The sequence below is a fragment of the Bufo bufo genome, chromosome 7 (assembly GCF_905171765.1).
Source record: "Bufo bufo chromosome 7, aBufBuf1.1, whole genome shotgun sequence".
In the NCBI taxonomy this organism is placed as follows: Eukaryota; Metazoa; Chordata; class Amphibia; order Anura; family Bufonidae; genus Bufo; species Bufo bufo.
In genome coordinates, this window is record NC_053395.1 from 5,796,711 (window position 1) to 6,076,305 (window position 279,595).

General features: G+C 45.4%; 5 protein-coding genes across 5 annotated transcripts; 4 read left to right on the plus strand and 1 right to left on the minus strand.

Moving 5' to 3' along the window:
* Positions 1-5,730: 5,730 nt before the first annotated feature.
* On the minus strand, positions 5,731-117,871 carry LOC121008435 (RING finger protein 112-like). Its single transcript, XM_040440981.1, has 16 exons — positions 117,837-117,871; positions 97,719-97,783; positions 95,363-95,634; positions 88,527-88,724; positions 88,278-88,424; positions 81,207-81,311; positions 76,212-76,262; positions 73,867-73,962; positions 60,749-60,835; positions 56,582-56,705; positions 56,316-56,446; positions 55,117-55,170; positions 50,806-50,880; positions 47,118-47,324; positions 35,666-35,710; positions 5,731-7,087 (listed from the first exon to the last, which is right to left on the minus strand). Exons 3-16 carry the CDS (start codon positions 95,621-95,623, stop codon positions 6,596-6,598), a joined length of 2,073 nt encoding a protein of 690 aa, XP_040296915.1. The 5' UTR covers positions 95,624-95,634; positions 97,719-97,783; positions 117,837-117,871; the 3' UTR covers positions 5,731-6,595.
* A 10,241-nt stretch (positions 117,872-128,112) lies between these two features.
* Positions 128,113-128,925, plus strand: LOC121007912 (taste receptor type 2 member 119-like). Its single transcript, XM_040440181.1, has one exon. The coding sequence runs from the start codon at positions 128,113-128,115 to the stop codon at positions 128,923-128,925; it is 813 nt and encodes a 270-aa protein (XP_040296115.1).
* Positions 128,926-139,971: 11,046 nt separating this feature from the next.
* On the plus strand, positions 139,972-140,784 carry LOC121007913 (taste receptor type 2 member 119-like). The gene has a single exon (XM_040440182.1). The coding sequence runs from the start codon at positions 139,972-139,974 to the stop codon at positions 140,782-140,784; it is 813 nt and encodes a 270-aa protein (XP_040296116.1).
* A 10,768-nt stretch (positions 140,785-151,552) lies between these two features.
* Positions 151,553-152,365, plus strand: LOC121007915 (taste receptor type 2 member 119-like). Its single transcript, XM_040440184.1, has one exon. The coding sequence runs from the start codon at positions 151,553-151,555 to the stop codon at positions 152,363-152,365; it is 813 nt and encodes a 270-aa protein (XP_040296118.1).
* Positions 152,366-163,184: 10,819 nt separating this feature from the next.
* Positions 163,185-163,997, plus strand: LOC121007916 (taste receptor type 2 member 119-like). Its single transcript, XM_040440185.1, has one exon. It carries the CDS (start codon positions 163,185-163,187, stop codon positions 163,995-163,997), a length of 813 nt encoding a protein of 270 aa, XP_040296119.1.
* Positions 163,998-279,595: the final 115,598 nt, after the last annotated feature.

Consider the following 279,595-nt stretch of genomic DNA (forward strand, 5'->3'; position numbering starts at 1 on the left):
GGTTGCCTCTCTGAGACCCATAGCATCACTGGTGGATAGTCACTTGTATGCAAGAAGGACCAGTTGGATTACCTCACAGTCCCTGGGCCTCCTAACAGGAATGTTCTGAATTATTTGGGGAAAGTTTGTTCTGCAACCATTAAGTGCTGTGCCTCCAAGTGCGTCCTGTAACCACCAGGCATAGAGCGGCACTGGAAATGAAAGTCATTTGCTACTCCACAAAAATCTGCATCTTTCCACCGAGGGGACTAGACCTCATTCTATTCTTTATTATATTATTGTAAACCTCTACAGAATATCTAGACTGCAGATAACTAAAACCCAACCGCTTAACATGTCTTCCCCGCCTAAACCAAATAACGACAGAGGCACATGTTTTGTGAAGTGAGGATCGGTCACAGCTTTATTTATCTTTTTTAACCATTTTCTTCACCAAAAACACCAAACTCTTATCACCAGAAACCACTTCCAGGAGTATGAGAAGCGATATGCCCCACGAAAACCACAGTGGGCAAGTCCGCCTTCTCCTCCGGTCTTAGTAATTTATTTCCACCGACCTCCAGCTGTGACAACTGTAACAGAAAGAAATGTAAGAAAAACCATCATAGAGAAAACAATAAAAGGGGCGGAGGGTGGGAAAATTCCTGTGGAAGGTGCCGGTGAAAAGAGACAGAGATGTGATAAGCCCTCCTATTTATTAACTCTAGGGGGAGGGACAGGAGAGACCATCTGATCTGAAACTGAGAAAAAGTAGGGGGGAATAAGGGAGTGAACCAAATACTCAAACAGGCAGACACACTGCTAAAGGAACCCCCCTCCCCTCTTCAGGAGAAACCACAATGCCGGAAGAAGACATGAGAGATTTAACACATGAGCTGCCAACAGTATCTGCAGTCAAAAACGCCCTCGCTATATGCTGTGGCGTTAACTAAAAGAGGTGACATAAAGTAGAGAAAATGCAATGTGTCTTAAGAAGCTCGAACTCTTTTGAACAACATGTGCGCGGTGATAGATTTGGCGCCTCTTCCACCCGTCTCCTGTTGGTTTGTGCTGTAATTTTAGACATTACTAATGTCTGCCCCATAATCTTCCATCGCCACCATCATCTCCTTATGAATTCTGTCATGGAACTCTTTGGGCAGATATGTGTCCCCAAGAACTCTGGGGTGCTCGGAGGAGGCTGGTGCTGAAGACTGAAAGCCCTCACAGATGAGCGGCATCAATCTCAGCACCGCTGCTCAGCACTAATCCTTGGTCTCCAGTCACACAGACCTTTCCCAGAGTGATGACCGGTACAGCTGTGGACACTGTCTGCCCGATATCAGCTGGAAATAGCCATTATTTTATCAATCCAGTTACATCTTAAAACTCTGGTTAGAAGACGTCATCCGTCCCCACTGGATAGAAGAGACGTATTCCAGATGAATAAATCAGCCGTGGTCAGCTCCTGTAGCTTCAAGCAGGTCTATGTTCTCCAGTTATGATTTCTACCTATATGGCAGGATATTTCTTTTATATGTTATCCGCTATTCTGAATCCATCATCAGCCGTAGTTTCATCTGGAACGAGAGCCATTACTTCTCATTTGCTGTTTGGTTGAATCTTAATATTTCATCTTAGGGTGCAGGATCTCACGTGCGCTCAGTATGTCAGCCACCGGAAATAATCGCAGTCCGCAGCCCATTCTTCTGTATTTCGGCATCATTAGACTGCCTGGTCTAAGTCTAAGAAATAGGATCACTATACTGATCCTGACTCTGCAGCTGCACCCCCCTCCTCCCTCTCCTCTATTCACTATACTGATCCTGACTCTGCAGCTGCACCCCCTCCTCCCTCTATTCACTATACTGATCCTGACTCTGCAGCTGCACCCCCTCCTCCCTCTCTTCTATTCACTATACTGATCCAGACACTGCAGCTGCACCCCCTCCTCCCTCTCCTCTATTCACTATACTGATCCTGACTCTGCTGCTGTACCCCCTCCTCCCTCTATTCACTATACTGATCCTGACTCTGCAGCTGCACCCCCCTCCTCCCTCTCCTCTATTCACTATACTGATCCTGACACTGCAGCTGCACACCCTTCCTCCCTCTCCTCTATTCACTATACTGATCCTGACTCTGCAGCTGCACCCCCTCCTCCCTCTCTTCTATTCACTATACTGATCCAGACACTGCAGCTGCACACCCTTTCTCCCTCTCCTCTATTAACTTTACTGATCCTGACTCTGCAGCTGCACCCCCTCCTCCCTCTCTTCTATTCACTATACTGATCCTGACACTGCAGCTGCACCCTCTCCTCCCTCTCCTCTATTCACTATACTGATCCTGACACTGCAGCTGCACGCCCCTCCTCGCTCTCCTCTATTCACTATACTGATCCTGACTCTGCTGCTGCACCCCCCTCCTTCCTCTCTTCTATTCACTATACTGATCCTGACTCTGCAGCTGCACCCCACTCCTCCCTCTCCTCTATTCACTGTACTGATCCTGACACTGCAGCTGCACCCCCCTCCTCCCTCTCCTCTATTCACTATACTGATCCTGACACTGCAGCTGCACCCCCCTTCTCCCTCTGCTCTATTCACTATACTGATCCTGACACTGCAGCTGCACACCCTTCCTCCCTCTCCTCTATTCACTATACTGATCCTGACTCTGCAGCTGCACCCCCTCCTCCCTCTCTTCTATTCACTATACTGATCCAGACACTGCAGCTGCACACCCTTTCTCCCTCTCCTCTATTAACTTTACTGATCCTGACTCTGCAGCTGCACCCCCTCCTCCCTCTCTTCTATTCACTATACTGATCCTGACACTGCAGCTGCACCCTCTCCTCCCTCTCCTCTATTCACTATACTGATCCTGACACTGCAGCTGCACGCCCCTCCTCGCTCTCCTCTATTCACTATACTGATCCTGACTCTGCTGCTGCACCCCCCTCCTCCCTCTCTTCTATTCACTATACTGATCCTGACTCGGCAGCTGCACCCCACTCCTCCCTCTCCTCTATTCACTGTACTGATCCTGACACTGCAGCTCCTCCCTCTCCTTCCTCTCCTCTATTCACTATACTGATCCTGACTCTGCAGCTGCACCCCACTCCTCCCTCTCCTCTATTCACTATACTGATCCTGACTGCAGCTGCACCCCCTTCTCCCTCTCCTCTATTCACTATACTGATCCTGACTCTGCTGCTGCACCCCCTCCTTCCTCTCCTCTATTCACTATACTGATCCTGACTCTGCAGCTCCTCTCCCTCCTCCCTCTCCTCTATTCACTATACTGATCCTGACTCTGCTGCTGCACGCCCCTTCTCCCTCTCCTCTATTCACTATACTGATCCTGACTCTGCAGCTCCTCCCCTCCTCCCTCTTCTCTATTCACTATACTGATCCTGACACTGCAGTTGCACCCCCCTCCTCCCTCTCCTCTATTCACTATACTAATCCAGACTCTGCAGCTGTACGCCCCTCCCCCCTCTACTCTATTCACTATACTGATCCTAACTCTGCAGCTCCTCCCCCTCCTCCCTCTCCTCTATTCACTATACTGATCCTGACTTTGCAGCTCCTCCCCCCCTCCCTCTCCTCTATTCACTATAGAGAACCAGACACTTCAGCTGCACCCCACTCCTCCCTCTCCTCTATTCACTATACTGATCCTGACTCTGCAGCTGCACCCTCTCCTCCCTCTCCTCTATTCACTATACTGATCCTGACACTGCAGCTGCAACCCCCTCCTCCCCCTCCTCCATTCACTAAACTGATCCTGACTCTTCTGCTGCACCCTCTTTTCCCTCTCCTCTATTCACTATACTGATCCTGACACTGCAGCTGCACGCTCTCCTCCCTTTCCTCTATTCACTATACTGATCCCGACACTGCAGCTTCTCCCCTCCTCCCTCTCCTCTATTCACTATACTGATCCTGACACTGCAGCTCCTCCCCCTCCTCCCTCTCCTCTATTCACTATACTGATCCTGACACTGCAGCTGCACCCCTTCCTCCCTCTCCTATATTCATTATACTGATTCTGACAATGAGGCTGCACACCCCTCCTCCCTCTCCTCTATTCACTATAGAGATCCAGACACTGCAGATGCACCCCCCTCCTCCCTCTCCTCTATGTATTATAGATATCCAGACACTGGAGCTGCACCCCCCTCCTCCCTCTCCTCTGTTCACTATACTGATCCAAGCACTACATCTGCATTCCCCTCCTCCCTCTGCCCTGTTCGCTATACTGATCCAGACACTCCAGCTGCATCCCCCTCCTCCCTCTTCTCTGTTTGCTATGCTGATCCTGACACTGCAGCTGCACACCCCTCCTCCCCCTCCTCCCTCTTCTCTGTTCACTATACTGATCCTGACACTGCAGCTGTCCCCCCCTCTTCCCTCTTCTCTATTCACTATACTGATCCTGACACTGCAGCTGCACCCCCCTCATCCCTCTCCTCTATTCACTCTATTCACTATACTGATCCTGACTCTGCAGCTCCTCCCCCTCCTCCCTCTTCTCTATTCACTATACTGATCCTGACACTGCAGCTGCACCCCCCTCATCCCTCTCCTCTATTCACTCTATTCACTATACTGATCCTGACTCTGCAGCTCCTCCCCCTCCTCCCTCTTCTCTATTCACTATACTGATCCTGACACTGCAGCAGTCCCCCCCTCCTCCCTCTTCTCTATTCACTATACTGATCCTGACACTGCAGCTGTCCCCCCCTCTTCCCTCTTCTCTATTCACTATACTGATCCTGACACTGCAGCTGCACCCCCCTCATCCCTCTCCTCTATTCACTATACTGATCCTGACACTGCAGCTGCACACCCCTCCTCCCCCTCCTCCCTCTTCTCTATTCACTATACTGATCCTGACACTGCAGCGGTCCCCCCCTCCTCCCTCTTCTCTATTCACTATACTGATCCTGACACTGCAGCTGCACCCCCCTCCTCCCTCTTCTCTATTCACTATACTGATCCAGACACTCCAGCTGCATCCCCCTTCTCCCTCTTCTCTGTTCACTATACCGATTCATCTTTTTCAATCTTGCAGGCAGAGAATTACCTGCACAACTATGTACACCATTCACCGATAACAATGCTAGGCAAATGTATATAAAAAAAAGAACAAAAAAAACACACACACATCATGGAATGTGGTACTGTTATTGTGGCTTCCCATAGAATCAGTTGAATGAATATTTGCTAAAACTGTACCTTTAAAAATGCACAATCTCTAGAAAATGGTTTTATTAAATTGTTAGAAGGAATTAGCAGAAAAGCCCAAAGTTTTTCATGCAGGGTGATAACAGGGAAAATGTAAGCGTTTTTACAAATTCTGAGAATAAAAAGTCCATCAGGCACCGACTGCACGTCACAAATATTAAAAAAGAGTCGAACAAGTGGGAGCAAAGATCATTATGAGCAACTGGAAGACATAACCTGGGTGTCCATAATTCTACCCAAGGTTCATTTCATCAATAAAGAGAAGATTTGAGCCCCGTGAGATATCATCTATATCTCTCCTCGATGTTCATCAGGAGGTGGTTCAGTTGATTTGGGATTTGGCCACGTGACGTATTTAGATGTCCTGCAGCTTGTGAGTTATTGAGCCACCATATAAAAGGAGCAGGAATGTGGCCGGGAGTGAAGTTGTAGTTATAAGAGTAGACATTGAGAGGAGAGATCTGGACTGCAGGCTGAATAGGAATCAGAAATGTGTGTGATGGGTAGGGGGTGGAGACCATATCTGTGAGGACCACGCGCTTCTGTTTACTGTACGTCCCCATAGGGATGCCTGGGTTCCAGCCTGAGTGCTGACTACTTGAGCAATCGCTGGGTGATAATACTTTAGAATATCAGGAACCAACATCTACATGTAGACATCCGAAGAATCATCTACTGGGAGGAGCAGCGATGTCCATGCTCCATATCTTTCTGATACAGGACAGTTCGAGCTTCACAGTCTACAGTTTGCTCAGATGAACTGAAAGTGACTCTCCTAGAGGTGATATATTACAGAGTGGGGGCAGGGATAGGAGGGGCGTGAAATATAACTAATCTTCTAGGGAGCATGACCATCTTCATTGATTTAATCCCCAATCAGTCGGACCCAAGAGAGGTCCCATCTGATTGAGAGGTAATGAGTGATGGAGTCTATAGGAGGAGTAATGTAAACCTCAAGATATGGAATCTAAACCTAAACCTAATGTTAACCCCTTAACGACCAGGCCTGCTTGAGTTTTAACTGCCAAGCTTTATTTCAATTTTTTTCATTGTCACATTTCAAGAACCATAGCTTTTTTATCTTTTCGTTGATTTTCTCATGGATAAGCTGTGTTTAATTCTCACTGGCACCAGTTTGCTGCAGACATTGATGTACTGGGTGTCATTTTGCAGTCAGGGCTCAGGATGTATTCGATCGACCATATGTCCGGGGTAATGACAGAAATGTGTATCTGATCCTGAGAGGTTATTAGCGAGGGTCTTGCTTTGTGTGGCGGGGTGCGGCGTCTCGGTGCATACACGTGTGAATATACCCCATCTGAACCCTAATTGGAAGAAAGAACTGGTTGTAAAATGTTGTGTTAGCCATCCATGGACTCCTCCTTCAGCAGGGGATCGGTGTCATCAGTAGGACCTTCGCTGGTGTCTTCTGTAGAATTTTGACCTCCATTTGACTTCTTTCCAAAGAAACGTTTAAAAAAAGCTCCTGCTCCTCCTCCTATTGCCCCAGAACCAATGGCTCCACCAAGAGCAGATGCCACTATAACACCTACCTCTGCAGTGAGCGCCACTCCAGCTATGACACCTCCTGCTGCCCCTCCAGCCAAACCCAGCACAACTAAACCCACTGTAGCTCCCACCATCACATTACGCTTTTTAGAGTATTCAGAGTAAAATGTTTCTTCTTCTTCTTTTAATTCAGTTTGTAAATCATCCACGAGAAGGTTCTTCTGTTCCTCAGATTCAGTCTCCAGACAAGTTTCATACTCATCCAGGAGGGAGGTGACCGCAGACTCCACTTTTGACTTTACTTCAGATGGTTTAGTCATCAAGACCTTATAAAATGGTGGATTCTGTGAGGTAGGAAGACAAAGAAAAGATTCCAGAGTAACAATAAATAGGAATAGAAAGCCAAAATGTGATTCTTGCAAATAAACCTTTAAATATTAAATTCTCCAAAAAATCCTTTTCCAGAGATTCTTTAAAAAAAATACAGACTCCAGATCAGACCTCGGACCCTTACATAGAGGCTCACCCTCTCCTTTTCTGGGATTTGTGGCTCCATTCTTTGGCTTGAGGACCTGCACAGATCTGGTTGTGTGACCTTATCTGCGGGTCCTTCCACATTAAAGACTCACTGACATTGCACAACATTTGATTGGTGGGTGCAGAGTACTGAGACCCCCACCAATTCCTAGAACAAGGAGGGAGAAGCACTTGTATAGCATGATCTCTGTCCTCACTGCAGGAGACGGCTCAATAGAAAATCCATGGACCTGTAGTAATTCTGTCTTCTGTAGTGAGGAGAGATGGAGGAGGAACATTGCCGGCCACTCAGCCTCTCCGTCTTCAGTCTCTATTGTGCCCCCTTTACATTTTTATGAGTAAGTCCAATGAGAGGCAGGGAGGGCATTGCTGGGGCAGCTATATCTAGGTCCACAGGATGTAAACACTGCAAGGTCAAACTTTTAGGTCTTTTTATTTCCGAATGAAGGGCAAGTAATTAGCATAATTTCCCCATGAAGCATAGTCTTCAAGACTGCCTACCCCTATTGTTAGTCTCCACAAGGAGAACCCCCCCCAAGAACTAAAAACACCAGACAAAATTACAAGATTGGCATCTCAGACACCTTGTCTACTGTCTTAGCCACGTCCATAATATTAATAATGACTAGAGTTGAGCGAACCCGAACTTTATTGGCGCTTATTGAAAGGCTGCACAGCAGACAATCAACAAGCGTCATACTACTTGCCCCAAAAGGCCATCACAGCCTTGCCTACTATTGGCATGGCTGTGATTGGCCAGTGCAGCATGTGACCCAGCCTCTATATAAGCTGGAGTCACGTAGCGCCGCCCGTCACTCTGCTCGGATTAGTGTAGGGAGAGGCTGCAGCTGCTGTGAGGGAGAGATCAGGGAGAAATCTTATCAAGAACTGCTTTTTTTACTCAGCGATCTACAGAAAAAGTGTTTTGTGGGTGCAGTGCACAATTGTTTTAAGCCTGCCCTGAGCCAACTACTGCTGAAAATGAACTTTTTTTCCTTCAGTTAGTCAATATCAATACATAATCGGCAGCCATTTTATGCAACGATAGTGCACCAGCACAGGATATCTGCATGTCTTCAAGTCCAGAAATACATTTCTTTGCTTACTGGGGTTAAAAAAAAACTTTTTTCATATAATGCAAATCTAGGATTAGAAGTGCATAAGTAACTGTCACATTTAGGCCAGAAATACGGCTTTTTGGTTACTGGGGTGAAAAAACCCTCTAATATACTGCACATCTGGGATTAGACGTGCATAGGTGACTGTCACATTTGGGCCAGAAATACGACTTTTTGGTTACTGGGGTGAAAAAACCCTCTGATATACTGCACATCTAGGATTAGCCATGCATAAGTGAGTGTCACATTTAGGCCAGAAATACGGCTTTTTTGTTACTGGGGTTAAAAAACCCTGATATACTGCACATCTGGGATAAGACATGCATAAGTGACTGTCACATTTAGGCCAGAAATACGGCTTTTTGGTTACTGGGGTGAAAAAACCATCTGATATACTGCACATCTGGGATTAGACATGCATAAGTGAGTGTCACATTTAGGCCAGAAATACCGATTTTTTGTTATTGGGGTTAAAAAACCCTCTGATATACTGCACATATGTGATTACACATGCATAAGTGACTGTCACATTTAGGCCAGAAATACGGCTTTTTGGTTACTGGGGTTATAAAAACCCTCTGATATACTGCACATCTGGGATAAGACGTGCTGTAACAGTCCTGTACTGAGGCTCACCTGAGTCAGAGGACCGCTGGCTGGAGGTAGGAGTGGAGCCCAGTGGCAAGGACCGCAGGCAGGTAGTAGGTGCAGGAAGTCTGGCAGAGGCGTAGTCGGTAGGCAGGCAGTGGGTCAGGGCAGGCGGCAGTAAGCGTAGTCAGACAATCCGGATGGCAACGGTGGTAGCAGTTCAGTAGGTAGGGTCAAGCAGAAGAGTAGTCGGTAGGCAGGCGGTGGGTCAGGGCAGACGGCAGTAAGCGTAGTCAGACAATCCGGATGGCAACGGTGGTAGCAGTTCAGTAGGTAGGGTCAAGCAGAAGAGTAGTCGGTAGGCAATTCCTGGTCAGCAGTGGACTTCCAGTTGTAGCAGGAGCAGCGGATGAGGAGAAGCTTGATCAAGGCTCAGGAGCTCAATAATCAGCAAACTGGAGTGCAAGGGGCTGGACTTAAATAGGGAAGTACCAGGTGTGGGGAATCAAGGGTAATGAGCAAGGCTTGGCAAGACTGAGGTTAACTAATAGGCTTCAGGGAGGAATGTCCAGAGAGGACGGTAGCCTAGTAAGCAGGGCTACCGCCTGGGATGTGGCTGGTCACGGGTTCGAATCCCGACAGTACTCCCCCCCTTCCAAGGTGACCTCCGGGCACCGCAGGGGCAGGCTTACCGGGGTGCCGTTGGTGGAACTCTTTTACCAGTCTGGGGGCGTGGACATTTTCTTCTCGCTCCCAGGAGTTATCCTCAGGAGGGTAACCCTTCCACCCAATTAGGTATTGTAGTCTTCCCCGGTGGATCCTGGAGTCGAGAATCTTTGCGACAACATATTCTTCTTCACCCTGTACCCTCACGGGTGGTGGAGGGGGAGAGTGGCGGCCTGTGAAGGTGTTCTCCACGTATGGCTTGAGGAGAGAGCAATGGAAGACAGGGTGCACCCTAATGGAGTCCGGAAGGTCGAGACGGAAAGTGACCTCGTTGATTTGTGCAGTGATCCGGAACGGACCCATGTATCTTTGGGCAAATTTTTTGGAGGGGACCTTCAATCTGAGGTTCCTGGTGGACAGCCACACCTTGTCTCCCACATGGAAGCCCGGGGTGGGTTTGCGACGTCTGTCTGCTCCCTGTTTAAAGCGCCTCTGGGCAAGCTGGAGGTTGTCAATAATGTTCTTTTGTGCCTCCTGTAGGGTTGTTAGGCGTTCGGCCACAGCTGGGAGGGTGGAGGCGACGGGTAGGTGGGGAATGAACACCGGGTGCGAGCCTGTGTTAGCAAAGAAGGGGCTGTGCTTGGTTGAGCTGTGCTCAGCATTGTTGTAGGCGAACTCGGCCGTGGGGAGATGATCCAGCCAGTCATCCTGCAGGTGGGAGCTGAAACAGCGTAGGTATTGCTCTAGGGTCTGATTAGTTCTCTCCGTCTGCCCGTTTGACTGAGGGTGGAAAGCAGAGGACAGGTTCACTTTAACCCCGAGCGCCAGGCAGAAGTTCTTCCAGAACTTTGAGGCAAATTGTACGCCTCGGTCGGAGACCACGTCGTCCGGGATCCCATGCAGCCTGAAGATCTCTCTGAGAATAAGATCGGCCATCTGTTTGGCTGTGGGTAGGCCTTTGTAGGGGATGAAATGGGCCATCTTGGTGAGACGGTCGACCACGACCAGGATAGTGTTCATCCCTTTTGAAGGAGGAAGGTCTACCACAAAGTCCATGGAGATCGAGCCCCAGGGGCGGGAGGGAATAGGGAGGGGTTGTAACAGACCCACAGGGGAGGAACGAAGAGTCTTATTGCGGGCACAGACCGCGCACGAGGAGATGTACCTCTTGATGTCCTCCTTGTATGTTGGCCACCAGAAGGAGCGGGAGAGAAGCTCCTGGGTCTTTTTTATGCCAAAATGGCCGGCCAGCTTGGAGTCATGGTTGAATTTGAGCACTTCGAGCCGTGCGATTTCTGGTACATATAGTTGTAGGTCCTGATGAAACCAATGACCGTTCTTAAACGTAAGGCTGATATTCCTTGTGGGGTGGGCGAGGAAGGGGTCATTTTCGTATCCTTCTTTGATTGTGCCCAGGAGTTCTTTAGAGTAGGTGGCCCCTACGACCCTTCTCTCGGGTAAGATGTTATTTTGGCCCTTGTTACTCTGTGAGGGCTCGGAAAACATTCTGGAGAGGGCGTCAGCCTTGCCGTTTTTTGATCCAGGGCGATAGGTGATGAGATAGTTGAAGCGGGAAAAGAATAGGCTCCATCTGGCCTGTCTGGCTGAGAGTCTCTTAGCGCTGCGGATGAACTCGAGGTTCTTGTGGTCAGTTAGTACAATTATGGGGTTGGTGGCTCCCTCCAGCAGGTGTCTCCACTCGGAGAAGGCATCCTTGATCGCCAGCAGTTCTTTGTTCCCGATGTCATAGTTCTTCTCGGAGGGGGACATCTGGCGGGAGAAATATGCGCACGGGTGTAATAGCATCCTCTCCCCTGTCCGTTGTGACAAAACTGCCCCCACCGCAGAGTCTGATGCATCCACTTCAACTGTAAATGGGAGCTCGGGGTTCGGGTGGATTAGGATTGGGGCAGAAGTGAAGAGGAGTTTCAACTTGGTGAAGGCCTCCTGGGCCTCGGGTGTCCAGGAGAAGGGGACTGCCTTCTTGGTGAGTTGGGTGATTGGTGATATGACCTTGGAGAAGTTCCGGATAAACTTCCGATAGAAGTTGGCGAAGCCAATGAATCTTTGTATCTCCTTCTCGTTTTTCGGAATGGGCCAGTTCATCACAGCTTGGACCTTCCCCGGGTCCATACTTAGGCCCTCTGGGGAGATGATGTATCCGAGGAACTGAGTGGTGGTTCGCTCAAACTCGCATTTCTCTAGCTTGATATAGAGAGAGTTCTGTCTGAGTCTCTGCAGTACCCTGCGGACGTGTTCGCGGTGCTGCTCGAGGTCTTCAGAGAAGATCAAGATGTCGTCCAGGTAAACGACTACAAACAGATCCAGCATGTCCCTGAGGACGTCGTTAATGAAGTGCTGGAAGGTGGCGGGAGCATTGCAGAGTCCGAAAGGCATGACCAGGTACTCGAAATGACCATAACGTGTCCGGAAGGCGGTCTTCCATTCGTCCCCAGGGCGGATTCGGACGAGGTTGTAGGCCCCTCGAAGGTCGAGTTTGGTGAAGATCTTCGCTTCCCGGAGTCCCTCAAGGAGTTCGGAAATCAGTGGGAGTGGGTACCGTTTTTTTACGGTTATGTCATTAAGCTTTCTGTAGTCTATGCAGGGACGCAGGGAGGAGTCTTTTTTCTCTACGAAGAAAAAGGGGGCTCCCGCGGGGGAGGTGGAGGGCCGGATGAACCCCTTCCTCAGGTCCTCGTCCAGGTACTCTTTCAGGGCCTTGAGTTCAGGCTCTGAGAGGGAGTAGATACTGCCAAAGGGTATTTCGGCCCCGGGCAACAGTTCTATAGGGCAGTCATAGGGTCGGTGTGGTGGCAGCTTGTCTGCGTTTTTCTTGTCGCAGACATCCTGGAACTCACGGTATTGAGGGGGGTAGCAGATCCTTGACGGATAGTTTTGAGATGGTGGTGTCTTCGGGTGGAAGGACGGGTTTGTGGGAGCAATTTAGCGTGCAGAACTCGGATGGGAATCGTATGCAGCGGGTTTCCCAGTCCACCGAGGGGTTGTGGGTGGTCAACCATGGGATGCCCAAGATCACTGGGAACTTCGGGGAGGCGATCAGAGAGAAGTGGATCTTTTCACGGTGATCAGGTTCAATAAGGAGTTGTAGTTCGGTGGTCTCGTGAGTGGCCGGCCCCGAGGAGAGTGGGGATCCGTCGACGGTTTCCAGGTCAACGGGGGCTGCCTTGATTGTCAGTGGAATGTTCTTTTCGCGGGCGAAGGTTAGGTCCATGAAGTTGCCTCCCGCCCCGGAGTCTAACATCGCTGAACAGGGGAGTTGTCGCCCCTCAATGTCGATGAGGATGGGGACGATGAAGTGGGATCCATGAGCCGCCGTGTTGTTATTTTCCGGGGCTGCTGGCGGGGTTGGAGTCTGTGGTTGCTCCTTTAGCTCCGTGACGGCAATAGTCTTTCGGATCTTATGAGGACATTTGATGGCAAAATGACCCGGCTCCCCACAGTAGAGGCAGAGGTTTTCGGCCAGCCTTCTCTCCTTCTCAGCTGTGGATAGAGACCTACGTAGAGCGTCAACCTGCATAGGTTCAGTTACTGACTGGGGGTCGCGCTGGGCGGTGGAAGAGAAGGAGTAAGTGGGTCTGTGGTCCGAGGACCAGAGTCTTTCTTTCTTCCTCTCGGAGAGTCTTTGATCTATCCGGATGCATAACTGAATGAAGTCATCCAGATCGTCCGGGGCCTCTACTCTGGCGAGTTCGTCCTTTATTAATTCTGACAGGCCTCGCCGGAATTGGCTTCTCTGTGCCGCTGGGTTCCAGGTGGTGTCCGTGACCCAACGGCGAAACTCGGCGGTGTATTCGGCGACGGAGCGTCTCCCTTGCCGCAGACCATGTAGTCGCGCCTCGGCTGTCGCACAGCGGTTGGGGTCATCGAAGACTTGGCTCATGGCGGTGATAAAGTTGTTTAGGTTGTCCAGGAGCTGACTGTTAGTCTCCACGTATGGTGATGCCCATGCTAATGCTTCATCCGTCAGGAGATTGACCACGAATAGCACCTTCTTTTTCTCAGTGGTGAAGGGGGCCGGGTACATCTGAAAATAGATGCGGCATTGGTTTAGAAACCCCCGATACTGGCGTCTGTCGCCGCTGAATCTTGATGGGAGTGGCATGCGGGTGTCTGCGGGCGCGCCGCGAACGTCCAGGAGTTGCCTCTGTAGTTCAATAATCTCCCTCTGTTGGCTTTGGACTACGCCTTGGAGCTGGGCAAATTTCTCCTGAAATGTAGTACCAAAATCTTGAAGTTCGGAGACCTGCTTACGCAGAGTGGCCATTGCGGACTCCATAGTGTGGCTGATTATTCTGTAACAGTCCTGTACTGAGGCTCACCTGAGTCAGAGGACCGCTGGCTGGAGGTAAGAGTGGAGCCCAGTGGCAAGGACCGCAGGCAGGTAGTAGGTGCAGGAAGTCTGGCAGAGGCGTAGTCGGTAGGCAGGCAGTGGGTCAGGGCAGGCGGCAGTAAGCGTAGTCAGACAATCCGGATGGCAACGGTGGTAGCAGTTCAGTAGGTAGGGTCAAGCAGAAGAGTAGTCGGTAGGCAGGCGGTGGGTCAGGGCAGGCGGCAGTAAGCGTAGTCAGACAATCCGGATGGCAACGGTGGTAGCAGTTCAGTAGGTAGGGTCAAGCAGAAGAGTAGTCGGTAGGCAATTCCTGGTCAGCAGTGGACTTCCAGTTGTAGCAGGAGCAGCGGATGAGGAGAAGCTTGATCAAGGCTCAGGAGCTCAATAATCAGCAAACTGGAGTGCAAGGGGCTGGACTTAAATAGGGAAGTACCAGGTGTGGGGAATCAAGGGTAATGAGCAAGGCTTGGCAAGACTGAGGTTAACTAATAGGCTTCAGGGAGGAATGTCCAGAGAGGACGGTAGCCTAGTAAGCAGGGCTACCGCCTGGGATGTGGCTGGTCACGGGTTCGAATCCCGACACGTGCATAAGTGACTGTCACATTTAGGCCAGAAATACGGCTTTTTGGTTACTGGGGTGAAAAAATCATCTGATATACTGCACATCTGGGATTAGACGTGCATAAGTGAGTGTCACATTTAGGCCAGAAATACGGCTTTTTGGTTACTGGGGTGAAAAAACCCTCTGATATACTGCACATCTGGGATTAGACATGCATAAGTGAGTGTCACATTTAGGCCAGAAATACAGATTTTTTGTTATTGGGGTTAAAAAACCCTCTGATATACTGCACATATGTGATTACACATGCATAAGTGACTGTCACATTTAGGCCAGAAATACGGCTTTTTGGTTACTGGGGTTATAAAAACCCTCTGATATACTGCACATCTGGGATAAGACGTGCATAAGTGACTGTCACATTTAGGCCAGAAATACGGCTTTTTGGTTACTGGATTGAAAAAACCCTCTGATATACTGCACATCTGGGTTTAGACGTGCATAAGTGACTGTCACATTTAGGCCAGAAATATGGCTTTTTGGTTACAGGGGTGAAAAAAGCGTCTAATATACTGCACATCTAAGATGAGACGTGCATAAGTGAGTGTCACATTTAGGCCAGAAATACGGCTTTTTGGTTACTGGGGGTATAAAAACCCTCTGATATACTGCACATCTGGGATTACACGTGCATAAGTGACTGTCACATTTAGGCCAGAAATACGGCTTTGGCATACTGGGGTGACAAAACCCTCTAATATACTGCACATCTGGGATTACACGTGCATAAGTAACTGTCACATTTAGGCCAGAAATACGGCTTTTTGGTTACTGGGGTGAAAAAACGCTCTAATATACTGCACATCTGGGATTAGACGTGCATAAGTTAGTGTCACATTTATGCTAGAAATACGGCTTTTTGGTCACTGGGGTGAAAAAACCCTCTGTTATACTGCACATCTGGGATTAGACAAGCATAAGTGAGTGTCATATTTAGGCCAGAAATACGGCTTTTTGGTTACTGGGGTGAAAAAACCCTCTGATATACTGCACATCTGGGATTAGACGTGCATAAGTTAGTGTCACATTTATGCTAGAAATACGGCTTTTTGGTCACTGGGGTGAAAAAACCCTCTGTTATACTGCACATCTGGGATTAGACAAGCATAAGTGAGTGTCATATTTAGGCCAGAAATACGGCTTTTTGGTTACTGGGGTCAAAAAACCCTCTGATATACTGCACATCTGGGATTAGACGTGCATAAGTGACTGTCACATTTTGGCCAGAAATACGGCTTTTTGGTTACTGGGGTGAAAAAACCCTCTAATATACTGCACATCTGGGATTAGACGTGCATAAGTTAGTGTCACATTTAGGCTAGAAATACGGCTTTTTGGTCACTGGGGTGAAAAAACCCTCTGTTATACTGCACATCTGGGATTAGACAAGCATAAGTGAGTGTCATATTTAGGCCAGAAATATGGCTTTTTGGTTACTGGGGTGAAAAAACCCTCTGATATACTGCACATCTGGGATAAGACGTGCATTAGTGACTGTCACATTTAGGCCAGAAATACGGCTTTTTGGTTACTGGGGTGAAAAAAACCTCTGATATACTGTACATCTGGGATTAGACGTGCATAAGTGACTGTCACATTTAGGCCACAAATACCGCAGTCATATAGAGTTAAATAATTTTTTGAGTGCAATACCCTACATCAGGGTTTTTATTGGCGGTTAATTATTTTTAACAGACTTAATAACTTTTTACTTTGCTTGGTGAACGCTATCTATGAGGCAAACATCTAATAAGGGACGAGGTCATGGTCATGGTGGTGGTGTTGGTGGAGCCTCTGGTGCAGGGAGAGGACGTGGCCGTTCTGCCACAGCTACACGTCCTACTGAACCTACTACCTCAGGTCCCAGTAGCCGCCAGAATCTACAGCGATATTTGGTCGGGCCAAATGCCGTTCTAAGGATGGTAAGTTCTGAGCAAGTAAAGGCGCTAGTCAATTGGGTGTCCGACAGTGGATCCAGCACATTCACATTATCTCCCACCCAGTCTTCTGCAGAAAGCGCACAGGTGGCGCCTGAAACCCATGCCCATCAGTCTGTCACATCACCCCCCGTGGAACCTGTCTGAGCCTCAAGTCATGCAGCAGTCTCTTATGCTGTTTGAAGACTCTGCTGGCAGGGTTTCCCAATGGCATCCACCTAGCCCTTCCTCAGGGGTGGAAGACATAGAATGCACTGACGCACAACCACTTATGTTTCCTGATGAGGAAATGGGAATACCACCTCAGCACGTCTCTGATGATGACGAAACACAGGTGCCAACTGCTGCGTCTTTCTGCAGTGTGCAGACCGAAAAAGAGGTCAGGGAGGAAGACTGGGTGGAAGACGATGCAGGGGACGATGAGGTCCTAGACCCCACATGGAATGAAGGTCGTGCCACTGACTTTCAGAGTTCGGAGGAAGAGGCAGTGGTGAGACCGAGCCAACAGCGTAGCAAAAGAAGGAGCAGGGTGCAAAAGCAGAGCAGCCGTCGCCAAAACAGTTCGCCTGCTACGCCACCGTCACCAGGGACCGAGCACCCGAATGGCAGCTTCAATGAGTTCCCTGGCGTGGCAGTTCTTCAAACATTGTGCTGACGACAAGACCCGAGTGGTTTGCACGCAGTGCCATCAGAGCCTGAAGCGAGGCATTAACGTTCTGAACCTTAGCACAACCTGCATGACCAGGCATCTACATGCGAGACACGGGCTGCAGTGGAGTAAGCACCTTCAAAACCAAGAAAGGGCTCAGGCCCCTCCTGCTCCCTCTTCTGCTGCCGCCTTGGCCTCTTCCTCCGCCTCTGGAGGAACGTTGGCACCTGCCGCCCAGCAAACAGAGGATGTGCCACCAACAACACCACCTCCATCACCAAGCATCTCCACCATGTCACACGGAAGCGTTCAGCTCTCCATCGCACAAACCTTGGAGAGAAAGCGTAAATTCCCTCCTAGCCACCCTCGATCCCTGGCCCTGAATGCCAGCATTTCTAAACTACTGGCGTTTGAAATGCTGTCATTCAGGCTGGTGGAGACGGACAGCTTCAAACAGCTCATGTCGCTTGCTGTCCCACAGTATGTTGTTCCCAGCCGCCACTACTTCTCCAGGAGAGCCGTGCCTTCCCTGCACAACCAAGTATCCGATAAAATCAAGTGTGCACTGCGCAACGCCATCTGTGGCAAGGTCCACCTAACCACAGATACGTGGACCAGTAAGCACGGCCAGGGACGCTATATCTCCCTAACTGCACACTGGGTAAATGTAGTGGCGGCTGGGCCCCAGGCGGAGAGCTGTTTGGTGCACGTCCTTCCGCCGCCAAGGATCGCAGGGCATCATTCTTTGCCTCCTGTTACCTCCTCTTCCTACTCGGCTTCCTCCTCCTCTTCTACCACCTCCTCCACGGTCAACGACAGACCTTCACCACCAACTTCAGCACAGCCAGGGGTAAACGTCAGCAGGCCGTTCTGAAACTGATGTGTTTGGGGGACAGGCCCCACATCGCGCAGGAGTTGTGACTGGGTATAGAACAACAGACCGACGAGTGGCTGCTGCCAGTGAGCCTCAAGCCCGGCTTGGTGGTGTGCGATAATGGGCGAAATCTCGTTGCAGCTCTGGGACAAGCCGGTTTGCCGCATATCCCTTGCCTGGTGCATGTGCTGAATTTGGTGGTGCAGAAATTCATTCACAACTACCCCGACATGTCAGAGCTGCTGCGTAAAATGCGGGCCGTCTGTGCGCGCCTACGGCGTTCTCTTCCTGCCGCCGCTCGGCTGTCTGTTCTACAGCGTAACTTCGGCCTTCCCGCTCACCGCCTCATATGCGACGTGCCCACCAGGTGGAACTCCACGTTGCACATGCTGGACAGACTGTGCGAGCAGCAGCAGGCCATAGTGGAATTTCAGCTGCAGCACGCACGGGTCAGTCGCACTGCGGAACAGCACCACTTCATCACTAATGACTGGGCCTCCATGCGAGACCTGTGTGCCCTGTTGCGCTGTTTCAAGTACTCCACCAACATGGCCAGTGGCGATGACGCCGTTATCAGCGTTACAATACCACTTCTATGTCTCCTTGAGAAAACACTTAGGGCGATGGTGGAAGAGGATGTGGCCCAGGACGAGGAGGAGGAAGAGGGGTCATCTCTAACACTTTCAGGCCAGTCTTTTAGAAGTGGCACAGAAAGAGGATTTTTGCAACAGCAGAGGCCAGGTAAAATTTGGCCAGCCAGGTCCCACTACTGGAGGACGAGGAGGAGGAGGATGAGGAGGAGGAGGATGGGGATGAAGCATGTTCACAGCGAGGTGGCATCCAACGCAGCTTGGGCCCATCACTGGTGCGTGGCTGGGGGGATACGGAGGACGCAGACGATACGCCTCCCACAGAGGACAGCTTGTCCTTACCTCTGGGCAGCCTGGCACACATGAGCGACTACATGCTGCAGTGTCTCTGCAACGACAGACGAGTTGCCCACATTTTAACGTGTGCTGACTACTGGGTGGCCACCCTGCTGGATCCCCGTTACAAAGACAATGTGCCGTCCTTAATTCCCTCACTGGAGCGTGATCGGACGATGCGCGACTACAGGCGCACGCTGGTAGACGCGCTCCTGAGAGCATTCCCGACTGACGCCGGGGGACAAGTGGAAGCACAAGGCGAAGGCAGGGGAGGAGGAAGAGGTCGCCAACACAGCTGTGTCAGCGCCAGCACCTCAGAAGGCAGGGTTAGCATGGCCGACATGTGGAAAAGCTTTGTCACCTCGCTGCAACAACCGGCCCCAACTGCTGATATGGAGCGTGTTAGCAGGAGGCAGCATTTGAACAACATGGTGGAACAGTACCTGTGCACACGACTACACGTACTGAATGACGGGTCTGCCCCATTCAACTTCTGGGTTTCCAAATTGTCCACATGGCCAGAGCTTGCCCTGTACGCCTTGGAGGTGCTGGCCTGCCCTGCAGCCGGTGTACTCTCTGAACGTGTGTTTAGCACGGCAGGAGGCGTCATTACAGACAGACGCAGCCGCCTGTCCACAGCCAACGTGGACAAGCTCACGTCCATTAAAATGAACCAGGCATGGATCCCACAGGACTTGTCTGTACCTTGTGCAGAATAGACAGTTCTAACAGCCTCAACCATCCATCCTTGTACTCCAGTGCACTTATTCCTTTTTTTTATATGTCCCAATATTTTGGGGGATGCTCCTATGTAAAAATGCTAAATAACACACATCTGTGTTGGCTACCTATTCCTCCTTCGCCGCCGCTTACACCTAGACCGCCACGTGAGCCTACACGGCCACATCCACCCATTCACCGCCTCCTCAACCTCTTCCTCCTACATTATTCCTAATTTTTATTTTTTTAAGGTCTTTTATGTTTTTTTTTATTCATTTCCCTATCCACATTTGTTTGCAGAGCACTTGCCATGCTCGTAAGCACATGTTGCTGCCTTTTGCAGCCCTCTAGCTCTTTCCATGACATTTTTACAGCCATTTTAGTGCTCAAAAGTTCGGGTCCCCATTGACTTCAATGGGGTTCAGGGTCAAGTTCGAGTCCCGAATACGATTTTTTTTTTCAAGTTCTGCCGAACCTGCCGAACCCGAACATCCAGGTGTCGCTCAACTCTAATAATGATGTAACCGTCAGTAAGCTGACATGTGCAGCTTGTATGGTATCTGCAATTCCACACAGATTGATAGGACCTTGTACAAGGCATCTCTATGCAAATCAGTCCCAGCAGCCATACACTTCAATCTGGTGCACTACTCCCCGCCCCTGCGGAACCCACCTCCTGTAGTAACACAGCGTCACATGGAGTGGAGCAGCCTCTCTAATGTCACTCCCTCACATTCTGTCATCACAGTCTACTCCTACCATGGAGGTCCATGATGAGAAGTTAGAAAGGTCCTGTACCCTTCTAGCAGAACCACCTATGGGTGCAGGGCATCTGTCAGCAGGTTTGTCCCTATGACACTGGCCAGGGCCGTAGCTAAAACTGACTGGGCCCCACAGCAAAAAATAATTCATATGTAAGAGTGGGGTCACATCACCTTTTTACCATCTGTTTGACATATACGTTGGAAAAAAAGGATACAAAAACGCAGCACACCGCGCTTTTGTATCCTGCAGAGTCCGGCAAAAAATGTGGACTTTCTTTTACAATGGAATCCTATATATGCCGCTGTATGACATCAATCTGAGTCATCTGGTAAGGTATACGTTTTTGTATATGTTGAACACATGGCAAAAAGGTTATGCGAACCCAGCTTAAGTGTGCCAAAATAAGCATGGCAGAGAAGGGAGGCTGCCATGGACTGTAGGCTATATTACAGATGGCTGGTCCTGGTGGTCAGTGGTGTGGACTGTGTTCTACAAGGCTCATTTACTCTACTGGGATATACAGGCCACACTACCGCATAATATACTAGAGTCTACAGTATACACTGTAAATATATTAGTCCTCCAACCAAATAATAACACCGCCATGCACTGGATAACACTGCCATACAGTGACTGGATAACACCGCCATACACTGGCTAACACTGCCATACAGTGACTGGATAAAACTGCCATACAGTGACTGGATAAAACTGCCATACAGTAACTGGATAACACTGCCAAACAGTGACTTGATAATGCTGCAATACACTGGATAACACCTCCATACAGTGACTGGATAACACTGCCATACAGTGACTGGATAACACCTCCATCCAGTGACTGGATAACACCGCCATAAACTGGATAACACCTCCATACAGTGACTAGGTAACACTGCCATACAGTGACTGGATAATACTGCCATACAGTGACTGGCTAACACTGCCATACAGTGACTGGATAACACTGCCATACAGTGACTGGATAACACTGCCAAACAGTGACTTGATAATTCCGCCATAAACTGGATAACACCTCCATACAGTGACTGGATAACACTGCCATACAGTGACTAGATAACACTGCCATACAGTGACTGGATAACACCGCCATACACTGGATAACACCTCCAAACAGTGACTGGATAACACAGCCATACACTGGATAACACTTCCATGCAGTGACTGGATAACACTGCCATACAGTTACTGGATAGCACTGCCATACAGTGACTGGATAACACCTCCATACAATGACTGGATAACACCGCCATACAGTGACTGGATAACACTGCAATACACTGGATAACAAATCCATACAGTGACTGGAAAACACTGCCATAGAGTGACTGGATAACACCTCCATACAGTGACTGGATAACACTGCCATACAGTGACTGGATAACACTGCCATACAGTGACTGGATAACACCACCATACACTGGATAACACTGCCATCCAGTGACTGGATAACACCTCCATCCAGTGACTGGATAACACTGCCATACAGTGACTGGATAACACCTCCATACAGTGACTGGATAACACTGCCATACAGTGACTGGATAACACTGCCATACAGTGACTGGATAACACTGCCATACAGTGACTGGATATCACTGCCATACAGTGACTGGATAACAACACCATACACTAGATAACACTGCCATACAGTGACTGGATTACGCCTCCATCCAGTGACTGGATAACACTGCCATACAGTGACTGGATAACACTGCCATACAGTGACTGGATAACACCGCCATACAGTGACTGGATAGCACTGCCATACAGTGACTGGATAACACCGCCATACACTGGATAACACCGCCATACATTGAATGGCTAACACTGCCATACAGTGACTGGATAACACTGCCAAACAGTGACTGGCTAACACTGCCATACAGTGACTGGATAACACTGCCATACAGTGACTGGATAACACTGCCAAACAGTGACTTGATAATTCCGCCATAAACTGGATAACACCTCCATACAGTGACTGGATAACACTGCCATACAGTGACTAGATAACACTGCCATACAGTGACTGGATAACACCGCCATACACTGGATAACACCTCCAAACAGTGACTGGATAACACAGCCATACACTGGATAACACTTCCATGCAGTGACTGGATAACACTGCCATACAGTTACTGGATAGCACTGCCATACAGTGACTGGATAACACCTCCATACAATGACTGGATAACACCGCCATACAGTGACTGGATAACACTGCAATACACTGGATAACAAATCCATACAGTGACTGGAAAACACTGCCATAGAGTGACTGGATAACACCTCCATACAGTGACTGGATAACACTGCCATACAGTGACTGGATAACACTGCCATACAGTGACTGGATAACACCACCATACACTGGATAACACTGCCATCCAGTGACTGGATAACACCTCCATCCAGTGACTGGATAACACTGCCATACAGTGACTGGATAACACCTCCATACAGTGACTGGATAACACTGCCATACAGTGACTGGATAACACTGCCATACAGTGACTGGATATCACTGCCATACAGTGACTGGATAACAACACCATACACTAGATAACACTGCCATACAGTGACTGGATTACGCCTCCATCCAGTGACTGGATAACACTGCCATACAGTGACTGGATAACACTGCCATACAGTGACTGGATAACACCGCCATACAGTGACTGGATAACACTGCCATACAGTGACTGGATAACACCGCCATACACTGGATAACACCGCCATACATTGAATGGCTAACACTGCCATACAGTGACTGGATAACACTGCCAAACAGTGACTTGATAATACCGCCATACACTGGATAACACCTCCATACAGTGACTGGATAACACTGCCATACAGTGACTGGATAACACTGCCATACAGTGACTGGATAACACTGCCATACAGTGACTGGATATCACTGCCATACAGTGACTGGATAACAACACCATACACTAGATAACACTGCCATACAGTGACTGGATTACGCCTCCATCCAGTGACTGGATAACACTGCCATACAGTGACTGGATAACACTGCCATACAGTGACTGGATAACACTGCCATACAGTTACTGGATAGCACTGCCATACAGTGACTGGATAACACCTCCATACAATGACTGGATAACACCGCCATACAGTGACTGGATAACACTGCAATACACTGGATAACAAATCCATACAGTGACTGGAAAACACTGCCATAGAGTGACTGGATAACACCTCCATACAGTGACTGGATAACACTGCCATACAGTGACTGGATAACACTGCCATACAGTGACTGGATAACACCACCATACACTGGATAACACTGCCATCCAGTGACTGGATAACACCTCCATCCAGTGACTGGATAACACTGCCATACAGTGACTGGATAACACCTCCATACAGTGACTGGATAACACTGCCATACAGTGACTGGATAACACTGCCATACAGTGACTGGATAACACTGCCATACAGTGACTGGATATCACTGCCATACAGTGACTGGATAACAACACCATACACTAGATAACACTGCCATACAGTGACTGGATTACGCCTCCATCCAGTGACTGGATAACACTGCCATACAGTGACTGGATAACACTGCCATACAGTGACTGGATAACACCGCCATACAGTGACTGGATAGCACTGCCATACAGTGACTGGATAACACCGCCATACACTGGATAACACCGCCATACATTGAATGGCTAACACTGCCATACAGTGACTGGATAACACTGCCAAACAGTGACTGGCTAACACTGCCATACAGTGACTGGATAACACTGCCATACAGTGACTGGATAACACTGCCAAACAGTGACTTGATAATTCCGCCATAAACTGGATAACACCTCCATACAGTGACTGGATAACACTGCCATACAGTGACTAGATAACACTGCCATACAGTGACTGGATAACACCGCCATACACTGGATAACACCTCCAAACAGTGACTGGATAACACAGCCATACACTGGATAACACTTCCATGCAGTGACTGGATAACACTGCCATACAGTTACTGGATAGCACTGCCATACAGTGACTGGATAACACCTCCATACAATGACTGGATAACACCGCCATACAGTGACTGGATAACACTGCAATACACTGGATAACAAATCCATACAGTGACTGGAAAACACTGCCATAGAGTGACTGGATAACACCTCCATACAGTGACTGGATAACACTGCCATACAGTGACTGGATAACACTGCCATACAGTGACTGGATAACACCACCATACACTGGATAACACTGCCATCCAGTGACTGGATAACACCTCCATCCAGTGACTGGATAACACTGCCATACAGTGACTGGATAACACCTCCATACAGTGACTGGATAACACTGCCATACAGTGACTGGATAACACTGCCATACAGTGACTGGATATCACTGCCATACAGTGACTGGATAACAACACCATACACTAGATAACACTGCCATACAGTGACTGGATTACGCCTCCATCCAGTGACTGGATAACACTGCCATACAGTGACTGGATAACACTGCCATACAGTGACTGGATAACACCGCCATACAGTGACTGGATAGCACTGCCATACAGTGACTGGATAACACCGCCATACACTGGATAACACCGCCATACATTGAATGGCTAACACTGCCATACAGTGACTGGATAACACTGCCAAACAGTGACTTGATAATACCGCCATACACTGGATAACACCTCCATACAGTGACTGGATAACACTGCCATACAGTGACTAGATAACACCGCCATACACTGGATAACACCTCCATACAGTGATTAGGTAACACTGCCATACAGTGACTGGATAATACTGCCATACAGTGACTGGATAACACCGCCATACACTGGTTAACACCTTAATACAGTGACTGGATAACACAGCCATACAATGGATAACACCTCCATACAATGACTGGATAACACCTCCATACAATGACTGGATAACAGAAAAAAAAACAAAAAAACAAAAACAAATGGTGGCTCTCTCACTGTACCACTTCTGGATTGGTGCACAACCCCTCAGCACTCCCAATTGCTGATACATAGGAATTGAAAAAAACTTGGGTAGGGGGTCACTCAAAATATCAGGCAAACACTTGGTGATATGTATCCACACTCACTTTATAGTACATAAATACACAGTAACAAATGCAATTTAAAACATGTCATAAAAAATACAATATAAAACATAAACCACTAGGTCCCAAATGTCTGTTGAAGTTATAACCGCAATTGGGGGGTAAATGTTCCAAACTGACTCAAGCTGACCGCTGGGTCCCAAGTGTCTGTTAATATTATAACCGCAAATGGGGGATAAATGTTCCAAACTAACTCAAGCTGCCGTTTGAAATAGATAAAAAGTCACTCTTCCATTTGTATAACTAAAAGGCAGTGTTATTTAGTTATCGGTCAATTGTACGTTACCACGTCTTTATCCGATGATCGTCGGTATGGTATTCGTGACGGACCTTCGGTGAGATCTCCCGCTTCCAAGTATAAGGCTGTATAGAGCTCAGCAAACTGGTGCAGCACTATGGTAGAAGCTTTCTGCTGTGACCTTCCAGGACCTACGTGGCGTCCCACGTGATTCACTGTTTGGTCATGTGCTGATGACGTCTTCTGCGCGGGGATTCAAATCACCTGTGTCCGATTAGTTGGTATATTCGTATATGTTCAAAGTTTATGAAAATACGAAATACGGCTGCTGCTTAGATAATCCCTCACTGTTTCCCAAACTCGTTTCGGGGATGAGCCCCTTCTTCAGTGGTTTAAACAGTGGAGATGAAATGTCCTCTTTATATAGTGTCCATGCTTAAGACATGTGGGTTGGGACATTGGATTAGCCAGGTGAGGGATATCTCAAAAAGCAGGAGAGACCTAGTCTTAAAGGATCGGAGCTTGTCATTTGATATTATATACTTCAGTATCAAAATACACTTCATATTTCATAGCGATCTAAGAAAACCGGTCTGAACTAGTATATAAATAATATACAGGCCCTAAAATTGATAAAATGGTAAAAAACGCATCTGCGGTTTTCATGCGTTATCAATGCGTTTTTTCCGAAAATGTTAAAAATGGATCAAATCAATAAAACAGGAACAAAAACCTTATGCACACAAAAAACAGGAACAATATGTATATATTTTAATTCTATCTTCAATCCGTTCAAAAAGCTTGTATACTAGTGGAAGTACAGATGTAATAGGGACGCTGAGCTGGCGGGAGAGAGAGATCTGGGTGCTGAAAAACAGCCTGACACAGATGTCCCTGTCCCACCAGGCCAACGCCCCAACTTATAGGAAGCCAAATAATTCCATATCGGCATTTAAGCCTCTTGGCAATAGCGTGTCAGATTCAAATATTCTTTTAGATTCCATTCTGGACATCTGTAGGATGTGATTACCTCCTCTCCATGCATATCTCACTTTTTCTAGCGCCATATATTTAAGGCTTGATGGGTCACTATCATGATAATCTTTATAGTGTTTGGATAGTGTGTGTAATTCATATCCTTTCTTTATGTTTGAAATGTGTTCCGACACTCTTTTCCTTAAGGTTCGCTTTGTTCTGCCGATATATTGTTTATGACATGGGCATTCAATTAAATATATGACATTAGCAGAGTCACATGTCATACCCTACCTTATGTCCATTGAGAAGGAGTTTTGAGTTGATTGTGCCTTTAAAGTTTTTTTGGGGAATTTGGTGATTTTACAGTTAGAGCATCGTTCACATCTGTGAAAACCACTGAAGGATAACCAATTTTGTTTTCCCTGTGTGGTATATTCCTTCTTTTTCACTGAGGGGGTAACTTTAAGATCCAAATTGGGGACCCTAGTATATGTAATTTGAGGTGTAGTAGTTAGTAGTGGTCCCACTATTTTGTCACCAAGCAGATGATGCCAGTACTTTTTGATTATTCTTTCCATGTCTTTGTATTGGGCATGGAATGGTTGGATCATCCTCAAATTATCCTCCATTGTCTCTCTCTGCTTGTGGACAAAAAAGTCCTCTCTTCTCATCGTTCTAACTTCCTCTAATGAACCTTCCAAGAGATGGATAGGATATTGTTTCTCCAAAAATTGCTGTTTTAATGTTTCTGCCTCCGTCTCAAATTGTAATTCCTGAGTGCAGTTACGCTTTAGTCTCCTAAATTGACTTTTTGGCACATTAGTCAACCATCTAGGCAAGTGGCAGCTCATGTATAGTATATAACTATTTTTGCTTACAGACTTCTGGTATGTACTGCACACGAGTTTGTTACCTTCCACTGCAATATTTAGATCCAAAAACTGTATATTCATATCACTAATGGTGGAGGTAAATTTAAGAGTCCAATCATTTCTATTTATTTCTTCCAAGAACAATGAGAGGGCTGTCATTGTATCCTGCCATTCAAATATCACATCATCTATGTACCTCCTCCATAGTACCAGACCCGCCCCCAGTACTGGTTTAATGGTAGTGGATTCCCATTGGGCCATAAATAAATTAGCATAACTAGGGGCGAATCTGGTACCCATGGCAGTTCCTTTACATTGCACATAGAGCTCGTCATTGAATGAGAAGTAATTATGTTTCAATATATAATCGACCCCCTCTATTATATACAGGATCTGTTCTTCTTTCATAGTACCATGTGTGGTAAGTTGCTGACGCAAAGACTTCAAACCTAATGCATGGTCAATTATAGTGTAGAGAGAATTTACATCTAAAGTGCCCAAGATCCATCCCTTCTTAAACTCCATCTCCTCCAATACTTTGATGATATCTGTCATATCCTTTATATACGAAGGTACAGTCTTTACAACAGGCTGCAATAGTCTGTCTATATACCCTGATAAATTGGAGGAGATGGAGTTTATCCCTGATATTATGGGTCTCCCCGGGGGTTTTTGTGGATCTTTATGGATCTTGGGAATACAATACAGCACAGGTAATCTTTTTTCTGTATTTGTAATGTATTTGCCCTCTTGTTCTAGCAAAACACCAGAATCAGTGCCTTTTTTACAATATTGCACCAACAATTTAAAATACTCCTCCATGGGGTCTTGTTTAAGTTTCGTATATGTGGTTTTATCATGCAACTGTCTTAAACATTCATGATTATAATCTGTCGTATTTAAAACCACTATTGCGCCCCCCTTATCCGCTGGCCTGATAGTTATATCATTGATAGATTGTAACTGTTTGATTGCCTCAATCTCCTTCTTAGTGAGGTTATTCTTTATATTATAACCCTTCAATTTTCTCAGGTCGTTCTCCACACATTTTTTAAAAGTTGCCATTTGGTGACTAATCTCTTGTTTGGGATAGTGTTTTGAACTTGTTTTCAGCCCTGTGTGTACATAGTTGGTATTAATAAAATCCGCATTTGTTTGTTTTATCACTGGATTCTTGATGAAATATTTTTTCAAGCAGAGTTTCCTGATAAATTTCTCCACCCCTATGTAGGTGGAGAATTTATCTAACTTAGTGGTGGGGGCATATTTTAAACCTTTATTCAACAGAGTCATCTGAACATCCGTAAGTTCGGTATTGCTCAGATTCACTATACTCGATACGGCTTCTGTTTTTCGTATCTGTTTCGTCTTTGTATGTCTTCCTCTTCTAATCTTCCTTCCCCCTGTATGGTTGTGTCTTTCTGTATGTCTTCGATTCGTAGTCCTGTGTCGGATAGTGCATCACAGATGCACTATCCGACACAGGACTACGAATCGAGGACATACAGAAAGACACAACCATACAGGGGGAAGGAAGATTAGAAGAGGAAGACATACAAAGACGAAACAGATACGAAAAACAGAAGCCGTATCGAGTATAGTGAATCTGAGCAATACCGAACTTACGGATGTTCAGATGACTCTGTTGAATAAAGGTTTAAAATATGCCCCCACCACTAAGTTAGATAAATTCTCCACCTACATAGGGGTGGAGAAATTTATCAGGAAACTTTGCTTGAAAAAATATTTCATCAAGAATCCAGTGATAAAACAAACAAATGCGGATTTTATTAATACCAACTATGTACACACAGGGCTGAAAACAAGTTCAAAACACTATCCCAAACAAGAGATTAGTCACCAAATGGCAACTTTTAAAAAATGTGTGGAGAACGACCTGAGAAAATTGAAGGGTTATAATATAAAGAATAACCTCACTAAGAAGGAGATTGAGGCAATCAAACAGTTACAATCTATCAATGATATAACTATCAGGCCAGCGGATAAGGGGGGCGCAATAGTGGTTTTAAATACGACAGATTATAATCATGAATGTTTAAGACAGTTGCATGATGAAACCACATATACGAAACTTAAACAAGACCCCACGGAGGAGTATTTTAAATTGTTGGTGCAATATTGTAAAAAAGGCACTGATTCTGGTGTTTTGCTAGAACAAGAGGGCAAATACATTACAAATACAGAAAAAAGATTACCTGTGCTGTATTGTATTCCCAAGATCCATAAAGATCCACAAAAACCCCCGGGGAGACCCATAATATCAGGGATAAACTCCATCTCCTCCAATTTATCAGGGTATATAGACAGACTATTGCAGCCTGTTGTAAAGACTGTACCTTCGTATATAAAGGATACGACAGATATCATCAAAGTATTGGAGGAGATAGAGTTTAAGAAGGGATGGATCTTGGGCACTTTAGATGTAAATTCTCTCTACACTATAATTGATCATGCATTAGGTTTGAAGTCTTTGCGTCAGCAACTTACCACACATGGTACTATGAAAGAAGAACAGATCCTGTATATAATAGAGGGGGTCGATTATATATTGAAACATAATTACTTCTCATTCAATGACGAGTTCTATGTGCAATGTAAAGGAACTGCCATGGGTACCAGATTCGCCCCTAGTTATGCTAATTTATTTATGGCCCAATGGGAATCCACTACCATTAAACCAGTACTGGGGGCGGGTCTGGTACTATGGAGGAGGTACATAGATGATGTGATATTTGAATGGCAGGATACAATGACAGCCCTCTCATTGTTCTTGGAAGAAATAAATAGAAATGATTGGACTCTTAAATTTACCTCCACCATTAGTGATATGAATATACAGTTTTTGGATCTAAATATTGCAGTGGAAGGTAACAAACTCGTGTGCAGTACATACCAGAAGTCTGTAAGCAAAAATAGTTATATACTATACATGAGCTGCCACTTGCCTAGATGGTTGACTAATGTGCCAAAAAGTCAATTTAGGAGACTAAAGCGTAACTGCACTCAGGAATTACAATTTGAGACGGAGGCAGAAACATTAAAACAGCAATTTTTGGAGAAACAATATCCTATCCATCTCTTGGAAGGTTCATTAGAGGAAGTTAGAACGATGAGAAGAGAGGACTTTTTTGTCCACAAGCAGAGAGAGACAATGGAGGATAATTTGAGGATGATCCAACCATTCCATGCCCAATACAAAGACATGGAAAGAATAATCAAAAAGTACTGGCATCATCTGCTTGGTGACAAAATAGTGGGACCACTACTAACTACTACACCTCAAATTACATATACTAGGGTCCCCAATTTGGATCTTAAAGTTGCCCCCTCAGTGAAAAAGAAGGAATATACCACACAGGGAAAACAAAATTAGTTATCCTTCAGTGGTTTTCACAGATGTGAACGATGCTCTAACTGTAAAATCACCAAATTCCCCAAAAAAACTTTAAAGGCACAATCAACTCAAAACTCCTTCTCAATGGACATAAGGGAGGGTATGACATGTGACTCTGCTAATGTCATATATTTAATTGAATGCCCATGTCATAAACAATATATCGGCAGAACAAAGCGAACCTTAAGGAAAAGAGTGTCGGAACACATTTCAAACATAAAGAAAGGATATGAATTACACACACTATCCAAACACTATAAAGATTATCATGATAGTGACCCATCAAGCCTTAAATATATGGCGCTAGAAAAAGTGAGATATGCATGGAGAGGAGGTAATCACATCCTACAGATGTCCAGAATGGAATCGAAAAGAATATTTGAATCTGACACGCTATTGCCAAGAGGCTTAAATGCCGATATGGAATTATTTGGCTTCCTATAAGTTGGGGCGTTGGCCTGGTGGGACAGGGACATCTGTGTCAGGCTGTTTTTCAGCACCCAGATCTCTCTCTCCCGCCAGCTCAGCGTCCCTATTACATCTGTACTTCCACTAGTATACAAGCTTTTTGAACGGATTGAAGATAGAATTAAAATATATACATATTGTTCCTGTTTTTTGTGTGCATAAGGTTTTTGTTCCTGTTTTATTGATTTGATCCATTTTTAACATTTTCGGAAAAAACGCATTGATAACGCATGAAAACCGCAGATGCGTTTTTTACCATTTTATCAATTTTAGGGCCTGTATATTATTTATATACTAGTTCAGACCGGTTTTCTTAGATCGCTATGAAATATGAAGTGTATTTTGATACTGAAGTATATAATATCAAATGACAAGCTCCGATCCTTTAAGACTAGGTCTCTCCTGCTTTTTGAGATATCCCTCACCTGGCTAATCCAATGTCCCAACCCACATTTCTTAAGCATGGACACTATATAAAGAGGACATTTCATCTCCACTGTTTAAACCACTGAAGAAGGGGCTCATCCCCGAAACGAGTTTGGGAAACAGTGAGGGATTATCTAAGCAGCAGCCGTATTTCGTATTTTCATAAACTTTGAACATATACGAATATACCAACTAATCGGACACAGGTGATTTGAATCCCCGCGCAGAAGACGTCATCAGCACATGACCAAACAGTGAACCACGTGGGACGCCACGTAGGTCCTGGAAGGTCACAGCAGAAAGCTTCTACCATAGTGCTGCACCAGTTTGCTGAGCTCTATACAGCCTTATACTTGGAAGCGGGAGATCTCACCGAAGGTCCGTCACGAATACCATACCGACGATCATCGGATAAAGACGTGGTAACGTACAATTGACCGATAACTAAATAACACTGCCTTTTAGTTATACAAATGGAAGAGTGACTTTTTATCTATTTCAAACGGCAGCTTGAGTTAGTTTGGAACATTTATCCCCCATTTGCGGTTATAATATTAACAGACACTTGGGACCCAGCGGTCAGCTTGAGTCAGTTTGGAACATTTACCCCCCAATTGCGGTTATAACTTCAACAGACATTTGGGACCTAGTGGTTTATGTTTTATATTGTATTTTTTATGACATGTTTTAAATTGCATTTGTTACTGTGTATTTATGTACTATAAAGTGAGTGTGGATACATATCACCAAGTGTTTGCCTGATATTTTGAGTGACCCCCTACCCAAGTTTTTTTCAGTGACTGGATAACACTGTCATACAGTGACTGGATAACACTGCCAGACAGTGACTGGATAACACTGCCAGACAGTGACTGGATAACACCTCCATACACTGGATAACACCTCCATACAGTGACTGGATAACACTGCCATACAGTGACTGGATAACACTGCCATACAGTGACTGGATAACACCTCCATACACTGGATAACACCTCCATACAGTGACTGGATAACACTGCCATACAGTGACTGGATAACACTGCCATACAGTGACTGGATAACACTGCCATACCGTGACTGGATAACACCGCCACACACTGGATAACACTGCCATACAGTGACTGGATAACACTGCCAGACAGTGACTGGATAACACTGCCAGACAGTGACTGGATAACACCTCCATACACTGGATAACACCTCCATACAGTGACTGGATAACACTGCCATACAGTGACTGGATAACACTGCCATACAGTGACTGGATAACACCTCCATACACTGGATAACACCTCCATACAGTGACTGGATAACACTGCCATACAGTGACTGGATAACACTGCCATACAGTGACTGGATAACACTGCCATACCGTGACTGGATAACACCGCCACACACTGGATAACACTGCCATACAGTGACTGGATAACGCTTCCATACAGTGACTGCATAACACTGACATTCAGTGACTGGATAACACCGCCATACACTGGATAACGCTTCCATGCAGTGACTGGCTAATACTGCCATACAGTGACTGGATAACACCGCCATACAGTGACTGGATAACACTGCCATACAGTGACTGCATAACACCCCCATACAGTGACTGGATAACACCCCCATACAGTGACTGGATAACACTGCCAGACAGTGACTGGATAACGCTGCCATTCAGTGACTGGATAACACTGCCAAACAGTGACTGGATAACACCGCCACACACTGGATAACACTGCCATACAGTGACTGGATAACACTGCCATACAGTGACTGGATAACACGGCCAAACACTGGATAACACTGCCATACAGTGACTGGATAACACTGCCATACAGTGACTGGATAACACAGCCAAACACTGGATAACACTGCCATACAGTTACTGGATAACACTGCCATACAGTGACTGGATAACACGGCCAAACACTGGATAACACTGCCATACAGTGACTGGATAACACTGCCATACAGTGACTGGATAACACCGCCAAACACTGGATAACACTGCCATACAGTTACTGCATAACACCCCCATACAGTGACTGGATAACACTGCCAGACAGTGACTGGATAACACTGCCATACAGTGACTGGATAACACCGCCACACACTGGATAACACTGCCATACAGTGACTGGATAACACTGCCATACAGTGACTGGATAACACCGCTAAACACTGGATAACACTGCCATACAGTGACTGGATAACACTGCCATACACTGGATAACACCTTCATACAGTTACTGGATAATGCCTCTATACAGTGACTGGATGACACTGTATATTGATTGGATATTGGGTATAAGGGGGCACAGTATAGAGTATTAGAGGGCGCAGTACAGGGTCTGGTAAGGGGGCACAATGGAGGGTATAAGAGGGCATAGTAGAGGTTAGGAGGCACAGTACAGGTGTATCCCCTTATACCCTTGTACTGTGCCACCAACAGTGTATGTTTAGGGTGCACAGTCCAGTGCAGGGTGGGGATCAGTCCAGGGTAGGGGGCACAGTCCAGGGTATCATACTCACCAAAGCTGGCAGGGAGTCGGATGCAGGAGGGTCCTGACTCCTGGCTCTGGCTTGCAGGCAGCAGCGGTTCTCAGAGATGAATGGTGGGCGGCAATTCAAAGCTGCAGCTTGGCGGCCATACAATATTGCTGGATGGAAGGGCGGGCAGCCATTCAACCGTGCAGGGTGGCTGAGCAAGAAGGCAGGCAGCCATACAAACATGCCTCAGCAGTAGGAACCCCCCCACCACCATTAGTGAAAGAGTGGAATAGCACCAGGGCCGTCTTTAATATTTATTGGATCTCCCCATAGCCCTTGAACTTCTTCCGCTGATCCACTCTGTACTTGTGGGCTGCGCGGGCATGAGTTCGGTCACTTCGGTACGCAATCCCATCCTGCGGCGCGTGATCCCGCGAGTCCCGTGATTGTGCAGTGAAGTGACTGAACTCATGCCCGCGCAGCTCGTAAGTACAGAGTGGATCAGCGGAAGAAGTACAAGGGGAGATGATCTGTGGGGTTGCCCAGGGTCCAATCAATGTTAAAGACGGCCCTGGAATAGCCAAATAAAAAAAAATAATATTAAAAAATTTAATAGGGCCCTGATACCCCCCCCCCGATGCTGCTCCCGGGCCCCTCCTCAGCTCGGGCCCCTCCTCAGCCGCTTCCCTTGCTTCCCCGATAGCTACGCCACTGGCTGACCTGTTGCATGTGCTCTTGGCAGCTAAAGGCATACAGTATGTACATACAGTATGTGCCGGCATTGCTGAGAAAAATTAGGTTTTAATATATGCAAATGAACCTGTAGGAGCAACAGGGGTGTTGCCATTGCACCTAGAGGCTCTCCTCTCTCTGTAACTGCTGTGACCTCTGCACTTTTATTGACAGGCCAACCAGTGAAAACATCATCACACCTGGACCTGTCAATCATCCCCTGGACGACCCCTTGAACCTTTCATTATTTGCCTCTATCCGTCCGGCTCTAGATTTGTGGGGTGGATCGCCCCCATTCAATATTATCCAAAGCAAATGAAGAAGCGATACAGACGTCATGTGATTCCATATTTCTGGTACCTCTTTTTTCAAGACGCTCCTCAGCCGTGTCATGATGTTACGTTTCTGCAGGGACACAAGTGTGATATAACGTCAGATAGTAGAGGAGGGTCCGACAGGCAGGAGATCGTCAGCGCCACATTTATAACTAGCCGCTTATTACTGTCAAAAATGGCGTAAACATTTACTGGAAATGCAGTAAATTTAGAATCTGGTTTGTGAGAGTTTTGAGGCACAGTCGTATGACGGCAGTGTAATGAATGAAACCTCGTCGCTCCAATGTTACACTGCTGGAGGAAATGTGAAACAGAGAAAATCAAGCCGCATCTCTTAATAATGTATAATTTATTTAATACAGACAGACCGCTATTGTCCTGATGAAGGGGGCCGTTCGCCCCTGAAACGCGTAGACCAAACTAGTAATAAAGATCCTTTTTATCTATCAACCGAGTCCTGACTTCTTCTGCAGTAGCGCCGTCTCCAAAAAGGTCCATCTCTTCTCTTCATCCATTATAATTTATTTAAGACACACAAAGTCACAGACGTTTAAAATTTATTGTATACAATTACAAACCCATGTGTGGACTACAAATCTGTCCAACACACTAACCTACTGACACCATATGTAATCCAGACATGATTGCTGCACCAAAATGACAACATAGCATGAATAAGGCAACAAAAAAATATATAATCCAATACTCCTCTGATGTAAAAGCAGGTGGGCATGATGTGTCGGTAAGGAAGTATCCCCACAAGTATCGCCAGTCAAAGCTGGCTTCCTCAGGGGTCCATACTCCAAGACCTATGTGTCCCCTGAGGAAGCCAGCTTTGACTGGCGATACGCATGGGGATACTTCTGCGACTTTGTGTGTCTTAAATAAATTTTACATTTTTAAGAGGTGAGGCATTGATATGCGGCGTTTCTTGCTTTTCTTTCATATTTGTTCTATATTAATACCGCGGCCTGCACTCTTTTCTAATAGATTAGGTGTGCCCCCATTGTTGGAGGAAATGTCACCATACAAGCCCCAAAATGGGCAAATAATGGGTAAGAACATATAAGATTCTAACCGGGGACATGTCCAGATATTAACCCTGCAGATGGACATTACAACAGTCACATCACGGATAGAGACATAGACATAGAAACATAGAATGTGTCGGCAGATAAGAACCATTTGGCCCATCCAGTCTGCCCAATATACTGAGTACTATGGATAGCCCCCGGCCCTATCTTATATGAAGGATGGCCTTATGCCTATCCCATGCATGCTTAAAGGGAACCTGTCACCTCTTCTATGCTACCCCTCACTGAGCGTTTCTAAATGTTCATTGTGTTACCCTAAACATATACATGACACTTTTAATTTCATTTGCAGACAAATTCAATAAGTATTATGCATTTTTGTACTTCCTGCCTTTTTTGCAAATTAAGATAAAAGAGTCATATCTTACTTGTGTGACCAGAGAAGAGTCATATTTTCAAGCTCTGACTCATCTGAGGTTAATTTGCATATGTATCCAATCCGGTTTTTTACACGATAAAAGCACACAGAGCTATGGGGACTGGGTATTGCGGATGTGCTAGCGGCCATCTAGCAGCCCATGTCCTCAGCTCTATACCCAAAATCCAGGTGACAGGTTCCCTTTAAACTCCTTCACTGTGTTTGCAGCTACCACTTCTGCAGGAAGGCTATTCCATGCATCCACTGCTCTCTCTCTAGATAGATAATAGATAGATAGATAGATAGATAGATAGATAGATAGATAGATAGATAATAGATAGATAGATAGATAGATAGATAGGAGATAGATAGATAGATAGATAGATAATAGATAGATAGATAGATAGATAGATAGATAGATAGATAGATAGATAGATAGATAGATAGATAGATAGATAGAAAGAGTGAGACAGTGACAGGTAGAGTGATTGATGGCAGGTATTTTTCCCCTTAGAATCCTGTTATATGCAGCTTAAGCTCCAGGGAATGCCCAGTATGTAGTGAAAAGCACGAGCCAAGGGCCTGGAGTTTTGGACTGGGGAAGAGTTGGGCGGGTTCCCCAATCGGCAGACCACTTCTGGTAAGAGTTCTAGCCCGCTGTCTCTGATTAGCTGCACCTGCAGTACTTTCATAAAAGAGAGCTGGGACGGATATGCTGCGGCTTGTGAGTAACTTGCGGTGAGAGGTACTTCAGGGCGGACTGTACCGTGTATAGGATAGTTAGTGTGACACTCTTTAGGTAGTGCTCAGACAAGCAGGATTTGTTTTTGCTGTTGAAACCACAATAAAGTGGAACTTTGTTTGGACTTCACGCTGTGTGTCACTGTCCGCAAGCCGGTCAATCCTGCCTCTACCAGAGCTAATTCCCACAATAGATAGATAGATGTAGAGAGATATATAGAAATAGATAGATAAATGTTTTTTTTTTTTTTTATGTTATGCTAGCCATTATCATGTTATGTATTATACAGGGAGTGCAGAATTATTAGGCAAATGAGTATTTTGACCACATCATCCTCTTTATGCATGTTGTCTTACTCCAAGCTGTATAGGCTCGAAAGCCTACTACCAATTAAGCATATTAGGTAATGTGCATCTCTGTAATGAGAAGGGGTGTGGTCTAATGACATCAACACCCTATATTAGGTGTGCATAATTATTAGGCAACTTCCTTTCCTTTGGCAAAATGGGTCAAAAGAAGGACTTGACAGGCTCAGAAAAGTCAAAAATAGTGAGATATCTTGCAGAGGGATGCAGCACTCTTAAAATTGCAAAGCTTCTGAAGCGTGATCATCGAACAATCAAGCGTTTCATTCAAAATAGTCAACAGGGTCGCAAGAAGCGTGTGGAAAAACCAAGGCGCAAAATAACTGCCCATGAACTGAGAAAAGTCAAGCGTGCAGCTGCCAAGATGCCACTTGCCACCAGTTTGGCCATATTTCAGAGCTGCAACATCACTGGAGTGCCCAAAAGCACAAGGTGTGCAATACTCAGAGACATGGCCAAGGTAAGAATGGCTGAAAGACGACCACCACTGAACAAGACACACAAGCTGAAACGTCAAGACTGGGCCAAGAAATATCTCAAGACTGATTTTTCTAAGGTTTTATGGACTGATGAAATGAGAGTGAGTCTTGATGGGCCAGATGGATGGGCCCGTGGCTGGATTGGTAAAGGGCAGAGAGCTCCAGTCCGACTCAGACGCCAGCAAGGTGGAGGTGGAGTACTGGTTTGGGCTGGTATCATCAAAGATGAGCTTGTGGGGCCTTTTCGGGTTGAGGATGAAGTCAAGCTCAACTCCCAGTCCTACTGCCAGTTTCTGGAAGACACCTTCTTCAAGCAGTGGTACAGGAAGAAGTCTGTATCCTTCAAGAAAAACATGATTTTCATGCAGGACAATGCTCCATCACACGCGTCCAAGTACTCCACAGCGTGGCTGGCAAGAAAGGGTATAAAAGAAGAAAATCTAATGACATGGCCTCCTTGTTCACCTGATCTGAACCCCATTGAGAACCTGTGGTCCATCATCAAATGTGAGATTTACAAGGAGGGAAAACAGTACACCTCTCTGAACAGTGTCTGGGAGGCTGTGGTTGCTGCTGCACGCAATGTTGATGGTGAACATGGATGGCAGGCTTTTGAGTGGCCTTGCAAAGAAAGGTGGCTATATTGGTCACTGATTTGTTTTTGTTTTGTTTTTGAATGTCAGAAATGTATATTTGTGAATGTTGAGATGTTATATTGGTTTCACTGGTAAAAATAAATAATTGAAATGGGTATATATTTGTTTTTTGATAAGTTGCCTAAAAATTGTGCAGAGTTATAGTCACCTGCACACACAGATATCCCCCTAAAATAGCTAAAACTAAAAACAAACTAAAAACTACTTCCAAAAATATTCAGCTTTGATATTAATGAGTTTTTTGGGTTCATTGAGAACATGGTTGTTGTTCAATAATAAAATGAATCCTCAAAAATACAACTTGCCTAATAATTCTGCACTCCCTGTATTCAGCACAGCTGTGTATGGATGGCACATCCAGGGTTAATGCTCCTGCTTAATCCCCTTTTGGGAGCTTGGAAGGATCCAAGATCCGCCCCTAGCTCAGATAAAGGTGAACATACAATCTGCAATGCCAAGCAAAGGAGTCAGAAAGGTAACCTGCTACTAAAGCTAAACAGACTTTGCTGCTGTGCAGGACGTGGTAAAGACATCTTAACCCCTTCAGGACACGGCCATATTTCAACTTAAGGACCAGGCCATTTTTTTGCAAATCTGACCAGTGACACTTTATGTGTGAATAACTTTAAAATGCTTTTACTTATCCAGGCCATTCTGAGATTGTTTTTTAGTTACATATTGTACTTCATAATACTGGTAAAATGGAGTAAAAAAATTAGCAAATTTCCAAGTTTCAATTTCTCTACTTCTATAATACATAGTAATACCTCCAAAAATAGTTATTACTTTACATTCCCCATATGTCTACTTCATGTTTGGATCATTTTGGGAATGATATTTTATTTTTTGGGGACGTTAGAAGGCATAGAAATTTAGAAGCAAATCTTGAAATTTTTCAGAAAATTTCTAAAACCCACTATTTCAGGACCAGTTCAGGTCTGAAGTCAGTTTGCGAGGCATACATAATAGAAACCACCCCATTTTACAAACTACTCCCCTCAAGGTATTCAAAACTGCTTTTACAAACTTTGTTAACCCTTTAGGTGTTCCACAAGAATTAATGGAAAATAGAGATAACATTTCAAAATTTTACTTTTTTGGGCAGATTTTCCATTTGAATCCATTTTTTCCAGTTACAAAGCAAGGGTTAACAGACAAACAAAACTCAATATTTATGGCCCTGATTCTGTAGTTTACAGAAACACCCCATATATGGTCGTAAACTGCTGTACGGGCACACGGCAGGGCGCAGAAGGAAAGGAATGTCATACAGTTTTTGGAAGGCAGATTTTGCTGGACTGGTTTTTTGACACCATGTCCCATTTGAAGCCCCTTTGATGCACCCCTAGAGTAGAAACTCCAAAAAAGTGACCCCATTTAGGAAACTACGGGATAGGGTGGCAGTTTTGTTGGTACTATTTTAGGGTACATATGATTTTTAATTGATCTATATTTAACTTTTTGTGAGGCAAGGTAACAATAAATAGCTGTTTTGGCACCGTTTTTATATTTTATTTCCAACATTCATCTGACAGGTTAGATCATGTATTAAAAATCACAGCAGATGATCTTCAATTGGAATGCTTTTATTTGCTGAGTACATTAGGTAGACATTTGGCAGTTTGTGTTAACGTTTTTGGTGCGTAGGCCTTCGTCAGACACTATGCCGCAGTCGGTAGCCAGCATAGAGAGGGTGTTCATACCTAGGTGTGAACACCCTCTCTATCCTGGCTACCGACTGCGGCATAGTGTCTGACGAAGACCTACGCACCAAAAACGTTAACACGAATGAATTGCCACATGTCTACCTAATGTACTCAGCAAATAAAAGCATTCCAATTGAAGATCATCTGCTGTGATTTTTTATATATTGTAAACTGGGGTGGGAACCCTTTGCACAGCAATACCTGCACAAAGTGCGACAAAGATCTTATAATCAGGTTAGATCATGTGGTATTTTTATAGAACAGGTTGTCACGGACGCGAAAATACCAAATATGACAACTTTTTGGGGTTATTTGTTTCAGTTTTAGGCTACTTTCACACTTGCGTTCGGGGTTCCGCTTGTGAGTTCCGTTTGAAGGCTCTCACAAGTGGCCCCGAACGGATCCGTCCAGCCCCAATGCATTCTGAGTGGATGCGGATCCGCTCAGAATGCATCAGTCTGGCTCCGCTTGGCCTCCGTTCCGCTCAGCAGGCGGACATCCGAACGCAGCTTGCAGCATTCGGGAGTCCGCCTGGCCGTGCGGAGACAAACGGATCCGTCCAGACTTACAATGTAAGTCAATGGGGACGGATCCGTTTGACATTGACACAATATGGTGCAATTTCAAACGGATCAGTCCCCCATTGACTTTCAATGTAAAGTCTGGATGGAACCGTCTGAATAACTTTCACACTTAGAATTTTTTCTGAACTATATTGCAGACGGATCCGTTCTGAACAGATCCCATCGTCTGCATTATAGGAGTGGATCCGTCTGTGCAGACACCAGACGGACCCGCTCTGAACGCAAGTGTGAAAGTAGCCTTACATGAAAAAGCATTAAAAAAAAAATAATGATTCTCCATATTCTGAAAGTCATAGTTTTATTTATTTTTTGGGTGACTGTCTTGTGTAGGGGCTAATTTTTTTTGGGATGAGATTGATTGGCACTATTTTGAAAAATCATGTTTTAGTGTTTCCATAGTCTGAGGGCCATAGTTTTTACAGTTTTTGGGCGATTATCTTGGGTAGGGTATGATTTTTTTACGGTGTTCACCTGAGGGGTTAGGTCATCTGATATTTTTATAGAGCAGGTTATTACGGACGCGGCTATACCTAATATGTATACATTTTTTACATTTACTTAAGTTTTACACAATACCAGCATTTTTTAAACAAAAAAATGATGTTTTAGTGTTTCCATATTCTGAGCCATATTATTTTTTTTTTTGGGCAATTAGCTTAGGTAGGGGCTCATTTTTTGCAGGATGAGGTGACGGTTAAATTAGTACTATTTTGGGGGGCATACACCTTTTTGATCACTTGGTGTTGCACTTTTTGTGATGTAAGGTGACAAAAATGGCTTTTTTTTACACCGTTTTTTTAAAAATGGTATTTATCGGACAGGGTGGATCATGTGATATATTTATAGAGCCGGTCATTACGGACGCGGCGATACCTAATATGTGTGGGGGTTTTTTGTGCCCTCCTACCACTGCATAGCCCTAGGAACAATGGTGTGAGGAGAGTCCCTGTGATTGACTGAAATATCCACAGAGATACTATCTCATCCTCCACTCCGGCTCCTCGTGCACTCATTGCACTGCCACCACCATGCTTCAGAGAAGAGAATCTTCTTTCTCACAGTCTGAGGTCCATTAGATGCTTTTTTTTTTTTTTTACAAAATCCAGGCGGCTTTCATGGGTCTTTTACAAAGGAGAGGTTTCTTTCTACCCACTCTGCCATAAATCCCAGATTGGTGGAGGTAGCAGCGATGGCTGAGCTTCTGGAAGTTTCTCCCATCTGCACACAGTATGTTTGGAGCTCAGCCAGAGCAACTATTGGGTTCTTAGTCACCTCTCTACCCCAATTACTTAGATTGGTGGGGCGGCCACTATAGCTCCAGGATAGGTCCTGTTGCTCTTCTTCCATATAAGAATTATGGAGGCCACTTTGCTCTTGGGAACTTTAAATGCAGAAGGAATGTTTTTGTCGCCTTCACCAGATCTGTGTCTCTACACAATCCTGTACAAACTGAAAAGAATGGCGTGGTATTAAACAAGCAGGAAGTGCTCAAACCCACATGCAGTTGTGCATATAAACAGGGGAGCAGATCCTGCACTTGTGGCCCGTTGCTAATGACGATCCCCAGCAAAAATGCATACAGTGGAGGATGCCCGCAGCAAACCACAAGTACCACAATAGACATCCTACACAAGATAGCAATTATGTGGATGTGATAATCAATATAGCAATATAACAAAATAATAGCAAAGACAGGTGCACTCTGCGGTCTTACTTAACCCTCAAACTGAAAAGAATGGCGTGGTATTAGCAGGAAGTGCTCAAACCTACATGCAGTTGTGCATAAATATACAGGGGAGCAAATCCTGCACTTGTGGCCCGTTGCTAATGACGATCCCCAACAAAAATGCATACGGTGGAGGATGCCCGCGGCGAACCACAAGTACCACAACGTAGGACAGGCCAGATACAAGCAGGGGTCCCGGGTTTCAGACCCCCACCGATCAGAAACTGATCACCTATCCTGAGGATAGCTCATCAGTTATAAAATCTTGGAAAAGCTTTTTAATAATTGAGTGCAGAATGATGGAGAGAAAGTTGATTTTTTTTATATTAGAACAAGCAGCCACATAATAAAATGTGAAAAAGATGAAAGAGTCTGAAGACTTTCCAAATACATGATAGATGGATAGATAGCTGCATGAGGGACATGTCCCTTTTCGGTGCAGCTGCAGCTTTAAGCTGCCCTCCACGATCCTTATTGTTGCCTTCTATTGGGATGTGTGCGAGGCAGAAAGGACAAGCTGCCAGCGGGTTTCCGTTCCAAAATTTCAATGTAAAATCTGTTTTGTGAATGGTCTCTTAAAGGGGTGTTCCCATCTTGGACACTGGGGGCATATCACTAGGATATGCCCCAATGTCTGATAGGGACCCGCACCTATACTTACAAGAAATCCCACAAAGTGCCAGAGGGTGCACTGCGCTGGCTCGGCTATTTCTGTGAGCCCCATAGAAGTGAATAGAGCAGTGGCTGCTCTTGCAGAATGGAGAAGTGAATGATGAAGTGGGACCTGCACCTACAGTATCAGATATTGGGGTCATATATTAGTGATATGCCCCAATGTACAAGATGGGAATACCGTACTTCTTTAAGTTGTGAGCCCTTGTTCATCACCATCCAGTCTCAACTCCTCCGCAGAGGACAACCGGCTACATTCTCCTCTGATGACCTGAGGACTAAGTATGGTTCAGGCCTCTAATAAAGTACAACAGCATGGAGAAGTGAATTCACAGGGACAGGGAGAGACAGGACAACCTCTCCAGGATGAGACCTCACAGGAGGCGATGAATCAATAGTGTTGAGCGCGAATATTCGAATATCAAATTTTTTTAGCGAATATCGGCACTTCGCTAATTCGCGAATGTTTCGAATATATATTTTTTTAAACATGATTTGCTACATTCTGTGTAGTTTGCTTCTTGTGGTGCATGTGGACCGCGTCGACATCCTCCATTGTATGCATATTTTACTGGGGTTAGTCGCTTATTGCGGTCCACATGCGGTCGGGCTGCTCCTCCAATAAAAAGACACGCCACAGTGTCAGGGGCTGAGCAGCTCCTCCAGAATTGCCACTTCATCTCTGTGTTTCTGTCTTGTTAGATTTGAGTGTGTTCAAACACTCTGTTGCACCTGGTAACCTCCATCACATGGTCTGATATAGGTGTGGCTCACAGTTTGGCCTCATTCACATTGTACTACCACAGTATTCATGCTGGGCTTTTGTGTGGAAGCTTGGCTGTGAGCTGAATTATATCACCCCCAGACCGTGTTCACACCATAGTTAGAGTAGTGGCTAGGACCCTCTGCCATGCTGAGTGACCGTGACGTGGTGCATGATGGGCTCCGATATCTTCCTGACTGGAACATATTGGCGAAAGTCTCAGCTTTTAATACCTGCATTTATGACTTCCCAGTATAGTCAGTAGCATTTTTGGTTGGTGCATTTCCTCTCTGTGTTTAATATGGAATATAGCAGTGCTAAGTTGAAATCAGAATTCGATTATTATAACTTGAATTAATCGCATTGCTATTTCAACTTGGACCTGGTTTACTATGGTTGGCTTGGTAGAATTAGCGAATATGACGAATGTATTCTTCATATTCCTCAAAACGAAGATAACGAAGTATTCTGCATCTTTGTTTTAGCTCCATATTCGTCAACTTCGCTAATTCTAGCAATTAAATAGGAAGGTTGACTATAGAGACAGCTGTGTTTAATTCCCTATGCGATTATATTACTTAGCTTTTTTTTTTATGTAATAGTTAAATACTTGATTATTATAATGATTCTATTTATAAAAAAAAAAAAAGCAAAGTAATATAATCGCATAGCGAATTAAACACAGCTGTCTCTATAGTCAACCTTCCTATTTGATTGCTAGAATTAGCGAAGTTGACGAATATGGAGCTAAAACGAAGATGGAGAATACTTCGTTATCTTCGTTTTGAGGAATATGAAGAATATATTCATCATATTCGCTAATTCTACCAAGCCAACCATAGTAAACCAGGTCCAAGTTGAAATCGCAATGCGATTAATTCAAGTTATAATAATCGAATTTCGTTTTTAACTTAGCACTGCTATATTCCATATTAGGCTAGAATTAAATATAGCAGTGCTAAGTTAAAATCGAAATTTGATTATTATAACTTGAATTAATCGAATTGCGATTTCAACTTGGACCTGGTTTACTATGGTTGGCTTGGTAGAATTAGCGAATATGACGAATATATTCTTCATATTCCTCAAAACGAAGATAACGAAGTATTCTCCATCGTCGTTTTAGCTCCATATTCGTCAACTTCGCTAATTCTAGCAATCAAATAGGAAAGTTGACTATAGAGACAGCTGTGTTTAATTCGCTATGCGATTATATTACTTTGCTTTTTTTTTTTATAAATAGAATCATTATAATAATCAAATATTTAACTATTCAATAAAAAATAAAAAATAAAGCAAAGTAATATAATCGCATAGCGAATTAAACACAGCTGTCTCTATAGTCAACCTTCCTATTTGATTGCTAGAATTAGCGAAGTTGACGAATAGGCAGCTAAAACGAAGATGGAGAATACTTCGTTATCTTCGTTTTGAGCAATATGACGAATACATTCGTCATATTCATCATCTTCGCTAATTCTAGATATCAAACCAATAGGAAAGTTACCTTAAGTTAAAATCGCAATACACGATTATTTAAATCGCATAATAATCGCGATAACTAGAATAATGACGAATATTCGATTTCGACGAATATGAAACGAATATTCTATCGAATATTCGTGAATTTCGTTGAAATCGAATATGGCACCTGCCGCTCATCACTATTAATCAACCTCCCCGAGATGAGACTCCTGGTAGAAGCAGGCAAATTGTCTTTGGGATCTGTCTTCCTCCTGTTTCTCCAGCTGTGATGTCTACCAGTCTCGCTATGGGCAGTCATCTCTCCCAGTTACCAGCTATGATGTCTACCAGTCTCACTATGGACTATCGTCTCTCCCAGTTAGCAGGTGTAATGTCTACCAGTATCCTTGTGGATAATGGTCTCTTCCAGTTACCAGGTTTGAAGTCTACAAGTCTGGTTCTGGATCGTCTTCTCTTTCAGTTATGAAGTGTGATGTCTACCAGTCTTCCTGTGGACAGTTATTTCTCCAGGTAGATGATAAATTGTGATTTAATGTGCAGTTATTCAGTTTCAGATCATTGCCCCAAGAAGAGCTGGGAAATGTAGTCCTGCTGCCTTCCCCAATAGCTGCACTCGCTCTCCTCAATGATAGTATGTAGATCACAGAAACATGCAGGAGGACTTTCTGCTCTTCATAGATCTTTTCTAAGGGTTAGATATAGATATATGATAAATGGGAGACAGAGATAGACAGATAGACAGACAGACAGACAGATAGATAGATAGATAGATAGATAGATAGATAGATAGATATGCTGTCCCTCCAGCTTAGTCTATGGCAGGTAATACACGAAGACCCCTCATTACCTGCTGCAGTTTGGAGTATGTGGAGAGGAATCTTTCTGTTCTCTCTTGTAGTTCAGTCTGTAAATCCTCCAGGAGACGCGTCTTCTCCTCCTCAGAGTCGGTCAGCAGGTTGTCTCCATACTCAGACAGGAGATCGGAAATCTCAGCCTCAGCTGTTGACCTCATTTCTGATGTTGTCATCTTCAGGTTCTTATATAATGATGGATCCTGGGAGGTAGGAAAGAGAATGATGCAGAAGAGGACATCACAGGACTAACAGATTAATATCCATATCCCTCTCATGAGACCAGTATCCTTCCACCAGGACCATCAATGGTGCAGGTCTCCTGGTTCTTTAGAAAGTCTAGCTTTCCCAGTTAGGGCAATTTGTGGTCCCCAATGCATGGGCACCATCTGTGTGGTTTCCGCAGACGGATTCAGACCCATTCAACTTGAATGGGTCTGTGATCCGTCCGCCCCCCTACCCCCACAAAAAAATAGAACAAGTTCTATCTTTTTGCGGTACAGATGTAACACCTCAGAGTGTTGTTACCATTCCTACACCCTGCTACTGTCTCTAATGGGCTAACATAAATGTCATCTTTGTATTTCTTTCCAGGTCCTCTACATTGTGGAATGCTATGATTTCTATAATAAGTCTGGTTCACCAGCAGGTGGCAGTGTAAATGACAGAGCTATACTCACCATTCGATTCTCCCCCCTTTGGGCAGAAGTGGACCAGTCCTGTTTCCTCCCAGAAGGGAGGAATCAGGTGGCAGTTCTAGTTTATTTTTCCAGTTTAGACTGCGTATTGGAGCTGAGAAGACCAGGAAGAAGTAGCAGCGAGGGGAAAGTTCCACCAGTTGCTGCAGGAGTTTCTCCAAAGGGGGGGAGAATGGAATGGTGAGTTCCATTCTCTCTAAGTATCTATCTGCCAAATACGTTGCCACCTGCTGGCAAACCAGGCACAGTACATGAGCATAACAGTTACATAGCAAGATTATAAATGCACCATGTGAAGGACCTGGAAATAAATCCAAAGATGACATTAATGTTAACCATAAGAGACAGTAGCGGAGTGCAGAAATGGTAATACCACTCCGGGGTATTACAAGTAGGCATGGAGAGAAACTCCACAGAAGCACTCCATAGTGGGGTTCCGGGCCTCCGTTCTGCACCGAACCTTCCGTATTGCGGACGCATTCAAGTGAATAAGTCTGCATCCGTGATACAGTGCATAAACTGCCGGGGCCCGTATATTGTCCGTGCGCATGAGCCCTTACTCGTATAATGTGAAAGTAATTATCTTACACTGGAGAGGACAGGGCAATACGGCCAAACACCATCAGAAAATGTCACCATGGTGGTTGGATCCCAAGTAGTCACAGCAGTTCTGTCGCTAAAAATTTTACAGCCCAAAAAGTTTTGTGCATAAACAGTCAGACACAAGCAATTCTCTGTCACATTCGAAGTTCATGGAGGTCTATGTTGAAAAGTATAAATATCGCTGGTTCCTCCACCGCCCTGAACATTGTAGGCTTAGTTCAGGCCCAGGAGAGGCAGTTCAGTTAGTGTTAGGGACCCATCTGCAGAAGTCACCTTGACGTTGGTAGATGTGCTTCCATGTATAGTAGGTGGAGTTCCACTTTAATCCAGAATAATCCCTAATCCTTAGTTCTATTGTTTCAATGTGTAATAGTGTGCTGCTGCCATACGTTTTTTGTTTGCTGTCTGCATGTTAGCTCTATGGAGGTGCACATGTGACTTTGGAAGTGCTAGTCTACATTTTCTTGCAGTATGTCTGGAGGGTAGCCCCCTCCTTTAGATTGAGCACTCCCCGCCCATCACCCAGTGATTACGCGTCAGGTAAATGCCACCTATGTTTAATCTTTTGGCACCAAAGTCCGGTATATAATGATGCAATGTCAGTGCATGTTTGACCTCCTGATGAAGCTACAAGAGCGGAACGCGCGTCGAGACATTTCTGTCTATACTACAGCTCTCTTCCCCCGATCATGTCTACAGGTGAGCCCAGTGGGGGCTAATATTTGGATTTATCTGATGATTCCGACCGCTATTCATTATGGGACGTCCTTTTCTTTTATATGATTATTCTTATTGAATTCAGGCTCAATTGTATTACACTTGTACAAACGGAAAATGCAAATGTGATCGCACACTACATCCAGCACTCTGCCCTCCATGCTGGATGAGACATTGGTTTATATTTTGGCCAAAGCATAGTAAGCCACTCACCGCGTCAAGGTCGTCTCAATTGAGTGGTCCCTAACTCTTGCTCCTACCTGTTCATGGGCCATGACAGCCACATTTGGCTCCAGGAGAAGTATATAGTGGGTTCAGCATGCATGTTGGTACTTGCATCTCTGGATCCGATGAAAGCTGTAATGGCACCGGACAGGGTTACAAGCAAAGTGTACTTGGCTTGCATGCTGACCTGCATTCCCTGGATTTTATGTGGCTGTCATGGCCCATAAACAGGTAGGAACAAGAGTTAGGGACCACTCAATTGAGACGACCTTGACGCGGTGAGTGGCTTACTATGCTTTGGCCAAAATATAAACCAATGTCTCATCCAGCATGGAGGGCAGAGTGCTGGATGTAGTGTGCGATCACATTTGCATTTTCCGTTTGTATATGTATTTCGCCATAGTGATCTGCACCTACAGGCAGGTTGTGCTGACTCAACCCCCCACTTTTTTTTTTCTTTGTATTACACTTGTATTTGATATCTGGTCTCATCTGTTATCCCCTTTCTTTTTCGGGGCATGTATTGCACTCTTTTCGGGGGAAGTAGGGCTGTACACCTGTGTTTCCATACAGCATTTAAGGTCACTGCTATCTATTTTTGACATTGTTACCCCTGAGCTATATGTTTTATATATTTTTTCTTCTTGATTTTGTGCAAAAAAAATAATATATTTTTTGATATTCTTTGATGGGTATGTTTTTTTGTTCCTCTCTGGGGAAAAAATTTGTGGGCCACAGAATATAAATATAGCTGTTCCTCCACCACTCTGAACATTTTAGGCTTAGGTTAGGCCCAGGAGAGGCAGTTCTGTTTGTGTTAGGTACCTGTCTGCAGAAGTCACCTTGATGCTGGTAGATGGGCCCGACACACGTTTGATCAAAAAGTGCTCAAAGAGCTTCCATTTTTCATGTATAGTAGGTATAGTACCACTGTAATCCAGAATTATCCCAAATCCCTGTTTTATTGTCTGCATGTATAACAGTGTGCTGCCAGATTTTGTTTGCTGTTTGTATGTTTAAAAATTGACCACAACTTGTGACCTGCATAAAAAAATTGCAGCACGTTTGGCTTTTTTTAGGATTGTCGCATAGTTTTGTGTTATGTCACATGTTACATACAAATGGTTACATTCACTGTCACCAGTTTCAATGTAACAAAGTCCTAGACTTACTGTGAAACATGTCCACCTATGTCCACAGGAGCATGTTGGAGGTGCTGGTGGTCATACGTGGCTCTGCAGGGTGAGGATGTGATGGGAACATTGCAGACATTTAACTTTCATTATTTGTCTCATATTTCTCTCTCTCGCTCTCTCTGACTGGCTCAACAGATAGAAGAGAAGATTGTGGAACAATCTGATGTTCTTCTCCAATGTCATCACTTTTCTGGGACAGTAACAAACTAATAGAATTGCTGAACCCTCCTCTTTATTTCCCGTACCTCTTTTTCAAAGAACTTGTCCAGTTTCCTGATGATGAGATTCCTGTTTCTGAAGTTTTCCATAGAGTAATACATCTGTAGGATACAAGTACAATATAAGCTGGAGGAGGTGGAGACTGAAGAACTGAGGAGTATGGTCAGAAAAGAGACAGAAACCAGGACATGTGCTCCACTCCTCATAGAAGGAGGCGTTTAGAGATTTGCTGTTCCTCTCCCTGATTTCATACATATCCTACTGAAAATACATGGGGGCTTCATACATCTTCATTTACTACTGTCTAGTCATCGCTTATGTCATCCTCAACAGTCTCATGGCCACGTCCCTGACCGCTCACAACATGTGCTCCCACCCGACTGTCATCATCACTAGTTGCATGCCTATATGGTGGAGACATGAGACCGGCCGAGCTCACAGGTGTATGGTGGAGACATGAGACAGGCCGAGCTCACAGGTGTATGGTGGAGACATGAGACAGGACGAGCTCACAGGTGTATGGTGGAGACATGAGACCGGCCGAGCTCACAGGGGTATGGTGGATATATGAGACAGGCCGAGCTCACAGGTGTATGGTGGAGACATGATACAGGCCGAGCTCACAGGTGTATGGTGGATATATGAGACAGGCCGAGCACACAGGTGTATGGTGGAGACATGAGACAGGACGAGCTCACAGGTGTATGGTGGAGACATGAGACCGGCCGAGCTCACAGGTGTATGGTGGAGACATGAGACAGGACGAGCTCACAGGTGTATGGTGGAGACATGAGACTGGCCGAGCTCACAGGTGTATGGTGGAGACATGAGACAGGCCTAGCTCACAGGTGTATGGTGGAGACATGAGACAGGACGAGCTCACAGGTGTATGGTGGAGACATGAGACCGGCCGAGCTCACAGGTGTATGGTGGAGACATGAGACAGGCCGAGCTCACAGGTGTATGGTGGAGACATGAGACAGGCCTAGCTCACAGGTGTATGGTGGAGACATGAGACAGGACGAGCTCACAGGTGTATGGTGGAGACATGAGACCGGCCGAGCTCACAGGGGTATGGTGGAGACATGAGACAGGCCGAGCTCACAGGTGTATGGTGGAGACATGAGACAGGCCTAGCTCACAGGGGTATGGTGGAGACATGAGACAGGCCGAGCTCACAGGTGTATGGTGGAGACATGAGACCGGCCGAGCTCACAGGGGTATGGTGGAGACATGAGACAGGCCGAGCTCACAGGTGTATGGTGGAGACATGAGACAGGCTGAGCGTACAGGTGTATGGTGGACACATGAGACAGGCTGAGCGCACAGGTATATGGTGGTGACATGAGACAGGACGAGCTCACAGGTGTATGGTGGAGACATGAGACCGGCCGAGCTCACAGGTGTATGGTGGAGACATGAGACCGGCCGAGCTCACAGGGGTATGGTGGAGACATGAGACAGGCCGAGCTCACAGGTGTATGGTGGAGACATGAGACAGGCTGAGCGTACAGGTGTATGGTGGAGACATGAGACAGGCCGAGCTCACAGGTGTATGGTGGATATATGAGACAGGCCGAGCGCACAGGTGTATGGTGGATATATGAGACAGGCCGAGCACACAGGTGTATGGTGGAGACATGAGACAGGACGAGCTCACAGGTGTATGGTGGAGACATGAGACCGGCCGAGCTCACAGGGGTATGGTGGAGACATGAGACAGGCCGAGCTCACAGGTGTATGGTGGAGACATGAGACCGGCCGAGCTCACAGGGGTATGGTGGAGACATGAGACAGGCCGAGCTCACAGGTGTATGGTGGAGACATGAGACAGGCTGAGCGTACAGGTGTATGGTGGAGACATGAGACAGGCCGAGCACACATGTGTATGGTGGAGACACGAGACAGGCTGAGCGTACAGGTGTATGGTGGACACATGAGACAGGCCGAGCACATAGGTGTATGGTGGACACATGAGACAGGCTGAGCGCACAGGTATATGGTGGTGACATGAGACAGGCTGAGCGCACAGTTGTATGGTGGAGACATGAGACAGGACGAGCGCACAGGTGTATGGTGGAGACATGAGACCGGCCGAGCTCACAGGTGTATGGTGGAGACATGAGACAGGCCGAGCTCACAGGTGTATGGTGGAGACATGAGACAGGCCGAGCGCACAGGTGTATGGTGGAGACATGAGACAGGCTGAGCGCACAGGTGTATGGTGGAGACATGAAACAGGCAGAGTGCACAGGTGTATGGTGGAGACATGAAACAGGCCGAGCGCACAGGTGTATGGTGGAGACATGAGACAGGCCGAGCGCACAGGTGTATGGTGGAGACATGAGACAGGCTGAGCGCACAGGTGTATGGTGGAGACATAAAACAGGCTGAGCGCACAGGTGTATGGTGGAGACATGAAACAGGCTTAGCGCACAGGTGTATGGTGGAGACATGAGACAGGCCGAGCGCACAGGTGTATGGTGGAGACATGATACAGGCCGAGCGCACAGGTGTATGGTGGAGACATGAGACAGGCTTAGCGCACAGGTGTATGGTGGAGACATGAAACAGGCCGAGTGCACAGGTGTATGGTGGAGACATGAGACAGGCTGAGCGCACAGGTATATGGTGGAGACATGAAACAGGCCGAGCGCACAGGTGTATGGTGGAGACATGAGACAGGCTGAGCGCACAGGTGTATGGTGGAGACATGAAACAGGCCGAGCTCATTTCTTTGTAAGTAATGGGCGCAATGACAGGGAACAGCGAATGCGACACTCACCATCATTGTACCCATCAGATGCTGTGTTCATCGCTGATCGTGGCCTCTGAGAATAATAGTGAGGGCTCTCAGGGGTTAATAATACTCACCTCATCCATTTAAGCTTGAAGAGGTCACCACAGCCATATTGATTTAAGATCCTGCACTAAATATTGCGCATGCGTGAAATTTTGTGCGGGATCTTCAATCAAGATGGCCACGGCGGCTTCTTCACGCTGAAATGGATGAGGTGAGTATGTTTTTTTTTACCGCCATTTCAGGGAAAATTTATCCGTTACCACAAAGCATGAGGAAATTCGGCTTAGCGGCAAATCAAATTTTTCCTGAAGTTCAGATCGAAGTCCACTTCAGATGCTTCAATTTGCTCAACCCTACTTGCGGACAATTGCCTTGTCTCACACTTTATCAATGTTCTGTTTGAGGTTTGCCCTATGAACAGGATAACCAGACTGGAATGAGAATAGCGGCATACGTAGTAAGCAGTGCTGTCCTTAATTCCATTGCATCTGCTTCCACACTCCTGCCTTACACCCTGCCAAAAACACTCAGCACTAAGGGCATCCCAACTACTACCGGGCACCAGGGTGTGCCCCGAGGGGAGAAGGGGCATGCCCTCCTGTCACTGCCCTGCCCTAGGAACCAGCAGTGCGAAGATTGCCACTGTGATCTATGCGTTCAGTTATCAACGCCAGAGATACTACCACTCCCATCTTCTGCTCGCTCCTTCTAGGCCTACTGCAGGAGTACAGAAAAGACAAGATGGAGACAGAATAACCTATAGGGTATTTAGCCATCCACGGTATCAGCATCATGAAGTTCAGACATGAGGTGCAGAGATAGAGTAGGTCAATTAGAATTGGAGATATCACCAAGAGTCTGAGGAGATGAGGTCTTCATAAAGTCTAATGAGTGGACTGACATCAGGGCAAAAGTTCTGGTATTTTGGGTCCAGGATAAAAAGTATCATGGGTTCTGGAAGGTTTCCCTTTATTGAGTTTCCTCTCTTCGTGGTAACATACCGTATGTCCTCTAGACTGGAGATCTGAGACTGAAGGCTCTGCAGCATTACACCAATATAAGGGAATTAACTGCTTGACCAACTGCAGCTATAAAGGGCAACTGGAGGGGGATGGGCTTTGTGTATCCAGAAAGAGTAAAGCAGGGGCTAGGCGACAGATTGATGTAATATTTTGTCTCAGAAGGGTTTTACTCATTCACAGTCTCATCATCTGTGACTATAGAAGCTCATCTCCAGCAGGTTTGTGGCAAAGAAGTAAGGATTTCTTCAGGAGCACTGGAGCTTTCTACCATTGACCTGGCAGTTTGGTTGCAAACCTGTCTAGATACAGTAAAGCCCCTCGATAAGGCCACCCAACTATGACATGTCCTTATAACATCTGGTGACAACCTCTTGTACCAAATCCCAAATACTGTCATGGTGTCTCCTGAGATACAAATATAATATGAGTAACTGGACAGAGGAGATGTCACAGACCATCTCAGCAGATGGAGTCCTATGTTATGTACACTATTATACATCATGTTGTCTTACCTGTGTTGGAGAACTAAACTTAAAGTGCCTCATCTGCAGGAACTCCACAAATGTCTGCAGAACAGAGAAATTACAAGGATTAATAGTGTGAATGCTCCCATGAAGAGTCCGGTTATGAGTCAATGAAGAGTCAGAATAGGACCAAGAGCTACAGCATTAACACACCTCACACAATGAAGATTTAGATTCTGGACTAGAGCACGAGACGGTAAAAAATAGACATGGGACCTAGAACCTGCATTTAGGACGGTGACCTCCTTTATTTGCAGCATGTGGGACTGCTGATGTCCCTGTATGGACTGACTAGTTACCGGAGAGAATAGGAGGAGAATGTGTACGGTCATTGTGTGATGCCCAGTATGGGCAGTGTGACGATCGTGCCTGTGGCCTATTCCACAGGTTAGTGATGTGATGCACTAGAGCCTATAGAGGTCTGCAGGTGGATTAAGGTGGGTAGACTGATATTCAGAATGAGGGCTAGGTAGAAAGCTATGGACGAGGGAGGTTTGCAGGATGCTATGAAAACAGGGTGTAGGCTGAGAACATCACTGGCCTGGATGAGGTTACCTCTAGTGAATTCATCTGTGACCATAGTGGTAGTGTCAGCCTGAAGGAAATCAGAACGAGGTGACTGTGGTGCTGAGCTCAATCTGCAGGAGACTATTAGTGGGACCAGTTGGGACATGGGAAGGAGTTGAGAACATGACTGGTTGCCTTGGGATTGACCAGTCTGATTCATTTGTGTGGAGAATCCCAACTGGTTTCTAGAGGGAGCTCTTTAGGGCCATGGTGTAGTTTTGAGGGTGGATAATGGCAATAAATAGTGGAAGCTGAGGAGAAGTTGGGCCTGTGTGAAGTAACACGGTCATTTGGACTGACCTGTAGAATATATTGTTCTGTTAAATAAAAATACCCTATTATGGGTATTGATCAGGAGCTCTGAGTCTTCACAAAGTCATAGCCACCATCACACCGACAAGCTGAATAACTTGCACTTAACTAGTCTACAAAAGGAAACCAACCACTCTGGTAACATCATCACCCCACTGTAATCACATCTGCCCCTCTAATGTGTGCTGTCCATGGACCTGCACTTCTTCCCAGGAACAAGCTACCCCCCTCCCCACCCACCAAAAAAATAAAAACACACAACTGTTCATACAGATCTACATTAATTTTTCTCGCATTTAAATACAAACCTCCAGTTGTTGCCTCAAATTGCCACATTTTATGATATTCCCCCCAGAATCAATTTTCGGATAGTTCCAAATTGTGTTCATCAGGTCACAGATGTACGTAGTAAAGTGGCGACGGAAACACGCATCTGCAGCTATAAAACAAGACAGTTCACACATGAATGTTCTCTAGAAAGATACAATTTCCAGGTGGCAAAATGAAGCAATGAACATGGATGCTGCAGGTTACATTCATGTCCGGATTAACAGACTACACAAATTGTAGTCACCTGGGAGATCTCCCTCTGCCAATCTCAGGAACTCATTTCCAGGATGCGGTAAGAGGAAGGCACTGACCGATTGACTGTTAAGTATCTGGACCACACTGTTACAATGTCTACTGTTCTCCAATTTCTGGAAAAATCATTAAAACAGATCCATCAAAAATTCTAAATCAAACTCCTGAGAACATGCAATGTTACATAAAACTCCTCCAGAAGTGTCTTTTCTTACCTCCCTTACCTTCCTTAGCCTCCTTACTTCCTATTCCTCCTGTACCTTGTTTATCTCCTTTGCATCCCTTACCCTCCTTACCTCTCTTTCCCTCTGTACCATCCTTACCTTCCTTCCCTGATCCCCCACCTTCCTTACCTTTTATACCTTTTTATTCCCCTTACCTTCATTGCCTTCCTTTTCTCCCTTACCTTTCTTATGTTCCTTACTTTCCTTATCCTCCTTGCTTCCCTTACTTTCCTTATGTTCCTTACTTTCCTTATCCTCCTTGCTTCCCTTACTTTCCTTATGTTCCTTACTTTCCTTATCCTCCTTGCTTCCCTTACTTTCCTTATCCTCCTTGCTTCCCTTACTTTCCTTACGTTCCTTATCCCTCTTACCTTCCTTACTTCCTTTACCTATCTTTTTCCGTCTTTATCTCTCTTACCATCCTTACTTTTCTTACTCTTTTACCCTCCACAACATCTGTATATAATGAAAGCGCAGAATGAATGGAGAATGAGATGTTCAAATATTGATATCCAGATCCCAGAATTAAAATGAATATCCTTTACTAATTTCATGAATTAAAAAACCCGAAGAACATACCTTGATCTTGTCAATGCCTTTTAAATGAGAGGTTACAAAAAACTTTACTGAATGGGAAGGACTACGTCTATTCCGAAACGCGGCGGAGGTTTGGTGGACTGAGGAGGCATCCGTAGTACCTGTGTGTGACGTCACACCGAAGGTTCCCTTGTAAACAACCACAACGCTTCCCCCGCGCGTGTGTGCTACCGGCCGGAGCCGTACGCGCGAGAAGAGGAAGCAGAAGACAACATCAGAGCCGGGAGTGAACACAGAAGGAAGACTCCCCTGGATTAAATTCACAGTGCAGCGATATTGGCAAGTATTCTCTGCCTCTGTATACAGTACTTCTATATGAATGTGTAATAACAGCAGGATTCATTATTCTTAGTTCTTCATATATGTATTTTACTGAACTGTGACAAGATAGGTCGCTCATTTACCTTCCATCACACATTTTTGCAGAGTCAGCGCGGGTTCAGCCACGCACAAATATTCAGAAACTAAATTTAAGGGGGTAGGCAATTAACCCCTTCGAACCCAGCAGCGACAGGACTCACACAAAACTTTACAGTATAGTGTGGCTCCTCACGGTAACGGCAGCGCGGGTATCCTTAGCTCACTTTGTTAGATATTTATTTATTTATTTTATGCACTTATATAGCACCGCAGCGCTTTACAGACATTAGCATCCAACTGTCCCCAATGGGGCCCACAATCTAAGGTCCCTATTGGTCTTAGATGGAGTGTGGGAGGAAACCCACACAAACACGTAGAGAAACCAGTGGACACCAGGGACTGTGATAAGAAACCAGTGGACACCAGGGACTGTGATAAGGAACCACTGGACACCAGGGACTGTGATAAGAAACCAGTGGACACCAGGGACTGTGATAAGAAACCAGTGGACACCAGGGACTGTGATAAGAAACCAGTGGACACCAGGGACTGTGATAAGAAACCAGTGGACACCAGGGACTGTGATAAGAAACCAGTGGACACCAGGGACTGTGATAAGGAACCACTGGACACCAGGGACTGTGATAAGAAACCAGTGGACACCAGGGACTGTGATAAGAAACCAGTGGACACCAGGGACTGTGATAAGAAACCAGTGGACACCAGGGACTGTGATAAGTAACCAGTGGACACCAGGGACTGTGATAAGAAACCAGTGGACATCAGGGACTGTGATAAGAAACCAGTGGACACCAGGGACTGTGATAAGTAACCAGTGGACACCAGGGACTGTGATAAGAAACCAGTGAACACCAGGGACTGTGATAAGAAACCAGTGGACACCAGGGACTGTGATATGAAACCAGTGGACACCAGGGACTGTGATAAGAAACCAGTGGACACCAGGGACTGTGATAAGAAACCAGTGGACATCAGGGACTGTGATAAGAAACCAGTGGACATCAGGGACTGTGATAAGAAACCAGTGGACACCAGGGACTGTGATAAGAAGCCAGTGGACACCAGGGACTGTGATAAGAAACCAGTGGACACCAAGGACTGTGATAAGAAACCAGTGGACACCAGGGACTGTGATAATAAACCAGTGGACACCAGGGACTGTGATAAGAAACCAGTGGACACCAGGGACTGTGATAAGAAACCAGTGGACACCAGGTACTGTGATAAGAAACCAGTGGACACCAGGGACTGTGATAAGAAACCAGTGGACACCAGGGACTGTGATAAGAAGCCAGTGGACACCAGGGACTGTGATAAGAAACCAGTGGACATCAGGGACTGTGATAAGAAACCAGTGGACACCAGAGACTGTGATAAGGAACCACTGGACACCAGGGACTGTGATAAGAAGCCAGTGGACACCAGGGACTGTGATAAGAAGCCAGTGGACACCAGGGACTGTGATAAGAAACCAGTGAACACCAGGGACTGTGATAAATAACCAGTGGACACCAGGGACTGTGATAAGAAACCAGTGGACACCAGGGACTGGGATAAGAAACCAGTGGACATCAGGGACTGTGATAAGAAACCAGTGGACACCAGGGACTGTGATAAGAAACCAGTGGACACCAGGGACTGTGATAAGAAACCAGTGGACACCAGGGACTGTGATAAGAAGCCAGTGGACACCAGGGACTGTGATAAGAAACCAGTGGACACCAGGGACTGTGATAAGAAACCAGTGGACACCAGGGACTGTGATAAGAAACCAGTGGACACCAGGGACTGTGATAAGTAACCAGTGGACACCAGGGACTGTGATAAGAAACCAGTGGACACCAGGAACTGTGATAAGAAACCAGTGGACACCAGGGACTGTGATAAGGAACCACTGGACACCAGGGACTTTGATAAGAAACCAGTGGACATCAGGGACTGTGATAAGAAGCCAGTGGACACCAGGGACTGTGATAAGAAACCAGTGGACACCAGGGACTGTGATAAGAAACCAGTGGACACCAGGGACTGTGATAAGAAACCAGTGGACACCAGGGACTGTGATAAGAAACCAGTGGACACCAGGGACTGTGATAAGAAACCAGTGGACATCAGGGACTGTACTAAGAAACCAGTGGACACCAGGGACTGTGATAAGTAACCAGTGGACATCAGGGACTGTGATAAGTAACCAGTGGACATCAGGGACTGTGATAAGTAACTAGTGGACATCAGGGACTGTGATAAGAAACCAGTGGACACCAGGGACTGTGATAAGAAACCAGTGGACACCAAGGACTAAGCACATAATTGACAGATCAGTCCCAGGAAGTGAGATGAGAGCTTAGCGGAGGAGAGAAGCATGTACTGTAGCTGATGATGTGTAACCCCCTTTCCCCCCCCCCCGGGAAGTCTCCAGAAGGGAAATATAGAGAGGGAGACTCAGGGCCAAGGTTATCTGATCCTTTCTGTAGTTCCACTGTCCAGCCAGAGACGAAGTAGACTTTTGTGTGTTAAGGCAACCTTTTCAAAGAACAAGCTAAAGCCTGTATTGACCAGCCCGACCGAGCCTGTTGTCTGGATTTGCCGCTCAGCCATCTTATTGTATACCAAGGCACTTCTACTGGATGATAACGACCCCAAGGCAATTATTCAATTAAAGTTCCAGTTTGTTTAACTCGGTCTTCATTATTGACGAACACCAGGGACCCTGCCTCCACAGCACCTTAAACCCAGACCACCAAGGGCCCCTCAACCACCATCTGCCGGGAGTCCCTGTAATCAGAGTGTGCCCCGAAGGAACTGGTGCTGTCCTTCCAGTCACTGCACGCCGGCCCAGGGAGCTCTACAGAACTGTGACTAAACTACTACTACCCCCATCGGCCCACCATAGCTCACATATTGCCCCTGTGGCCCGGTGACTACAAATTTAATGCAGTAAGGTTTTCTCATCTCACTTGTATTTCATGGTCCAGGTAACGCTGTCCGGCTTCTCTTCCACAATTTTCAGGATCATTCCAGTCTCGCACCAGGAGGTCTAAGTTCTGTCGTAAAAACATTTGTAGAAAGATAAATTATTTCATAGAGAATATGTCAGCAAGTAAACCGTGCAATACATACCACAGGTCGGTCAGCAGATCTGTCCCAATGACACAGGCTGACCTGTTACACGTGCGCTCAGCAGCTGGAGGCACGCAAATGATCCTCTAGGTGCAATGGGGGCGTTACCATTGCACCTAGAGACTCTGCTCTCTCTACAACTGCCTGGCCCTATCAATCAAAGTGCAGAGGGAGCAGCAGTTGCAGGGAGAGCACAGCCTCTAGGAGTTCTGGCAATGTCCCAGTTGCTCCTAGAATTTATCTCAGTAAGGGCGGGTTCACATTGGCGTTATGGAATTCTAGGATGGAATGCAAAACGGAAGCTTTTAAGAGATCCGTCCTAATACATGTCCATGGGGACACATAACTGTTCCGTTTTTTTCCATTATACATGACTGAAAAACGTCCTGTCTGTTCTGTTCCATTGTACATGACTGTCGACACAACTATTTTTTCCGTTACATATAACGGAACTGTTATTTGCCCCCATAGACATGTATTAGGACGGAGCAAAACAGAATGTCTCTTAAAGGGTTCCGTTTTACATTTCGTCCTAAAATTCTAATTCTAAATTTATTTTTAAACAATTTTTTATTTCAAATACAAATCACATCTGATGCCCAGAGGAGAACAAAGCCACTGACCTCGTTTATACATATTCACATACAGTCAAGTCCCATTATTATGACCACCAGCTAACCCCAGAGTAACCATCATATGCAGCACAGACAGCAGCTAGACGGGCCAGAGTGACTATAAGGTCCTTGTAGGTTGTCACAGGTATCTGGAGCCATGTTGACTGCAGGGGATCCCACAACTGCTGGAGGGGAAGTAAAGGAGGATTCATAGAGTGAACATGACCATTGATGTGCTCCCAAAGATGCTCAATTGGGTTCAAGTTTGGGGAATTAGGGGATAGGGTAGTACTTTAAAGTCTTGCTCATGCTCTCCCAACCAATGTCGGACATTTCTTGCTGTGTGACATGTCACATTGTCTTACATGGAAGATCCGGTCCGCCCCAGGGTAAAAGGTGTACGTGATCTGCAAGGATGGATTCACACCTAAACCAGTTTAGAGGGCATTCTACATGAATGGCCCCACTAAATGCCAGGAAAACCTTCCCCAGTCCAGGGCCGTCTTTTCCAATGGGCACGCTGGGCAGTTGCCCGGGGGCCCCACTTGCCTGGGGGCCCGCCTGCCCAGTGAACCCACCACCCGCGGGAACGGCCGCCTAACACACACAGGTTGCCCCCCCAGTTGAATACTAATGAGCGCTTCCATTATGGAAGCGCTCATTAGAACCGAGAGACCAGGAAGTGGTGAACGCTCTGTACTCACCACTTCCTGGTCCTCGGCTGTGCAGGGCTGCGCACAGCGTGAGGGCGCTCTGTGACCTCACGCTGTGCGCGCCAGTTCAGAGCACAGAGTCGACTGAGGAGAGGCAGGCGGCGTCCAGGAGCAGGAGAGGTAAGTGATTTTTTATTTTATAAGAAAATGTGGCTGCTGGGGGCATAAGGGGGCTAATGGAGAGGCATATGGGGGCTAATGGAGAGGCATATGGGGGGCTAATGGAGAGGCATATGGGGGGCTAATGGAGAGAGGCATATGGGGGGCTAATGGAGAGAGGCATATGGGGGGCTAATGGAGAGGCATATGGGGGCTAATGGAGAGGCATATGGGGGCTAATGAGGCATATGGGGGCTAATGGAGAGGCATATGGGGGCTAATGGAGAGGCATATGGGGGCTAATGAGGCATATGGGGGCTAATGGAGAGGCATATGGGGGCTAATGAGGCATATGGGGGCTAATGGAGAGGCATATGGGGGCTAATGGAGAGGCATATGGGGGCTAATGAGGCATATGGGGGCTAATGGAGAGGCATATGGGGGCTAATGGAGAGGCATATGGGGGCTAATGAGGCATATGGGGGCTAATGGAGAGGCATATGGGGGCTAATGGAGAGGCATATGGGGGCTAATGAGGCATATGGGGGCTAATGGAGAGGCATATGGGGGCTAATGGAGAGGCATATGGGGGCTAATGAGGCATATGGGGGCTAATGAGGCATATGGGGGCTAATGGAGAGGCATATGGGGGCTAATGATGAGAGGCATATGGGGGCTAATGATGAGAGGCATATGGGGGCTAATGATGAGAGGCATATGGGGGCTAATGAGGCATATGGGGGCTAATGATGAGAGGCATATGGGGCTAATGATGAGAGGCATATGGGGCTAATGATGTGAGGCATATGGGGGCTAATGATGAGAGGCAGCATATGGGGGCTAATGATGAGAGGCAGCATATGGGGGCTAATGATGAGAGGCAGCATATGGGGGCTAATGATGAGAGGCAGCATATGGGGGCTAATGAGAGGCATAATAACACTGTCATCCACAGATGCCCCCATAACAGTGTGTCTTCCACAGATCCACCATAACAGTGCGCCTGCGCACTGACGAGAGACAGAAAGAAGGGGAAAGAATCCGCGGAAGCAAGCAGAGGACGGCACAGCAGACGACTGAACAGCTTCTTTTGTAAGTAAATAGTTTTATTATAAATGTATCCCTGCATACCGCAATTCTCTCATATTTTGTAATCTTATTTATATATACTTATTTTGTTTTTGCCCCCCCATTTTTGACTGTGGTATCTTTGTGCCCCCCTATATATTATTCCTATATTAAACACTGATTTTGTTGAAAGTACCAATAAATATCGCCTTATTGATAATTTGCATTTTTATTCTAGTGCGTGATTGTGTAGACAGGGCCCCAGTGCACTGTATTGCCCAGGGGCCTATAATGCTCTTAAGATGGCACTGCCCCAGTCCATAACGTTGCCTCCACCAGCTTGTGTTCTACCAGCAAAGGGTGCACAGTGTTTGTCCTCTGATGTTTCTCGCCTGACATGCCAATGTCCTTCAGTTCCATGAAGCAGAAAACATGACACATCGGCGTAGACCACCCTTTACCAGTCATTCAAGGTCCCATTCTGATAATGCTGTAAAAACTAAAGACTGTTCTGAAGATGGAATTTTATTAGCAAAGATGCAGTGACCATTCGTCTGCTCCGGATCACCATACACAGTGGGGCTTACTGACTTGTGTTACACACACATTTGGTAACCACCTGGTTAATTTTGGCAGCGAGCTGCTCCACTCGTGCACCTTCATAGCTGACATTCACCTCTCACATCATTGGAACATGGTGCTCCACAGTTTCCGCTTCACTTATTCACAATGGTACCGTTTGTAAACTCACAATACATTTCACTAGAGCAGCACAAGAACAGTTCACACTGAGCAGGTTCAGAAATACCACCGGGGCCTGAAAGCCAATAAGCAAACAATAAATCACACTTTTTAACTATGAAAACAGCGAGGGATATGTGTGCAGACAGCCTATCACACCTTATATACCCACCGAGGGATATGTGTGCAGACAGCCTATCACACCTTATATACCCACCGAGGGATATGTGTGCAGACAGCCTATCACACCTTATATACCCACCGAGGGATATGTGTGCAGACAGCCTATCACACCTTATATACCCACCGAGGGATATGTCTGCAGACAGCCTATCACACCTTATATACCCACCGAGGGATATGTCTGCAGACAGCCTATCACACCTTATATACCCACTATGGGATATGTGTGGTGCAGACAGCCTATCAAACACGTTATATACCCACCGAGAGATATGTGTGCAGACAGCCTATCACACCTTACATACCCACCGAGGGATATGTCTGCAGACAGCCTATCACACCTTATATACCCACTGAGGGATATGTGTGCAGACAGCCTATCAAACACGTTATATACCCACCGAGAGATATGTGTGCAGACAGCCTATCACACCTTAGGCTGGGTTCAGATCTGAGCGTTTTACAGCGCGTTCCTACGCGCTGTAAAACGCTCAACAGGCAAGAACCAATGATTCCCTATGGGAATGGTTCTCACCTGAGCGTTTTACAGCGCGTACAATCGTGCTGTAAAACGCCCGACGCCCCAAGAAGTACAGGAGCTTCTTTGGGGCGTCTTGTCGCGCGTTCCCGTACATAGACTTCCGCGGGAACGCGCGCCAATGGGCGTTTGCTTGTCTCTGTATGCGCGATTGCAAACGCCCGTACAATTGCGCATACAGAGCGTACGTTCAAGTACGCTCAGGTCTGAACCTAGCGTTATATATCTGCGGGATATGTCTGCAGACAGCCTATCACACCTTATATACCCACCGAGGGATATGTCTGCAGACAGCCTATTACACCTTATATACCCACTGAGGGATATGTGTGCAGACAGCCTATCAAACACGTTATATACCCACCAAGGGAAATATGCGCAGACAGCCTATCACACCTTACATACCCACAGAGGGATATGTGTGCAGACAGCCTATCACACCTTACATACACACAGAGGGATATGTGTGCAGGCAGCCTATCACACCTTACATACCCACAGAGGGATATGTGTGCAGACAGCCTATTACATCTTATAAACCCATGAGAGATATGTGTGCAGACAGCCTATCACACCTTATATACCCACAGAGGGATATGTGTGCAGACAGCCTATCACACCTTACATACCCACAGAGGGATATGTGTGCAGACAGCCTATTAAACCTTATATACCCACAGAGGGATATGTGTGCAGACAGCCTATCACACACCTTATATACACACCAAGGGATATGTGTGCAGACAGCCTATCACACCTTATATACCCACAGAGGGATATGTGTGCAGACAGCCTATCACACCTTATATACCCACCGAGGGATATGTGTGCAGACAGCCTATCACACCTTACATACCCGCAGAGGGATATGTGCGCAGACAGCCTATCACACCTTATATACCCACTGAGGGATATGTGCGAAGACAACATATCACATCTCTCATATACCTACGAGGAATATGTGTGCAAACAGCCTGTCATACACCTTGTATACCCACCAAAGGATATGTCTGCAGAGAGCCTATCACACATCTTATAATCACACTGAGGGATATGTGTGCAGACAGCCTATGACACCTTATATACCCACCGAAGGATATGTGTACAGACAGCCTATCACACCTTATATACCCACCGAAGGGATATGTGTGCAGACAGCCTATCACACCTTATATACCCACCGAAGGATATGTGTACAGACAGCCTATCACATACCTTTTATACCCACTGAAGGATATGTGTGCAGGAGGCTCCTGACAAAGCCAAGGCGAAACGCTTGTTGAGGTGTGTTCTTGGACCCCTTGCCCCACGCTCCCTCAAACATGTCCACAGGTTGGTTATTGTCCTAAACTCGGTTTATGTTCTATTTATTAGTTAGTTTGTTTTTTCTTTATGTTTCTTCTGGTTCTACAGCGACTTAGGGGTGGTTAACCCTTTGGGTGGGTATGTCAGGTCTAAAGATGAGCGAATCGACTCGGATGAAACATCTGAAGTCGATTTGCATAAAACTGTGTTTTAATACTGTACGGAGCAATCGTTTCGTACAGTATTAGAATGTATTGGCTCCGATGAGCCGAAGTTGCGAGACTTCGCATAATAACTTCAGAAATTGATTTATTCTGTAAAAAAACATTTCCCGAACTCGGGTTAGGTTCCCAGATACCAGTCATCGGAGCCAAGACATTCTAATACGCTCGCTCCTTACAGTATTGAAACAAAGTTTTATGCGAATCGACTTTGGATGTTTCATCTGAAGTCGATTCGCTCATCCCTAGTTACTTCCTTCCCTCTGTAGCATTAGGTTTGCCATGTAGATTTGTTATCATTATTTCCAGATATTATTTGTATTGGTACAGGCTTACCTACCTGTGTGTTATGTACATGTATGTCCATCTTTTGTGGGAGCTATGTGTGTGCTTTGGGATCCATACTCAGTACGGCGTTTGTGGGCATTGCTCCATATACAAATGTTTTGTCTCCAAAATACCATTAGAAGAGAATAGGTGATAGGGTGGGAGAGTATAAGAAGATTATAGAGAATAGACGATAGGGAGGGACAGTATAAGAAGATTATAGAGAATAGACAATAGGCAGGGACAGTATAAGAAGATTATAGGGAGAGAATAGGTGATAGGGAGGGACAGTATAAGAAGATTATAGAGAGAGAATAGGTGATAGGGAGGGACAGTATAAGAAGATTATAGAGAGAGAGAATAGGTGATAGGGAGGGATAGTATAAGAAGATTATAGGGAGAGAATAGGTAATAAAGAAGGGACAGTATAAGAAAATTATAGAGGGAGAATAGGTGATAGGGAGGGATGGTATAAAAAGATTATAGGGAGAGAATAGGTGATAGGGAGGGACAATATAAGTAGATTATAGGGAGAGAATAGGTAATAAAGAAGGGACAGTATAAGAAGATTATAGAGAGAGAATAGGTGATAGGGAGGGACAGTATAAGAAGATTATAGAGAGAGAGAATAGGTGATAGGGAGGGATAGTATAAGAAGATTATAGGGAGAGAATAGGTAATAAAGAAGGGACAGTATAAGAAAATTATAGAGGGAGAATAGGTGATAGGGAGGGATGGTATAAAAAGATTATAGGGAGAGAATAGGTGATAGGGAGGGACAATATAAGTAGATTATAGGGAGAGAATAGGTAATAAAGAAGGGACAGTATAAGAAGATTATAGAGGGAGAATAGGTGATAGGGAGGGACAGTATAAGAAGATTATAGGGAGAGAATAGGTGATAGGGAGGGACAGTATAAGAAGATTATAGGGAGAGAATAGGTGATAGGGAGGGATGGTATAAGAAGATTATAGGGAGAGAATAGGTGATAGGGAGGGATAGTATAAGAAGATTATAGGGAGAGAATAGGTAATAAAGAAGGGACAGTATAAGAAAATTATAGGGAGAGAATAGGTAATAGGGAGGGACAGTATAAGAAGATTATAGGGAGATAAAAGACAATAGGGAGGGACAGTATAGGAAGATTATAGGGAGAGAATAGGGGATAGGGAGGGACAGTATAAGAAGATTATAGGGAGAGAATAGGTGATAGGGAGGTATAGTATAAGAAGATTATAGGGAGAGAATAGGTAATAGGGAGGGACAGTATAAGAAGATTATAGAGAGAGAATAGGTGATAGGGAGGGACAGTATAAGAAGATTATAGGGAGAGAATAGTTGATAGGGAGGGACAGTATAAGAAGATTATAGGGAGAGAATAGGTGATAGGGAGGTATAGTATAAGAAGATTATAGGGAGAGAATAGGTAATAGGGAGCGACAGTATAAGAAGATTATACAGAGAGAGAATCGGTGATAGGGAGGGACAGTATAAGAAGATTATAGGGACAGAATAGATGATAGGGAGGGACAGTATACGAAGATTATAGGGAGAGTATAGATAATAGGAAGGGACAGTATAAGAAGATTATAGGGAGAGAATAGGTGATAGGGAGGGACAGTATAAACTATTATAGGGAGAGAATAGGTAATAGGGAGGGACAGTATAAGAAGATTATAGAGAGAGAGAATAGGTGATAGGGAGGGATAGTATAAGAAGATTATAGGGAGAGAATAGGTAATAAAGAAGGGACAGTATAAGAAAATTATAGAGGGAGAATAGGTGATAGGGAGGGATGGTATAAAAAGATTATAGGGAGAGAATAGGTGATAGGGAGGGACAATATAAGTAGATTATAGGGAGAGAATAGGTAATAAAGAAGGGACAGTATAAGAAGATTATAGAGGGAGAATAGGTGATAGGGAGGGACAGTATAAGAAGATTATAGGGAGAGAATAGGTGATAGGGAGGGACAGTATAAGAAGATTATAGGGAGAGAATAGGTGATAGGGAGGGATGGTATAAGAAGATTATAGGGAGAGAATAGGTGATAGGGAGGGATAGTATAAGAAGATTATAGAGAGAGAGAATAGGTAATAGGGAGGGACAGTATAAGAAGATTATAGAGAGAGAGAATAGGTGATAGGGAGGGATAGTATAAGAAGATTATAGGGAGAGAATAGGTAATAAAGAAGGGACAGTATAAGAAAATTATAGAGGGAGAATAGGTGATAGGGAGGGATGGTATAAAAAGATTATAGGGAGAGAATAGGTGATAGGGAGGGACAATATAAGTAGATTATAGGGAGAGAATAGGTAATAAAGAAGGGACAGTATAAGAAGATTATAGAGGGAGAATAGGTGATAGGGAGGGACAGTATAAGAAGATTATAGGGAGAGAATAGGTGATAGGGAGGGATAGTATAAGAAGATTATAGAGAGAGAATAGGTGATAGGGAGGGACAGTATAAGAAGATTATAGAGAGAGAGAATAGGTGATAGGGAGGGATAGTATAAGAAGATTATAGGGAGAGAATAGGTAATAAAGAAGGGACAGTATAAGAAAATTATAGAGGGAGAATAGGTGATAGGGAGGGATGGTATAAAAAGATTATAGGGAGAGAATAGGTGATAGGGAGGGACAATATAAGTAGATTATAGGGAGAGAATAGGTAATAAAGAAGGGACAGTATAAGAAGATTATAGAGGGAGAATAGGTGATAGGGAGGGACAGTATAAGAAGATTATAGGGAGAGAATAGGTGATAGGGAGGGACAGTATAAGAAGATTATAGGGAGAGAATAGGTGATAGGGAGGGATGGTATAAGAAGATTATAGGGAGAGAATAGGTGATAGGGAGGGATAGTATAAGAAGATTATAGGGAGAGAATAGGTAATAAAGAAGGGACAGTATAAGAAAATTATAGGGAGAGAATAGGTAATAGGGAGGGACAGTATAAGAAGATTATAGGGAGATAAAAGACAATAGGGAGGGACAGTATAGGAAGATTATAGGGAGAGAATAGGGGATAGGGAGGGACAGTATAAGAAGATTATAGGGAGAGAATAGGTGATAGGGAGGTATAGTATAAGAAGATTATAGGGAGAGAATAGGTAATAGGGAGGGACAGTATAAGAAGATTATAGAGAGAGAATAGGTGATAGGGAGGGACAGTATAAGAAGATTATAGGGAGAGAATAGTTGATAGGGAGGGACAGTATAAGAAGATTATAGGGAGAGAATAGGTGATAGGGAGGTATAGTATAAGAAGATTATAGGGAGAGAATAGGTAATAGGGAGCGACAGTATAAGAAGATTATACAGAGAGAGAATCGGTGATAGGGAGGGACAGTATAAGAAGATTATAGGGACAGAATAGATGATAGGGAGGGACAGTATACGAAGATTATAGGGAGAGTATAGATAATAGGAAGGGACAGTATAAGAAGATTATAGGGAGAGAATAGGTGATAGGGAGGGACAGTATAAACTATTATAGGGAGAGAATAGGTAATAGGGAGGGACAGTATAAGAAGATTATAGGGAGAGAATAGGGGATAGGGAGGGACAGTATAAGAAGATTATAGGGAGAGTATAGATAATAGGGAGGGACAGTATAAGAAGATTATAGGGGGAGAATCGGTGATCAGGAGGGACAGTTTAAGAATATTTTAAGAAAAATATTGGAGATATATTTGGGAATTTGAAGTATATTAAGGGTAGTAATTAGGAGCAGTGAGTGAAAACTGGTCACTATCAGGTGTATTTGCGGGCAGGCTAATGTCAGCTCAGCTCCTGGCAACTAGTTTTAAATTACAGATTCCTGCAAAAACTGGAAGGCTTATTTTTCTTCCTATCCTCCCACACTAATAACATTCTTGCAAGCACTGAGTAATTTTCTCTTATATATTTTTCTTTTAATAATAATGTGTCAATTATAACGCCATTACCACCATTTTGATCCTCGTGTTACTGAATGCGTTGTACATTGGTGCAAGATAATGGATGGATAGGATACAGCAGTAAAGTTTCATTTCACATCATTAACACAAATTATAACTGTGTTATTGAAGGCAACTGGATCACAGCGTCTAGATCAAAAGACGCTTGTCATTCATCTCTTCAAAAATATTGCATTGTCACACCCCTGTTTTAGTGAATGGGTGTCATTATTTGAAGAAGCGATCAATAATTTGACTGCCATAATAATACATTAATCACTACGCCTGCTAAAATTAGGTCGAATGAGCGGATCTCTGGTTTTGGTATGAATGGGATATCTGACAAGATAAGCATGTATGCGGATGATATTCTTGTCTTTTTGGAGAACTCAACATTACAGCTCCCCTATCTTATGGGCATAATAAATAAGTTTAGCAATATCTCGGGATATAAAGTTAATTGGGCAAAAATAGTACTATTACCACTGGATTAGAAAAATCTACCGAATTCCTTAGGTATTAAGGTATTAAAAAACATGGAATCCATGGATTATTTAGGTATAAAGTTACGTGCAAGTATATTATACTTTGTGAGATTGAATGTAACTCCCTTCATGGTCAGATATAAAAGTAAGCTCCGAATCTGGCAGAAGTTATCTATGGGACAGGCGGATAGAATCGCATTAATCAAAATGATTTTGCTTCCCCAGATTTTGTACATTTTGGCATCATGTCCAGTTTGGATCGAAGATCAGTTTTTCAACTATTTGGAACGATTGCTTAATGACTTAATCTGGGGAAGAAAAAGGGTTAAAATTAAGCAAAAATATCTCTGGTTGGAGGAAGAGGTCCCCTTTTTTCAGGGTTATTATCTAACTGCTCAAGTTCAATGGATAAAGTCAGGGGGAAATAATATAATTGAGTTTCTGGAACGGGGCTTTAATGGCCCAAAATACGGTATATTTAGCATATTGGAGACGGGATTTATCAAAAATAAAAGGTAAAAAATGCCCAGTTTGTCAAATGGTGGATTTGTCGTGGGGAAAGATAAAAAAAAATCTAGGAATCGTTAACACTTAAAATTTTTCGCCTTTGTGGGGTAATAGTAATATTATAGAATTTCAATTAATCACGGATTATAAATATTGGGTAAATCACGGTATTATTTATGCTTCACAATTAATTAAAAGTGGGACAATAAGAACATTAAAGACTTATGCCCCGGAATTAGCACAGATTCAATGAGTCAATATCGGCATTATCAGTTAAAACACGCATTTGATGCCGCACAAAATAGGGACTATTTTATCACAAGAAATCACAAATTTATAGGTGACTATAGCTCAGGTTTATAGGTTAATAAGGAAGGGTTTGGCAAAAACACTAAAGTTTAATAGTGAAGAAAAATGGGCAAAGGATATAGGATCAGATAAAATTGAGTTGGGTAACATTTACAGTAATATTAAAAAGACCACAATATCTAGTAACTTTAGGATTATTTATTTTAATATTATCCACAGAATATATTTGACCCCAACACTATTAAATAAGATCTATAAAGACCGAGAACCAAAATGTTGGAGGTGCAACCAAGAGCCCACTGACTATATCCATATGATATGGTCCTGTCCGAGTATGCAATTGTATTGACGAGGGGTATTCCACTCCTTGAGTGCAGAGTTCTCAGTTTCCCTCCCATATAAACCAGAAGTGGCTCTTCTAGGGTGCTCCCTACCATCAATTAGTGAGAAAACACAGAAAAGTAGTTGGACAAGAGGTTTAATGGTGGCAAGAGTAATAATAGTAAGGGAATGGGGAGCAAAAATATCCCCCAGTATTAAGAAATGGAAAAACCTTTTGGTAAGGACTGAGAGATATGAGCAATATGCAGTAGGCACTGTATGACTCACCCGCCCGCTGGGGAGGCGGGAGGGATGAGCGGGGGGAGGGCCTGGGGTAACTATTGGCAATAACCACCGAGACAACCACTGTGGGGGGGAAGGGAGAAACGGGGAGATAAGTTTGGATTGACAGTTGGAGATCGAGCCCGATTCAATATGGCAGGGAATGGGAAAATTGATGAAGGTCCAAATAATAACAAGATGTTACATTGATCTCTATTCTATTATTTTTATAATGGGACATTTAATGTTTTATTGTGCCTTCCTGTTGACAGAAGTTGTATGGAGGTATTCGGACTCGGCACTGTCAAAACTGTTAATTATTGTAATTCTGTATAAGAAAACTAAATAAAGAAATTAAATTAAAATAAAAAAATCACTATGCCATTATCATAATTGTGTTATTGAAGGTGTTGCACATTGCTGCAAGATAAGGGATACATAGAATACAGCAGCAAACTATAACCCTGTTACTGAAGGCAACGGCATCACAGCACCTATTTCAAAAGATGTTTCTCTACACTGCAAAAAAAATCATTTTCACAATGAGTGTTAGTGAAGGGCCGGTATTACAGCATAACATACAAACATGGTTCACTGCAAAAAGTGTAGATTCTCAATACCAGTGTGCAGTGTGTTTGTAGAAGGGGAGGGGTTCAGGATATTTAATTGAACGTTTGTCTTTAAATTCCAGATAAAATAGTTGCAATGGGGGTTATAGGGGATGGAAGTGGTCTTATTTGTGGTGCGTATACATTTGGGGACTGATCTGAAGTCTGCATTCATTTTAGGGTCTTGTTTGGGGGTCTGTATTAGTTCTTGGGTCTCATGTGGGGCTATATTATAAAGGGAGTGTACAGCCAAGTGAAATTTTATTTTTGAAAACTGATTTGAAGGCTACAAAAAAGTAGTGATAGCTGTCTCATCCCACTGTTCTCACCACTAGTGGAGCTCTTGGTGTTATTCCTGGGCATGGACATCTAAGTTGAATCTCAGGAGCGGTGAGTGTGACACATGTATGTGCTGTACAGCAGGGATCCTGGGTGGCCGGTGAGTACTGCATGTCACTGCTGTGTATGCAGCTACATTGTATTGAAATTATTTTGGCCCCTCTCGCACTCTCAGGTTTGTGTCGTGTGTCTGCACATTTAGTGTAATCTGCCTGTTTGTGGTCATCACATACATTTATACTGCTGTGAACTGGGAAGCTAATAAACCTGTTGCTGCTGTTTCACATCTTTTCTATTTATAAAAAAAAATCATTTAAAATTTGTTGCAATTAAAGTGATAGAAATAATTGACCTTGAGCTGTATGGTAGGGCTGCCATCTGATCCTTCTGTGGAGCTTTCCGCCAAATCAGAACTTTCAGTGGGACATTCCTGGATGAAGAGATATACCTGGAAGACAAGCACATTACTTCACGATTCTATCCAGATTTATGTGGTAATTCAATCAACTGTGGAGTCAATGACCCAAACTTCCATCTTCTCTACTTTTACACACTTTAAGACTTCAGATTTGGCTGCTTTATAAATGAATAAAAGGGGCGGACTGGCCATACAGAGATTTCCTGGCTGGCCGATGCCCAAGGCCCTCTTCATGGCTGTCAGCCAGGTACCTGATGATTTGATGGACTAAGCATTAATAAATGCCGGGAGCATCAGGTCCTTATCCACCTGGCCGAGGGCCACAGAGGGCATCTTGAACTCACCTGTTTCACCAGCCTCAGGTCGGTGATACAGTTGAATACTGCAGTGAGGGCGGTGGTATTTTGTGCTGAACTGTGGTATTTCCTACTGCTGTGGCAGTATTTTGTGCTGCACTACAGTATTGCTGCCCCACTGTGAGAATCATTTTATATTAAGAAGATAGATTACTTATACTAGATAGATTTTTATACTAAGAAGACTAATTAACTGTCTGCATTTAATATTTTGTTAGAATCAGCAATATATATATATATTCAAGGATAAGCAGGAAGCCGTCTGTAACCACAGGTGTTGTTTAAGGCCATCAGAAGAAAAACTTCTTTGTTTATCATTATTTCCTTATATGAAATCCTGCAGATTTGCCTTAACAATAATCATGTAAGAAAACACCCATATAAGCGATGTGTTCATGCTATGCTTCAGACAGCTCTACTGCAATGATGACTTGTCTCCTTGTGCAAGAAAATAAACAACTTGACTGCAACTAAACTGCTCCTCGAGTGGGAATTTTCTTAGCACCCACCTACTTGCTTTGGTCCTGCCTACTTGTGTTGTCCCACCTTCTGTCAGTTTGGACCCTTCAACAATATAAGGCCATTTTTTTTTTCCAGGGCCACTCTAATTTCACAACCTGACAATGAGCAAAAACATTTGCTTCAGTAAAATCCTGGTGGCATCTGGCTCTTCTGTATTTTCATCACCATCATAGTCATCTTATTTTGAAACATTTCTTCCAACTCAACCTAAATCTGATGCTAACTACGACTCCACAGCCCCAATCACAAGAGGACAATGATATCACCTCAGTCTAGTGGATGAACCTCGCCCATCCAAGAAGATGCCTTCTTCTCTACATACAACTCATCTACAGCCTCTACGGCTCATCAGTGCAGTCCAACACCCACAGCTCAAATATCGGAGAGAAAAACTAAAATGAATGGCCTTCACTGATGAGACTGGTAGCATGGGAGGATCATAACAATCCTGTATCTACAATCCATTAGATTGTGCATTAGACCAGTAGATAATTGTCAATGTCTCAATGTGGGTTCCATGTTGCTCACTGTTGTGCTCTGGCGTACTGGCTGTGGTTATTGCCATGTATGACGGTTGCCAGGGGCGACATGTAGTTTTGGTAGCCTGTGTGCGTGCTGCTCCTTGTATGCTTGTTCCTTTCCCTGTCTGGTTCTTGTGGGGTTAAGATCTTCGTTTGGCTGTGGTCTCTAGGTGCTATTTAATCCACTGGCTGTAGGCCAGGGTGTTAGTTGTTCTGCAGCCTTGTTGGGTGCTGGAGCTATGCACCTTACCTTGGTTTCCTTCTGCCCATTCTTTGTGGCTACCTAGTAAGACATCAAGGTCATCTGGTCTTCCTGCCTTTTCCTGGTTCTATGTCCAGGTTGGGGTCTCTGTTCCAGTTTAGTGTTTGGTTTGTGACTGCCATGAGTCATCTTGCATGGAGTCTAAACATTCCCCTGTCTGTGCCTTTGCTGAGAGGGCTTCTGGGTTCTCCGGAGGGAGGACATCGAGTCTGTGAGCAGCTCTGCCTCAGACCACCATGCATCCGCTTAAGCTAAGTTCATCCCTACCATCTGGGGCTCTGTGAAGAACAGGGCTTACTGGGGTTCTGCTCTCTGGGTTTGGCCCCAAGTAAAACTATCCAATGGCTCTAATAACCAATTCACAATATTTCTTACTACCACAAGATCCTCTCTTTATGCACCATTTTCTGACAAGGTCAAACATTTAGTTTCCAGTGTTCTGCTCACACCAGCTTATGTTAGATCTATTATAAACTGTAGATACTGGATTTACCCATCATGTATCCTATAGGCACAGAAGCCAGGAGCTCAGTGTGAGCAGAGCTGTGTCTGGATTTGGGAACATCACGCTCCTTCGGTCTGACAGACTATGAACATCTCAAGCTGAGTTCATCGTACCTCGAGAAGATCCACTTCTGTCATTTTGAGAGTTTTATTAACATTGAAGATCTGGAAAAGATAAAAAGAATATATAAAAATTCAAAATCAGAGCAGAACAATCTGGGTGTAGACCCCCAACCAAATGGGAAAACTCTGTTACTGGAAACCCCTCATCCTGAATTGTGCAGCAGATTTGACGCTTTTCATGGGTCTATTGACTGCACGGTTGGGATTACAGAGGATGATGATAAACTCCAGAGAAGGTGGTAAGCTCAGATTATGATGATGAAATCTCTTTTACAAGGGCCAATGATCCAGCAGATGAGCTTTCATAACAGCACTCCACCCTAATCATTGTCCAGTGTGATCAGCCAACTGGATTGTTATCGTGAGAAAATAAATGTTCTCTCATATTTCTTTGTAGACTGGGCTGTGCTGCCGAGATAATGTAAAGTGTGTAGGGGATAAATGATTGGAGCAAAAATTCTTCATCTCCATTGTTTGCCGAGCAGTTATGGTCCCACAGTCTGGCCTAAGAGTTAATAGGCTGATATGTAATTGATCCTTATCTATGTAGACATTACTGGGGTTGCTTGTGGTTTTGGGCAGACAAAACAATCAACAAGTCTAATCAGTGGAATCCTTCATCTGCTTTCACACTGAGTACCTCTCATTGCGGTAAGATAAGTACAATATAAAATCTAATGTATAACACTTAATGTATGTGTGTGTGTGTCCACTAAAGGAATCCGCACCGTCACATTTACAATCACGACATTTGGCACACAGGTACATCAGGTATCAGGGAAGGTTTTAGACCGGGTCTCATCCTTTAAGTTTCAGCTTTGCAACCATACATCCTGAGATATTCCCAAAAAAGGCATTAGCCAATAGAAGCCTGGTCACATGACCCTTATCAGCCAATAGAAGCTCGCAGGCCCTTAGTCTCCACATACCAGGTTTCCATAACAACCCAGCCATTTTTCTGTAAGTCAGCTTTAAAGGGGCAGGGCGATGTGGATGACACTGTTAGGGGAGCGGCGTGCTGTGGAGTTCACAGTTCAGGGGCAGGTAGGGTGGCCATTCAGGCCGCCCTCAAAAGATAGACTTAAAAACCCTGACCTGGCCCCACTAAGCCATGCCCCCTCCCACTTCACAGCCGACAGGGATTGAAAAAATGAAGGTAAAAATTAACTTCTGTAAGCTGCAGGGGATCGAGGGAGGGTGACTTTCTCCCTGCAGCTCATGCACAGACAGCACAGTGCTACTTCCTGAGCATGAGCTGTTCAAAAGGACATCCCTGTGTCCGTCCAGGCCCTGCGCTGGGTGGAGGACAGGGAGTCTGAAAGCCGGACTGTCCTGCCTAATACCGGACCTCTGGCCATCCTAAAGGCAGGCTGCTGTGGCGGTCACACTTATGGGGATGGTCCGCTACGAAGGTCAGTGTTAAGGGGCAGATTGCTGTAGAGGCCACTGTTAAGGGGGCGGGCGGGGTGTTGTGAAAATCACTGTTAATGAGAAGGGGTACTGTGGAGGTCACTAATAAAGGGGCAGCTACTGTGGAGGTCACTGTTAAGGGGGCAGGAAGCTGTGGAGGTCACTGTTAAGGGGCAGGAAGCTGTGGAGGTCAGTGTTAAGGGGCGGGGTGCTGTAGAGGTCACTGTTAAGGGGGCAGTTGTTGAAATCACTGTTAAGGAGGAGTACTGTGGAGGTCACTGTTAAAGGTGGGCACTGCGGATGTTACTGTTAAGGGGGCAGGCCGCTGTGGAGGTAACTGATAAGGAAGGAGGGGACTGTGGAGGCCTCTATTAATGGGGCAGCGGGCTACTGTGAGGTCACTGTTAAGGCAGCGGGGTACAGTGAGGCCACTTTTAAGGGGGCCGGGAATGGTGGAGGTCACATTTAAGGGGACTATAACCTATGGTCAGTTTTAAGGGGCAGATTGCTCTAGATGGCACAGTTAAGGGAGCGGGGTGTTGTGGAAATCACTGTTAAGGAGACGGGGTACTGTGGAGGTCACAAATAAAGGGGCAGCTACTGTGGAGGTCACTGTTAAGGGGGCGGGATGCTGTGGAGGTCACTGTTATAGTGGATACTGTCTAAATCTTTTAATGACACACACAAACGTTAAATGAAATAGATGAAATATACCCGTGAGAAGCTAGTATAATATACTATAATATAATAGTACAGTAGGTTGGGCATTAAATTATACTACAAAGCAGTATACACGGAACTACAGTCAGGTCCATAAATATTGGGACATGGACACAATTCTAATATTTTTGGCTCTATACACCACCACAATGGATTTGAAATGAAATGAACAAGATGTGCTTTACCTGCAGATTGTCAGCTTTAATTTGAGAGTGTAACGGATCTCCTAGCACCCCGACCGGGTACCTCCGTTGATAGATGCTCCTAGTGCTTCCCGAGATCTCCAAGCACTCCACTTGACACCGTATGCACTGCAGACCCCACGAACCGCCGAAGCTTGGTTGAGGTCTCACCGTCTCCTACCCACCCTGGACCTATGACATGGCTCCAGGCTCCAGTGGGTGAACCTCTCCTACATCCAGAGAGCAGGAACAGCTCTTACAAGAGCTAGTAGTAAAGCCAGGGGAGTATAGCAAATCTTCAGCGTATAGCAATCCCCCAGTGTTGATCAGTTACCCAAACATCAGCCTCAACATGATAAAGGGTAAAACAGGAACACTTTATTGAGGGCTACCTGCCCGTATTTATGCAGGTCCCCATCTGGTGGACACGCCCCTAGGGGACCAGAAGGAAGACTGTGACACAGGACAGATATGCAGCAATTCAGGATACACAGACACAATACATCCCCACAATGCATCATGGTTTCCTCCTCTCTGCCCTGGAGACACCCGAAGAGTAATCCAATTATCTCTCAAGACAAAGGGAAATCGCCAATACACATGTGGGGACAACAGGACAGAAATCACCATTTAAACATACAATGTCACAACCCTTACAGTAAACACAGACATTTAACATATCCCCAGATAGCTCAAGTCTGAGTGCATATTATTTGGTGAATGCACTCAGACTACACGAATACAATAAAATTTGCTATCTGGGTACCCTCACATAACAAAATACAATTCCAAAGACAGATTTAAGCTGTGCGGCCGGTCTGTCTTCTCCTTTAAAGTTAGTATGGGCCATAATCCTGATGCAAGACGCTGGTAGCCAGGCCCCTCCGAAACCCAGTGGCGAGGTTGGTTTCGCCACAGAGGGTATTTACATCCAAATCAGGTGAACGGTGCAGGAATTACAGCAGTTTGCATATGTGCCTTCCACTTGTTAAGGGATCAAAAGTAATAGGACAGAACAATAATCATAAATCAAACTTTCACTTTTTAATACTTGGTTGCAAATCTTTTGCAGTCAATTACAGCCTGAAGTCTGGAACGCATAGACATCACCAGACGCTGGGTTTCATCCCTGGTGATGCTCTGCCAGGCCTCTACTGCAACTGTCTTCAGTTCCTGGTGTCCTTAGGCCATTTTCCCTTCAGTTTTGTCTTCAGCAAGTGAAATGCATGCTCAATCGGATTCAGGTCCGGTGATTGACTTGGCCATTGCAGAACATTCCACTTCTTTCCCTTAAAAAACTTTTTGGTTGCTTTTGCAGTATGCTTTGGGTCATTGTCCATCTGCACTATGAAGCGCCGTCCAATGAGTTCTGAAGCATTCGGCTGAATATGAGCAGATAATATTGCCCGAAACACTTCAGAATTCATCCTGCTGCTTTTGTCAGCAGTCACATCATCAATAAATATAAGAGAACCAGTTCCATTGGCAGCCATACATGCCCACACCATGACACTACCACCACCATGCTTCACTGATGAGGTGGTATGCTTAGGATCATGAGCAGTTCCTTTCCTTCTCCATACTCTTCTCTTCCCATCACTCTGGTACAAGTTGTTCTTGGTCTCATCTGTCCCTAGGATGTTGTTCCAGAACTGTGAAGGCTTTTTTAGATGTCGTTTGGAAAACTCTAATCTGGCCTTCCTGTTTTTGAGGCTCACCAATGGTTGACATCTTGTGGTGAACCCTCTGTATTCACTCTGGTGAAGTCTTCTCTTGATTGTTGACTTTGACACACATACACCTACCTCCTGGAGAGTGTTCTTGATCTGGCCAACTGTTGTGAAGGGTGTTTTCTTCACCAGGGAAAGAATTCTTCGGTCATCCACCACAGTTGTTTTCCATGGTCTTCCGGGTCTTTTGGTGTTGCTGAGCTCACCAATGCGTTCCTTCTTTTTAAGAATGTTCCAAACAGTTGTTTTGGCGAGGCCTAATGTTTTTGCTATCTCTCTGATGGGTTTGTTGTATTTTTTCAGCCTAATGATGGCTTGCTTCACTGATAGTGACAGCTCTTTGGATCTCATCTTGAGAGTTGACAGCAACAGATTCCAAATGCAAATAGCAGACTGGAAATGACCTCTGACCTTTTATCTGCTCATTGTAATTGGGATAATGAGGGAATAACACACACCTGCCCATGGAACAGCCGAGAAGCCATTACTTTTGGTCCCTTAACAAGTGGGAGGCACATATGCAAACTGCTGTAATTCCTGCACCGTTCACCTGATTTGGATGTAAATACCCTCAAATTAAAGCCGACAGTCTGCAGGTAAAGCACATCTTGTTTGTTTCATTTCAAATCCATTGTGGTGGTGTATAGAGCCATAAATGTTAGAATTGTGTCCATGTCCCAATATTTATGAACCTGACTGTATGGAAAGTTTCTCCACTGAGGATCTGTGTACACATTTCCAGTGGGCTATGATCAGATTCATGATATTTGGGTTCTTCAGGGGCTTCCTCATGGTAAGAATCATCGATCATATAGTAATCGGTGGGTGGGAGAGGTGCCATTACCATCCATGAGGCAAATTAGTTACAGCAATGAAAACAATGAAAATCCAGAATGTCCAGTGACCTATACAACAAAGATAAAGGTATAAAATGTAGACAGTACCAGATAGGAGCTGAGAAACATGGATAAGGCTGATAACTTATAGCTGGCCTCAGGGTCCCTCTCAGTATCTAATGATCCCTCTGTGTCCAGGACAAAGACGGCCATCTGTAAAAGAAGATTACTGCAGTTATAGTTCTAGTAAAGGTAAGATTGCCATATTGTTGGGGTATCGCGTGTGGTTATCCAGAAGTCCACCAGTGCACCAACTAAGATTTATCATGGGGCATGAAGGAAGAGTCAAAGGACAGAGATGAGCTTATTATCCTCTGACTGCAGAATAATAGCATGATTAGGCACCAAGCCCACAAGTTCCCAGAGGTCAGGAGCATTTACTGATCACTGTGGATGATGGAAGGACAGTGAGAAGCAAAAATAGCAAATAGAAGGGAACCAAGGAAAGGAGAAAGTGACACAAGGGGTAGGGTGAAACACTACACAACCCAGGTTTTATGCTTCCCAATGGTTACTTGGTTCCACCTCTGTGGTTTTCTCCATCTTTTGCTGTTTGCACTTGTTCTTTGTTGTTCAGGATAAATTATAAACTTCACTTGTTAAAAACTCAATTGTTTGCACTCTCTGGGGTCAATTATTCTTCTCAAAGAGATGTCAGCAACTCCAAATCTGAAGAGTATCAATGCTTCTCCTGGCCCACTAGTTACTGATGCAGCTTCTAGATAAGAACCTGTGTTCATCCATAAGAATGATGACATTTGAAGGTCTTCTCTTCATGCTTCTTCGTATCAGGTGAATATTTCATGGCTGACAGGTCTTTTATTGCTAACAATAAATTCCAACAAATGAAGAATTTCAATCTTCATCTTTGGCATCAATAGTCAAATAAACTGGAGTCTAGAGCCGAGCATTTCAATTCTAAATTAATCAAATTCATTGTGAATTTCCCCAAAATTCTGCTTCCAAACAAAGCTGATGTTTTGTCAATTTAATTTGGACAAATCAGACATAATGGTGGCAGCCACTTTACATATCAAATTCAGAAGACTAGTAAGGGGAACAGGGTAGTGAAAATGTAGAGGATGTAGGAGGATGCCATGACCTTGGGTGAGGACCTGGCTGGTGGGGGTGCCCTTAATGCTTTGCCTTATGGGCCAATCAGGAGGGAGGATATAGATGTTATTAGACTCTGTAAGGTGCCAAAAAGAGATTTGAGCTCAGTTACTGATATGATGAGCAGGGGTGCACCACCAATGAGGCCAGGTGAGGCCATCGCCTCAGGCAGCACCAGGTAGAGGAGCAAGAGGGGGGCAGCAGAAGGGCCATGGGCAATGAGCGCTTTAATTGTGGTAAAGGGATTAGGTTAAGAAATTTGCATGGGGGGGTGGGCGCCATTTCAGTTTTCGCCTCAGGCAGCAGACAGGCTCGGTGCACCCCTGATGATGACACATGTCAGTCACAGACACAGCAATTACAAACACAAGCCAGCCATTTTAGGGTTGCACAGGGACAGTGTGAGGATCAGAAAAAGGTAGATTTAGCCAGGTAGATTGAACTACAAGGTAGAAAGTCAGGTTTTATTATTAGGGACAGGAAGAGTCCATTAGTATACCACGTGTCATACAGACTCTGCTGCACTGCATTCCAGTTTTTAACCCGTAGGATATAAGCGCCGTATATGTACGGCGCTGAAAACTGGGACAGAAATCCTAGCTCCGTACAGCTACGATGCTCTGCGCCCACCCGATCAGCTGCAGGGGTCCGACAGTCACAGATAGCCGGACCCCAGCTGTATGTGCCGGCATCGGTGAAAACACCAATGCCGGCACATTAACACTTGCAATGCCGCTGCCAGAGCTGACCGCGGCACGTGCAGTATCCTCAAAAAGTCATACGCACCCCAAAATAGTACCAATCAAACTGTCACCTCATCCCACAAAAAATGACACCCTACCTAGGATAATCGCCCAGAAAATAAAAAAAATAAGGCTCTAAGACTATGGAGACACTGAAACTTTTTTTTTTTGTTTCAAAAATGATATTGTGTAAAACTTAAATAAATAAAAGAAAGTATACATATTAGGTATCGCCACGTCCATAACAATCTGCTCTATAAAAATATCATAGGACCTCAGATGAACACCATAAAAAATTAAATAAAAACGTGTCAAAAAAGCCTTTTTTTTCACCTTACATCTCAAAAAGTGTAATACCAAGCGATCAAAAAGTCATACGCACCCCAAAATAGTACCAATCAAACATTAATCTCATCTTGCAAAAAATGAGACTCCATCTAAGACAATCTAAAACATAAAAAACTATGGCTCTCAGAATATGGAGACACTGAAACATGATTGTGTAAAACTTAAATAAATAAAAAAATTATACATATTAGGTATCGCCGCATCCGTACGAACCTGCTGTATAAAAATATCACATGACCTAAACCCTTAGGTAAACACTGTAAAAAAAATAAAAATAAAAAGGGGGTCAAAAAAGCATTAAAAAATGTAAAACTAAAACAAACAACCAAAAAATGTCATATTTCATAGTCATATTTGGTATTGTCACAACCGTAACAACCTGCTCTATAAAAATACCACATGATCTAACCTGTAAGATGAACGTTGTAAATAACAAAAATAAAACCGTTGCCAAAACAGCTATTTTTTGTTAGCTTGCCTCACAAAAAGTGTAATATAGAGCAACCAAAAAGCATATGTACACTAAAATAGGACCAACAAAACTGCCACCTTATCCCGTAGTTTCCAAAATGGGTCACTTTTTTGGAGTTTCTATACTAGGGGTGCATCAGGGGGTCTTCAAATGTGACATGGCAGCTTAAAATTATCCTAGTGAAATCTGCCTTTCAAAAAACATATGGCGTTCCTTTCCTTCTGTGCCCTGCCATGTGCCTGTACAGCAGTTTACTACCACATGTGGGGTGTTTCTGTAAACTACAGAATAAGGGTAATAAATATTGTTTTGTTTGTCTGTTAACCCTTGCTTTGTTAGTGGACAAAATGGATTAAAATGGAAAATCTGCCAAAAAAGTGAAATTCTGAAATTGAATCTACATTTTCTTTTAATTCTTTAAAGAGTTAACAAAGTTTGTAAAATCAGTTTTGAATACCTTGTGGGTGTAGTTTCTAAAATTTTAGTGACTTCAAGATTTGCTTCTAAACTTCTAAGCCTTCTAATGTCCCAAAAAAAGAAAATGTAATTTACAAAATGATCCAAACATGAAGTAGACATATGGGGAATGTAAAGTAATAACTATTTTAGGAGGTATCACTATCTGTTTTAAAAACAGAGAAATAGAAATTTAGAAAATTGAGAGTTTTTCAAAATTTTTGGTGAATTTGGTATTTTTTTATAGATAAAAATGAAATATTTTGACTCAAATTTATCACTGTCATGAAGTATAATGTGTGATGAGAAAGAAATCTCAGAATGGCTTGGATAAGCAAAAACGTTCCAAAGTTATTACCACAAAAATAGGCCTGGGATTTAAGGTGAAAAGTGTATCGCTAGTGAAGGGGTTAAAGAGACAGTCTAAATAATATAAAAACCTAAGTCTACTGGCTACTGATATTTTAAGCATCATAGTTGTATCGAACACTGTGCAAATGTGCCTTTTTTCCCCAATGGACATTTTCTAGAGTTAATAAATGTATAATAAGCGTATTTTACTGTATATTTTACTGTATATTTTAGTGTATATGTTGCCAAAGTCTTTGTGCAAATGCACCTTTTGTTTCTATAAAACCTATTGCAAAACCTCTACAGTTAATAAGTGTAAAATAAGCAGATTCTACTGCATCACCGGCAGGCATCTGCCCCCAATAAGGACAATTTTTGGGATATTTTTATTTTATTTTAATAAAAAGTATGACAAGTCCGACACAACATTAACACCGTCAAACATGCCTTTACTCATAGCTATATACAGTGGGATGCGAAAGTTTGGGCAACCTTGTTAATCGTCATGATTTTCCTGTATAAATCGTTGGTTGTTACGATAAAAAAAAATGTCAGTTAAATATATCATATAGGAGACACACACAGTGATATTTGAGAAGTGAAATGAAGTTTATTGGATTTACAGAAAGTCTGCTATAATTGTTTAAACAAAATTAGGCAGGGGCATAAATTTGGGCACCACAAAAAAGAAATGAAATCAATATTTAGTAGATCCTCCTTTTATAGAAATTACAGCCTCTAAACGCTTCCTGTAGGTTCCAATGAGAGTCTGGATTCTGGTTGAAGGGATTTTGGACCATTCCTCTTTACAAAACCTCTTTAGTTCATTCAGGTTTGATGGCTTCCAAGCATGGACAGCTCTCTTTATATTCAGGTCTGGGGACTGAGATGGCCATTCCAGAACGTTGTACTTGTTCCTCTGCATAAATGCCTTAGTGGATTTTGAGCAGTGTTTAGGGTCGTTGTCTTGTTGAAAGATCCAGCCCCGGCGCAGCTTCAGCTTTGTCACTGATTCCTGGACATTGGTCTCCAGAATCTGCTGATACTGAGTGGAATCCATGCGTCCCTCAACTTTGACCAGATTCCCAGTCCCTGCACTGGCCACACAGCCCCACAGCATGATGGAACCACCACCATACTTTACTGTAGGTAGCAGGTGTTTTTCTTGGAATGCTGTGTTCTTTTTCCTCCATGCATAACGCCCCTTGTTATGGCCAAATAACTGAATTTTAGTTTCCTCAGTCCACAGCACCTTATTCCACAATGAAGCTGGCTTGTCCAAATGTGCTTTAGCCCACCTCAAGCGGAGAAAAGGCTTCCTCTGCATCGCTCTCGCATACGGCATCTCCTTGTGTAAAGTGCGCCGAATGGTTGAACGATGCACAGTGACTCCATCTGCAGCAAGATGATGTTGTAGGTCTTTGGTGCTGGTCTGTGGGTTGACTCGGACTGTTCTCACCATTCGTCGCTTCTGTCTATCTGAGGTTTTTCTTGGTCTGCCACTTCGAGCCTTAACTTGAACTGAGCCTGTGGTCTTCCATCTCCTCAATATGTTCCTAACTGTGGAAACAGAAGCTGAAATCTCTGAGACAGCTTTCTGTATCCTTCCCCTAAACCATGATGGTGAACAGTCTTTGTCTTCAGGTCATTAGAGAGTTGTTTTGAGACCCCCATGTTGCTACTCTTCAGAGAAAATTTAAAGAGGAGGGAAACTTACAATTGACCCCCTTAAATACTCTTTCTCATAATTGGATTCACCTGTGTACGTAGGTCAGGGGTCACTGAGCTTACCAAGCCAATCTGAGTTCCAATAATTAGTTCTAAAGGTTTTGGAATCAATAAAATGACAACAGTGTCCAAATGTGTGCACCTGCCTAATTCTGTATAAACAATTATAGCACACTTTCTGTAAATCCAATAAACTTCATTTCACTTCTCAAATATCACTGTGTGTGTCTCCTATATGATATATTTAACTGACATTTTTTATAGTAACAACCAACGATTTATACAGGAAAATCATGACGATTAACAAGGTTGCCCAAACTTTCGCATCCCACTGTATGTCAGTGTCATTATTTGATATTGCTGTCATTGTGTTGCAAAAATTAGCAGAAAAATAGAGTCCTAGGAGACCTGAGAGTGTCATATATCAATTTCCAGGCCAACTGGAGCACTTTTGAATTTTTCTGAATAAAATCTTTTGACTGATTTATCAGAATTGGATGTAAGACAAATTTCAAGAAATTCACTCATTTCTACTGTAGTCATATCATTTACCTCCTTCATATTTCCTCCCTACATAAAGGCTATGTGCAGCTTTGATCTGGAAAAACATTTTTACTTATGTTAGTTATTTTCTTGAGTAAAATTAAGTTGCTCTAAGGTTCAGGTTGCAATATCCTAATCCTCATTCATTTCCAGACCCTATGAGATTTCCTGTTCCTAGTTTGGATGTGAAGTCTGTGTGTCCAGGATGCTGCTGCCTGCACTAGCTCTCGTGTATCAGCACAGCTTCATTCCTGGACTGATTTCTTCTTTTGCAGCTCATGAAAGATCTTCTCTCACTTGTACTGATACACACTAGGGGGGTAATTTATCAAACAGAAATACGCCTAAACTGAACTGACACCGGCCATGAGCCGAATACTGGATTACATTCACATGTCCCTGTGCAGGTGACCGTAAACCTGACAGCAAATTGATGCAACCCCCTTTTTTATACTCGAGTCTAGACTGTTAATATTCAAACTTCTGATGAAGCTTAGGCGAAACGTGTGTCGAGGTGTGTTTTGGACCTTCTGCTTCACGCTCCTTCAACATGTCCACAGTTTAGTTATCTTTATGTATTTTTTTATATCCACTGGGGTTTCCCCCTCCCCTCTTTGGGTCCTACAGTGACTGGGGATTGAGGGGATTTTTTGAGTAGGGATATAACTTCATTCCCACTGAATTGTTAGGTTTATTATGTAGACTCTTTACCCCAGCATTTGGATTACTATATGGACTGTTATAGGTTTGTTAACCCTTGTGTTATTTACCCTTTATGTGGAGGGTTCCATACTCAGTGCAGCGTTTGTGGCGATTGTTCCATAATTTGATGTTTTGTCCACATCACTATTAGTTTATATACACTTATTTACTTATATTGTAATAAAAAAAAAATTATATTGCTTTATTCTTTTGCCTTTTGCTTTCCCTGTTACGGGGTTTATGTGTAGGTTTCTCTGATTGGGGCAGGCCAAGATACATTATTTTTTGAGGCTTTTTTTGGTCTGCTTGTAATTCTCACCTGAAAAATGTCCTGTGTGTGATCCTGCCTATCTACAACCTGTGTGAACTGCCTTCCTAAGATCCTCTTCACCTATTCATTCTCTGATCAAACTCCTCCGCCTCCCCGCTACTATGTTGGACACTGAGAGAAGGGAGGGGGAGTGCAGAGAGAGCCATCAGAAACAGGAGCAGAGTTCTCATGGATGTGAGTCAGCTCCAGCAGCACTAGCAGATAGGTGAAGGGCTTACACACACTCTGCAGAAGCAAAAATGGTGGGGAATCTATAATAAAGATGCTTTAAAAAGCTGGCTAGATTAGCATTTTTAACTGATAGATGTTCTGCACTTTGTTTATTCTCTCACCTTTTCGGCATCTCTCTCCAGTATAAATGGTCGGTCCCATATCCATATTCCCTTGGTTACGGTGTCAGCTCCATTTTCACACTGGAATCCCATAAGTGAGGTATGTTCTTCCTCTACAATGGCTGGCCCTATTGCTGCTCCGTTCTCCTACAGAGGTGAGAAGGAAGCATTACACATGTCAAGGGCAGGTTTCTGCTATGGTGACCTGGGATTACACATATTGATGGTGATGTACTGCGCTCCTCTTACCAGGTTGTACAGGGCTCTCAGGATATAATTCATTAAGAAGGATTTTCCACATCTTTTTTCTCCAATCACAGAGAGAAGACACAGGGAGTAGTCCTCAATCTGTTTGTCCATAAAACATCTCTGTACCACCGCAGGGTTCAGCTGCAGCTCACCATCTCTATCTTGGTATACGAGCTGACGGGGAGAACCAGGAACCTCCTAGAAGATGAAGCATTCATACATAGGCCATCCGCAGAACACAACAGGAAAGCCTCACATGCTCCTAACAGTTGAACTGTTGCCACTTAGCGACACTCAAGGTACCAGCGTAGTAGTGAGCTGACCATTTGCTCTCTCTACTGTTTGGAGGAACATATCTACTGATTCCCCCTAGGTTAGATGTTCGGAACCTGACATTTATCCCTTGACCGTCTAATGTGCTGGAATTTACCTTACCACTCTGTCCTCTCCTCTGGGTGTGTCCCCCCATTGAGGCAGACACACCATAGCCGCATGTCCCTTGATGATTCTGGGGCATAATGTTATTGATGAAACGCGTTGGAACACTAATTTAATTACAATCTACCCCTAGGGACAGGAATTATCATCCCAGGGCATCCACAACAGTGAGAGATTCCGGACGAGGCAGCTCTTGTCTGGGCAATGACTCCATATTTAGGAGGTCATTAGCCAGATACCACAGTCCATCACAAAATACTGCCAGAAGCTGAAAATACATCCCCAAAAACATTCACTTGCTAGCCAAGAGAAGGGCCTCCTGGGCATCGGCCCACCGGGAAATTTCCCTGTGAGGTCTATGGCCAGTCCTTTCGCTTATGCCCTGGCCATATTGCAGAAGCTGTCCAGGAATGAGGAACATGACAAACAGATCAATTTGTCTCCAAATTCTCCAGACCTCAGTCTGATCCATGGAGACCACACCTCTGTTGCAGAGATTGAGTTGGAGCAAGGAACAAAATGAAGTACAGATTTTGTGAAGTTTAACTTTTCTTTACTTTGAATAGACTTGCAGTAACAGAACGGTACTTGATATTACAATCAAGGATGGAATACCCGCGCTGCCGCCAAGAGCCAATGTTGTTATAAATAGCTCTAATTATAATGATGTCGCTGCTGGGTTCTACGCGGGTTATTGCCTAAGTCCTGGTATTAGTGTTTACAAACTAAAAAGGTAGCTCGGAATCCGCGCTGATAAAGATCGTGTAGTCCGCTAAATGTATTTATTAGTCTCTCACAAGATTGAGCTGTAGCTGGTGAGAGTAGAGAGGGGAATGTAAATTAAATTACAATAAGTGCCTCAAAAGTGCGCAAGAAGGGCAATAATATATCACATTCAATCAGTACTTGCCTTGATAATATGGGGGCGATTCAAACCAAGCCGGGTTGTATCTGCTTCCCGCTACCTCCACAAGTGACTTCCCGGCTGCCGCGATATGTCTTCAGCTTCCTACAACTCACATGTGCGGTGCCGGCCGGCCGCTCGCACACGTGGGAGAAAGCCGCGTTGTTGGATTTCCAGGGAGACGAGTCTTCGGTGTGATGTCACACACTGCAGAATACGGATGCCTCCATGGATTTCTTCCTCAGGGGTAACTGTGGATCTAGTTGTCCTGGTTTAAGTACCAGTTCGTCTCGAGGTCTAGTACTGCATTTATATTGAATTGCTCCATAGTCACTATGTTTCTATATTCTCCATACAGATATATATCCCCACATATTCAAAGACCTACATTTTCCCCCATGTTTGTCTCCAAAAGCTTCCGGCCTACCTGAAGGACACCCAACACATTCTACAACTGTTGGAAAACATACATTGGGAACCAAACTATATTTTAGGTACCCGGGATGTTACATCTCTCTACACATGGATGTTACATCTCTCTACACTGGATGTTACATCTCTCTACACTGGATGTTACATCTCTCTACACTGGATGTTACATCTCTCTACACTGGATGGTACATCTCTCTACACTGGATGGTACATCTCTCTACACTGGATGGTACATCTCTCTACACTGGAAGTTACATCTCTCTACACGGGATGTTACATCTCTCTACACGGGATGTTACATCTCTCTACACTGGATGTTACATCTCTCAACACTGGATGTTACATCTCTCTACACTGGATGTTACATCTCTCTACACTGGATGTTACATCTCTCTACACTGGATGTTACATCTCTCTACACTGGATGTTACATCTCTCTACACTGGATGTTACATCTCTCTACACTGGATGTTACATCTCTCTACACGGGATGTTACATCTCTCTACACGGGATGTTACATCTCTCTACACTGGATGTTACATCTCTCAACACTGGATGTTACATCTCTCTACACTGGATGTTACATCTCTCTACACTGGATGTTACATCTCTCTACACTGGATGTTACATCTCTCTACACTGGATGTTACATCTCTCTACACTGGATGTTACATCTCTCTACACTGGATGTTACATCTCTCAACACTGGATGTTACATCTCTCTACACTGGATGTTACATCTCTCTACACTGGATGTTACATCTCTCTACACTGGATGTTACATCTCTCTACACTGGATGTTACATCTCTCTACACGGGAATTGAAAACAATAAAGGTAGGGAGGCTACTGAGTATTTTTTTTTTTAAAAGAGAAAGAACTACCTCCGGAACAGGTTGAGTTCATAGGGGAATGTATTATGTTTATTTTAAACCATATTTTTTTTACATTTGAAGACTATTTTATTTGCAGACCTGGGGGATCGCTATGGGGACCGGATTCACGCCGAGTTTCGCCAATCTCTATATGGGGAGGTGGGAGGATTTCACCATCTACCCGGAAGACGTGCTCCGCGCGGGTTGGGTCCTATGGCGCAGGTTTATTGATGATATTGTTTTTATATGGAAGGGAGGTGAAAATTCACTCCAGGAATTTTTATCCAAAATAAATAAAAATTACTTTTATTTGCAATTCATATCCAATTATAGCAAGGAAAAAAATTATTTTTTGGATCTTACTATAACAATCCAGAACAATCAATTATTCACCCACACATATTCAAAACCCATGGGTAGCAATAGCTCCATCCCGCTAGAGAGTTGCTATTTACCAATATGGCTCAATAATATCCCTCAAAGCCAGTATATTAGATTAAAGGGTTTCTATCACTTCATATGACATAATTAGCTGGCAGACACTAGCGATCTGCTAGTGTCTGCTCTGGCCAACCATCCTACTATAATCACTTGTGGGGCAGCGGTTTTGCTAAAAAACTAACTTTTATAAATATGCTAATGAGCCTCTAGGTGCTATGTGGGCGTCATTAGCACCTAGAGGCTCCGTCTACCTTCATACACAGCGGCCGCCCAGCACGTCCCTCCAGCCCGCCCATGTCCTCCTCCGTGTGACGCAGCGGCCGAATTCTCGCGCATGCGCCATGCGCGGCTGTATTTAGCGCATTAGAGATGTCTGAGCTCGGAGCGGTCAGACATTCAATGCGCATGCGCCGAATACAGCCGCGCATGCGCATTGAATGTCTGACCGCTCCGAGCTCAGACATCTCTAATGCGCCGAATACAGCCGCACACGGCGCATGCGCGAGAATTCGGCCGCTGCGTCACACGGAGGAGGACATGGGCGGGCTGGAGGGACGTGCTGGGCGGCCGCTGTGTATGAAGGTAGACGGAGCCTCTAGGTGCTAATGACGCCCACATAGCACCTAGAGGCTCATTAGCATATTTATAAAAGTTAGTTTTTTAGCAAAACCGTTGCCCCACAAGTGATTATAGTAGGATGGTTGGCCAGAGCAGACACTAGCAGATCGCTAGTGTCTGCCAGCTAATTATGTCATATGAAGTGATAGAAACCCTTTAAGGAGAACTTGAGCAACAGTGGAGCAATTCGATAAAGAAGCAATGGACCTACATAACCGATTTGAAGAGAAGGGTTATCAAATAAAAGTGTTGGAAAAAATAAAACAAGACGTTAGACAAATAGAGAGAACAACACTCGTAAGGAAAAAGGTGAAGGAAAATATGAGTAAAATAGTAAAAATAAAAAAAATAATGAGGATGAAATTAAAGTCCCCATAGTCACACAGTATAATGAAAAAGAATCCCTCTTTAAAAGAATTATTAGACGCCATTGGGACATCCTGAAACAGGATAAAGTTATAGGGGAAAAATTATCAAAATACCCCAAGTTCATCTTCAAAAGGACCAACAACCTGGGGGCTCTAGTAGCTCCCTCGATCAAAACTAATATAATGAGAAAGAATAATCAGGGCCCAATCGTTCAACAAACGCAGACTGTTTTTTTTTCCGTGTAAAATGTGTAAGGCATGTAGTTTACTGCATTGTAGAAATCCAATTAAGGAACTTAAGAGTGGTGAAAATACCTATAAAATAAAAAATCACCTCACCTGTCATTCAAAAGGATTGATATATTATAAAAAATGCCCGTGTGAAAAGATTTATGTTGGTAGAACCAAACGACCATTGCAAACTAGAATCGGCGAAAATATAAGGAATATATGTAAAAAATTAGAGGGACATCCACTTTCGCGGCATTATAGAGACAAACATGGGGGGAAATTTTTGGGCTCTGTATTTGGGGGACTATAACAAATAAAACCCGACCCAAGAGGTGGTGATTATATCTGATTAATGTCGAAAAATGAAAGTGGATATATATAATTTAAACAGCCTGGCACCTCTAGGGTTAAATCAGGAGATTGAGCTATTTGCTTTCTTATAATAGGACAGTATACATATGTGTATATATATATATATATATATATATATATAGTACAGACCAAAAGTTTGGACACACCTTCTCATTCAAAGAGTTTTCTTTATTTTCATGACTATGAAAATTGTAGATTCACACTGAAGGCATCAAAACTATGAATTAACACATGTGGAATTATATACATAACAAACAAGTGTGAAACAACTGAAAATATGTCATATTCTAGGTTCTTCAAAGTAGCCACCTTTTGCTTTGATTACTGCTTTGCACACTCTTGGCATTCTCTTGATTAGCTTCAAGAGGTAGTCCCCTGAAAGGGTTTTCACTTCACAGGTGTGCCCTGTCAGGTTTAATAAGTGGGATTTCTTGCCTTATAAATGGGGTTGGGACCATCAGTTGCGTTGAGGAGAAGTCAGGTGGATACACAGCTGATAGTCCTACTGAATAGACTGTTAGAATTTGTATTATGGCAAGAAAAAAGCAACTAAGTAAAGAAAAACGAGTGGCCATCATTACTTTAAGAAATGAAGGTCAGTCAGTCAGCCGAAAAAATTGGGAAAACTTTGAAAGTAAGGGCTATTTGACCATGAAGGAGAGTGATGGGGTGCTGCGCCAGATGACCTGGCCTCCACAGTCACCGGACCTGAACCCAATCGAGATGGTTTGGGGTGAGCTGGACCGCAGAGTGAAGGCAAAAGGGCCAACAAGTGCTAAGCATCTCTGGGAACTCCTTCAAGACTGTTGGAAGACCATTTCAGGGGACTACCTCTTGAAGCTCATGAATATAATGCCAAGAGTGTGCAAAGCAGTAATCAAAGCAAAAGGCGGCTACTTTGAAGAACCTAGAATATGACATATTTTCAGTTGTTTCACACTCGTTTGTTATGTATATAATTCCACATGTGTTAATTCATAGTTTTGATGCCGTCATAGTCATGAAAATAAAGAAAACTCTTTGAATGAGAAGGTGTGTCCAAACTTTTGGTCTGTACTGTATATATATATATATATATATATATGAAATATGAAAAATTGAGGTTTTTGAATATGTGGGGAAATATATCTGTATGGAGACATAGAATAGAAACATAGTGACTATGGAGCAATTCAATATAAATGCAGTACTAGACCTCGAGCATAAACAGGCTGGTCACCATGGAGACGAACTGGTACTTAAACCAGGACAACTAGATCCACAGTCATCCCTGAGGAAGAAATCTGTGGATTTCGAAACGCGTTGGTAACAATAGTGGACCACTTGCGGAGGGAGCGGGAAAGCAGATACAACCCGGCTTGGTTTGAATCGCCCCCATATTATCATTGAGGCAAGTACTGATTGAATGTGATATATTATTGCCCTTCTTGCGCACTTTTGAGGCACTTATTGTAATTTAATTTACATTCCCCTCTCTACTCTCACCAGCTACAGCTCAGTCTTGCGAGAGACTAATAAATACATTTAGCGGACTACACGATCTTTATCAGCGCGGGTTCAGAGCTACCTTTTTAGTTGGTACTAGATATTTCTCTGTCTTGGTTCCAGCAGTATACACGGTTCTGGCAGTTGGCCCTGACTGTTCAATCTGTAATGCTATCTTTAGCTTTGAGTATTGTTTACTGTTTCAGAGTGGGGTGTCCTGCACCTGGTGTCCGCCTCTAAGACACAAAGTCCTTTTACTATGAAGAGTGGACTGCTGCTTTACGAGCTGCTTTCCCATAACTTCTGCAGCAGGAAGGGAAAAAGCATCTGTTACTGCACCTTGTCTGTTCTCTCTGGACACAACTCCTCTAACTTCCTGAACAACCTCTCCTTTTATGGGAAATGGGAAAACCCACTTCTGCCAAAAGGGGGCAGAATTTAATGGTCAGTTCCATTTCTTCTAAAGGAATCCACCAGAACATATGTCATCTGCTGAAAAACCCGGCACAGCACATGTAAACACAGTTGATAACCATATTAAGGCACTAAATGAGAATTGACCCCTCCGGGGTACTACACACACATCTCCCTCAGACCTGCCATTTTCTTTGCAGCCCCCTGTTTGTCTAGTTCTCCTCACTTTGCCCCATGTCATGTCCCAGCATCTGTTACCTGTGCGAAGGATAATTCTTGCACGTTGGAGGCCAGGCTTCGGAGTCTGTACACAGGTATGAGCTGATCTCTAGGACAAGGTCTTCTGCATTCTGGACATTGTAATTGTGCTGAGTTCTCCCCGATTAACCTGAGGCAGTTATTGCAAAATGTATGTCCACATATGAGAGACGTAGGATCGGTAATCTGCCCATAGCACACGGAGCACATGAGGTCTTCCTCCAGTCTCTGGAGAGGAGCAGCTCTTCTTTGAGGAAGCATGGCAGGGCTGTCTGGGGGAAATAAGGATCTACTTATAGAAAACACAGCTAATAATAAGACCCCAATAACAGTCAATGGACCCTCATGACAACATCAACCACAGAACCACTATAACACAATCAACCACAGGACCTCCATAACAAAAACAACTAGAGATAAGCAAATCGAAGTTGACGAAGTGGAATTTGATCCGAATTTCAGGAAAAATTTGATTTGCAAAGAATCCGAATTTCCTCACGCTTCGTGGTAAAGAATCACATTTTTTTTACTAAAATGGCTGCTGCACGTGTGAGGACATGGAGCAAGGAACTCTGGGAATGCAGGATCACCCATAATGCCATGCATGCAGCCAATCAGCAGTCAGCCAGCCCTGTGATGTCAGAGCCCTATAAATAGCGGTAGCCATCTTGGATTCAGCCATTTTCCAGTGTACTTAGTGCAAGGAGAGAGACGTCAGCAGGCGCTAGGGACAGTGCGAGGAAAGACTTCATTGTGCTGAAAAAACTATTTACAAGTTCAGGGAAAGGACAGGGAGGAATCATTCCACAGCATTTCTGTAGAACAGGGTTCAGTCGGGAGGTTACAGCCTGGGGAACAGGAACAATCCTATTACACCTTGCTGCACTGACAGCGGATCCACATTGCCAGTATACAGCTCTGTAATTCTAGCAAACCGTTCTTGTTATTGGGGTGTAAGTGCTGTGTGATACCGGCATTAACAGGGTTTATTACAAGGAAATATTTCTACGTCTTATTTGCCCTTGTGCGGTGCAGTTATATGTTCTAAAGCATTTTTTTGCTTTTATTAATGGGAATAAAAGGCTTATTAGCCGCTGTGTGCTGAAGTGAGAAAATTACAGCCCTTTTTATCGTGTATTAGTGGCAAAAGAAAAATATATTTGCCGTTCAGCGCCACCTCCCTGGTTCACCAGCAGGTGGCGGCAGTATGGCAGTGCTAGTTGCAGGGAATGAAGTGGATTGTCCATTCTCTCTCTCCCTCTAGAGGAGGAGTCGAGTTAGTGATCGTCAGTCTCCCCTTCCCCATCCTGGGGAGAAGCCGTGCAGAAGGCCTTGTCCTGTCTGGACAGACCTTGCCTGTGAGTTTCTACATGGTTGCTTGTCCTCTCCTGGCCTTGCATTGCCTTCATCCAAGCTAGAGCTTGAGGTACTCAAAGGCAGGAAGAAGTTTCTAGGATTAAAGTAAGATACAGACTACAGAAAGCTAAGTTCCAGCAGAAGAGGAAAAGTTCCAATTTACTTCAGCTAGCATAGCAGTGCTAAAAAAGCTACAGCATAGCAGAGCTGAGATTTTTGCAGAAGTGTATGCCTGCCAGAAGTTAAGCCAATACCTGCTGATGACCAAGATAAAGTCTGGAAACTGTTTGGATTACCGTTTATGTCAAGTAAAGCTGTGTTCAACGTTACTACAAGTCTGGACTCTGTTTATTCTACCTAGTTAATCACACCTTTGCACTTACTTCGTCCAACCACGTCTTGGATCCAAGGATATCCAGGTAGGAGCACCATGACATGTGCACACAACACCTTCAGGGACATTGTAGGTCACCCTACACCACTCTGGCAATCCTACCTTGGGTACCGACACTACCATCTACAAAGGGGACTCCATGTCCTCGTTGCTTAACTGCAACTGGCGTCACGACTACTTGCACTATAAGCGGGACATATTTTGTAGAAACCTCCTAAGGGGCAAGAGATACCCCAGACGCTGGGATTTGGGCGGTGCTGCCGTTCAGCGGTGCATTTATATGTTCTAAAGCCTTCTGTGGCATGTATTAGTGGAAAGAAATAAGGGTCTATTTGTCGTTCAGCGGTGCAGTTATATGTTCTAAAGCCCTATTTTGTGTGTATTAGCGGGAAAACAAAAGGGCTTATTAGCTGTTGTGTGGTTTAATTTCCTTTTTATTTAAGTATTTAGTTGAACAAACAGTATGTCAGACAGAGAAGTGCCAGGCCCTGCACAGAGGAGTGTCAGAGGCCTAAATGTTTCTGGTGCAGGCACAGGTCGCAGCAGAGTAAGGGGGTCGCAGCGAGAGTAAAGGTCAAAAAGGTAAGCCAGCACTCCCCACAGTACCTCTCGTGCAAGGACCCGGTCCAGTCCGTAGTATAATCCAGGAAAACAACAAGAAACGTCCAGCACTGAGAAGAATAAAAGTCTTCAATCTTTATTCCATACATTTAAAAGAATACAATTCTTCACATGGACTTCGATCTTTCAGATCTTAATCATGGTATGTGTCAGATGCAAGTCTATTAATCTTAGGCTAGTTTCACACGGGCGTTGCGGAAAAAGATGCTGGTGCGTTGCGGGAACATGAGCGATTTTTCTGCGCGAATGCAAAACATTGTAATGCGTTTTGCACGCGCGTGAGAAAAATCGGCATGTTTGGTACTTCACAGAAGTTCGGGTTTGGGTTAGGTGTTGTGTAGATTGTATTATTTCCCCTTATAACATGGTTATAAGGGAAAATAATAGCATTCTGAATACAGAATGCCTAGTACAATAGCGCTGGAGGGGTTAAAAAAATAAAAAATTTAACTCACCTTAATCCACTTGCCCGCGTAGCCGACATCTCTTCTTTCTTCTTCTTCGAGGAATAGGACCTTTGATGACGTCACTGCGCTCATCACATGGTCCATCACATGATCTTTTGCCATGGTGATGGACCATGTGACATCATCAAAGGTCCTTTTCCTGTGCACAGCAAAGATGAAGACAGAAGAGAAGCCGGGCTGCGCGAGCAAGTGGATTAAGGTGAGTTAAATTTTCATTTTAATTTTTTAACCCCTCCAGCGCTATTGTACTATGCATTCTGTATTCAGAATGCTATTATTTTCCCTTATAACAATGTTATAAGGGAAAATAATAATGATCGAGTCTCCATCCCGATCGTCTCCTAGCAACCGTGCGTGAAAATCGCACCGCATCCACACTTGCTTGCGGATGCTTGCGATTTTCATGCAGCCCCAGTCACTTCTATGGGGCCTGCGTTACGTGGAAAATGCACAATATAGAGCATGCTGCGATTTTCACGCAACGCACAAGTGATGCGTGAAAAACACCGCTCATGTGAACAGCCCCATAGAAATGAATGGGTTCGGATTCAGTGCAGGTGCAATGCGTTCACCTCACGCATTGCACCCGCACAGAAAACTCGCCCGTGTGAAAGCGGCCTTATATACCTGGAATGAAGATGGCTCCAACAACTAGGTTGGAATTGCCATTACCACACAGGTGGTTGTGACATCAGCTATTCCTTGCATTTAACCCCTGCGGTTCACAATTACACATAAAAACTATGTCATATAAAATAAAATAAATGTGCAACAGAACATCGGACCCCCAGTTGCAAATGTTATCAAACTTTGATGAGGCAAATCCAAACATCCACAACTCAGTATAAAAAGGAAATTGCCCTTTATAAACGGGGATGTTACATGAGCATATATAAACATGCATAGCTTTGGGAAATGACTCGGGCAGGGCCCACTGAGGCACATCAGCATATCGGGGCCACTATACGGAATTCCATGACATTGTACAGCAATTCATCTATGCCCCATACATCTTTCACAAGATACATTCCAAAATTAAATTGTGTGTCGTGTACAATGGCGAATGACCTCGGGGCGTTTTAAATATTATATTTTATTTTTATAGGCCAATCGGGTTAGTAGTGATACATTATTTCACGCTTCACATGCAGCGTCCCACTCCGTGTGTGTGGCCACTGCTTAAAGTACCTTTTTGATCTTAACTATTGCATTGTACAGTATGGTATAACTTTGCATTTGTGTATCTGCAAAATCCCTGTTAACAGGCCTATTAGGTGCAATTTATACATCCCACCACTAGATGGGGATAAAGTTCAGGTCCTATATATACCCAGGTCAGGCCTAGTGAGACGGGTTAGTGGAGATTAGTTCAGTGGAGACCACAGGTCAGTGTGGAGATCAGTGAGTAGATCGTCACTGAGAGAGTGAAGAGGTGCAGATCCAGCACGTCAGCTCTAAGGAGAAGTTTTAGTCAAGAAAGGGGCAGATTCAAATTAATTCAAAGGATAAAAGCCGTGAACCAGGCATAAAGGACCTTTGGGATATTCAGGTGAAGGATACCACAGCCTCCGGCCACCTCACCAGAAGATTCCACTGACATTGAAGTAACCCACTGCTCCAAAACCAAGAAACCTAAACAGCCTAAAACAGTGGATTTGCAGAATTAACTCTGTACCATCCAGAGACTGCATATTTGTACTGCTGCAACCAAAAGACATCCACAGTAAAAGTTGTGGATTGCATCTCACCACTGTCTACCTCATTATTACTACCTATGGTTGTACCACCATTACCGGTACTGGCATCACGACAAAAACCATCAAGGGACTCAGCCGCCACAAGCACCCTAAGCACCCCTAACACCAAGGGCACCTCAACCTCCATCTTGGCTGATGCTTCCTACCACAGAGCGTGCCCCGGAGGATTTCGTGCCGTCCACCTCAACACTGTGCTGCCGGCCCAGGGAGGCTTTCTGCTAACCGGGAGTAAACTGATGAACTGTGTTATTACTGGCCCCTCATCGGTCCACCGTGCACCTCACGTGTGGCCCCTCCGACTGGCTGGCTGCACACATTTAAACTGTTAGGGGCTATTGTGTTGCATTGAAATATCCAATACGCCTCCATGTTATGCAGTAGATCTTTGACATTGCCGCCCCTAGACGTTTTTTTTATTTTTTCCATACCAATCACTTGCAGCCCCATTAGTGAACCTTCATGTGCCTGTAAAAAATGTTTGGATACACTTGATATGTTCCCATTTGTTTTTGGATTAGTGATGTCATTAAGATGTTCTAAAATACAGGTTTTTAGTTTTTGTGATGTGCAACCTATATATTTTTTATTGCAAAGAGAACACAGGATCATGTAAATGACAAATGTAGTATTACAATAGATATAATTCCTAATTGTGAAAGATTCATCTGCGTCTGAAAACTGTTTACTGAATACTACATGTCCGCACGTACGGCAAGGATGTGAACCACATCTATAGAAGCCGGTACTTTGTAGCCGAGGAGCCTTGTGTGTTTTTGTGGACTGGAATAAACTGGGTGATAAGATTTGTCCTATCGATGGGGGTCTCCTATAAATAACATCACATCCCTGTTGTATCAGCCCCTTTACCGAAGCATCATCTTCCAAGATGGCCAAGTATTTATGAACAATCAAGATTAGGGCGAGCACTCAACACTTGGACCAATAGAATAAGGATAAAACATTTATTAAATCACAATTTTAAACACGTGTACATTTCAATAAAATAAGGAGATAAAATACATAATAACAAATACCACATATAGGGATAAAAAAGAATCGTGACGGTCACTTTTTGGGAAACTTGATGAATGCTATATAAAATCTAACACTTGTAATAGGGCAACTGATAATGGTCAGCCAGATCGATTGGATGCAACCATGGGCATATGTCCCATGTGTAGATGGATTAGTCAATTACTAGTGCTGGCTTATGTTCGCGGCTCCAATAATAGTAACGTAGTGGAGCGGCTGAATCCAACAATCGCTACTGATGTGTGAACACAAGTAACAATGTCCTTCAATAGCAGTAGTAGGTAGTGCTGGCTTGTGTATGTAGTTCAAACAATTGCTCCTAATGTGTGAACACAAATAACAATGTCCTTCGATCACGGTAGTAGGTAGTGCTAGCTTTTGTATGAGGCTCCAGTAGTAGTGACGCAGTGGAGCAGCTCAATCCAGCAATCGCTACTGATGTATGGACACAAATAACAATGTCCTTCAATAGCGATAATTCAGTCTAGTAGCCGTACACATTCTATAGTATGCTGGGTCGCATACAAACTGCAGCGGTAATATTCCTACCTTCCTCTTTAATCGATAGCGAGGCCGTCTCTGTGGACGTGTGCGGTGGATACGCTGCAGGTGGATAGTCCCGGCGTCTGGATGGTAACTGTTAAGGTTCGCTGTCTCCAGATCTCGCGGGATTAAGGAAGCATTAAGTGTCCTGGACAGCCCAAAGCGCTGTTTGGCAGATTCTGTGCTTGGCGTCCTAGAAATCCATATTCTCCGATTTAGATTATATTTGCATGGCCATGCATAGAGTGCGGAGGTCTTTCTGTGACAGGTGTGCGGCCCAGACGCGTTTCGGGAACTCCTTCCCTTCGTCAGTGGTACTGCAACACCTGTCTTACTCCGCCTGTTATATCCACATCTTGCCTGAAATCCTGGATCATTAGATTGACTACAGCTGAAGTAAATCACCTGCGTTTTTCCTGCGTTTTTAGTGCGGTTTTTTATACACATATGCGTTTTTTCTTGCTATACGTTGCTCATAATATTCTACATGTCCTACAGAGGTCCAATTTGTAGTTACATATTGCTTGAAAAAGATATACTCATTATATTGTATAAATAGCACAAAATGGTATCATTTTACTGCAACAACAACATAAATAGACACCATTGATAAAACCTAGCTTGTGCACTGTCCTATATAATACAAAACACAAATAAAACCACAGATATAAAATATATATATATATACATTTGAAATCTAATATGTTTACCAAATATACATATACGTTTAAAATCTAATATGGTTACCAAATATAGGAAAATATGTAATCTATGTTTTGGATAATGTGAATGGTGCGATATCTCAATGAAAGACAATTATCAAACATTACATAAAACATCTTTAAAAATGTAAAAATATAAAAATATAAAAATATATATAAAAAAGGTTGAGAGAGAGGTCTGCAAGCCCATTTTTTAAAAACGCTCATTCAGGTAGATATCAGATGTACAGATATTGGTGGTTGGGCTGTATCTCATTGGCTAGATGTGTATGGGACTGGCCCAACCACCAATATCTGTACATCTGATATCTACCTGAATGAGCGTTTTTTAAAAATGGGCTTGCAGACCTCTCTCTCAACCTTTTTTATATATATTTTTATATTTTTATATTTTTACATTTTTAAAGATGTTTTATGTAATGTTTGATAATTGTCTTTCATTGAGATATCGCACCATTCACATTATCCAAAACATAGATTACATATTTTCCTATATTTGGTAACCATATTAGATTTTAAACGTATATGTATATTTGGTAAACATATTAGATTTCAAATGTATATATATATATATTTTATATCTGTGGTTTTATTTGTGTTTTGTATTATATAGGACAGTGCACAAGCTAGGTTTTATCAATGGTGTCTATTTATGTTGTTGTTGCAGTAAAATGATACCATTTTGTGCTATTTATACAATATAATGAGTATATCTTTTTCAAGCAATATGTAACTACAAATTGGACCTCTGTAGGACATGTAGAATATTATGAGCAACGTATAGCAAGAAAAAACGCATATGTGTATAAAAAACCGCACTAAAAACGCAGGAAAAACGCAGGTGATTTACTTCAGCTGTAGTCAATCTAATGATCCAGGATTTCAGGCAAGATGTGGATATAACAGGCGGAGTAAGACAGGTGTTGCAGTACCACTGACGAAGGGAAGGAGTTCCCGAAACGCGTCTGGGCCGCACACCTGTCACAGAAAGACCTCCGCACTCTATGCATGGCCATGCAAATATAATCTAAATCGGAGAATATGGATTTCTAGGACGCCAAGCACAGAATCTGCCAAACAGCGCTTTGGGCTGTCTAGGACACTTACTGCTTCCTTAATCCCGCGAGATCTGGAGACAGCGAACCTTAACAGTTACCATCCAGACGCCGGGTCTATCCACCTGCAACGTATCCACCGCACACGTCCACAGAGACGGCCTCGCTATCGATTAAAGAGGAAGGTAGGAATATTACCGCTGCAGTTTGTATGCGACCCAGCATACTATAGAATGTGTACGGCTACTAGACTGAATTATCGCTATTGAAGGACATTGTTATTTGTGTCCATACATCAGTAGCGATTGCTGGATTGAGCTGCTCCACTGCGTCACTACTACTGGAGCCTCATACAAAAGCTAGCACTACCTACTACCGTGATCGAAGGACATTGTTATTTGTTGTGACAGATCCATCTGTATAGACCTATATTGCTGGTTCGTCTGTTTGCCTTAATTTCGCTGTATTTCCTGCCCGTATGCCCCTGTTCGTGTGTTTCCCCAAATACCGATTGGAACTACTGAACAGACGGGCACCCAGGAGAAGAGTGTGCTGCTAGTTAACCCAAATGGCCTCATTGTTCACAAAGGACGTAAACTAACTTGAACTCCTGGTCTAATGCGTGCCATTTTGGGATGTTAAATGTCTGTGTATTGAAAAGGGTTGTGACATTGTATGTTTAAATGGTGATGTCTGTTCTGTTGTCCCCACATGTGTATTGTGGTTTCCCTCTGTCTTGAGAGATAATGGGATTACTCCTCGGGTCTCCAGGGCAGAGAGGAGGAGACCATGATGCATTGTGGGGGATGTATTGTCTCTGTAGTGCTGCATGTCTGCCCTGTGTCAGTCTCCAGTCTGGTCCCCTAGGGGCGTGTCCACCAGATGGAGACCTGCATAAATACGGGCGGCTAGCCCTCAATAAAATTGATTCCTGTTTGACTTTCAAGACGGAGCTTGGTCTCGTTTGTGGAGGGATTTATTATTGGGACAGCGCTTTCGTATATTGCTAGCTGTGGAAGGAGTTCGACTGAATTGCTGATCGGGAGTTGCCACTTCGTATGCTCCATTCGGGAGTTTGACGATCGGCTGGATTAAAATCTGCATTTCTGGAGAAAGGGGCTTATTCACTAAACGGCGGCTTCATCTACCTGGCGGTGAGTGTCGTAACAATTGGTGGCAGCGGTGGGATGAATCCCACCGCCCAGAAGGCCAGCTACAAATCCCAGGGTGGAAATGCAGTATGAGGAATTAAGGCGTGCTACCCTTAAAGATATATTGGAACGCAGAGGACGATCAGCGAGTAATCTCAAGAAGAGAGAGATTATTTCTATATTATTGGAGATGGATGCAGCACAGGGAACGGAGAGAGCTAATGTGCCTGGCATACTGGATTTAACACCCGAGGAGGTACAATTTAACCGGGCAGTCCAGATAAGGCTGGCACACTTTGGCCCCAACCCTGCAGCAGATATTGTGATCCAGGTGCAAGCAGCAGTAGCAGCACAACAGGCGCTCCAGGGAAGAGGAGCTGCAGCAGCAGAGGTACCCCATAATAATAATGGAAGGAGAAAGGTACCTTTTGCTGCATTTAGACATTTTGTGGAAACAGAGGGAGAGATTGACGGGTTCCTGGCCGATTTTGAAAGGCAGTGTGCCTTACACCAGGTACCCACAGAGGAATGGGTCACTATCCTCTCTGGGAAATTATCCGGCCGGGCCAGTGAGGCTTTTCGGGCCATCCCAGAGGAGGAACTTACAAGTTACCGGGCAGTAAAAGATACCCTTTTGGCCAGATACGCTGTCACCCCTGAGGCGTACCGGCGGCGATTCCGGGACACTAACAAGCAGGCTGGCGATTCTTATGTGGAGTGGGCATGCAGGGTACACCGCACCGCAGCCCACTGGATGGCAGGGTGTCAAGCGGTAACTGGGGAAGAGGTGCTGCAAGTATTTTTGTTGGAGCACTGCTTTGATCGGTTACCTGCAGGAGTCAGAGAGTGGGTTAGGGACCGCAAACCCGCTACCTTACCTGAAGCTGCTCGTCTGGCCGATGAATACACAGATGCACGGAGGCTAGACCAGACAGCAGCCAAGGTCCCTACCCGAGTGGAGTACAAACCGGCAGCACCTCCAACCACTACTGTGTATCACCCCCCAGCGCAACGCACCCCCACAATACCACCAGCGAACAATTATGTTCAGCCAGCTCGGTTCAACGCCCGGGATTACTCTCAGCCTATCCGGTGCTATGGGTGCAAACAGTTGGGGCACAAGAGACCGGAGTGCCCATTGAACAATACCAACCAAGCGCAGTCGTGGAGAAAACCAGCCGGCGGACATCAGCAGCCACCCCAGTCTTCCGCTCACTGTCTTGAGCAGGAGGAATTTTGGGGTATACTACATGAGGCGGATCCAGTACAAGCAGCCCAGCAGGATAACCGGCAGCAACACAGGCAGACCGTTAGACTAAATGGCAAAGTGGTCACTGGTCTGAGAGACACCGGAGCCACTATGACCCTGCTCCAAAAGAACCTTGTTTCGGAACACCAACACACTGGAAATACTGTGGCAGTGAGGGTAGCAGGAGGCGCCGTGTTCCGTCTACCTGTTGCCCGGGTTCATTTGGATTGGGGAGTGGGCTCTGGACATGTGAATGTGGGGGTTATGAAAGACTTGCCTGCTGATGTCTTGCTCGGGAATGACCTGGCCCCTTTGGTTTCTGCTTATGCTCCAATGGGACCTGCTGATGTCAACCCAGTGACTACCCGGGCCCAGACCCGTGTTGCTGGAACCAGCCCACCTGCTGCTGAGACCCAGGTAAGACCCGATTCCCCGACTGATACCCTAGGACAGACCTTTGCTAGCTGGGATTCCCCAGAGGAGTTTGGGAGGGAAACTCAGGCAGATCCGACTCTCCAGAAGTATAGAGACAGAGCAGATACTGGAGAGGTAGGAGTAGATGGGGAGCGGTATGAATGGGTGGGGGACAGGTTATATAGGTTCCCTAAACCGTCCCAGAAAAGTGTTGCCCATCCGCCGAATCGACAGCTGGTGGTGCCCGCAAAATACCGGCAGGAGATTCTGCGGATAGGGCATGATGTTCCATTGGCCGGACATCTAGGGTCCCGTCGCACAGCCTATAGGATCATGCAGAACTTCTTTTGGCCAAATTTTAATCAGGCTGTGCGGATATATTGTAGTACGTGTGACACTTGTCAACGGGTAGGAAAGCGGGGGGACCACCCAAGAGCTAGGCTTATGTCTATGCCTATCATTGGGGAGCCCTTTGCCCGCATAGCCGTTGACATTGTGGGTCCACTGGCCAGGGCTAGTCCATCCGGTAAGAAGTATATTCTCACCGTGGTGGACTATGCCACTCGCTATCCAGAGGCAGTAGCGTTGTCTAATATAGAGGCAGAGACAGTTGCTGATGCCCTGGTTAGAATTTTTACTAGGGTCGGGTTCCCTAAGGAGATTCTCTCTGACCAGGGAACCCAATTTACCGCTGTGCTCACCCAGGAACTGTGGAGGGTGTGCGGCATTAAACCGATACTTAGTTCCCCGTACCATCCACAGACTAACGGCCTCTGCGAGCGATTTAACGGCACCCTCAAACAGATGTTGAGGACCTTTTCTGACACTTGCAGAGACTGGGAGCGATTCCTGCCTCATCTGTTGTTTTCTTACAGAGAGGTGCCCCAGGAATCTACTGGGTTCTCCCCCTTTGAGTTGCTCTATGGGAGGAGGGTCCGCGGACCCCTAGATCTCATTAGAGGCCACTGGGAGGGGGAGACAGAGCAGGAAGGGACCCCCATAGTACCGTATGTCCTGGAACTCCGGGACCGCATGGAGAAACTGTCCCTGATGGTAAGAGAGAATCTCCAGGTGGCCCAGGGGAGACAGAAGAGATGGTACGATCGGGGTGCCCGGCAGCGAGTCTTCCAGGTTGGGCAGAAAGTGCTAGTGCTCAAACCTGTGAAGGCGAACAAGATGCAAGCATCTTGGCAGGGCCCGTATAAGGTGGTAGCTCAGGTGTGTGATACTACCTACCTCATAGCCAGCTGTTCAGATGAAAGGATCCAGCGATCCTTTCATGTGAACATGCTAAAGGAGTATCAGGAGAGACCGGAGGATGTCGCTGCAGTATGTGCCCCTGCTGCAGACGATACAGAGAGTTTACCCTTACCCGATTTGTTACAGAGGGACTCCCAGACTGACCTTACTAGTCTTGTACAGCTAGGGGATAGATTAAGCCCCACAGAGAAGGGACAGGCAAGACAGCTTCTGTGGGAGAAGCAGGCGACGTTCTCCCAAGAGCCTGGCTACACTACCCTAACTGTACATAAGGTAGAGACCCCTGGACAGAACCCCCTGCGACAGCCCCCTTACCGTATCCCTGAAGCAGTCCGAGAAGGAATGCGGAAGGAGATACAGGAGATGACCCAGCTTGGGGTCATCGAACACTCCGATAGTCCTTGGGCTTCGCCTGTAGTCCTGGTGCCTAAGAAAGATGGGACCACGCGGTTCTGTGTAGACTACAGGCGGCTCAACGAGCGGACCACCACTGACGCCTACCCGATGCCCCGGGTAGACGAATTATTAGATCGTATTGCCAGGGGACGCTATCTGACCACCATAGACCTGTGTAAAGGCTATTGGCAGATTCCCCTGGCCGAGGATGCTATCCCCAAGTCGGCCTTCGTCACCCCATTTGGCTTGTACCAATTTAAGGTCATGCCATTTGGGATGAAGAATGCCCCGGCTACCTTTCAGCGTATGGTGGATAGACTTCTCGATGGATTCCAGGAATTTGCGTGTGCATACCTGGATGACATTGCGATCTACAGTGGGTCCTGGGAGGAACACCTAGTACATGTAGGGGTAGTTTTGGACAAAATTCGGGCTGCTGGCCTGACATTGAAGCCAGAGAAGTGCCATCTAGGCATGGCTGAAGTGCAATACCTGGGTCACAGAGTGGGGTGTGGGAGCCAGAGACCGGAGCCGGCTAAGATAGAGGCAGTAGCTAACTGGCCCACACCTGTCACTAAGACCCAGGTGTTAGCCTTCCTAGGGACAGCAGGGTATTACAGACGCTTTGTCCCAGACTACAGCACTATTGCTAAGCCCCTGACTGACCTGACTAAGAAAAATCTCCCTAAGCAGGTCCTGTGGTCTCCGGCTTGTGAAGCTGCGTTTCAAGCACTCAAACAGGCTCTTGTAAATGCCCCTGTCCTGGCTGCCCCAGTCCCTAACAAACGTTTTCTCGTCCATACAGATGCTTCCATGTATGGACTGGGGGCTGTGCTGAGCCAGGTCGGGGAAGATGGAGGAGAGCACCCTGTCGCATATCTCAGTAGAAAGCTGTTACCCCGAGAAGTGAGTTATGCGGCAGTGGAGAAGGAATGCTTGGCCCTGGTCTGGGCATTGAAAAAGTTAAGCCCTTATTTGTATGGACAGGAATTTTCCCTTGTGACGGACCACAATCCCCTTGTCTGGCTTAACCGGGTCTCAGGAGACAATGGTAGACTGCTGCGGTGGAGTTTAGCTTTACAACCGTATAACTTCACCATCAGCTACCGACCCGGTAAACAGAATGGGAATGCAGATGGATTGTCCCGGCAAACCGACGTTCTTGCTACCTCCTAGTCCGGTCATCCCCAAGTTGACCCGCTAAAGGGTCAAGCCGGGTCTGCCGGAGTGTCCCACAAGGGGGGAGCTGTGTGACAGATCCATCTGTATAGACCTATATTGCTGGTTCGTCTGTTTGCCTTAATTTCGCTGGATTTCCTGCCCGTATGCCCCTGTTCGTGTGTTTCCCCAAATACCGATTGGAACTACTGAACGGACGGCCACCCAGGAGAAGAGTGTGCTGCTAGTTAACCCAAATGGCCTCATTGTTCACAAAGGACTTAAACTAACTTGAACTCCTGGTCTAATGCGTGCCATTTTGGGATGTTAAATGTCTGTGTATTGAAAAGGGTTGTGACATTGTATGTTTAAATGGTGATGTCTGTTCTGTTGTCTCCACATGTGTATTGTGGTTACCCTCTGTCTTGAGAGATAATGGGATTACTCCTCGGGTGTCTCCAGGGCAGAGAGGAGGAGACCATGATGCATTGTGGGGGATGTATTGTCTCTGTAGTGCTGCATGTCTGTCCTGTGTCAGTCTCCATTCTGGTCCCCTAGGGGCGTGTCCACCAGATGGAGACCTGCATAAATACGGGTGGGTAGCCCTCAATAAAATTGATTCCTGTTTGACTTTCAAGACGGAGCTTGGTCTCGTTTGTGGAGGGATTTATTATTGGGACAGCGCTTTCGTATATTGCTAGCTGTGGAAGGAGTTCGACTGAATTGCTGATCGGGAGTTGCCACTTCGTATGCTCCATTCGGGAGTTTGACGATCGGCTGGATTAAAAACTGCATTTCTGGAGAAAGGGGCTTATTCACTAAACGGCGGCTTCATCTACCTGGCGGTGAGTGTCGTAACATTTGTGTTCACACATTAGGAGCAATTGTTTGAACTACATACACAAGCCAGCACTACCTACTACTGCTATTGAAGGACATTGTTACTTGTGTTCACACATTAGGAGCAACTGTTGGATTCAGCCGCTCCACTACGTTACTATTATTGGAGCCGCGAACATAAGCCAGCACTAGTAATTGACTAATCCATCTACACATGGGACATATGCCCATGGTTGCATCCAATCGATCTGGCTGACCATTATCAGTTGCCCTATTACAAGTGTTAGATTTTATATAGCATTCATCAAGTTTCCCAAAAAGTGACCGTCACAATTCTTTTTTATCCCTATATGTGGTATTTGTTATTATGTATTTTATCTCCTTATTTTATTGAAATGTACACGTGTTTAAAATTGTGATTTAATAAATGTTTTATCCTTATTCTATTGGTCCAAGTGTTGAGTGCTCGCCCTAATCTTGATTTTTCTTCACATACGCCATTAGAGGAGGGGTGTTCCTCTACTTTGGGCTAGTAGCACCTTATCCAGAACCCCGCCTGAGGTGAGCCACCATCTTTGAGTTTTTAATCTTATTTATGAACAATATCTTTAATCTGATTAAACTGATTGCTTTGGAGAATAAGCAACAGTTTATTTTTAAATCTTGCTGTTTGCGACTCAGCTTTTTTATTGATATTTTTATTAACAAGGCCGATACTTTTTTTGGGGCATGGCGTAGGGACCAATTTGTATAACCGCGCATTTTTAGCCATTGGGTCAGTATTTCTGCCTCCTTCTCATATTGGGTAGGATCGGAGCAGTTGCGCTTAACGCACGTTAATTCGCCTATGGGGATTGCTTTATTGTTGTGTTTTGGGTGTGAGCTGGCAGCGTGTAAGATTGTGTTACCTGCTGTTGCTTTTCTATGAGTTAAAGTGACTATTAGTTCCTCCTCCATTCCACACAGTGTTAAATCCAGGAAGGAAACCGTGTGTGGATCTTGATGGTAAGTGAACCTCAGATTATAGTCATTTCTGTAAATGATTCACAAATTCTGGTATGGAAGACACTAGAGATGGCCTTGCGGTTCGCCCGGCGGTTGTTTCGCAGTGAACTTTACGCATTTGCGATTTGCCGAACATGCGAACATATGGTGATATTCGCATGCGCCATATTTTTTTGCATTGCGCCGAACTTTGACCCATGACCCATCCATCAGGTGGTACAGGACAGCCAATTGAGATGTTTCAGCACATGGACACACCCCCTACCTTATAAATAAACCGGATCTGGCCACCATTTTACATTCAGTGTTTTGCCAGTGTAGGGAGAGGTTGCTGTGCGGAGCAGGGACAGGCTGTTAGGAACACCAAACACTATCAAATAGGGCCACAAAAGTCCTTTTAAGGACTGGTATAGGTGTGCTATCGATAGGTGTGATACACAGAGGGGTGCGATATACTTATAATATACTTTCTAACATAGAAAACATATTATAGTGCATTTGTATTGTGCGGCAGTTGTGTGCGGTTCTGCTGAGATACTGCAGCTATATAGAGGGACAAGCGTTATTGGAGTAACTAATTGCAACGGGTGTGATATACCTGTTGCCCCCCAAAAAACTGCCTGAGGGGTGTGATATACCTTCTTCCACAAAATTATGATTCAGGGGTGCTATATACCTGTTTCCGCTAAATACTGATTTAGGGGTGCTAATGCTATATACCTTCTTCCACCAAATACTGATTGAGGGCTGCGATATACCTGCTTCCACAAAATACTGATTGTGGGGTGCTATATAAATGCTTCCACCAAATCCTGATTGAGGGGTGCTATATACCTGTTTCCGCCAAATACTGATTAAGGGGTGCCACATACCTTCTTCCAGAAAATACTGATTGAGGGCTGCGATACACCTGCTTCCACAAAATGCCGATTGAGGGGTGCTATATACCTGTTTCTGTCAAATACTGATTGAGCAGTGCTATATACCTTCTTCCACTAAATTCTGATTTAGGGGTGCTATATACCAGTTTCCACCAAATACTGATTGAGGGGTGCCATATACCTTCTTCCACAAATTCCTGATTGAGGGGTGCTATTGCTATATACCTTTTTCCACCAAATACTGATTGTGGCCTACGATACAACTGCTTCCACAAATACTGCTCTTCTCTACAGACTTATGCAGAGGGTCATTTAGAAAATGACAGGCAGAGGAAGAGGCAGGTCGTTCTGCAGGGATGGTAGGGGCCGGCCAGGTGCACCAGGCCAGAGCCTAAGTGGGAAGTTGGAGAAGGCGCGTGCGATTACTTCAAAGGGCGCACCAGAGTTGGTTAAGTGGCTCACTCAGCCTTCCGCTTCTGCACCCTCCTCATCCTCTGTATCTGCACCCTCCTCACTCTCTGCTGTGTGCACCACCAAAAACACCACCACCATAGCCCCTCCCCTCAAGTCAGAGGAATTATTATCCCATCCATTCCCAGACCTTACCGATGCGCAGCCATTCTTGGCATCGGATGAGGAAGAGGAGGTAGCAACGGCCGCCACCCAGCGGTCTGACGACAGTACCCAGATCAGCCCAAGGATGGTCCCCGCTGTTGCTGCCTACTTCGAGATCTCTAATATCAGTGGTGGTGAAGGTGACGATGATGACGTGTCTATGGATGTCACGTGGGTGCCCACGAGAGGAAGAGAAGGGGAGTTCAGAGGGAGAGACAGAGCAGCAGATAGGGAGGAGAAGCAGGCAGAACTCGCAGTGCACAGGAGGCAAAAAGCAGACTGCAAATGTATCTGGAGCGAGCAATCCACCATGCACAGTCACATCTGGTGCTCCCAGGACGCCGACACATTGCTCCACAGTGTGGGCTTTTTTTAACGTGCCAGCTGCTGATAATAGTGTTGCCATCTGCAGCCTATGCTGTCAACGCATAAGTTGGGGTAAGCCCAACACTCAACTAGGGACGACCGCCTTAAGAAGGCACCTGGCCTTCTACCACTGAGCCCAGTGGGAGCCACACCGTCAGAACCCACAAAGCCACTCTCCCGACACTCCACGTCCTGCCTCTTCTCCTTCTCCTCTCTCCTCACATTTGTTCTCTACTCCACCTTCTACCGTGCCATCGTCAGGTTCATCTGGCAAAAGGCAGGCTTCCGTGGCCCAAATGTTCGAACGTAAAAAGTTGATGACACCCGGTTAACCTTCTTGCCCAATGGCTGACCGCTGGCTTTTCGGAACTGCTAGCCCGCCAATTTCTGCCATATAAATTGGTGGCCTCAGGGGCCTTTAGAAAATTTGTGGCCATTGGCACACCGCAATGGAAGGTCCCCGGAAGGAAATATTTTTTCCAGAAGGGCATGCCTGAACTATATAGCCACGTTCAGCGGCAAGTTAATATATCTCTGGCACGCAGTGTTGGTGCCAAGATACATCAGACCACAGACACGTGGTCTAGCAAACACGGGCAAGGAAGGTGCATAACTTTTACTGTCCACTGGGTGAACCTTCTGACGGCCATCAATCATGTAACCCGAGACCACAAGGATCTGTACCGGGAGCAGTGGAGACCACAAGGATCTGTACCGGGAGCAGTGGAGACCACAAGGATCTCTACTGGGAGTAGTGGAGACCACAAGGATCTGTACCGGGAACAGTGGAGACCACAAGGATCTGTACTGGGAACAGTGGAGACCACAAGGATCTGTACCGGGAGCAGTGGAGACCACAAGGATCTGTACCGGGAGCAGTGGAGACCACAAGGATCTGTACTGGGAACAGTGGAGACCACAAGGATCTGTTTTAGGTCCAGTTCTCTTTAATCTCTTTATCAATGATTTTGAGGACTTCAGGCTTCAAAGTAAAGCTTCAGTGGGTAAATCAGCACATTTTGTCACTTTGTCTGTTTGATAAGCTTTCTGGAAGCTCTGTACATGATGTCAGCACACGGTTAGGGCACTTTAAAAAGGTGATTAATATGGACGTGTTCTGGAAACATTATGGTTAATAAACACTTGTTGGAACCCCTTACAGAAGGGCCAAAAAGCTGTGTGTACCCAGCCCATACATGAACAGACAGCCCAGCATTGGAGACTGAAGAACATTGTAGAACACAGAGGAATGAGAAGGAGATGGGGATTTATGCTGACTGGGAGCAGGGTATGTGCTCTGGGAGAGACATGTAAGGAGGGGAGTGAAACTGCAAACAGACTCCTGAGACAGGAGAGAAGCATGCAGAGGCCAGAAAGAGACCCCTGATAAATGAGAGTGAGTATGCAGAGGCTGCAGAGAGACCCTTTAGGTTAAAGAACAGTATGTGAAGGCTGGAGAGGGACTGCTGAGAGGACAGACCAGTAACCAGATGTAAAGGCTACAGACAGGCCACTAAGAGGGGAGAGCAGTATGTAGATGTTATAGAAAGACCACTGAGATTAGATCAGTATACCGAGGCTGCAGAGACACCACCGAGAGGAGAAAGCAGTATGCAGAGGCTGCTGAGAGACCACTGAGAGGAGACAGCAGTATGCAGAGGCTGCTGAGAGAAGATTGAGAGGAGACAGCAGTATGCAGAGGCTGCAGAGAGGCCACTGAGAGGAGATCAGTATACAGAGGCTGCCCAGAGGCCACCGAGAGATGAGAGCAGTATGCTGCAGAGAGGTCTCTAGAGGACAGAGCACTGTGCAGATGTTACGCTGCTCCACTCGCTATGTGTTTTTCCGGTGTTTGTGTGTGAACAGGAGCTTAGTTCAGGTTCAGAGCTGCAGTGCTTATACCCTTTCTCTCCTTGCTCTGTGTGTTGGTTTCCAGCTACTGACTAGCTCATCAGCAACCTATAAATACCTGCTTGTCTCTCTCATGTCTGCCTCATCAATACAAGTCCAGCTAGTCTGCTTTACTTTGCTATCTTTATGTATACGGACAGTTGCCTTCCTGGACTTTGACCTCAGCTTGTTCCTGACTAGGATTTATTCATTTGCTACTCTACTCTAGTGTCCCTGATCCCCTGAGTATTTGGCACAGTGGATCCACATGCACTAGTCATAACAGCAAAGACTGGATGGAGACCACTGAGAGGAGAGAGCAGCATGCAAAGGCTTCAGAGATGCCCCTGAGAGGATATTTCAGTATGTAGAGGCTGCAGAGAGACCCCTGAAAGGACAGAGCAGTATGAAGAGGCTGCAGAGAGACCCTTGAGAGGACAGAACAGTATGCAGAGGCTGCAGAGAGACCCCTGAGAGGACCGAGTAGTATGCAGAGGCTGCAGAGAGACCCCTGAGAGGACAGAACAGTATGCAGAGGCTGCAGAGAGACCCCCGAGAGGACAGAGCAGAAAGCAGAGGCTGCAGAGAGACCCCAGGGAGGACAGAGCAGTATGCAGAGGCTACAGAGAGACCCCCGAGAGGACAGAGCAATATGTAGAGGCTGCAGAGAGACCCCTGACAGGACAGAACAGTATGCAAGAGAAAAGATTACTAGAAAATAGTATAGAAGGGAGAAAAGAGAAGAGACAGGTGAACTAGAAAGAAGGAAATAGCAGACAAAAACAAAATAAATGAAACTGAGAAAATACCAAAAACATGCAGATGCACATACATACAGTATTGTGCAAAAGTGTAGGCAGGTGTGAAAAAAATTCAACAAAGTAAGAATTCTTTTAAATATAGAAGTATCAATAGTTTAAATTTATTCTGCAGTAGGACAACGACCCCAAACATCCAGCCAATAAACTATCTTCATCGCTGTGAAGAACAAGGAGTCCTGGAAGGGCAGCTGTACCCCCACAGAGGCCTGCTCTCAACATCATCCTGTCTGAAAGAGATAGAAGGATCTGAGCAAGCCTACATCCACAGAAGACATGTGCTTAGTTCTCCAAGATGCCTGGAGGAACCTCCTTGCTGAGTTTGTTGAAAACTGTGTGCGAGTGTACCTAGAAGTACTGATGCGATATACAGGTTTGTGTGTATATATATATACCTAGAAGAAGTGATGGTGAAGGCAGAGGGGGTCACACCAGATACTGATTGGGTTCAGACTTCTCTTTTCTTCGTTCATAAAAATAAAATATTAATACTTCTATTTCTATAAGCATCCTTACTTTGCAGTATTTTCCCCAAACCTGCCTAAAACCTTTGCACAGTACTGTATGTGTCCTGGGGAGCAGAGATTCGAAGACACATTAACCTGTAAGGGTATGACCATACAGCGTGGTCGTGATGAGCCGTTGGCTGGCAGCAGTTGAGAACCATGTGGCCAACTAATGGAGGCCCCAGACGAAGCAGGAGTTTTGCATATTTTATGTGTGATATTGAAAGAAGAAATTTTGTAAGTACAATAAATTATTACGAATATCCTGTCTCGCGGGTCTGTCCTATGTTCATGTTTAATTTAAAGGAATAACATCAGCTCTGGATGCTGCTCGGTTCAGAGATCGTGGGGGTTGGAGCCAAAGACCGAGAGAAACAACTCCTTACAGACCAGTGCTTTTGAACCATTCTCTACATGTGAATTTCCAGCGCGGACCCAAACTTGTATGTATAGACTTTTATAATATAGGGAGATTGGACCTACTCCCTTTTTCTGGGACTGCAGCTTACCGTAAGTGGTACTAGAAATAACACACAAAAAATCCTTGTGTTTGAAGTCTTCAATACCTATTTGACTGCACAGTTTTGGACCAAAGCCGTCCGCGCTCCGAACAGCTCACGACCGCGCTCTGTGGTCGTACCCTTACATACTGATTGTTAGCTTCAAATTCCCCACCCCGTAGAGACATTTATTTACACACTCACACCCCCTCCAGCTAATACCCGCCCCATTGTCATCATAATACGACATCATCATTTTCTATTCTTACATAAGTCTTCGTAAATCTCAGCCAAAGGGTAGTCACAGAAGAAAGAAAGGACAAGCATCATTTTCTGTGTCTTCCCCTTATAAGACTCCATTCAGAGGTCCGTAAAATGTGTCCGCACTCTTTCCGCAATTATCCGGAACGGTTGCGGACCCATTCATTCTCTATGGGGCAGGAATGGATGCGGAATGGATGCTGTCTGCATCCGCATTTCCGGTCCACGGCTCCGGAAAAAAATAGAACATGTCCTATTCTTGTTCGCAATAGCGGACAAGAATAGGCAGTTCTATTGGGGGTGCCGGTCGGATGTATTTCGGATCCGCAATACACTACGGACGTGTGAATGGACCCTAAATCTGCCTCCTCTTCCTTCTACCGCGAGCTGGAGTTTAGTGTCTGAACAAGCTTTTACTAAAACCTTGAGACTTATAACTCACGAAGACATGAAATGCTGCCGCTCTGACTACACACATCCCCTCATCCTTTTATCCTCAAATTATCCTCGAAGCCCCTACCCAGGGCCGGTGCTACCATAAGGCAGACCAAGCGGCTGCCTTAGGGCGCACCCTGAAGGGGGGGGGGGGCAGAAAAATGGACCTTCTTTTTTTTTTTTATCACTTACTTGTGAGTTGTGGAGGGGGAGAAATGTGACATTGAGGGTGTGAAATGTGACATGGGGGGAGAAATGTGACATGGGGGTGATGTGACAGAGGGGATTATGTAAAAGGAGGGGGAGAAATGTGACATGGGGGGCTGATGTAACATAGGGGGGTGATTTGACATGGAGGGGGAGAAATGTGACATGGGGGGCTGATGGCTGAAATGGGGGGGGCTAATGACTGACATGGGGGGCTGATCTGAGGTCTAATTAACATTGGGGGTCTGATTGCTGGTCTGACCTGAGGTGTAATGGAAAATATTTTTTTCTTATTATCCTCCTCTAAAACCTAGGTGCGTTTTAGAGGGCGAGATTACGGTCCTCAAACCAGCGATTGTCTGAAGCAGAGAGAAGATACCAGGACCACACAGAGGAGAAGCCAGCTGCTGCAGACTGTACTCGGGCCAGATGAGCTGCGAGAGGGGGGGGGGGGGGCGCCAAAATGTAGCTTCGCTTGTGTTGGCAAAAGTCCTTGCACCGGCCCTGCCCCTACCCTGATAATCCTGTCAGCCCTGGTCCCTTGGGGCCCCAGATTAGTAATTCCAAGTACTCACAGGGTTGGTCCTGCTCTTAGCTGCTGCGTCTCTGATATGTTGTATAACTGCTCTGACAACATTTACAGGAATAGGAGCGTTCGATCCAGGTGGTCACACCCTGTGCACACAGTGACGCACTGAGCTTATCGTCTGGGCTTTCCCCTCAACAAGAAAGAAAGTTTAATGGAGGAGTCATGAGTGACAGCGAGAGGCTCAAGGAACAGAAACATTAAACTCAGGCTCAAAACATCCAATCCAATATCGTGGACTAAACTGAGCGATTACTGGGAGGGGCTCGTTACCACCAATGTACACATTAGAATTTGATGGAAGATCCTTAGTCCATGAAGCAGAGGTGGTTCCCGGACTGTGACACTAATGATTTATAATGCTGTGTGCATTATAAATCATGTCTTCAATCGGCGCAGGCGCACTGAGAGGCGGCCGCTCGCTCGGCCGCTCCATCCTTAATGCGCCTGCGCCGGGTGTAGATGTGACATCATCGGCGCAGGCGCATTGAGGATGGAGCGGCCGAGCAAGCGGCCGCCTCTCAGTGCGCCTGCGCCGATTGAAGACAGGTACGGCTGCGGCGCAGGCGCCAGATTTTGAATGCTAACAGGCAAAGCCAGCAGAGAGCGATTCCGTTTCCTGGCCCTGTCAATCACAATGCGGAGGGGGCGTCTTTAGGATCGGAGGATGCGGCTGCTATCAGCAAGTAGCCGCCCTACTTGCTGGTAGCAAGGTAATTTGCATATTTTAAAAGCATGTTTTAAACAAAATCTACAGGACCAAAATGATTAATTTGATTATGTAGGCATAAATCGCAGTGTGGGGATTATAAGTAAGCAAAAAAAAAAAAAAAGGTTTAGTGGGGAGACAGAAGCCCTTTAACTGTGGAGCTTTTTTTGTGAAGATTACATCAAAAAAAGGTGACAGGGGCTGTTATGCTAATATACTGTAAACTACTGTATTGTGGGGTGCTGTATACTGTGGGGGGCTGTATACTGTGGGGGGCCTGTATACTGTGGGGGGGCTGTATACTGTGGGGGGCCTGTATACTGTGGGGGGCTGTATACTTTGTGGGGCTGTATACTGTGGGGGGCCTGTGTACTGTGGGGGGCTGTATACTGTGTGGGGCTGTATACTGTGTGGGGCTGTATACTGTGGGGGGGCCTGTATACTGTGTGTGGGGGGGGCTGTATACTGTGGGGGGGCTGTATACTGTGGAGGGCCTGTATACTGTGGAGGGGGCTGTATACTGTGGGGGGGCTGTATACTGTGGGGGGGCTGTATACTGTGTGGGGGGCTGTATACTGTGTGGGGGGGTTGTATACTGTGTGGGGGGCTGTATACTGTGGGGGCCTGTATACTGTGGGGGGGGGGGCTGTATAGTGTGGGGGGCCTGTATAGTGTGGGGGGCTGTATACTGTATACTGTGGGTGCTGTATATTGTGGAGTGCTATACTGCTGTACTGTATACTGTGGGGGGCTATATACTGTGGGTGCTGTATAGTGTGGAGTGCTATACTGCTGTACTGTATAGTGTGGGGGGCTGTATAGTGTGGGGTGCTGTATCGTGTATAGTTTGGGGTGCTGTATACGGTGAGGTGCTATACTGCTCTACTGTATACTGTGAGGTGTTGTATACTGTGGGGTGCTGTATACTGTGGGCTGCTATACTGCTCTACTATATACTTTGGGGTACTGTATAGTGTGGGGTGCTATACTGCATATTGTGTGGTGCTGTATACTATAGGGTGCTATACTGCATACTGTGGGTTGCTGTATACTATAGGGTGCTATGCTGCATACTGTGGGGTGCTGGGGTGCACTGTAACACTAGGGTGAGCCGAGCCCCGGTCTCCTTCCTGCAGAGCGGTGCCCACTTGCAGCCTGAGCCCAGCTGCCCAGAGCACTGATCCTGAGCCGCTGGAGTCTTCAGAACTGGAAGTATTTACAGTCATTCACTGGACTCTACCAGGTGTGTGGATTTTTTTGTGTGTGTTGTGGTGGAGGGCGTGATTGCCTGCTAAGGTGTGGGAAGGCGGGATCCAGGGGGCCCAAGTAAATTTTTTCCCAGGGTCCAATCAATATTAAAGACGGCCCTGGGCTCAGTGGTTAGCAGTGGTGCCTTGCTGCACATCGGTCCTGGTTTAAAATCTGAGCAGGGACAACATCTGCATGGAGTTTGTATGTTCTCGCAGTGATAGCCTGAGTTTCCTCTGAAACTCCAGTTTCCTCCAAAAGTATGCAACCTGGCTTCCTATGAAATTGACCCTAAGGCGTGTTGTGTGTTGGAGTTGAGCGCCTATATGGCAGCCATGACTTTCCAGGGAATCGCCCTGGCCACACAAATATTCCTGCACAATAGTCCCCGTGAAAAGCGCATTACAAATATTGATCTTTGCCATTAATGCCCCCTTACAGTAGAGTGCCCCAAAACAAGAGTGCCCCTACACAGTAGTTGTGTCATCTTACAGTATTGATGGCCCCTTAGTGCTCCCATTACAGTAGTGCAGCACCCTTTGTCTCCCCAAACAGTAGTTATGCCTCCTTAGTGCCCTAATGACAGCATTACTGACCCGTTAGAATACTACTCACCAATACGGGGTTCTCCCGATGAATGGAGCACATCATGCTATCCTCATCAGCAGGTGTGAGACAGTAATATCATCCTGACTACTAGGCTGGGTAGGAGAGCGCATAGGCCAGGGATGATCACCGACCTGTGTGCTCCCCTTCTCAGTCCAGTAGGCAAGATGACATCAATACATCACACCAGTCACTGGGAATATCGGGCTGGAGTCTGGCTGCTGTGTCTGTCATCCATTACTGCTGGGGCCTCGCCTGTCAGTGTACACACACACTGATGATAAATGGCCCAGGCCCCCATCTTCTGCGGGCCCCTAGCAGCCGCTACGGCGGTAGTTCTGCCCCGAGTAGTTGCAGCAGTGTATGACTTTTTAGATTTGCATTATTGCAAGATGTAACAGAAAACCGGACACAATTTCAATGGTAAATCAGCTGATTTACATGACGAGCAACTGAAGTTTATATAGTGAAGAGGACACAAATAGAAGATTCCACCGAGTCCTCCATACTTTACATACGGAAAACACTTGTGGCTGACAGGAGGCCATGAAGCTTACAGCATGGTCCCATATACACAGCTCACGGTGCTGGTCATGTGCCGTAAATCACAGAAGAACTGAAGCTGAAATTCTGAAGAATTGTTTGAGTTCATCCCACTAGATCCTCAGATATCAGACGCATCTGATCAGGTCTGGTTCAACACAATAAAGGCCGTGTGTCAAATGCCATAAAACCAAAAATGGAATATGTTTTTCTTTAGATTTTAGTTTAGCTTGGGATTTCTCAGATTTAGACCATCAAAAAAAAAATCTTGTATAAATTAATTATGTGTTTAGGTCCTTATGTTCCCATCACTTACCATACATGGTCTTCTATTACCTTAAAGGGGTTCTGTCACCAGAAATACCTAAATTAAACTGGCTGACATTAGCGATGTGCCTATTCCTAGTTTTATCCATGCCCCCGTTACTCCATAAATGTAACTTTTATAATATGCAAATTAGCCTCTAGGAGCGGAGGGGGGAGGGGCATTTCTCCTGCTCCTCCTAGAGGCTCCGTTCTCCCACCTCTGTCTCCTCCATCCAAGTCTTGATTGACAGGGCCAGGCAGCATTCGCATCCTCCTTCCCTGAGTGCATGGTAAATCTCGCGCTGTTCAGTATTTAGCGCCGGCGCAGTAAGGAAGTCGGCAGCCAGTGAGCGTCCTTCCTTCACTATGCCTAAAGGATTTGCACGCCCCACCTGCCGAGTCTGATGAAAATTAGAGATGAGCAAAGATTAGAAAAATATGATTTGGCCGATTTGCCGATCTTCAACATGAAATTCGACTTGTGACAAACTAATTCTTCACAGATCACTATAAATCAGGTATACCGAGGCCACTCAGTGTGAAGGCTTGGACGTTAACCCTTTTCCGACTGACGTCAGTATATTTATGTTGGTGACCTGGCATCTGAAACTGGTGCCCACTGGAACATGCAGCAGATGCCATGGCAGCCGGATGTCTGCTTTTTTAAAGAGCAGACACCTGGCACTAGTATCCACGCCTGGCGGAAATGGCGGTTGTGGACTTTTAACCCTTGAGATGTCGTTACCCCAAACCAGTAACAGTCCTTGTTTGGTCACCATCTTATATTGTAGCTACTAGTTTTTAGGCTCCTGTCCCTTATGGCAATAATCCTGCGGCCATGTTTGATCCATTCGCCATGTTCGGCCCATCTGGTTTTACATTTTGAAAGCAAAATACCATTAAGTTCATAGTATGGAGGGATCCCGGATCTTATGGAGGGTTCCACATGAGTGTGGTAGCTAGAAATGATGAATTTAGGTCCAGTTGGTGGAGAGATTTGTCTGGTAATGCCGTCATAGCTCTGACCATAAATGATTACCATAAACGACGCAGACAAATTTTTTCGCTAAAAGACTGTATTAGCTACGATGAATTTGGGTCGAGTTGGTGAAGTGATTTGTGTGGTTCATTCCGATAACTGATTAGACTCCTTTGTGATAAGTTGTTACTTGACCCCGGGCGGTCAAATAACCAGCAACAGCCCCTATTTGGTCGCCATCTTATATGGCAGCTACTTTTAAGGCTCCTGTCCCTTATGGCAATAACCCAGCTGCCATGTTTGATCCGTCCACCATGTCTGGCCCATCTGGTTTTAACCCTAATACATTTTAAAAGCAAAATTCCCTTAAGTTCATAGTATGGAGGGATCCCGGAACTTATGGAGGGAACCACATGGCCACAAGAAGATGCAGACGGCGATATATTATACCGCCCTTTAATACTGCGGCACAGTAATTCTAAATATAAAATATGAGATTAACTGTGAATGTGGCAGATGGCGATTCATTAGACTGCACTTTAATACAAACACAGTAATTCTATATATAAACGAACAGATTAACTGGGATTGTGGCAGCAGGTGAATAGATATGTCGCAAACATAAAATTTTCCGTTCGCAAACGCGAATTTCCGCAAATGTTCGCGAACGGGCGAGCCGGGCGAACCGCCATAGACTTCAATAGGCAGGCGAATTTTAAAACCCACAGGGACTCTTTCTGGCCACAGTAGTGATGGAAAAGTTGTTTCAAGGGGACTAACACCTGGACTGTGGCATGCCGGAGGGGGATCCATGGCAAAACTCCCATGGAAAATTACGTAGTTGACGCAGAGTGTGGTAAGTTGTATTCACAATGCGATTAATATAACCTGCATTATTCGCATTGCGATTACAACTTAGGTCTGAGTTCCTAATGGTTGTATTGGTCGCACCGTCACGTGGTAAAGGGGGACGGGGGTGTGACTCACTGCAGCCTGGTGAGTGGTGGGCGCCGCGGCCGCTGCCCTGCAGGAGTCTCCGCTGCCGGGAGGAGGAGGTAGGTAGAGCGGCTCTGACTTTATAGACCAAATTATTTTAATAATACCCCAATAATAATAAGTTAATAACCGAACCCCATTCATAAATGACTGTGGATTATTATAGAGACGGCCCCAGGAGACATAAGGGGTTGGGTTGAGCTGTGGGCTGGGGCCACCCGGCCACATTCACTAATCTTTGCTCAGGGGGCCCTCATAAATATAGACCCACATGGTGTGGACGGATCATTTTTATTAAGGAATATAGTTTAAACGTTTATGTGCTAAAGAGAAAAGAAGAAGTCGGCTCCAATCAGATATCTGCAGATAGAGCAAGACTCCGGGTCCGTGCAGATATCTGATTGGAGAGGACTTAGTGACTTCTTTTTTTCTCTCTTTATCTCTTTATTATGGCTTCTGGGGAAGGGGGGGGGCATGGGGTGACACCATTTTCTACCGCACCGGGTGACACCAGCCATAGCAACGCCAACCATTAGGAACCCAGCTCTAAGTTGAATTCGCAATGCGATTAATATAACCTGTATTAATCGCATTGCGATTACAACTTAGTCAAATTTGTGACACTGCAGCTTCCGAATGAATCTAAGATGGATGCTGTCCCTAAAATGGATGCTGTCCTTGCTATTTGATAGGAGGTGGGAGGGTCTGGGAGGGAGGGTCTGCTGCTGATTGGCTGGAATGTGTCTGCTGACTGTGAGGTACAGGGTGAAGGTTCACTCAATGATGACGTACAGGGGGCGGACCGAACATCGCATATGTTCGCCCGCCGCGGCGAACGGAAACAAGCTATGTTCGCCGGGAACTATTCGCCGGCGAATAGTTCGGGACATCTCTACAGGTGAACAAGATAAACGTGGCAATATAGTAGACCGTCTGTTGAGACTAAGTCTGATGCACAGTAAGTGTATGTATAACAGAACTGATTAAGTATAAATGGCGCAACAGGTGAACAAGATGAACAGAGCAATAACACTCAGCTTGCACTGTCCCTGCAGTCTCCCTATGCTCTTCCTGCAGTCTCAAAAAACTCTCCCTATAATGTCCCCACACTGTTCCTGCACTCTCCCTACACTCTTCCTCTCCAAAAGCTTTCTGCTTCACTGATACCACCATTATACCTCTTCGTTTTAGTCATCGTCTTCATTACCTTGGTTTCTGGAATCATTTTGAATGTCAGCATTGTTGTCATTTACATCAGAAACTGGAGGGAACATCTCAGAGCTGGTGACTGTGATACAGTAGTCCTCATCATGGCTTCAGACAACATTCTTCTTTATGTCCTGCTGACTTATGGAGGAATTTTATTTTACTCACAGTTATTTCCTCATCTCCCCAACGCTGTCATCTCATCATTTCTCCAGTGCTGTCATCTCATCATTTCTCCAGCGCTGTCATCTCATCATTTCTCCAGTGCTGTCATCTCATCATTTCTCCAGCGCTGTCATCTCATCATTTCTCCAGTGCTGTCTTCTCATCATTTCTCCAACGCTGTCTTCTCATCATTTCTCCAGCGCTGTCATCTCATCATTTCTCCAGCGCTGTCATCTCATCATTTCTCCAGCGCTGTCATCTCCTCATTTCTCCAGCGCTGTCATCTCATCATTACTCCAACGCTGTCATCTCATTATTTCTCCAACGCTGTCATCTCGTCATTTCTCCAGCGCTGTCATCTCGTCATTTCTCCAGCGCTGTCATCTCGTCATTTCTCCAGCGCTGTCATCTCATCATTTCTCCAGCGCTGTCATCTCATCATTTCTCCAGCGCTGTCATCTCGCCATTTCTCCGGCGCTGTCATCTCGCCATTTCTCCGGCGCTGTCATCTCGCCATTTCTCCGGCACTGTCGTCTCGCCATTTCTCCGGCGCTGTCATCTCGCCATTTCTCCAGCGCTGTCATCTCGTCATTTCTCCAACGCTGTCTTCTCATCATTTCTCCAGCGCTGTCATCTCATCATTTCTCCAACGCTGTCATCTCATCATTTCTCCAGCGCTGTCTTCTCATCATTTCTCCAACGCTGTCTTCTCATCATTTCTCCAGCGCTGTCATCTCATCATTTCTCCAACGCTGTCATCTCATCATTTCTCCAGCGCTGTCTTCTCATCATTTCTCCAACGCTGTCTTCTCATCATTTCTCCAGCGCTGTCATCTCATCATTTCTCCAGCGCTGTCATCTCATCATTTCTCCAACGCTGTCTTCTCATCATTTCTCCAACGCTGTCTTCTCATCATTTCTCCAACGCTGTCTTCTCATCATTTCTCCAGCGCTGTCATCTCATCATTTCTCCAGCGCTGTCATCTCATCATTTCTCCAGCGCTGTCATCTCATCATTTCTCCAGCGCTGTCATCTCATCATTTCTCCAGTGCTGTCATCTCATCATTTCTCCAGTGCTGTCATCTCATCATTTCTCCAGTGCTGTCATCTCATCATTTTTCCAGCGCTGTTATCTCGTTATTTCTCCAGTGTTGTCATCTCGTCATTTCTCCAGCGCTGCTGTCTCGTCATTTCTTCTGTGCAGTCATCTCGTCATGTCTCCTTCTGTTCCAGTCTTTTATTTACCTTTGTTTCTGAATCATCTCCTGGCTCGCCAAACGCTACAGCTTCAAATTAGTCAACTTTTCCCAACCAGTTTTGCTATAGTTAGAGCTAAGATTGTCTTCTGCTGTGACCATGCTGTTCCTGGGGCCCCTTCTTGGGAACATTTCTTATCAATCTGCCATTTCTTTTGACAACTATACAGAAACCTGTAGATGACCCTGGAAACACGAATGTCAGTAGCTCTGGAATCAGCGTGAAGGTCTCTTTCCCAGTTGTACAGATGACACTTGGGACTTGCTTGCCGTTTCTTTTAACGCTCCTTTGCATTCTGCATAGTGTAAAGTCTCTTGTGAAACACATCTGGAAGATTCAGAAGAACTCATCTGATATCAAATACTCTCAACTTCAGGACCATATTCGGGCAGCCAGGACAATGATTCTGTGCTTGATCCTGGACCTGATGTTCTGCATTGTAGTTGTGCTGGGACTGTTCGTTCCTTTCCAGGCTAGACTCATCCTGAAACCCCTTATCCGGATATTCATTGTGCTGTATCCTTCGCTGCAGTCCATGATTCTAATCACTGGAAAACCCAACATAATGCAACACTTGTGTTGCCAAAAACAAAAATCTTCTGAACTTTCTGATGCTTAACCCCTTGGTCACCAAGTATTTTTTTTCATCTGTGCATTCCACGAAGTATAGTTTTTGTTGTTGTTGATGTAGCTGTATGAGCACTTGTTATTTTGCGGAAAAAGTTGCGTTTTTTAATGCATACATAAACCACTGATTAACTTTTATTAGCTTTCGATGGTTGAATGGAAAAAAAACAATACTGTCATTGTCTTTTAGTGTTGTAAACTTTGCAACATTCACTTTGTTGCATAAATCACATGATGACTTCACTCTTTGGGGCAGTACAACTACATCAAAACTATATATTGTACATATAAGTTTTTCTCCTTGTGTAAAAGAAAAAACATTTGCAACGGAGATTTTTTTGTGGTAAATCAGCAAAAACCTGTGATTCGGGCAGTGTTATTTTGTTCTCTATCTGCTGTGTAAACACAGTGGCACGCACCCTGCAATCTCATTTGTGGGGCTGTCGATGGCTGATAGAGGGAGCCCCTCCTATTGAATCAACCAAGGGGTAAACGTTCTGGTGATCCTGGCCTTTAGAGCAGGAGCTTGGCTGTCATAAGACACAGGAGGTGCAGCCTCTGTGCAGCCACTTAGACTAGGCTGCCTCGAAAAGGAAGACATAAAAAGGTGTATTAGTGATCACCAGGGAGACAACAACTCAAGGATAATTATATTCCATAAAATTACTGATCCAAGGGTTTGTACTCCAAACTGGACAGTAAGTAGACATTACAGAGCAGGTATCAGGAACTTTTACATGAACTGGTGGATATCGGACCATCTGTCGTTTGATATATAACATATAGTATACCGAGAGGATTGACATTGCTGTTGAGATTCTTCCAGTCCAAGAATTATGAAGGAAGGAAAATGTGGAGAGTTCCTTCTCAGTATCAGTCAGTAAAGGGATATAGTTCTGCTGATACAGATTTCAGTCAGGGTCAGACATTTGGGCCCCTTACAGGAAGTTTTAGATAGAACTGTTTAGAAAAAGAAATCTGTTGTAAGGCCTCCTGCTTGTGTGGAAGGGACATGAAGGGATTAGTAGATGAAGTCCTCTGCATACAGAGGACTTCATCTACTGAAATGGGAAATCGTGCAAAAATGTATTCAGCCAAGGGCTCCATTAGCAAAGTAAACATGGGGCTGCAAATGAGGGGGAGAAGAGGCTGAGTCCTGCGTCTTGTCTTCAAGGAAACCTGATGAGCATGTTATTGGCTGTTTTCCAGAATCCAGTAACCAGCTGTCAGTACACACAAGATTTGTCCCTTCACCGATTTATGATTTAAATAAAATGGTCATTTTTCACAAACTGTCAAGAATTTATTTTGTAATCAACATCCAATATCTGAGCGTAAAGCCCAGAAAGCACAAGAGCCACCCCCGATCCTGGAGATACAGGTCATAAATTCAGTTGTATGTTGCTTTTGAACACAATTACCACATTGTACGAGAATAAACCAGATAGTGCACCCATTTGCATCCATTACGTGTTCTGCTGACTTCCTCCTGAGGTTTCCAGTCCTTCATCCATGAATCCTCTGAATGTAGACAGCAGACTATCCTTCATCCTAACATGTGGCAGTCAGAGAGGATAGTCATGGCAATCACTTTAATTATAGCAACCATATCTGGACTCTCAATGAACTCCTTAATAGTCACTGAATACTGCAGAACCTGGAAGAGGCAGAATCAACCTGGTGTCTTCATTCTGTTCTCCTCAGCACTAACTAACCTCCTCCTGCAGTGCTCCATCACTCTCAACGGCTGCCTGTATGTTTTTGACGGCTACCTGACGTTTGTACATGAAGTCTATGTAATGGACATTGCAATTCTCTATTTTCTGATAGAGCTGAGCTTCTGGCATGCCACCTGGCTCTCCATCTACTACTGCCTAAAGTTGGTCAACCTTCCATGCCAGTTCTACTTCCAGTTGAAGCTTCAGTTCTCCACCTTTGTTCCTCTGCTGCTTGTAGGGTCTATCATTGCCTCACTTCTAATTAATGTACCATTTCTCTGGACTCTACAGATAACACGGATTTCCAACATGACTGATTATAAGTTTGCAATGGTTTATCCGCACACAATCTTTAACATGATATTCGGTTGTTGCCTTCCCTTTCTGATAACTTTTACATCGATCGTGCTTTGTGTCAACTCCATCCTGAGCCATATCATGAAGGTAAAGAGCAATGAGATCAACTTCAAGAGGCCTCAGCTAAAGGCTCACATGGGCGCAGTGAAAACAATGGTCACTCGCCTGATTCTAGACCTGATCCTTTGCTTGGTATCTACTGGTTTATTAATGTCGGGGCTAACTTTTGAGATAGTGGCGGACACGGCCTGCTCGCTATATATTATGGTGTATTCTACTTCCCTGTCCATCTTATTCATTCTCGGAAATCCTAAACTAAAGAAAAAGTTATTTACTTCTTCGAAGATAAGTTGGCACTGAAGGAAAAAGAAGCATCCTGCTATATACACACATAAACCCCGAGGCATATTACACAGGAGCTATAAGGTGTAGTATATAATAGAGTCATGTATAAGTAGCAGAGGAAGCAAGACAGACCACCAACAGCCAAACCACCGCCATCATGTATGGGCGTTACTGCGGCACAACTCAGTGCACAAACCCTTACAGGGATTATCCCAGGAGGAAAACCCCTTATAACCTATGAGAGCATATGGACATCAGAGAGGAGGTTTCCCTCTTCTCTGGGCCAGAATAGAGAGTCAATCATATCATAGATGCATCGCTGGATTTCCTTGATATTATAGTTGTGTGAATCTCTAATAAAATATGTTGAAATAAATAATTCTCAGATTTCATGTTTTATTCTTTAAAACAACTCTTACATGGTGTTCACAGGTGATGCTGTAGTAAGCGTACCAGCGTCGTCTGCTCGTGGGAACGATTTAGGGCCATTTCTCTGTATGGTAATTCACTGGGACCATTTCTCCTTGTATCCTGACGCTGGTTGCTTCTGAGTGTGAATGGTACCATTGTGTCTGTATTCCTCTCCTGATCAGTATGAAAGGGGTTAATTGCCTCTAATTTTCTGTGTGTATTTGTTTTCCTTGAAGGGGTTAAGGCCTCTTTCTCTTTGTGTGCACCTGTGTGTGTTGTGGGCTATGTGTTTTTTGACTATCCTGCCCCTTGCCTGAGGAGCAGCATCAGTGACAGCTTCTGCTTCTGCTGTCCTGTTTACGTGTCCCATCCCTGCCCATCTGTACGTCTGTTCAGTGTCCGTTGTCCTGTGTGTCCTGACCCAGCCTGTGTTCCTGCTGTATTTAGTCTGTGTTCCCTGCTCCTCTTGTCTCAGTTTAGTTTGCTATCTGGACTCCTGTGATCGCATTATGACTTAGTGCCTGTTCAGACGGTGCCTTCAGGTTTAGTGAATTTTCTAGTTTCTGAGCCTCCTGGTCAGAGTTCCTGTTTCCAGGGGTCATGTTTCCAGTATACTGTAACCATCCATGGAGGTAGTGGTCTGGTCCCCAACCCGCAGCAAAGTCCAAATCCCTGTATAGGGGTTAAAGGGTGAATACTGCTACCAGAATAGCACCCTCAGGATTTGGACCAACACCAAACTGGTTACGTGGCATAATGGTTCCACAACCACTGATCCATAACAGTCCAACTAATCGTAACAAACAGACCCTCCAGTCCGGAACTAAGATTTCACTATACATTGGTGCTAACTGGTGAAATTATGGTTCTCGCATTGCTAATATTTGGTCCCTGATTCCTTCTTCTCAAAGAGGCCACTTGAGTCTTAGACTTGACAATTGAGACGTTCTGAGGCAATCTAAGTCCCCCCCAACTGCTGAGAGGAACCGACATCAATGATGTCCCAGGGCAGTGAAGACGGAGCATCTGCTCCTCACATGTAAATGCTGTTTCCCTGTTTGATGAGTTCATCTGTTGAAATACTCCACAAATAAACCAAAAAGGCAAAGCCAGATTACAGTGTGGGACATTTTTCTTGTTTAACAGAACCAGGATCACATCTAAAATGGAAGAGAGGGAAGGACAGCCATCTCACGTCACAGTGCACAACTACCAAAATGGCTGCCTGAAATGCAGAGACATCACCTGCTACCAGAGGACTTGGGATGACACATGCTTTCAAGTCCGGTTCTTATGATAAAAACTTCTTTCAGCTCTTGACATCTCTATATACTTCTTTTTGTGGTCATTACTGGCTCGTCCTTCAGTACTTTAATTTGTTTTTCTCTTTTTGGTTTGCAAACAAAACTGTTGCTCCTTTGAACAGGTAGAGCTGTATGGACCTGTGTCTTTTATCAACCTATGTGACTACAGTTTATAACAGAATCTTGATGCCTGAGGATGTCTCCACTCTTTTCTTTACCAACTCCTCCTCCGCACTGTTCCTGCACTCTCCCTACACTCTCCCTCTCCAATATTCTTTTTTTTTAACTGCTTTCTGCTTCACTGATACCACCATTATACCTCTTCGTTTTAGTCATCGTCTTCATCACCTTGGTTTCTGGAATCCTTTTGAATGTCAGCATTGTTGTCATTTACATCAAAAACTGGAGAGAACATCTCAGAGCTGGTGACTGTTATACAGTAGTCCTCATCATCGCTTCAGCCAACATTATTCTTTATGTCCTGCTGACTTATGGAGGATTTTTTTTTTAAACACAGTTATTTCCTCATCTCCCCAATGCTGTCATCTCATCATTTCATCTTTTTGAAAGGCTGCAAAGCCAATCAACAAGCGTCATACTACTTGCCCCAAAAGGCCATCACAGCCATGCCTACTATTGTCATGGCTGTGATTGGTCAACTGCAGCGTGTGACCCAGCCTCTATTTAAGCTGGAGTCACGTAGCGCGTAGGGAGAGGCTGCAGCTGCTGTGAGGGAGAAATCAGGGAGGAATCTTATCAAGAACTGGTTTATGTACTCAGCGATCTACAGAAAAAGTGTTTTGTGGGTGCAGTGCACAATTTTTTTAAGCCTGCCCTGAGCCAACTACTGCTGAAAACCAACCTTTTTTTCCTTCAGTTAGTCAATATCAATACATGATCGGCAGCCATTTTATGCAATCTGCAAGTCCAAAAATACAGCTTTAAACCCTCTAATATACTGCACATCTGGGATTAGACAAGCATAAGTGACTGTCACATTTTGGACAGAAATACAGCTTTTGGTTAGGGTGAAAAAACCCTCTAAAATACTGCACATCTGTGATTACATGTGCATAAGTGAGTGTCACATTTAGGCCATAAATACGGCTTTGGAATACTGGGGTGAAAAAACCCTTTAATATACTGCACATCTGGGATAAGACGTCTCTTATGCTGTTTGAAGACTTTGCTGGCAGGGTTTCCCAAGGGCATCCACCTATCCTTTCCCCAGGGGTGGAAGACATACAATGCACTGACGCACAACCACTTATGTTTCCTGATGAGGACATGGGAATACCACCTCAGCACGTCTCTGATGATGACGAAACACAGGTGCCAACTGCTGCGTCTTTCTGCAGTGTGCAGACCGAAAAGGAGGTCAGGGAGGAAGACTGGGTGGAAGACGATGCAGCGGACGATGAGGTCCTAGACCCCACATAAAATGAAGGTCGTGCCACTGACTTTCAGAGTTCAGAGGAAGAGGCAGTGGTGAGACCGAGCCAACAGCGTAGCAAAAGCGGGAGCAGGGTGCAAAAGCAGAGCAGCCAAAACAGTTCGCCTGCTACTGGCCACCGTCACCAGGGACCGAGAACGCCAAAGGCAGCTTCAAGGAGTTCCCTGGCATGGCACTTCTTTACACAATGTGCTGACGACAAGACCCGAGTGGTTTGCATGCTGTGCCATCAGAGCCTGAAGCGAGGCATTAATGTTCTGAACCTTAGCAGAACCTGCATGACCAGGCACCTGCATGCGAGACACGGGCTGCAGTGGAGTAAGCACCTTCAAAACCAAGAAAGGGCTCAGGCTCCTCCTGCTCCCTCTTCTGCTGCTGCCTCGGCCTCTTCCTCCGCCTCTGGAGGAATGTTGGCACCTGCCGCCCAGCAAACAGAGGATGTACCACCAACACCACCACCTCCGTCACCAAGTATCTCCACCATGTCACACGGATGCGTTCAGCTCTCTCTCACAAACCTTTGAGAGAAAGCAAAATTCCCACCTAGCCACCCTCGATCCCTTGCCCTGAATGCCAGCATTTCTAAACTGCTGGCCTTTGAAATGCTGTCATTCAGGCTGGTGGAGACGGACAGCTTCAAACAGCTCATGTCGCTTGCTGTCCCACAGTACGTTGTTCCCAGCCGCCACTTCTTCTCCAGGAGAGCCGTGCCCTCCCTGCACAACCAAGTATCGGATAAAATCAAGTGTGCACTGCGCAACGCCATCTCACCCTGCCGCCGGTCGGTTGTCTGCTCTACAGCGTAACTTCGGCCTTCCCGCTCACCGCCTCATATGCGACGTGCCCACCAGGTGGAACTCCACCTTGCACATGCTGGACAGACTGTGCGAGCAGCAGCAGGCCATAGTGGAGTTTCAGCTGCAGCACGCACGGGTCAGTCGCACTGCGGAACAGCACCACTTCACCACCAATGACTGGGCCCCCATGCAAGACCTGTGTGCCCTGTTGCGCTGTTTCGAGTACTCCACCATGGCCAGTGGCGATGATGCCGTTATCAGCATTACAATACTACTTCTATGTCTCCTTGAGAAAACACTTATGGCGATGATGGATGAGGATGTGGCCCAGGACGAGGAGGAGGAAGAGGGGTCATCTCTAACACTTTCAGGCTAGTCTTTTAGAAGTGGCTCAGAAAGAGGATTTTTGCAAGAGCAGAGGCCAGGTACAAACTTGGCCAGCCAGGGCCCACTCCTGGAGGACGAGGAGGATGAGTAGGAGGATGGGGATGAAGCATGTTCACAGCAGGGTGGTATCCAACGCAGCTCGGGCCCATCACTGGTGCGTGAATGGGGGGATGCGGAGGACGCAGACGATACGCCTCCCACAGAGGACAGCTTGTCCTTACCTCTGGGCAGCCTGGCCCACATGAGCGACTACATGCTGCAGTGCCTGCGCAACGACAGCAGAGTTGCCCACATTTTAACGTGTGCTGACTACTGGGTGGCCACCGTGCTGGATCCTGTTACAAAGACAATGTGCCGTCCTTAATTCCCTCACTGGAGCGTGATAGGAAGATGCGCGACTACAGGCGCACGCTGGTAGACGCGCTCCTGAGAGCATTCCCGACTGACGCCGGGGGACAAGTGGAAGCACAAGGCGAAGGCAGGGGAGGAGGAAGAGGTCGCCAACGCAGCTGTGTCAGCGCCAGCACCTCAGAAGGCAGGGTTAGCCTGGCAATTTCATCTCATCATCTCTCCAGCACTGTCATCTCATCATTTCTCCGGGGCTGAAATTTCATCATTTCTCAAACACTGTAATCTCATCATTTCTCCGGGGCTGTAATTTCATTATTTCTCCAGTGTTGTCATCTCGCCATTTCTCCGGCGCTCTTGTCTCGCCATTTCTCCAGTGCTGTCATCTCATCATTTCTCCGGCGCTATCATCTCATTTCTCCAGTGCTGTCATTATATTATTTCTCATATAAGTAGAGAAGGGGGCGGCACAGTTACTCCAACAATCCGCACTGTAGCGAGGCGATTATCGGGGCTGATGAGGATCTACACACTTTCGGTGGTGCACAGCTGATCACAGTAAGTAAGGTACATATGGTCACGATAAGAGAGAAGGAATATACAGCGGCACTCACCAGTGTGTTGTATTAGAAAGGTGCTTTTATTCCATATATAAGATATAGCAGGGGGCAGACAATTCTTAGTCACGCATCAAACAGCGATGGCCGTTTCGCGCTACAAGTGCTTCCTCAGGCTGTGCGTCAGCGCGTACATTCGTGCCACCCTTTTAAATACCGGCGCTGCCTGTTGTCGTGGTAATAGAAAACACAGTTGCGCCCACATCAAAGGTTAATAGAAAAATATACATGTAACGTAACAACTATAGATACCAAGCACTACACTTCCACATGACAATTACGTGTGCAACATATAACTATAAGAGTAGACTCAAATCATTCCTGTCATTTAATCCAAGCTCACCCAGAGCTTTTGTGCGCAATATCCATCTTGCTTCCCTCTGCAGGAGGAGGCGATGTCTATCCCCCCCCTACAGGCAAAATCGGACCCCCCAACACCAAATCACAAACCCCCCAAACGCACGTATGACTTGAAACGCACCGACTCCCACCGCCCGATCTTCTTAATCACTTCATCCCCCAGCCCCAGCCTTGCAGCCTCTGTCGCCGCCCCAATACGAAAGGAATGACCCGTGAAACCTCTGGAGTCCATTCCCAACGCTGCCATACATTTTTTTAAACACAGCCACAAACTGGAATCTCGACAGAAAGAACCATCCTCGTGTCTCAACAAAGGACCCTCACCCTCCCAGCAAACCCCCGCCTTATACTCCCTCGAACAGTTGACCGGACAAACTAAACACCCCGCAACCGCATACAAAGACACACTACAACCTCTTCCTTCCCTATCCGTCTTAGATACCCTAATTCGCACCACTAACCTATCCTCATACAAATCCACATCCCCACTCCCCAAACCCCCCGTCCTAACTATACTCTTACTCACGAACTCCCCCAACCGAAAAGCCCCAAAAAAGGCCAACGAAAAAGCCAGTCTAAACAATCGAACCTCACTAGCCGATCTACAAACTGACTCTACACAAACCCCCACTCTCATCAACAAATCAAAAGAAACCGGCCTCCTACCGTCAGCCAACCGACCCCCTCGTCTAAAACCCTTCAGCACCTGTTTCACCAAAAATGATTTTGTAACATCCGGAAGGCCCCTTAATCTGAAACCAAAAACCAAGCCTGCCAAACAACGATTAACCCTTGCCACCGACCAACCCTCCTCCACTATGTGCCCCAAAAACAATACCAACGGGGCCTCCCCCCCATCAACCCCAACCCCCAAATCCGCACACCACTGTTCCCAAGAACGCCACGCCTTACTATAGTCCAACCATGTACCCTCACTCAACGACCTCCTAAACAAACCCGTTATAGTACCTCCAAGAGATCCCAGAGCCAAACCGGGCACTCCAACCCCTCCTTCTCTGCCTCCGGCGCCAGCTGCCGAAAAAGCTCCAACTGCAAACGAGAGAGAGAATCAGCCACTCCGTTAGAAACACCCGGCACATGCACCACCACAACCCACGTGTTCAGAGGCAAACACATCAGCACCAAGTGTTGCAACAACCTAACCACAGGAGGTGAAGATGACGACAGACTATTGACCGCCTGCACAACACCCAAATTATCGCAATGCCACTTCACCTTCCTGTCCCTGAACCTATCACCCCACAGCACCACCGCCAGCACTATAGGAAACAACTCCAGTAACGTCACGTTCCTCACCCAACCCCTCGCAAACCAACCTTCCGGCCACTCACCTGCGCACCACTGTCCCTCACAATAGACACCAAAACCCACCCCCCCAGCTCTCAACCACCCCCCCAGCTCTCAACCACCTCCCCCATGACCAACGCCCTACCATTAAACTGCCCCAAAAACCCATCCCAAACCTCCAAATCTCTCCTCAACTCCTTACCCAGCCGAATAAAATGGTGACCCGACACCACACCTGAAGTCGCCGCCGCCAACCTCCTACAAAATATCCGACCCATCGGGATAATCCTACAAGCAAAATTTTACTTCCCCAACAAGGATTGCAACTCCTTTAAACGAATCTTCGGCCTACACCTTGCCAACCTCACTGCAGCCCTCAGATCAACCAATTTGTCTTCAGGCAACCTACACTCCATCCGCACCGTGTCCAGCACAATACCTAAAAAACATAACTCCGTAGTGGGACCGACCGTCTTCTCTGCCGACAATGGCACTCCAAACGATGCAAACACCGACTGCAACGACGCCAGCAATAACCCACACACCCTGGAATCCGCCGGACCCAAACACAGGAAGTCGTCCAAGTAATGAATGAGCGACTGACACCCCGCCACATCCTTCACTACCCATTCCAAAAAGGAGCTAAATCTCTCAAAATACGCGCAAGAAACGGAACACCCCATTGGCAAACACCTGTCCACAAAATAACCCCCGTCCCAAAAACAAAGCAACAAACGTAAACTATCCGGATGAACCGGCAACAGCCGGAATGCCGCCTCAATGTCCGCCTTCGCCAACAGCGTACCCGGCCCTAACTTCCTAACCCAACCAACCGCCGTGTCAAAGGATGTATAAACAACCGAACATAAATCCGGGTCAATCCCATCATTCACCGATGCCCCCTTTGGGAATGACAAATGATGAATCAATCGGAAAGCATTCGGCTCCTTCTTCGGAACCACCCCCAACGGAGAGACCACCAAGTCCCCCAAAGGTAACTCCTCAAAAGGCCCGTACATCCTCCCCAAATCCACCTCCTTAGCCAGCTTCTGAGTCACCACCTCCGGGTGCAGCAAAGCCGACTTCAAATTCTTACACTTCCCACCTCCCGCTCCCGCCGGACAAGACGGGATCACAAACCCCTCCTCAAATCCCTTCCTCAAAAACTCCGCCCCATCCTTATCCGGGTACCTACTTAAATACCGACCCATCGCGCCCACTCGTACCGGCGTCCGCCCCTTTTCCAACCGCCTCTCCACCCCTTTGACCTTGGCCCCCGGAAGCAACGACTGGCACTGTGACTCCCTCCACACCCCGAGCATTCATGCTTAAACTTACATTTTTGACCGAACTTCCAACCCCCCTCATTGAATAAGAAGCACAAACCTTTTGCTGAGGCTGCCGCAAAACCTGACTGCCCCGCCCCTCCCCCCCTCCCTGCTCCGCACGAAAAGGCTGCCCCTGTCTCCCTGCCCCCATCACCCTCATCCACAACCCTATATCTTTATGGTCCCACCGCATGCTGGAGCGGACCGCCTTCCTCTGACGAAACTGTTCGTCATACCGCAACCACCCATACCCCCCATAAACCCGATAAGCCTCCCCTATCGCGTCCATGTAACAAAACAAAGGCGAACAACTATCCGGCGCCTTCTCCCCAATCACACTTGCCAAAATAGCAAATGCCTGAAGCCAATTACTAAAGTTACGGGGAATCAGCCTATACCGCTTCTTTTCCTCCTCCTTCTTTTTCCCCAAATCCTTCCTAACCACATCCAAGTTAAAGCGTTCCAAAGGGAGAAGCGAGAAAATATCCACATATTCCCCCTTCCAAATCCGGTCCCTCATTTCCTGCCTCAAATGGGCCCCCAAAGGGCTCTCAAAGCACATATACACCTCGCCCCTCGCCGCATCGTCCACCCTCGGCCTATCCTCCTCGCCACCCACCTGAGTTTGCACTGAAACCCCCCCCACACCCGCCCCACTCGTCGCCCCCCCCCAGGGACCACCCCACCCAACACCTGCCCCGATCCCCCCGCCGCCTCACCCTCACTCCCTCTCCCCACCCCCCACGCTTGTAAAGGCCCTGCACCGCCGTGCTCCATACTAGCCAAACCGCACAGCAACCACCCCAAACCACCAATTAACTCAGACTGACCACCTCCACTGACCCCCACACCTTGCATTAATGAAAACAGTGTCCCCAGAGTTGCCTCACCTGGCTGCCCGGGCGCTGTGAACCCCGCAGCCGTAGATCCGGATTCCCGCCACTCCACCACCGATCGCATCATCCTGGATTCTCCCTCCGGCAAACCGACACTGCAGCCCGACGTCCCAGCATCCTCAGGGCTGGACGCGTCTTGCTCCGACCTGGGAAACAGCACACCGACAGCATCACCAGGACCCTCTCATGCCTAGCGGGCCTCCCCACCGGTTGAGAAGAGGAGCCCGCAGTACCAGGTCCCGCATCCCCGCCGTCTGCAGCTGCACGTGGTGGAGGGGGCCGCCCCCTCCCTTCATTGAGTCCCGCCTTCCAATTGGATTCCTCCCGGGCAAAGAGGATGGGGCTGAGAGGGTCCCTAGAGGGGCTCCTTACTCGGCGCTGGACGCTGGGGGTGTCCTCTACTATAAGGCGCCGGCGGCCTGGCCCGCCGCGGCCTTTTTGTCGCATGGCGGAAGGCAAACTGCCCCTGCCGCCTCCCCCTGCAGCAAGCCGGCTACCTGCTCTTCCAGCCAGCATGGACCACGAGCCTCCGCCGCTGCCCGCAGTCTCGCCAGGACATCTTCAATACCGGACATGGTGAGTCGCTTCCGAGGAGAAGGAGATGTCCTCTTTGCCTGCCGTTCTCCCTAAAATGGCGCCGGTCCGCATGCGCCCGCCTCCCTACACCCTCCCTGCTCACACTCCCGCCTACCTTCAACCCCTTAACCCATCCTTGCTCGGCCCTGGCGCCCAAAACCCCTCATGTAGGCCTACCTCCAGCGTCCGGCCTTTCTGGACCATATTCGGGCAGCCAGGACATTGATTCTGTGCTTGATCCTGGACCTGATGTTCTGCATTGTAGTTGTGCTGGGACCGTTCTTTCCTTTCCAGGCTAGACTCATCCTGAAATACCTCAGCCGGATATTCATTGTGCTGTATCCTTCGCTGCAGTCCATGATTCTAATCACTGGAAAACCCAACATAATGCAACACTTTTTTGTGTTGCCAAAAACAAAAATCTTCACAACTTTCTGATGCTTAACCCTTTAGTCAAAGTATATTTTTTTCATCTGTGCATTCCAAGAACTATAGTTTTTTGTTGTTGTTGATGTAGCTGTATGAGCACTTGTTATTTTGCAGAAAAAGTTGAGTTTTTTAATGTATACATAACCCACTGATTAACTTTTATTAACTTTCTGTGGTTGAATGGGAAAAAAACAATGCTGTCATTAGTGTTGTAAACTTTGCAACATTCACTTTGTTGCATAAATCACATGATGACTTCACTCTTTGGGTCAGTACGATTACATCAAAACTATATATTGTACATATAAGTTTTTCTCTTTGTGTAAAAGAAAAAACATCAGCAAAAAACCTGTGATTCGGGCAGTGTTATTTTGTTCTCTATCTGCTGTGTAAACACATTGGCACGGATCCTGCAATCTCATTTGTGGGGCTGCCGATGGCTGATAAAGGGAGCGCCTCCTATTAAATCAACCAAGGGGTAAACGTTCTGGTGATCCTGGCCTTTAGAGCAGGAGCTTGGCTGTCATAAGACACAGGAGGTGCAGCCTCTGTGCAGCCACTTAGACTAGGCTGCCTCGAAAAGGAAGACATAAAAAGGTGTATTAGTGATCACCAGGGAGACAACAACTCAAGGATAATTATATTCCATAAAATACGAGCAGAAACCAGATAGTGCACAGATTTGCATCCATTGCGTGTTCTGCTGACTTCCCCCTGAGGTTTCCAGTCCTTCATCCATGAATCCTCTGTATGTAGACAGCAGACTATCCTTCATCCTAACATGTGGCAGTCAGAGAGGATAGTCATGGCAATCACTTTAATTATAGCAACCATATCTGGACTCTCAATGAACTCCTTAATAGTCACTGAATACTGCAGAACCTGGAAGAGGCAGAATCAACCTGGTGTCTTCATTCTGTTCTCCTCAGCACTAACTAACCTCCTCCTGCAGTGCTCCATCACTCTCAACGGCTGCCTGTATGTTTTTGACGGCTACCTGACATTTGTACATGAAGTCTATGTAATGGAATTTGCAATTCTCTATTTTCTGATAGAGCTGAGCTTCTGGCATGCCACCTGGCTCTCCATCTACTACTGCCTAAAGTTGGCCAACCTTCCATGCCAGTTCTTCTTCCAGTTGAAGCTTCATTTCTCGACCTTTGTTCCTCTGCTGCTCGTAGGGTCTATCATAGGCTCACTTCTAATTAATGTACCATTTCTCTGGACTCTACAGATAACACGGATTTCCAACATGACTGATTATAAGTTTGCAATGGTTTATCCACACACAATCTTTAACATGATATTCGGTTGTTGCCTTCCCTTTCTGATAACTTTTACATCGATCGTGCTTTGTGTCAACTCCCTCCTGAGCCATATCATGAAGGTAAAGAGCAATGAGATCAACTTCAAGAGGCCTCAGCTAAAGGCTCACATGGGCGCAGTGAAAACAATGGTCACTCGCCTGATTCTAGACCTGATCCTTTGCTTGGTATCTACTGGTTTATTAATGTCGGAGCTATCTTTTGGGATAGTGGCGGACACTGCCTCCTGGCTTTATATTATGGTGTATTCTACTTCCCTGTCCATCTTATTCACTCTCGGAAATCCTAAACTGAAGAAAAAGTTATTATCTTCTTCGAAGATAAGTTGGCACTAAAGGAAGAAGAAACATCCTGCTATATACACACATAAACCCTGAGGCATATTACACAGGAGCTATAAGGTGTAGTATATAATAGAGTCATGTATAAGTAGCAGAGGAAGCAAGACAGACCACCAACAGCCAAACCACCGCCATCATGTATGGGCGTTACTGGGGCACAACTCAGTGCACAAACCCTTACAGGGATTATCCCAGGAGGAAAACCCCTTATAACCTATGAGAGCATATGGACATCAGAGAGGAGGTTTCCCTCTTCTCTGGGCCAGAATAGAGAGTCAATCATATCATAGATGCATCGCTGGATTTCCTTAATATTATAGTTGAGTGAATCTCTAATAAAATATGTTGAAATAAATAATTCTCAGATTTCATGTTTTATTATTTAAAACAACTCTTACATGGTGTTCACAGGTGATGCTGTAGTAAGCGTACCAGCGTCGTCTGCTCGTGGGAACGATTTAGGGCCATTTCTCTGTATGGTAATTCACTGGGACCATTTCTCCTTGTATCCTGACGCTGGTTGCTTCTGAGTGTGAATGGTACCATTGTGTCTGTATTCCTCTCCTGGTCAGTATGAAAGGGGTTAATTGCCTCTAATTTTCTGTGTGTATTTGTTTTCCTTGAAGGGGTTAAGGCCTCTTTCTCTTCGTGTGCACCTGTGTGTGTTGTGGGCTATGTGTTTTTTGACTATCCTGCCCCTTGCCTGAGGAGCAGCATCAGTGACAGCTTCTGCTGTCCTGTTTACGTGTCCCATCCCTGCCCATCTGTACGTCTGTTCAGTGTCCGTTGTCCTGTGTGTCCTGACCCAGCCTGTGTTCCTGCTGTATTTAGTCTGTGTTCCCTGCTCCTCTTGTCTCAGTTTAGTTTGCTATCTGGACTCCTGTGATCGCATTATGACTTAGTGCCTGTTCAGACGGTGCCTTCAGGTTTAGTGAATTTTCTAGTTTCTGAGCCTCCTGGTCAGAGTTCCTGTTTCCAGGGGTCATGTTTCCAGTATACTGTTACCATCCATGGAGGTAGTGGTCTGGTCCCCAACCCGCAGCAAAGTCCAAATCCCTGTATAGGGGTTAAAGGGTGAATACTGCCACCAGAATAGCACCCTCAGGATTTGGACCAACATCAAACTGGTTACTTGGCATAATCGTTCCACAACCACTGATCCATAACAGTCCAACTAATCGTAACAAACAGATCCTCCAGTCCGGAACTAAAATTTCACTATACATTGGTGCTAACTGCTGAAATTATGGTTCTCGCATTACTAATATTTGATCCCTGATTCCTTCTTCTCAAAAAGACCACTGGAGTCTTAGACATGCCAATTGAGATGTTCTGAGGCAATCTAAGTCCCCCCCAACTGCTGAGAGGAACCGACATCAATGATGTCCCAGGGCAGTGAAGAGGGAGCATCTGCTCCTCACATGTAAATGCTGTTTCCCTGTATGATGAGTTCATCTGTTGAAATTCTCCACATATAAGCCTAAAAGACAAAGCCAGATTACAGTGTGGGACATTTTTCTTGTTTAACAGAACCAGGATCACATCTAAAATGGAAGAGAGGGAAGGGCAGCCGTCTCACGTCACAGTGCGCAACTACCAAAATGGCTGCCTGAAATGCAGAGACATCACCTGCTACCAGAGGACTTGGGATGACACATGCTTCCAAGTCCGGTTCTTAAGATAAAAACTTCTTTCAGCTCTTGACATCTCTCTATACTTCTTTTTGTGGTCATTACTGGCTCGTCCTTCAGTATTTTATTTTGTTTTTCTCTTTATGGTTTGCAAACAAAACTGTTGCTCCTTTGAACAGGTAGAGCTGTATGGACCTGTGTCTTTTATCAACCTATGTGACTACAGTTTATAACAGAATCTTGATGCCTCAGAAAGTCTCCACTCTTTTCTTTACCAACTTCTCCTCCGCACTGTTCCTGCACTCTCCCTACACTCTTTCTCTCCAATATTCTTTTTTTTAACTGCTTTCTGCTTCACTGATACCACCATTATACCTCTTCGTTTTAGTCATCGTCTTCATTACCTTGGTTTCTGGAATCATTTTGAAGTCAGCATTGTTGTCATTTACATCAGAAACTGGAGAGAACATCTCAGAGCTGGTGACTCCCCAACGCTGTCATCTCATCATTTCTCCAGTGCTGTCATCTCATCATTTCTCCAGTGCTGTCATCTCATCATTTTCTACTGCACTGTCATCTTATCATTTCTCCAGCACTGTAATTTCATCATTTCTCTAGTGCTGTCAACTCGCCATTTCTCCGGCGCCGTTGTCTCGCCATTTCTCCAGTGCTGTCATCTCATTATTTCTCCATCGCTGTTATCTCATCATTTCTTCGGCGCTGTCATCTCATTTCTCCGGTGCTGTCATCTCATCATTTCTCTAGCAATTTCATCTCATCATTTCTCCAGCACTGTCATCTCATCATTTCTCCAACACTGTAATCTCATCATTTCTCCAGCACTGTAATCTCATCATTTCTCCAGCACTGTAATCTCATCATTTCTCCAGCACTGTAATCTCATCATTTCTCTGGTGCTGTCATCTCATCATTTCTCCGCTGCTGTCATCTCATTATTTCTCCAGTGCTGTCATCTCATCATTAGAGTTGAGCGAACCCGAACTGTAAAGTTCGGGTACGTACCGAACTTTAGGGTTTTCGGCACCCGGACCCGAACCCGAACATTTACGTAAAAGTTCGGGTTCGGCGATTTTTATGGCGCTTTTTGAAAGGCTGCAAAACAGCCAATCAGGTAAGGCCTGAGCAAGTTCAGGCGCGAGTCAATTGGGTGGCCGACAGTGGATCCAGCACGTTCACATTATCTCCCACCCACTCTTCTGCAGAAAGCGCACAGGTGGCGCCTGAAACCCTTGCCCATCAGTCTGTCACATCACATCCGTGCATATCGGGGAACCTGTCTGAGCCTCAAGTCATGCAGCAGTCTCTTATGCTGTTTGAAGACTTTGCTGGCAGGGTTTCCCAAGGGCATCCACCTAGCCCTTCCCCAGGGGTGGAAGACATACAATGCACTGACACACAACCACTTATGTTTCCTGATGAGGACATGGGAATACCACCTCAGCACGTCTCTGATGATGACGAAACACAGGTGCCAACTGCTGCGTCTTTCTGCAGTGTGCAGACCGAAAAGGAGGTCAGGGAGGAAGACTGGGTGGAAGACGATGCAGGGGACGATGAGGTCCTAGACCCCACATGGAATGAAGGTGAGACCGAGCCAACAGCGTAGCAAAAGCGGGAGCAGGGTGCAAAAGCAGAGCAGCCGTCGCCAAAACAGTTCGCCTGCTACTGGCCACCGTCACCAGGGACCGAGAACACCAAAGGCAGCTTCAAGGAGTTCCCTGGCATGGCACTTCTTTACACAATGTTCTGACGACAAGACCCGAGTGGTTTGCACGCTGTGCCATCAGAGCCTGAAGCGAGGCATTAACGTTCTGAACCTTAGCACAACCTGCATGACCAGGCATCTACATGCGAGACACGGGCTGCAGTGAAGTAAGCACCTTCAAAACCAAGAAAGGGCTCAGGCTCCTTCTGCTCCCTCTTCTGCTGCTGCCTCAGCCTCTTCCTCCGCCTCTGGAGGAACGTTGGCACCTGCCGCCCAGCAAACAGAGGATGTGCCAACAACACCACCTCCGTCACCAAGCATCTCCACCATGTCACACGGCAGCGTTCAGCTCTCCATCTCACAAACATTTGAGAGAAAGCGTACATTCCCACCTAGCCACCCTCGATCCCTTGCCCTGAATGCCAGCATTTCTAAACTGCTGGCCTTTGAAATGCTGTCATTCAGGCTGGTGGAGACGGACAGCTTCAAACAGCTTATGTCGCTTGCTGTCCCACAGTATGTCATTCCCAGCCGCCACTTCTTCTCCAGGAGAGCCGTGCCCTCCCTGCACAACCAAGTATCGGATAAAATCAAGTGTGCACTGCGCAACGCCATCTCACCCTGCCGCCGCTCGGCTGTCGGCTCTACAGTGTAACGTCAGCCTTCCCACTCACCGCCTCATATGCGAAGTGCCCACCAGGTGGAACTCCACCTTGCACATGCTGGACAGACTGTGCGAGCAGCAGCAGGCCATAGTGGAGTTTCAGCTGCAGCACGCACGGGTCAGTCGCACTGCGGAACAGCACCACTTCACACCACCAATGACTGGGCCTCCATGCGGGACCTGTGTGCCCTGTTGCACTGTTTCGAGTACTCCACCAACATGGCCAGTGGCGATGACGCCGTTATCAGCCTTACAATACTACTTCTATGTCTCCTTGAGAAAACACTTGTTGATGATGGAAGAGGAGGTGGCCCAGGACGAGGAGGAGGAAGAGGGGTCATCTCTAACACTTTCAGGCCAGTCTTTTAGAAGTGGCTCAGAAAGAGGATTTTTGCAACAGCAGAAGCCAGGTACAAACTTGACCAGCCAGGGCCCACTCCTGGAGTACGAGGAGGAGGAAGATGAGGAGGAGGAGGAGGATGGGGATGAAGAATGTTCACAGCGGGGTGGTATCCAACGCAGCTCGGGCCCATCACTGGTGCGTGGCTGGGGGGATACGGAGGACGCAAACGATACGCCTCCCACAGAGGACAGCTTGTCCTTACCTCTGGGCAGCCTGGCACACATGAGCGACTACATGCTGCAGTGCCTGCGCAACGACAGCAGAGTTGCCCACATTTTAGCGTGTGCTGACTACTGGGTGGCCACCCTGCTGGATCCACGGTACAAAGACAATGTGCCGTCCTTAATTCCTCACTGGAGCGTGATCGGAAGATGCGCGACTACAGGCGCACGCTGGTAGACTCGCTCCTGAGAGAATTCCCGACTGACGCCGGGGGACAAGTGGAAGCACAAGGCGAAGGCAGAGGAGGAGGAAGAGGTCGCCAACGCAGCTGTGTCAGCGCCAGCACCTCAGAAGGCAGGGTTAGCATGGCAATTTCATCTCATCATTTCTCCGGGGCTGTAATTTCATGATTTCTCAAGTGCTGTCATCTCGCCATTTCTCCAACGCTCTTGTCTCGCCATTTCTCCGGTGCTCTTGTCCAGTGCTGTCATCTCATCATTTCTCCGGCGCTGTCATCTCATTTCTCCAGTGCTGTCATTATATTATTTCTCACATAAGTAGAGAAGGGGGCGGCACAGTTACTCCAACAATCCGCACTGTAGCGAGGCGATTATCGGGGCTGATGAGGATCTACACACTGCCGGTGGTGCACAGCTGATCACAGTAAGTAAGTGTCACGGCCATGGCTGTGACCGTGACTCCTGAACCGCATGCGGTTGTCAGCGGTTTAGTTTGGTTGTCAATCACAGGTGAGGGCTGTGGTATTTGCCTCACCTGTGGTTGCCGCTGGCAACAGTATGTATGTGGCAGCATAGCAGTCTGAGCTGTGTCGTGGCAGCTTGCTATGTTGTGCATGCGGTTTCGTGTGATGTGTGTATGTGTGCACTTGGTTTTATGTTATTGTGTGCACTTCCCTTTTAAGTGGTGTTTTCCCTTCCCTGGTGTTGGAAGGGTTAACCTCCTTCCTAGTGTGTGTGTGCACTGGGTGTGTCTGACTGTGGGTGTGGCTACTTGGCCCTATAAAGCCTCAGTGGAAGGCAGTAGTCAGAGGGTGCTTCAGCCATGCTGCTGGAGACATCCCCCTGCTGGTTACCATCCTTCCAGTAAGGGCCACCCTTCCGGTCATAAAATCCTTATCTCTGAGGTTTAGGTTTAGGTTTTATGTCTCATTAAGTTTATGTTTAGCTAAGTCTGTTATGTTTTCCTGTATGACTCTGTGCTGCCATGTATCTGGGTTCCGGTGTGTGGATGAGTTTGTGCTGACGTCTGTCTGCTATTTGTGGACTTCAGCTTTCCTGCACACGGATCCAGTCAGCAGGGCTGTGGCAGGTGGCTGGAACTAGTGCAGCACCTGCCATATACATTGGCTGGCAATTGTTCCCCTTTTCCCAGCAGCTTGGCCGTTGAGACTCCTGCTCCTCCATGTCTAGGAGGAGTGGGTTGTCTTACTCAGCTCCTAGTTTAGGGCCATCTTGAGGGCTAGCAGGGACTTCTAGGTTCCGGAGCATGAGCCCTCCTACCATCAAGGTCGGCTCATGTAGCTAGGAGCCAGGGTCAGGTTAGGGATGCGTTTAGGAGGTGACCTGCTCCCTAATCCTGTCTTCTTGGCCAAGCAGCCATAACATCTACAGGCTTCACACGGCTGAGGATTTCCCCCATCCTCAGCCGTGACAGTAAGGTACATATGGTCACAATAAGAGAGAAGGAATATACAGCTGCACTCACCAGTCTGTTGTATCAGAAAGGTGCTTTTATTCCATATATAAGATATAGCAGGGGGCAGACAATTCTTAGTCACGCATCAAACAGCGATGGCCGTTTCGCGCTACAAGTGCTTCCTCAGGCTGTGCGTCAGCGCGTACATTCGTGCCACCCTTTTAAATACCGGCGCTGCCTGTTGTCATGGTAATAGAAAACACAGTTGCGCCCACATCAAAGGTTAATAGAAAAATATACATGTAACGTAACAACTATAAATACCAAGCACTACACTTCCACATGACAATTACGTGTGCAACATATAACTATAAGAGTGGACTCAAATCAGAAGAATTACTCAACAAGGATATGAAGAGAGTAGAGGAGGGCTTCTCCCAGAATGACCTACTTACGAGCAGGCGTGGTAGAAATAAACAGATCAAGGCCATTAGTGGGGGTGGAAGGTTTGCATTCTCTTTCAAATATAGCCCCATGGCAGAACGTATCCGTTCAGTAATATTCAAGAATTGGGACATTTTGAGAAGGGATGCCACCCTGAGTGAACTTACAGAACAGAAGCCACAGAAGAAGCCACACGATTAAAGACAGACTTGTGAGAAGCAGGTTCCAGGCTACTAAGGGTAACAATTGGCTTAAGAATAATATACCAAAGGGCAATTTCCGATGTGGCAGCTGTTCACTGTGCTCCAATAACTCCCGAAAGAAATATATCGAGTTTGCAGGCACCCAACATAGAATCAATAGTTTCATTACTGCAGGAGCACGTAGGTGGTGTATCTACTACTCTGCAGCTGCGGGCGATTCTAGGTTGGGAAGACAATCAGGTGCATGTTTGAAAGAGTGAGGGAGCACTTCAACTCAGTAAAAACAGGAAAAGGCTGCCCCAGATTTATAGACCACGTAAGAAGTGTTCATGGAGGTAACGTGGATTGTATCTCTTTCACAGGGCTAGAGATTGTATCCGCTCCTCTGTAGGGGGGGGATAGACATCGCCTCCTCCTGCAGAGGGAAGCAAGATGGATAGTGCGCACAAAAGCTCTGGGTGAGCTTGGATTAAATGACAGGAATGATTTGAGTCCACTCTTATAATTATATGTTGCACACGTAATTGTCATGTGGAAGTGTAGTGCTTGGTATTTATAGTTGTTACGTTGCATGTATATTTTTCTATTAACCTTTGATGTGGGCGCAACTTTGTTGTCTATTACCATGACAACAGGCAGCGCCGGTATTTAAAAGGGTGGCACGAATGTACGCGCTGACGCACAGCCTGAGGAAGCGCTTGTAGCGCGAAACGGCCGTCGCTGTTTGATGCGTGACTAAGAATTGTCTGCCCCCTGCTATATCTTATATATGGAATAAAAGCACCTTTCTGATACAACTGGTGAGTGCCGCTGTATATTCCTTCTCTCTTATCGTGATTATATTATTTCTCCAGCGTTGTCATCTGGTTATTTCTCCAGTGCTGCTGTCTCGTCATTAGAGATGTCCAGAACTATTCGCCGGCGAATAGTTCCCAGCGAACATAGCTTGTTTGCGTTCGCCGCGGCGGGCGAACATATGCGATGTTCGGTCCGCCCCCTATACACCATCATTGAGTAAACTTTGACCCTGTACCTCTACAGTCAGCAGACACATTCCAGCCAATCAGCAGCAGACCCTCCCACCTCCTATCAAATAGCAAGGACAGCATCCATCTTAGATTCATTCTGAAGCTGCAGTGTCACAAATTTGACTAAGTTGTAATCGCAAAGCGAATAATACGGGTTATATTAAATCGCATTGCGAATTCAACTTGGAGCTGGGTTCCTAATGGTTGTTGTATTGCTAGAATATAACGAAGATTGAGAATATAGCGCTATATCCGTTATATTCGTCAATTCTAGCAATACAACCATTAGGATCTCAGATCTAAGTTGTAATCGCAATGCGAATTCAACTTACCACACTCTGTGTCAACTGTGTAATTTTCCATGGGAGTTTTGCCATGGATCCCCCTCCGGCATGCCACAGTCCAGGTGTTAGTCCCCTTAAAACAACTTTTCCATCACTATTATGGCCAGAAAGAGTCCCTGTGGGTTTCAAAATCTTCTTGCCTATTGAAGTCTATGGCGGTTCACCCGGTTCGCCCGTTCGCGAACATTTGCGGAAATTCGCGTTCGCTGTTCACGAACGAAAAATTTTATGTTCGCGACATCTCTACTCGTCATTTCTTTTGTGCAGTCATCTCGTCATGTCTCCTTCTGTTCCAGTCTTTTATTTATCTTTGTTTCTGAAACATCTCCTGGCTCGCCAAACGCTACAGCTTCAAATTAGTCAACTTTTCCCAACCAGTTTTGCTATGGATAAAGCTAAGATTGTCTTCTGCTGTGACCATGCTGTTCCTGGGGCCCCTTCTTGGGAACATTTCTTATCAATCTGCCATTTCTATTGACAACTATACAGAAACCTGTAGATGACCCTGGAAACATGAATGTCAGTAGCTCTGGAATCAGCGTGAAGGTCTCTTTCCCAGTTGTACAGATGACACTTGGGACATGCTTGCTGTTTCTTCTAACGCTCCTTTGCATTCTGCCTAGTGTAAAGTCTCTTGTGAAACACATCTGGAAGATTCAGAAGAACTCATCTGATATCAAATACTCTCAACTTCAGGACCATATTCGGGCAGCCAGGACAATGATTCTGTGCTTGATCCTGGACCTGATGTTCTGCATTGTAGTTGTGCTGGGACTGTTCTTTCCTTTCCAGGCTAGACTCATCCTGAAATCCCTCAGCCGGATATTTATTGTGCTGTATCCTTCGCTGCAAGTTGCCAAAAACAAAATTCTTCTGAACTTTCTGATGCTTAACCCCTTAGTCACCAAGTATTTTTTTTTTATCTGTGCATTCCACGAAGTATAGTTTTTTTTGTTGTTGATGTAGCTGTATGAGCACTTGTTATATGACTTCACTCTTTGGGTCAGTACGATTACATCAAAACTATATATAGACCAAAAGTTTGGACACACCTTCTCATTCAAAGAGTTTTCTTTATTTTCATGACTATGAAGGCATCAAAACTATGAATTAACACATGTGGAATTATATACATAACAAACAAGTGTGAAACAACTGAAAATATGTCATATTCTAGGTTCTTCAAAGTAGCCACCTTTTGCTTTGATTACTGCTTTGCACACTCTTGTCATTCTCTTGATGAGCTTCAAGAGGTAGTCCCCTGAAATGGTCTTCCAACAGTCTTGAAGGAGTTCCCAGAGATGCTTAGCACTTGTGGGCCCTTTTGCCTTCACTCTGCGGTCCAGCTCACCCCAAACCATCTCGATTGGGTTCAGGTCCGGTGACTGTGGAGGCCAGGTTATCTGGCGCAGCACCCCATCACTCTCCTTCATGGTCAAATAGCCCTTACTTTCAAAGTTTTCCCAATTTTTCAGCTGACTGACTGACCTTCATTTCTTAAAGCAATGATGGCCACTCGCTTTACTTAGCTGCTTTTTTCTTGCCATAATACAAATTCTAACAGTCTATTCAGTAGGACTATCAGCTGTGTATCCACCTGACTTCTCCTCAACGCAACTGATGGTCCTAACCCCATTTATAAGGCAAGAAATCCCACTTATTAAACCTGACAGGGCACACCTGTGAAGTGAAGACTATTTCAGGGGACTACCTCTTGAAGCTCATCAAGAGAATGCCAAGAGTGTGCAAAGCAGTAATCAAAGCAAAAGGTGGCTACTTTGAAGAACCTAGAATATGACATATTTTCAGTTGTTTCACACTTGTTTGTTATGAATATAATTCCACATGTGTTAATTCATAGTTTTGATGCCTTCAGTGTGAATCTACAATTTTCATAGTCATGAAAATAAAGAAAACTCTTTGAATGAGAAGGTGTGTCCAAACTTTTGGTCTGTACTGTAAGTTTTTCTCCTTGTGTAAAAGAAAAAACATCAGCAAAAAACCTGTGATTCGGGCAGTGTCATTTTGTTCTCTATCTGCTGTGTAAACACATTGGCACGGATCCTGCAATCTCATTTGTGGGGCTGCCGATGGCTGATAGAGGGAGCGCCTCCTATTAAATCAACCAAGGGGTAAACGTTCTGGTGATCCTGGCCTTTAGAGCAGGAGCTTGGCTGTCATAAGACACAGAAGGTGCAGCCTCTGTGCAGCCACTTAGACTAGGCTGCCTCGAAAAGGAAGACATAAAAAGGTGTATTAGTGATCACCAGGGAGACAACAACTCAAGGATAATTATATTCCATAAAATACGAGCAGAAACCAGATAGTGCACAGATTTGCATCCATTACGTGTTCTGCTGACTTCCCCCTGAGGTTTCCAGTCCTTCATCCATGAATCCTCTGTATGTAGACAGCAGACTATCCTTCATCCTAACATGTGGCAGTCAGAGAGGATAGTCATGGCAATCACTTTAATTATATCTACCATATCTGGACTCTCAATGAACTCCTTAATAGTCACTGAATACTGCAGAACCTGGAAGAGGCAGAATCAACCTGGTGTCTTCATTCTGTTCTCCTCAGCACTAACTAACCTCCTCCTGCAGTGCTCCATCACTCTCGACGGCTGCCTGTATGTTTATGACGGCTACCTGACGTTTGTACATGAAGTCTATGTAATGGACATTGCAATTCTCTATTTTCTGATAGAGCTGAGCTTCTGGCATGCCACCTGGCTCTCCATCTACTACTGCCTAAAGTTGGTCAACCTTCCATGCCAGTTCTTCTTCCAGTTGAAGCATCATTTCTCCACCTTTGTTCCTCTGCTGCTCGTAGGGTCTATCATAGGCTCACTTCTAATTAATGTACCATTTCTCTGGACTCTACAGATAACACGGATTTCCAACATGACTGATTATAAGTTTTCAATGGTTTATCCGCACACAATCTTTAACATAATATTCGGTTGTTGCCTTCCCTTTCTGATAACTTTTACATCGATCGTGCTTTGTGTCAACTCCATCCTGAGCCATATCATGAAGGTAAAGAGCAATGAGATCAACTTCAAGAGGCCTCAGCTAAAGGCTCACATGGGCGCAGTGAAAACAATGGTCACTCGCCTGATTCTAGACCTGATCCTTTGCTTGGTATCTACTGGTTTATTAATGTCGGAGCTATCTTTTGAGATAGTGGCGGACACGGCCTGCTCGCTATATATTATGGTGTATTCTACTTTCCTGTCCATCTTATTCATTCTCGGAAATCCTAAACTGAAGAAAAAGTTATTTACTTCTTCGAAGATAAGTTGGCACTAAAGGAAGAAGAAACATCCTGCTATATACACACATAAACCCCGAGGCATATTACACAGGAGCTATAAGGTGTAGTATATAATAGAGTCATGTATAAGTAGCAGAGGAAGCAAGACAGACCACCAACTGCCAAACCACCGCCATCATGTATGGGCGTTACTGGGGCACAACTCAGTGCACAAACCCTGACAGGGATTATCCCAGGAGGAAAACCCCTTATAACCTATGAGAGCATATGGACATCAGAGAGGATGTTTCCCTCTTCTCTGGGCCAGAATAGAGAGTCAATCATATCATAGATGCATCGCTGGATTTCCTTAATATTATAGTTGTGTGAATCTCTAATAAAATATGTTGAAATAAATAATTCTCAGATTTCATGTTTTATTATTTAAAACAACTCTTACATGGTGTTCACAGGTGATGCTGTAGTAAGCGTACCAGCGTCGTCTGCTCGTGGGAACGATTTAGGGCCATTTCTCTGTATGGTAATTCACTGGGACCATTTCTCCTTGTATCCTGACGCTGGTTGCTTCTGAGTGTGAATGGTACCATTGTGTCTGTATTCCTCTCCTGGTCAGTATGAAAGGGGTTAATTGCCTCTAATTTTCTGTGTGTATTTGTTTTCCTTGCAGGGGTTAAGGCCTCTTTCTCTTCGTGTGCACCTGTGTGTGTTGTGGGCTATGTGTTTTTTGACTATCCTGCCATCTCATCATTTCTCCAGTGCTGTCATCTCATCATTTCTCCAGCGCTGTCATCTCCTCATTTCTCCAACGCTGTCTTCTCATCATTTCTCCAGCGCTGTCATCTCATCATTTCTCCATTGCTGTCATCTCATCATTTCTCCAGCGCTGTCATCTCGTCATTTCTCCAGCGCTGTCATCTCGTCATTTCTCCAGCGCTGTCATCTCATCATTTCTCCAGCGCTGTCATCTCATCATTTCTCCAGCGCTGTCATCTCATCATTTCTCCAGCGCTGTCTTCTCATCATTTCTCCAGCGCTGTCATCTCATCATTTCTCCAGTGCTGTCATCTCATCATTTCTCCAGTGCTGTCATCTCATCATTTCTCCAGCGCTGTCTTCTCATCATTTCTCCAGCGCTGTCATCTCGTCATTTCTCCAGCGCTGTCTTCTCATCATTTCTCCAGTGCTGTCATCTCATAATTTCTCCAGTGCTGTCATCTCGTCATTTCTCCAGCGCTGTCATCTCATCATTTCTCCAGTGCTGTCATCTCATCATTTCTCCAGCGCTGTCATCTCATCATTTCTCCATTGCTGTCATCTCATCATTTCTCCAGTGCTGTCATCTCGTCATTTCTCCAGTGCTGTCATCTCATCATTTCTCCAGTGCTGCTTTCTCGTCATTTCTTCTGTGCAGTCGTCTCGTCATGTCTCCTTCTGTTCCAGTCTTTTATTTATCTTTGTTTCTGAATCATCTCCTGGCACGCCAAACGCTACAGCTTCCAAATAGTCAACTTTTCCTAACCAGTTTTTCTATGGATAAAGTTAAGATTGTCTTCTGCTGTGACCATGCTGTTCCTGGGGCCCCTTTTTGGGAACATTTCTTATCAATCTGCCATTTCTATTGACAACTATACAGAAACCTGTAGATGACCCTGGAAACAGGAATGTCAGTAGCTCTGGAATCAGCGTGAAGGTCTCTTTCCCACATGATGGGGGGGGCATCTATGGGGACACTTACTGGCACATTATTGGGGGGCATTATGGGGGACACTAGGCCGGCAGCCTATCAGAGGCCGGACACTGAGGGCATCTACTGGGGCACTATATATGGGGCATTTTATACTGGTACATTAGGGGGGGCACTAGCAGGAAGGGGGGAGAGGAGCACTATGGGGGAATTTACTGGGGGCACTATATAGGGGTATTTTATACTGGGACATTATGGAGGCACTATGGGGACATTAGCTCAACTGGGGGCATTACAAGGGGGTATTTTTTGCACTGTCACATTATAAGGAGAATTATTTCTTCTGGGGTGGGGCATTATGGTGGGCTTTATTACTCCCCTATGGTATGACCCCCTAGTAGCAGCCTCTCCCTGCTCTGCTATCCCTCTGCCTCTTCTCCAAGTCCTTATTATAAAATCTTTCTCATTAGGATAAAACACAACATCAGCTCCGCCGACCCCCCGGCCAAAGTGTTGAAGTGGCGTCCGAGATCCCCAAGGGCCGAGCTAAGTAATTGTAAGTTTTCATGTGGAATATGTTTACGTTATACACATATAGCATACACCGTGCCCCACAATATACAGTATACCGCTACACTGTGCCCCACAATATACAGTATACCGCTACACTGTGCCCCACAATATACAGTATACCGCTACACTATACCACACAATATACAGTATACCGCTACACTGTGCCCCACAATATACAGTATACATCTACACTGTGCCACACAATATACAGTATACCTCTACACTGTGCCACACAATATACAGTATACCTCTACACTGTGCCCCACAATATACAGTATACCGCTACACTGTGCCCCACAATATACAGTATACCGCTACACTATACCACACAATATACAGTATACCGCTACACTGTGCCCCACAATATACAGTATACATCTACACTGTGCCACACAATATACAGTATACCTCTACACTGTGCCACACAATATACAGTATACCTCTACACTGTGCCACACAATATACAGTATACCGCTACACTGTGCCCCACAATATACAGTATACCACTACACTGTGCCCCACAATATACAGTATACCTCTACACTGTGCCACACAATACACAGTATACAGCTACACTGTGCTACACAATATACAGTATACATCTACACTGTGCCACACAATATACAGTATACCTCTACACTGTGCCACACAATATACAGTATACCTCTACTCTGTGCCACACAATATACAGTATACCGCTACACTGTGCCACACAATATACAGTATACCTCTACACTGTGCCACACAATATACAGTATACCACTACACTGTGCCACACAATATACAGCATACCTCTACTCTGTGCCACACAATATACAGTATACTGCTACACTGTGCCACACAATATACAGTATACCTCTACACTGTGCCCCACAATATACAGTATACCTCTACACTGTGCCACACAATATACAGTATACCGCTACACTGTGCCACACAATATACAGTATACCTCTACACTGTGCCCCACAATATACAGTATACCGCTACACTGTGCTACACAATATACAGTATACATCTACACTGTGCCACACAATATACAGTATACCTCTACACTGTGCCACACAATATACAGTATACCTCTACTCTGTGCCACACAATATACAGTATACCGCTACACTGTGCCACACAATATACAGTATACCTCTACACTGTGCCCCACAATATACAGTATACTGCTACACTGTGCCCCACAATATACAGTATACCTCTACACTGTGCCACACAATATACAGTATACCTCTACACTGTGCCCCACAATATACAGTATACCTCTACACTGTGCCCCACAATATACAGTATACCTCTACACTGTGCCCCACAATATACACTATACCTCTACACTGTGTCACACAATATACAATATACCTCTACACTGTGCCACACAATATACAGTATACCTCTACACTCTGCCCCACAATATACAGTATACCTCTACACTGTGCCCCACAATATACACTATACCTCTACACTGTGTCACACAATATACAGTATACCTCTACACTGTGCCACACAATATACAGTATACCGCTACACTGTGCCACACAATATACAGTATACCGCTACACTGTGCCCCAAAATATACCGTATACCGCTACACTGTGCCACACAATATACAGATACTGCTACACCGTGCCACACAATATACAGTATACCTCTACACTGTGCCACACAATATACAGTATACCGCTACACTGTGCCACACAATATACAGTATACCTCTACACTGTGCCACACAATATACAGTATACCTCTACACTGTGCCACACAATATACAGTATACCTCTACACTGTGCCCCACAATATACAGTATTCCTCTACACTGTGCCCCACAATATACAGTATACCTCTACACTGTGCCACACAATATACAGTATACCGCTACACTGTGCCACACAATATACAGTATACCTCTACACTGTGCCACACAATATACACTATATATCTACACTGTGCCACACAATATACAGTATACCTCTACACTGTGCCACACAATATACAGTATATACCTCTACACTGTGCCACACAATATACAGTATACCTCTACACTGTGCCACACAATATACAGTATACCTCTACACTGTGCCCCACAATATACAGTATACCTCTACACTGTGCCCCACAATATACAGTATACCTCTACACTGTGCCACACAATATACAGTATACCTCTACACTGTGCCACACAATATACAGTATACCTCTACACTGTGTAGTCTGTTCTATAAGCACCATTGTTTTGTGGCGGCGGACAGAAAATAATCTGGAAGTGCCCCTCCGAGACCAGGCTCTGACTGCTAGGGGGGGGTCTGCTGAGCTAACGGATGCCCCCTATGGCAGTAGCACCACCATAGCCCCCATATATGGCTAAAAAATTATTGCTTGGGGGGGGGGGGTGACACCATTTTGTACTGCACTGGGTGACACCAGCCCTAGCAACGCCACTGGGAGCGCCTCCTATCAAATCAATCAATCTGGTGATCCTGGCCTTTAGAGCAGGAGCTTGACTGTCATAAGACACAGGAGGTGCAGCCTCTGTGCAGCCACTTAGACTAGGCTGCCTCGAAAAGGAAGACATAAAAAGGTGTATTAGTGATCACCAGGGAGACAACAACTCAAGTATAATTATATTCCATAAAATACAAGCAGAAACCAGATACTGCACAGATTTGCATCCATTACGTGTTCTGCTGACTTCCCCCTGAGGTTTCCAGTCCTTCATCCATGAATCCTCTGTATGTAGACAGCAGACTATCCTTCATCCTAACATGTGGCAGTCAGAGAGGATAGTCATGGCAATCACTTTAATTATATCAACCATATCTGGACTCTCAATGAACTCCTTAATAGTCACTGAATACTGCAGAACCTGGAAGAGGCAGAATCAACCTGGTGTCTTCATTCTGTTCTCCTCAGCACTAACTAACCTCCTCCTGCAGTGCTCCATCACTATCGACGGCTGCCTGTATGTTTTTGACGGCTACCTGACGTTTGGACATGAAGTCTATGTATTGGACTTTGCAATTCTCTATTTTCTGATAGAGCTGAGCTTCTGGCATGCCACCTGGCTCTCCATCTACTACTGCCTAAAGTTGGTCAACCTTCCATGCCAGTTCTTCTTCCAGTTGAAGCTTCATTTCTCCACCTTTGTTCCTCTGCTGCTCGTAGGGTCTATCATAGGCTCACTTCTAATTAATGTACCATTTCTCTGGACTCTACAGATAACACGGATTTCCAACATGACTGATTATAAGTTTGCAATGGTTTATCCACACACAATCTTTAACATGATATTCGGTTGTTGCCTTCCCTTTCTGATAACTTTTACATCGATCGTGCTTTGTCTCAACTCCCTCCTGAGCCATATCATGAAGGTAAAGAGCAATGAGATCAACTTCAAGAGGCCTCAGCTAAAGGCTCACATGGGCGCAGTGAAAACAATGGTCACTCGCCTGATTCTAGACCTGATCCTTTGCTTGGAATCTACTGTTTCATTAATGTCGGGGCTAACTTTGGGGATAGTGGCGGACACGGCCTTCTCGCTATATATTATGGTGTATTCTACTTCCCTGTCCATCTTATTCATTCTCGGAAATCCTAAACTAAAGAAAAATTTATTTACTTCTTCGAAGATAAGTTGGCACTGAAGGAAGAAGAAACATCCTGCTATATACACACATAAACCCTGAGGCATATTACACAGGAGCTATAAGGTGTAGTATATAATAGAGTCATGTATAAGTAGCAGAGGAAGCAAGACAGACCACCAACAGCCAAACCACCGCCATCATGTATGGGCGTTACTGCGGCACAACTCAGTGCACAAACCCTGACAGGGATTATCCCAGGAGGAAAACCCCTTATAACCTATGAGAGCATATGGACATCAGAGAGGAGGTTTCCCTCTTCTCTGGGCCAGAATAGAGAGTCAATCATATCATAGAGGCATCGCTGGATTTCCTTGATATTATAGTTGAGTGAATCTCTAATAAAATATGTTGAAATAAATAATTCTCAGATTTCATGTTTTATTATTTAAAACAACTCTTACATGGTGTTCACAGGTGATGCTGTAGTAAGCGTACCAGCGTCGTCTGCTCGTGGGAACGATTTAGGGCCATTTCTCTGTATGGTAATTCACTGGGACCATTTCTCCTTGTATCCTGACGCTGGTTGCTTCTGAGTGTGAATGGTACCATTGTGTCTGTATTCCTCTCCTGGTCAGTATGAAAGGGGTTAATTGCCTCTAATTTTCTGTGTGTATTTGTTTTCCTTGCAGGGGTTAAGGCCTCTTTCTCTTCGTGTGCACCTGTGTGTGTTGTGGGCTATGTGTTTTTTGACTATCCTGCCATCTCATCATTTCTCCAGCGCTGTCATCTCATCATTTCTCCAGCGCTGTCATCTCCTCATTTCTCCAACGCTGTCTTCTCATCATTTCTCCAGCGCTGTCATCTCATCATTTCTCCATTGCTGTCATCTCATCATTTCTCCAGCGCTGTCATCTCGTCATTTCTCCAGCGCTGTCATCTCGTCATTTTTCCAGCGCTGTCATCTCGTCATTTCTCCAGCGCTGTCATCTCATCATTTCTCCAGTGCTGTCATCTCATCATTTCTCCAGCGCTGTCTTCTCATCATTTCTCCAGCGCTGTAATCTCATCATTTCTCCAGTGCTGTCATCTCGTCATTTCTCCAGCGCTGTCATCTCATCATTTCTCCAGCGCTGTCTTCTCATCATTTCTCCAGCGCTGTCATCTCATCATTTCTCCAGTGCTGTCATCTCCTCATTTCTCCAGCGCTGTCTTCTCATCATTTCTCCAGCGCTGTCTTCTCATCATTTCTCCAGCGCTGTCATCTCATCATTTCTCCAGTGCTGTCATCTCCTCATTTCTCCAGCGCTGTCTTCTCATCATTTCTCCAGTGCTGTCTTCTCATCATTTCTCCAGTGCTGTCATCTCATCATTTCTCCAGTGCTGTCATCTCATCATTTCTCCAGTGCTGTCATCTCATCATTTCTCCAGTGCTGCTTTCTCGTCATTTCTTCTGTGCAGTCGTCTCGTCATGTCTCCTTCTGTTCCAGTCTTTTATTTATCTTTGTTTCTGAATCATCTCCTGGCTCGCCAAACGCTACAGCTTCCAAATAGTCAACTTTTCCTAACCAGTTTTTCTATGGATAAAGTTAAGATTGTCTTCTGCTGTGACCATGCTGTTCCTGGGGCCCCTTTTTGGGAACATTTCTTATCAATCTGCCATTTCTATTGACAACTATACAGAAACCTGTAGATGACCCTGGAAACAGGAATGTCAGTAGCTCTGGAATCAGCGTGAAGGTCTCTTTCCCACATGATGGGGGGGCATCTATGGGGACACTTACTGGCACATTATTGGGGGGCATTATGGGGGACACTAGGCCGGCAGCCTATCAGAGGCCGGACACTGAGGGCATCTACTGGGGCACTATATATGGGGCATTTTATACTGGTACATTAGGGGGGGCACTAGCAGGAAGGGGGAGAGGAGCACTATGGGGGAATTTACTGGGGGCACTATATAGGGGTATTTTATACTGGGACATTATGGAGGCACTATGGGGACATTAGCTCAACTGGGGGCATTACAAGGGGGTATTTTTTGCACTGTCACATTATAAGGAGAATTATTTCTTCTGGGGTGGGGCATTATGGTGGGCTTTATTACTCCCCTATGGTATGACCCCCTAGTAGCAGCCTCTCCCTGCTCTGCTATCCCTCTGCCTCTTCTCCAAGTCCTTATTATAAAATCTTTCTCATTAGGATAAAACACAACATCAGCTCCGCCGACCCCCCGGCCAAAGTGTTGAAGTGGCGTCCGAGATCCCCAAGGGCCAAGCCAAGTAACTGTAAGTTTTCATGTGGAATATGTTTACGTTATACACATATAGCATACACCGTGCCCCACAATATACAGTATACCGCTACACTGTGCCCCACAATATACAGTATACCGCTACACTATACCACACAATATACAGTATACCGCTACACTATACCACACAATATACAGTATACCTCTACACTGTGCCACACAATATACAGTATACCTCTACACTGTGCCACACAATATACAGTATACCTCTACACTGTGCCACACAATATACAGTATACCGCTACACTGTGCCCCACAATATACAGTATACCACTACACTGTGCCCCACAATATACAGTATACCTCTACACTGTGCCACACAATACACAGTATACAGCTACACTGTGCTACACAATATACAGTATACATCTACACTGTGCCACACAATATACAGTATACCTCTACACTGTGCCACACAATATACAGTATACCTCTACTCTGTGCCACACAATATACAGTATACCGCTACACTGTGCCACACAATATACAGTATACCTCTACACTGTGCCACACAATATACAGTATACCACTACACTGTGCCACACAATATACAGCATACCTCTACTCTGTGCCACACAATATACAGTATACCGCTACACTGTGCCACACAATATACAGTATACCTCTACACTGTGCCCCACAATATACAGTATACCTCTACACTGTGCCACACAATATACAGTATACCGCTACACTGTGCCACACAATATACAGTATACCTCTACACTGTGCCCCACAATATACAGTATACCGCTACACTGTGCTACACAATATACAGTATACATCTACACTGTGCCACACAATATACAGTATACCTCTACACTGTGCCACACAATATACAGTATACCTCTACTCTGTGCCACACAATATACAGTATACCGCTACACTGTGCCACACAATATACAGTATACCTCTACACTGTGCCCCACAATATACAGTATACTGCTACACTGTGCCCCACAATATACAGTATACCTCTACACTGTGCCACACAATATACAGTATACCTCTACACTGTGCCCCACAATATACAGTATACCTCTACACTGTGCCCCACAATATACAGTATACCTCTACACTGTGCCCCACAATATACACTATACCTCTACACTGTGTCACACAATATACAATATACCTCTACACTGTGCCACACAATATACAGTATACCTCTACACTGTGCCCCACAATATACAGTATACCTCTACACTGTGCCCCACAATATACAGTATACCTCTACACTGTGCCCCACAATATACACTATACCTCTACACTGTGTCACACAATATACAGTATACCTCTACACTGTGCCACACAATATACAGTATACCGCTACACTGTGCCACACAATATACAGTATACCGCTACACTGTGCCCCAAAATATACCGTATACCGCTACACTGTGCCACACAATATACAGATACTGCTACACCGTGCCACACAATATACAGTATACCTCTACACTGTGCCACACAATATACAGTATACCGCTACACTGTGCCACACAATATACAGTATACCTCTACACTGTGCCACACAATATACAGTATACCTCTACACTGTGCCACACAATATACAGTATACCTCTACACTGTGCCCCACAATATACAGTATTCCTCTACACTGTGCCCCACAATATACAGTATACCTCTACACTGTGCCACACAATATACAGTATACCGCTACACTGTGCCACACAATATACAGTATACCTCTACACTGTGCCACACAATATACACTATATATCTACACTGTGCCACACAATATACAGTATACCTCTACACTGTGCCACACAATATACAGTATATACCTCTACACTGTGCCACACAATATACAGTATACCTCTACACTGTGCCACACAATATACAGTATACCTCTACACTGTGCCCCACAATATACAGTATACCTCTACACTGTGCCCCACAATATACAGTATACCTCTACACTGTGCCACACAATATACAGTATACCTCTACACTGTGCCACACAATATACAGTATACCGCTACACTGTGCCACACAATATACAGTATACCTCTACACTGTGCCACACAATATACAGTATACCTCTACACTGTGTAGTCTGTTCTATAAGCACCATTGTTTTGTGGCGGCGGACAGAAAATAATCTGGAAGTGCCCCTCCGAGACCAGGCTCTGACTGCTAGGGGGGGGTCTGCTGAGCTAACGGATGCCCCCTATGGCAGTAGCACCACCATAGCCCCCATATATGGCTAAAAAATTATTGCTTGGGGGGGGGGGTGACACCATTTTGTACTGCACTGGGTGACACCAGCCCTAGCAACGCCACTGGGAGCGCCTCCTATCAAATCAATCAATCTGGTGATCCTGGCCTTTAGAGCAGGAGCTTGACTGTCATAAGACACAGGAGGTGCAGCCTCTGTGCAGCCACTTAGACTAGGCTGCCTCGAAAAGGAAGACATAAAAAGGTGTATTAGTGATCACCAGGGAGACAACAACTCAAGTATAATTATATTCCATAAAATACAAGCAGAAACCAGATACTGCACAGATTTGCATCCATTACGTGTTCTGCTGACTTCCCCCTGAGGTTTCCAGTCCTTCATCCATGAATCCTCTGTATGTAGACAGCAGACTATCCTTCATCCTAACATGTGGCAGTCAGAGAGGATAGTCATGGCAATCACTTTAATTATATCAACCATATCTGGACTCTCAATGAACTCCTTAATAGTCACTGAATACTGCAGAACCTGGAAGAGGCAGAATCAACCTGGTGTCTTCATTCTGTTCTCCTCAGCACTAACTAACCTCCTCCTGCAGTGCTCCATCACTATCGACGGCTGCCTGTATGTTTTTGACGGCTACCTGATGTTTGGACATGAAGTCTATGTATTAGACTTTGCAATTCTCTATTTTCTGATAGAGCTGAGCTTCTGGCATGCCACCTGGCTCTCCATCTACTACTGCCTAAAGTTGGTCAACCTTCCATGCCAGTTCTTCTTCCAGTTGAAGCTTCATTTCTCCACCTTTGTTCCTCTGCTGCTTGTAGGGTCTATCATAGGCTCACTTCTAATTAATGTACCATTTCTCTGGACTCTACAGATAACACGGATTTCCAACATGACTGATTATAAGTTTGCAATGGTTTATCCACACACAATCTTTAACATGATATTCGGTTGTTGCCTTCCCTTTCTGATAACTTTTACATCGATCGTGCTTTGTCTCAACTCCCTCCTGAGCCATATCATGAAGGTAAAGAGCAATGAGATCAACTTCAAGAGGCCTCAGCTAAAGGCTCACATGGGCGCAGTGAAAACAATGGTCACTCGCCTGATTCTAGACCTGATCCTTTGCTTGGAATCTACTGTTTCATTAATGTCGGGGCTAACTTTGGGGATAGTGGCGGACACGGCCTTCTCGCTATATATTATGGTGTATTCTACTTCCCTGTCCATCTTATTCATTCTCGGAAATCCTAAACTAAAGAAAAATTTATTTACTTCTTCGAAGATAAGTTGGCACTAAAGGAAGAAGAAACATCCTGCTATATACACACATAAACCCTGAGGCATATTACACAGGAGCTATAAGGTGTAGTATATAATAGAGTTATGTATAAGTAGCAGAGGAAGCAAGACAGACCACCAACAGCCAAACCACCGCCATCATGTATGGGCGTTACTGGGGCACAACTCAGTGCACAAACCCTGACAGGGATTATCCCAGGAGGAAAACCCCTTATAACCTATGAGAGCATATGGACATCAGAGAGGAGGTTTCCCTCTTCTCTGGGCCAGAATAGAGAGTCAATCATATCATAGAGGCATCGCTGGATTTCCTTAATATTATAGTTGTGTGAATCTCTAATAAAATATGTTGAAATAAATAATTCTCAGATTTCATGTTTTATTATTTAAAACAACTCTTACATGGTGTTCACAGGTGATGCTGTAGTAAGCGTACCAGCGTCGTCTGCTCGTGGGAACGATTTAGGGCCATTTCTCTGTATGGTAATTCACTGGGACCATTTCTCCTTGTATCCTGACGCTGGTTGCTTCTGAGTGTGAATGGTACCATTGTGTCTGTATTCCTCTCCTGGTCAGTATGAAAGGGGTTAATTGCCTCTAATTTTCTGTGTGTATTTGTTTTCCTTGCAGGGGTTAAGGCCTCTTTCTCTTCGTGTGCACCTGTGTGTGTTGTGGGCTATGTGTTTTTTGACTATCCTGCCCCTTGCCTGAGGAACAGCATCAGTGACAGCTTCTGCTTCTGCTGTCCTGTTTACGTGTCCCATCCCTGCCCATCTGTACGTCTGTTCCGTGTCCGTTGTCCTGTGTGTCCTGACCCAGCCTGTGTTCCTGCTGTATTTAGTCTGTGTTCCCTGCTCCTCTTGTCTCAGTTTAGTTTGCTATCTGGACTCCTGTGATCGCATTATGACTTAGTGCCTGTTCAGACGGTGCCTTCAGGTTTAGTGCATTTTCTAGTTTCTGAGCCTCCTGGTCAGAGTTCCTGTTTCCAGGGGTCATGTTTCCAGTATACTGTTACCATCCATGGAGGTAGTGGTCTGGTCCCCAACCCGCAGCAAAGTCCAAATCCCTGTATAGGGGTTAAAGGGTGAATACTGCTACCAGAATAGCACCCTCAGGATTTGGACCAACACCAAACTGGTTACGTGGCATAATGGTTCCACAACCACTGATCCATAACAGTCCAACTAATCGTAACAAACAGACCCTCCAGTCCGGAACTAAAATTTTACTATACATTGGTGCCAACTGCTGAAATTATGGTTCTCGCATTGCTAATATTTGGTCCCTGATTCCTTCTTCTCAAAATGGCCACTGGAGTCTCAGACTTGACAATTGAGCCGTTCTGAGGCAATCTAAGTCCCCCCCCCCAACTGCTGAGAGGAACCGACATTAATGATGTCGCAGGGCAGTGAAGACGGAGCATCTGCTCCTCACATGTAAATGCTGTTTCCCTGTATGATGAGTTGTTGAAATTCTCCACATATAAACCTAAAAGGCAAAGCCAGATTACAGTGTGGGACATTTTTCTTGTTTAACAGAACCAGGATCACATCTAAAATGGAAGAGAGGGAAGGGCAGCCGTCTCACGTCACAGTGCGCAACTACCAAAATGGCTGCCTGAAATGCAGAGACATCACCTGCTACCAGAGGACTTGGGATGACACATGCTTGCAAGTCCGGTTCTTATGATAAAAACTTCTTTCAGCTCTTGACATCTCTCTATACTTCTTTTTGTGGTTATTACTGGCTCGTCCTTCAGTACTTTAATTTATTTTTCTCTTTTTGGTTTGCAAACAAAACTGTTGCTCCTTTGAACAGGTAGAGCTGTATGGACCTGTGTCTTTTATCAACCTATGTGACTACAGTTTATAACAGGATCTTGATGCCTCAGAAAGTCTCCACTCTTTTCTTTACCAACTCCTTGTAGACATATTTATAGGGTGTAGGGTCTGTGTTCTGCTCCACCTCCTATCTGACTGTGCACAGCATCGTCTCCAGCTCATGGCTTACTCTCACTCTTTGCTTCTTCTGCTTTATGAAGATCATACCTCCCTGTCTCATGAAGAGTCATTTTGGTGCCATTGACTGACAGTTAATATTGATGGTTGAATCTGTGTCTACTGATGGAGGTTTCCTATCAATCCTTACTCTATATCACTTCAAAATCCAAGTGAAAGCTCAAACTTAACCGAATAGTGTTGAGCAGGAATATTTGAATAGCGAATTTTTATCGCGAATATCGCCACTTTGAGATTTCGCTAATATTTAGAATATAGTGCTGTATATTCGTTATAGCGAATGTTCAGCATTTTTTTCCATCTGAACACATGATTCCTCTCTGCTTCTTGCTTGTGGGCCAATGAGAAGGAAGCAAAGTCAAGTTCACAGCAATACTTAGTGCAGCAATCAGTAATCTGTAGTCAGACGTGCCAAAATGTGAAGATGCACATAGTGCGAAAAAATATTCTAATCACTGATGATTAGCGCAATCGTAAATATATTTGGGCAATTGACTCTATCTGCATATAAAGCTATAGTAATGTTCTGCTGTGCCGACCATTTTCTCCAGTCTCCGTAAACTTATACCAGTTTGAAAGATTTTGCCAAAGTGACCCACGCCTGTATTTCGCGTTCTGAATTCGCATTACGTGATTTTTACATTGCCAATTTTTTCGCATTCAATAAAATAATCTAAAATTTGAGAAATTCGCGAATATATGATGAATATTCTACAAAATATTTGTGAAATATCACAAATTCAATCAATCAATAACTCGGCATATGGCCGGGAACTTGTTGCCAGCATTTATTGTTTCTTGAAGAACGATCGGTAATAGGATCCTGATCATTGGCATATCACGCACTGTCTACGGTGTTCTTCCTTACATCATCATCATTTCTTTACCTTTCTACAGTTTGTTATCTCAGTTGCGGATCCATTTACGTTTGTATCAGGCTGTTTCATCTAATCAAAGGTTAGATGGAAATCTATTTGAAGATGGTGGCCGGTCTCCACTGAGAATTTAATACGGGTGCTGCTCTTCCAGATTTTGCAGGTTGCTAGGTCCTTATCTGTGATGTTTCTTTGGATTTTCATTGTCCAGATACTAATGTTCATAAGTCCACAATTCCTATAGGTCTGCTTGTGAGATTGTGAAACAGCTATTTCTGCATGTCTCTACATGAACTGTCATTTGGCATTCCGGGCACCAGAGGCCACTGTTTTGCAGCTACAGCCAGCACACTCTGAGATTTTAATATACAAAAGAGATGATGACTCATGCTGCTGCCAGTGAGTGAACCAGGAAGTGTTGATCTGGCATGGTGGAAGGATTGTGCTGTGAGGGACTGAACCCGATTCCATCCTGGCTTGCAGATGTCTGGCAGTTAATGGACACTCAGAAGAAGGAGAGTGGCTGTTATACCCTGACTGAATCCAGCTCTTTTGAAAGAGTTCAGTGTGTGGACAGAAAGCCTCATCATCAAGCAAGGCCGCACGGTTGCTAAGAGGTTGGTGGCCATCCCTGGTAGGCTGCATCCTCGGGCCCAGAACGGACGCAGGTCAGTACACCTGGTTACTGATTGTTATATTGTGTGGCGCCTGAAGTTACAGAGACTAGCCTAGGCCTAGCATTAGTTAGTTAGTTGGCTAGGATTAGATCGTTTGCTAGGCTGTACTGTACTAGACTGCAGTGCAGTTATTGACTTGCAGGCTCTGCTGCGTTTGCCATCGGCTAGGGGTGTCCTCTGTAGCGGCACAGCACGACTTGCAGGCTCTGCTGTGTCCGCCATCGGCTAGGCTTGTCCAGTGGGCAGGGACATTGACTGTGGGTCCGGGGATATAGCGTTTTCCATGCATGTTTGTATTGTTTTGGTGATGCTTATGGTATTACTCGTTGTCTAAGTAAAGTTTCTGTTCTTGCATAGTAAGTTGGTGTCAGTGTCGCTTTCCTTGTCTGTGACTTCGCTGTATTCTGGGGAGCCCACCCCGGTACGCGGCTTACATGCTCTCAGTGCTGTACAGCAAGTAGTTTATAGCCACATTCCACATACTTGTGTATTTTACATCAGAGGAATGATGGCAATAAGAGGACTTTGCTATAACTCCGTTTGTAAAAAAAATTCACATTTTTTAAACCCGTCCATTGACCACCGGTTCTTTCTGATTCATTTAGCATCTTCCTACATTTTCTATATTGTTGTACTTTTCACACAATAATTCATGTAAGCTGATAATCTAAAACAATGAGAAATGATATAACCTTACGTATCTCAGACAATCCGCCCTGATCCTTCGTCTAATGGTGAAAAACTAACAAATACCTTATGAAATGCCAGACGTAGATTGCAATTAGCAAATATGAATACCACGGACATTACTAGAGAAGTGGACAGTGCAACCCACATGGTGGTGTAGTAATAAATGCTGCATAAGAAAATCATCGTGTCACATGAAATGGAATGTAGATGTGGAGAAGCGACAACATGATCTGGGCAAGCATGGGTCCACCTTACTACTAACCCATGGTAGGCTTGGCTCAGTATATACTCAGATTGAGCACACAACACGCCAGCTACACCTATTTACTGAACTCTACAGCTTCAGGACCCAGGTTCTATGGCCCACCTTGGCAGGTCTATGCACAGTCATAAGAGATCAGTGCCATATTACACATCACACGCTAAAGACTTGAGGAACGGCAAATCCAGACATATGGTCACAGGTCCTGTAGACCTATAGCATGAGCTACACGGCTCTGACAGTCACCATCATCATCAACTTCAAAGGACAATCACCTGTGAACTAAGGAACATGTGAACATTACATAAAACATAATATAAGTGCCCGGTTGGCTATGACAGTTCCAGGATAGAAATTGCTGAAAGTTGATGGTTAGGTATTGAGATAGTCCTCATAGGGGAGTTTCCTCACAGGCTCCTTCTCCTATAACTTGTAAGTGTGACACAGTCTAGACATTCAGGGGTTTTAGTGCTTTGTGTAAGAAATGATGGGGGGGGGGGGGGATTGGACAAAAATTGGAGTAACATTCATAGACAAAGCAGCATTTCAAAGTTTCTGATGCAAATTATTCCAATGAGGGGTCTTCTCATGATGATAAATTCCCCCTATGTGCTCTCAAGATATCCAGAAACCAAACAGGAACATGATTATTGGCTGCTGAGGTGTTTTCACCTGGTAAATGATCCCATCCATTGATCACAAGGGAGAGAATCACCTATGAGCGCTTTTAATTTGCCAAACTTAAAGTTCAAACACTACAAGTCAATTCTCCAAACCATCATAATGACCGGAGAATCAGGAGGTAAAGTCATTAGAAAACTCTGAAGTCATGGAGTGCTGGATACAGACTGCACAAGAGATGAGCCATTTTCAAGCATTTATTTGCATTCGTAATCCTGACCACAGTGGAAGGTTACAAATGAATCCAAATCAGGATTTCCTGAAGATCATTGATTCCCAAGAGAAGCCGTAAAGTGAGTGACTGCAGAACTTCACCTGATAGAGAGAATGACTGCAGAGCGCGTCCTGTCCTGTTATATGTCCTGCACTAGAAATAGAGAAGGAGGTACAGGGCTGCGGAGCACATCCATAATGTCTGAACTACTCATGTGGGGGATCACTAGCAGGTGGATGGAGGTTACCTTCTCATCACTTCTGTGTCCTGATCTCTGGTATTACATCAGCCTTATCTCCGCCATATACTATCCCATATACTGTACATTAGGCATCACAAAAGGCACAAATCTACTGCCCAATGCATTTCTTCAAGAAAATAAGTCTTGTACCTTCACATAAAATTTTGATTAGATTTAGATTTTATATATATACAGTACAGACCAAAAGTTTGGACACACCTTCTCATTCAAAGAGTTTTCTTTATTTTCATGACTATGAAGGCATCAAAACTATGAATTAACACATGTGGAATTATATACATAACAAACAAGTGTGAAACAACTGAAAATATGTCATATTCTAGGTTCTTCAAAGTAGCCACCTTTTGCTTTGATTACTGCTTTGCACACTCTTGGCATTCTCTTGATGAGCTTCAAGAGGTAGTCCCCTGAAATGGTCTTCCAACAGTCTTGAAGGAGTTCCCAGAGATGCTTAGCACTTGTTGGCCCTTTTGCCTTCACTCTGCGGTCCAGCTCACCCCAAACCATCTCAATTGGGTTCAGGTCCGGTGACTGTGGAGGTCAGGTCATCTGGCGCAGCACACCATCACTCTCCTTCATGGTCAAATAGCCCTTACTTTCAACGTTTTCCCAATTTTTCAGCTGACTGACTGACCTTCATTTCTTAAAGTAATGATGGCCACTCGTTTTTCTTTACTTAGCTGCTTTTTTCTTGCCATAATACAAATTCTAACAGTCTATTCAGTAGGACTATCAGCTGTGTATCCACCTGACTTCTCCTCAACGCCACTGATGGTCCCAACCCCATTTATAAGGCAAGAAATCCCACTTATTAAACCTGACAGGGCACACCTGTGAAGTGAAAACCATTTCAGGGGACTACCTCTTGAAGCTCATCAAGAGAATGCCAAGAGTGTGCAAAGCAGTAATCAAAGCAATAGGTGGCTACTTTGAAGAACCTAGAATATGACATATTTTCAGTTGTTTCACACTTGTTTGTTATGTATATAATTCCACATGTGTTAATTCATAGTTTTGATGCCTTCATAGTCATGAAAATAAAGAAAACTCTTTGAATGAGAAGGTGTGTCCAAACTTTTGGTCTGTACTATATATATATATATATATATATATATATATATATACATACATACACAGTCAGGTCTATAAATATTGGGACACCGACACAATTCTAACATTTTTGGCTCTATACACCACCACAATGGATTTGAAATGAAACAAACAAGATGTGCTTTACCTGCAGACTGTCAGCTTTAATTTGAGGATATTTACATCCAAATCAGGTGAACGGTGCATGAATTACAACAGTTTGCATATGTGCCTCCAACTTGTTACGGGACCAAAAGTAATGGGACAATTGGCTTCTCAGCTGTTCCATGGCCAGGTGTGTGTTATTCCCTCATTATCCCAATTACAATGAGCAGATAAAAGGTCCAGAGGTCATTTCCAGTCTGCTATTTGCATTTGGAATCTGTTGCTGTCAACTCTCAAGATGAGATCCAAAGAGCTGTCACTATCAGTGAAGCAAGCCATCATTAGGCTGAAAAAACACAACAAACCCATCAGAGAGATAGCAAAAACATTAGGCGTGGCCAAAACAACTGTTTGGAACATTCTTAAAAAGAAGGAACACATCGGTGAGCTCAGCAACACCAAAAGACACGGAAGACCACGGAAAACAACTGTGGTGGATGACCTAAGAATTCTTTCCCTGGTGAAGAAAAGACCCTTCAAAACAGTTGGCCAGATCAAGAACACTGTGTATGTGTGTCAAAGTCAACAATCAGGAGAAGACTTCACCAGAGTGAATACAGAGGGTTCACCACAAGATGTAAACCATTGGTGAGCCTCAAAAACAGGAAGGCCAGATTAGAGTTTACCAAACGACATCTAAAAAAGCCTTCACAGTTCTGGAACAACATCCTATGGACAGATGAGACCAAGATCAACTTGTACCAGAGTGATGGGAAGAGAAGAGTATGGAGAAGGAAAGGAGCTGCTCATGATCCTAAGCATACCACCTCATCAGTGAAGCTTGGTGGTGGTAGTGTCATGGCGTGGGCATGTATGGCTGCCAATGGAACTGGTTCTCTTGCATTTATTGATGATGTGACTGCTGACAAAAGCAGCAGGATGAATTCTGAAGTGTTTCGGGCAATATTATCTGCTCATATTCAGCCAAATGCTTCAGAACTCATTGGACGGCGCTTCACAGTGCAGATGGACAATGACCCAAAGCATACTGCAAAAGCAACCAAAGAGTTTTATAAAGTAAAGAAGTGGAATGTTCTGCAATGGCCAAGTCAATCCCTGGACTTGAATCCGATTGAGGATCCATTTCACTTGCTGAAGACAAAACTGAAGGGAAAATGCCCCAAGAACAAGCAGGAGCTAAAGACAGTTGCAGTAGAGGCCTGGCAGAGCATCACCAGGGATGAGACCCAGCGTCTGGTGATGTCTATGCGTTCCAGACTTAAGGCTGTAATTGACTGCAAAGGATTTGCAACCCAGTATTAAGTGAAAGTTTGATTTATGATTATTATTATGTCCCATTACTTTTGGCCCCTTAACAAGTGAGAGGCACATATGGAAACTGCTGTAATTCCTGCACCGTTCACCTGATTTGGATGTAAATACCTCAGATTACAGCTGACAGTCGGCAGGTAAAGCACATCTTGTTTGTTTCATTTCAAATCCATTGTGGTGGTGTATAGAGCCAAAAATGTTAGAATTGTGTCCATGTCCCAATATTTATAGACCTGACTGTATATATATATATATATATATTATGTAGAACTGCAAGTAGCAGCAAACTGTTCAGTGCACAAAGACATAGGTGAAGGGTGAATTTTGGAATTTTTTTTACTGCATGACTGCTTATAATATATATATAACTACACTTACTGTATGGAAAGTAGAAGCTCGCAGGTTCACCTATGTCTTGGTACATTGAGCAGTCTTCTGCTACTTGTAGTTCTACGTATTGTGTTGCAGCCAAGGTGGCTTGCACCTGCGTTCTTGTCTATATATTATGGAGGTGCGGGATTAATTTTCCTAATATATTTACAGTGCCTGGAAAAAGTATTCATATCCCTTGAACTTTTCCACATTTTTTCACATTACACCCACAAACTGAACTCTATTTTATTGGGATTTTCTGTGATCGACCGACACAAAGTCCAAGTCTGTGTGAGGTGAGGAGGAGATGATCCATGGTTTTCTCAAAATCCATTTGTGGTCATATCTTCAGTCCCCAGGCTCCGGCCTCTACTGTCTGATGAGATCACTGATGGTATCTGTGGGGCCCACCTTTATCTTATCTCAGCGATGGAACTAGATTCATGAGGGAAGGTAGAGATTCATAACATAGAAGACTTCTGCTGATGCATTCAGAAAAGAATCACTGGAAGTTTTCATAACTTTACCTTTAACCATTTCTATATCAAAATCCATTCTCCTAATTCATTGCAGTTTTACCGTTTATAATGTGGGAAGAATTAATCATATATACGGTGTATACAGCACAGGCAATCTGACATTTTACTGCATTATACCAGGTCACAACCTGCATTATATACTACAGAGCATAATTTCCTGGTCTAGATTCACATCTGCCGCTCTGCTTTCCTAGCGAACATAACAATACTTTAAAGAGGACCTCTCCCCTCTCCTGACCGGCCTGTTTTAATAGCTTCATGCATTCCCCATGTAATAACAATTCTGGATCATCTATTCTTATGTCTCTATGTTGTCCCATTCCTTTTATGAATGAATTGCTAGCAGTCTGCAGTAAGGGTACAGAGGGGAGGTAACCAGTTTGGGGGGGGGGGGGTGTACCTGCACAGTCTGACTCTATCCAACCAGTGCTGCCAATTTTAGACTGTGCAGGAACACCCCTCCCCCCTTCCCAACTTGTTACCACCCCTCTGTACCCTTACTGCAGACTGCTAGCAATGCATTCATAACTTCTAGTAGAAATAACAGAGGAACAGCACAACATAGAGTCATAAGAATAGATGCTCCAGAATTGTTGCATCGTTGCATGAAGCTATTAAACCAGGGATGTGAGAAGAGTTGAGAGGCCCTCCTTAAGCCTCCTCTACTCCCTTTAGCCCTTGCTTTCATCCCAGCTCTTGCTCTCACTGTACATTCATACACGGCTTGTACATCCAGCAGTTATTATACTGTAAAAGGTTTGGTGAAGATTCTCATACAATCGGTTCTAGGAACATGAGTTCTGTTGAACCCAAATGTAAGCAGCAGAAACTGTTAAATAACTATAGATAGGATAATGCGTGATTTTAATTTTTTATTTGGTGTATGTGTGTATTAGCACACCATTTTTATTTAGTTTGGTGGGTGTTGTGGTTGTTACCCTGTAACCTTGTGAGAAATGACACTGCAAAATATGGTTTAGATATGACCTTGTTTTGGAACCACATTGAGCAGAAGACAGCTTGAATATCTTTGGGTCTCTACTACTTATTTTATTTGCACTGAAAATTGTGTTTTGTTTCCTTGGTTTTTTGGAACACCAACTTGTCGGACAGTCTGATATTCCATCAATGGAATTACTGGTCACAGAGTTAAAAGAGAAACTCCTCTCAGAGCAGTGAAACGGTTTAATCTTTCTGAATTCACAGACTTTGCATATATGAAAAGTCAAGCACCAGGGAGCTGACACTGCTGATACTGTAATTAATCCTAAGACATAATGTGACCATTGCTTTGGTTGCTGGTATATCGGAGACATCACTCTCTTGGCCAGACCAGGAGGATCATCCAGGTGGACTCTTTTAGCTTTTTCTATTTAGTCTGTTTTAAGCTTTGGAGTTGAAGACCAACATCTTCTCCACGACCGCTGTATTTGTAAGGAACAGGAAGTGCTGGAAAGCATTAAACAGTCCTAACCAGGACTACATGAGAAGACACATCCTTGTAAGTCCAGACTTTATGGTATAAATCTTCTTACAATTTTTGTCATAAATCCTAATATGGAGATTGTTTTTGCTATTTTTCTTCTTGAGACCATTACTGGCTTGTCTTCCTGCACCTTCATAATCATTTGTCTTTTTCTGAATGGTTTTCAAATGAAAAATAGTTCCCCATTGAACAGGATCTTGATATCTCTGAATGTCTCCAATATGTTCTTTACCATCGTCATATCATCATACTTGTTCACCAGCTCCTTGTGGCCATATTTTTTCAGAGTAAGGTCTGTATTTTACTCCATCTCCTATATGACCGCGTACAGCATTACATCCAGCTCATGGCTCACTGCCACTCTTTGCTGCTTCTACTTCATGAAGATCATACCTTCCCGCCCCGGAGTTCTCATGAACATTAAGAATAACATTGGTGCCATTGCCTGGAGGTTGTTATTGATGGTTGAAACTGTGTCTGTTGGTCTAAGTTTCCTATCAATCCTTATAAAACCTCCAAATGAAAATCCAAATGAAAAAAACTCAACTATGAATGAAGTTGAACTCTTGGAAGGAACTAGAAGACAAACCATGAAATTATCATATATCATCCTGATTCTTAATTGTCTGCCCTATATTGTAATCATAATGACGACTGTTGGCAGTGCCTGTTTCCTCAGCATGTACAACCACCAGATGAAGAAAAATAATGGAACTTTAGTCAACACCAATGTGAAGGACTATCGAGGTGTAGTCTGGACAATGATGGGGCTTCTCATCTTTTATTTGTTTGCTATTTTCTCTGCAATCGCTCTTGCACTACAAATATTTATTAGCAGAAGTGAAGGATTCTGGGTATGTTCGGTGCTACTGCTCGCATTTCCCACAGGGCAATCTGCTTTTATTATCTACAGTAACCCGGCATTAAAGGAGACCTTGAGGAAGCTCATCACCTTTATCATTTGCAGAGACTCTGGACAGTAAGGCTTCCTTCACACATAAATTTGGTTAGATTTTTCTACTGTGTGAAAAATGCCTGAAAAATCACTTTACTCACTTACAGTAGTGTGCAAGAATTTTAGGCAGATGTGAGAAAAATGCTACAAAATATGAATTCTTTAAAACTAGAAATGTTCATAGTTAGGGATGAGCGAACCTGAACTGCAAAGTTTGGGTTCGTAGCAAACTTTGCGAGTCCCGAACCCAAACTTTGACCAGAAGTTCAGCCGGACCTGGCGAACCTGAACTTCCACGGGTTCGCTCATCCCTATTCATAGTTTAAATTGTAATTTGTTCTGCAGCAGGACAACAACTCCAAACATCCAGCCAATGAACTATCTTCAGTTAGAAGGAGTACAGGAAGTGATGATATGGGCCCCACAGAGCCCTGATCTCAGCATCATCCAGTCTGTCTGGGATGACATGAAGAGACTGAAGCATCTGAGCAAACCTACAGTCACAGAAGATCTGTGCTTAATTCTCCAAGATGTCTGGAACAACCTCCATGCCAAGTTCCTTTAGACACGGTGTGCAAGTACCTAGAATAAGGCAAAGGGTGGTCACATCAGATACTGATTGAACTTTTATTTTCTTCATTTTCTTTGCGTTTTGTTAATTGATAAAAAATAAACTATTAACACTTCTAGTCTTGAAAACATTCTTACTTTGCAGAATTTTCCATAGCGGTGGAATGTGCTGTATATGTACTACATCTTGAATGCATTTTTAAGCATGCTTATGCATTTTTTGTGCATTTTTTTTAGAATAGTGTATTTTAATACATGCTTTTTTTCCTTGTGGCTTTTTGCCAGCCGAATATCTTTCACATTGGAAGTATAAACCCCTTCTCATGTCACTTCCTCTGTAGACAAAAATTCCACTGGAAAAAAAATATAATGTGCAATGTTAGAGCACTATACTGTAAATTCTTTTAAGCAGGAAAAAACACAATGGATGTCTACTACACAAAATAGGCAACAAAATGCCATGCCGTGACGTGACCCCAGAAGAAAGCCATTGATATAGCAGTGGATGTGTGGGGAACATACCCTCATACATGCGGCAGCTTCCATAAGGTGAACCCCGGCATGGGAAAAACAGCAAACCAAAGAACCAAAGAACAGCAGTATGAAACAACTCCCAGCCATAGGGTAAAACTCCACAGTTTTATTTAACCTTCCTAAAAACTCTCCAGTACAAGACACACAGGCAGGCAAGGCTCTACATTAATGTGTGTCTTCTACTGAAGAGTTTTTAAAAAGATTGAATAAAGCTTGGGATATTTTACCCTATGGCTGGTGTAATAAATTATTACATATAAATATATATTAAATATATAGTAGTTTTCCAAAAAAGAGGCAGCACTCCAATGTAAAGGTGAAATGACCCGCTTTATTCCCCTCTGCAACGTTTCAACTGCTCATTGCAGTCTTTCTCAAGCAACCTTCATGCAGAGGGGAATAAAGCGGGTCATTTCACCTTTACATTGGAGTGCTGCCTCTTTTTTGGAAAACTACTACCATTTGACGACCGTTGTGCCCATGGTCTGAGGATTTTTGCACCTGATTTTACCAACAAGTGCTGCTGTTTTTTCTTTATGTTAAATATATACTATATATAACACACCCTCTTACTGGGTCTCATTCGAAGGCTGGATGCAATAAATGAGATACAAGAGTGAGCGTATAAAAAAACTATATATTGTATAGTGTGGAAAACTGATATTACAGAAATAAACATTACATATAGAGAGAAGCTTCTACACATAACAATAATTACAATTACTTACAATTCTATGAATGCTACTTTAAATCAACATTAAAATTCCTTCCAGTTTATAGATACCACACATGGGCCTCCAATCCTCGTCTGTCCTCTGCCCTCTCCAGTCCTCTCTTCCTTGCAGCTCCCCCAGTTCCTTCCAGCCTCCAGCTTCCCCCATCTCCCCAAAGCATGGATCTTTTATCCCTTGAAAGCTCTCAACCCCCGTCCTTGTCCATATCGGTTATCTGAATCTTGGTCAACCTGTTATTTTAGCATTTTATGACCCCTTGTCTCTTGTCTGTGAAGGTTCTCATTTATCCAGGTCATGGTATATCTGTAAAGAATAAATCAAGGCAACTGGACGTACTGTAGATTTCTTGAAAACGTTTCACTCGTTCTTCCAACGAGCTTTCTCAATTCTGAGTGACTGTACAAGAATTCTTCCTTGTCTCTTATTCACACATTTTAGGTACCTTTTGGTCTCTACCAATCAGCATATGTAAGAGATACAGGATATTCCAGGACCTTTATCTGTGAGAACCAGAGTAAGACAAAAGGAGCTAGATACATACAAATGAAGTATACCCACGTACAGTCACCTACCCGTCTCTGATTCACACAAATAAATCCCTCATAATCTATAAAATATAATGCAATATAATTCATATATTATTTCCAAAACCCATATTTCTTACAGATTCCCCCCCAGAGGGGCGAAAAACTCGGAGAGAATGAGACCTCTAAATACATAAATGTAATCCACAATGATAACTTGACATGAGCGTTTGTCATAATGGGGTTGCTCTGATATTTTGGGGGTTGGGCTGAAGTGATCAGAATTACTGAGACAGACTTAACCTGACAACCATCAATATAATTTCATGTTCTGTGAAGTTACATTTGCACACATTAATATGATTCACAGACACCTTAATGTATCATGTGCTCCATCAGCCGCCTTATGAGACCTCGCACCACACAAACAGGCTTTATATTCAACACAACAAAGTCCACGCTCTCTGCTCTCTAATGCACTTGTGACCACCACCATAGCGCCAGATCACCCTGTTCCTTTGAGGTTCCTTCCGGTCGTCTGCTAGGATCTCACTTGACTGTGCTTGTTCCTTTATTCGGTTTCGTTCACACCATTAAGTCCATTTCACAGTCTTCAGTCCATCACAGCCGTCTTATCGGACAGATTTTTGCTCGCTGACGCACTGGTGTTGGAGCAGTCACTATTCAGGTTGGAGCAGAAATGCAGACATTCACATACGACACATGATGCCTGTGGTAAATGATAACTGGACACTTGGGCTTCAGGAATTATTACTAATCTACCCCAAATTAGGGTATTGTGCTACCGCCAATTACTAAGGCTGTCCATGTCACCTTTGTCTCAGCTCCAAGTTCTATACAAAAACACAGTTTATTAAAGAAAGTGAGCTCACTTTGAGAAAAGACTATTTGGAGAGACCTTGTGACATTTAGAAAACCCATAACGTAGTGTAAATGTATCATATAATATTGTGTATGACATTTCATATAATCGAAGCCATACAGCAATGTGTTTATTGAGACAGACCTTCCCAAACACACAGACGACCAAACAAGGAGTTCAAATAAAAATCCCAGACTGAATGCTGCTTCCTGTACCATTATTTTCTCATGGATGACTTTGCTGGTATTAAGGAGCATGCAATCTGTAAAAAGAGTCGCAGAAAGGGGTTCTCCCATGAATAATGTAAAAAATTCTAATCAGACATCATATAATACATGACAATACCTTTCTAAGGCTACTTTCACATCGCGTTTTGTGTTAAGTGTTAAGCAAATTGAAGTATCTAAAGTGGACTTTAATCCAAAAAGGTTGATTTGCCATGAAGCCGAATTTCCTTGCGCTTCGTGGGAACGAATCAATTGTTCCTAAAATGGTGACTGAAAGTAAAATATATATATATATATACTCACTGTGAGGAAAATGGATTATTATTTACTGGCAGCCCTGACTTTCATCTGATTCACCTTGTTGTCAGTCCACATGCAAATAGGCTCTCACTCCACTACCTCTGCCATCTGACAAGCAGATGGTTGAAATCCACAGGGGGTCCTAGCTCAAAGGATGCCCCAGGTAGATAGACTCACACCTCTTGAAGCAGCTAGGAGCCAGGCCAAAGTAACAGGAAGGATCTCTCAGTATGGGGTCCCAAACCTTCCCCGGTTCAATCAGATTAGCAGACATATTGGGGCCAGCGAGTTATAAGGAATTATGAATTGTCCATCCATCCCAGGCATAATTCGGTTATAGTTTTGCGATCCTGGGGCAAAGCCAAACATCCACGTAGTCCTGGCTTGAGACTAGGATGCCCGGGAGGGGAGATATACTTATCTCCCCACAGAAACCAAATAACGATACCATGCTTGGACTCTAGTTGTTGCCGGAACCCAGGCGGATCAATTGGGCCCGGAACCATCTTCCTGCGACATTCTGGTCTGGGGCTATGAGCCCTAAGGGGTTTTATGTGTCATTTGCTCCCAGCACCAGAGAAGGAGGGGTGGGCCTTACCTATAGGCTGGGAGGGGAGTGGCCGGCTACAGGTCAGAAGCCCATGCAAGCCAGGGGGCAGCGTCTTTCTCTGAAAGGGGGTCACATCGTGCAAATGTGTTTGGAGAGACCTGGAAACCGCTGACATCACCGCCCCCACGTGACTGAAGCTAAGGACTATTCCACCATCATAGAACTTTCATCTTACCCGGTAACTGACTTTTGCTCTGCTTATCCCTATTGATTGTACCCATATAACCTATATCTGTAACCTCAGACCACTGTATATATTCTCTGTGTGTATTGTGTTATATCTAGTGCGCCCTTACGGCGATTAAATATATAATTTAATCTTGTGCTGTCTTGTATCTCAATCACGAATCCCCACGTCCGTGTTTTGGCCTAGTTATAAGCTATCGCGGGTTGGTTTCTCTCTCTATATAATCCCGTTAGCAGACCGGGCTTATATCAAATGAGAGCTGGTGGCAGATACCCGGGCTGAGACAGCGCTGTTCTTACTGTGGCAGTGAAAAGGCTCTCTCAGCTTGTTGCCTCTCTGTGCCCACGTGGACAGGAGGTGTATGTGTAAACTGTACCACGCTGACTTAACCTGCTCCTCCGGGAGGGCGTAACGTCACGCCTTGGTAACCAGTGACCATACCGTGTCTCGTGAGCTCGATGTAGTTGATGTCAAGCGGGCACGAGGGGTGGTATCCATCACACTCACCTCATCCACTTGCTTGGGAAGAGGCCGCCCACTCCCATCTTGATTGAAGAAAACCCATCAAAGGACGTGCGGTAATAACAAAACTCACCTTATCCACTTCATCGCGCTGCAGCAGCTTCTTCTATCTTCACTGAACAGGACCTGCCAAAGGACCTGGGATTTGCGCAATGACATCACCGCACTCTCCCACGTGGTTGTTGTTGTTGTTGTTTTTTTAACCCCTAAATGGCCATATTGTTTTGCATTCTGTCTTAAGAATGCTATTATTTTCTGATATAACCATGTTATAATGGAAAATAATAAAGTGAAGTTCAGGTTCCCTTTGACTTCAATGGGGTTCGGGGTCAAGTTCGGTTCCCAAACCCGAACTTTGACCTGAAGTTCGGCTGAACCCAGCGAACCCAAACTTCCACCGGTTCGTTCATCCCTAGTCATCACTGATTTTAAGTGGCAGATTTCCGGTGACACATTTCCTTTAAGTCTTCTTCAGATATTATAAACCAAAGCTTAGATTTGATGTTATTCATTTAATGGAAAGCGATTTCTCTCACACAATCATCCACGCTTAGCGCTTAGTGCAGCCATTGTGCAGGTTTATTCCAAAAGAGATGGTAGAAGAAGACATAGCACATAGCGGTGGTTTATCCCCCCGGAGCAAAGAATCAGGCATGTTCACCGAGCCCTCCATTCTGCCATAACCATTAGCTAATCAGCCTTTCTTACTACTATCTGCAGGTATACTGATTTGGTCTAACACTAACTTTTGAGGGATTTTCCAGATTCACTATATTTTTTTTAAGAATCTGCCCAGAAATCCCCAAACTCGCCATTCTCGCACATGCAGCTTCCTGCTGGGTTTTCTAACCAGTCCCAGCATGCTTTGCTCTGTAATGTTCCTGCCACACTGTTCCCTCTGCATTAGTCAAGCCCTCTGTACCTCCCCTCTCCATGTTAGCGGAAACATGACAGGGGTATTGGTTATCTGCCGCTCGACCCCCAACACTCCTTTTAACTCCCAAAAATCCTGAAACTAACTCCACCCATCTCTCGACTCAACCTGACCCCAAAATGACACACAGACACCGATCTTGGAATAAATCGGCCACAGCAGCCGTCTTTTATTAACAAATAAACATAACCATTTATAAATAACAATTCCCCCCCCGAGGGGAGGTCCTTGAAGCCCCCAAATAACTGCAAGAAACCCCACTGAATGAGCCATCTTGCTTCCAGCCGTTGCCCTCCAGCTCAGAAGCACCACTGAATGGCCCCTTTAAAATCCGTCACCACTGGGAGTCCAGTCCTCACCATGGAGCCCTCCCAGCATCCTCCTCTGTGAATATGACCAACTTCAAGGACCTCCCCCCGCCACAGCCACCGTGACACCTACCTAACCCTGCCTGCCTTCAGTACACTAAGACTCATACCCCTAAACCTATAACCAAATAAAAGGGGAGGGTGGGCGGGAGTTTGCTTCAGATTTCTTCACAAAATGGCCCCTGTCTTCCTCCCTGCTCCCCTATTTAACCCCTTGACCACACCCCTGCACTGAGACCACCCAATCCCCCTTTTCCCAGCTTCATCCACCCATCTCCACTAACCCCACCTATCCCACTACCAGGGGGTCTCCCTAAACCAAACCCCTGTCATGATGCCCTCCCCTAAGGCTACGCCCTTCAGTCCGGCCATAACTTGACAGGGGTATTGGTTATCTGCCGCTCGACCCCCAACACTCCTTTTAACTCCCAAAAATCCTGAAACTAACTCCACCCATCTCTCGACTCAACCTGACCCCAAAATGACACACAGACACCGATCTTGGAATAAATCGGCCACAGCAGCCGTCTTTTATTAACAAATAAACATAACCATTTATAAATAACAATTCCCCCCCTGAGGGGAGGTCCTTGAAGCCCCCAAATAACTGCAAGAAACCCCACTGAATGAGCCATCTTGCTTCCAGCCGTTGCCCTCCAGCTCAGAAGCACCACTGAATGGCCCCTTTAAAATCCGTCACCACTGGGAGTCCAGCCCTCACCATGGAGCCCTCCCAGCATCCTCCTCTGTGAATATTACCAACTTCAAGGACCTCCCCCCGCCACTGACGCGAAGACTTGACCGCCTTAAGGCTGAGCGTCCCTCCACAAACGCAAGGCCACCTCAATGCCCTCCTGGATTGCCAAGCACCACATGTCTAAACCAACCGCTATTAAGTGCACTCCGTCAGCCCGCCAAAACCCCCCCACACCCTTCTCAAGCTCCATATGCCTCGCTGCCACCGCCCCATTCCTGGCCATGAACCGACCCATCGCCCGGTTGACCTTAACACGGGCCCTGTTTACGCCCTCCACGGACCTTGCATCCCTCCACACCATCCTAGGCACTATATCGGACCATACCGTCACCATCCGCGGGAACAACGCCCATATCCTCAGCAAGTCAAACTTAATGCCCTGCAACAACTCCCTAAATGGCCGCGCTACCAGGTCATTACCCCCCACATGCAAGACCAACACCTCGGGTGCTCTATCCTGCCTCACAAACCTGTGAATCTCCGGCAACACCCCGGCCCAAACCATACCTCTCCGCCCTAGCCATCTCACCACCGCCACGGACCTCGAGAACCCCAGCTGCTGACCATCCGGCCGAACCGCTGCCCGGACAGCCCCCCAAAAGACATAAGAATGTCCGAGGATCCACACTAGGGCCGGCACTGCATCTGTAAAGAAAAACAAAACCAAGACCAACCAATAATAACATTGCATACAGAAAACCCGTTCCCCTACCAGCCCCCCTGGCCGTTCCCTTACAAGCTATACAAACGAATATATGATCTGAAACGAACCGATTCCCACCGCCCAATCCTTTTTATAATCTCATCCCCCAACCCCCACCTCGCTGCTTCCGTTGCCGCCCCGATTCTAAATGAATGACTCGAATACCCGTCAGGCCCCAAACCCAACCGAACTAGACACTTCGAAAAAACCGCCGCAAACTGAAAGCGCGACAAAAAGGAATCATCCCCATGCACTAACAACGGCAACGTATCGCTCCTCCTACCTCCCCAATATTCACGCAAGCTCAATACCGGACACATAGCGCACTCCGGGACCCCAAACAACACTACCCTGCGCCCCCGTCCTTCCGCATCTGTCTTAGACCGGCGAATAACAAACTCTAGCCTGTCCTGAAATAACTCCACATCCGCCTTCTGCAACCCCCCTGCCTTACGCACCGTTGGACTAACCAATTCCCCCACCCGTAATGCCCCAAAAAACGCCAATGAAAAAGCTAAACGGAACAAACGAACCTCCGAAGCAGAAGTACATACCACCCCCAGTTGCTCGCCCAGTCTTAACAATAACCCGAAGGACACCGGTCTCCTGCCATCACACCCTGTACCCGTCCTGCGCCACCCCTTCAACGCCCGCGTCACCAAAAATGACTTAGTCGCATCCGGCAGCTGCCTACACTTAAAGCCGAACGCCAAACCGGCCATGCAACTATTCATTTTTGCTACAGACCAGCCTTCCTCCCTACAGTGCCCCACAAACAACAACATAGGAACCTCCAGGTCCCCCTCCCCAACCCCCAACTGACTGCACCAATCCTCCCAGTACTGCCACGATTTTAAATACAGCTCCCACGTCCTAGGCGCCAGCGATGCCTGAATGAGATTGGCTACCGTTCCTCCAGTACCTCCCATAGACAACTCGGGCATTCCCTCCCAAACTCTTCCGCGTCTGGAGCCAACTGCCGGAACCGGTCCCACTGTGAACGAGAAAGAGCGTCAGCTATGCCATTTTCTACACCCGGCACATTCACCGCCACCACCCACGCATTGATCAACAGGCACTCCAACACCAACTGTTGTAACAACCTCACCACCAACCCTGACGAGGCTGACAACCCATTTATCGCCTGTACCACTCCCAAATTATCACAGTGGAACCGAACTTTCCTGTCACGGAACACTTCCCCCCACAACACCACCGCCGCCACAATAGGAAAAAGTTCCAACAAAGCCACATTCTTTACCCAACCTCTTTCCACCCAGCTGTCAGGCCACCGACCCGCACACCACTGCCCCCGGCAATAAACCCCAAAACCCTCACTCCCTGCTGCATCTGAAAACAACTCAAAATCAAACGAATTCACCACATCACCCATAAACAGAGAGCGACCGTTATATAACAATCCAAAAAGAAACCCCACACCTTCAAGTCCGCTCTCAACTCCTTTCCAAAACGAACATAATGATGTGGTGCGACCACCCCCGCCGTTGCCATAGACAACCTCCTACAAAACACCCTCCCCATAGGCATAATCCGGCACGCGAAATTAAGTTTTCCAAGCAGCGACTGAAGCTCCCTCAACTGCAGCTTTTTTAAACGACACGCCCTCGCTACCTCCCCTTTCAGATCCTCCAACTTATCTAAGGGCAACCTACACTCCATCCTAACCGTGTCAATCACAATACCTAAAAAACTCAACTCCGTGACCGGCCCAACCGTCTTCTCCGAGGCCAACGGGACCCCAAAAACTCCAAACAACGACTCCAATGTATGCAACAACAATGCGCACACCCTGGACCCCGACGGACCAATACATAGGAAATCGTCTAGGTAATGAATAATAGACTCACAACCCGCCGAGTCCGCCACCGCCCATTCCAAAAATGAGCTGAACGCCTCAAAGTACGCACAGGACAGGGAACAGCCCATAGGCAAACATCTATCCACAAAAAACTCCCCCCCCCAAAAACACCCCAACAAATGCAAACAATCCGGGTGAACTGGCAGCAACCTAAATGCAGCCTCGATGTCAGTCTTTGCTAATAGCGCCCCCCTTCCAAATTTCCTAACCCACTGCACTGCCGCATCAAACGAGGTATAAACCACCGAACACAAGGCGGGGTCTATACCGTCATTGACCGACGAGCCCTTCGGAAAAGACAGGTGGTGAATAAGCCTAAACTTATTCCTCTCCTTCTTTGGCACTACCCCTAACGGCGACACACGCAAATTCGGCAAAGGCGGGTCCACGAATGGGCCCGCCATCCTGCCTAGACTGACCTCCTTGCTAAGCTTTTCCGCTACCACCTCCGGATGTTCCAACGCCGACCTCAAATTTCTCCTAATCAACAACCCATCACCCTGAACAAACAGTATCCGAAAACCAACCGAAAAACCTTCCTGCAATAAAGCTGCCGCATCCCTATCCGGATATCTATCTAGAAACGGGCCCATCCTTCCCAGGCGTACTGGCGTCTCCCCCTTTGCTATTAAAATCCCCCCCCTCTGTCTGTTACCCCTAAAACACCGCGCTGCCCCATGCGACCCTCCACACACTGAGCACTCGTGCTTAAATTTACACTTCGCTCCGAATTTACATGTCCCATCATTGAATCCGAAACAAAGCCCTTTCGCTGATGCTGACGCGACATTGGACTGCCCTCCGCCTCCTGCATCCCCCCGAAAGGACTGGCCCTGTCTCACCGGCGCCGTGACCTTTAACCACAGCGCGATATCCTTATGGTCCCACTTTATTTCGGGCCGCACCGCCTTCCGCTGCCGGAACTGTTCGTCGTACCGCAGCCACGCTACCCCCCCATACACCCTGTACGCCTCCCCAACAGCATCTAAATAACAAAATAACGCCGAACAGCACTCCGGCGCTTTCTCCCCAATTACGCTTGCTAATATCGCGAACGCCTGCAGCCAGTTTGTAAACGTCCGCGGTATCAGCCGGTACCTCCGCTTCTCTTCCTCCTCCTTCTTACCCTCCTCCCGTCTCACCCTATCCAGGTTAAACTTGTCTAAGGGAAGCAGAGAAAAAATCTCCACATACTCCCCCTTCCAAATCTTTTCCCTCACCTCCTGTTTCAAATGCGCCCCCAACGGGCCTTCAAAGCAGACATACACCTCCCCTCTCGCCCTGTCATCCATCCGCACCGTGTCATCCTCCGCCGCATCCCCCGCCTGCGTTTGCACTGACGCTACCGCAGACCCTACTCCTGAACTGGCTCCCACACTCCCACTAGCGCCACCGGAAAACCCAGACACCCCCCACGCTGGTAACGGAGACGCACCCCCCATCCCCCAGCCCGCAAGCAAACCTGCTAGCCCGCCTAATAATTGTCCCAAACCCCTGCTAACATCTACTGGGGCCCCCCCAACACCCCCAGCCCCCCCAACAATCTGCGCTAAAGTTCCCCAAGAGGCCTCACCTGGCTGCCTGGGTGCTGTGTCCCCACCAGCCGAAGATCCGGAATCCAGTAGATCACTCCTCTGCGATGCCGCCTCTTCATCCAGTCTCCTAGCCAGCCCCAGGCTAGAGACGTCAGGACCGCCATCTTCAACGTCTGCACCAGAGTGGGCGGAGCTTCTTCTCCCCTGCATCCCGACCACCGAAGACAGGGGCCTGCCGCCGGACACCATGGCAACTGCGGCAGCCCCGCTCCCCACGCCGTCCTGTTCACGCCGGGAGGTCCCAGCCCCCGATCCTGGGCTGGAGACCCCCGCACCTGGTCCCCCACCGACGACCACAGTTGAAGGCCGAGGTGACCGGGCCCGGCCACCTCGCAGGCTCCGCCTCCCGACCGGATTCCTCCCACGCCGGGGAGTACTCGAGGAAGCGGTCCCCGCTGACCCCCGGCGTGGAGGGTCCCTAAGGGTGCTCCGTTTTCGGTGCTGAGCCTTGGTGGGGGGCTGAGACGTATTGGACGTCTCCGGGCTGTAGCGCGCCGGCGGCCTGGCCCGCCGCGGCCGGACTGATACTGGCTGAGGCCCAGCTGGAGCCTCTGCTGCCCCCTGGAGCATCTGCTGCACCTGCGCCTCCAACCATTCGGCGCCGCAGACCTCCGCCGCTGCCCGCAGTTTTGCGATCGTCTCCTCAAGCTGGTCCATGCTTCAGCGTACAGGTACCAGTTTGCTTCAGATTTCTTCACAAAATGGCCCCTGTCTTCCTCCCTGCTCCCCTATTTAACCCCTTGACCACACCCCTGCACTGAGACCACCCAATCCCCCTTTTCCCAGCTTCATCCACCCATCTCCACTAACCCCACCTATCCCACTACTAGGGGGTCTCCCTAAACCAAACCCCTGTCATGATGCCCTCCCCTAAGGCTACGCCCTTCAGTCCGGCCATAACTTTACAGAGCAAAGCATGCTGGGATTGGTTAGAAAACCCAACAGGAAGCTGATGAGAACAAATGAGATGTAATAACAGTCATAACCGGTGGACAGGGGTGGCACCGTGTTTGGAAGAGAGCAGTCATGTTTTTCTAACCCTGGACGACCCCTTTAACATTACAGCAGCTCACAGCAATGGGTGGAAAACATACAGGTTTCATGCCTCACTGCTGCCTCTTAACCATGTTGACCCTGCTCCACCTGTCCTGACCCCTGCCTGATCGCTATATTGACTCTCTTCTGCCCGCTCTGACCTATTGCCTGTTTACAGTATTGTGCAATCTCTGTCTGTCCTGACCATGCCCTCTGACCACTATTTGTCCTGTCATTTGGTGCCATGCACCAGTGTTTCTTGACTTGCTTGGGTTAACTGATTCTGAATGGAGACTACTCCTAGGCAGGAGCTTGATGGGCCCTGCAATGAAGCCCATGGATAAAAGGGTAAATACCAGGGGACCACCTCAACAATGCCCTGAGGAGTAGCCGTCTGACACAGTGGGTGCTCACCGGCTGCATTACAAGGTGTACAAAGTGCTTCATATGCCTAGCAGAAATAGATCAAAGCATGGCACGTGGATGTGTGATCATCTCCTTTTTTCTACAGTTTGGCAAAGAAATTAATTCTTCACTTGCTCAAAAAGTTGTAAGAGTCTTCTAGTTTTTTACCCATTTTTATTTTTTAACCTTTTGCCTACCGCCCACTTTTTTACTTCTCTGTGGTAATCTGACGTATAAAAGTGCCCTGTTATATCGCATTATGCTGGCGCTGTCATTAGACTCCTGTGGTCACAGGGAGAAGTGCAGAGACCAGCAGGAGCGGTTAGGCCGTGATAGATCCTTGCAGCACCCTGCTACAAGGATCTATCACAGTGTTAAATGTAAAAGCTGGCACTTTTTCTTATGTAAGAGTGCCACCTGCTGGCTTTAAAATTAGCTGTCAGCCTGCAGGCTGTGAATTAACCCTTTCCTAAATGAAAAGTAAAAAAATGAAATAAAAAATTTATATAAGAAATAAAAACATAAATACAGAAAAAAAAAAGTTAGAGCAATAGTTACTAGTATTAGCAATAATATAGGAAACTACATACACACCCATACAAACCCCCCTTTTGTTCATAAAAATAATATATTTATTATATTTATATATATTGTGAGGGATACCACCCCTCGTGCCCGCTTGACATCAACTACGTCGAGCTCACTAGACGTGGTATGGTCCCTGGTTGCCAAGACGTGATGTTACACCCTTCTGGGGAAGCATGTAAGGGCAGTTTGGTACAGTTTACACAGACACCTTCTGTCCACGCGGGCACAGAGAGGCAACAAGATGAGAGAGCCTGGTCACTGCCACCGTGAAACAGAGCTTCTTAGCCCGGGTAAAGACCCGCCCACTGCCTGGCACAAGCCTTTTTACCTGTAGCCGGCCCCTCCTCTGGGAAGGGTCCACTCCCCCCTCTTCTGGGCTGGCATTAAATGAACCACAAAACCCTTTAGGGTTCATAGCTCCAGACCAGAATGTCGTAGGGAGGTGGTTCCGGGCCCAATTGATCCGCCTGGGTCCAAGCAAGGTGCCGCTATTGGGTTTCTGTGAGGAGATATGTATATCTCCCTTCCCTGGCATCCCACCATCAAACTAAGACCATGGGCATGTTCATCTGGGCCACCGGGACACAAATATGTATCTGGTTTGCGTCTGCGATGGCCAGGCGATTCATAATTCATTATAAATCGCCGGTTCCATGCTGTCTGCTAGATTCGATTGAACTGGGGAATGGCTTAGACCCCCTTCAGGGAGGTTTTCCGTCAGGATCCATGCTGTTTGAATGGAGGTGTGAAATGTAGCGAAATGTGGCCTGCTAGGAGTTTTCTGCTATCTGGCAGCGGCTTTGAAGCAGGGCCCTCCTGTGGAGTTCACTACCTCTGCTATCTTTCAGCAAATGGTGGGTGTGAGGACATGGCTGACAGTAAATATTAATCCATATTCCTGACATATATTTATTAGTTTTAGCAATAGTATAATGGAATCTGTGTGTAAAATATATAAACATACCGGTACATACATTTTTTAAGCTATACTTTGTATAGCAGGGTTTTTTTTTCTGTGCAAAATATACAAACACACATATATTTTTCATTTAGAAATTAAAAATAAATAAATAAATAAATATGCAAAATGCGAAAATTTCCTCAAGATGAATACCTTAAGAGAACAACATGAAAAAGTCACTCTAAAAGGTAACGTTTTTGTGCTGAAAAACTGTTTTCTGGCAGTACGGTGCCATAGAACCAGCAATAGAATAATAGGCCGCCAAAATCCAGAATGTGCTCCAGTCTTTTGAAGTCTTGCGGTGGCCCGGCCAGTAGATAAATCACATAAATAGCCTCCATTTTCAGGGTACAAGTGCACGGTAATGGTTTTAGAAATGTTTTGTCTTCAAACCTTTTTGTAATAGTTAGAAAAAAAATTATAAGAAAGAACAAAATAAAATCATAATTTTCACAGTCTTTCCTTAAATATTTTTTAGCACAAAATAGCACAAAAAAAAGGTCTAAAGTGTCCTGTGTAAAATAACATCAAATATAGGGTTGAGTGAACTTGAACTCTAAAGTTTGGGTTCGTACCGAATTTTAGGATTTTTGGACCCCGGACCCAAACTTTTCAGTAAAAGTTCGGGTTCGGTGTTCGGCGATTTAATGGCCCTTTTTGAAAGTCTACAGAGCAGCCAATCAACAAGCGGTTAACTGTGTGACCTTAAAAGCCATCACAGCCATGCCTACTAATGGCATGGCTGTGATTGGCCAGAGCAGCATGTGACCCAGGCTCTATATAAGCTGCAGTCACATAGCGCTGCACATCACTCTGCTGTGCTTAGTGTAGGGAGAGGATGCTGCTGCTATGAGGGAGAGAATAGGACAGAATCTTTTATCTGAAGTGCTTGTTAACTCAACGATCTACATAGATTTTGTTTTGTGGGTGCAGTGCACAATCTTTTTACACTGCCCTGAGCCCAGTGACAGAGAAAAAGCACCGGTTTTTGGCAATACCCTCCATCTGGGGCCTATGCAATCATTTTCTGGGTTTTAAAAAACACCCTTTTTAGGCAAAACACTAAATTTTACAGCCCTTGCTGCATCTGTCAGTGTGAAATGCAAGCGTTATATACTGCTGTCATATTCTGTTATAAAAAAAACACCCTTTTTGGGAAAAATACAAAATTTGCAGCCTTTGCTGCATCTGTCAGTGTGAAATACACGCATTAGTTACTGCTGTTATATTCTGTTATAAAAAAAAATATACAAAATTTGCGGAGAATGAGGAGAGCATTAAATAAGGGACGTGGCCCAGGTCGTGGTGCTGCTGGTGGAGCTCCTGTTGCAGGGAGAGGACGTGGTCGATCTGTACCAGCTACACACACAAGTGAAACACCTTCCTCAGGTGCGAGTAGGTGACAAAACCTGCAGCGGTATTTGGTCGGGCCTAATGCTGCTCTACGAATGGTGAGGCCTGAACAAGTACAGAAGATAGTAGATTGGGTTGCTGATAGTGGATCCAGTTCCTTCACATTGTCTCCCACCCAGTCTCCTGCTTAAAGACCACAGTTGGCACCTGCAGCCGATGTCCATCAGTCTTTCACCTCGCCCCCTTGCAAATCAGCCAAGCAGTCTGAGCCCCAAGTCATGCAGCAGTCTCTTCTGCTTTTTGATGACTCTGTTAGCAGGGTTTCCCAGGGCCATCCACCTAGCCCTGCCCCAGAAGTGGAAGAGATTGAGTGCACCGATGCCCAACCACTTATGTTTTAAGATGAGTACATGGGAGGACCATCGCAGCACGTGTCGGATGATGACGAAACACAGGTGCCAACTGCTGGGGCTTTCTGCAGTGTGCAGACCGACAAGGAAGGCAGGGGTGAAGACTGGGTGGAAGATGATGTGGAGGACGATGAGGTCCTCGACCCCACATGGAATCAAGGTCATGCAATTGACATGTGTAGTTTGGAGGAAAAGGCGGTGGTCGCACAGAACCACCAGGACAGCAGAAGAGGGAGCAGGGTGCAAAAGCGGAGCGGCCGTCCCCTAGACAGTACGCCTGCTACTGCCCAATGCAGCAAGGGACCGAGCACACCAAAGCCAGCTCCAAGGAGTTCCCTGGCGTGGCAGTTCTTCAGACAATGTGCTGACGACAAGACACAAGTGCACCCCTGAGGAAGCCAGCAGAGCCTGGCGATATGCGTTGGGCTTGTTTCCTGACCACCACGCATACCCCCACTACGTCATCTTTAATGATAAGTATTATAGCTCTCCAATAATTTTAATGTTGATGGATTACATGCACTTTACTTCTCTATTTATTCGTATGTGTGGGGGAATGTTCATGGTGTTGTGGTGAGTCAGGAGGGCATGTGTATATGATTAGCGCACATGGCCCAGATTCATTGTATACAATGTTTTTAATTATTTCTTGTTGTGTCTGTTGTCTATAATAAATTTGATACTTTTTTAGATGTGCAGCTATTATCTCGGTATTCTTTTCTCTCTTGAATCATATAGTGTGTTTTATACCGTGTGCCGGCACTCTTATCTCTATTCTGATGTGCCCCCGTTTCTTGAATTATAGACAAGACACAAGTGGTTTGCACGCTGTGCAATCAGAGCCTGAAGCGAGGCATAAACATTCTCAACCTGAGCACAACCTGCATGACCAGGCATCTAAATGCAAAGCACGAGCTGCAGTGGAGTAGACACCTCAAAAACCAAGAAAGGTCTCTGGCTCCTCCTGCTTCCTCTTCTGCTGCAGTCTCGGCCTCTTCATTCACCTCTGGAGGGACAGTGCCACCTGCCACCCCGCAAACAGAGGATCTGCCAGCAACACCACCACCTGGGTCACCAAGCATCTCCACAATATCCCATGGAAGGGTTCAGCTCTCCATCTCCCAAACGCTGGAGAGGAAGAGGAAGTACCCCCCTACCTACCTGTGATCCCTGGCCCTGAATGCCAGCATTTCTAAATTACTGGCCTTTGAAATGCTGTCATTCCGTCTGGTGGAGACGGATAGTCTTAAAGGCCTTATGGCGGTGGCTGTCCCACAGTACGTCGTGCCCAGCCGCACTACTTTTCCAGGTGAGCCATCCCTTCCCTGCACAACCAAGTGGGGGACAAAATCAGGTGTGCACTGCGCAACGCCATCTGTGGCAAGGTGCACCTGACTACGGATACGTGGACCAGTAAGCACGGTCAGGGCCGTTATATCTCCATAACAGCACACTGGGTAAATGCAGTGGCGGCTGGGCCTGAGGCGGATAGCAGTTTGGCGCATGTCCTTCCATCACCGAGGATTGCAGGGCGCTTCAGTTTGCCTCCTGTTGCTTCTTCCTCCTACTCCGCTTCCTCATCCTCTACCAGCTCCTCATCCGGTCAGCGTAACACCTTCACCACCAAATTCAGCACAGCCAGGGGGAAACGAAAGCAGGCAGTTTTAAAACTTATCTGTTTGGGGGAAAAACCCCACACCGCGCAGGAGCTGTGGACGGGCATGGAGCAACAGACCGATGAGTGGTTGCTGCCAGTGAGCCTCAAGCCCGGCCTGGTGGTGTGCGATAATGGGCGAAATCTCGTAGCAGCTCTGGGACTAGCCGGTTTGACGCACATCCCTTGCCTCGCTCATGTGCTGAATTTGGTGGTGCAGAGGTTCCTCAAAAATTACCCCAATATGTCAGAGCTGCGTCTGTGTGCGCTTTTGGCATTCTCACCCTGCTGCTGCTCGCCTGTCAGCGCTGCAGCGTAACTTCGGCATTCCCGCTCACCGCCTCATATGCGACGTGCCCACAAAGTGGAACTCCACCTTGCACATGCTGGACAGACTGTGCGAGCAGCAGCAGGCGATAGTGGAGTTTCAGCTGCAGCACGCACGGGTCAGTCGCTCTGCGGAACAGCACCACTTTACCACCAATGACTGGGCCTCCATGCGAGACCTGCGTGCCTTGTTGCGCTGTTTCGAGTACTCCACCAACGTGGCCAGTGCCGATAACGCCGTTCTCAGCGTAACTATCCCACTTCTATGCCTCCTTGAAAAAACGCTGCTGGCGATGATGTAAAGGATGTGGCACCGGAGGAGGAAGAGGGATCATTTAATGGGGTTTCCGGACAGTCATTCATAAGTGGCTCTGAGGGTGGGTTCCTGCACCCACAAACGCCAGGTACACAATTGTCCAGCCAGGGCACAATTCTGGAGGATAATGAGGTGGAGGATTAGGAGGAGGAGGAACCTTGTTAACAGCATGGTGTCACCCAAACCAGCTCATGGCCATCACTGATTCGTGGCTGGGGGGATAGAGAGGACACAGATGATACACCTCCCACAGAGTACAGCTTGTCGTTGCCTCTGGGCAGCCTGGCACACATGAGCGATTACATGCTGCAGTGTCTCTGCAACGACCGCCGAGTTGCCCACTTTCTAACTTGTGCTGATTACTGGGTGGCCATGTGTAACATCCCAGAGTTATGTTACTAATCTCTTTTACCCCGCTACAACCTGTTAAGTGTATTTGTACGGTCATCTAATGTGATTTATCTTATATCCTTACAAATGTGCATTGGAAGCCTTGTAATTCATATATTGCTGTAATTTCAATGTTCACCAGCAGGTGGCAGCAATGTGTTTACCAGGGACTTAGTTCAGTTTAGCATTTCTAGACTGGAATAGTACATTCCAGTTTAGCTCCCCCTCTTTAAGCAGTGTGGAATGTTCCCACATCCTGCCTCATGGGTGGGGAAGGAAGTTAGAGTTAGTGTGCCAGCCACCCCTGCTAGGGGAAGGCTATGCTGGTAAGGGCTCCCAGTTCTAGGGATCCCAAGCCAGAATCTTGTCTCGGCTGAGACCAAAGATCATCATTCCCAGCCTAAGTCCTTCAGCCTCAGCTGGTGACAAGCAAGCAGCCACCTCCAGTACTCCAGGAAATAGCATACCCTGTGAGCACAACTGTGAGTACCGTCCAGAGACTAGGAGAAGCCAAATTCCTCCTCAGCTAGTCAGTCCCCATACAGCAGAAGATAGTAAGCACAGAAGATATAGATTCCTGCCATATTACAGAGCCACAAGCAGACGACTTATCCTGCAAGAGAGCTCCAGACACATGATAGAAGCAAAAGATAGTTTCCTGCCATACATTGCCAATACCTGCTGGGACTTCAGACTATTGCTATATCTCATATGGATTACTGCTGCATCAAGTAAAGACAAGTTTGAACTTTATTCCAAGTCTGGATCTCAATTATTGCTACTAAATCCCTCAATTACTCCTACTAGCAACCCACTCATTCTATTGCAAGTGAGCCAGGATCCAGGAGTCCAGCCGTACCCAGGAAGGAGACACCGTTGACACCATTTCTATTACCGCACAGAGACATTACACCACTCTGGCATTCCTAACCTGGTACGTGAGTTGCAACACCTTAAAGTGCCCTGAGACTGTACCTGTCACCGCCAACTCTCTGAGAAGGTCTGGCAGACTTTCTTCTCTACCTCTTGCATGATGTTCTTTGTTTTGGTTTCACTTTGTCATCTCCTTTCCTTCTCCCAGCTGTCACCTATTCACACTAATTGCCTCCCTTTATATTCCCTCCCATACTGCCTCACTTTGCGGTTTATACTAGTTCCTGGATTAAAGTGATCACTGCTGGAGACTTCTGTTACTGCTTATTCAGATAAGTCCTTTCTTGTATTGTGTTTCTTTTCTGGCTTGATTCTAGGTGACCCTGACTCCCTCCGTATTAAGTGCAGGGAGCCGGTGGTCGTGTCCCCTCACTATTATAGGGTTTTCAGGTGTCATACAGTACATACATACTAGGTACGAGGTCATGCAATCGTCTACCTCTGAGACCTTTTGTATGTGCTTAGCAGTCAGGGTGAGCTCTTAGGGTTTTACAGGGGTCACCTTTATGCTACTTAGTTTGGGATCAAGCCAGTCGGATGTTTATCCATAACTTCCAGCTATCTGCTATATCATCCGTGACAGTACCCTGCGCACGCTGCAATTGGCGTCACGAACAAAAACTATTAACTATTACTTACACCTGACCCAGTCATTGCATATTATAGCGTCAGAGTGTATAACCCCAATCCAGCTTACTGCATATTCTGGCGTCACGAACAGGATCGAGCTGTGTGCCAACAGGATACGAATTGAATTGTGTGCCAACAGAACCGGATCCAATTGTGTGCCTAACCGGATCAAATTGCATCTTTCACAGTACTGCAAGATCTGAGAATTGTGCCAAAGACCCTGAAAATTGACTTTATTACTTTTATTGCGGGACCCTAAAACGCTGCATTGTGCACGGCAGCACTGCAAGGGTTAATCAGCCATTTTTCCCTCATGGCGCAGTGTCTTCATGGCTTTGAAGAGTGCGAAAATGATGACTACACCCCCCTAGAAGCGGGAAATCTAAAGCCTGCCCACCAAAAACTTTGCAATGCGAGCCAAGGGAGTGCAGACTCCTCCCTCTGGGCTTCACCCTCACTTCCTGCATTTCCTGCACTGATTGTGACAGAAGAGACAAGGAAGATTGCGCACTCTTCACCAAAATTGAACCAAACGGTTATCGGAGGAGAGCCTGTTTATGAAGACCACCCACCGGAGATTCAAGTTTCTCAACTGGTGAAGAGAAGTGGTCCCTCCGTCTTTGCCGCAAGCCCGGAGGCAGTGGATCCCTTCGCGGCTACGGAGCCTGCAAGCCCGAATGCTACCAGCGCCGGAGAAGAAAAGGCCGCTGTTCCCGCTCCCGCGGAAGAAGACGTGACTCCAGTCCAGACCTCGGAGGCAGTGGATCCCTCCGCCACTTCTGCTGACAGCGTTGAAGACGAGACATCCCCCAAGATGGCCGCCGACGCTGAGCCTGCTCCCATGGAGGAAGCCGCTGACTCAGTCGCCCAGGCTTTGGACCAGTCTGCACCGCAGATGGCACCTGGACCCCGCGATGACTACCAGGAGGCACCGGAACGGGCCGCCCGGTCGTGACATCAGGTAGGAGCAGACGCACTCCCTGAGGCCCAGGCCCGGTCCGTACCTGCCCCTGCACCGCTCCCTGTGGGTCCTAATAACTCTAATAGGCCTAGGCCTGCTCCGCCGAGGACAACTACTGGTGCGGCAGAGGCGGCCGAAACTTCCACTCCGCCGCCCAGTGCTGCTACTACTACCAAACTGGGATGCCTTAACCCCGAGGTCCCTTGGGAGATTACTGCTTATGCCCAGACCTCATGGGAATACAAGACCAATATAGAAGAGTGGGTCAAACAGGTCTTAGACGACCCCCAGCCTGGCGATCCTAAGCTCACCAGACGGACTGGGACAGTCCTCTGGTTTTCCATCCAACGCCAAGTGGGATTCCTGCAGGACAATTATTCTGGAACAGAAATGTTTGTGGGCCGCCGCTTTGTGAAGCACCCCTATTTGCCGCAGGCCCGCCACAGTCTGTATGTGGGCGACCAGATGGAATACACCCCTATGCGCTCAGTCCAAGGCACCTTCGCTGCTGGTGGGACTCTGCTGGACAAACCATTAACCCCTGCAGTCACCCCAGGGGTCTGGCAGGAAGACCCAGGCTCTGCAGGGAAAGTCAGATCTTTGCAAGAAACCCCAGACGGCAGGTTGAGATTTAGAGAGCAACAGCAGCCAGAACCTGAACCTCTCATCCCTGACCTGGCTGCACCACCAACACTGCGGGTGGGCCAAATCAACAATTCCGTTTTGACATTTAACCCCAGGGTGTAACCTTATGTCCTTCCTTGGAAGCTGCCCCAGGCACCTGCAAGTAGCCTTCCAGAACCCCTTCAGCCAGAGGTTTTAACCACCTCTGCACCGGCTAGGGATCCCGGCTTACAGCAGGTTACAGCTGCATTCAACAGGCTGTCTGCACAGCCAACTCAAAAAGCTACCACTAGAGGGCAGTGGCGTACCACTACTGCTGCAACCATGAGCTACCAGAGGCAAGAGCGCCCCCTGATGCGCTTCAGTAGCTCCAGCAGCGAGGAGGACATGGCTGTCCTTCTCTAAGTGTCTTCCTCTTCAACAAAATAAGGAACTATTTGGGAGCCACGTCGTGGACTATTCCTGACGGGTGAGGACCCGTTGGCATTGTGTTTTAACGTTTTTATTTTCAGTTTGCCCTATTTAGTCCTCACCCTGATGGTCATGAGCTGTAAGGACTCCCCACATCAGCATTTAACCCCTCACCTCCAAGTTTATTGTTTTACCCCCTTTCTCAGGTTACTTGATAACCTTATGGAACTACGGTTCTAAGATATGCTGTTTTTACCTAATATTTTATACCTCCTTTGGATTACAATTAACTTTTATCCCTGTGGATTACAATTGACTTTTTACCTGTTTCCAGAGGATTCAACGTCAAGCACTTCAATTCAAAGGACTCAAATTATTTTTGAGCCTATCCTTGCATTAATAAAATTGCATTACTTTTGTTACAAATGTTTATTGCAACATTAAAAGCTTGCACCCAAAGAAAAGACTCAAACGATTACCTGAGCTCTTTGTGATTTCCTATTTAATATTTTTGCACTAATAGTACCAGTTTACATGTTATGTAACGTTTAAGAATAATCTGCCCATTGTGTGTATTCTTTTCCAGGTGCCGAAATGTGACTTCCTGCACTATTTGTGACAATTGCACTTAATGCACAAAAATGTAGCAACTTCCTCTACAGGGTGGGCCATTTATATGGATACACCTTAATAAAATGGGAATGGTTGGTGATATTAACTTACTGTTTGTGGCACATTAGTATATGTGAGGGGGGAAACTTTTCAAGATGGGTGGTGACCATGGAGGCCATTTTGAATCCAACTTTTGTTTTTTCAATAGGAAGAGGGTCATGTGACACATCAAACTTATTGGGAATTTCACAAGAAAAACAATGGTGTGCTTGGTTTTAACATAACTTTATTCTTTCATGAGTTATTTACAAGTTTCTGACCACTTCTGACCACTTATACCATGTCGCCAAGGTTAACACGTGAGGAGCGGATAGAAATTGTGTTGATATCTGGTGAACGAAGTAACCGGGTCATTGCAGCAGATTTCAATGCAGGACACCCTACGAGACCACCCATCTCCCATGCTACAGTTAGCAAACTGCTTGCTAAATTTCGTGAAACTGGTTCAGTGTTGGATTTACCAAAATGTGGACGCATGAAATCTGTCTCTAATGAGGAAACATCAGTGGCTGTCCTAGCTTCATTCAGCAAGAGCCCACAGCGTAGCACTCGCCGCATGTCACTGGAGAGTGGCATTAGTCGAACATCCCTTCGGCGGATATTAGCTACTCACAAATGGCACCCTTAGAAACTCCAGCTACTGCAGCATCTCAACGAGGATGACCCAGATTGGCGCACTGAATTTGCAGAATGGGCAAAACAAAAATTGGAACAGGACCCTCAGTTTACGCAGAAAATTTTGTTCAGTGATGAGGCAAACTTTTATGTGAATGGTGAAGTTAACAAACAAAACCACCGCTATTGGTCTGTCACTAACCCACATTGGATAGATCCCTCCAAGATTGTTGGAACAAACAATTTGATGGTATGGTGTGGTATATGGGGTACAAAGATAGTGGGGCCATTCTTCATCAATGGAAACCTCAAGGCCACTGGATATGCGGAATTGCTCCATGATGATGTGTTTCCCTCTTTATGCACTGAAGCTGGCACGTTCCCTGAGTTTTCCCAGCAAGATGGTGCACCACCACATTATGGGTGTCAGGTCCGAGCATTCCTAGATGAACAGTTTCCTGGAAAGTGGATTGGTCGTCGTGGGCCAGTTGAATGGCCCCCAAGGTCTCCCGATCTGACCCCCTTAGACTTTTATCTTTGGGGTCATCTGAAGGCAATTGTCTATGCTGTGAAGATACGAGATGTGCAGCACCTGAAACTACGGATACTGGAAGCCTGTGCTAGCATTTCTCCTGCGGTGTTGCTATCAGTGTTTGAAGAGTGGTAGAAGAGGGTTGCATTGACAATCCAACACAATGGGCAGCACATTGAACACATTTTATAAGTGGTCAGAAACTTGTAAATAACTCATGAAAGAATAAAGTTATGTTAAAACCAAGCACACCATTGTTTTTCTTGTGAAATTCCCAATAAGTTTGATGTGTCACATGACCCTCTTCCTATTGAAAAAACAAAAGTTGGATTCAAAATGGCCGACTTCAAAATGGCCGCCATGGTCACCACCCATCTTGAAAAGTTTTCCCCCTCACATATACTAATGTGCCACAAACAGGAAGTTAATATCACCAACCATTCCCATTTTATTAAGGTGTATCCATATAAATGGCCCACCCTGTAGATTAAGAGGAGAAGAAATTGAGCTGATAAATGGAGAAAGAGGCATTTTCTCTGATGAAATATACAACAAAGTTTCTTATATTCACCTATCGTATTAATTCATGCAAAGTTTGTTGAACGGTTAGCCCCAATTTAAGGCAAAAAAACTAATTCTGCTTATACTATGTATCCTTCCATTTAAACTAAGGGGGTCATTTATTAAGGCTACTTTCCGCCATGGATCTGCAAACACGTTTCCTTTACAATAATACAACCGCATGCATCCGTCATGAACGGATCCGGTTGTATTATGTCTTATATAGCCATGACAGATCCGTCATGAACACCGTTGAAAGTCAATAGGGGACAGATCCATCCCTATTGACTTACATTGTGTGTCAGGACGGATCCGTCTTGCTCCGCACCACATCGCGCACAGAAAAATGCTGCTTACAGTCTACTTATCGGAGCTCTGTCTTCTAATGAGTACTGCTGTGTTCATCATTTGACTAAAACAGATTTTTATCCACTTGAACAAGAAAAAATCCTGGACCATACTGACCATAAAACCTAACCAGTATTAACTATAAATTGAGAGGGGTTATCTGATCTTAAAGGCAGATGAGTATAGACTAACCAAGGGAACTGTAGTCCTTTATATTGTAATCCACAGCAAGCTCTTGCAGCCAGAAAACTTCTGAGCTGCACAGAGCTGGGAAAGATGATGAAAACACATGTAGGTACTTTCTGTATCTTTCAGACACTTAAATCCCCCCTTGCATGCAAAATGGGTCCAATCTACTCACCAAATAAGTGCAAAAATAATGGTATAGCAATAACAAATTACCAAGGGAATGCAAATAACTTATGGCGCAAGGAGCTTACTTTGTCCCTAGAACTCATCCTTTGAACCGTTATAGGAAAACAGAGCACTACCTTTCAAAGGGTGACCCTGTACATACATACAGCATTCACCAGATTCATTCCTGATTTTTTTTTAAATGATGGTTCATTGGGGGAGTAGAAAGGAAAGGAAATAGATGTAGATGGAAAAATACAAGGTTGGTCAGCAATCAACACATTCCAGGCCGTATCCCATCTTGTATATAGGTTTGAGGCCATATCCCATCTTGTCTATAGGCTTGAGACTATATCCCATCTTGTTTCCATGCTACAGGCCCTATCCCATCTTGTCTATAGGCTTGAGACTATATCCCATCTTGTATATAGGTTTGAGGCCGTATCCCATCTTGTATATAGGTTTGAGGCCGTATCCCATCTTGTCTATAGGCTTGAGACTATATCCCATGTTGTATCAAGGCTATAGGCCATATCCCATCTTGTGTATAGGCTTGAGACCATATCCCATCTTGTTTCCAGGCTACAGGCCCTATCCCATGTTGTATCAAGGCTACAGGCCGTATCCCATGTTGTATATAGGCTTGAGACCATATCCCATCTTGTTTTCAGGCTACAGGTCATATCCGATTTTGTGTATAGGCTTGAGACCGTATCTCATCTTGTCTCCAGGCTACAGGCCATATCCTACCTTTTATTCAGGCTACAGCATGTATCTCATCTTATATCCAGGCTAGAGGCCGTATCTCATCTTTTCTTCAGGTTACAGACTATATCTTATCTTGTATCCAGGTTAGAGACAGTATCTCATCTTTTATTCAGGCTACAGACCATATCTTATCCTGTATCCAGACAAGCAGCTGTATCTCATCTTATATCCTGGCAAGAGCCTGTACCTTATCTTGTATTCAGGCTAAAGGTCGTATCTCATCTTGTATCCAAGCTACAGGCACCCAGCATGGTCCTAGAGCCTCCTTCCTACTGTACAGTTTTCCCAATAAACTTCTTTACTCCAATATTGTAATCTCTTACAGTTATCATTAAAGTCACACAGAGAGCTTCATCCTAAAAGCTCCTCCTTCTTGATTCAGTAATTGGTCAGTCAGCGTAGTAAAGATGCAGTACTGAAGACAGAATACAGTAAACATGTGGTGCTGTTTTTGTAATCCTGGACAACCCCTTTAAAGAGCTGAACCCGGACATACCCATAATTTCACCCAGGCAGCCCCCCCCTTGACTTGAGCATCACAGCAGTTCATGCTCCGATGCTCTCCCTTGCCCTGCACAGGATAACGCAGGGCTAGGGCTCTTTTTTTTTTACTATAACACACTGCCGGGCGGAGGCTTCCTCCCAGCAGTGTGTTCAGTGACGTCACCGGCTCTGATAGGCAGACTTTAGCGCTGCCCTAGCTGTTTTACAGGCTAGGGCAGCGCTAAAGCCAGTCCATCAGCGTCGGTGACGTCACCAGGCTCATTGCTGTGCGGAAGCCTCCGCCTGGTAGCCCGAAGGAGAGCCCGGTGACATCACCGGAATTCCACAAAATGCCTTACCCTGCGCGATTCAGCGCAAGGCAAAGGAGAGCCGATGCAGGAACTTCTCTGATGCTCTTGTCAGGAGGGATGCCTGGGTGAAATTATGGGTATGTTCAGCTCTGAACCCGGACAACCCCTTTAATGTCACCACAGTTCACACTTTGCTACTAATACACTAAAATACTGCATAAACTATTACATTCTAATGTCAGCAAGAGATTGTTGTGATTTCCTACCGCAGGAAGAATTATACTAACAGAATGAAAACCTAATGCAAAAATGAAATTGAATTTGTTTTTACTTGCAAATCAACATCCACTGTGTGATGTCACCAGAACTCCGGAAGCATGAAACATGCAGCAATCTAACACTTGGCTCTTTTCCATAATGTTACAGACACCAGCAGCCACCCCCTCTGTGGATGACAGAGTTTGCATGTGATAATGTTTGATGATCTCTTCCCTGCACCTTTCAGGTTACATAATTCAGCAACATAAGAATGATCTGCCAAGGAATACTGCACAAGGTCATCTTACACTCTTGGACTGTACCTACCTGCTACGTCAGATATCTGACATCATCTCCGGGGTGAGGACTCTTATCCTAAAGCTATTTGTACCTGAGAGAAATAAGGATCACACTGAACTTGACACTGAGATCTTCTCCAATGGCTTCTGTTTTCTCCTGTAACTGGGATGGTCAGGTTCTTTTGAAGAACTCCCAATGCCAAATCATCAGTGTTCTGGGTCTTCTCCTAGTGACACTTGTAATTATTGCCGGGACGGTTCAATCGTCCTTCATAATGTTTTCAATTTATAAAGATTTCCATCAAAACAAATATCTGAGCACAAGAAACAAAATCTTGTTGGCAATCAGCTCCTCCAGCATCTTGTACATTCTGCTGATGTTGATGAGAATCGTTGTGAAGACCTCCACCTCCAGCCTGCACTTCTATATATATTTGTATGCTCTGTCACAGTACAAATGCATAGCCAGCTGTTGGCTCACCTCCGTTCTGTGTCTCTTTTATTTCATTAAAATCGGAAATTTTCAATCGCGTTGTCTTACCCTGATGAAGATGAAGATTGACACAGCCATGATTTGGATTATACTGCTTGTGGAATTATTATCGTTTTGCAGCATCTTCTTGTCCTTATGTTTCTATCTCAGCCCCATGGCACCTCCCATGAACAGCTCCACTGTTTTCTCTGCTGAAGAAATTGACAAATATTTGATAAGCAACAATTTTTTTCGGGTCTCGTACTTCAGTATCCTTGTACCTTACCTGATGCTCTTAGTCACCACTGCCTTCACCCTGGCTTCCCTCAAGCATCACGTCCATAACTTGGCCATAAGTTTGGGTTCCTCTTGCAACACTCAACTAAAGGCTCATCAAGAAGTAGTGAAGACATTAAAGCATTACCTCATTTTTTATTTTACCTTTTTTTTTGCAATTTCTATTGTAATTGTTGATCTTCCAAAATTTTCTTTGGGCGATATTATCAAGTTCATGACAATTTTGTTGTTTTTCCCTATCCAGTCAAGTCTCATTATAATCGGTGACCCAAAACTAAAAGAAAAGTGGGTCAGTGAATATTTCAGGTGCAGCAGAAAACTGTCCTCTCTTCTCCGTTGACAATTGCACTCTATCTAATGTCCTGTAAAGAGGCTTCTCCATGTAAACGGTCACGGGATATTTTTTCAGACACTGTTTATAATATTTAGAATAAAGTTTGGAGTTTTTATGGTTTCCTACTGAGCGTTGGACTTCTTGACTTTGTTTGATTAATGTAATGGCTCCATCTCATAAGCTTATAGAGGTTAAGGCCACTACAGAACTTGTTCAGACACAACATCCAATTAATGAAATGAGGAAGTGAAGCTGCAAGTCAGGAGTATAGAGGAAAGGCCCTTTGTTCTCGCTGTCTGAACTGTGCGTGTTGAAGGCTATAATTAAAGCTTTGAGACCCAGCAGAGGATCTCAAAACTGGGCCAGAACGGTTCTGTTTGATCCCCATTCATTTCAATGGGGTATGCTCCGTTCAGGATGCATCAACATGCATTCTGTTCCGACAGCATTACGTTTTGTAACTGGACACAAAACCTCTGCAAGCTGTGGTTTTGTGTCCGGTCATCGAAATGGAACAAACCGGATCCGTCACTAAAAACTATGTGAGTCAATGGTGCCAGATCCGTTCTTCAGATCCTATAAAAACGGATCCGTCACCCATTGACTTACATTGTTTTTAGTGACGGATTCGGTTTGTTTCATTTTGATTTAATACAACTGCTTCCTAATGGAACGGATGCATCCTGATAATAATAATAATATTTATTTCTATAGCGGCACCATATTCCGCAGCGCTTTACAAATTCATAGGTTTCATGTACAAAACAAAAGTAATATAATACAACTGAGACACTAGTAGTCAGGGCCCTGCTCGCAAGAGCTTACAATCTATGAGGAATTGGGGGAGACACATCAGGTAGTTGATTGTGATAAGTAGGATTCAAGCCATTATTGAACTGAAAGGAGTGGTGCCGGCCAATAGTGTTGAGTGCAAATTTTCGAATTGCGAATTTTAACTGCGAATATCGCCACTTTGAGAATTTGCGAATATTTAGAATATAGGGCTATATAGTCGTATTCGCGAATAGTGTTGAATATTCTAATCGCAAATTTATCGCAAATATACTGCATTGCCGATTTTCGCAAGCAAGTAAACAATGACTTGAGATCACAAATTCTCAAATTTGCAAATTTATGGCGAATATTCGGTCAAAAATTCACGGAATTTAGTGAATTTGCATATTGCCTATGCCGCTCATCACTACCGGACAATCTGCTTCAGGTTTGTAGTTGATGTAGTAAATCAAACAAAACCGTTTTGGTCTGGTTTTTAGATCCTCTGCTGGATCCAAAAACGCTGATGTGGAAGTATCCTAATAGGGATTTTCTGGGATGAAAATATTGAAGGCTTATCCTCAGAATAAGCAATACATGCCAGATATGGAGATCCATCTCTCAGCACCTCCATCTATGTCCCCTTTGAAGGGGCGATATTCTGTAACACCAAGCATTGCAGAACCTTTGCACAACTCGTAGATGTCTAGAGTCAGACCACCACTGATCTGATATCGAAGGTCTGTACTGATGATAAGCCACCAACATTCTTACCCTGGAACCTCCTAAGCTCACAATACTATTAAGAATTCAGCAGATTTTTTTTCCAGTTCTAGAAAGGTCATGGAAGCTAGATAGACAAGTGACGAATGTTCGGTGACAAATTCTCAATATGGGGACTCTCTGCTCTGCATCCCTACCATTGGACACCTGTTTCTGTCCTGGGTTGCTAGATACATGTTTCCTATCTAGAATATTCTGTGTTTCTCTCTGAAGAACCATGGTTGCTTGTTTTTTCCCTCTAAGAAGGGAAAATAACATTTGTAGCAATATATTATTTTAATTTAAAAAAGCTGAATAAAATGAAAGATCCACATCCATTCTCCTGAACTATCTCCGGACGTTCAATGAATGTGGATCAGAGGCAGATTAAGTGCGTCATAGGCCCAGGGCTGTCTACCCAACTTAGGCCCCCCTCTCCATATTCCACTGACACCCCCCTTCTGTGTGCCACCCATTAGTGATTATGCCTCTTCCTAGGCCAGTGATAGCACATTCTTCAATCACATGGCCTAGGCTCAGCTCAGTCCCATTTAAGTGAATCAGGCTGAGCTGCAGTACCAAGAACAGCTGCTATCAAATGAATGGCGTTGTGCTTGATAACCTGCAAGGAGGCCGCAGCACCGCAGTCTCCGCAAACAGCTTATCAGCAGGGGTGCCGGGAGTCGGACCCACGCCAATCTCATATTGATGTAGGCCATCAATATGTAAATCCTAGAAAACCCCTTTATGTTATTAGTGGTGTTACATAGGACTACATGTACCATCTACTACATTATCTGTACTCTGCAGTCCTATGTAACACCACAGATAATACAGTGATAGCTCTCTGAGTACAGATAATGTAGTAGATGTTACCTGCAGTCCTATGTAACACCACAGATAATACAGTGATAGCTCTCTGAGTACAGATAATGTAGTAGATGTCACCTGCAGTCCTATGTAACACCACAGATAACACAGTAATAGCTCTCTGAGTACAGATAATGTAGTAGATGTCACCTGCAGTCCTATGCAACACCACAGATAACACAGTGATAACTCCCTGAGTACAGATAATGTAGTAGATGTTACCTGCAGTCCTATGTAACACCACAGATAACACAGTGATAACTCTCTGAGTACAGATATTGTAGTAGATGTCACCTGCAGTCCTATGTAACACCACAGATAGCACAGTGCTAACTCTCTGAGTACAGATAATGTAGTAGATGTCACCTGCAGTCCTATGCAACACCACAGATTACACAGTGATAACTCTCTGAGTACAGATAATGTAGTAGATGTCACCTGCAGTCCTATGTAACACCACAGATAACACAGTGATAACTCTGAGTACAGATAATGTAGTAGATGTCACCTGCAGTCCTATGTCACACCACAGATAACACAGTGATAACTCTGAGTACAGATAATGTAGTAGATGTCACCTGCAGTCCTATGCAACACCACAGATAACACAGTGATAACTCTCCGAGTACAGATAATGTAGTAGATGTCACCTGCAGTCCTATGTAACACCACAGATAACACAGTGATAACTCTCTGTGTACAGATGATGTAGTAGATGTCACCTGCAGTCCTATGTAATACCACAGATAACACAGTGATAACTCTCTGAGTACAGATAATGTAGTAGATGTCACCTGCAGTCCTATGTAACACCACAGATAACACAGTGATAACTCTCTGAGTACAGATAATGTAGTAGATGTCACCTGCAGTCCTATGTAACACCACAGATAACACAGTGATAACTCTCTGCGTACAGATAATGTAGTAGATGTCACCTGCAGTCCTATGTAACACCACAGATAACACAATGATAACTCTCTGAGTACAGATAATATAGTAGATGTCACCTGCAGTCCTATGTAACACCACAGATAACACAGGGATAACTCTCTGAGTACAGATAATGTAGTAGATGTCACCTGCAGTCCTATGTAACACCATAGATAACACAGTGATAACTGAGTACAGATAATGTAGTAGATGTCACCTGCAGTCCTATGTAACACCACAGATAACACAGTGATAACTCTCTGAGTACAGATAATGTAGTAGATGTCACCTGCAGTCCTATGTAACACCACAGATAACACAGTGATAACTCTGAGTACAGATAATGTAGTAGATGTCACCTGCAGTCCTATGCAACACCACAAATAACACAGTGATTACTCTCTGAGTACAGATAATGTAGTAGATGTCACCTGCAGTCCTATGTAACACTACAGATAGCACAGTGATAACTCTCTGAGTACAGATAATGTAGTAGATATCACCTGCAGTCCTATGTAACACCACAAATAACACAGTGATAACTCTAATGTAGTAGATGTCACCTGCAGTCCTATGTAACACCACAGATAACACCGTGATATCTCTGAGTGCAGATAATGTAGTAGATGTCACCTGCAGTCCTATGTAACACCACAGATAACACACTGATAACTCTCTGAGTACAGGTAATGTAGTAGATGTCACCTGCAGTCCTATGTAACACCACAGATAACACAGTGATAACTCTCTGAGTACAGATAATGTAGTAGAAGTCACCTGCAGTCCTATGTAACACCACAGATAACACAGGGATAACTCTCTGAGTACAGATAATGTAGTAGATGTCACCTGCAGTCCTATGTAACACCACAGATAACACAGTGATAACTCCCTGAGTACAGATAATGTAGCAGATGTCACCTGCAGTCCTATGTAACACCACAGATAACACCGTGATAACTCTCTGAGTACAGATAATGTAGTAGATGTCACCTGCAGTCCTATGTAACACCACAGATAACACAGTGATAACTCTCTGAGTACAGATAATGTAGTAGATGTCACCTGCAGTCCTATGTAACACCACAGATAACACAGTGATAACTCCCTGAGTACAGATAATGTAGTAGATGTCACCTGCAGTCCTATGTAACACCACAGATAACACAGTGATAACTCTCTGAGTACAGATAATGTAGTAGATGTCACCTGCAGTCCTATGTAACACCACAGATAACACTGTGATTACTCTCTGAGTACAGATAATGTAGTAGATGTTATCTGCAGTCCTATGTAACACCACAGATAGCACAGTGATAACTCTCTGAGTACAGATAATGTAGTAGATGTCACCTGCAGTCCTATGTAACACCACAGATAACACAGTGATAACTCCCTGAGTACAGATAATGTAGTAGATATCACCTGCAGTCCTATGTAACACCACAGATAACACAGTGATAACTCTCTGAGTACAGATAATGTAGTAGATGTCACCTGCAGTCCTATGTAACACCACAGATAACACAGTGATAACTCTCTGAGTACAGATAATGCAGTAGATGTCACCTGCAGTCCTATGTAACACCACAGATAACACAGTGATACCTCTCTGAGTACAGATAATGTAGTAGATGTCACCTGCAGTCCTATGTAACACCACAGATAACACAGTGATAACCATCTTGGTATAGATATCATAGTAAATAGTAGAGTTGTCACGATACCAAAATTTTGATTAGATTTCGATACCATAAAATTATATTGCGATACTCGATACCATCCAATACAATGCGAAAAAAATAAAACACCAAAAAAGCCGCGTGCATTCTGCCGTTTATGGAACGTCCGGCTTATAATTGAACAGTCCCATCCTATTTTTTGGGGGGGACAAGGGGACTAAAAAAAAATGTGAATCGCGTAGTTTTTAAAATTTTTTCTGTTCCGGCGTTCACCGCATAGGAGATTTTTTTAATATTTTAATAGTTTGGACTTTTCAGACGAGGCGATATGTGATATGTTCATTTATTTATTTTTTATTTTATATGTAAAATTGGGAAAGGGTGTGATGTATACATAATATTTTGGTGGGGGGGGTTTAAACTTTTTTTTTTTTACTTTTTATTTAATAACCATTTCCCCCTTAGGGGCTAAAACCTGGGGTCTTTTCATCCCTTGTCCTATTTACCCTAATAGAGCTCTATGAGAGGGAATAGGACTTCACACTCTCTCTGCTGCTCTCTCTGTTATGGAGATATTTTTCTTGATTTATTCTGCTTAAAGTGCTGTTATTTATAGATATTTTTCGATTTTACAGTTTCATATGCAATCCTTTACGAAAATTTTTATTAAAAACATAAAATATCACTATAAAATATCAGAGGGATACATCAATTCATTAATAACCAAAAACACATTTATAATCATGCAAATATAAAAAAACGAGATTATAAATATAAAAATACGTTTTCAGGACATCAGTTTTAAAAGATATAGATTTTCCAAAAATATATGTTTTCCAGAAATATATATATATATAGACCTCTGAAAAATAAAACAACATAATTTATCAGAGGTCTATATATATATATATATATTTCTGGAAAACATATATTTTTGGAAAATCTATATCTTTTAAAACTGATGTCTTGAAAACGTATTTTTATATTTATAAACTCGTTTTTTTATATTTGCATGATTATAAATGTGTTTTTGGTTATTAATGAATTGATGTATCCCACTGATATTTTATAGCGATATTTTATGTTTTTAATAAAAATTTTCGTAAAGGATTGCATATGAAACTGTAAAATCGAAAAATATCTATAAATAACAGCACTTTAAGCAGAATAAATCAAGAAAAATATCTCCATAACAGAGGATTGGAAATCCATTTAATGGACTATACAAAGATACTATTCCGGACTATAGTCTGGTTCTTCTGATAGACCGACACAGGATAAAAGGGGAACATGCTGTGAAATATGCTTGACCACTGAGGAAGGAGCGAGTTTGAGCTCCGAAACATGTTTGGGTGAACAAGCATATGAAGACTGAAACTATACAGCTGGAGCGCTCCAAGAGGAATTCAACCTAAAGAACTTACTAATATTTACAAAGCGGAACCCCGGCAGCTGAAATAAAGAAGTTGAAAGGCGATTTAAACACGGAAGGGGCGTTATCAATACCAAATAGAGACGCCGCCATAACATGTGGCACGCCGACTTTTAAATCAAGCTGCGACCGGAGGAGCCGAACCACATAGGTCAGCCTGTTCTCAGAACAGGAGCGGGACGCCGCACCTGAAAACAGCTGAACCGTGAGTAAATAAAACCGCTAATGTGTATAATCAAACGAGACTGTATCTGAATATCCTGATTACATAAGGAGGGGAAAAAAAAAGACACCTAGCTATTCACATTAATAGCGGAATCCTCATAATTGTTGCAATTGAGAACATTGTTGCTACATTGTTACTACACTCCAGAGTCATTTAAAATCTCCAAACAAATAGTGGAACATATTATATGGGGATCGTTATATGGAACCATTGCCACTAATCCAATGATATTCCTGTTTTTTATTTATTTATTTATTGCTGCTATCCTCCAACTGCTATTTATCAATTGATATCGCTGTTATTTATGAATTGCCGTGTATATTGCTGCTAGAATTATTTATATCTCATTGTTTTATGCGTATATATTTTTATGCTTATATAATTCTATTTTTAAACATTTAATAAAATTGCCTTCCATGAACCCATAAATAGAGTGCCTGCTCACTATTTACTTTATTTTAAACCTATTTATAATTGACAAGGGTGAGTCAAATTGAGCAAGAGCACCTTCTCCAGAAAACCAGTGGAGGGCCGCCTTTTTTTGTTATATATTGATTACAGCATACGCCTGGTGAGTCAACTGGGGTTCCTAACTTCTTTAAGTTCAGAAATCTCTGTGGATACAAGTTGCTCCCACCATAGTGAAGCTCCGATAGTTATATTTCCAGCGTCTTTTTTCTCCTTGCCCGGCCCAGGTTTCGCTCCTTAAGCTTCGTCAGGGGCACACATCTTCTTTCCCTCCCCCTTCTCTTTTATTTGGTAGGTTAGCATTAATCGAGCACCTGATAGTTTGCTCAAGACGCCTCCTCTATTTTAACCCTATACTTGTATCCATTAATTCTCAATGGGGAAATACCGCAGTACTCTTGATCCTAATTCACATGGGGATAGTTGTATCATCCACTTCTATAGTTATTTTTGGAAGTTATTTTAGGACAGCTTGGAGGTCAAAATCTACATTCAAGCCTCCCGGTTGTAGTGTACTTAGTTCATATATCCACCTACTTTCTTTTTTATTAATTTTATCTAAAAAACGACCTCCTCTCCAATGATTTTGTACCAGTTCTACCCCCATAAATTTTAATCCCTCTGGATTCTTTTGGTGGTATTTTTTATAGTGCGCCGATCGCCATGACTTTCAAGCCCCTTCATGATGTTCCTTATGTGCTCCTGTACTCGGACCTTGAGGGGTCTGATGGTACGTCCTACGTACAGGAGGGGATCTCTCCACGGTGGAAGGCTCCCTCCCCTCTTTCAACAATAGAACATAGAATATACACTTACAAACACAGAAAATTAAAAATGCTATAAAAACGCAATGAAAACGCAAGAGAAACGCAGGTGCGTTTTTTGCTCCTCTGGGCTAATTGCGCTCCTGGTTCCCTCATACACCAGGATCTCCTCTTATTCAACAATAGAACATAGAATATGTATTTACAAACACAGAAAATCAGAAATGCTATAAAAATGCAACATAAACGCAAGAGAAACGCAGGTGCGTTTTTTGATCCTCTGGGTCAATTGTGACTCGGGTTCCTTTATACACTATGAGAATATAAGAAAACTGCACCTTGTGAATACAGATGCGGCAAAAATTATGCAAACACTATCAATTAATGAAGACGTAAAATGACATGGAGATGTCGAGACGGAATAAAAGAGGTAGCTTCGAGGTGTCTAGAGTCTAATTGTAACTAAACGTTTTTGGGAAGTCTAAACCCATGGAATATATCCTCTATATAGAGGAAAGATTGCAAGCAATAAATAAATAGAAAATGAAAAACAACAAAAAAACGCAGTAAGAATCGCAACCAAATGTATCAGAAACGCAGGTGCGTTTTTTGCTCCTTTTTTCTCCTTCTTGCTCCTTTATATGAATTATGCAATGAAAAACAAAAAAACGTAATAAGAATCGCAACCAAATGTATCAAAAACACAGGTGCGTTTTTTGCTTCTCTTTGCTCTTTCTTGCTCCTTTATAAGAATTATGCATTATGTGATCAGAATTACACTCTGTGATCTCAATGAAACCATAAAGAGAAAATTCATCTCTCAGAAACAAATAGATGTAGAGTTTAGGGGAACCTATATATATTGGAACAAGTATAGAACTTACTAAGGAATGGAAACATAAATGCAAATGTGGCTCCTTCCTTGGTTTAATCTATCTGTTCCTCATTTTATAGAACAACTTAACTTTAAGAATGTAACAATGAGAAAGCTATTATAATGGTATATTCAAATCTTATGGTTGGATAGGATCGGATGAATATTACAAATCCATACCATGTTTTAGGTGGGTTTTAAGGCCACACACTATATAAGAAGGGGGTAGTTGCAACATATACCGAAGCCACTGAGGAAGAGGTTGATACCTCGAAACACGTCTGGCTGTTTCGAGAATTGAAAACTACCCACCTAAAACTTTATACAAACTATCCAACATCATCATCTTCTATTATCTTTTACTATAAAGACTGAGCCCTTAAAAGATCTAGTAGAGCGAAAAACATCATCACCTGACTTGCTCTGTATCATGTGAAACGTCACATGACATCGCTAATTTGCTGGGATAAGTGGGACGTTAAAGTTCACATACTGCAAGGTCTGGAGATCTCAGGGCAAGATCACATGGGACGCTGAGACCTACGCACAACACAGTCCAGAGTGACTGCAACTTACCATCGACCTTGGTGAACACCACACGTTGTATCTGCTATTAGAAGTTTAAAGACAGAAGAACTAAGCCTGTCTAAACAGAAGAATCCAATTTGAAGACTGTCGTGGGAAGGGTAAGGTAAGAGGCTGTGCATTAGGGGGACGCCCCAGACGCCAGCCCTACAGCTAATACCTAGCCCTCAGGGATACTCCAGATATATTATTAACTGACTGCGAATATTGAATTGGTACTGATCACTACCTGGATATTTTTTTACTTATTTTTTCCACTTTTTTCACATCTTTTTCACCATTTTTATATTTTATTACTTGTTTGATTCTACTGTGTTATTTATTCACAAAGTGTGGGACTCCACTTTTGGAGCACCAATACGTATTTATCATATGGTTGTTTTTCACAGTTGTATGCAACTTTATTAAGGAGCACATAGTGACTATTTGTTTTATCACCCAAGCCCATCTATTTGAATATATTTTCGAACTCAACATTTAAGCAATTCAGAAATTAAGAAGTCAGGGGTTCATACGATTGATTTATATATTTTTTATTGGCATTTCTAATTCTATTTTATTGATTAAACTAGTCATTTTAATAATCATACCAGATGGTGAGTGCCTGTTTTTATTTTTATTTTGAATACTTGTAACAAATTTGTGGATGATAAGGTGAATCATCCATAAACAGAGCACCATAACCACAGACCGGATACGGGTGAGCCACAATATACTTGTTATACCTTTTTAGATTACCATGGAGGGCTTCAGTAGTGTCCTGGCTGCCACGGTAACCAATCGGAGCCCCAGGATTACACTGCTGGGGTTCCGATCACAACTGCCACTGCACCACCAATGAAGAGGGGGAGGGTACCCTGTGACAACTACCACCAATGATTTTAATACTGGGGGGTTTTGGGGGGGCACACTGCACCACCAATGACTTTAATACTGGGGTGGGGGGTGCAGTGCGCCACCAATGTAATTAATACTGGGGGGGAGGGTGCACTGCGCCACCAATGATAATTAACTTTTAGTACAGATACAGGAGGCGGGCGCCGCACCTGAGGGGTTAACTGCCACTGATCGCAGCTTCCTGTCATAGAGGTCGGGTGCCGGCTATGTGTTTCTGCTGCACCCGCCTCCTGTATCTGTATTAAACGTTAATTATCATTGGTGGTGCAGAGGCCCCTCCCCCGCCCCTCTTTCTCTCCCCATTGGCGGCAGCGGCAGAGGGGGGAGCGAGGGACTGCTTCCTTCTCCCCTGTGCTGCTGGGGGAACATGGAGGGTGCTGAGAGCAGCGCGCGCCATGTTCTCTGATACTAGGCCGTGCAGTAGCGCAGCTTAGTATCGGTGAAAGGCAAATCCCAGTATCGAATCAATACCGGTACAAAAGTATTGATTGGGTATCGATATTTCGATACCCGGTTCAACCCTAGTAAATAGTACCGTATTTTTTGCCGTATAAGACGCACTTTTTTCCCCCCAAAAGTGGGGGGGAAATAGCAGTGCGTCTTATACGGCGAATGCTGCTGATTTTGCCGAGTTTTCAATGATACACCTGCCGCAATGCCGTGCGGCGGGTGTATCAGCTGTGAGGGAGGCGGGACTGGGGGCTGGCATCTGCTTTTATAATGACAGCGGGGCCCGTGCAGTGACTGTATTCTACTACACGGGCCCCGCTCACTGTATATTATTGTATCTCTAATAGTCAATTGTTATGCATATAATCGCATAATGAGCGCTGTGTATTACTTACAACTACAGTACAAGCGCTCGCCGCTCGGTAGGTAGCAGAGAGGAGGGAGGAGGCAGGCCGGGAGGATGGGCGCTGGCAGTGTGAGTCATACGTCACGCGCCTGTGCCGCCTACTTTATGAATGGAGCAGGCGCGTGACGTATGACTCACACTGCCAGCGCCCGTCCTCCCGGCCTGCCTCCTCCCTCCTCTCTGCTACCTACCGAGCGGCGAGCGCTTGTACTGTAGTTGTAAGTAATACACAGCGCTCATTATGCGATTATATGCATAACAATTTACTATTAGAGATACAATAATATACAGTGAGCGGGGCCCGTGTAGTAGAATACAGTCACTGCACGGGCCCCGCTGTCATTATAAAAGCAGATGCCAGCCGCCAGCCCGTGTATTGAGGGTCATTCACTACAGGGACACTTATGGAGGGGATCTGTGGATGACACATAGCATAAGATGCTATATATGTGTCATCCACAGATCCCCCCCATAACTGTCATACACAGATCCCCCATAAGTGTCCCCCACAGATCCCCCATAAGTGTCCCCCACAGATCCCCCATAAGTGTCCCCCACAGATCCCCCATAAGTGTCCCCCACAGATCCCCCATAAGTGTCACCCACAGATCCCCCATAAGTGTCACCCACAGATCCCCCATAACAGTGCCATCCACAGACCACAATTAGTTCAAAACCCACCAAAAGCACACCTTTTGGTTCAAAATATATTTTTTCTTATTTTCCTCCTCAAAAACCTAGGTGCGTCTTATGTGCCGGTGCGTCTTATAGGGCGAAAAATACGGTACCTTCAGTTTTAAACGTGCTGCTCAATGCTTGTGCCACCTCCTCCTTGTCATGCTGCTCCTCTGACCCCCCATGCACTCTGTAATATGAGCACCTAGGGTGGTGTTGGGCCCCACAGAGATGTTGGGCCCGGGGCTACCGCCCCAAACGTCCTTATCATGATCCACCATTGATGTGGATTCCTGGTTGGTGTTCATCCATCCATCCATATAATTGCAGTATAATTTTATGGATGTGTTGATTATGTTTCTTTGTATGGAAAATATCATTTAAAAAATACATCTATATAAATAAATAAATATATATATATATATATACATATATATTTGCCAGGAATTGTCTTGATTTATCCTCTTAACACACACTTGTCTCTTAACTATTCTCCTAATTTCCCCTTTTCACTTTCCCTTTGCCATTACTCCCTCCTTATACTTCTTCTCATCAGATATGGTTCCTCATATCTTAAACGTCTGTTTTATGGTCAAGGATCAGAGTTAACCTCAACAAAAATTCCAACCCTGACTCTCCAGCTAACACAGTGACTCTTGTAGGGTTATCTTATGACTGTGGGTGTCATTATTTATGTCTGACATATTTACTACTGACTAGAACTTTGTCTTTGTAATTTTTATTTGCTGCATGTCTCTGTAAATCCAATAATAACATAGCAATGTCCTTGGCCCACCGATTAGTGTTTTCTAATTGATGGATGGAATATAGCTGGCCTCCTCCAGTTGATGACTGAGACAATGGTTGGGATGCTACAGTCTTCATTGTGTATGTAGGTAACCTTAAAAAACAAAACGTGACCTGTTGAATTTTTCAAATATGGAGGCCAACACTTACTTGGACTTACCCAAATATATATTTTCAAGTTGAAAAGTGATGTCTACCAGCTTCTTGTAATATATGACTTGTACGATGGGGCACCTAGCACGTGGCTAACATCTTGTCTCTGCTTCTTGTATTTCACTAAGTTTGTAAGTTTCAGATCTAGTTGTCTCTCTCTCTCTGATGAAGCTTGACGTTCTAGTCACGTGGAGCATACTGATGATAGCTTTGTCATTTCATGGCACCTTCTCAATTACAGTACAATGCTCTTTGTCATTTCTGTAGAACCTACTCAGAGTAAGTCCATTTCTCCCCTGTTGATAATGACATATCTTCCAGTTACATAAAACCGTACACCTTTCCTGAATGTGGTAGCCATCATTTACACATACACAAGATATCCACTAGAATGGCTTCCTCTTGCCTAGCTCAAGGTTCTTCAGGAAGTCGTAAAGAGTCTCCTAAGATTTTATAGCCTCTATTGCGTTGTTGGTGTTTGTAGATGCCTCCTACCATTCATGATGTATCTATCATTCCACCCTCTGCAATCTATTCTCATTATGTATGGAGACCACAGTTCATTAGTGTATTTATCAAGGGCCCTGGAAGACCACTATTGCCTCAGTGGGGAGGCTAATGAAGAAATGATGCTAATATTTGTATGATTTAACATGTTAATGAGCGATATGTGTGGGTGGAGCTAACTCTATACTGTGATTGGGTAGTGGCAATTAACATAGAAGGGGGGTGGACAATATAACAAATAGAACCAATGTAATAAATGCAACAAGAGAGTTAGGTTGTGTAACATCTCATACAGTCATAGCGATCCCTGGTTTTAAAGTCATATTCTTCAGTCACAGCAAGAGATGAATACAAATGGCTAAAAATTATGCCATCTATTATCTGGGCTGTCGAGTCAGTAAGCCAAATCTCAGCCTCCAACTCCTAGATTTTTCTACTTTCTGACTCCATCTTCAATTTTGACTTCATCCTAACCTTGACCCCGACTCCATGACTGACTCCACGGCCCTGATTATTAGCAATGATAAAATACAGGTCACTATAAATATGTTCTGTGGTAGCTGGTAGCTAGGAATAATGTGTGACAGATCCATCTGTATAGACCTATATTGCTGGTTCGTCTGTTTGCCTTCATTTCGCTGGATTTCCTGCCCGTATGCCCCTGTTCGTGTGTTTCCCCAAATACCGATTGGAACTACTGAACGGACGGCCACCCAGAGTGTGCTGCTAGTTAACCCAAATGGCCTCATTGTTCACAAAGGTGTATGTTTAAATGGTGATGTCTGTTCTGTTGTCCCCACATGTGTATTGTGGTTACCCTCTGTCTTGAGAGATAATGGGATTACTCCTCGGGTCTCCAAGGCAGAGAGGAGGAGACCATGATGCATTGTGGGGGATGTATTGTCTCTGTAGTGCTGCATGTCTGTCCTGTGTCAGTCTCCATTCTGGTCCCCTAGGGGCGTGTCCACCAGATGGAGACCTGCATAAATACGGGCTGGTAGCCCTCAATAAAATTGATTCCTGTTTGACTTTCAAGACGGAGCTTGGTCTCGTTTGTGGAGGGATTTATTATTGGGACAGCGCTTTCGTATATTGCTAGCTGTGGAAGGAGTTCGACTGAATTGCTGATCGGGAGTTGCCACTTCGTATGCTCCATTCGGGAGTTTGACGATTGGCTGGATTAAAAACTGCATTTCTGGAGAAAGGGGCTTATTCACTAAACGGTGGCTTCATCTACCTGGCGGTGAGTGTCGTACCATAATGAATTTGGATCCAGTTGGTGGAGCGATTTGTCTGGTAATACCGTCTGTAGCTGGCCAGCTAAGATCTGTCCTCGGTTGCTAATATAGCTTATATGTTTATACAGCTAGACCTGCCAATAACCTTAATACAGTTCCTATGTTTATGTGTTAAAGACAAAAGCAGAGTTATTTACTGTGACTTCATGTTTTGGATGTCATATAACAGTTATATATTGTGTTCACAGAAGCAGAAAAGATAATACACCTTTAAGATTCCTTATATGGATGTAAGGTAAGCTCAATGACACAGCAGACACAACAGAAAGCATAGAGTTAAACTGTTGTTACTGAGCTGGAGGTAAGACCAATCACAGCCAGCCTCACACTGAGCAGGATTCTTGGCCAATCACAGCCAATCTTACACTCAGCCTGTGTGGGAAATTCCCCTAGCTGGAATAATTATACACCAGAGGAGAGAAGCTAAACAGAAATTCACTCCACTAAGAGCTGTGTTTTATGGAAGCAAGAGGCCAAAATAGGTATTTAGAACAGTTATATAATGTTCCTATTATTAGCATTGTGATTAGAACTGTATACTGAACCAGTTATATGTGTGTTTACTTACAGTTCCACCATACAAATTGCAACCATACAAATTGCAAATTGCATACAAACTGTAAACTGCTCATACCAGATCATAAGCAATTGTATAGAGCAAACTGCAAACCAAGTTGAGCAAGTGAACTATTAGTTAGACCTCAGATATACCTTTCAGAGAGATCAAAAGTGCTTAAATAACTTAAAGTGAGAGTACAGATACTGAAGAGAGAAATATATCCACCATTTTATGTTGAATGACAAGATTGAACAGTTGAACCATCATCTTATGCATACCGCCATTTGTAATACTTTATTCAATACGTGTTTTGTACATGGACTATCTGCTGCAGAGGCGGCAGTGTTTATATGAAGAAAAGTTGAAGTTAATAAAGAAGTTATTTCAAGCATTTGGTGTGCTCTTTAAACCTACTGTTTCCATAGAACGGATTGAAGAATTACAGAGTAACAAACAGTCTGATTGGACTAAAAAGTTAGATATATCAAAATTCTTCTAATGCCACAGCGCAAAAGGTACTTCATAGTTATGCGCCTGCCACAAGTTGAATGGTGGGATGAAGAAATAAATTGTCCAGACTTGGTATAACGTTGAACAACAACTTTACTTTAATAAACTTTTATCAGGAAACAATCTACCAGCTTTATCTTGGTTACCAGCAGGCTTTGGCATTAATTCTGGCAGGCAAACACACTCGGCTCTGCTGCAACAGTTGCTCTCTGGCTCTGCTGTGCTAACAGGATTAAATAAGAACTTTTCCTTTCTGCTGTGCTTACCTTTCTGGAGTCTGATCTGTCGTTGTCTTTATCCAGATGATCTTTCTCTCCCTGCCTTCTGAGCCTTCAGGCTTTGGCCTGGATATTCAGCAGTGCTGAAGGTGCTATAGCTGGCTTAGGCCGAGCTCACCCAGCAGGGACGAGCTCCTGCAGCACAACCTCCCATGGCAGAGGGTAGGCTAGATTGGCTTAGACCCTAATCTTTTTTATCTAAAATTCGCAATGAATTGGAGGATATCAACAGTTAAAGTACCAGATGGTAGTATTTTGGCGTCATTTGATATAGTGTCCCTCTATACATCCATTGACCATGGAGAGGGATTGCGAGCTGTGGGAAGGGCATTAGAAGGATCTACGTATTCTGTACAGAGTAAACGCTTTCTTCTGGATCTCTTGGAACTTACATTAAGGTGCAATTATTTTGGATTCCAGGACAGATTTTATTTGCAGTGGGTGGGCATGGCTATGGGCTCAAATGTCGCGCCCACTTATACAAATATCTATGTTACTTCTCTTGAGGAGCGCCTTGTCTATGTATCTCCCCACTATAGACATGTGCTTATGTGGTGGAGGTACATAGACGACGTGTTCCTCATCTGGACTGGAACCCAAGATGCTTTATCTGAGTTTCATGTGTTCCTTAATAATATGGATGAACATATCAAGTTCACATTAGTGGCATCCAGTGAAAGAGTACAATTTCTGGATACACAGATGTATATAAAGAATGGGCAGTTGCACACAGATTTGCATGTTAAGGAAACTGGTAAAAAATACTCTGTTACAATATACAAGCTGTCATCCAACCAGGATGATTAAATCGCTCCCATATAGTCAGATGTTACGGGTTAAAAGGATTGTAGATGAGGAAGATCATTTAAATAAAGCCTTGGGAAAAATGGGGGACTCGTTCCTAGAAAGGGGATATCCCTCAACATTAGTGAAGGGGCCTATTAATAAAGTAAATTCGATCCCTCGGGAGGAGGTGAAAAAAGCATGCCCCAAGAAAAGTCCTAACCGGGTACCGTTTGTATCCACATACAATGAAGACAGTCTCAAAGTGCAACATATCATTAGGCGAAACTGGGGTATACTACAGAGTGGGTACCCGAACATGTTGGCTTTTAAAGAGGCCCCACTGATGTCCTATAGAAGGACACGAAACATCAATGATAGAGTGGTGAGGACGAGTGTTCCAGAACAAGTACGCTTACGACTTTTTGCAAAACTAAAAACAATGGCAGCTATCCCTGCCTGAACTGTGTAAACCGTAAATTGATGCAAAAAGGGAAGGAGTTTATACATCCAGCAACAGGAGAAAAGTGCGTAATTAGGCATTACCTTACCTGTGATTCTCCGTGGGTGGTGTATGTCTTGTGGTGCCCCTGCAAGCTGCTGTATGTGGGGGAGACAACCACGGACGTGAAGACACGTTTGGACAATCACAGGTTTAGTATTAGAAATGGGAGGAAAGACCTTCCGGATTGTGCAACTTATTTATGGTATTTTTTTATATTCCGCAGTTACGTATTGAGAGTTGTGGACACCTGTGGGAGAGATCGCTTACCCAGGTTTTATCCATTTCAGTTACCTTACAGTATCAATTGTTACCATTATTACAGAGGGACTTTAATATGCGAGTATACGTATGCAAATGTTCATGTGTCGAATATACCAGGTAGTATTCCCAGGAGGTCACATAGATTGTGGTCAGTACCAGATCTAATATAGTCCTCAATAAATACAGGTAACGATTCTAATGATTATGTAGTTCAGGCTGGGGTCAACACAAGGTTTTATTGCTGCTTCTAGTGAAGACAGCGCTTTGATGTATAGAGAAGATGCTGCGCGATGTAATACTGATGGTTGACCAGGTTTCCAGACTTGGTAACTTTGGTGCTCCTTCGGTGTTCGCCCTGTTGCAGGCGTGGGGTGCAGAGCGGATGGCTGAGTTGGGCATGTGCGTGTTGCAGTGTTGGTCTGCCCTGGGTGCCGGGTTCGCGCTGCAATGCGATGGTGGCGCAGGCGTATTGAACAGGGAGACCCGCCGAGTTGGGGGAACGCTCCATCTTTGATGTAGCGCTGTGAGAGCATGCTGCGAGATTGGCCTGCCTCTAACACCGGGTGATGACGCACAGCGGTATGAGGGCAGTGCAGGCGCAGTGTACAGAGACATGCCGAGATGGGGGAACGCTCCATCTGTGATATAGCGCCGTGAGAGCATAAGGTAACTGAATTTTATGGATTCCTGTGTTGCGGTTTTCTTACAGGTGTGAATTATGTTGGAGCAAGCCATGGATGTTTTAATCACTATCACTATTTGGGAAAACATGAGTACACAGTACATGAAGCACTATGAAACTAAAGACAATCCCAAAATCCCGGTACACTATACCTGAGGGGATCCGATGGTTGCTGCACTAGGAATTGTCACAAGAGAATGAATTGTTTTGTATGGAGTTTTGTATGCACCAGTATGGAATTAAACAGGACATTAGCACTGATTACTTCCTGCCATGTTTGTATATATGCACAGTCACTTTATTGTATGTTTCACTTGGCTTGATAATGGCTCTGTGAGAGAGCTGAAACGTTGACTGTATCAATAAATAAATCTGAATAAATTTTGTATCTAAGGAGTGCTGAGTTACATTTATTTGGATTATATACATAAATATATATTTATACTTATATGTCCCCCAATCATGGGTGCCCCCCCCTGCTGAATCCTCCCACAGGCCTATGCCAGCATGACTGCAGGGGGAGATGCCACCTGGATAACTGGACAAATGTGTCCAGTTGCGGGCATATCAAAAGAAAAAGGATCAAAGAGATCCTCTGCCCTTGTATGCCACGTACCTGCAGCGCTGTATTCACAGCACCAGCGGTATGCAGCCACTTCAAAGGCAGGAGAATCAAAGTGATCCTCCGCCTGGAAGCGCCGGGATGCGCGGACTGGTGTGGTGACGTCATATCACCGTGCCAGCCCACGTGCACTTGCCTGCAGGAGTGAGCCCCGCCGGATTTAAATAGTCCGGAGCAGAGCACTCGTCAGTTGAGCCAAGCAGCCTCTCGGAGAAGCACCCTGCATTGCCCCCACTGCTCCTATATCCCACTGCCACCAATGTATATTAACCCCTATATTGCTTCCATTGCCACCAAAGCATTAACCCTTTCCCTAACTCCCATAGCAGATATAGACCCCTGCATTACTCCATATCACAGCAGTGCCATTATCACTGCATTTAACTCCTTCAAGCCCCTGCATTGCCATATTGCCCCTAACCCTGTACATCTGCACTAACCCCTGCACTTCCACCATCACATATCCCTGTTTACCCCTGCATTGCCATTATTGCATTTAACCCTTTTTACCCTGTAAGGACAGCTTATAGCTAGGTTTGGGAGGGTGCTATTGTTATAGTGTGCATGAGTGTTTAGCTAGATTTTGGGGTAGAGTAACTAGCGGGGATTGTGTTTTGTCTAGTGCAGATAGATTATTCTTTTGTTGCCGCCATAGTCCAGTGCACGCAGTTCAGGAAAGGTAGAGAAACCGGCAAAGCTAGGAAATAGGCGGAGTCAGCAATAGCTGGATATGCCTATGTATTATTAATATTAAGCCAAAATATGAATAGTTAACAGATAGTCCCATAAAAAAGTGAAGTAAAAAAAAACAACAAATACCCGATTCACATAATGTCAAGTTTCCTTTAAAGAAATGTCCTGCGCTGTGATATTAACATTTTATAAGTTATCGTTTCTGAACATTACTCATCACTGGTTTTAAAAAATGTCTGAGGGATTTAACAAAAATACTAGCGAGTGACCATATAACGTGTTAAAGGGGTATTATCAAGACTCTATTTCATACTTACCTGCTCCCGGTGCGCTGTCCACTTCCTGGTTTCGGCACTCGGCAGGGGGCGGGCTCCATCTAGATTAAAGTCTTCTCCCAGCCGGGCCGCGCGCTGTACTGAACGCGCACGCCGAGGCCGTGCATGCGCCCTGGTGACTTCTTCCTGGCAAGTATACTATACTGGCCAGGAAGAAATCACCATAGCGCATGCGCGGCCTCGGCGTGCGCGTTCAGTACAGCGCGCGGCCGGCCGGGAGAAGAGAAGAAGTCGTCTGCGCACACGCGGCCACCGCAATTCCTGAGAAGAGCGGTGGCCGTAACCAGGGGAGACGGAAGACATCAGTCAGGTAAGTATATGTTTATTTACTTCTAAGGGGTGGGAATTTGTTAATTAAATAAATTTAGAAAAATGATCACTGTTAAATCATTAACAGATTTAACAGTGATCATTAAGATGAGAATACCCCTTTAAGAGATGATTGGGGCTGAAGGATCTTCTCGGTTACAGAGATCTGGTTTGCTTGTATAATTATGATGTAAATAGGAAACTAAAGCTCGATGGATATTTGCATCTTTCCCAGTCTAATAGTTGAACTTTGAACGTTGGCTTTCATAAGTCTCACAGCTCTTGGCGCTATGACTCCTGCAGATCTGGCCAGGGTGATTGCTCTAACTATTGAATTTGTAGGAGGAATAACCTTGAACATGCACATCCTGCTTGTTTACATAGGAAACCTAAAAAATGGACTCTCACTGGGCCTGTCTGACAAGGTCCACCTCACCAAGGCTCTGATCAATCTTTCTCAGCATTTGACAATGGCAGCGCAAAATATAATATATGTTTTTTGGCCTCATCTGTTTTTTCTGAAAGAGAACTTTGTCTGTGGTGGAATGCTTTCAGTTTTCTCAAACTATTATACTTACTGGCTGACGGCCTTGCTCTGTGTCTACTACTGCACCAATATCACCAGCTCTGGTCACCACAGCATTGTATGGCTGAAGAGGAATCTCTCGTCTTACCATCTCTTCATCCATCTTGTGTTAGGACTTGGTTGCTTTGTTATAAGTATTCCAATATTTTTGATTAATGACATAAATTCTTCTGGGAACAGAACATATCAATCTGTAGTTATCCGGCCGACAAACCTTCAAGACTTCCCACAAAGAACAACCTCCGCCATCTTGGGCTGCTTCTTACCCTTCACTATAGCTTTCATCTCCACCACATTTTCCGCATGGTCTCTTATAAGTCACATGCGGAGAATGAAGGAGAATAATTGGGGGGTTTGTAAATTTCAAGCCCAGATTAACGCCACGAGAACCATGATCCTGTTTCTTCTCATTTCTGTCATCTATGGTGTAACACAATTGTTGTTTTATACCGTTCCAACAGGGAGTTCCGATACTGTGTTTATCATAATCTGGTTTGTCATCATATCATACCCAATATCAGAAGCCATCATCATCATCCAAAGCAGCAGCAAGCTGAGGAAGACCCTTCTTGGGAAGATGTTTGATTGGAAAAGAAGGCACAGCGAGACTGAGACCTAAGCTCTAGAGGTGACACATCTATCATGAACATTGTACATTGGAGTTTTATAGAACATAATGGATGACACATTCTCCCCAGTTTATTGCTGATGACCTGGTTGCAATTTTGTGTTGTTCTCCAAGGCACTTTGAGCCTTTGGGTGGGTACTGGATTATTGGGTTATTGGGATGCATAGACTTTATCATTTAGAATAATGAGGTTGAATTATTTACTTGTAAATTTTTCAATTAATTAAAAAGAATAAAAAATAATAACGTATGTCCCACCAACACTACCTGGGCCTTATACTTCTATAACCAGGAAAACAAATCGGAAGGTTCTGTCATTATACTTCTATATTGTTGTATGTGGATTTCTAGAAACGCCACCTTCCTAGTGTATTACTGAACATTTGTAAAGTCGATAAAGAAGCCTCGTAACCTCATGAAGATGAGTGGGGAAGATTTAAGGAACTGTCTGAAAGAAAAACCAATCACAGCTCAGCTTTCAAGGGCAGTATATCAAATGAGTTCTGAGCTGTGATTGGCTGCTATGAAAGACAATCTTACTTTTAGACCATTTACTAAGTTGTCTCAATCCACTTTGTTAGAATTATTTTTGTAAATTTGCCAACCAACTTCATATATAGAACCCTCCAAACAGGAGACATCAGTATAGAAATCTGTGGAAAATTCTACACAGAGAACCCGGGAGGATTATGTACAGTAAGAGCCCATGACCAAGACCATGACTGACTGCGGAGTGAACTACTACCTCCACCCATGGCGTTGGAACAGGCTACTCAATATACTGTGAAGACCACATCCGCAATAAACCGCTCACTCGTTATTCCTCCTTCCATATCATAATAAAATATAACAGTTTTTAAAAACTAACTACATCTGGGAATGTAAAAATATGAAGCTTTTTACTAATGAGTGAACCTATATAACAGGATCTCCTTAGTCACTGCTCATTCTGGAGGTCTAAGGCTACTCTCACACTGGCGTTTTGGTTTTCCGTTTGTGAGATCCATTCAGGGCTCAGCGGTCCAAAACGGATCAGTTTTTCCCTAATGCATTCTGAATTTAAAAGGATCCACTCAGAATGCATCAGTTTACCTCCTTCAGTCTCCATTCCGCTCTGGAGGCTGCCTGAAGCGTTTTGCTGTCCGCCTGACAAAGCGGAGCCAAACGGATCCGTCCTGGCACACAATGTAAGTCAATGGGGATGGATCCGTTTGTAATGGCTCCGTTTGAGGCGGGTCTGTTTCAAAACGTTTTGCTCACTGAGCATGCTCAAGAATTGTCCCCTCCCCAGTGGCCATCTTGGATCAACTTGGCAAACAAGCTAGACTTGGAAAGTTTTAATGTCTATCTATCTATCTATCTATCTATCTATCTATCTATCTATCTATCCATCTTTCTTTATCTCTTTCTATCTATCTGTCTATCTATCATCTATTTATCCATCACTGGGTGGGAGATTATGGCACTGAGGGGGAACTGATGGTATGGGGGGAGATTATGTCACTGGGAGGGGGCTGATGGCACTGAGGGGGGGTTGTTGGCACTGAGGGGGGTGATGGCATAGAGGGAGATTATATCACTGGGAGGGCTGATGGCACTGAGGAGGGGCTGATGGCGCTGAGGGAGCTGATGGCATGGGGAGAATATGGCACTGGGAGGGGCTGATAGTACCGAGGAAGGGCTGATGGCATGGGGGATATTATGGCACTGGGGGGCTGATGGCACTGAGGGAGCTGATGGCATGGGGAGATTATGGCACTGGGAGGGGGAGATGGCATTGGGAGGGGGCTGATGGCACTAAGGGGGGCTGATGACACTGATAGGGGGTGGCACTGAGGGGGGGAATGATGGCATAGAGGAGATTATGGCACTGGGAGGGGCTGATGGCACTGAGGGGGGTCTGATGGCATGGGGGGAGATTATGGCACTGGGGGCTGATGGCACTGAGAGTTGCTGATGTCACTGAGAGAGCTAATGGCATTGGGTGAGATTATGGCACTGGGGGGCTGATGGCACTGAGGGGGGCTGATGGCATGGGGGAGATTATGGCACTGGGGGGGCTGATGGCACTGAGGGGGGCTTCAAAAACATGATCTTGGGAATAATGTTTTTTTTTTTTTTTTAGCATATTCAAAAAGCCATATAAAAAGAAAGTGTATTTGAAAGGATTTTCTGTGGTGGGCAAGCTCGAGCTTATCTACTCGAAAGTAAGTTCTTGAAATAAATATTTTATAAATGTGATATCTCTGTCAATGGTGCTCTAAACATGTTTATATACCGTTTTTAATCTGCATTTGGTCTTGTATTATGTCTCATACAGATGTCTTCTTCACCATCTGAATCAGAGCAGAGAATCCCACCCAGAAGGCACCGTCAAATTCAGCAGCCGGTAAGTATAACAAGCAACGCTTGGAGTTTGGAATACTGTTTGATTTATTGCATTAATCAGCATGTGCTTTATTCTAGTCTTCTTCATCATCATCCCCCGCCTCACCTGCTGGGGCCAACTCACCTGCTGGGGCCTCGGCATCACCATGGGGAGGTGGACCGAGCATGTACCAGGGCCGGCAAGAATAAGTATATTTAGATAGATTCTCTTTATATAAATATAATTATGGTTTAAATTTTTTTTTGTTTTCTGCTAGGAACCTGCACCTAGAGCCGCCAGGCAGGATTCCCCAGTCTCCTCCAGAGTTCATGGAAGACCCTGTGGCTGTCGGGGAGTGTAAGTATCGAATACGTAGTTCTGATTTGCATTTGGATTTTCACTAAATGTTGTTTTTCTTTTTCTTCCAGGGTTCCAGAGTCTCCACCGGAGAAGATGAGGAGTTTGTTGTCCCTCACATCGATAACGGACTTCTCATGCAACTGGAGGAGGTGCGTCCCACCATGCCGACCATCAGCGCACCCGGAGGCTCTGGAGGGAGATCGGTGAGGCGTTATTCACTACCTGGGAATCTCACCGTGGTGGCTCAGAGGCAATTTGGTAAGTACAGTAATATGTATTTTTACTATATTCATATTGTTAACCTAACAGCATACTAATTTATTTATATTTTTTTCACAGTTCAAAAGGTTCTCATTTGGTGGCGGTCAATCCGGTACTGCTTTAAGAGGGATTACAACCGGGAGGTTCAGGCCCTGAGTGGATCCGCAGCAACCTCAAGGCCGCCTTATATGTATAGTGCGGCCTTGGGGTTCCTAAGATGGACGCTGGCGCTAAGAAGGTAATTTTTATTTTTTATGGACTGGAAAAAGCATTTGCTTTCCTCTCCCTCTGATTGCAAGGTGCTGTCTGAGATAGAGGAGCATTGGGCCCCTTTGTTTTGGGCAGCCCCTTATGGTCGGAGGTAGCCATAGCATAGAAACTGGATGCAGTATTTGAAGGCCAATTATTTCCATTTTTTTTTCCCTACAGAACTGCCAGCAGCACTCTGGTGCCGGACCCACCTCTTGAGGCGGACCCGGAACCGACCGCCACCCCCAGCCCTCCTGTCCGTCATGCACCTGCTCAAGACAACCACGGTCCCGTACCGGGTCCCTATGTTCAACAGAGGCTCTTAAATGTCCGCCAGAATTTGAGAGTCCTGTTGAACAGCCAGAGATCTGGTAGGAGCCGTCGCAGTGATTTTGTGAACCTTGTGGAGGTCGTGTCTGACGCTCTAGAAAGTTTTACGGAAGAAATAAAGTTAAAAAGAGTCATGACTTGATACGCCACTGGGAGGGGATGGAGTTGGCGCGTCAAATAAGCTCTCACCGACTTTATGCGCTAACCTTATTCCCTGTGATGGACCAAGTTATAGTTTTTTTTTTGTTTTCTTTTGTGTTTTAAGTTATTTATATATACACATATTGTTATTTTTACCACAAAAAAAAATGTGTTTACTTGACTGTGTGTGTTTTAATTGTCCAGTACAGGGGATCAGCGAAAGTAAATCTCCCATCGGCTCACAACTCTGCGTTTATTATAACGCCGTTGGGAGTTTTAGTTTCAAAACAGCAGTAGTGCCAAGGGAGGCTGAACCCTGAACATGTCATGTTACACGATCAATAATGGGCTATCTTTTAGCTCCTTATTGATCGTATTTCCTCCGATTGGCACATGAAGCAGCAAATGCTTATTCATCGGTCAATCTTGTGCGCTTTCACATGAGCCCTTGTGGGAATCACGATCCATGTGAATCAGCATCATCACAAATTCATTAACTACAGAGCGCTAAATTTAAATTTCACTGTTTAGTTCATGATTTCCAGATGACTCTCTCACATAACTAGCGTGATTAGCACAAGGGACATGCTACTGTTAAAGGTGTTGTCTGGGTTCAGCGCTGAAGCTGGACCTACACAGAATTTCACCTGGGCAGCCGCCCTGATGTTAGCAATAGTGTTGAGCGCGAATATTCTAATTGCAAATTTTTTTGTCAAATATCGTAACTTCGAGATTTCGCGGATATTTCGAATATAGTTCTATATATTCGCGAAATCGAATATTCGTTTTTTTTTTCCATCTAAAAATATGATTTCTCCCTGCTTCTTGCTTGTGGGTCAATAAGCCATTGACCCACAAGCAACTTAAGCAGGGGGGAATCATGTTTTCATATGGAAAATAAAATAACCAATATTCTAAAAAACGAATACATAGCAATATAGTGAATATATTCGTTATTTAGAATTTTGGCATTATTTTTTTCCTATCTGTACAGTTGTTCGCATACTCCTCCCCGACAAGCGTCCCATGGGAACGCTTGTGGGTTAGAAAATACCGGATCTGAGTTTTCCCTGAGATCGTGAAAGCTCAGATCCGATGGTATATTCTAACGCACAGGCATTCCCATGGTTACGGGGATGCTTGTCGGGGAGCAGTATGCCAAAGTGTAATAACAGTACACATAAATTACAATCTATATGTGTATTTTACGAATATTCTTAATATTGCTCTAACTTCGTCTTTTAGAATATTCGTAATATTCTAAAAGACGAAGTTAGAGCAATATTATGAAAATTCGTAAAATACACATATAGACTGCAATTTAGCTAATATACCGTTATAGTAATTTTTTAATAGTGTATATATTTTCCAAAACTGAAGTTCAGAAGAGGCAAAAAAAATTAGACAAAAAAAAAAAAGATTATAGCACTATATTAGCTAAATTACAATCTATATGTGTATTTTACGAATATTCTTAATATTGCTCTAACTTCGTCTTTTAGAATATTACGAATATTCTAAAAGACGAAGTTAGAGCAATATTAAGAATATTCGTAAAATACACATATTAGCCTATTCATATTCATACTAACGTTGCCTTATACAGGAAAAAAAAAATCGCACGATTAATTTAATAGCATATTAATCGCGATAAATGAAATAATTACGAATATTCGATTTCGACGAATATAATACGAATATTCAATCGAATTTTCGCGAAATATCGCGAAATCGAATATGGCACCTCCCGCTCATCACTAGTTAGCAACAGAGAATTTCAAGCTCCAATGCTCTCCCTTGTCCTGCGCAGGATCGGGCAGGGCAAGAGCTTACAATAACACACTGCTAGGCAGAGAATTCCATCAAACAGTGTGTTTGTGACATCACCGGCTCTAATGGGCAGGCTTTAGTGCTGCCCTACACGTTTTACAGGCTAGGGCACGTTAAAGCTGGCCCATCAGTGCTGGGGCTCACAAGCCTCTGCCTGGCAGCGCTATGGAGACCCCAGTACGTCACCAAATCTCCATAAAATGCCTCTGCCCTGCGCGATTCAGCTCAGCTTAGTTGGGGAGTCTGGGTTAAAATATGGGTGAACCCGAATAACCCCTTTAACAAGCATTATTTCTCGTGACAAGGTAGATTGTGTGATGTTGTCAAACAACAAAAACACAATGGTGCCTTGCAATATTTAGGAAGGGCCAATATCCTAAAGGGGTCGTCTGAACAAAGACGATGGGGGCATATTGCTAGGATATGCCACCATTGACTTATAGTTGCTTACCAGCACATGTACACGCACCTATATCGAGAACATGAAAGTGCTGGTGAGCGCACTGCGCAGGCACATCCTCCCCCCCATTGCTTTTCTATGGGTCCTCCAAAAATAGCCGAGCGCTGGATAGGCTAGTTCCATCATGCCCATAGAAGTTAATGGGAGCAGTGGCCGGTCATGTGCGGTGCACTCTCATTCACTTCTATGGAGAAAGCGCTTGGTGGTGGCCGGACCGGACTCCTCCAGAAAACTTACCTTGTGTGGCTATGTCACCAATAAAGGTGCGGGTCCCAGCATAAGGAGAGAATATCCTAGCAATATGCACCCAATGTCTAAGAGGAGACACCCCCTTTAATAACCATATGTGTGGCTACTACCCTTCACGTTTATTTCACAAAAGCTAATGCCATGAGGATCTGGACAGTTTGCATGTTCACAAGAGTGATGCTGCAACGTGAACTATGCCATGCACAAAATCCAGACGTCATGGGTGGCATTAGCTTGTGTGAAAAAAATATATATATCACCAGTGTAGAAGAAGCATTCTTGGGGCTGAGTAAAAAAGAAGAAGACACAAGTTGTATACCAAAAAAAATTTGATTTAATAGAAGATCAAACAGTTTAAACAACAATTAAAGAACATTATCCTGCCAACTCCTGCTTCAGAAACAAAATAATCGGCAAAACTCATTCGGGCTACGGCAAGGGTTGAACGATACCCCAGATGTTGCAGTCTGGTGAGTGTGCAATCAACCTCTTGCGGGTCCAAGCGCAGTGGTTCCTCTGATAAAAGAAAGTTATGTAGAACTTCACAAGCTTTAACTATATCATCTATGGTTTCAATCTTAAGATTTATGGCTTTGGTGAGAATACGCCAATTGGCAACTAAAATGCCAAAGGCGCGCTCCACCAGTCGTCTAGCTTGTGTCAGTCTGTAGTTAAACAAGCGCTTTGCAGTGTTCAAGTCACGGCTAGAGTACGGCTTGATGAGGTTCTCGCACATTTGGAACACCTCGGCCCCTACTGCCACAAATGGCAATGGAGGTCCATCAGTACCTGGCAAAGGTCTCGGAGGTGGAGATCCAAAGACCTTTGAATACAGGAGGCGTCCCATTGCTGAGTTTTTGAAAGCCATTGAGTCATTTGTTTGCTATAAGCTGTAATGTCAACAACGACAAACCGGTAATCAGCATCCGCCATCAAGATTATAGAGAAATATTTTTTGAAGTTGAAGAATTCGGAGCCACTTCCGGAAGGTTTTACAATCCGAATATGTTTCCAATCCACAACTCCGACACAATTAGGGAATTGACAGGTCTCCAGGAACTTGTCTGCAATCTGAAGCCACTGTTTTGTAGTTTGATGTGGGATGTTATCCTCGTGCAATACCTCCCACAAGGCGCAACAAGTATCGCGGACTATACCGGAGATCGTCTAAATTACCATCCGATACTGGCAATGCAGCGATGACAGACTTTCTCCCGTAGCAAGAAACCTGTGAAAAAATGAAAAAATATAAATAAATATAAAAAAAAATCATATATACAGCATACCAAAAAACCATTAGGACAATCCTTACCCTATTGTCACCATTAGCTGCTCTGCAGGAGAAATTGCCCTTCTGTAGCAGGTAACCTGTCTTTCGATGCGTGTTGAAATGCGCTGTAGTAGCTGGTCATAAATCTCGACAGTCATGCTCATATAATTGATTTTTTTTTGGGGGATGAGCACGAAGCTCCAAATACAGGATGGAAAAAACGCCTCTGGTCATCCGTTTGGAACTTATCGAGTGGACCCAATTAGTGTTGAGCGTGAATATTCGAATTGCAAATTTTTTTCTCGAATATCGTAACTTCGAGATTTCGCGAATATTTAGAATATAAGTTCTATATATTCGCGAAATCGAATATTCGTTTTTTTTTTTCCATCTGAAAATATGATTTCTCCCTGCTTCTTGCCTGTGGGTCAATAAGCCATTGACCCACAAGCAACTTAAGCAGGGGGGAATCATGTTTTCATATGGAAAATAAAATGACCAATATTCTAAAAAACGAATACATAGCAATATAGTGAATATATTCGTTATTTAGAATTTTGGCATTATTTTTTTCCTATCTGTACAGTTGTTCGCATACTCCTCCCCGACAAGCGTCCCCGTCACCATGGGAACGCTTGTGGGTTAGAAAATACCATCGGATCTGAGATTTAGCTGAGATCGTGAAAGCTCATATCCAATTGTATATTCTAACGCACAGGCGTTCCCATGGTTACGGGGACGCTTGTCGGGGAGCAGTATGCCAAAGTGGAATAACAGTACACATAAATTACAGTCTATATGTGTATTTTACGAATATTCGTAATATTGCTCTAACTTCGTCTTTTAGAATATTCGTAATATTCTCAAACATGAAGTTAGAGCAATATTACGAAAATTCGTAAAATACACATATAGACTGCAATTTAGCTAATATAGTGCTATAGTAATTTTTTTAATAGTGTATATATTTTCCAAAACTGAAGTTCAGAAGAGGCAAAAAAAATTTGACAAAAAAAAAAAGATTATAGCACTATATTAGCTAAATTACAGTCTATATGTGTATTTTACGAATATTCTTAATATTGCTATAACTTCGTCTTTTAGAATATTACGAATATTCTAAAAGACGAAGTTAGAGCAATATTAAGAATATTTGTAAAATACACATATTAGCCTAGCCATATTCATACGAATGTTGCCTTATACAGGAAAAAAAAATCACACGATTAATTTAATCGCATATTATTGGCGATAAATGAAATAATTACGAATATTCGATTTCGACGAATATAATACGAATATTAAATCGAATATTCGCAAAATATCGTGAAATCGAATATGGCACCTCCCTCTCATCACTAGACCCAATATCGGAGTCTTCTTCTTTCCTGGGCACGTCTTCTCCATCTTGCTTTCAAACGAATCCGTGAAAGGTAAGTGTGAAAGTAGCCTATAGTGGACAGTCTCAGCAGTATTATGTTTGACCACTGAAACCTTCAGATGGGACGTTTAATGCAAGTCTTAGAGCTCTGATCATAGAGTGTGAAAAAGAAGTTTCAAAGTTCAGAAGATGAGAAGAAAGCTCCTGTCTAAACCCCACACTTCTGGAAGATATAAGTGAGGGACATGAACATGTGGAGTCACTGTGGGGAGAGATACATGGAGGCAAAAACAATAATAAAATACTAAAAGGAGTTAATTATAAACCACCTAATATATTAGAGTCCACAGAAAATCTACTACTAAACGAGATAGACGAGGCAGCAAATCATAATGAGGAGGTTATTATGGGGGAACTACCCAGATATAGACTTGGAAACTGAAAGCTGTACATCTCATAAAGGAAACAGGTTATTGGCAATAACCAAAGACATACTGGTTCAGGACCCAACTAGAGGGACGGCCATACTGGACTTAGTATTAACTAATAGACCTTACAGAACAACAGACGTGCAGGTCGGGGGACACCGGGGAAATAGTGACCAATCCTAAACTGTAATTGTGAAAGGTACATATCTTATGGGAATAAGAGGGGTAGGAACAAGAAAAAAATAATGTGGATAAATAGAAATGTAAAGAAAGCAATAAATTATAAAAAGAAAGCATCTAAATCACTAAAACAGGAGGGTAGCGAGGAAGCACAGAAAAACTATAAGGAAAAAAATGGAATATGTAAAAGACAAATAAAAGCAGCCAAACTAGAGACCGAGAGATTAATTGCCAAATAGAGCAAAACTAACCCTAAAATGTTTAATTATATAAATGGTAAAAAGTATAAATCTAAAGGTGTCGGCCCTTTACAGAGTAATGAGGGGGGAGTTGCAGACAGTGACGAGGAGAAAGCAAAGCTATAAAAAATATTATTAATGATCTTGTAGAAGGCTTGCACAGTAAAATATAAATGTTAGTGGATCTGCCACTGCTTGCTGTCCACCCTATAGCTGCTGGGGACACACAAAGGGAATCTGCCATAGAGGAGGAGCAGGAGGATAAAAAGTTGCCACTGCAAGAAGAGGAGGAGAAGGTGGAGGAGCAAGAGAATAAGTATGATGATGGCACTGGCAAGGATACCAAATCATCTCAGTGGAGGGTGGAGTGGGACAGAACTTGCTCCTTGGGCATGCTGGCCAGAATGGCGACCTGTATACTCGCTTACACAGTGACAGGTGGTTCAGTGACATCAAGCAATCTGATGATTACTGGACAGCCATGCTTTTAGACCCTCGCTATCAAAACAAAATGGGGGAATATCTTCCTCTTGCAGAAAGGGAGGACAAATTGTGCTATTACCAGGAAATACTTGTACGCAGCTTTCTCTCTCACTGTCCAGTGTAATCGCGGAGAGAGTTTTCAGCGCCGTGGGGGGCATGGTGACACCTAAAAGGACCAAGGTGTCCTCAGCCAGTGTTTAAAAAAAGGACTTTTGTCAAAACGAACAAAGCTTGGATTTGGGAGGATTTTCACACTTCAGCTGACTCCAATGCTAGCAGTGCCCCATTTTGCCACTGTTGCTACCTGCCTACCTGCCTCCATCGTGCCACCGCCATCTTGCCACTGCTGCGGCCTGATAACCATCATGTTCTGTATGGATGCTGCTGCCTGCCTCATGTTATCTCTGCACTCATGCCACTGCTATGACTTGCCAACCGTTATGTTCTGTATGGCTGCTGCTATTGCCTCCATCATGCCACTACCGCCATCATGCGACTGCTGTGGCCTGATGACCATCAACCTCCGTAAGCCTGCTGCTGCCTGCCAACATGTACCATATGGCTGCTGCTGTTCCTTGGTGCTAATCTCCTACTGCCACTACTATTAACTCAAAGCATCTGCACTACTACCACTGCAGTTTCCAGTTTTGGGGTAGCCCCAATGCTACGCTGGGTCTCCAGAAACAATGGAGATGTCACCACGTGTTGCTGCTCTCTGGAAGGGTTGATAAGGCATGGTACAACCCAATGGGAATTAAGTCCAGAGTCAGGGTCTGCAGTAACCAGGGTGTTTCTTTACTGGATGAATTCAGGTGCAAAACAAAACGGGCGCGGCATAGGGCTGGCTTCTCCAGTCTCCTCCCTGAGATGAGGCATAGGGCTGGCTTCTCCAGTCTCCCGTCTGAGACAAGACATAGGGCTCGCTTCTCCAGTCTCCTCCCTGAGACAAGGCATAGGACTGTCTTCTCCTGTCTTCTCCCTAGGACGAGGCATAGGGCTGGCTTCTCCTGTCTTCTCCCTAGAACGAGGCATAGGGCTGGCTTCTCCTGTCTTCTCCCTAGGACGAGGAATAGGGCTGTCTTCTCCTGTCTTCTCCCTAGAACGAGGCATAGGGCTGGCTTCTCCTGTCTTCTCCCTAGGACGAGGCATAGGGCTGGCTTCTCCAGTCTCCTCCATGAGACGAGGCATAGGGCTGGCTTCTCCAGTCTCCTCCCTGAGACCAGGCATAGGGCTCGCTTCTCCAGTCTCCTCCCTAGGACAAGGCATAGGGCTGGCTTCTCCAGTCTCCTCCTTAGGACATGGCATAGAGCTGGCTTCTCCAGGCCCCTCCCTGAGACGAGGCATAGGGCTGGCTTCTCCAGGCCCCTCCCTGAGAACAGGCATAGGGCTGGCTTCTCCTGTCTCCTCCCTAGGATGAGGCATAGGGCTGGCTTCTCCAGTCTCCTCCATGAGACAAGGTATGGGGCTTGCTTCTCCAGTCTCCTCACTGGTAGAAGCAGGGTTCATGCTGAAGAAAGATCTGAAGTAGGTGTCTCTCTCTCTCGGAAGGCTGATACCCTGGCCAAAGGCTGGAGGGCCACGCTCTGTGGCTCAGTATCCTCACCTCAGCATCTTTTCTGGTCACTCAGGTAGTCTGGCAGAGTCTCATCTTCTAAGGCTACTTTCACACTTGCATATTGAGATCCAATGGAATTAAATGGGTCAGTTTTCATTTTGCACATCAGGATGCATGTGTTCCATTAGGATGCGGTTATATGAAATCAAAACGGGAAAAAAACTGATCGGTTACTAAATATATTGAAAATCAATGGGTGACAGATCAATTTTTTAGGCTCCTAAAAAGACTGATCTGTTGCCATTGACTTACATTGTTTTCAGTGCCAGATGTTTTTTTATGACCCGATACAAAACCACAGCTTGCAGTGGTTTTGTGTACGGTCATAAAACGGAATGACGACAGAACGGAAGACATCCTGATGCACCCTAAACGGATCTCTTTACATTCAGACTGCATGAGGACTAAATGGAAACATTGTTTTCCAGAATTGAGATCCTCTGCCGGATCTCAGTACCATAGAACAACGCAAGTGTGAAAGTAGCCTAAGCACTATTCCCTAACTGCAGAACACTAGGGGCTCTGAATGCTCTCCTTATACACAGTTTCCAGCTGAACTAGAACCTTCTAGTGGGAGGGATGGAGCGGAGAAACTCAGCCCAAACAAATACAATGTTATAATTATAGTCTCTCATAGACTTGCATTACAACTTCAATACTATCTAATGGGAATGACGAAAACAAGACAAAAACAAGTCTTTAGACATAAAAACAGAGCTAAACCAAACATCCAAAAGGTCAGTCTGTCTTTTATTTTATTAGTAAACAAGGCTGATTTTTTCCCTCTAAAACATGCTTTGCGGGGAGGGCGCATGCGAGGCTCGCATGGCGGACGTGTTCCCCTGAGCTCCGCTCCTCGCGCCGAATTTTCCCCACATTTAGCGCTGATTCTTCAGCTCCACGGGTTTAAACCTTCATGCAAGGGACTCCTATGATTACCCGCAACAAAGGGAGGACAAAATCGATGGGAACACCCACGCCTTCACAGACTCTGCCGGAGCTCTTCAGGAATTCAGGCCGCAGCAATATGGCGGACCCGGCCCCTGCACCCCGGAGCCCAGCGTCCTCGGAAGCCAGCATTACCTCGCTACCGCCGGACATTCATGATCCAGGTCAGGCTGAGCTTTATAAAAATATTGCCTCCCTATTCTGCTCTGAACTGTCCCAAGCTGTGGACGAGTTTTCCCGCCAGATCCATGACCTGGGCACCCGAGTCTCTGACTTGGAGACACGTACCGATGATCTATCGGAATCCCTGCATTCAGACAATGCGGACATACTATCTCAAGCGGCCCAGATCGCAGCGATGGAACTCAAATTGGAGGACCTGGAAAATAGAACCAGGAGGGGTAACCTCCAGATCAAGGGTCTGCCTGAAATCTTCACTGACCTCTCGGCCACTTTGTCGGCGCTGTTCCAGGCCCTGCTGCCGCAAACAGATCCAGCGAAACTCCTGATGGATAGGGTTCACAGAGCCTTAGGGAGACCTCGCTCAGATGCCTTACCAAGGGATGTTATCCTAAAATTTCATCACCCGGGCACACGGGATCAAATTCTGGCAGCTGCCCTCAACCTCACTGAGCTTCCCAACCTTCCCTCATCAGTGCATCTATATGCCGACCTGGCTCCTTCCACCCTTCGCAGACGCAGGGACATGAGACCGGTGACTTCGGCTCTGCAAAATGCCCAGGTGCGGTACAAATGGGGATTCCCTTTTTCCCTTTCTTTTCGACTGAACTCTCGGGATCATACGATCCATTCACCCAAAGAGGGAATCGAGATCCTTCGGAAGGCAGGAGTTCCATGTGACCACGATCCAGCTCCAGAAGCTGCCTCAGAACCACAACGGCCAGCCAGGATCTGGACAACGGTGCTCTCGTCTTCGCTGAAGCCGACTTCATCACCACCTGCTTAGGTCCGGGACATCTACTCGTGATCTTCTAGCCTGTTATGGCGTCAGGATCGTTGTTATTCTTCCCTACGGTTCCGATCCATACCCCTTTTCCCTTTTTCAGTGTTGCAGGACACTAGCCTTCTTTTTATAGTCCCTTCATTATTAGCTGCTGTTTTCCCGAACTTCAAAATCTAACAGGGACCCGGCGTGAAGGACTGTCATGTTTGCCCCCATGTTTGGGCTCTTTAGGCTGGGTTGGGAGACTTCGTCCTCACCCCGCTCTACTGCACCTCACCTATTTTTCTCAAGCCTGTCTAGGCTTAGTTCTATATTGTTTTATATGTTTACATTTTATTGTTTCTTTTTTCTTTTTCTTTTCTTTTTTTGTCATTATCTGTGTCAGGGGAATTGCTCGTGCTGCTTTGGTGTATGGGTGGCGGTTGGAGGTGGCGCTCCTGAGGCGGATCGCACGGGCTCACTTTGCCTTCCTTACATACTCCTTGTTATCCTACCATGTGTAAGTTGCTTTCACACAATGTAAGGGGATTTAACTCCCCCAGAAAACGTAAGTCGGCTTTTTCTACTTATATCAAACATGCACCTGATGTGATCTGCCTACAGGAGTCCCACTTCACGCCCACCTCTCACCCCAAATACTTCCATCCACATTACACACGTTTCTATTCATCTACTTATGTCTCTAAAAGTAGGAGGACTATTATATTATTGCGTAACTCCTTCCCTTTTACTCTACAGAGTTCCATAATAGACCCTAATGGGAGATATGTAATTCTTCTAGGCACTTATAGGGAAGAAACCCTATGTATTGTTAACGTGTACGCGCCTACTGAGGATCCTATTGCCTTTTTTGTTTCTATGCATTCCATTATTGCACCCCTCACCTACCACAAGATGCTGTGGTGTGGTGACTTTAATTTTGTACCTAACCCTGTACTCGACCGCTCCACCCTCCCGGCTCAAACACGCCCTCCATCCCACAATGTTAAAATTAAACAAGTGATGGAATCCCTGTCCTTGGCGGATACCTGGAGGGAGCACAATGGCCCCCAAAGGGGATATACCTATTATTCTCCTTCTCATCACCTTTACACCTGGATTTATTTAATCCTAGCTCCCTCCTCTTGCCCCCCCTCATTAGCCTATTCCAGACATGTTGTGTCCTCTTTGTCGGACCATGACATGGTCATAGCCGATTTCGCATTAGCCAGTAACTCCAGTATCCCTTTTACTTGTAGCCTGAATGAATCATTGCTGACCCGACTGGTTGTGTTTATTGCGTTACTAGACGAACTTAAACAGTTCTTTTTGTTGAATAACACGCCGGATACTGATACTATGAACCTGTGGTTGACCCACAAGGCTTTCATGCGGGGCAAGCTCATTCAGGTGGCATCGAGACTTAAAAAGGACAGATCCTCAGCTCAGGTTACTCTAGAGTCTAAATTGGCTAAACTAGTGAGAGCCAATCAGCAAACCCCATCCCTATACCTACTAAAGGAAATAAGAGACACTAAAACGCAGCTGAATGCCCTACTTTCAAACAATACAGAAAAAGCACTCCGATGGACATCCTCCTACTATTACAAATACTCCAATAAACCAGATAAGATGTTGGCTCGCCAACTTAAGGCCACACAGAAAATTAATCAAGTTTATCAAATTCGTACGCGGACTGGTAGAACCACCACTCACCCAGACATCATATATGACACCTTCCAATCCTTCTATAAACAACTATACTCGGAACAAAATGGCGACTCCAGCATCAGGGCGGACAACTTCCTTTCCTCCACTTCCCTCCCTAGGGTCTCATCTGCTGCACTAGAGGAACTTAATAGTCCCATCACGGTAAAAGAGGTGACCTACTCAATCAAAGCCCTGAAACTGGGAAAAGCCCCAGGCCCGGATGACTATACAGCGCTTTACTTTAAAAAATTTGCAGACCAGTTAATCCCCTTCATTACTAAATACTGTAACCACTTGTTACAAGGCTCCACACCCCCACCCGAGTTCTTAGCAGCCGAAATAACAGTGATCCCCAAACCACAAAAAGACCCTCTCCTCCCCTCCAATTACAGACCCATCTCACTCTTGAACATAGATAACAAGTTGTTCACTTCCATTCTAGCGTGTAGACTTAATGGAATTCTTCCTGGCCTGATACACAAGGATCAGGTTGGCTTCATCCCCAGCAGGGAAGCCCCAGATATTATACGGAAGGTCTTGGGCCTAGTTCATGAGGCGAACAGGACTGCGACTCCAGTTGCTTTACTAGCGCTGGATATAGAGAAGGCCTTTGACACGGTTTCTTGGGACTATCTCTGGCGGACTCTCTCTCATTTCAACATCAGAGGCCCTTTCCTCTCCGCTATTCAAGCCCTATACTCTTCGCCTCAGGCTAGCCTCAAATTGCCCTCCGTCGTCCATGCCAATTTTTAGGGGAACACGCCAGGGTTGTCCCCTCTCTCCAGCCTTTTTTGCTTTAGCCATTGAACCATTAGCGATAAAGATAAGATCTCATCCAGACATAACAGGGATCTCGGTTGGGGGTGTGGAGTATAAATTGAGCCTTTTTGCTGATGACCTTTTATTAACACTCACCAACCCTATCATTTCTTTTCCCTCCCTTTTGTCCCTTCTCAAGTCTTTCTCAGCTGCGTCCGGCCTACAAGTTAATCAATCCAAGTCTGAACTTTTGTTGAGTAATGTCACTTCTCGGGTTTCTGAGATCCTTCGAAGTGGGTTCCCATTTCTACATAACCTACATTTCCTTCCATATTTGGGTATATCGCTGACCAAAACACTTTACACTCTATATAAATATAACTATCTCCCCATGTTTACTTGGATACGGAAGGACCTGCAGTCGTGGGAATCCCTTCCAGTGTCCTGGGTGGGTAAGATACATATAGTAAGAATGGTGGTCCTCCCACGGCTACTATACCTATTTCGCACCCTTCCGATCCCAGTCCCAGCGTCTGATCTGGGGGCTCTCCAGGCGGACATCCTTAAGTTTATTTGGGACCATAAACGAGCTCTTATTTCTAAGCTTGTTATGTGTCGCCATAAGGCCCATGGTGGCCTTTCAGTTCCAGACTTAGCTCAATACTACAAGGCAGCCAGATTAGCTCAACTGTTCCTGACGCATCTTTCTGCTCAACCTATATGGGCAGGGCCGATGCAAGGATTTTTGCCGCCCTAGGCAAGATAAAAATTGCCGCCCCCCCCCCCATTATCAGATGATCTGCCCATATCATGACATCACATATGTTCCACCCCTTTCTCAGCTTTTAAATTAAAAGAACTGCTATGTTTCCCTTACGGTTAATCTAGCTTCTTGTAGCTGTCCCTTTTTGCGGAACGGAATTGCGGACCCGGATCCGCAATTCCGATCCTGAAAAAAATAGAACATGTCCTATTCTTGTCCGCAATAGCGGACAAGAACAGGCATATTCTCTTAGTGCCGGCAATGTGCGGTCCGCAAAATGTGGAACGCACATTGCCGCTGTCCGTGTTTTGTGGATCCGCAAAACACACATGGATGTGTGAATGGACCCTAAATGTGAGGTAAATTAGTTTCCAATGTAGTATTAATAACTAAACAATTACATAATAAACATATTGCATTGTCTACTTACCACCAGGACAATAAGATGATCTGGTCTGTGGCTGCAGTCTGGCTCTGGGGACTCCCTTGTCACTCTCTTCTCCCCCCCTCCCTCCCTCGCTCGTCACTCTCTTCTCCCCCCTCCTCCCTTGTCACTCTGCCCCCCCCCTCCCTTGTCACTCTCCCGCCCTCCCTCCCTTGTCACTCTCTTCTCCCCCCCTTGTCACTCTCTTCTCCCCCCTCCCTCCCTTGTCACTCTCCCCCCCTCCCTCCCTTGTCACTCTCTTCTCCCCCCCTTGTCACTCTCTTCTCCCCCCTCCCTCCCTTGTCACTCTCCCCCTCCCTCCCTTGTCACTCTCATTCTACCCCCCCTGTCAGTCTCATTCTACCCCCCTCCCTTGTCACTCTCATTCTACCCCCCTCCCTTGTCACTCTCATTCTACCCCCCTCCCTTGTCACTCTCATTCTACCCCCCCTTGTCACTCTCATTTTACACCCCCCCTCCTCCCTTGTCATTCTCATTTTACCCCCCCCTTGTCACTCTCATTTTACCCCCCCTTGTCACTCTCATTTTGCACCCCCCCCTCCCTTGTCACTCTCATTTTACCCCCCCTTGTCACTCTCATTTTACCCCCCCTTGTCACTCTCATTTTGCACCCCCCTTGTCACTATCATTTTACACCCCCCCTTGTCACTCTCATTTTACACTCCCCCCCCTTGTCACTCTCATTTTGCACCCCCCCCCTTGTTACTGTCATTTTACACCCCCCCTTGTCACTCTCATTTTACCCCCCCCTTGTCACTCTCATTTTACACTCCCCCCCCTTGTCACTCTCATTTTACACCCCCCTCCCTTGTCACTCTCATTCTACCCCCCTTTGTCACTCTCATTTTGCACCCCCCCTCCTCCCTTGTCATTCTCATTTTACCCCCCCCGTTGTCACTCTTATTTTGCACCCCCCCTTGTCACTCTCATTTTACACCCCCCCCTCCCTTGTCACTCTCATTTTACCCCCCCTTGTCACTCTCATTTTACCCCCCCCTTGTCACTCTCATTTTGCACCCCCCCTTGTCACTATCATTTTGCACCCCCCCCTTGTCACTCTCATTTTACACCCCCCCCCCTTGTCACTCTCATTTTGCACCCCCCTTGTCACTCTCATTTTGCACCCCCCCCTTGTTACTGTCATTTTACACCCCCCCTTGTCACTGTCATTTTACCCCCCCCTTGTCACTCTCATTTTACACTCCCCCCCCTTGTCACTCTCATTTTACACCCCCCCTTGTCACTGTCATTTTACCCCCCCTTGTCACTGTCATTTTGCACCCCCCCTTGTCACTGTCATTTTACACCCCCCCCCTTGTCACTGTCATTTTACACCCCTCCCCCCCCTCCCTTGTCACCTCTAGTGTAGCGTGGCCGAGCTCTGTTCGGTCCGCGGTACAGGAGCATTTGTTTCTTGTACCCGGCCGGACTGACAGGAAGTGCACACTAAGTGAGCACTTCCTGTCAGTCCGGCCGGGTACTGGAAACAAAAGCTCCTGTACCGCGGACCGAACAGAGCTCGGCCACGCTACATTAACAACAGCAGTAGCACAGGGCAGACACAGCAGGCTGCGCAGCACTGAGCCGGAGATTCTTTAGAGCGGCAAGCGCTCAGGAGGAGCAGCATGACGGGCGCCGCTGGCCGGCCGCCCGCACTTATATTACCAACTTTTTTTTTTTTACACCGCAAAAGGGCGCCCCCTGCTAGATGGCGCCCTAGGCGACTGCCTAAGTCGCCTTACTGGTGGCGCCGGCCCTGTATATGGGTTACCCTTGAACAATCGCTGTTTGGGCCGTTCTCCTGGAAAACCCTTATTTGGACCACATCTTCATTACCCTCTTTTCTCTGTACTAAATCCCAGCTCTCCTATTGCGCCTTGCTCCTATGGAGATCCATTAGGTTCAAACGCTCTCTCCAATCCAAACCGTCCCCCTTAGAATACCTTTTGGGCAACCCGGCCTTCCCCCCTGGACTTCAATCTAGGGCCTTTTCATGGTGGGTTGACAAAAAATTGTGCTCCCTCCGGGACTTCCTTGTGCGGGGTAAAATTCTAACAATGCCTGATTTTCTTGAGAAATTCACCCCCCCCAACTTGTGAGCAATTCAATGTCCGGAGAGTATTCTCCTTCCTCCATTCCCTAAAGAATGGTTCCCACAAAATTGATTATACACCTTTTGAAAGGCTAATGTCCTTTTCTCTATATAAACAGGGTCTACTGTCCCGGATCTATTCTACCCTCACTGCGCCCCCAGAGGACTCCAAGCTCCGCTATATGTTGGAATGGGAGGCTGATCTGTTAGAGGAATCCAGTGTGTCTAGATGGCACCAGCGCTCTCAGACATTATCTAAAGGGTCATGGCAAACTACTCTGGCGGAGACCTCTATTAAGATACTTCACTGGACATATCTAGTGCCGGCCAAACTACATCACTTCTACCCAGAGGTCCCCTCTACTTGCTTCCGGGGATGTGGTGAGGAGGGCACGATGCTCCATACCTGGTGGACTTGTCCCATAGCTTCCAGGTTGTGGGGTCGCATTTGTGACTTGCTATCAGCCTTGCTGGGGCGCGCCCTCCTCCCTACACCCTCGGTCTTTCTGCTTGGCGACAAGCCATCTAAATGAACAAATGCCAAATTCAAGTTGGCCCAGTTTATCCTGCTTGCAGCTAGGATCCACATTGCTTCTCAGTGGCGTTCCTTATCACTGAGCTATCAAGCAGTAATTGATAGAGTCAACAAGATTTACCAATTTGAAAGACTGTCGGCTATCCGTTCGGATACATTTTCTTTGTTTGAGGGAGTCTGGGAGCCCTGGTCGTCCTCCCCCCGTTCTGCTGATCTTTCCCTTTACCATGAACTCTGAAGGTAGCATTTAAGATGTATTGTACCCTAAGAAATGGACGTGAATTTAGGCCTTCTATTTAATGATCGCCACCTGATACCTAACCCATGTGCTCTGAAGCGGTATAACTGTTACCCCTGTCCTTATGATATTTCTCTTATTTTTGCTTAATTTTTGTATGTCTTTCTGTTCTTTATATTATGTGTCTGGAATGTCTATTTGACTGGACACCACGTCCTTTATTTTATGCACAATATATTGTGTACCTTATTATTGTGAAAACTTTAGTAAATACCATTGAAACATAAAACATGCTTTGCTTTAACCCTTATGGTAACTGTGGATAATTACCAGGTTCTCATTATTAGCTAGAAAGTCCTAAAGGTCTTTCAGTATTCATTAAACCTTTCCATAGTACTGTGCAAATACAGTGCAAAAAAATAGGATCTATTTTCCCTATTTTTCTTTTTTTTTTTTCTATTTTTCCCTCCTATTTTTTATAATTTGATTATGGAAAAAGGGCACTTTTTTACTTGGAACTTTTATATTTTTTATTATGTAAAACCCTTTTTTTTTTTTTTACCGGGGGCTGGGTCTCACAGGCCTGTAGAAGGCATTGGGCTGCCTTCACAGCCATCAGGTCCCCATCACCACAGTGCGGGGACCGATGGGGACCTGTACCCTCCATAATCACCTTCTATGCTGTGGTCAGCGCTGACCGCGGCATAGAAGGGGCTAATGCGTGGGCACCTGTGTTTTCACCAATGCTGGTGTATACATCAGGGGTTTGACTGTCAGTGGCTGCTAGGCTTCTGCCACTAATCGCAGCTTGCCGTACCTCTATGGCGCTGGAGCTTAAGTAACGTCCCACAGCACCGTACATGTACAGCGATGGTAGGGAAGGGGTTAATTATCATCTTCCCCCAATAAGAAACAATTTTTGGAAGCTTTGGAATATGAAAAAGCCTAACATATGTGCTGGCGTGGTGTGTTTTTAAACATGCTGTATGTTAATGCCGATAGCTATGTATGTGAGTGTCACTCAGACATCATTTACTATTGCTGTCATTGTGTTTAAGAGCTAAGGGAGGGGGAGGGAAAGGGGAGGGAAAAAAATCATAAAAAATAAACATAGTCCTATGAGGCTAGAGGGGGTTAGATACCAATTTTCAGGGCAATTGGAGCAACTTTGGTTTGGCCCAAAACAAATTGGGTCCGAACTGAACTTTTTATAAAAAAAATTGACGAACTGGAACCGAATCTCAAGTGGTTCATTCACCTCTAATTTTAACCACTTTTCAAGACGATTGGTGGGGAAGCTAATTAAATAATATTTTCATAATAAAAAGGCATTTTCTTGAGATAAATTCCCTTTAAAGAAATTTCCAGCTCTGTGATTAGAGATGGCCTTGCGGTTCGCCCAGCGGTCATTTCGCGGCGAACTTTGCTCGTTCGCGATTCGCTGAACATGCAAACGTATGGCAATATTCGCACGCGCCATATTTTTTAGCATAGTGCCGAACTTTGACCCATGACACATCCATCAGGTGGTACAGGTCCGCCAATTGAGACGTTCCAGCACATGGACACACCCCCTACCTTATAAATAAACCCGATCTGGCCGCCATTTTACATTCAGTCTTTTGCCAGTGTAGGGAGAGGTTGCTGTGTGGAGCAGGGACAGACTGTTAGGGACACCAAACACTAGCTAATAGGGCCACAAAAGTCCTTTTTAGGACTGGTATAGGTGTGCTATCGATAGGTGTGATACACAGAGGGGTGTGATATACTTATAATATATTTTCTAGCATAGAAAGTATATTATAGTGCAATTGTATTGTGCAGCAGTTGTGTGCGGTTCTGCTGCGATACCGCAGCTACACAGAGTGCCAAACGCTATTGGAATAACTAATTGTTACTGGTGTTGCCCCCCAAAAAAACTGATTGAGGCAGGGGTGTGATATACCAATAATATACTTTCCATATAGTGCAGCAGTTGTGTGCGGTTCTGCTGAGATACCCCAGCTATACAGAGGGACAAACGCTATTGAAACAAATAATTTCAACTGGTGTGATACACCAGTTGCCCCCCAAAAAAACTGATTAAGAGGTTTCATATACCTGCTTCCAGCAAATGCTCATTAAGGGGTTCTATATACCTGCTTCCACAAATACTGCTCTTCTATAGGGACTTTGGCACAAGGTCATTTTGAAAATGACAGGCAGAGGAAGAGGCAGGACATTCCGCAGGAGTGGTAGGGGTCAGGCAGGTGCACCAGGCTAGAGCCTAAGTGGGAAGTTGCAGAAGGCGGGTGCAATTACGTCAAAGGACGCACCAGAGTTGGTTGAGTGACTCACTCAGCCTTCCGCTTCTGCACCCTCCTCATCCTCTGTATCTGCACCCTCCTCACTCTCTGCTGTGTGCACCCCCAAAGACACCACCACCACCACCATGGCCCCTCCACTCGAGTAAGAGGAATTATTTTCCCATCTATTCCCAGACCTTACCGATGCGCAGCCATTCTTGGGATCGGATCAGGAAGAGGAGGTAGCAACAACTGCCACCCAGTGGTCTGACGACAGTGCCCAGATCAGCTCAAGGAGGGTGGTCCCCGCTGTTGCTGCCTACTCCGAGATCTCTAATGTCAGTGGTTGTGAAAGTGACGATGATGATGTGTCGATGGATGTCACGTGGGTGCCCACAAGAGAGGAAGAGGAGGGAAGTTCAGAGGGAGAGGCAGATAGAGAGGAGAAGCAGGCAGAACTTACAGTGCACAGGAGGCAAAAAGCGGACTGCAAATGTATCTGGAGCGAGCCATCCACCATGCACGGTCACATCTGCAGGACGCTGGCACATGGCTCCGCAGTGTGGGCTTTTTTTTAACGTGTCAGCTGCTGACAACAGTGTTGCCATTTGCAGCCTGTGCTGTCAACGCATAAGTCGCGGTAAGCCCAACACTCACCTAGGGACGACCGCCTTAAGAAGGCACCTGGCCTCCCATCGTTTAGCCCAATAGGAGCAACACTGTCAGAACCCACAAAGCTATACTCCCAGCGCTCCACGTCCTGCCTCTTCTCCTCTCTCCTCCCATTTGTCCTCCACTCCATCTTCCACCGTGTCGTCGTCGCGTTCATCTGCCAAAAGGCAGGCTTCCGTGGCCCAAATGTTCGAGCGTAAAAAGTTGATGACGCTGGATAACCCTCTTGCCCAATGGCTGACCGCCGGCTTGTCGGAACTGCTAGCCCGCCAACTACTGCCATATAAACCATTTAGAAAATTTGTGGCCATTCGCACACTGCAATGGAAGGTCCCCGGAAAGAAATATTTCTCCCAGAAGGGCATCCCAGAGCTATGGTCATGTTCAGCAGCAAGTGAATGTATCTCTGGCACACAGTGTCGGTGCCAAGATACATCTGACCACAGACACGTGGTCTAGCAAACACGGGCAGGGAAGGTACATAACTATTACTGCCCACTGCATGAACCTTCTGACGGCTGTCAAGCATGCAACCTGTGGCACCGTGTGGATTTGGTGTTACCGCCACCGAATGCATGCAGGCCTGCCTCTTCTTCTCCTCCTCCATCCTCAGTCTCCTCCTTGGCTGACTCCTCCTTTTCCACTGCTACCGCCTCTTCCGCTGCACCCTCCCCCCAGCTCCTCAGAACCTATTTGACATGCCAGGTGAAACGTTGCCATGCTGTGCTGCGGCTGTTGTGCCTGGAAGCCAAGAGCCACACCGGTCCTGCACTCCTTTCAGCTCTGTGGTCACACGCCGATCCGTGGCTAACCCCGCTCAATTTCACAGCTGGTAATGTGGTGTGCGACAATGATGCCAATCTGCTGAGCGTGCTGAAACAGGGCAAAATGACACACGTGCCGTGCATGGCACACATCCTGAACTTAGTCATGTAGTGATTCGTTGCCAAATACCCTGTGGTCTATGACATCTTTCGGCAGGCCAGGAAAATCTCTGGCTATTTTAGAAGATCTTACACAGCCATGACTCGCCTTGCTGACATTCAGTTGCGACACTACTTGCCCGTCAGATGTCTAATTTGTAACTGCCCAACACGCTGGAACTCCACCTTGCATTTGCTTTATACGTTGCTCCAGCAGAAATGTGAATAACGACTACCTGTACGAACTCTGCGGCAGGACAGGCTCTGGGGAGATTGTTTTTTTTTCTTCGCGCCAGTGGCTGCTCATGCACGACGTATGCAGACTTCTGCGGCCATTTGATGAGATCACCAAACTGGTCAGTCGCAGCCAGGGCGCCGTCACATCGTACCTTACACCTTCTTTCTGGAGCGTGCATTGCGTTGTGTCATTGATCAAGCCGTCGAGGAGCAGGAAGATGAGGAAGTCGCAAGGCTGGATGAATACTCCATCTGTACGGCATACATATTAGGACATCATCAGACATCATCAGACATCATCCACAACTCCATCCTCCGTCAGGCAAAACTCCATCAGACCTCAGACAAAACTCCGTCCTCCCTCATCCAAAACTCCATCCTCCCTCATCCAAAACTCCGTCCTCCCTCAGACATCAGCCAAAACTCCATCAGACATCAGCCAAAACTCCGTCGTCCCTCATCCAAAACTCCGTCGTCCCTCAGACATCAGCCAAAACTCCATCAGACCTCAGACATCAGCCAAAACTCCGTCCTCTCTCATCCAAAACTCTGTCCTCCCTCATCCAAAACTCCGTCGTCCCTCAGCCAAAACTCCGTCGTCCCTCAGCCAAAACTCTGTCGTCCCTCAGCCAAATCTCCGTCAGACATCAGCCAAAACTCCGTCAGACATCAGCCAAAACTCTGTCAGACATCAGCCAAAACTCCGTCAGACATCAGCCAAAACTCCGTCGTCCCTCAGCCAAAACTCTGTCAGACATCAGCCAAAACTCCGTCAGACATCAGCCAAAACTCCGTCAGACATCAGCCAAAACTCCGTCAGACATCAGCCAAAACTCTGTCGTCCCTCAGCCAAAACTCCGTCAGACATCAGCCAAAACTCCGTCAGACATCAGCCAAAACTCCGTCGTCCCTCAGCCAAAACTCTGTCAGACATCAGCCAAAACTCCGTCAGACATCAGCCAAAACTCCGTCAGACATCAGCCAAAACTCCGTCAGACATCAGCCAAAACTCTGTCGTCCCTCAGCCAAAACTCCGTCAGACATCAGCCAAAACTCCGTCAGACATCAGCCAAAACTCCGTCGTCCCTCAGCCAAAACTCTGTCAGACATCAGCCAAAACTCCGTCAGACATCAGCCAAAACTCCGTCAGACATCAGCCAAAACTCCGTCCTCCCTAACTCAAAATATGCCCTACTACACACACTCTTCACCTGACGGAGCTGCTAGCTGCTGGAAAGGCAAAGGACCTGTGATGATGTCATGACCATGTGACGAGTCACGTGTGTGGGAGGGGTCAGATGTGCACAGCAGCTGGTAGAGTGTACAGAACTGTAGCCATCAAATAGAGCTCTGTACTAGAGATGTGTGTGTAACCTGCATGTAGCAGTGTTGTGTATTGTGTAGCAGAGCTGTATGTGTAACCTGCATGTAGCAAAGTGGTGTACTGTGTAGCAGAGCTGTATGTGTAACCTGCATGTAGCAGAGCTGTGTACTGTGTAGCAGAGCTGTATGTGTAACCTGCATGTAGCAGTGCTGTGTACTGTGTAGCAGAGCTGTATGTGTAACTTGCATGTAGCAGAGCTGTGTACTGTGTAGCAGAGCTGTATGTGTACCCTGCATGTAGCAGAGCTGTGTACTGTGTAGCAGAGCTGTATTTGTAACCTGCATGTAGCAGAGCTGTATGTGTAACCTGCATGTAGCACAGCTGTGAACTGTGTAGCAGAGCTGTATTTGTAACCTGCATGTAGCAGAGCTGTATGTGTAACCTGCATGTAGCAGGGCTGTGTACTGTGTAGCAGAGCTGTATGTGTAACCTGCATGTAGCAGAGCTGTATGTGTAACCTGCATGTAGCAGAGCTGTGTACTGTGTAGCAGAGCTGTATGTGTAACCTGCATGTAGCAGAGCTGTATGTCTAACCTGCATGTAGCAGAGCTGTGTACTGTGTAGCAGAGATGTATGTGTAATCTGCATGTAGCAGAGCTGTATGTGTAACCTGCATGTAGCAGAGTTGTGTACTGTGTAGCAGAGCTGTATGTGTAACCTGCATGTAGCAGCGCTGTGTATTGTGTAGCAGAGCTGTATGTGTAACCTGCATGTAGCAGAGCTGTATGTGTACCCTGGATGTAGCAGAGCTGTGTACTGTGTAGCAGAGCTGTATGTGTAACCTGCATGTAGCAGAGCTGTGTACTGTGTAGCAGAGCTGTATGTGTAAACTGCATGTAGCAGAGCTTTATGTGTAACCTGCATGTAGCAGTGCTGTGTACTGTGTAGCAGAGCTGTATGTGTAACCTGCATGTAGCAGAGCTGTATATGTAACCTGCATGTAGCAGAGCTGTGTACTGTGTAGCAGAGCTGTATGTGTAACCTGTATGTAGCAGAGCTGTATGTCTAACCTGCATGTAGCAGAGCTGTGTACTGTGTAGCAGAGCTGTATGTGTAAACTGCATGTAGCAGAGCTGTATGTTTAACCTGCATGTAGCAGTGCTGTGTACTGTGTAGCAGAGCTGTATGTGTAACCTGCATGTAGCAGAGCTGTATGTGTACCCTGGCTGTAGCAAAGCTGTGTACTGTGTAGCAGAGCTGTATGTATAACCTGCATGTAGCAGTGCTGTGTACTGTGTAGCAGAGCTGTATGTGTAACCTGCATGTAGCAGAGCTGTGTACTGTGTAGCAGAGCTGTATGTGTAACCTGCATGTAGCAGAGCTGTATGTGTAACCTGCATGTAGCAGAGCTGTGTACTGTGTAGCAGAGCTATATGTGTAACCTGCATGTAGCAGAGCTGTATGTTTAACCTGCATGTAGCAGTGCTGTGTACTGTGTAGCAGAGCTGTATGTGTAACCTGCATGTAGCAGAGCTGTATGTGTACCCTGGCTGTAGCAGAGCTGTGTACTGTGTAGCAGAGCTGTATGTGTAACCTGCATGTAGCAGTGCTGTGTACTGTGTAGCAGATCTGTATGTGTACCCTGCATGTAGCAGAGCTGTGTACCGTGTAGCAGAGCTGTATGTGTAACCTGCATGTAGCAGAGCTGTGTACTGTGTATATAGAGCAGTGTGTCTAACCGCATGTAGCAGGGCTGTGTACTGTGTTACAGAGATGTGTGTGTAACCTGGGAACTATAAAAAAGTGTAAAAAAAATAAATAAACATAAAAATTCAGCTCACCCCCCTTTTCCCAAAATGAAAATAAAAGAACTAAAAAAATACACATCATGGGTTTCACAATGTGTATAAACACCCATTGTATAAAAATATATTCCCCATAAGGCAAACAGCAAAACAGAAAAAAAAAAGAGTCCAAATGTCCGATTCGCCGTTTTTGGTCGCTTCATTTGCTACAAAAATTTAAATAAAAAGTGATCAAAAAGTCTTAAACACCCCAGAATGATATCAGTGAAAAGTTCAGATTGCCCCGCAAATAATGAGCCCCCACCCAGCTCCGTACACATAATTGCAAAAAAGTTATAGGGCTCAAAATATGGCGACAAAAAAATAAATCTGTTTTTTATTTTATTTTTTTATCACTATTAAAACGCAAGAAAAACTATACATATAAGGTATCGCCGGATTCGATCTGACCTGTAGAATAAAAGTAACCAGTCAGTTTTATCGCACATCGAATGTCGTAAATAAAAATCCTGTAAAACTGTGGTGGAATTACTATTTTATTTTCAACAGGAAGAAACTGTAGTTTTACCATCTGAGAAAATAAAGAGCCTCATCCACAACTACCACAAAAGACTTCAAGCTGTCATTGATGTTAAAGGGGGCAATACATGGTATTAAGAGCTGTGTAAATTTCTGATAAGGGTCATTAGGGGAGTTTGTGTTGTGATTATGATTTATAAATAGAGTTGAGTGAACACCTGGATGTTCGGGTTCGAGAAGTTCGGCCGAACTTCCCGGAAATGTTCGGGTTCCGGATCCGAACCCGACCCGAACTTCGTCCCAAACCCGAACCCCATTAAGGTCAATGGGGACCCGAACTATTCGGCACTAAAAAGGCTGTAAAACAGCCCAGGAAAGAGCTAGAGGGCTGCAAAAGGCAGCAACATGTAGGTAAATCCCCTGCAAACAAATGTGGATAGGGAAATGAATTAAAATAAAAATAAAATTAAAAAAAATTAACCAATATCAATATAATTGGACAGAGGTCCCATAGCAGAGAATCGGGCTTCACGTCAGCAGAGAATCAGTCTCTTCATGCCATAGCAGAGAATCTGGCTTCATGTCAGCAGAGAATCAGTCTTCATATCATAGCAGAGAATCAGGCTTCACGTCACCCACCACTGGAACAGGCCACTGTCACACATTTAGGCCCAGGCACCCAGACAGAGGAGAGCGGTCCCATAACAGAGATTCAGGCTTCATGTCAGCACAGAATCTGTCTTCATGTCATAGCAGAGAATCAGGCTTCACGTCACCCACCACTGGAACAGGCCACTGTCACATATTTAGGCCCAGGCACCCAGACAGAGGAGAGAGGTCCCATAACAGAGATTCAGGGTTCATGTCAGCACAGAATCAGTCTTCATGTCATAGCAGAGAATCAGGCTTCATGTCAGCAGAGAATCAGGCTTCACGTCACCCACCACTGGAACAGGCCACTGTCACACATTTAGGCCCAGGCACCCAGGCAGAGGAGAGCGGTCCCATAACAGAGATTCAGGCTTCATGTCAGCGCAGAATCTGTCTTCATGTCATAGCAGAGAATCAGTCTTCATGTCAGCACAGAATCTGGCTTCATGTCAGCACAGAATAAGTCTTCATGTCATAGCAGAGAATCAGGCTTCACGTCACCCACCACTGGAACAGGCCACTGTCACACATTTAGGCCCCGGCACCCAGACAGAGGAGAGGTTCATTCAACTTTGGGTTGCCCCGCAATATAATGGTAAAATGAAATTAAAACTAGTATTGAATGAGGAAGTGCCCTGGAGTAGAATAATATATTGTTAAGGGGAGGTAGTTAATGTCTAATCTGCACAAGGGATGGACAGGTCCTGTGGGATCCATGCCTGGTTCATTTTTATGGACGTCAGCTTGTCCACATTGGCTGTAGACAGGCGGCTGCGTTTGTCTGTAATGAAGCCCCCTCCCGTGCTGAATACACGTTCAGACAAAACGCTGGCCGCCGGGCAGGCCAGCACCTCCAAGGCATAAAAGGCTAGCTCTGGCCACGTGGACAATTTGGAGACCCAGAAGTTGAATGGGGCCGAACCATCAATCAGTACGTGGAGGGGTGTGCACACGTACTGTTCCACCATGTTAGTGAAATGTTGCCTCCTGCTAACACGTTCCGTATCAGGTGGTGGTGCAGTTAGCTGTGGTGTGGTGACAAAACTTTTCCACATCTCTGCCATGCTAACCCTGCCCTCAGAGGAGCTGGCCGTGACACAGCTGCGTTGGCGACCTCTTGCTCCTCCTCTGCCTTCGCTTTGGGCTTCCACTGGTTCCCCTGTGACATTTGGGAATGCTCTCATTAGCGCGTCTACCAACGTGCGCTTGTACTCGCGCATCTTCCTATCACGCTCCAATGTAGGAAATAAGGTGGGCACATTGTCTTTGTACCGGGGATCCAGCAGGGTGGCAACCTAGTAGTCCGCACACGTTAAAATGTGGGCAACTCTGCTGTCGTTGCGCAGGCACTGCAGCATGTAGTCGCTCATGTGTGCCAGGCTGCCCAGAGGTAAGGACAAGTGCAGTATCCCAGGGGGTCAGTAGAGCAGCTTTAGGTATGCGGGGAGTCGTAGTGCAGGGCAACCCACTAGCCTGGGATTCACTGTCGTCTTCAATCCGGGTCAATACTGGAACAGGCAGTTAATAAATGTCGTGACGCCAGTGTCAATTGAACGGTGACACACCGTGTAGTGGTAGGTGGAATAATGGAGCAGTCCAGATATTCATATAACAGGTCAACTTTACTGGATGAAGTTATAGTAGGATGAACCGCCAGTGAATACAGTTCCAGAGTTATTCCACAGTTTACCATACAGTTAACAGTAGTGATTCAGGCTTTTACTTACAAAAAGACTAACTTCAAGACAGGCCTCCTAGGATCAGGGATTCCCTCTTATGCTACTTGCAGCAATACCCTCAAGGTCCAGACACCTAAATCTTGGTGATAACCCTTGAGCAAGGACTTGGTAGAGGTCTTCTTCCCTCCTGATGGCAGGCTCTATCTTTGGAGTACCTCAGGTATAATTACCCTGGAGAACTGGGTGGGAATGACCTTCCACACCAGTAGTGCAATCTCTGCACTCTTGACGGAACCCTGAATCTCTCAGAACTTACTCTAGAAACTTCTAACTCACTTCCTAGGCTAGGCCCTAGCCTATTTATACAGAACTGGGGGCTCCCTCTGTTGGCTGAAATAAGGATTGCCTGCAACAGGCCTAACTCTCTTAAAGGGAGATACACGTTATGATATAGCAGTGTCGGGTAACCTACCCGTATGCTGCACACCCCCAGACTTTAACGTGAGTAAGGCCTCGTACTCACACACACCTTCCTGAATCGGCATAAAATGGTACATAATTTAAGCACTACATTATAAATACGATAAACAATTATTTCACACAGAAGATATAACATTTGTAACTCACTGAACAAATGACACAAGGGAAAGGGGCGTCTTCTTACTTCTTGGACACGGCCGCTGACCTGGCACAGCGGACTTAAGGTGAACCAGGTTAGTCCATTTTTCTTGGTTGCAGGATAATAACAGAACTACCCAGGGGTTTCCTGCGGGTGTCTAACAGGCAAGGGCTCACGTGGAGGAGTCCATTCTTGCGCACAAATGTCCAGCAAGCTATTTCCAGTAGCAACTGCTCGAGAGGAGACACCACCAGCATAGTCAAAGTCCCCTAAACGGACTGGCGGACGTCCCCTGTTCATCCGGGTAGACCTTCTCAACACAGGGGTCTCCTCTTCCCTTAGCATCGAGGTAGAAGAGAGAGGAGCAACAGGAGGGTCTCCATCAGTGAGACCCTGGTCAGGCACAACAAGAACAACAGGAACAACAGGAACAACTAGATCCCCTAGAAGGGGGACTGGATCCGGGGCATCTTGAACCGGCTCTTCTGTAGGTGAAGATACAGTAGGGGCCGGAGCGGGCACCAACAAATTCAACCATGGTGTCAGGAGCCAATGCATGGGATCAGTGTCATACCTTAGATTACTGACAGCCTGCATAGGATCCTCGGGCTGTATTGATGGCTCTGACACAGGTGATTCAGATCCAGAACTCTCAGCACTGGGTTCTTGCGTCAGGCAGAGTTTTAACCGGTTTCTGTGCACAATTTGGGATCCCCTGCCTTCCCGGGTGATCTCATAAGTGTGGGTCCCAACATTTGGGATTGCAGTGACAACATAGGGACTCTGCTCCCATTTACTGTCCAGTTTACTTGTACGGCGGTTATTTTTTAACCACACCACAGCCCCTATTGTCAAGGGTTCTGCATGGGCTGCTTGATCATAGTCTCTCTGCTGTCGGTCTCTAGCATAATCCATACGTTCCTGAACAATGGCTTTGGCCGTATTCAATCGCCTTTGGTGCTCAGCAACCCAATCAGTATTAGGTAATGGGTTAATGCAATCAGGTACGTGTATGTCCAAGGAGTGATCAGCAGGCAATGTCCCTTGGCGCCCAAACATCAAATAAAAAGGGGTATACCCAGTGGAACAATGGATGGTATGGTTGTACGTGTACATGAGCTGTGACAACAGACTGGGCCAATCTCCTCTGGTTTCAGGAGGCACGGCCCTCAGCATCTCTATCAAGGTCTGATTCATTTTTTCACACAATCCATTACCTTGAGGATGGTAGGCTGTTGTCCGGATCTTCTTACAGTTGTGTAAGCGGCACAGTTCATGGAACAGATGGGACTCAAAAGCAGGTCCTTGATCGGTGAGGATCTTTTCTGGACATCCGTAGGGCAGGAGGAAGTGTTTCCAGAACAGTTCGGCTGTAGTCTTGGCCGTCTGGTCTCTCACAGGCACCGCTACAACAAACTTAGTGAAGTGGTCAATAATAGTCATGGCATAAGCATACCCTGAGCGACTAGGCTCCAACTTCACATGGTCGATGGCGACAAGTTCAAGAGGACGGGTACTTAAATGGGTCTCAGTGGTGCCCTCTGGTCGTGGTGCTCACTTCGTTTTAAGGCACAGGCTACACACTCCCGACACCACCTCTCAATGTCTTCTCTCATGCCCACCCAATAAAACCGCTGGCGGATATTAGCCTCAGTCTTTTGGACCCCAAAATGACCGGATTGATTGTGGTACATCTCCAACACCATACCTGCATCTCGTCGGGGTATGAGAATCTGGTGCACTCTTTCGTTGGACACTGGGTCTAGGCTTCTCCGTAGCAATAGGCCTTTTTGTATGAAGAGCTGATGGCGCTGTCTCCACAGTTGGATGAGCTCTGGATCTGCACTCTTACGCCTAATCCTCTCAGGGGCTCTGCCACTAGTAATAAAGTCCATCAACTCACCCAGCACTCTACTTTCAGACTGTAGTCTCACCCACCTTTCCTCTTTGGGCTCAGGCCTACTGGAGGGTGAAGGGGCTGCGGCTCCGTCATGGGTAGCTCGAGCCTGATCCTGTTGAGCAAATTTGTTATAGAAGGCCGGCATCTCTACATCTTCCCAAGCATCTCGCCCATCATCAGGAGCTGTCTCTGTGGGAAGCCTGGATAAAGCATCAGCATTATCATTAGTACGTCCAGCACGATATTTTACAGAGAAATCATAGTTGGCGAGGCGAGAGGCCCATCTCTGCTCCAAGGCCCCCAATTTAGCTGTATTTAGATGCGCCAGAGGGTTATTGTCAGTGAATGCAATGAATGGGGTGGCGGCTAGATAGTCTTTGAATTTCTCCGTCACTGCCCACACTAATGCCAGGAACTCTAGTTTGAAGGAACTATAATTCTGGTCATTTTTCTCAGCTCCTTTCAGGGAGCGGCTTGCATAAGCTATCACTCTTTCTTTTCCCTCTTGGATCTGGGCCAACACAGCTCCCAGGCCTCGCTTGCTAGCATCGGTATAAAGATGGAATGGTTTGCTGTAGTCTGGATAACCTAACACAGGAGGCTCGGTCAGTTTCTTTTTTAACAATTGGAACGCTATTTCCCTTTCCTCATTCCACTCAATGGGCACAGGAGTTCTAGGACTTTTCTTGGGTTGCCCCCTCAGGAGTTCCTGGATAGGATCAGCTATTTGAGCAAAATGGGGGATAAAACGTCTATAGTAGCCTGCAAAACCAAGGAAACTCCTCACCTCTTTGACGGTAGTGGGGACCGGCCAATTACGGACAGCCGCTAGCTTATCAGGGTCAGGCTGCACGCCCTCTGCGCTTACCACATGCCCCAGGTATTTTACTGCAGGTTTGAGCAAGTGACACTTGGATGGCTTTACTTTCAAGCCATATTTGATAAGGATTTCAAATACTTCTGCTAAATGTTTCAGATGGTCCTCATATGTTTTTGAGTATACAATGACATCATCTAGATACAGCAGCACTGTTTCAAAGTTTTTGTGACCCAAACACCGCTCCATTAGTCTCTGGAAAGTTCCTGGGGCATTACACAGCCCGAACGGCATACAATTGAATTCGAACAGGCCCATGGGAGTGGTGAAAGCAGTCTTTTCCCTATCTGCAGGGGCCATGGGTACTTGCCAGTAGCCACTGGTCAAGTCCAATGTGGAGAAATAGGCGGAGGTGTCACGGATGGTGTACAGGAAACAAGATGATACAAATAACATACGATGACTCACTGGATCCACAACTAAGGAACAAAAAGGGAGACCCCTGCAATCGACCTGCCGCTCTCCCTTATTGCTCAGCCTATGCGACCACTCTAAAGGTGAATGGGCGCATATCCACGTACCTCGGCTATCTGAACCTGAAGGCCCTACAATAGTGAGGGGACACGACCACCGGCTCCCTACACAGACACGGAGGGAGTCAGGGTCACCTGGATCCAGACAACAGAAAATCATAAATACTAAAACAACACTTATCTGCAGACGAACTGAGAACTGGTAGTTGGGAGCTGGGAGCTGAAGACAGTATGCACACTCATTCCAGGAAGTTGTATCAGCCACACCCAACTACCTTATAGGGGAGAATATAAAGGGAGGTAATGAGTCTGACTGCATGACAGCTGAGATAGCCTAACAAGGTGAGAAACAGAAACCAAAACAAAGAAACTCAAGGGGGAGGATCTGAACGACTCCTGTCAGAGCTTCTCAGCTGTCTAGTTGTGACAGTACCCCTCCCTCTAGGAGTGGACTCCGGACACTCAGGGCCCACCTTCTCAGGATGGGACCTATGGAAAGCCCTGATGAGGCGAGAGGCCTTAATGTCCGTCACTGGGAGCCACATCCTCTCCTCAGGACCATAACCCTCCCAATGAACGAGGTACTGGAGGGAACCGCGGACAAGACGAGAATCCACAATCCTAGAGACCTGAAATTCAAGATTCCCATCAACCATAATCGGAGGAGGAGGCAAAGGTGAGGGTACAATAGGTTGAACATAAGGTTTCAATAAGGACTTATGGAAAACATTATGGATCTTCCAAGTCTGAGGAAGATCAAGACGGTAGGCAACAGGATTGATGACAGACAGGATCTTGTAAGGCCCAATAAACCTAGGACCCAACTTCCAGGAGGGAACCTTCAATTTGATATTCTTGGTAGACAGCCACACCAAATCACCAACATTCAGGTCCGGACCAGGCATACGTCTCTTATCCGCCACACGCTTATATCTCTCACTCATATTCTTTAGATTATCCTGAATATTTTGCCAAATAGATGACAAAGACGAGGAGAATCTGTCCTCATCAGGCAAACCAGAAGAGCCCTCTCCAGAGAAAGTCCCAAACTGCGGATGAAACCCATATGCACCAAAAAATGGTGACTTATCAGAGGACTCCTGACGACGGTTATTTAAAGCAAACTCAGCAAGGGACAAAAATGAACACCAATCCTCCTGATTCTCCGCCACAAAACAGCGCAGATATGTCTCCAGATTCTGATTGACACGCTCTGTCTGGCCATTCGACTGCGGATGGAAAGCAGAAGAGAATGACAAGCGAACCCCCAAGCGAGAACAGAAAGCCTTCCAGAATCTGGAAACAAACTGCGTGCCCCTATCAGAGACTATGTCAGAAGGAATCCCATGCAATTTGACAATGTGGTCAACAAATGCCTGCGCCAGCGTCTTAGCATTGGGCAAACCGGGAAAAGGGATAAAGTGCACCATTTTGCTAAAACGGTCCACCACCACCAGAATCACAGACTTCCCCGAGGAACGAGGCAAGTCCGTTATGAAGTCCATGGACAGATGTGTCCAAGGACGGGAAGGAATGGGCAAAGGAAGGAGAGGACCTGATGGCCGTGAGTGAGGGACCTTGGCACGAGCGCAAGTCTCGCAAGCTGCCACAAAACCCTCAACCGACTTACGAAGCGCAGGCCACCAGAATCTCCGAGCAATGAGATCCAGTGTGGCTCTTGTCCCCGGGTGCCCAGCAAGGACCGTATCATGGTGTTCTTTAAAAATCTTGTGTCTCAAAGCGAGAGGCACAAACAACCTCCCAGGAGGACAAAGATCAGGAGCTTCTGACTGGGCTGCCTGCACCTCTGCCTCCAATTCAGGAAAAAGAGCAGAGACCACCACACCTTCAGCTAAAATGGGACCCGGGTCTTCAAAATTCCCACCTCCCGGGAAACAACGTGACAGGGCATCTGCCTTCACATTCTTAACCCCAGGGCGGAACGTAACAACAAAATTAAACCTTGAAAAGAACAAAGACCATCTGGCCTGTCTCGGGTTCAGACGCTTGGCTGACTCCAAGTAGGCCAGATTTTTATGGTCAGTAAACACGGTAATAGGGTGTCTGGCTCCCTCTAGCCAATGGCGCCATTCCTCAAAAGCCAACTTGATGGCCAACAATTCCCTATCTCCCACATCATAATTTCTCTCTGCGGAGGAGAGCTTCTTTGAGAAAAAGGCACACGGTTGCCATTTGGCAGGAGAGGAACCCTGAGACAAGACCGCCCCCACCCCTACCTCAGAAGCATCAACCTCAACTATGAAGGGTAAGGAAACATCAGGTTGTACTAGGATGGGAGCGGAAGCAAAACTCTCTTTGATATCAGAAAAGGCCTTACGCGCCTCTACCGACCAGGAAGAAAAATCTACCCCCTTTCTGGTCATATCCGTGAGTGGTTTAACAACAGAGGAATAATTCAAAATAAATTTCCTGTAATAATTAGCAAAGCCCAAAAAACGCATCAGCGCCTTCTGATTCTCAGGAAGCTCCCACTCAAGCACAGCGCGGACCTTCTCGGGGTCCATGCGAAAACCAGAAGCGGAGACAAGAAACCCCAGAAATTGGATCTCTGGAACCGCAAACACACATTTTTCCAGTTTCGCGTATAATTTATTCTCCCGCAGGATGAGCAAGACCTGACGTAAGTGTTCCTTATGAGTTTTGAAATCAGGAGAAAAAATCAAAATGTCATCCAAATACACTAATACAAATTTTCCCATTAAATGATAAAAAATGCTGTTGACGAAATGCTGAAAAACGGCTGGGGCATTCATCAAACCAAAAGGCATAACTAAATTCTCAAAATGGCCCTCAGGGGTATTGAAAGCCGTCTTCCATTCGTCTCCTTCTCTGACCCTAACCAGGTTGTATGCCCCTCTTAGGTCTAATTTGGAAAAGACTTTCGCCCAAACAACCTGGTTAAACAAATCTGGGATTAAAGGAAGCGGATACGGATCACGAATAGTGATACTGTTCAGCTCCCTGAAATCCAGACAAGGTCTTAAAGAACCATCTTTTTTCTTAACAAAGAAAAAACCAGCGGCAACAGGTGACTTTGAGGGTCGTATGTGTCCTTTTCTCAGACTCTCAGAGATATAAGCACGCATCGCGACCCTCTCAGGTTGAGAAAGATTGTATAAACGAGATTTAGGCAGCTTGGCACCTGGGATGAGATCAATAGGGCAATCATACTCCCTATGCGGAGGCAAATCCTGAACTCCACTCTCAGAGAAAACATCCAAAAATTCAGAGAGGAAAGGTGGTACAGTTTTAGTAGAAACCTCAGAAATAGATGTTATGAGGCAATTCTCTCTGCAAAAGTTACTCCAACCATTTATTTGCCTCGTTTGCCAATCAATGGTGGGGTTATGTTTAGAGAGCCAGGGTAGCCCCAACACTAGAGGAGTAGGCAAACCGCTAAGGACGAAACATGACACATCCTCAACATGAATATCATTCACAATTAAACGGATATTGTGAACTATGCCCTTTAATGATTTCTGAGAAAGTGGAGCTGAATCAATAGAAAAAACAGGAATATTTTTTCGCAAAGTGCAAACCTGGAAACCATGAGTTATTGCAAATTGGTTATCAATGAGGTTGACAGCTGCTCCACTATCCACAAAAATCTCACAAAAAATGCTCTTGCTCTCTAGCGCCACCCTAGCAGGCAGGACAAAACGGGAACTACAAGCAAAAGACAATTCTTCAATTTCCGCCTCAACCCTGCCAATAGTAACAGACGGAATATTCTTAAAAGATTTCTTCCTTTTTGTCTCTTTATTACTCCCAGAAAACTGCCTGAATCTCCTAGAGGGACAAACATTTGCCAGATGATTTATACCTCCACAACAAAAGCAAACCCTCCCCTGCGGGCTGAATCCTCTATTGTCAGAGGCAATCAACCCCAGCTGCATGGGCTCCTGCTCAGAAGGGGCTGACAGCGACTGAGACCCCTGTGCACAGAATGACACCGCTGCACTGTCCCGGGACTGAGCATGATAAGAAGGAGAGATCTCTCCTCTCTCTCTAAGACGCCTGTCAATACGAACAGCCTGAGACATAGCAGAATTCAAGGAGGTAGGTCTTTCATGAAAGGCAAATGCATCTTTCAATCCCTCAGAAAGACCATAACAAAATTGACTTCGGAGTGCAGCATCATTCCAACCCGTATCTGCTGCCCATCTCCGAAATTCTGAGCAGTATATCTCTGCGGATTGTTTACCCTGGCATAACAGACGTAGTCTAGACTCAGCCAGAGCAATACGATCCGGATCATCATATATCTGACCCAGGGCTAAAAAGAATTCATCCACTGAACGGAGGGGTTGTGCCCTCTCCGGCAGCGAAAAGGCCCAGGACTGAGCATTACCCCTGAGCAGCGATATAATGATGCCCACCCTTCGTTCTTCATCACCGGAAGAATGGGGAAGAAGGCGAAAATGGAGTTTGCAGGCCTCTCTAAAACGTACAAAATTCTCACTACCCCCGGAAAACGTATCCGGGAGCGAAATCTTAGGCTCAGCACAAACTCCATGAACGCAAGCTGAACCGGTCACTTGAAACTGAGAAAAAGTCTTACGGAGATCAGCTACCTCCAAAGCAAGACCCTGAAAGCGTTCAGCCAAAAGTGAAACCGGATCCATGCTAGACGGTTTTGGTGGCTGATAATGTCACGGATGGTGTACAGGAAACAAGATGATACAAATAACATACGATGACTCACTGGATCCACAACTAAGGAACAAAAAGGGAGACCCCTGCAATCGACCTGCCGCTCTCCCTTATTGCTCAGCCTATGCGACCACTCTAAAGGTGAATGGGCGCATATCCACGTACCTCGGCTATCTGAACCTGAAGGCCCTACAATAGTGAGGGGACACGACCACCGGCTCCCTACACAGACACGGAGGGAGTCAGGGTCACCTGGATCCAGACAACAGAAAATCATAAATACTAAAACAACACTTATCTGCAGACGAACTGAGAACTGGTAGTTGGGAGCTGGGAGCTGAAGACAGCATGCACACTCATTCCAGGAAGTTGTATCAGCCACACCCAACTACCTTATAGGGGAGAATATAAAGGGAGGTAATGAGTCTGACTGCATGACAGCTGAGATAGCCTAACAAGGTGAGAAACAGAAACCAAAACAAAGAAACTCAAGGGGGAGGATCTGAACGACTCCTGTCAGAGCTTCTCAGCTGTCTAGTTGTGACAGGAGGAGCCCAGAGCAGTTAGTGACTCCTCAATGCGGGGCAGGGGGTATGCATCTTTGTGGGTTATTTGGTTAATTTTCCTATAATCCACACAGAAACGGATACCACCATCCTTCTTCTTTACAAGGACCAGGGGGGCAGCCCACGGGCTACGGCTGTCCCGGATTACATTAGAGTCTTTCATCTCTTGGATCATTTCTTTTACAGTCTGATATGAAGTAGGCGGTAAGGGTCTGTATCTCTCCTTGATAGGAGGATGAGAGCCAGTAGGTATGGTGTGTTGTACGGCACTAACCTCTCCATAGTCAGTAGCATGTTTACTGAAGGCTTGGTGGTGCTCTTTGACAAGCTGTAGAATCCCTTCTTGTTGATGTTGGGGGGTAGTCTCGTCCCCTACATGGAGCTCTTCCCACCAGGGCACTTGTGGCTGGGTCACCGACGGACGTCCACTGACTGCAGCTGGCGGCTTTTCTGTCACTGGAAGACGAATGATGTCTTGGAAGGACACCTGAGAAAGCTGGGCAACACGGCAATGCTTAGTAAGCGCAACAGGATGATCACTCAGGTTAATCAGACGGACAGGTACTTTACCTAGGGAGACGTTCACCAGGCACTTGGCAGCTCTCACATAAGGGTAGTTCTCCATCTGGATTGGTTCCACCAGGGCTGGATAATCTTGGCCTTGGACTCCCAGGATAGCACGACACCATAAAAGAGTTTGAGAATTAGGAGGCAAAGTCACAGGTTTAATATCACGGATCCTGGCAGTACAAATTTCTCCTTTCCCATTAGCAAACCTCTGCTGAGCACTTAACACAGTAATAGTCTTCTGAATCACCCTCTTGGATGCAGAGGAAGCAGTGGGCAAAGTCTGGTGTAATACGGCAAGTATTTCAGAATAACAGTTTTTGAAGACATTGGTGCCTAGAATGACAGGATGTCCTCCTCTGTCGCCGGCCTGTACTACTATCACCCCCTGTTGAGGCAAGGTTACTTCTCCCACCTGCAGGGTGGGTTCCCAGTATCCATGAATCTTTACCGGTTTGCCATTGCTGGCGATAATCTCTACCCAGGATTCAGGCGGCTGGGTTAACTGGTTGGTGTCCCAGAACTTTTCAAATGCGGGCAGCTGAATGGTAGTGACCTGGGACCCAGTATCTAATAGGGCTTCAAAGGGGACCCCGTTGATCTCTATATTGATTTTAGGATGGGATCCTACATACCGGGGCATCCAACTTGGATCCTTTGGACCTAATGTTCTACCTCCCGAGGGGTGGTCCTCAGCCTCGAGGGTAGCCCGTTTAACTGCCAGCACGTGGATTCTGTGTGTCCCACCTTTTTACAGTATTTACACACGGGCCGCTTGCGATCTTTGGAACGATCTCTATTACGCCTCCCAGGATCCCTGGGGTGAGTCTCTTGGTATGGAGGTGGGAACGGCCTAGGAGGTGACAGGAACTCTTCCTCTGTCATTATGGGTTTTTCCCATTCCTCTATCTTTCTGCACACTCTCTCTAGACTTTTAGTGAGGTGATTTACCTGTTCTGTCAGCATGGCAAGAGTATCGGTAGCTGAAGCTTGAACAGCTTGACCGGCCTCAGCTTGGTTAGTGATAAGCGGTTTTGGCCTGCAGGCTGATGACTCAGGTGGGGTGCTCAACTCCGTAGATACTGCTGACCCCAGAATTTTTATAGCCAGTTCTTTAAAGTCCAGAAAGGTACTGTTAGGGTGCTGGGCGGACAGCATCTTTAATTGGGTCCTTATTTGCTCACTAGACACCCCGGTGATAAATTGTTCCCTCAGGGTCTGGTCCTGATTATCAGCCTCCTTGGGATCTATCTGGATTACAGCTCCTAAAGCCTCCTGAAGTGATAGGGCATAGTCACGGAGGGACTCACCGGACTTCTGTTTCTTGCCAAAGAAGTGCATCTTTATCTCTGAGGCAGTCCTTGTTTCAAAAGTGGCCCTGAGGCGGGTGAATATCTGCTCTAGAGTACTCCGCTCGGCAGCAGGCCAGGATAATACTTCTCTGCGGGCAGCTCCCTCCAGTTGCGCTAGCAGGATTTCCATTTGCTGGTCGGCATTTATGGGGTACAGTTTGAATAATGCCAGCAACTTTTCTTTAAAGTCTCTTAGGGTATGGGTCTCTCCTTTATAGCGGGGAAACCATGGGGCCCCAAAATAATAAGGCATGGTAAAGGGCATCATGCTGGGGGCTATAGGATGATTAGGAGCCGCAAGCTCTCCCGGGGCCGGCTGCTCGGGAACTCCCGGTTCTGACATGTTAGCTTATTACGATGTGGCCGCTGGCGACTAAAGGGGCCGGAACAATCCCCTTCCCTCCGGTTACAAGTCCTTACCGGTATCGCCGGGCTTGCGCAGGCCAAATCTCGAGAGACTCCGGACGTCCTGAGTACGCGGTGACGTAGAAGAAGCAGGGCCGCGGCGGTGCGATGATGAAGAGGAGCGGGATTCTCTGTGTCTTTGAAGGGATCCGCCCACGAAGGTCCTCAGCAGCGCAGGAAACTTTACTCCAGGCGGCCGGTGGCCATCTTGGTCACCATTCCCTGCCAGCAAGCAGGGTTGTTGACAAGTGAATAAATTGTAATCCACAACCACGATTTTCTTTTCCTAGGGGTAGCGCAACACAGCACAGCGCCTCCGATTCCTCCCAGGCACAATTGTAATCCACCGACTTGAAAATAAAGGGTATAGTCCTTGCAATACGGTGATGGAATAGTTAAAGCACACAGTTCACACTTCTCTGCACTCCAGAAGCATGCGTATCCTGTTCGTGACGCCAAAAAGAGCGATGCAGTATCCCAGGGGGTCAGTAGAGCAGCTTTAGGTAAGCGGGGAGTCGTAGTGCAGGGCAACCCACTAACCTGGGATTCACTGTCGTCTTCAATCCGGGTCAATACTGGAACAGGCAGTTAATAAATGTCGTGACGCCAGTGTCAATTGAACGGTGACACACCGTGTAGTGGTAGGTGGAATAATGGAGCAGTCCAGATATTCATATAACAGGTCAACTTTACTGGATGAAGTTATAGTAGGATGAACCGCCAGTGAATACAGTTCCAGAGTTATTCCACAGTTTACCATACAGTTAACAGTAGTGATTCAGGCTTTTACTTACAAAAAGACTAACTTCAAGACAGGCCTCCTAGGATCAGGGATTCCCTCTTATGCTACTTGCAGCAATACCCTCAAGGTCCAGAAACCTAAATCTTGGTGATAACCCTTGAGCAAGGACTTGGTAGAGGTCTTCTTCCCTCCTGATGGCAGGCTCTATCTTTGGAGTACCTCAGGTATAATTAACCTGGAGAACTGGGTGGGAATGACCTTCCACACCAGTAGTGCAATCTCTGCACTCTTGAAGAGCCCTGAATCTCTCAGAACTTACTCTAGAAACTTCTAACTCCCTCCCTAGGCTAGGCCCTAGCCTATTTATACTGAACTGGGGGCTCCCTCTGCTGGCTGAATTAAGGATTGCCTGCAACAGGCCTAACTCTCTTAAAGGAAGATACACGTTATGATATAGCAGTGTCGGGTAACCTACCCGTATGCTGCATGTGGTCCAGGACCTTAAGGAATGCCGCCCCCTGGCCAGGCCTGGCTAGCGGAGCCTAGACGCCCTAGATGGGAGTTAGCCTGCTGCCTGTGGTGATCCTCCGAACTAATGCCGAACGTCGTCTGCTCTAACCTGCTCTGACCTGCTACCTGCTTCCTGCTTCCTGCTGCTGCACGTCTGCTGGGACTGGCTGTATGGTGTTCCGTTGCTGCAGAGCTGCTGGGTGCTGGGCGCTGGAGCTGGTAGGCTATCCGGTATACTCCGGTGTTTTTGCTCTATCCTGCCACTTGCTACTTGCTGCTTTTTGCTTCCAGCGCTCTGATTTGTGCTGCCTGCTTGTTTCGGCTTGTCCGAATCGTCCCTCGATGCCCGCTTCTTGCTGTGATCAGCTGTTTTCTCTCTGGCTGCCTGTGAGGTGCTGGGTGTCGGAGCTGGTAAGATACCAGATAAATCGGGATCTTGACTCTTCTGGGTAAAGTAGGGGTTCAAGGCCGGATGCCAGATGTCCCGCAGGTGAATTGGGTGTTCCACCACGACTTTGAAAGCACGATTTTGAATCTGCTGACTCCCGTTGCGGGTGAGGGGTGGTAGTGGGGTGGCGTCCCCCAACCTGCTGTGCCAATTTTGGTAATGGTTTGCGGTCAGCTGTGAGCCCTGGGCTTATTTTCTGTGGCAGCTGCGGTGTCCGCTGGAGTCTGTGGCTCCGTTGTCAGGTGAACTGCCCCCCCCTTCTCCGTAAGGTATAGAGGACCATATAAGGAATAAAGACCCTCCTCGTCTTACAGTCCTGGCTCCTGCCTTTTTTCTTTTGGATGGACTGGTCCTCCTGACAACCTCAGTTGCCAGTTGGAAAATTCCCGGGACACTTTGACATTGTTTCCTGAAGCAGAAAAACTAAACTCTGGTGCCCGCAGTTTGAACTTCTGTGGGTGCGCCTATCGGCTACCCTATTTTCATTTTTTTTTTTTCTTTTTTTTTTTGGTATTTGCTTACGGGATATATAAATCTGAGCTTTAGCAACCTGTTATGAGTCTAATTGGTTTTGCTCCATTCACAGTTATATGGCCGCTATTTAGCTGTGGGCAACCACATTCTATCCTTATCTGGGGGGGACTAACCAGTTAGCTCGCATTTATCCCGGGTATCTGAAGTATATATACTGACTCAGCGTTTATTATTATTAGTATTTTTTGTATTTTTTGTCTGTTCGTTCTATGTATCTAATTGCATCCTCTTTCTATAGGGTTTTGCAACATTGAGGGATGTGATCTGTGTCTATATACATGAGATATCGCTGAGTAGGATTTCTGTAGGTAGACGCAATACATTGTTTTATATAAAAATGCCGCCAAAATATCGTAAATCAGGTGGTCTGACCTCCCCAAAAGGTGGATCAGGGGGGAGCCCACAGGCTCGACTAGATAAGTTTTTGAAGTCACCACCACCTAAAACTAGAGGAGGGGTACAGAGATCCGGCCCACAGGCTGAGTCAGTCTCAGACAATACAGACCGGTTGGAGCAGGGCTTATCAAAGACCAGTTCCTCTCATAGTGAAGGCTTTGAGAGTATAAATAATAAATTGCAGGATATACTGGGAGTGGTAAATGCCACTAGTACCTCGGTTGCAGAGTTGACCTCTTCGCTTGCAGTAGTACAAGGGGACGTTACTATAATAAGAGATGAAGTGACGAAGTTGAGAATAAAGGTTAAGGAATTGGAGACCGTAGTTAAATCTGTCACTGTAGAGAACGGGGTTTTAATGAACAGACTGGAAGAAGTAGATGAAGACCGAACCTGGTTAAGAAGGAAAGTGATAGAGTTGGAGGATAGATCTCGTAGATATAATCTGCGATTAGTAGGTTTCCCAGAAGGGGTAGAACAGGATAATCCGTCAAAATTTATTCAGAAGTGGTTGATAGAAAGTTTGGGGCCAGATTATGACGTATCCTCCTTCTGTGTGGAAAGGGCTCACAGAATTCCTTTTAAAAAACCTCCTCCAGGTGCCTTCCCTAGGGCAATTCTAGCAAAATTTGTCTGTTCAAAAGACCGGGATTGGGTTCTTAGACGCAAAAGAGAGGTATCAGAAATTTATTTTGATGGTAACCTGATATTAATATTTCCTGACTTCTCCCGAGAGACTCAAAACAAAAGAAGATCTTTTTTTGAGGTTAAAAAAAGGTTGATTTCAGCCAAAATTAAGTACTCAATGATATACCCTGCTAAATTAAGAGTGGTACATAATGATTCTGTTTGCTTTTTCCCCACACATGTGGAGGCAGCGCAATGGTTGGACTCTAGGGGTTTATGAAATAGTTTGAAGAGGGGGTGGGGAGGGAGGTTAATGAGGGGAGGTGGCGGGGGGAGGTTTGGTGGAAGGAGAGAGGTTGATGGGTACTGTAAAATGCCCTGTCAACTATGCAGGGGGGCTTTTTGGGGGTGGGTTTAAGGGAGGGATTGGCTGCCGTTCTCTGTCTCGTGGTTGTGCGTGCCTCTCCGCTGAGATGGGGGCCACTTCTTTGTATTTGATATGGTAGGTAACATTTTATGTTGGAATGTGAGAGGGTTGGGAGATAGAGTGAAGAGGATGGTGGTTTTTGATCTTGTGGTCCGTCATTTGCCTGCGATCGTGGCACTACTAGAGACCCACGCAACAGAAGATAGGATTTATACATTGAAAAGGAAATGGGCTTCTTTTGAGTGTCACGCTTGTTACTCTTCTTATGCAAGAGGTGTTAGTGTATATATCCATTGTGGGATGGATTTCCAACCATTAGATAGTACCATTGATAAAGAAGGGCGATATGTATTCCTTCACGGGTACTGGAAAGGGCAGGAGGTGATATTGGCCTTTATTTATGTCCCCCCGCCATTTAAATCAGCGTTTTTTTCTCATGTAGCCCAATATATAACTACCAAAAATCAATGTGCCTTATTGGTGGCAGGTGACTTTAATGCAGTACTAGACCCTGAGTTGGACCGGTTTTCTTCAGCTTCCGGGCGCGGTCGCAGTGGGTCTCCTTTGATCGCTGTGTGCCAAGAGCTGGCGCTGGTGTATATCTGGCGCCACCTCTATGGCAATAAAAAAATCTTCTCTTGCTTTAGCCAGTCATACGGGTCTATGTCCCGTATTGACTTGGCCTTCGCAAGTCGGGATCTGTGCGGTCGCGTCCTGAGGATGAAGTATGAACCTCACGGAATATCGGATCACTCCCCAGTTCTGATTGTGTTTACGGAGGTTCTATCCTCCGGAAGAACTTTTAAATTGAACCCGCATTGGTTTGAGGTGATAGGGGAGCAATCCCGAGTAGATCAGGATATTCAGGAATTTTGGGGCTTCAACGTTGGTTCGACACACATACACTATGTGTGGGACTCGTTCAAGGCCCACATTCGGGGTGTGTACTTTAATAAAATCCATAGATTCAGAAAGGAATCACGACGAAGGGAGAAAGAATTGACAGACTCAATAAGGAGGTTACGTGCCGCATTGATTGGTTGTCACAGTGAGCAACTTATCACCCAAATAAAGGAGGCTAATTTTCAGCTTAAGACACTTTTATATAAAAAAGCACAACACAAGCTTTTATTTCAGGGCCAAAATCGTTTTTGCGAGTCTGGTAAAACGGGCAGGTTTTTGGCTCGTTTGGTGGCCAACCAGAGAGAGGATACCAGTATAAAAGAAATTAGGAATCCACAGGGAATTGGAGTGAGATCAGTAGAGGAGATTAGAGAGGAATTCGTGAAATATTATTCTATTCTATACAAATCTGAGTCTATGGTTAGTCGTTCTGACATTGATCACTATCTTCAACAACTGGCGCTCTCCCAGCTATCTATTGAAGCCAGAAAAATGTTGGATTCCCCCATTCTTTTGGAGGAACTTCAGGCGATTCTCCCGTCCCTAAAGTATAGTTCATCTCCCGGCTTAGATGGTTTGCTGTTTGAAATCTATAGGTATCATGCTAAATCACTCCTGCCTATCCTTCTTCGGGTTTTTAATGAATCCTGCGCACTCGGTTCTTTACCACCATCATTTAGAGAGGCAGTGATTGTTTTGGTCTTGAAGAAGGATAAGGACCCATGCGATGTGGGGTCATATAGACCTATATCGCTCCTAAATACTGACTAAGATTTTCGCAAAAATCCTGGCTAGTCACTTGAAGAGGGTTATAGCCATCTGGTACATCCTGATCAGACTGGCTTTATCCCGGGTCGCCAAATACATACGAGTATATATAGGGTCTATCTGAACCTGTCTGTTGGCGGCAGTGTGGACCACTCCGTCCTGTCATTAGACGCTGCAAAGGCGTTTGACAGTATGGAGTGGTCGGTTGCATATATTAATATCAATGGTATTGGTACTTCTCCTGTTATGATGCGGAGAGGGATGAGACAGGGTTGTCCCTTGTCTCCTCTCCTCTTCGCTCTTTTTATAGAACCGCTGGCTTGTCGGATCCGTTTAGATAATTGTATAGATGGCTTTGGGGTCGCGGGAGTGAGCGACAAAATAAGCCTATATGCTGATGATGTGATTCTGTTTCTGGACCAGGGTTATAAAATCCTCCCGTATGTTATAGAGGTAATAGAACATTATGGTAAATTATCAGGCTATATGATTAACTGGATAAAGTCATCGCTCCTCCCGCTGAACCGGAAAGCTGTAGATGTAGGGACCCGAGTCCGAGTTTTGGCCCCTGATGATACCTTAGACTACTTGGGGGTTAAGATCGGGATTCCAATAAGTAGGTTTTATGAACTCAATCTGGCCCCAGTTCTGGATAAAGTTAGGACCAAAGTCGGTACTTAGCGCAAATTGATTCTGGCACAGATAGATCGAATCGCACTGATCAGGATGATTATTTTGCCTATGGTTCTGTTCCCAATGTGTGCTTCTCCTATTTGGATTGATGATATCTTTTTTCACAGATTGGAGACCTCCATTAATGACCTAATTTGGGGCAGAAAGAGGGTGCGTATAAAGCAGAGATATCTATGCCTGTCGGAGGTAGATGGTGGGCTGTCATTACCTTTTTTCAGGGTTATTATTTTTGTGCACAGATTCAGCGGTGTTGTAATTGGAAAGAGAGCCTACTTACACGTTATTTGAATAAAGTTATTAATAAGCCAATAGATAATATTTTTGCATGTTTGGAAACAGGGTTAATGGGAATGAGGAAGTCGTTGTTGATCACTTACTCACTACAGAGGGTGTGGAATAGGTTGAAGGAGATCCTTAAAGTCCCCGGCCTGCTTGTTTTCACCCCCCTGTGGGGGAACGGGGGGCTAGAGGAATTTTGCAAAATTACAGATTTTGGTTATTGGTCACGTAAATGCATCAATAGGGTGTCTCATCTATTTTACTTAGGTCGTTTTAAATCACTTTCGGAATTTGGTTTAACCGATATTTCACCATTAGATTTATTTATGTATGCACGTTTGAAACATATATTTGAAGCCTCTAGGAATAGGGGCCGTATTTTTCCACAAGAGAATATATTTTTCGATTATTGTGACGCCCAGAAGGATGTGAAGGTGAAGCTATCTAGATTATACGCTAAACTTCGTAGGGCACTGGCAACTGTAACGCCTTTTAAAAGCCCAAGTAAATGGGAGCAAGAGCTGAATTGCCCTCCTTTACAGTGGCCCACTATCTATAGGAACGTGAGAAAGGCGACAGTTTCCAGTGCTCATAGATTAATTCAATTTAAGATCCTCCATAGACTGTATTATACGCCTAAAACCCAAGGAAAATTCCCCCAAAATAGGGATCGGGTCTGTTGTTGCCCTAAATGTGGATATGTGAATGCGAATTATGTCCATTTGCTTTGGAGCTGCAGCAAAGTAAGAAAATTTTGGGATGAGGTCTTTTTTGCTTTACAAAAGGAATCCACAATGAATTATAACCCGGGGATCTTGATAGTGATCTTTGGTGATTATGGTTCAGAAACAGAAGTTCCCTCACATGTCAGACGGATCTGGATGAGAGGATTGATGGTAGCGAAAGCTATATTGGTCAGGTATTGGGGCTCTGTCTCCCAGCCCTCGTCAAGGGAGTGGGCTTTATACTTTCAGCAAATTAAAATATATGAAGAGATTGAAAGGAATCGGAGAGTTGCACGCAGAGCCACGTAGAAATAAGTAAATTGTGTTTTACGCCTTTCTGGATTGAACGGAGGGGAACGACAGCCAATGGGGGGGTTATAGGGATGTTTATGATTTCTATGTTATATACATAGTCGCGATCGATATGTGATATACTTTTATATATTATACACTAATGTGATTAATAATGGGCTATGTATTAATTTTATGTTTCTTTTTAAAATAAGAATAAAGATAAATTTAAATATATATGTATATATGCCCTTACATATATGCATGTATATTGGCCCTTTTGCATGGGACGGTCCAGGTGGTAGGTGTATACATGGAGATGTATGTATGCCCCCTTGTCAGCATACATCTCTATGTATAATATATCCATATGCAGGTGGGCTCATTACTGCCCATTTATGATATTGTGTATATGGACATGCATGTAGATGTGCCCCAAACATCTATATGGATGTATATACCTAAGTGCCCCCAGGTTGGGTAGTGTGTATATGTGTATATATATATATGTATTAAGGCAATTTGCCTGGATTTGTGGGAGGGGCTGAGGTCCGCCTCCAGCCTATTTAGGGCACTCCCCTTACCTGGCTCCTGCATCATTGAGGTCTGAGCTTTTGAGAGAGGAGGTCGCTTGTGGAGTTTCTGGAGAGTTGCCTGCGAGTCGCTGAAATTCTGGGAGTTTTTCGTTGCCATCAGTTCTGGATTTGGAGCATTTCGGTTCTATTTTTTCCGGCTTCACTCGGTTTACTGTGGGTCACGTTTGCCAGTTAAACTGCGAGTCATCCATACGGTACAGCCGGGGCCTCACGGTTGCCCCCTGTAACGGTTCAATTCATTTCACCAAACGCTGCACCAATGTCACTGTTTTCTCGTACAAGTCACCAGTATTTCATTTCTGTCACGCCTTGTTCATGCACAATTTGTCTACACCGTACCACTATTCCGGTCGGCCCCCTGCGGCAGGCAGGCAGTCGCTTTCCTGGGCAATCCCCCATTTCTGTTCATTTCATTTCACCAAACGCTGCACTAATGTCACGGCTTTCTCGCACAGTCACCAGCATTTCATTTCTGTCATGTCTTGTTCATGCATAAATTATCTGCACCGTACCACCACTCCGGTCAACACCCCTGCGGCATGCGGGCAGTGGTTTTCTGAGTCATCCTTACGGTACAGACGGGGCGCGCGGGTTGCCCCCTGTGCCGGTTCATTTCACCAAACTTTGCAGTCATGTCACGGGTTCTCGTTACAAGTCACTATCATTTCATGTCGGTCATGCGTTTGTTCATGAAGCAGAATTGGTCACACCGTACCTTTACTCCGGTCAACACCCCTGCAGCGCAGGCAGGTTGTTTCCTGGGCTCATTCCTCATTTCTGCTCATTTTTTTTCCCCCACATTCATTCACAATCATGCCTCCCCCTTGTTTCATGTAAAAAAAATCGAAATGTCCAATAGTACACACTTGCTCACATAGGCTTCCACATCGGTGCACAGCACACACCCTCCCTCCATGTCCGGCGTCACGGGCACGCCGCTGTTCAGGCACCCCCCCACTACCTCCGGTCTGTTTCGCCGCTCCTCCTGCCGCGCGGCCGATGGCGGCCGGCCGCGTCTTGGCGCCTGGTCTGCGCACGCGCGGCCGGGGTACGGCGCATGCGCGTCGGTGCGTCGGCGCATGCGCGGTGTCCTGGCGGCCGTCCGGCAGTGCGTCTGGGGCAGGGAGCCGCCGTCGGGTGGTCTGGTCTCCGGCCGTTTTCTGCAAATCTCGCTCTTGCCCCCCCCTTTTTTTTTTTTTGTTTCATTACAAACAGCGTGACCAGAAGTGCACACACTTGCTCACAAACCTTCCGTAGCAGTGCACACGGCACACCCTCCCTCCATGATCAGCATTCTGGGCCCGCACTGCTGCTCCAGGCGCCCCCCCCCCACTGCCTCCGGTCCGTTCCGCCGCTCCTCCTGCCGCGCGGCCGGTGGCGGCCGACCGCGTCCCGGTGCCTGGTCTGCGCGCGCGCGGCCGGGGTACTGCGCATGCGCGGCGATACGTCGGCGCATGCGCGGTGTCCCGGCGGCCGTCCGCGGTACATCTGATGCGGGGAGCCGCCATCGGGCGGTCCGGCTCAGCTGGCCGGCGGAACTCCAGGGCGGGCGGTTCCCATAGCATGCCCCCTCCTGCGCAGGCTGCACAGGCAGGGGGGCATCCAGCACGCCCCAAACTGAGCACCCTCCATATTAAAATCACCCCAGCAGCCTCCACATTAAACTGGAACCCAAAAAAAAAAAAAAAAGGGCAAGGGAAGGGATGTTATTTGGTATTCTGCCGCAAAAAATAAAAAATAAAAAATTTAACAGAAAAAGGAGGTTACTGGTATTCCGCCGCATTGGCAGAAAAAAAAAAAAAACATTTGATTTCAAGCAGCACGTTCCCACGTTTGACATGGGCATACGGCCACGCCGCAGGTCTCTTTGTCACGCCATGCGCAAGCTGTCATTTCGCAGGCAACCGTCATGATCCTCCGGGTCATGCTATATGTACAAAATGCATTTCACATTTCATCACACTATTTTATGTCTACCCTCCCCTTTTCAGGCGGTCAACCTATAATATATTTTGCACTACCGTGTATCCGGAGAATTTTCTTGCTACCAGGTACGTTCACCTGCGCATTAACAAAGGTTTTCTTACATTTCGGATGGTCCCGTTAGGGTCAGCGTGCTGGCTTTAGGGGCACCATCATCCCACTAGGTTACCCCCTTCTTGGCTTCGCCAGCAGTTAGTGGTCCCGCGAGGCCGACACCCCGCCTCAAACGTACAGAGGCAACCGCCCACCGCGCCAACTCGTTAGTAAGCCGCCTCGCGTGTTGCATAGAGAGGGCCTCACCTGTCACTCCCTTCCCCTAGTCCTGTCTTACAGTCACCGAGAGGCCAACGCTCCTGCCACTACCACGAGTGGCCTCATTAACCCCTCGCGCCAAATCATAGGTAGAGCCTCTCAAGCCGCTTGGCAAATTAGCAGGGCCTCATCTGTCACCATGCAAGTATAATTTTTTCGCCGTCCGGCCTAGCTAGCTTGCCAGCACGATCCTGTGTTTCCCCAAGCTAATCAACTGTTTTGTTTTACTATGTCTCTGGAAGGGATAGAGAACTTCTCCATACCTGGCACCCCTGCTAGATCCGTCACTGCTACCCAGGGAGACGATCCAGCCAGTCCAGCATCCATCAGATCCTGGACAATCCCGCGCATAACGACGGAGTTAAGGTGACGGCATGTTCCCTTCCCCGCCACGGCGAGGAAAGCAGAGCTTTTCCGGCTGCTGCGCACGCCAACCGATAACAGGGAGGCAGGGGAAGGACCTAGCCAGTCCAGCACAGGGGATATACATGCCATGCTGTCCTCTCTAATGACATCCATGTCTAAAGTCAACGCCAGGTTGGAGAGGCTGGAATCGGTCACCACGACCCTCTCCTTGGCAGGGCCACCACCGGCAGCGTCACCGGCGCCGGCCGGATTGCCAGTGATCACGCCGACCGTTAGCCTGGAGGACCAAGAAGTCAGCCTGGCGCACATAATACCGGAGGAGGAACCTGGGGTACCCATCGCCACCAAGAAGACAGAAGGGCCAGACACAGTCATCACCTTTTCTGGGTACCCAGTTGGATTCAGCCTCAATGCAAGCCAGTTGGCCATCCGGGAAGATCCAGGACATTCTCGCCCACATAGACAACTACCTTCAACTTGGCACCGGCAACCGCAAAGAACTGCAGTCCCTGCTGGGCTCCCTGAACTTTGCCATGCGCATCATACCTCAGGGTCGCTCATTTATATCACGGCTCCTGCACCTCTCCCCTTTTTCCTACACGACTCGCACAGGTTGTCCCTGGATGCCCACGCTGCGGCAGATCTGGGCATGTGGGGGAGATTTCTGTCCACCTGGAATGGCGGGAGCCTGTTTCTCCCTCAGCTGTCGGACTCTTCCCCCTCTATCTGGTCAGATGCAGCATCTACCACAGGCTTCGCGGCCATTTTTGGGAACGATTGGCTGTGGGGCAGCTGGCCTCCTGCGGTCCGGGGTTTGGAAGGATTTTCGAGATCTACCCCATCGTGGCGGCTGCCGTGGCGTGGGGTCATTCATGGGCAAACATGTCGGGCCAGTGCTAGTCAGACAACCAGGCGACCTGCCAGATCATCAACAAAGATCGTTCCAAATCCCTCACAATCGTGAGGTTTCTCCGGAGACTTACTTGGTTGGTTGCTTGCAATAATTTCTTCTTACATTGTTCCCATGTCCCGGGGGTGTGCAATACGGCAGCTGACAATCTGTCTCGCTTCAAATTTCAGGCATTTGATCAAGCTCTCCCATCAGCGTCACCCACGGCCTCCATCACTCCATCATTTCAACAGCTCATGGATTAGAAGGCATCATGCGGCATAGCCAGTCTTTGTCCCACTTAGCGCTGTCAGTCAATACACATAGAACATACAACAGAGCGTTCACACTATTCAACAGGTTCCTGTTGGAACACAACATCACGCACCCTTTTGTCATGACGTCTCTTCCGGGGTTTGCTTCTTTTGCCACCTCAAACTCAAAATGTCATACAACACCATCAAACTATATCTCACTGGCATTCAACATCATATGCTAATCATACACCCCAATAACATCAGCTTCATGTCCTCGCACCAGATCAAAACCATACTCAGAGGTATTCAGGAAACGGAACCCGCACATCCAGCCCAGAGGCTACCCATAAACAATCATATCTTCAAAGCATTATCCGACTTGCTGGACGCCACGCCTCTTGAAACAGATACCAACTCCATCATCAAAACAGCAATTTACTTGGCCTTCTACGGATTCCTGAGACCCGGGAAATTCACTACAACCTCCACGACCCAAACCTCACCTTGTCTTCTTGTCTCCCACTTGTCGAAACACATGGATCACT

What these genes read in the sequence shown, in the direction of transcription:
- LOC121008435 (XM_040440981.1), bottom strand. Translation starts at nt 95,623, where the DNA reads ATGCTTCCTCAAAGAAGAGCTGCTCCTCTCCAGAGACTGGAGGAAGAC. An exon ending in CAGAAGTGGATCTTCTCGAG is followed by an intron (nt 73,963 to 76,211) that starts GTACGATGAACT and finishes CTTGTCTTCCAG; the next exon opens with GTATATCTCTTCATCCAGGA. An exon ending in GGAGCGTCTTGAAAAAAGAG is followed by an intron (nt 7,088 to 35,665) that starts GTACCAGAAATA and finishes CCTACCTCACAG; the next exon opens with AATCCACCATTTTATAAGGT.
- LOC121007912 (XM_040440181.1), top strand. Translation starts at nt 128,113, where the DNA reads ATGAACTCCTTAATAGTCACTGAATACTGCAGAACCTGGAAGAGGCAG.
- LOC121007913 (XM_040440182.1), top strand. Translation starts at nt 139,972, where the DNA reads ATGAACTCCTTAATAGTCACTGAATACTGCAGAACCTGGAAGAGGCAG.
- LOC121007915 (XM_040440184.1), top strand. Translation starts at nt 151,553, where the DNA reads ATGAACTCCTTAATAGTCACTGAATACTGCAGAACCTGGAAGAGGCAG.
- LOC121007916 (XM_040440185.1), top strand. Translation starts at nt 163,185, where the DNA reads ATGAACTCCTTAATAGTCACTGAATACTGCAGAACCTGGAAGAGGCAG.